The following is a 268,529-nucleotide window of genomic DNA, read 5'->3' on the forward strand; positions in this document are numbered from 1 at the left end:
AACTAAAATAAAGATAGTAATAAAAAAAAAGCTTGTTCACTTAAGTTTTTTAAGTTCCTCTTTGTGATGACACGAGGCTTAGATTTTTGTATTCTCACAACTCTGATAAACACTTTTTGATATCATTTGATCCGACATGCACAACGACAGCAGCACCCCTTGGCTGCTGATGTAGGACGGACATCATTTTCCGGCCTTTTCTGAGCCTCCTTGAGGACCGACGGGAGATGGGGGACAGAGGACCCACATCAGGGAGTGGTGCAAATCAATTTATAAAATGTTGTTGAGCACACACCCTTGTGGGGCCCCAGTGTTGAAGATCAGCGAAGTGGAGATGTTTTTTTCTTTTTTTCTTTAAGGAGGTAGATCAGCTTAATATTGCAGATAGATTGTAACTTCCATCAATGTAATTGTCTGCATCACTTCCAATCCCCCATGTTTTTTTTATATATATATACAGTGGGGGAAAAAAGTTTTTAGTCAGCCACCAATTGTGCAAGTTCTCCCACTTAAAAAGATGAGAGAGGCCTGTAATTTTCATCATACGTACACGTCAACTATGACAGACAAAATTAGAGAAAAAAATTCCAGAAAATCACATTGTAGGATTTTTTATGAATTTATTTGCAAATTATGGTGGAAAATAAGTATTTGGTCAATAACAAAAGTTTCTCAATACTTTGTTATATACCCTTTGTTGGCAATGACACAGGTCAAACGTTTTCTGTAAGTCTTCACAAGGTTTTCACACACTGTTGCTGGTATTTTGGCCCATTCCTCCATGCAGATCTTCTCTAGAGCAGTGATGTTTTGGGGCTGTCGCTGGGCAACACGGACTTTCAACTCCTTCCAAAGATTTTCTATGGGGTTGAGATCTGGAGACTGGCTAGGCCACTCCAGGACCTTGAAATGCTTCTTACGAAGCCACTCCTTCATTGCCCGGGCGGTGTGTTTGGGATCATTGTCATGCTGAAAGACCCAGCCACGTTTCATCTTCAATGCCCTTGCTGATGGAAGGAGGTTTTCACTCAAAATCTCACGATACATGGCCCCATTCATTCTTTCCTTTACACGGATCAGTCGTCCTGGTCCCTTTGCAGAAAAACAGCCCCAAAGTATGATGTTTTCACTCCCATGCTTCACAGTAGGTATGGTGTTCTTTGGATGCAACTCAGCATTCTTTGTCCTCCAAACACGACGAGTTGAGTTTTTGCCAAAAAAGTTATATTTTGGTTTCATCTGACCATATGACATTCTCCCAATCCTCTTCTGGATGCACTCTAGCAAACTTCAGACGGGCCTGGACATGTACTGGCTTAAGCAGGGGGACACGTCTAGCACTGCAGGATTTGAGTCCCTGGCGGCGTAGTGTGTTACTGATGGTAGGCTTTGTTACTTTGGTCCCAGCTCTCTGCAGGTCATTCACTAGGTCCCCCCGTGTGGTTCTGGGATTTTTGCTCACTGTTCTTGTGATCATTTTGACCCCACGGGGTGAGATCTTGCGTGGAGCCCCAGATCGAGGGAGATTATCAGTGGTCTTGTATGTCTTCCATTTCCTAATAATTGCTCCCACAGTTGATTTCTTCAAACCGAGCTGCTTACCTATTGCAGATTCAGTCTTCCCAGCCTGGTGCAGGTCTACAATTTTGTTTCTGGTGTCCTTTGACAGCTCTTTGGTCTTGGCCATAGTGGAGTTTGGAGTGTGACTGTTTGAGGTTGTGGACAGGTGTCTTTTATACTGATAACAAGTTCAAACAGGTGCCATTAATACAGGTAACGAGTGGAGGACAGAGGAGCCTCTTAAAGAAGAAATTACAGGTCTGTGAGAGCCAGAAATCTTGCTTGTTTGTAGGTGACCAAATACTTATTTTCCACCATAATTTGCAAATAAATTCATAAAAAATCCTACAATGTGATTTTCTGGATTTTCTTTTCTCAATTTGTCTGTCATAGTTGACGTGTACCTATGATGAAAATTACAGGCCTCTCTCATCTTTTTAAGTGGGAGAACTTGCACAATTGGTGGCTGACTAAATACTTTTTTTCCCCACTGTACCCTTTGTTGGCAATGACACAGGTCAAACGTTTTCTGTAAGTCTTCACAAGGTTTTCACACACTGTTGCTGGTATTTTGGCCCATTCCTCCATGCAGATCTTCTCTAGAGCAGTGATGTTTTGGGGCTGTCGCTGGGCAACACGGACTTTCAACTCCTTCCAAAGATTTTCTATGGGGTTGAGATCTGGAGACTGGCTAGGCCACTCCAGGACCTTGAAATGCTTCTTACGAAGCCACTCCTTCATTGCCCGGGCGGTGTGTTTGGGATCATTGTCATGCTGAAAGACCCAGCCACGTTTCATCTTCAATTCCCTTGCTGATGGAAGGAGGTTTTCACTCATGCTGTGGTCCTCTGTAGCTCAGCTGGTAGAGCACGGCGCTTGTAACGCCAAGGTAGTGGGTTCGATCCCCGGGACCACCCATGCACAAAAAATTTATGCACGCATGACTGTAAGTCGCTTTGGATAAAAGCGTCTGCTAAATGGCATATTATTATTATTATTATTATTATTACTCAAAATCTCACGATACATTGCCCCATTCATTCTTTCCTTTACACGGATCAGTCGTCCTGGTCCCTTTGCAGAAAAACAGCCCCAAAGCATGATGTTTCCACCCCCATGCTTCATAGTAGGTATGGTGTTCTTTGGATGCAACTCAGCATTCTTTGTCCTCCAAACACGACGAGTTGAGTTTTTACCAAAAAGTTATATTTTGGTTTCATCTGACCATATGACATTCTCCCAATCCTCTTCTGGATCATCCAAATGCACTCTAGCAAACTTCAGACGGGCCTGGACATGTACTGGCTTAAGCAGGGGGACACATCTGGCACTGCAGGATTTGAGTCCCTGGCGGCGTAGTGTGTTACTGATGGTAGGCTTTGTTACTTTGGTCCCAGCTCTCTGCAGGTCATTCACTAGGTCCCCCCGTGTGGTTCTGGGATTTTTGTGATCATTTTGACCCCACGGGGTGAGATCTTGCGTGGAGCTCCAGATCGAGGGAGATTATCAGTGGTCTTGTATGTCTTCCATTTCCTAATAATTGCTCCCACAGTTGATTTCTTCAAACCAAGCTGCTTACCTATTGCAGATTCAGTCTTCCCAGCCTGGTGCAGGTCTACAATTTTGTTTCTGGTGTCCTTTGACAGCTCTTTGGTCTTGGCCATAGTGGAGTTTGGAGTGTGACTGTTTGAGGTTGTGGACAGGTGTCTTTTATACTGATAACAAGTTCAAACAGGTGCCATTAATACAGGTAACGAGTGGAGGACAGAGGAGCCTCTTAAAGAAGAAGTTACAGGTCTGTGAGAGCCAGAAATCTTGCTTGTTTGTAGGTGACCAAATACTTATTTTCCACCATAATTTGCAAATAAATTCATAAAAAAATCCTACAATGTGATTTTATGGATTTTTTTTTCTCAATTTGTCTGTCATAGTTGACGTGTACCTATGATGAAAATTACAGGCCTCTCTCATCTTTTTAAGTGGGAGAACTTGCACAATTGGTGGCTGACTAAATACTTTTTTTCCCCACTGTATATATACATACATACATACATACATACACATACACGTACACATACACATACATATACATATATATACACATATACACACATACATACATACATACATACACATATATACATACATACATAAATACACATACATATCCTTAACAAATATATATATATTCCCCTTTATTACTTTCCAACCCCACCACCCTTTCCCTACTTGGAGTAAACTAGTGAACAACAATGTTTAGGCCTCTACTTCCAGCTTATACTTACTATCTACATTTTATGGACACAGTCAATTTTACAATAATTATATTTTGTTTGTTTTTTCTCCTGAACTTCTTCTGCTCTCAACCTCTCAATCATTTTCATGATGTCCATCCGGTTTGCTTCCATATGCCATATCTTTCTAACTGTGCTCTTTCACAAAAGCTCCCAACCTACAACCTATATACTTATTATGGACACAGTATGCTTACATTATTAGTTATCTTGTTATTATTTGTTGATAGTTGTTATTAGTTCCATCCTTCAACTCCATTCAACACCACCCATCTATCTCTTAACACCATCCATATTGGATTTCTATTTGCCACTGTACTGTGATGTTTTACAAAAGTTCTGAACCTTTCTATTCTCATTGCTTCTACAGATTGTGAATTGAAAATAAACATTTTTGCTAAAAGTATTATTATGTTATTGATCGATTGACTATGACTTTTCAGATCACCCAGTAATGCTATCTGCAAGGTTAGCTCCAGGTAAATATTGCAATCCTTTAGCCATTCCTGGACCTGTGTCCAAAAACAAGCTACAAATGGACAGTACCAAAACAAATGATCTAATGATTCTGTCTCTTCGCAGCAAAATCTGCAGAGCTGGGAAGATTGTATCCTCAATATAAATAACATCCTATTGGTAGCAAGAATTTTATATAATAATTTAAATTGAAAGATTCTATGTTTTGAATCCGGTGTCGTTTTGCGTATCAGTTCATAAAGAATATGCCATGGGATCGGTACGTCAAAAATCTCTTCCCAACTATTTTGCAATCTATATGGGACGGCTGTCAATCCTTTGGTCCTTAAATGAAACTGGTATACTTTTTTATTTATCACAGTTTTCCTTAACCAATTATGTTCTTTAATGCAAGGCCGACAGACAAGTTCCTTACTTTCTCCCCCTTCCACTTTCCTCTTCCATTTTTGCGGTAAGGCTGCAATTATTTGGTTGTAATTTTGGGTAGAGCAGACATTTCCATATGTTTTTGATAGCTGCATGTGCGACATAACTCCACCTGTCCTACTGATGATGTCATTTACAAAGATTATACCTTTTTTTTAAAAAAATTTTTGTCAATTAGTATATTTGACTTTAACCACAATATTTGTTGCATTATTTGTTCTGTAATTTCTGGAGGATTAAATTGAAATTGCAACCAACTTTCTATGGCTTGTTTTAGAAATAGTGATATTTGGGAGATTATTTCCCTTTCAAATAACTGAAAGTGAGAGGTTGTAATCTGAATAAAGGGAAAAAGGCCATTCTTGAACATTGGGTGAGACAATCTTACTAATTTGCTAGAGAACCAGTTCGGATTTAAATATAACTTTTGTATGACTGAAGCTTTTAGTGATAGGTCTAATGCTTTAATATTTGATAAATTCTGTCCTCCGAATTCATATTCATTATATAAATAGGCCCGTTTAATTTTGTCTGGCTTGCCGTTCCAAATAAAATGGAATATGTTTTTCTCATATAATTTAAAAAACGTTTCGCTAGGCGTAGGCAAGACCATAAGCAAATAGGTAATCTGGGATAATACTAAAGAGTTAATCAGGGTGATTTTTCCACAAATTGACAGGTATTTACCTTTCCATGGTAGCAAGATCTTTTCTATTTTTTCTAACTTTCTATTCAAATGTATTGAAGTGAGATCATTTATTTCCTTTGGGATATGTATTCCGAGTATATCCACATCACCATCAGACCATTGTATTGGTAAACTACATGGTAATGTAACATTTTTATTTTTTAGTGATCCAATACGTAATATAGTACATTTGTCATAATTTGGTTGTAATCCAGAGAGGTATCTAGAATGTATCTAGATCCTCTATGAGGCTGTGGAGGGATTCTAGTTGTGGATTTAAAAGAAAACATGAATCATCAGCGTACAATGACACCTTTGTTTTTAAGCCCTGGATTTCTCATCCCCTGATATTATTGTTGGATCTGATTTTAATAGCTAACATCTTGATGGCCATATCGAGTGGAGATGTTGTTTCCTACCTTCACCACCTGGGGGCGGCCCATCAGGAAGTCCAGGACCCAATTGCACAGGGTGACCCAGGGCCTCAAGCTTGATGATGAGTTTGGAGGGTACTATGGTGTTGAATGCTTAGCTATAGTCAATGAACAGCATTATTACATAGGTATTCCTCTTGTCCAGATGGGATAGGGCAGTTTGATGACGATTGCATCGTCTGTGGACCTATTGGGGCGGTATGCAAATTAAAGTGGGTCTAGGGTGACAGGTAAGGTGGAGGTGATATGATCATTGACTAGTCTCTCAAAGCACTTCATGATGACAGAAGTGAGTGCTACGGGGCGATAGTCATTTAGTTCAGTTACCTTTGCATTCTTGGGTACAGGAACAATGGTGGCCATCTTGAAGCATGTGGGGATAGCAGACTGGGATAGGGAGAGATTGAATATGTCCGTCTGGGCCGGCAGCCTTGCGAGGGGTAACATGTTTAAATGTCTAACTCACGTCGGCTACGGAGAAGGAGAGCCCACAGGCCTTGGGAGCTGGCCGCGTTGGAGGCACTGTGTTGTCCTCAAAGCGGGCAAAGAACTTGTTTAGCTTGTCTGGCAGCAAGACGTCGTGTCTGCGACGTGGCTGGTTTTCCTATTGTAGTCCGTGATTGTCTGTAAACCCTGCCACATACGTCTTGTGTCTGAGCCATTGAATTGCGACTCCACTGTCTCGATATTGACGTTTTGCCTGTTTGATTGCCTTGCGGAGGGAACGATCACTCTGTTTGTAGTCTGCCATATTCCCCGTCACCTTGCCATGGTTAAATGCGGTGGTTCGTGCTTTCAGTTTTTCGCTAATGCTGCCATCCATCCATGGTTTCCGGTTAGGGTAGGTTTTAATAGTCACAGTGGGTACGACATCTCCTATACACTTCCTTATAAATCCACTCACCGAATCAGCGTGTACGTTTATATTGTTCTCGCTACCCGGAACATATCCCAGTCTGCGTGATCATAACAATCTTGAAGCGTGGATTCCGATTGGTCAGAACAGCGTAGAATAGTCCTAAGCATGGGTGCTTCCTGTTTGAGTTTCTGCCTATAGGAAGGGAGGAGCAAAATGGAGTTGTGGTCAGATTTGTCAAAAGGAGGGCTGGGGAGGGCCTTGTATGCATAGCGGAAATTAGTGTAAGAATGGTCCAGCGTTTTTCCAGCTCGAGTGCTACAGTCAACATGCTGATAGAATTTAGGTAGCCTTTTTCTCAAATTTGCTTTGTTAAAAATCCCCAGCTACAATAAATACAGCCTCGGGATATATGGTTTCCAGTTTGCATAAAGTCCAGTGAAGTTCCTTGAGGGCTGTCGTGGTATCGGCTAGGGGGGGATATACACGGCTGTAACAATAACCGAAGAGAATTCTCTTGGGAGATAATACTGTCAGCATTTGATTGTGAGGAATTCTAGGTCAGGTGAACAAAATGACTTGAGTTCCTATTTGTTGTTACAAAAACACCATGAGTCGTTAGTCATGAAACATACCCCCCCACCCTTCTTCTTCCCGGAGAGATGTTTATTCCTGTCGGCGCGATGCACTGAGAACCCAGATGGCTGTATGGACGGGGACAGTATATCCCGAGAGAGCCATATTTCCGTGAAACTCTCTGGAAAGCAACCCTTGCCCTGATCTCGTCCACTTTGTTGTCTAGGGACTGGACATTAGCGAGTAAAATATTTGGAAGCGATAGATGGTGTGAGCGCCTCCTATGTCTGACTAGGAGACCGCTCCAGTTCCCTCTCCTCCGGCGGCGCTGTTTTGGGTCGGACTCTGGAATCAGTTCAAATGCCCTGGGTGGTGCGAACAAAGGATCCGCTTCGGGAAAGTCGTATTCCTGGTCGTAGTGCTGGTAAGTTGACGCCGCTCTGATATCCAATAGTTCTTCCCGGCTGTTTGTAATAACACTTAAGACTTTCTGGGCTAACAATGTAAGAAATAATACATTAAAAACTAGAAGCGAGGCAGCCCTCTCTGACGGCGCCATCATGGTGGTCCTCATGAGAGCCAGTTTCATCATAGCGCTTGATGGTTTTTGCACAGCTGACATGAAGGCAAAGGGAGGCTATTTGAAGAATCTAAAATATAAAATATATTTTGATTTGTTTAACACTTTTTTGGTTACTACATGATTCCATATGTGTTATTTCATAGTTTGGATGTCTTCACTATTATTCTACAATATAGAAAAATAGTAAAAATAAAGAAAAACCCTGGAATGAGTAGGTGTGTCCAAACCTTTGACTGGTAGTGTACTTTTAACCTTTGACTGGTAGTGTACTTTTAAAGAGATGAAGCAAGTCACACAACTTTACTTCATGTAAAATTACCTTTCTAGTTGACATTGCAATTGATATAAATATGGATTGTGTGTGAGTGTGTGTGTGTGTGTGTATGTGTGTGTGTGTGTGTGTGTGTGTGTGTATGTGTGTGTATGTGTGTGTGTGTTTGTGTGTGTGTGTGTGTGTGTGTGTGTGTACATGCACGCACACACGTGTGTGTAGTCCCATTGAGCCCAAAGGGGTTAGTGTGTAACAGTAACCCATAAGGAAGGTTACAGTAGGGTCCCCTCCGTCACTGTGGCCTACATTGTTTTGCCACACAAACTCTGTTTAGATGGGGAACTCCCTCCATTACACCAGAGAGTTGAGAAAGCAGCCCATCCTGACACAGGGCTTCTGCTGGCTTCCACAAGGCTCAGGCAAGGGAAGAAGGTACACAGGTGGCAGACAGGCAGGCAGGCACTTAAACATAGTCTGTCTTTATGTCTGTCTTTCAGTGTGTGTGTGTCCATCTGTATTTCTGCCTCATTAAAACACAGCAGTAACTTGCAAGAGCTCACTAAGACAAATAAATCACACATTTCTTCTCCCTCTGTCCATCGTTCCATCTCTCTTTTCTCTCCCTCTGTCTCGCTCCATCTCTCTTTTCTCTCCCTCTATCCATCTATCCATCTCTCTTTACATCTGTCTGTGTCTGTATCAGTCTCTCCTTCCTTCAATTTAGTTTGTCCCTCTCTCTCTCATTCCAATTAATGATCCTCCCCCCTTTAGGCATCCGGTGTTTCCATAGTAACTTCGCTCTGCAGTCGATACAGAGATGCTGGTCGTCTAGGCAACGGCGAGCCAGGCTGGATGTTCTGTATGTGTTTGATTTGGGTTTGCCCGTGCACTAGCAGCAATGTTTTGTCTGAGTGAGAGTGTGTGTCTGTTTGTGTGTGTGAGCTAGTGAGTTTATTTTGCACCTGCACTGGCACGTTTGTGCATAGACTGCGTACTAATTTGTACGAGTGTGTATACAATGTTCTGTCAGTGTTTCAATTGGGCACTGAACGGGATGCTTATCTCTCTGTTTCAGTAAAGTACAGTGAGGGAAAAAAGTATTTGATCCCCTGCTGATTTTGTACGTTTGCCCACTGACAAAGAAATGATCAGTCTATAATTTTAATGGTAGGTTTATTTGAACAGTGAGAGACAGAATAACAACAAAAAAATCCAGAAAAACGCATGTCAAAAATGTTTTAAATTGATTTGCATTTTAATGAGGGAAATAAGTATTTGACCCCTCTGCAAAACATGACTTAGTACTTGGTGGAAAAACCCTTGGCAATCACAGAGGTCAGGCGTTTCTTGTAGTTGGCCACCAGGTTTGCACACATCTCAGGAGGGATTTTGTCCCACTCCTCTTTGCAGATCTTCTCCAAGTCATTAAGGTTTCGAGGCTGACGTTTGGCAACTCGAACCTTCAGCTCCCTCCACAGATTTTCTATGAGATTAAGGTCTGGAGACTGGCTAGGCCACTCCAGGACCTTAATGTGCTTCTTCTTGAGCCACTCCTTTGTTGCCTTGGTCGTGTGTATTGGGTCATTGTCATGCTGGAATACCCATCCACGACCCATTTCCAATGCCCTGGCTGAGGGAAGGAGGTTCTCACCCAAGATTTGACGGTACATGGCCCCGTCCATTGTCCCGTTGATGCGGTGAAGTTGTCCTGTCCCCTTAGCAGAAAAACACCCCCAAAGCATAATGTTTCCACCTCCATGTTTGACGGTGGGGATGGTGTTCTTGGCGTCATAGTTGAGTTGATGCCAAAGAGCTCCATTTTGGTCTCATCTGACCACAACACTTTCACCCAGTTCTCCTCTGAATCATTCAGATGGTCATTGGCAAACTTCAGACGGCCCTGTATATGTGCTTTCTTGAGCAGGGGGACCTTGCTGGCGCTGCAGGATTTCAGTCCTTCACGGCGTAGTGTGTTACCAATTGTTTTCTTGGTGACTACGGTCCCAGCTGCCTTGAGATCATTGACAAGATCATCCCGTGTAGTTCTGGGCTGATTCCTCACCGTTCTCATGATCATTGCAACTCCACGAGGTGAGATCTTGCATTAAGCCCCAGGCCGATGGAGATTGACAGTTCTTTTGTGTTTCTTCCATTTGCGAATAATCGCACCAACTGTTGTCACCTTCTCACCAAGCTGCTGGGCGATGGTCTTGTAGAACATTCCAGCCTTGTGTAGGTCTACAATCTTGTCCCTGACATCCTTGGAGAGCTCTTTGCTCTTGGCCATGGTGGAGAGTTTGGAATCTGATTGATTGATTGCTTCCATGGACAGGTGTCTTTTATACAGGTAACAAGCTGAGATTAGGAGCACTCCCTTTAAGAGTGTGCTCCTAATCTCAGCTCGTTACCTATATAAAAGACACCTGGGAGCCAGAAATCTTTCTCATTGAGAGGGGGTCAAATACTTTTTTCCCTCATTAAAATGCAAATCAATTTATAACATTTATGACATGCGTTTTTCTGGATTTTTTTGTTGTTATTCTGTCTCTCACTGTTCAAATAAACCTACCATTAAAATGATAGACTGATAATTTCTGTCAGTGGGCAAACGTACAAAATCAGCAGGGGATCAAATACTTTTTTCCCTCACTGTACCTGTTTGTTTGTGTGTGTGTGTGTGTGTGTGTGTGTGTGTGTGTGTGTGTGTGTGTGTGTGTGTGTGTATTTGTGTGTCGGATTTGGACCCTCTAGCTGCAGTGAAGCTTAGCCATTCTCAATCAAAGACTGTGAAGCTCGTTAAGAGAGGGAGACTGTAACGAACCTAACAGCCTGGACACTGATTAAAGCACAGTTGCCTACAGTCAACTTGACACACACACACGAGCACATGCACAAACACACACACATCAGAAACCTCCTCGCATCTCTCTCTTTTCCTTCCCTCTTTTTTATCCTCTCTCTCTCTTGCTCTCTCTGTCTCTCTCAGCGACCCTCTCATCTGAACTTTTAATCTCTTCAGTATAAAACTTCCTCACATAATCAGGACAAGCAGTTTGATGATAAGGCTCACAAAATGTCCTCTTCCATACCAAACGGAAGGGTACACAGAGGATTCTTACCGTCGACGTTTCCATGTTAATTTTAATGAAAAATATTTTAACCTTGACTATTTAAATGTGAGTTTTACTATACTACCACCCAAATATTGGACACATGAAAATCAAATTCAACAATGCAATGTTTTTAATTCAACTTTTGCTTTCAAAAGCAGCTCAAACATAAAACATGTAAGAATGAACTTAATAGCCATTGAATTATACCATGTATTATAAATAGTATTCAATGCCATGGTATTAATATACAGTCAGGTCCATAATTATTGGCACAATTGATAAAAATGAGCAAAAAATACTGTATAAAATAAATAATACAAATACTGAGCTTATTGCATCCAAAAAAAGTGAAATTATATTATTTTATATTAATACAATTGCTCAGAGAAAGATATTTTGTTTTAAGAACATTAATAGATAAGGGTCTCTTTCTCTGAGCAATAAATAATATCATTTCCCAATTTTTTTTAGCTCAATATTAGTTTTATTTATTTTATACAGTCCTTTATCAAGGGTGCCAATAATTATGGACCTGACTGTATACACTGAGTGTACAACACATTAGGAACAACTTCCTAATAATGAATTGCACCCCCTTCTGCCCTCAGAACCTCCTCAATTCGTTTACCATGGACTCTACAAGGTGTCGAAAGCGTTCCACAGGGATGTTGGCCCATGTTGACTCCAATGCTTCCCACAGTTGTGTCAAGTTGACTGGATGTCCTTTGGGTGATGGACCATTCTTGATACACACAGGAAACTGTTGAGCGTGAAAAACCCAGCAGAGTTGCAGTTCTTGACACACACAAACCGGTGCGCCTGGCACGTACTACTATACCCCGTTCAAAGGCACTTAAATATTTTGTCTTGCCCATTCACCCTCTAAATGGCACACATACACAATCCATGTCTACATTTTTGTCTCAAGGCTTAAAAATCCTTCTTGAACCTGTCTCCTCCCCTTCATCTACACTGATTTAAGTGGATTTAACAAGTGACATCAATGAGGGATCTTAGCTATCACCTGGATTCACCTGGTCAGTCTATGTCATGGAAAGAGTAGGTAAGTAATTATGTCTACAATAGTTCCCCTCACAAGCAGTAAACTAACTTCCCTTGTATCCTTATAAACAGGGAATGTCATTTTAAATGTTCTCATATTTTAGGTCAGGAGCTTTTGGAAAAACAAGTAAAAAAATAAAAAATATTAAGGATCTAAGAAAGTAACAGACATCGTGCACTATGGCAAAGCAAATGGGGCATAAACAGTTTTCCACTAGAGTTGGTCTCTGTAGATTATAATCCCAATCCTGGCCACAGATTGAAGGGTTGTGCCGTGAGACGAGGAGGAAAATCTGTCAGCAGTGTAATTTCAGACGACTTCCCCCCCACAGTAATCAGGTACACAGATGAGATGACAGGGAGCTAAGGGATTGACTGGGTGTGTGTGTCGCATTATATGCCCGCATGAAATGTGTGTGTTCTCTTAAATTTGTGTGAGTGCGCATGCGTACATGTGTATATATGTCGGTGTGCATGTGACCGTGTCAGCCTGTATGTCCATGTACCCATGTCTCTTTTGTGTGTGTGTGTGTGTGTGTGTGTGTGTGTGTGTGTGTGTGTGTGTGTGTGTGTGTGCTTGTGTTTGTTTGAGATGGGGAAAATAAGGATTTTGTCTGGCTCCTGGGAATATTTATGCACTGTGCTCTCCAGCCAGGACAAACCCTAATGCTAGATTTAACAGTAAGAACAGAGAGAGAGAGAGAGAGTGAGAGAGAGAGAGGAGGAGACAGACAGAGACAGAGAGACAGAGAAAGAGGGGGAGCAAGAAGGGTGGGGAAGAGAAAAGGAAGAGGGGGGAGAAAGAGGTGAGAAAGGGAGAGAGTGGAGAACGGAAGAGCGAAAGAGGAAGGCAAAATTAAGAGAGAGAAACTCATATCCTATTGACTTAAGCGACCAACATTAAACATGTTCTCACTAATGCCAGAACCATGAGACTATACGTCAGCGTGGCAGATGTGTTGTTACCTACCCTTACCACCTTGGGGCGGCCCGTCAGGAAGTCCATGATCCAGTTGCAGAGGGAGGTGTTTAGTCCCAGGGTCCTTAGCTTAGTGATGAGTTTGGAGGGTACTATGGTGTTGAATGCTGAGCTATAGTCAATGAATAGCATTCTCACGTAGGTGTTCCTCTTGTCCAGGTGGGAAAGGGCAGTGTGGAGTGTAATAGAGATTGCATCATCTGTGGATATGTTGGGGCGGTATGTAAATTGGAGTGTGTCTTGAATTTCTTGGATAATGGTGTTGATGTGAGCCATGACCAGCCTTTCAAAACCCTTTATGGCTACAGATGTGAGTGCTACAGGTCGGTAGTCATTTAGGCAGGTTATCTTAGTGTTCTTGGGCACAGGGACTATGGTGATCTGCTTGAAACATGTTGGTATTACAGACTCAGTCAGGCAAATGTTGAAAATGTCAGTGAAGACACTTGCCAGATGGTCAGCGCATGCTCGGAGTACACGTCCTGGTAATCCGTCTGGCCCTGCGGCCAGAATGTAGACCTGCTTAAAAATCTTACTCAAATCGGCTACGGAGAGCGTGATCACATAGTCATCCGGAACAGCTGGTGCTCTCATGCATGCTTCAGTGTTGCTTGCCTCGAAGTGAGTATAGAAGTGATTTAGCTCGTCTGGTAGGCTCGTGTCACTGGGCAGCTCGCAGCTCTGCTTCCCTTTGTAGTCTGTAATTGTTTGCAAGCCCTGCCACATTCGACGAGCATCAGAGCCGGTGAAGTATGATTCAAACTTAGTCCTGTATTGACTATTTGCCTGTTTGATGGTTCGTCGGAGGGCATAGCTCCTTGAAAGCTTTAGCTCTACCTTTTAGCTCAGTGCAGATGTTGCCTGTAATCCATGGCTTCTGGTTGGGGTATGTATGTACGGTCACTGTGGGGACGACGTCATCGATGCACTTATTGATGAAGCCAGTGACTGATGTGGTGTACTCCTCAATGCCATCGGAAGAATCCCGGAACATGTTCCAGTCTGTGCTAGCAAAACAGTCCTGTAGCTTAGCATCTGCTTCATCTGACCACTTTTTTATTGAGTCACTTGTGCTTCCTGCTTTAGTTTTTGCTTGTAAGCAGGAATCAGAGGATAGAATTATGGTCAGATTTTCCAAATGAATGGCGAGGGAGAGCTTTGTACGCGTCTCTGTGTGTGGAGTAAAGGTGGTCTAGAGATTTTTTCCCTCTGGTTGCACATTTAACATGCTGGTAGAAATGAGGTAAAACGGATGTAAGTTTCCCTGTATTAAAGTCTCCGGCCACTAGGAGCGCCACCTCTGGATGAGCATTTTCCTGTTTGCTTATGGCCGTATACAGTTCATTGAGCACGGTCTTAGTGCCAGAATCGGTTTGTGGTGGTAAATAGACAGCTACGAAAAATATTGAAGAAAACTCTCTTGGTAAATAATGTGGTCTACAGCTTATCATGAGATACTCTACCTCAGGCGAGTAAAACTTTGAGACTTCCTTAATATTAGATTTTGTGCACCAGCTGTTGTTTACAAATATACAGAGACCGCCACCCCTTGTCTTACCGGAGTCAGCCGTTCTATCCTGCCGATGTAGCGTATATATCCCGCCAGCTGTATGCTATCCATGTCATTGTTCAGCCACGACTCGGTGAAACAGAAGATATTCCAGTTTTTAATGTCCCGTTGGTAGGACATCCTTGATCGTAGGTCATCCATTTTGTTTTCCAATGGTTGTGCGTTGGCTAATAGGACTGATGGAAGAGGCAGATTACTCTCTCGCCGTCAGAATCTTACAAGGCACACCGACCTACGTCCACGATATCTCTGTCTCTTTCTCATGTGAATGATGGGGATTTGGGCCTTGTCGGGTGTCTGTAGAATATCCTTTGCGTCCGACTCATTGAAGAGAAAATCTTCGTCCAATACGAGGTGAGTAATCGCTGTCCTGATATCCAGAAGCTCTTTTTGGTCATAAGAGATGGTGCCAGAAACATTATGTACAGAATAAATTACAAATAACCCGAAAAAACACACATAATAGCAAAATTGGTAAGGGGGCCGAAAAAACATCAGCCATCTCCTCCAGCGCCATTGATTGTTCATCAGCAGGGACTGGGGAGTTTGTCAGCATCAAATAAAATATGAATGGAGCAAAGCCCAGATAAAAAGTTAGAGGAAACCCTGCCTCAGTCTTCTAAATACCAAAACCTGGGATAGAGTTGTATTTTGTAGCGGTACAATTACACACATTTTAATGCCAAAGACACACCAGAATGGCTTTCCAAGAGGTGTTGAGATTTCCTGAATGGTCCAGTCTCAGTCCTGACTTAAATCTGCTTGAAAATCAGAGACAAGGTTTGAATATTGCAGTACATCAGTGACTCACAAGCAAATGTACTAAGCAAGAGCAATTTTGACAAAACACAATGGAAAGTGCATTCGGAAAGTATTCAGACCCCTTGATTTTTTTTCCACATTTTGTTACGTTACAGCCTAATTTTACAATGGATTATTTTTTTTATCCTCATCAATCTACCCACAATACCCCATAATGACAAAGTTAAAACAGCTTTTTAGACATTTTTGCGAATGTATAAAACTAAAAAACAGAAATACATTATTTACATAAGTATTCAGACCCTTTGCTATGAGACTCGAAATTGAGCTCAGGGTATTCATGTTTCCATTTATCATCCTTGAGATGTTTTTACAACTTGATTGGAGTCTACCTGTGGTAAATTCAATTGATTGGACATGATTTGGAAAGGCACACACCTGTCTGTATACGGTCCCACAGTTGACTGTGTATGTCAGAGCAAAAACCAAGCCATGAGGTTGAAGGAATTGTCCGTAGAGATCCGAGACAGGATTGTGTCAAGGCACAGATCTGGAGAAGGGTACCAGAAAATGTCTGCAGCATTGAAGGTCCCCAAGAACACAGTGGCCTCCATCATTCTTAAAAGGAAGAAGTTTGGAACCACCAAGACTCTTCCTAGAGCTGGCCGCCCGGCCAAACAGCAATGGGGGGAGAAGAGCCTTGGTCAGGGAGGAAACCTGGCACCATCCCTACGGTGAAGCATGGTGGGTGGCAGCATCATGCTATGGGGATGTTTTTCAGCGGCAGGGACTGGGAGACTAGTCAGGATCGAGGGAAAGATGAACGGAGCAAAGTATAGAGAGATCCTTGATGAAAACCTTCTCCACCGCGCTCAGGACCTCCAACTGGGGCGAAGGTTCACCTTCCAACAAGACAGCGACCCTAAGCACACAGCCAAGACAACGCAGGAGTGGCTTCGGGACAAGTCTCTGAATGTCCTTGAGTGGCCCAGACAGAGCCCGGACTTGAACCCGATCGAACATCTCTGGAGAGACCTGAAAATAGCTGTGCAGCGACGCTCCCCATCCAATCTGACAGAGCTTGAGAGGATCTGCAGAGAAGAACGGGAAAAACTCCCCAAATACCAGTGTGCCAAGCTTGTAGCGTCATACCCAAGAAGACTTGAGGCTGTAATCGCTGCTTCTTACAATAAGTGCCATGGTATCTTTAGAGCCACAGAGAGTCAGGACACCCGTTTAACAAGCCATCCGAAAGACAGCACCCAACACAGGGCAATGTCCCCAATCACTGCCCTGATATATACTGTATATATAAACACCACTTCCAGCAGCATCTGGCAGCAAGACTTTCACTAGGCACTGTATACACACACGCATATGTGACTTGTTTCAGGAAAATAGGAGTATGTCACGCGTCACTACTTCACAGGAGAGCCATTTGAACGTAAACTTTTTTTTAAAATATTTTTTGGGGCAGAAATGCCTTGTGGAACATGTGATCTTTCATGTGCCTTAATAACAAACTTGTATGCCATCTGTAAATATGAATAAAATGGTTAAATTACGAGCCTAGTTGGTTTAGCCACAGAAAAAGACAGCAACCTTCCCGCTAGCCATGATTGGCTGAGATAATGAGTGGGCTGGAGATGCCGAGAGATGAGTTTGGATTGGTCTGCCATGTAGCACGTTTCTGTCTATTTGAGCTGATCAGTATGTGTAGGTAATCCTGTCTAACGCAGCTTTAAAATATATATGTATAGCGTAATAGAACTGCATAAGTGTTGCTCTCCACTTTCTGGAGGACAGAGTTTTGAAATCAGTGGAATTAAAATATGATAGCTAAGGAGATGGAGAAAACACCTATATCCAGATTACTTCTTCAAACTAAGGGCAACCATGGCATCCGTGAGAGAGGCAGAAGCGTCCATCCATTTTTACGGGTAAGATAGTCTAGCTAGCTACATTTTCAGAAATGTGTTTTAATTTCTAGTTAAAGTGTACTGTTAGCTAGCTAGCTAACATTAGCTGGCTGGCTCGCTAGCTAATGTTACGTGTATGATCTGTGTAGTAATATTATTCGTATCTCAGAGCCATTGGCTTTGCTAGTTATAGCCTAATGTTAGCTAGCTAACATTGAACCTGGTTGGTTAGCTACCTGCAGATTCATGCAGGGTAGTAACATTATGAGTTGGAATTATGGTTCATTGTTTAGCTAGCTAGCCACATGTCTTAACAAAAGACTCCATTCAACACCATTTGAAGACATTCAAAGGCCATTTTCTCAAAAGTGAGGTTACAAGTTTATCAACTTTCAAAGCAGATTTACTTTCCCAATGTTCCAATGTGACCTGTACGCTCTTGTTGGCTGGTCCTCACTACATGTTCGTCGTCAAACCCACTGGCTCCAGGCCATCTATAATATCACTGCTAGGCAAATCCCCGCCTTATCTTAGCTCATTGGTCACCATAGCAGCACCCACCCGTAGTCTGCGCTCCAGCAGGTATATCTCTCTGGTCATTCCCAAAGCCAACACCTCCTTTGGCCGCCATTCCTTCCAGTTCTCTGCTGCCAATGACTGGAACGAATTGCAAAAATCTCTGAAGCTGGAGACTCTTATCTCCCTCAATAACTTTAAGCATCAGTTGTCAGAGCACCTTACCGATCACTGCACCTGTACACAGCCCATCTGAAATTAGCCCACCCAACTACCTCATCCCTATATTGTTATTTATTTTGCTCTTTTGCACCCCAGTATCTCTATTTGCACATAATCTCTTGCACATCTAGCATTCCAGTGTTAATACTATTGTAATTATTCTGCACTATAGCCTATTTATTGCCTTACCTCCATAACTTGCTACATTTGCACACACTGTATATATATTTTCTGTTGTATTTCTGACTTTATGTTTTTTTTTTACCCCATATGTAACTCTGTGTTGTTTTTATTGCACTACTTTGCTTTATCTTGGCCAGGTCGCAGTTGTAAATGAGAACCTGTTCTCAACTGGCTTACCTGGTTAAATAAAGGTGAAATAAAAATAAAAATAAAAGTTCCTCAACTGTAGTGTATGATTATACAATTTTCTAGCTCTGAGTCTCTACTTTTATCAATGTAAAAAACACAATTTCAAATTTTGCTACATAAGATCGAGCCGGTCGGTAACAATACACAAGAACACACACTCTCACATAAACAGAATAGCAATCCCCACCATCCCACTCCCTCACGTGTGCTCCAGTCAAAGCGCTCCTGGAGATGAAGAAGAGGAGTGGAATCATCACAGGAGACCCACTGGTTGCCCTCTAGGTTACAGAGAGCTGGTAGTCCCATCCACCAAACTACCAGGTGTGAAACAGGGAAGAGACTCAGGGGGTATGCTAATTTGATATAGAGCAGATCTAACCCACTCTATTAAATTAGTCAAAACAGGAACATTTTACATCTGGCTAGAAATGAATAAGGAAATGATCTCAACAGAGAAAAATGTCCTCATGTGTGCTACCTATATCCCCCCCAATAGAATTCCCATACTTTAACGATGACAGCTTCTTCACCCTAGAGGGGGAGATCAACCATTTCCAGGCCCAGGGACATGTACTAGTCTGTGGCGACCTAAATGCCAGAACTGGACAGGAACCTGACACCCTCAGCACACAGGGGGACAAACACCTACCTGGAGGTGACAGCATTCCCTTCCCCATATGCCACCCTAGACACAACTACGACAACATAACCAACAAAAACGGGTCACAACTCCTGCAGCTCTGTCGAACGCTGGGTATGTACATAGTCAATGGTAGCCTTCGAGGGGACTCCTACGGTAGGTACACATATAGCTCATGTCTTGGCAGTAGTACTGTAGACTACTTTATCACTGACCTCAAACCAGAGTCTCTTAGAGCATTCACAGTCAGTCCACTGACACCCGTATCAGATCACAGCAAAATCACACTCTACTTGAACAGAGCTATGCTCAATCATGAGGCATCAAAGCCAAAGGAACTGAACAATATTAAGAAATGCTATAGATTGAAGGAAAGTAGTGTGGAAATCTACCCCAAAACGATTAGGCAACAACAAATTAAATCCCTTCTAGACAATTTCCTGGTAAAAATGTTTCACTGTAATAGTGAAGGTGTAAACTTGTCAGGAGAAAACCTAAACAGTATATTTGACCTCTTAGCTTCCCTATCAAATCTAAACATTTCAAGCAGACAACCTAAGAAAATTAACAACAATGACAAATGGTTTGATGAAGAATGCAAAAACCTAAGAAAGAAATTGAGAAACCTATCCAACCAAAAACATAGAGACCCAGAAAACCTGAGCCTATGCCTTCACTATGGTGAATCACTAAAACAATACAGAAATACACACAAAAAAAAAAAGAACAGCACGTCAAATCAGCTCAATGTAATTGAAGAATCCATAGAATCTAACCATTTCTGGGAAAATTGGAAAACTCTAAACAAACAACAACACAAAGAGTTATCTATCCAAAACGGAGATGTATGGATAAACCACATCTCCAATCTTTTTGGCCCTAAAACAAAGAACAAACAGCAAAAATATATACATGATCAAATACAAATCTTAGAATCAATTATTAAAGACTACCAGAACCCACTGGATTCTCCAATTACATTGAATAAAATACAGGACAAAATACAAACCCTCCCAGCCAAAAAGGCCTGTGGTGTTGATGGTATCCTAAATGAAATGATAAAATATACAGACCACAAATTCCAATTGGCTATACTTAAACTCTTCAACATCATCCTCAGCTCTGGCATATTCCCCAATATTTGGAAACAAGGACTGATCACCCCAATCCACAAAAGTGGAGACAAATTTGATCCCAATAACTACCATGGGATATGCGTCAACAGCAACCTTGGGAAAATCCTCTGTATTATCATTAACAGCAGACTCATACATTTCCTCAGCGAAAACAATGTACTGAGCAAATTACAAATTGGCTTTTTACCAAATTACAGTACGACAGATCACGTATTCACCCAGCACACCCTAATTAACAAAAAAACAAACCAAATCAAAGGTAAAGTCTTCTCATGCTTTGTTGATTTCAAAAAAGCTTTTGACTCAATTTGGCATGAGGGCATGCTATAGAAATAGATGGAAAGTGGTGTTGGGGGGGAAACATACGACATTATAAAATCCATGTACACAAACAACAAATGTGCGGTTAAAATTGGCAAAAAACACACATTTATTTACACAGGGCTGGGGGGTGAGACAGGGATGCAGCTTAAGCCCCACCCTCTTCAACATATACATCAACGAATTGGCAAGGGCACTAAAAAAGTCTGCAGCACTCGGCCTCACCCTACTAGAATCTGAAGTCAAATGTCTACGGTTTGCTGATGATCTGGTGCTTCTGTCCCCAACCAAGGAGGGCCTACAGCAGCACCTACAGTTGAAGTTGGAATTTTACATACACTTGGGTTGGAGTCATTAAAATTTGTTTTTCAACCACTCCACAAATTTCTTGTTAACAAACTTTAGTTTTGGCAAGTCAGTTAGGACATCTACTTTGTGCATGACACAAGTAATTTTTCCAACAATTGTTTACAGACAGAATATTTCACTTATAATTCACTGTATCACAATTCCAGTGGGTCAGAAGTTTACATACACTAAGTTGACTGTGCCTTTAAACAGCTTGGAAAATTCCAGAAAATGATGTCACGGCTTTAGAAGCTTCTGATAAGCTAATTTACATCATTTGAGTCAGTTGGAGGTGTACCTGTGAATATTTCAAGGCCTACCTTCAAACTCAGTGCCTCTTTGCTTGACATCATGGGAAAATCTAAATAAATCAGCCAAGACCTCAGAAAAAAAATTGTAAACCTCCACAAGTCTGGTTCATCCTTGGGAGCAATTTCTAAATGCCTGAAGGTACCACGTTCATCTGTACAAACAATAGTACGTAAGTATAAACACCATGGGACCATGCAGCCATCATACCGCTCAGGAAGGAGACGCGTTCTGTCTCCTAGAGATGAACGTACTTTGGTGCGAAAAGAGCAAATCAATCCCAGAACAACAGCAAAGGACCTTGTGAAGATGCTGGAGGAAACAGGTACAAAAGTATCTATATGCACAGTAAAACGAGTCCTATATCGACAAAACCTGAAAGGCCACTCAGCAAGGAAGAAGCCACTGCTCAAAACCACCACAAAAAAGCCAGACTACGGTTTGCAACTGCACATGGGGACAAATATCGTACTTTTTGGAGAAATGTACTCTGGTCTGATGAAACAAAAATCTAAAACTGTTTGGCCATAATGACCATCGTTATGTTTGGAGGAAAAAGGGGGTCACTTGCAAGCCAAAGAACACCATCCCAACCGTGAAGCACGGGGGTGGCAGCATCATGCTGTGGGGGTGCTTTGCTGCAGGAGGGACTGGTGCATTTCACAAAATAGATGGCATCATGAGGAAGGAAAATTATGTGGATATATTGAAGCAACATCTCAAGACATCAGTCAGGAAGTTAAAGCTTGGTCGCAAATGGGTCTTCCAAATGGACAATGACCCCAAGCATGCTTCCAAAGTTGTGGCAAAATGGCTTAAGGACAACAAAGTCAAGGTATTGGAGTGGCCATCACAAAGCCCTGACCTCAATCCTATAGAAAATGTGTGGGCAGAACTGAAAAAGCGTGTGCGAGCAAGGAGGCCTACAAACCTCACTCAGTTACACCAGCACTGTCAGGAGGAATGGGCCAAATTTCAACCAACTTATTGTGGGAAGCTTGTGGAAGGCTACCCAAAACATTTGACCCAAGTTAAACAATTTAAAGGCAATGCTACCAAATACTAATTGAGTGTATGTAAACTTCTGACCCACTAGGAATGTGATGAAAGAAATAAGAGCTGAAACAAATCATTCTCTCTACTATTATTCTGACATTTCACCTTCTTAAAATAAAGTGGTGATCCTAACTGACCTAAGACAGGGAATTCTTACTAGGATTAAATGTCAGGAATTGTGAAAAACTGAGTTTAAATGTATTTGGCTAAGGTGTATGTAAACTTCCAACTTCAACTGTACATCTTCTGCATAGATTCTGTCAGACCTGGGCCCTGACAGCAAATCTCAGTAAGACAAAAATAATGGTGTTCCAAAAAAGGTCTAGTTGCCAGGACCACGAATACAAATTCCATCTAGACACCGTTGCCCTAGAGCACACAGAAAACTATACATACCTCGGCCTAAACATCAGCGCCACAGGTAACTTCCACAAAGCTGTGAATGATCTGAGAGACAAGGCAAGAAGGGCCTTTTATGCCATCAAAAGGAACATAAAATTCGACATACCAATTAGGATCTGTCAAAAAATACTTGAATCAGTTAAAGAACCCATTGCCCTTTATGGTTGTGGGGTATGGGGTCCGCTCACCAACCAAGAATTCACAAAATGGGACAAACACCAAATTGAGACTCTGCACATAGAATTCTGCAAAAATATCCTCAGTGTACGACGTAAAACACCAAATAATGCATGCGTAGCAGAATTAAGCCGGTACCTTCTAATTGTCAAAATCCAGAAAAGAGCTGTTAAATTATACAATCACTTAAAAGGAAGCGATTCCCAAACCTTCCATAACAAAGCCATCACCTACAGAGAAATGTTGATAAACTCACCATATCTATTCGGTGAAATACCACAGTGTGTAATCACAGCAGCAAGATTTGTGACCTTGTTGCCACAAGAAAAGGGCAACCAGTGAAGAACAAACACCGTTGTAAATACAACCTTTATTTATGTTTATTTATTTTCCCTTTTGTACTTTAACTATTTGCACATCATTACAACACTGTATATACAGTGGGGGAAAAAAGTATTTAGTCAGCCACCAATTGTGCAAGTTCTCCCACTTAAAAAGATGAGAGAGGCCTGTAATTTTCATCATAGGTACACGTCAAATATGACAGACAAAATGAGGAAAAAAAATCCAGAAAATCACATTGTAGGATTTTTAATGAATTTATTTGCAAATTATGGTGGAAAATAAGTATTTGTTCAATAACAAAAGTTTCTCAATACTTTGTTATATACCCTTTGTTGGCAATGACACAGGTCAAACGTTTTCTGTAAGTCTTCACAAGGTTTTCACACACTGTTGCTAGTATTTTGGCCCATTCCTCCATGCAGATCTCCTCTAGAGCAGTGATGTTTTGGGGCTGTCGCTGGGCAACACGGACTTTCAACTCCCTCCAAAGATTTTCTATGGGGTTGAGATCTGGAGACTGGCTAGGCCACTCCAGGACCTTGAAATGCTTCTTACGAAGCCACTCCTTCGTTGCCCGGGCGGTGTGTTTGGGATCATTGTCATGCTGAAAGACCCAGCCACGTTTCATCTTCAATGCCCTTGCTGATGGAAGGAGGTTTTCACTCAAAATCTCATGATACATGGCCCCATTCATTCTTTCCTTTACACGGATCAGTCGTCCTGGTCCCTTTGCAGAAAAACAGCCCCAAAGCACGATGTTTCCACCCCCATGCTTCACAGTAGGTATGGTGTTCTTTGGATGCAACTCAGCATTCTTTGTCCTCCAAACACGACGAGTTGAGTTTTTACCAAAAAGTTCTATTTTGGTTTCATCTGACCATATGACATTCTCCCAATCCTCTTCTGGATCATCCAAATGCACTCTAGCAAACTTCAGACGGGCCTGGACATGTACTGGCTTAAGCAGGGGGACACGTCTGGCACTGCAGGATTTGAGTCCCTGGCGGCGTAGTGTGTTACTGATGGTAGGCTTTGTTACTTTGGTCCCAGCTCTCTGCAGGTCATTCACTAGGTCCCCCCCGTGTGGTTCTGGGATTTTTGCTCACCGTTCTTGTGATCATTTTGACCCCACAGGGTGAGATCATGCGTGGAGCCCCAGATCGAGGGAGATTATCAGTGGTCTTGTATGTCTTCCATTTCCTAATAATTGCTCTCACAGTTGATTTCTTCAAACCAAGCTGCTTACCTATTGCAGATTCAGTCTTCCCAGCCTGGTGCAGGTCTACAATTTTGTTTCTGGTGTCCTTTGACAGCTCTTTGGTCTTGGCCATAGTGGAGTTTGGAGTGTGACTGTTTGAGGTTGTGGACAGGTGTCTTTTATACTGATAACAAGTTCAAACAGGTGCCATTAATACAGGTAACGAGTGGAGGACAGAGGAGCCTCTTAAAGAAGAAGTTACAGGTCTGTGAGAGCCAGACATCTTGCTTGTTTGTAGGTGACCAAATACTTATTTTCCACCATAATTTGCAAATAAATTCATAAAACATCCTACAATGTGATTTTCTGGATTTTCTTTTGTCAATTTGTCTGTCATAGTTGACGTATACCTATGATGAAAATTACAGGCCTCTCTCATCTTTTTAAGTGGGAGAACTTGCACAATTGGTGGCTCACTAAATACTTTTTTCCCCCACTGTAGACATAATATGACATTTGAAATGTCTTTATTCTTTTGGAACTTTTGTGAGTGTAATGTTTACTGTTAATTTTTTATTGTTCATTTCACTTTTGTTTATTATCTATTTCACTTGCTTTGGCAATGTAAACATGCCAATAAAGCCCTTCAATTGAATTGAATTGAGAGTAGGCGGGAAGAGAGGAACGAGGACAGAGAGCAAAGCAGGAAGAGTCTCTCCCTCCAAGGCTTCTGTAAGCCCATGAAAATACAAAGCCCTGTCTTCAACAAGCCCCTAAACACACAGAGACAATGTGTGTGTGAAACAGAGACCCCTCAACATACAAGGGAAAGCAAACCCCTGAACACTATATCTAGGGAGGACAGGACACATTTAGAAGCCAGAGTTGAGGTCAGTTTTGTATTTCTCTTTCCATTTTTGCAATAAGAACCGCCACTTGTAAATGCAATGCCTACTACATCTACACATGAACACATAAGACCAGTCCTGAACAGCCCTAATCATGTGAAGACCAGTTGTAAACATGCTAAACGTGAAAACCAGTTGGAAACATACTAAACATGCGAAGACCAGTTTTAAACATACTAAACATATGAAGACCAGTTGTAAACATACTAAAAGTGAAGACCAGTTGTAAACATACTAAACATATGAAGACCAGTTGTAAACATACTAAACATATGAAGACCAGTTGTAAACATACTAAACGTGAAGACCAGTTGTAAACATACTAAACATATGAAGACCAGTTGTAAACATACTAAACATATGAAGACCAGTTGTAAACATACTAAACGTGAAGACCAGTTGTAAACATACTAAACGTATGAAGACCAGTTGTAAACATACTAAACATTTGAAGACCAGTTTTAAACATACTAAACATGTGAAGACCAGTTGTAAACATAGTAAACGTGAAGACCAGTTGTAAACATACTAAACATATGAAGACCAGTTGTAAACATACTAAACATATGAAAACCAGTTGTAAACATACTAAACATGTGAAGACCAGTTGTAAACATACTAAACGTGAAGACCAGTTGTAAACATACTAAACATATGAAGACCAGTTGTAAACATACTAAACATATGAAGACCAGTTGTAAACATACTAAACATATGAAGACCAGTTGTAAACATACTAAACATATGAAGACCAGTTGTAAACATACTAAACATATGAAGACCAGTTGTAGACATACTAAACATGTGAAGACCAGTTGTAAACATACTAAACGTGAAGACCAGTTGTAAACATACTAAACATATGAAGACCAGTTGTAAACATACTAAACATATGAAGACCAGTTGTAAACATACTAAACATATGAAGACCAGTTGTAAACATACTAAACGTGAAGACCAGTTGTAAACATACTAAACGTATGAAGACCAGTTGTAAACATACTAAACATGTGAAGACCAGTTGTAAACATACTAAACGTGAAGACCAGTTTTAAACATACTAAACATGTGAAGACCAGTTTTAAACATACTAAACATATGAAGACCAGTTGTAAACATAGTAAATATGTGAAGAGTAGCCCTGAACAAACTAAGCAACAACACTACTTGACAAGTCATCCCTAATGGGGACAAATATAGTATACTTAGACCAGAGGGACAATATGTCTTTATAGAGACAGAAAAAATAAAGAAAAACCCTTGAATGAGTAGGTGTGTATGTATATACAGTACCAGTCAAAAGTTTGGACACTTACTCATTCAAGGGTTTTTCTTTATTTTTACTATTTTCTACATTGTAGAATAATGGTGAAGACATCAAAAATATGAAATAACACATGTGGAATCATGTAGTAAAAAGTGTTAAACAAATCAAAATATATTTTATATTTGACATTCTTCAAATAGCCACCCTTTGCCTTGATGACAGCTTTGCACACTCTTGGCATTCTCTCGACCAGCTTCATGAGGTAGTCACCTGGAATGCATTTAAATTAACAGGTGTGCCTTCTTAAAATATAATTTATTTCCTTCTTAATGCGTTTGAGCCAATCAGTTGTGTTGTGACAAGGCAGGGGGGGTATACAGAAGATAGCACTATTTGGCAAAAGAGTCCATATTATGGCAAGAACAGCTCAAATAAGCAAAGAGAAATAACAGTCCATCATTACCACTACTTTGACACTTTTTTGGTTACTACATGATTCCATGTGTGTTATTTCATAGTTTTGATGTCTTCACTATTATTCTACAATGTAAAAAACTGTAAAAATAAAGAAAAACCCTTGAATGAGTAGGTGTGTCTAAACATTTGACTGGTAGTGTATTTATATTATATATACTTACTGTTTAGAGTTAGAATAATAGAATACACAAGGTGTATTTTCGAAATTTGTTTGTGCATCAGCAGTCACTCAATTAGCCCATTTCAGCAAAAATGTTGTTGGTAGGTTAGTCTAGCAGCCAGCTATCTAAACTTGTAGTAAGCATGGTCGAATTACCGAGCAGGGTGGGACCAGTGGAGGCTGCTGAGGGGAGAACGGCTCATAATAATGGCTGGAACAGAGTAAATAGAATAGCATCAAACATATGGAAACCATGTGTTTGATGTGTTTGATACCATTCCACTGATTCCGCTCCAGTCATTACCACGAGCCCATTCCCTCCAGACAGTGGCTCTGAGTAGCAACAGGGAGGGCTGTGTGTGTGTGTGTGTGTGCATGCATGTGTGTGTGGTCGTGCGTGTGCTCTTACTGTTGTTTACAAATATCTTCTCTGATCCGTATGAAATGCACACAGCCACGCTAGGGAAAAAACAAGGACGGCCTCAAAAACTCCTGGACTTGCTCCCGTAATAATATCAAAACGTTTTGGAATAGGAGCCTCTTTACTTGTCAGAACATGATGTAAAATAGCTAATACACTAATACAGAACATGATATAACATAGCTATTACACTACTACAGCTATAGTTACCATCCGACAAGCTATGTCATAATGACATAAGTTTGTTATGACTGCTTATAGCATCTACCATGCGATAACAACATAACGGGGGCTGGAAACCAAGATAGAAACTGTATTGCCTCAAAACGATATACAATAATACACAATTGTATTTTATTGACTATATACAAACGATTGTAGCTTATACAGTATAGTTCAGGTGTTCAGGTGAAGTAATGTACATCCCATTAGTGGTAGTGTCTCCCTCAGAATGGTGAATATTTGATGAAGGTCTGGACTCTCATATGACGGTGTGTGTGTGTGTGTGTGTCCGTAGGGCGAGAGAGGATATATCCTGTTCTTTCTCTGAGTGGTTCCTACTGTGTGTCCAGATCTCTACAGTCCTTTACCTGGAAGGCAGAGCTCCTGCTGTGATGATGGGAGACTCACCATTCACACAGAAAAGAGGAACATAGAAACACACACACACACACACAAGTAATACAAGCCCACCCACCATATGTTGTACTATCCTTATTGTAACCCTAACCTAATTATAACCCTAAGCCCTAACCCCTAAGCTTAAAAAAAGTATTTGTCCTCATGGGAAGCGGGAAATGTGCCCATGAGGGAGCATTTTTACTATCCTTGTGGGGACTTTTGGGGATTCCCGGTACACACGAGGATAGTAATACAAGCCCACACACACACACACACACACGCACAAACGCACACACACACACACACACACACACACACACACACACACACACACACACACACACACACACACACACACACACACACACACACACACACACACACACACACACACACACACACACACACACACACACACACACACATAAACACCTGTTACATCATCAAAAGGACTCTTCAGAGGAAACACAATTGCTGTCTTCTAAGCCAAAAATAATTGAACACAAACATAGGTTTGACACAGCACAGCCAGGTCACCCATGATACAAGTAAGTATTCGACGTCCATCTATGTCTGAGGATGTCAGGAGATGACGTGGAAACCGGCCACTAGGGGCAACAGTGAGCGCTGTTTCCTTCAAGTAGGTTTCTGTTTTGCTAGGCTTTTGTGGACGGGGATGGCGGATGGGCGTAAGCATCAGCCTTTGGTGTCAAAACAACTTTCTATTGCTGGATTCGAACATGAAACCTTTGGCACCAGAGGCAGACGTTTACGCCCATCTGAGAGATGATGTTGAAAACTGGGCACTAGGGGCAAAAGTCAGCGCTGTTACCTTCGTAAGCACCTGCCTCCAGTGCCAAAGGTTGCATGTTTGAATCCAGCAATAGAAAGTTGTTTTTGAGGAAAGAAAAACAACTATCCCAAACCTTGACCATTCAGAGTTAAGACCTAACCTTGGAACAACTTTGACATTTGACCTGCCTAAGCACCTGCCTCCGGTGCGAAAGGTTGCATGTTCAAATCCAGCAATAGAAAGTTGTTTTTGAGATAATTTTGTTTAACTCTCCCAAACCTTAACCCTTATCTCAAACCTTAACTCTGAATGGTGAAGGGAAGGGTTAAGGTTTGGGATAGGCTTAACTCAAAACAAAAAATCTAACACTGAATATGAACATGCAACCTTAGAGCCAGATGCTTACACCCATCCACCATCCTCATCCACAACACCCTAGCAAAACCGAAACCTACTTGAAGGTAACAGCGCTGACTTTTGCCCCTAGTGGCCGGTTTCCACGGCATCTCCTGACGTCCTTAGACATGGGTGGATGTCGAATACTGACTCGTATCACGGGTGACCTGCATGGACACTCTATAGATCAGTCCCTTGATGGTTCACTGGTTCAGTATGACATCATCACACCAGACACTCCAAGCGGGGTAGATCATGTAACACTATGATGTAATAACGTCTATGAATAGAGTCAGTGTTCCTCATCTCCTTCTCTTCCTCCCAGCATCCAATTTCTCTGATTACCTATTCTCTCTTTCATTCTGCCTATGACCTCCCTCTCCCCTTTCATTGATCAAGAGTGGCAGAGAGAGAGGGAGAGGGAGAGGGGGAGGGAGGTGACAGTATTAGTAGTGAAGGTGCAGGTGCAGGTTGTTCTATCTAGAGGTTGAAGTGTTGCATTAGTGACAGTGTTACGTAAGGGGTCCATCAGGACCCTGTAGCTCTGATCTGTTCAATGCTGGGCTTAGGTGCCAACACAAGACATACACACAAGCCACATTAACACACACATACAGTGCATTTGGAAAGTATTCAGACCACTTGACTTTTTCCACATTTTGTTACGTTACAGCCTTATTCTAAAATGGAATAAATAAAACAATTCTACACACAATACCCCATAATTACAAAGCAAAAACAGGTTTTTAGAAATCTTTGCAAATGTATTACAAATAAAAAACAGAAATACCTTATTTACATAAGTATTCAGACCCTTTGCTTTGGGACTCGAAATTGCGCTCAGGTGCACCCTGCTTCCATTGATCATCCTTAAGATGTTTCTACAACTTGATTGGAGTCCACATGTGGTAAATCCAATTGATTGGACATGATTTGGAAAGGCACACACCTGTCTATATGAGGTCCCACAGTTGACAGTGCATGTCAGAGCAAAAACCAAGCCATGGAATTGTCCATAGAGCTCTGAGACAGGATTGTGTTGAGGCACAGATCTGGAGAAGGGTACCAAAAAATGAGTGCAGCATTGAAGGTTCCCAAGAACACAGTGGCCTCCATCATTCTTAAATGGAAGAAGTTTGGAACCACCAAGACGCTTCCTAGAGCTGGCCGCCCGGCCAAACTGAGCAATCGGGGGAGAAGGGCCTTGGTCAGGGAGGTGACCAAGAAGCCGATGGTCACTCTGACAGAGCTCCAGAGTTCCTCTGTGGTGATGGGAGAACCTTCCAGAAGGACAACCATCTCTGCAGCACTGTCACGATCGTCTGAAGGAGGAGACCAATGCGCAGCGTTGCGAGTGAACATGATGACTTTATTAACTTAAAGCAACCACGAAGAAAACAACAAATGACGATACGTGAAGTTCTAAACTGAAATACGACTAACAGCAACAAAGAAACAATAACCCACCAAACAAAGGAGAAAACACACAGAATATATATGGCTCCCAATCAGAGATAACGAGCCGACAGCTGACACTCGTTACCTCCGATTGGGAGTCATCGACCAATCACCACATGACACAAACAAACTGAAACTCACCCATCCCCAACACCACCAAATGAAATACACCCAAACACAAGAAAATGAACAACCCTGGCTCAATATAAACGTCCATAGAGCCAGAGTGTTACAGTACCCCCTAAAGGTGCGAACTCCGGGCGCACCAACATCAGGACTAGGGGAGGGTCTGGGTGGGCGTCTGTCCATGGTGGCGGCTCTGGCCCCGGTCGTGATCCCCACCCCACCACAGTCACAACCTGCTTCGGTAGCCTCCTCCCAATGACCACCCTCCACCTAACCCCACCTGGACTAAGGGGCAACCCCGGACTAAGGGGCAGCATCGGCCTAAGGGGCAGCACCGGGATAAGGGGCAGCACCGGGATAAGGGGCAGCACCGGGCTAAGGGACAGCACCGGACTAAGGGGGCAGCACCGGACTACGGGGCAGTACCGGACTAAAGGGCAGTACAGGACTAAGGGGCAGCACCGGGCTAAGGGGCAGTACCGGACTACGGGGCAGCACCGGGCTAAGGGGCGGCACCGGACTCAGGGGCAGCACCGGACTAAGGGGCAGCACCTGACTAGATGGCGGATCCTGGCTGGCTGGCTCCGGCGGATCCTGGCGGGACGGCTCTGGCGGATCCTGGCGGGACGGCTCTGGCGGATCCTGGCGGGACGGCTCTGGCGGATCACGGCTGGACGGCTCTGGCGGATCCCGGCTGGACGGCTCTGGCGGATCTCGGCTGGACGGCTCTGGCGGATCCCGGCTGGGACGGCTCTGGCGGATCTCGGCTGGACGGCTCTGGCGGATCCCGGCTGGACGGCTCTGGCGGATCTCGGCTAGACGGCTCTGGCGGATCCCGGCTGGACGGCTCTGGCGGATCCCGGCTGGGCGGCTCTGGCGGATCCCGGCTGGGCGGCTCTGGCGGATCCCGGCTGGACGGCTCTGGCGGATCCCGGCTGGACAGCACTGGCGGATCCCGGCTGGGCGGCTCTGGCGGATCCCGGCTGGACGGCTCTGGCGGATCTCGACTGGACGGCTCTGGCGGATCCCGGCTGGACGGCTCTGGCGGATCTCGGCTGGACGGCTCTGGCGGATCCCGGCTGGACGGCTCTGGCGGATCTCGGCTGGACGGCTCTGGCGGATCCTGTCTGGCGGAAGGCTCTGGCTGATCCTGTCTGGCGGAAGGCTCTGGCTGATCCTGTCTGGCGGAAGGCTCTGGCTGATCCTGTCTGGCGGAAGGCTCTGGCTGATCCTGTCTGGCGGAAGGCTCTGGCTGATCCTGTCTGGACGGCTCTGGCGGATCCTGGCTCGACGGCTCTGGCGAATCCTGGCTGGATGACGGATCTGGCTGCTCATGGCTGGCTGACGGATCTGGCTGCTCATGGCTGGCTGACGGATCTGGCTGCTCATGGCTGGCTGACGGATCTGGCTGCTCATGGCTGGCTGACGGATCTGGCTGCTCATGGCTGGCTGACGGATCTGGCTGCTCATGGCTGGCTGACGGATCTGGCTGCTCATGGCTGGCTGACGGATCTGGCTGCTCATGGCTGGCTGGACGGATCTGGCTGCTCATGGCTAGCTGACGGATCTGGCTGCTCATGGCTGGCTGACGGATCTGGCTGCTCATGGCTGGCTGACGGATCTGGTTGCTCATGGCTGGCTGACGGGTCTGGCTGCTCATGGCTGGCTGACGGATCTGGCTGCTCATGGCTGGCTGACGGGTCTGGCTGCTCATGGCTGGCTGACGGATCTGGCTGCTCATGGCTGGTTGACAGATCTGGCTGCTCATGGCTGGCTGACAGATCTGGCTGCTCATGGCTGGCTGACGGATCTGGCTGCTCATGGCTGGCTGACGGATCTGGCTGCTCATGGCTAGCTGACGGATCTGGCTGCTCATGGCTGGCTGACGGATCTGGCTGCTCATGGCTGGCTAACGGGTCTGGCTGCTCATGGCTGGCTGATGGTGCTGGCTGGGCGGCTAGCGGTGGAGGCGGACCCCAGCCTCGGATTGCAGTCATCACCTCCAGCAGGACGGCTCCCATCCGCATGAGCCGCTCCTGCCGGTCACGAACCCGAGCCTCCAGTCCAGCATAGGCTGCGTCGGCTCCTGCTGATTCCATAGCAGGTGTATGATTCTGTCTGGCGGACGGCTCTGAAGGCTCATGGCAGACGGACGGCTTTGCAGGCTCAGTACAGACGGGCGGCTTATGCAGCGCTTGGCAGACGGGCAGTTCAGACGCCCTAGGGCAGACGGCAGACTCTGGCCGGCTGGCGACGCACATCGTGGACCTGGTGCGTGGAGTAGGAACAGACCGGTCCGTACCGGGAACACCCACCACTGGCCTTAACTGGGGATCAAGAACGGACCGGACCAGACTGGGAACACACTTCAGTCTCTCATGCCGTGCCACAACAACTTCCCTCCCTCTACTCGCCAATGGCTCCCGTAATCCGATAGCCTTCTCTCCAGCTCTACCTGTGGCAGCCTCCTGCTGCCCAGGCGCCCAAGCCATGTGCCCCCCCCCAAAAAATTTTTGGGGAGTAACCACGGGCTTCCAGCCTCGACTCCGCGCTTCCTCTTCATACCACCTCCTCTCGGCTGCAGCTGCCTCCAGCTCTTCACGAGGGCGGTGATATTCCTCCTCATACCACCTCCTCTCGGCTGCAGCTGCCTCCAGCTCTTCACGAGGGCAGTGATATTCCTCCGGTTGTGCCCAAGGACCCTTTCCAGCCCGAATCTCCTCCCATGTCCAAAAATCCTTAGGAGGCGTCCATAAATCCTGCGTAGGTAGGTCCTGTTGCCGCTTGTTACGCCGCTTGGTCCTCTTGTGGTGGGTTATTCTGTCACGATCGTCTGAAGGAGGAGACCAATGCGCAGCGTTGCGAGTGAACATGATGACTTTATTAACTTAAAGCAACCACGAAGAAAACAACAAATGACGATACGTGAAGTTCTAAACTGAAATACGACTAACAGCAACAAAGAAACAATAACCCACCAAACAAAGGAGAAAACACACAGAATATATATGGCTCCCAATCAGAGATAACGAGCCGACAGCTGACACTCGTTACCTCCGATTGGGAGTCATCGACCAATCACCACATGACACAAACAAACTGAAACTCACCCATCCCCAACACCACCAAATGAAATACACCCAAACACAAGAAAATGAACAACCCTGGCTCAATATAAACGTCCATAGAGCCAGAGTGTTACAAGCACTCCACCAATCAGGCCTTTATGCTAGAGTGGCCAGACGGAAGCCACTCCTCAGTAAAAGGCACATGACAGCCCGCTTGGAGTTTGACAAAAGGCACCTAAAGGACTCTCAGACCAAGAGAAACAAGATTCTCTAGTCTGATGAATCCAAGATTCAATTATTTGGCCTGAAAGCCAAGCGTCACATCTGGAGGAAACCTGGCACCATCCCTACGGTGAAGCATGGTGGGTGGCAGCATCATGCGGTGGGGATGTTTTTCAGCGGCAGGGACTGGGAGACTAGTCATGATCGAGGGAAAGATGAACGGAGCAAAGTACAGAGAGATCCTTGATGAAAACCTGCTCCAGAGCGCTCAGGACCTCAGACTGGGGTGAAGGTTCACCTTCCAACAGGACAACGACCCTAAGCACACAGCCAAGACAACGCAGGAGTGGCTTCGGGACAAGTCTCTAAATGTCCTTGAGTGGCCCAGCCAGAGCCCGGACTTGAACCCGAACGAACATCTCTGGAGAGACCTGAAAATAACTGTGCAGCGACGCTCCCCATCCAACCTGACAGAGCTTGAGAGGATCTGCAGAGAAGAATGGGAGAAACTCCCCAAATACAGGTGTGTCAAGCTTGTAGCGTCATACCCCAAAATTCTAAAAACCTGTTTTTGCTTTGTCAATATGGGGTATTGTGTGTAGATTGATAAGGAAAAGAACGATTGAATCCATTTTAGAATACGTTTGTAAAGTAACAAAGTGTGGAAAAAGTCAAGGGGTCTGAATATTTTCCGAATGCACTGTACATACACCCACACACACACAAACACAGTGACAATGGCGTATGCAGTCAAGCCAGGCATACAGTATACACAAAGATAATGGATTTGTAGTCTGAATTTCACATTCTTCTTTTTCTCTGTGTTTCCTTCTGCTTGCCAAGGGCCTTCTGCTGAGGTGATAAATGTTTGAAATGGTCTGGGCTGCAGACATCATTCCAACAAGAACAACTTCAGACTGTATGATACCAAGTTTCACGAAAGGTAGCAATACTGAGTTAACACTTTAAACCGTAACTAAAGACACTCTGTCTTCCTTATTTTAGTGCACTTTTAAATGGACTGAAGACAATGTCCCAGCCATGGCACACTTTAAAGTGTACTAAAGGTTAGAGATTAAAAGTGTTAGTCGGAGCCGATATCCCACCAAATGGTTGCTAAAGCAACGGCGAGAGTGATTCATGGAGCGTGTCGAGCTGTGAAATACATTTCACACCTCAGCACGCCCGTGGCCTCTCTCTGCTGTGTGTGTGTGTGTCTGTGTCTGTGTGTGAGAGAGAGAATGAGAGAGAGAGAGAAAGAGTGAGAAGGACAGGAGTGTAAAATGTTTGAATGATACATCTGTGAGTTAGTGTGTGTGTACAGTGTGTGTGTGTGTGTGTGAAAGGAGTGTGAAGGCATCGTGTACTCAACCAATATGTTCATGTTTAGATGAATTCCATGTCTTACTATCCCCCCCCCCAACCAGTCTCCTCTCTGTCTGTGCATTTAGTTCTTGCAGACTGTAAGCTGACATGCACAAAGACAGTAGAGGACTCAATACTATACCGATACCCAGGGGCACAACTTTGGTTTTAGAAGTGGGGGGGGACATAACTTGGCGGGGGTCTGAGGGTCCTCCCATTTCTGGGGGCATCTAAAACTCATTCCCTGAATTTCTACACAATCTACTATGACCCATGGCCCTTCTAGCCATCTCTATTTAGAACAACAAAAAGTAATCAAAAATGCCCACAGTCATCAAGCTGGGTAAGAGACCCTCATTTAATATGTTTAAGCGATTGATAAGACTGAACTAGATCAATGATAATGAAATAATCAATATTGTGTTGCACCTTTAACCAATAGCCTAACAAATGAACAACTCTTACAAATAAAGTACAAAGATTTAACTTTTGATTGTCTTTATTAAGACACCCTCTATATAAAATTTCAGCCAGACCGCCCAGCCAACCCGAGCCACCTGCACGCCCGACCGTCATCAGACTAGTCAATAACTCAACTCTCTCCCCAACACAACTTCTTTCCCTTTTCTATGTCTCAAGGGAATGCAAACACACATTCCCTCCAACACATTAACACACAGACACAGTACATCCTCCATGTCATAGGCCTAATAGTACGGTAGAGCTCTTTTTACTTGAACAATACACAGTGCATTCGGAAAGTATTTAGACCCCTTGCCTTTTTCCACATTTTGTTACGTTACAGCCTTATTCTAAAATGGATTAAATAAAAATGTTTACTCATCAATCTACAAAAAATACCCCATCATCACAAAGTGAAAACATGTTTTTAGTATTTTTCGCAAAGGTATTACAAATAAAAAACGGAAATACCTTATTTACATAAGTATGCAAACCCTTTGCTATGAGACTCAAAATTGAGCTCAGGTGCATCCTGTTTCTATTGATCATCCTTGAGATATTTCTACAACTTGATTGGAGTCCACCTGTGGTAAATTCAATTGATTGGATATGATTTGGAAAGGCACAAACCTGTCTATATATGGTCCCACAGTTGACAGTGCATGTCAGAGCAAAAACCAAGCCATGAGGTCGAAGGAATAGTCAGTGGGGCGCCGAGACAGGATTGTGTCAAGGCACAGATCTGGGGAATGGTACCAAAACATTTCTGCAGCATTAAAGGTCCCCAAGAACACAGTGGCCTCCATCATTCTTAAATGGAAGAAGTTTGGAACCACCAAGACTCCGAGCTAAACTGAGCAATCGGGGAAGAAGGGCCTTGGTCAGGGAGGTGATCAAGAACCCGATGGTCACTCTGACAGAGCTCCAGAGTTCCTCTGTGGAGATGGGAGAACCTTCCAGAAGGACAACCATCTCTGCAGCACTCCACCAATCAGGCCTTTATGGTAGAGTGGCCAGACGGAGGCCACTCCTCAGTAAAAGGCACATGACAGCCCGCTTGGAGTTTGATAAAAGGCACCTAAAGGACTCTCAGACCAAGAGAAACAAGATTATCTGGTCTGATGAAACCCAGATTGAACTCTTTGGCCTGAATGCCAAGCGTCACGTCTAGAGGAAACCTGGCACCATCCCTGCGGTGAAGCATGGTGGGTGGCAGCATCATGCTGTGGGGATGTTTTTCAGCGGCAGGGACTGGGAGACTAGTCAGGATGGAGGGAATGATGAACGGAGCAAAGGACAGAGAGATCCTTGATGAAAACCTGCTCCAGAGCGCTCAGGAGCTCAGACTGGGGTGAAGGTTCACCTTCCAGCAGGACAACGATCCTAAGCACACAGCCAAGACAATGCAGGAGTGGCTTCTGGACAAGTCTCTGAATGTCCTTGAGTGGCCCAGCCAGAGCCCGTACTTGAACCCGATCTAACATCTCTGGAGAGACCTGAAAATAGCTGTGCAGCGACGCTCCCCATCCAACATGACAGAGCTTGTGAGGATCTGCAGAGAAGAAACTCCCCAAATACAGGTGTGCCAAGTAGTGTCATACCCAAGAAGACATGAGGCTGTAATAGCTGCCAATGGTGCTTCAACAAAGTACTGAGTAAAGGGTCTGAATACTTATGTAAATATGATATTTCTGTTTTTTATTTTTAATTCATTTGCAACCATTAAAAAAAATTAACAGTTTATGCTTTGTCAATACGGGGTATAGAATGATGAGAGAATAAAACAATTTAATCCATTTTAGAATAAGGCTGTAACATAACAAAATGTGGAAAAAGTCAAAGGTTCTGAATACTTTCCGAATGCACTGTATGTTTGTGCTTTTCTAATAACCAATTTCTGTGTTCATGCAAGTAACTGATTGAACGAATCCTCACTATCAGAGTCTGCAATTTGGCAGTATGCCCAGAACCTTGTTTTGAGAATGAAGGGATATCTCAGTTTCAAGGTCTCAGCTTGGAGAGAAGAAGCCTCGTGAGGTATTGGTCATTCACATGCATGAACCAAAATGTTAATGATGAATTAATTATGAATAATGAATAAGCTAAATCATGCAAATATACACTACCAGTCAAAAGTTTGGACACACCTACTCATTCAAGGTTTTTCTTTATTTTTACTATTTTCTACTTTGTAGAATAATAGTCAAGACATCAACACTATGAAATAACACATATGGAATCATGTAATAAACAAAAAGGTGTTAAACAAATCAAAATATATATTATATTTGCGATTCTTCAAATAGCCACCCTTTGCCTTGATGACAGCTTTGCACACTCTTGGCATTCTCTCAACCAGCTTCACCTGGAATGTTTTTCCAACAGTCTTGAAGGAGTTCCCACATATGCTGAGCACTTGTGGGCTGCTTTTCCTTCACTCTGCGGTCCAACTCATCCCAAACCATCAAAATTGGTTTGAGGTCGGGGGATTGTGGAGGCCAGGTCATCTGATGCAGCACTCCATCACTCTCCTTCTTGGTAAAATAGCACTTACACAGCCTGGAGGTGTGTTGGGTCATTGTCCTGTTGAAAAACAAATGATAGTCCCACTAAGCCCAAACCAGATGGGATGGCGTATCGCTGTAGAATGCTGTGGTAGCCATGCTGTTTAAGTGTGCCTTGAATTCTAATTCACAGACAGTGTCACCAGCAAAGCACCCCCACACCATAACATCTCCTCCTCCATGCTTTACAGTGGGAAATACATATACGGAGATCATCCGTTCACCCACACCGCCTCTCACAAAGACACGGCGGTTGGAACCAAAAATCTCAAATTTGGACTCCAGACCAAAGGACAAATTTCCACCAGGCTAATGTCCATTGCTCGTGTTTCTTGGCCCAAACAGGTCTCTTCTTCTTATTGGTGTCCTTTAGTAGTGGTTTCTTTGCAGCAATTCGACCATGAAGGCCTGATTCACACAGTCCCCTCTGAACAGTTGATGTTGAGATGTGTCTGTGACTTGAACTCTGTGAAGCATTTATTTGGGCTGCAATTTCTGAGGTGGGTAACTCTAATGAACTTATCCCCTGCAGCAGAGGTAACTCTGGGTCTTCCATTCCTGTGGTGGTCCTCATGAGAGGCAGTTTTATCATAGAGCTTGATGGTTTTTGCGACTGCACTTGAAGAAACTTTAAAAGTTCTTGAAATTTTCTGGATTGACTGACCTTCATGTCTTAAAGTAATGATGGACTGTCGTTTATCTTTGCTTATATGAGCTGCTCTTTCCATAATATGGATTTGTTATTTTACCAAATATGGCTATCTTCTGTCTACCCCTCCACCTTGTCGCAACACAACTGATTGGCTCAAATGCATTAAGAAGGAAACAAATTCCACAAATTAACTTTTAAGAAGGCACACCTGTTACTTGAAATGCATTCCAGGTGACTACCCCATGAAGCTGGTTGAGAGAATGCCAAGATTGTGCAAAGCTGTCATCAAGGCGAAGGGTGGCTATTTGAAGTCAAATGTCAAATATAAAATATATTTTAATTTGCTTAACACTTTTTTGGTTACTACATGATTCCATAGGTGTTATTTCATAGTTTTGATGTCTTCACTATTATTCTACAATGTAGAAAATATTAAGAATAAAGAAAAACCCTGGAATGAGTAGGTGTGTCCAAACTTTTCACTGGTACTGTAACTTGTGTGCGTAAGTATATAAGAGAACTAACGGGACTGCCCCGAGGGAGCTCCTGACAGACGTGTACTATGGTGCATCAAGTTTGTTGGAACCTCTCCAGTTAACTTTTAATAAACAATGATTAATTTAAGATTGACTTTGAGTGTCCCTTGTGTAGAATTTCCACGACACTCTCATGCATGCTTCAGTGTTGCTTGCCCCTAAGCGCGCATAGGAGTAATTTAGCTCGTCTGGTAGGCTCGTGTCACTGGGTAGCTCGCGGCTGGGCTTCCCTTTGTTGTCTGTAATAGTTTGTAAGCCCTGCCACATCCTACGAGCGTCGGAGCCGGTGTAGTAGGATTCAATCTTAGTCCTGTATTGACGCTTTGCCTGTTTGATGGTTCGTCGGACAGCATAGCGACATTTCTCATAAGCGTCCGGGTTAGAGTCCCGCTCCTTGATAGCGGCAGCTCTACCCTTTAGCTCAGTGCGGATGTTGCCTGTAATCCATGGCTTCTGGTTGGATATGTACGTACAGTCACTGTGGGGACGACGTCATCGATGCACTTATTGACGAAGCCGATGACTTATGTGGTATACTCCTCAGTGCCATCGGATGAGTCCCGGAACATATTCCAGTCTGTGCTAGCAAAACAGTCCTGTAGCTTAGCATCTGCGTCATCTGACCACTTCCGTATTGAGCGAGTCACTGGTACTTCCTGCTTTAATTTTTGCTTGTAAGCAGGAATCAGGAGGATAGAATTATGGTCAGATTTGCCAAATGGAGAGCGAGGGAGAGCTTTGTACGTGTGTCTGTATGTGGAGTAAAGGTGGCCTAGAGTTTTTTTTCCTCTGGTTGCACATGTAACATGCTGGTAAAAATGAGGTACAATGGATTTAAGTTTCCCTGCTTTAAAGTCCCCGGCCACTAGGGGCGCCACCTCTGGATGAGCATTTTCTTGTTTGCTTATGGCCTTATACAGCTTGTTGAGTGTGGTCTTAGTACCAGCATCGGTTTGTCGTGGTAAATAGACAGCTACAAAAAATATAGATGAAAACTCTCTTGGTAAATAGTGTGGTCTACAACTTATCATGAGATAATCTACCTCAGGCGAGCAAAACCTCAATATATTAACGTTCCTTAATATTACATTTCGCGCACCAACTGTTATTGACAAATAGACACAGACCGCCACCCCTTGTCTTACCGGAGGCACGGAAAATCCAGCCAACTGTAATTTATCCATGTCGTCGTTCAGCCACGACTCTGTGAAACATAAGATATTACAGTTTTTAATGTCCCTTTGGTAGGATAGTCTTGAACGGAGCTCATCCAGTTTATTCTCCAATGATTGTACGTTGGACAATACGACGGATGGTAGAAGCGGGTTACCCACTTGCCGACGAATTCTCACAAGGCACCCGGACCTGCATCCCCTGTATTCTTCACACGAATGATGGAGATTTGGGCCTGGTCCTGTATCTGCATTAAATCCTTTGTGTCCAACTCGTTAAAGATATAATCTTCGTCCAGTTTGAGGTGAGTAATCGCTGTTCTGATGTCCAGAAGCTCTTTTCGGTCATAAGAGACGGTGGCAGAAACAAGTTACAAACAACGCGGAAAAAACACATAAAATAGCACTATTGGTTTGGAGCCAGTAAAACGGCAGCCATCTACTCCAGCACCATAAGTGTCCAATGGCTGCAAGCTTTACATCACTCCAGCCGATGCTTGGCATTGCGCATGGTGATCTTAGGCTTGTTTGAGGCTGCTCGTCTATGGAAACAAATTTCATGAAGCTCCCAACGAACAGTTCTTGTGCTGACGTTGCTTCTAGAGGCAGTTTGGAACTCCGTAGTGAGTGTGTTGCAACATAGGACAGACGATTTTTATGCGCTACTCGCTTCAGCACTCGGCGGTGCCGTACTATGGCCTACCACTTCGTGGCTGAGACGTTGTTTCTCCTGATGTTTCCACTTCACAATAACAGCACTTACAGTTGGCAGTTTACCAGGGCAGCTCTAGCAGGGCAGAAATGTGGTCCTCTGTAGCTCAATTGGTAGAGCATGGCGCTTGTAACGCCAGGGTACTGGGTTCAATCCCCGGGACCACCCATATGTACAAATGTATGCACACATGACTGTAAGTCACTTTGGATAAAAGCGTCTGCTTAATGGCATATTATATTATATTGTAATGGTGACATCCTATGACGGTGCCATGTTGAAGGTCACTGAGGTCTTCAGCAAGGCCATTCTACTGTCAATGTTTGTCTATGGAGATTACATGGCTGTGTGCTCGATTTTATACACGTGTCAGCAATGGGTGTGGCTGAAATAGCCGAATCCACTAATTTGAAGGGGTGTTCACATACTTTGTATATTTAGTGTATGTTTTAACCATGTTGTTCGACCAGTGGTCATGAAGAGAGGGAGATGAGAAGCTGAAGCTTGTTAAGACTATTGGGACAGCATAGCTTTCCCCATATCCCCATCTCTTTATCCCTTATAATTTCTCTGGATCCCTCCGCCTCTCTTTCCTGTGCTGGTATAGTCTATTCTGTTTTGCCCGCTCTCTTGCTGACGCCATTTTGTGAATTTCCACTTGCTTTAAGATTCTTTTTGCTTTTATGATGAAACATTCTCAAAGCAGACTCTAGATGAAAGTGTGCTGCTCTCCCTCTCTCCCTCCCTCCCTCTCTCCCTTGCTACCTCCCTATCACACTGGCGCACTGCTCATTAGCTTTCTGTCAGTCTTGGTTTCTGTCTCCCACTTGCTCTCTCTCTCTTTCTCTCCCTCGTTCTCTCTCTCTCTCCGTCTCTCCCCTTTTCTCTGTCTGCAGCCTCCTCTTTGTCACACTGTATCACTCTTTCCCCTCCATCTCTCCCACTCTCTCTCTCTCCCCACTCCATCTCTCTGTCTCTCCCTCCATCCATACTCTGTGAGTGTCAGTATGATATGAGAGTCTTCTTTGGGGGTCTCTCACTGAGTCCCTGTGATGTGCATAATCACGTCTCTTTCAGGAATAGGCATATTTACTATTGCACATATACTCTTCCATCTATCCTTTCTCTCTCTTCCCATCTCTATCTTAGGCTTTCTCCTTCTCTCTATCCCCCTTTCCATGTTTTCCTCAACTGCCCCTGACATCCGTCCTCTCGGTCTCTTGACATCTCTTCTACCTTTCTCTCTCGCTTTCCCAATTCTGGTGATTCTCTCCCCTCTTTGACAATGTCCACCTCTCTCCCTCCATCTTTCACTCCCTCGCTTTCTCTCTCACCCCACGCTCTTTGTGAGGGGTGTTTGTGCTCCACTATGATCAAAGCACATTCTATGCAGCCACCCACACAAACTCCCACCCCCATGTATACACACAATAACACATACACACAGCATACACACACAGGAGTATACACACTCATTACCAAGCTCTCACAAGTACACACACACATTTGGGTTGAATTGTGACAGCTGTGGTGCTGCAGAGGGATGGTTGAGCTAGAGGGAAAACAAAAAGAAAGAGACAGACAGGAAGGCATGATGTGGAGAGGAGCAGAGAAAGTGCACTGCACCTTCACTAACCCTGCTCAAATGACACACCGCATACAGTACACAGATGAAGAAACAAACACACACAGACACACACTGTGTACACACACACACACACACAATGCTAACACGAATGAGGGACGTAGGAAGAGTAGAGTAGGGAGGTGAGAGAGGTAGTAAATAACTGTGAAGAAGGAAAGGGGCTGAGAGAGGAGGTGAGAGAAGGAATGGAAAAGTGGAACGAGGGAAGGTGAGAGAGTAGGGAGAGCTGAGGCAGGTCAGAGGACATGAGAGAGAGGAGGTGAGTGAGGAAGAGAGAGAAGGAATGAAATAGTGGAGATAGGGGAGGGAGGTGAGAAAGGGAGTGAAAGAGGAAGCGATCAAATAGAGGTTTATTATTCTGACTGCACCATTATAATCTGGGCAGTTGGAAACAGGCCCTGTGAGTGACTGAGTTCAGAGGAAGGTTGTCTAAAAGAGGAGAGAGTGACGATCCTCCCATCTGTCCTTCCAGTCCTCCATTTCATCCTCACTTAATTTGCCTGCTGTCTGAACAGACAGGCTAATGACTCAGGTCTCTGATAAAAACATTGTGTGTGTGTGTGTGTGTGTGTGTGTGTGTGTGTGTGTGTGTGTGTGTGTGTGTGTGTGTGTGTGTGTGTGTGTGTGTGTGTGTGTGTGTGTGTGTGTGTGTGTGTACGCATGCATGCATGTTCTAGATTTCTCTGGAAACAACCCCCTGCTGTCAACTCAGGCAGGACGAACATCCATCAACTGATAAGTGATAACCTGATCCTGTCTTTCATACTCAACTATATAATACAATAGATGTCAGATTCCTGTACACCATGAGGGTATCATTTACTCAGGGTGGCCCAAGACAATGATAGGCCACACGGTCAGGTATTGGGGGTGGGGTGGTGTGTGTTGTGTGTGTGTGTGTTTGGGTGGGGGGGATGAGGGCTCACCTACTATTAGACTCTGTTGTGAGATGCTGTTAAATGCATAATCCTACACCCCTCTGGGCTGTGGACTGAGTGTACTGACGTGTGGCTACTGGCATGCCCAAATGGTGGAACAAACTTCCCCCTAACGTCACGACTTTGCTGGTAACTACTTTATTCAGGAATAATTACTTACTATGATTGTGATATGTGGTTGTCTCACCTAGCTATCTTAAGATGAATGGACTTACTGTAAGTGCACATGCGCCAAATCCACGTCTTCTGCACCTCCGATAAAATCACTAATTACTGCCACGTACAGGTCGGCTGATCCAGCAGCAGTAAAGGTGATTGATTTTATCACCTACAACAGTGTGTGAACATCATATAAATCTGTTGTTTCACCTGCGCTACACAGATTGCAATAGTATTTAATGTACTGTAGATTAAGTAGACAATATAGGATACATTTGTACATTTTTTTTTTTTTTTACATTTTAGTCGTTTAGCAGACACTCTTATCCAGAGCGACTTACAGTTAGTGAGTGCATACATTTTTCATACTGGCCCCTTTTTAACACTGTGTTACAATTGCCCCCAACCCTAGCAGCCATGACAAAACCTCATGTGCCTAGCAAGAGACAACAATAGTGACAAAATGAATGTAAATCATGTCAATGTTCAGCCAACATATAGTGATGAAAATAATGCTAGTTTAAATTCTTTGATATTTATGCTCAGGACAATATAAGAAAAATACAGCCAGTGGAAAAAAATACTTTCACACCTAAAAAGCAAACCTGTCAAAAGTGAAACATGTCAAGCAGGGAGAGAACCTAAATGGGCATGTACTGAGTGAGTTTCATCACTGTAGCTTTTTTTTTTTTTTATCAGGCCTATATTATTATTATTTTTTTTTTTTTTTGGGGGCAATCCCTCTTCAGAGGACAAAAATAAACGTTGCTTTTACAGCTTTTCCTTTTGTTGTTACATGTACATTCTACACACATTTTTTACAGTAGTTACATAGCAAGAATAAAGTAATTTTATATTTGTATATACATTACATCTAGATACAGTGGGGAGAACAAGTATTTGATACACTGCCAATTTTGCAGGTTTTCCTACTTACAAAGCATGTAGAGGTCTGTAATTTTATCATAGGTAGACTTCAACTGTGAGAGACGGAATCTAAAACAAAAATCCAGAAAATCACATTGTATGATTTTTAAGTAATTAATTTGCATTTTATTGCATGACATAAGTATTTGATACATCAGAAAAGCAGAACTTAATATTTGGTAAAGATACCTTTGTTTGCAGTTACAGAGATCATACGTTTCCTGTAGGTCTTGACCAGGTTTGCACACACTGCAGCAGGGATTTTGGCCTACTCCTCCATACAGACTTTGTCGCTGGGTAATACGGACTTTCAGCTCCCTCCAAAGATTTTCTATTGGGTTCAGGTCTGGAGACTGGCTAGGCCACTCCAGGACCTTGAGATGCTTCTTACGGAGCCACTCCTTAGTTGCCCTGGCTGTGTGTTTCGGGTTGTTGTCATGCTGGAAGACCCAGCCACGATCCATCTTCAATGCTCTTACTGAGGGAAGGAGGTTGTTGGCCAAGATCTCGCGATACATGGCCCCATCCATCCTCCCCTCAATACGGTGCAGTCGTCCTGTCCCCTTTGCAGAAAAGCATCCCCAAAGAATGATGTTTCCACCTCCATGCTTCACGGTTGGGATGGTGTTCTTGGGGTTGTGCTCATCCTTCTTCTTCCTCCAAACACGGCGAGTGGAGTTTAGACCAAAAAGCTCTATTTTTGTCTCATCAGACCACATGACCTTCTCCCATTCCTCCTCTGGATCATCCAGATGGTCATTGGCAAACTTCAGACGGGCCTGGACATGTGCTGACTTGAGCAGGGGGACCTTGCGTGTGCTGCAGGATTTTAATCCATGACGGCATAATGTGTTACTAATGGTTTTCTTTGAGACTGTGGTCCCAGCTCTCTTCAGGTCATTGACCAGGTCCTGCCGTGTAGTTCTGGGCTGATCCCTCACTTTCTTCATGATCATTGATGCCCCACGAGGTGAGATCTTGCATGGAGCCCCAGACTGAGGGTGATTGACCGTCATCTTGAACTTCTTCCATTTTCTAATAATTGCGCCAACAGTTGTTGCCTTCTCACCAAGCTGCTTGCCTATTGTCCTGTAGCCCATCCCATTCTTGTGCAGGTCTACAATTTTATCCCTGATGTCCTTACACAGCTCTCTGGTCTTGGCCATTGTGGAGAGGTTGGAGTCTGTTTGATTGAGTGTGTAGACAGGTGTCTTTTATACAGGTAACGAGTTCAAACAGGTGCAGTTAATACTGGTAATGAGTGGAGAACAGGAGGGCTTCTTAAAGAAAAACTAACAGGTCTGTGAGAGCTGGAATTCTTACTGGTTGGTAGGTGATCAAATACTTATGTCATGCAATAAAATGCAAATGAATTACTTAAAAATCATACAATGTGATTTTCTGGATTTTTGTTTTAGATTCCGTCTCTCACAGTTGAAGTGTACCTATGACAGACCTCTACATGCTTTGTAAGTAGGAAAACCTGCAAAATCGGCAGTGTATCAAATATTTGTTCTCCCCACTGCAGATAGTACCTATACATTATAAATCGTGTTTTCAGTCATAACTATTAAAGAACATGAGCTTTTAAACCCACCCCTCAGCTACTCTCAATCCATCCCACCTTGTCTAGCTTGTTTCTGTTTGGAGAAATTCAAGGTGTTAAAATTGACCCTGGTTACAATTGCCCCCGGTCTCCCCTATCTCTATTCAACATATTAACATGAATAGTAATACTGTTTTTTTTACAACAGTTGTGACATTCAATGTCATGCTACCTTTCTCCTCATTCTACCGACTCATGATATGATCTGTGACCTGGTCCAACGATAGTACCATGTTAGCGTTATACTTGGCACATTACAGAGCTGAGCATTCAGTCGTCACAGCAGAAAGCATTTTCAACCAGAGAACAAAAATCATCACTGTTATTGGACAAATTCAGGTGCCATCTTCTCCATTTCAAAATGTTTTTCTCACATACCGACACTCCTCTAGTAAGTCAGCATCAAGTGCTTGTGTGTGTGCGTGTGTGTGTGTCAAGTGCTGAGATTGTCATAACATCCCAGTGTAAAGTACCTGCTGAATGGTGCTTCACATTGACTGGTTAGAGTGAAGTGCTTTAGTGACACTATATGAATACAGGGGACCACTATCTCTGATATCCTCACCAGGAGAGGAGGAATATGTTACAGTCTAGCCTATCGGTACTCTGTTTTAGTGCAATCACATTGCTAGGGTTGGTTGTCTGACAGTAATGCAACCTTGCATTACTACAATGTGGCCGTGAGTGTGTGTGAGTGTGTGTGAGTGTGTGTGTGTGTGTTTGTGTGTGTGGAGCCTTGTAGCCTTGCCTAGAGTAATGTGGTCTTGTGACCGAATGACAGATGGCTAGCCTTTAGCTCAGTGAGCTAACATTGTCCTTTAAAACTAGAGTCCTTAATTGAAACAATAACAAAGTGGTCACCCCACTTCTGTTTCAGTAAAAAGCTGAGGGATGGGCCTGGAGAAATGTAACCACTCTCAAATACATAGACAGGACTATGGATGCAAGGACTGACCATCCATGACATCAACATTTATAGTTTTAACCATGTTTTGAGGCTATATAGTGTTTGCTTACATTTACATTGTTCACAAACAGTGGAGTAAAACAAGCTTATATTTTGGGTTCTGATGGTGTGCGACAGTTGAACAAAGCTCATGAGGCATTTATAAGTTGTATTCTTCAAGAATCAACGGGTATATATAATTGATTTATAAGTCCAAAAAACGGATGTAGCAACTAAGGATTCTAGCTTTAAGGTGTGTACCGGTACTATACTGAGACGACCTGGGTTTGATTCCAGACCAGTTAACACGGACAGGAGATGAGGATATGAGGCCTCCTGTAGCTCAGTTGGTAGAGCATGGCGCTTGCAACGCCAGGGTTGTGGGTTCGATTCCCACGGGGGGCCAGTATGGAAAATGTATGTTCTCACTAACTGTAAGTCACTCTGGATAACAGCGTCTGCTAAATGACTAAAAATGTAAATCTATTAAACCTGTGTGTATAGTTCCTCGTAACTCCTTCAGCACCTGTCAATAGGGACACCTACTAGGACACCTTCCTGGGGTCGTTCTGCTCTACCAGCGTGGCGTCCTGGGTGCCCTCCTCCAGGACCAGGTTGTACGAGGTGTCTGGGATGGAGAGCTGGCGCTTGTCTATCTGGTGGCAGGTCATGCCCGGGCATGTGGCATCATGCCTGGCACTCATGGTGTCGATGCACACAGAGGAGTAGTCTAGGTTGGTAATGGAGTGGTAGCCAGCGCATGTCATTGCTCATAGAGCTGTTACCACAACCTGGGAGAGGAGAGGAGCGGGGAGAGGCAATCATCTATTTCCTGATCAGTTAAGCCTAATCAGTAAAACACCATGGGAACGTGAGCAGGAAGTCATAAAACGCACCATCACATTGGTCTGAAGACCAGAGGAATCAATGACATGCTGTAGGTTGATTAAAAACATGCACTCAGTCAATCCATCACTTGTGATGGGAGGGATATTATCAATCTAACCATCACATGGCTTATGGTAGGAGGGAGGCAGGGAGGTGTGTAGGAACAGGGAAGTGTGTGTGTGCGTGCATGGTTTTGTGCGTGTAGTGGAAAGGGATGGGAGGCAGGAAGGACTGGGGGTAGTCTCCATCACTAGCTCTATGTTCGACAACACAACACTACTGCATTATAGAAGAGCCTAGAGGCAGACAATGTAAGGCTGTGGGGACACAGAGGAAATTCAGGGGCATCACAGTTAAGCCAAAGTAAGAGAGTGAGAGATCTCTCTAGCGGTCTTTCTACTACAACTTTTGCCAGAAAGACATTACCTTAATCGAACACACACACCTAAGGTGCTTTAAAGAAACACTGGCACACACTTTACCCAAAAGATGTCACACACACACACACTACCTAAGTCCCTTAAAGAATGAATGACTCACACTCCCAAACTTCAAAAGAATCCCTGACACACTGTTTCTGCACCCTGTGTTCTTAAAGAAGACCTGACACACACACACACACACACACACAAACCTTGACTGCATCATGCTGGGGACACACACGTCCACACACTCCCAGGGGCAATGTGGTGTGTGTGACCCTGACTGTCAGCCTTACTGACGCAGAATCATCGACGGCTTCGATCATTACAGGAAGGCCAGGCTTCCCCGTGATGGATCATCTAAAGATCTGTTCATTAACTAGAGCTAGGCCCTCCCCTCCTGGAGGTATGGAAAGGGGGGAGAGAGAGAGAGAGAGAGAGAGAGAGAGAGAGAGAGAGAGTATTTGAGAGAGGTTGCATGACAAATAGGTAAATAGAGGGTAAAGAGTGAAACTGTGTTACTGGAAGGGGAATGGAGGCATAACGTTAGGCCATCCCTGCTGTTCTGTTCTGACTGCAGTGAACTGAACAGCACAAAGTCTACTCTCAGTGATTAGTGAACACCAGGGGGTTGGCTGGTCTGGTGCTTGGCTGGCTCTGTAGTCTGTACAGCTACATCTTCTCCTCTCCTCTGACTCTGCTCTGCGGGCACCTCCAGGCTTAGCTCAGTTTGGTTTGGTTTGGTGTGGTGGAAAAGAAAAGACAAGGGCAAAGCTGAGAGCTGTTAGGAGGGGGAGGGGGGTTGGGTGTGTGTGTATGTGCTGGAGGAAGGATTGTGTGTATGTGTGTGTGTGTGTGTGTGTGTGTGTGTGTGTGTGTGTGTGTGTGTGTGTGTGTGTGTGTGTGTGTGCCAGAGAAGGGGGCTATTTCAGGTAGCACATTGGAATCTGCAGCACCTTCATTTTAAACCTGTGGCAGATGCTCGTTATCCCCTTACTTCTACAACTAATTAAACACTGCCTTCCAGATGGGTGCGTGTTTGAGTGTGTGTGTGTGTGTGTGTGTGTGTAAAAGAGAGAGGGTGTGCGTATTTTAATAGCTGATCTTGTTATCACCCTCACACTTCAAACAAACAAACAACACCTATAGTATGTCACCTCATCTAACCTAAGGCATTTATACCAGGCCCTCTATAACTCAACCAAACAAACACCTATAGTATGTCACCTCATCTAACCTAAGGCATTTATACCAGGCCCTCTATAACTCAACCTCTGGTGTGTGGTGGTAAAGATCAGGGGTGCCTTCTCTCTCCTGAACACATTTCTATCTAATATAAGAGCAGCATACAAAGCAGGGTTGGGGTCAATTCCATTTCAATTCCAGAAAGTAAATCCAATTCTAAAATTCCCTAATTGAAAATCATTGAGTAGAATTGTAATTGTAATTTCTGTCTACTTTCTGACTTGACTGGAATTGAAATGGAATTGACACCAACCCTTACAACCTTTAAAGAGGATGGGGCCATTAGAGAGGAAGGAAGAGGATGGGACTGGTCATGATTATTATAATGGCATTTAGTGATACTTTTGAGTGATGGATGGGGGGATGCACTAGGCAGAGTGTCACGATCGTCTAGTAGCGAAGTAGACCAAGGCGCAGCGTGTGAACCAAACATGACTTTATTAAATTAAAGTAACAAACAAAACACGATTCGTGAAGTCCACGGTTAAACATACCGACACGGAACAAAAACCCACAACACCCAAAGGAAAACATACAGATTAAATATGGCTCCCAATCAGAGACAACCAGCCGACAGCTGACACTCGTTGCCTCTGATTGGGAGTCATACAGGCAAACATAGAAACAGAACAACTAGAATACCCAACATAGAAAACGAACACATAGAATGCACACACCCTGGCTCAACATATAGAGTCCCCGAGCCAGGGTGTGACAGTACCCCCCCCTAAAGGCGCGGACTGCGACCGCGTCTAAACACCCCAAACAGGGGAGGGCTGGGTGGGCATTCCTCCTCGGAGGCGGCTCCGGCTCCGGCTTTGACCACCACCCCTCCATACTACCCCCGTAGCGCCCTGGTCCGGTCTGACCCCGCTGGCTGGATCTGGACTGGACATTGACGGAGCGGATTGCTTACGCTCCGTTGTGGAGCAGCTGACCGGTCTTACCAGGCTGACGACTCGCACCCCGGGCTTGGTGCGAGTAGCAGGAACGGGCTGAACCAGGCTGACGACTCGCACCCCCTGGCTTGGTGCGAGTGGCAGGAACAGGCTGGACCAGGCTGGCGACTCGCACCCCTGGCTTGGTGCGAGTGGCAGGAACAGACCGGGCCGGGCTGGCGACTCGCACCCCTGGCTTGGTGCGAGTGACAGGAACAGGCCGGGCCGGGCTGGCGACGCGCACCGTAGGTTTGGTGCGAGTGGCAGGAACAGGCCGGGCCGGGCTGGCGACGCACACCGTAGGTTTGGTGCGTGGAGCAGGGACAGGCCGGGCTGGGCTGGCGACGCACACCGTAGGTTTGGTGCGTGGAGCAGGAACAGGCCGGGCAGGGCTGGCGACGCACACCGTAGGTTGGGTGCGTGGAGCAGGAACAGGCCGGGCAGGGCTGGCGACGCACACCGTAGGTTGGGTGCGTGGAGCAGGAACAGGCCGGGCTGGGCTGGCGACGCACACCGTAGGTTTGGTGCGTGGAGCAGGAACAGGACGGGCAGGGCTGGCGACGCACACCGTAGGTTTGGTGCGTGGAGCAGGAACAGGCCGGGCAGGGCTGGCGACGCACACCGTAGGTTGGGTGCGTGGAGCAGGAACAGGCCGGGCTGGGCTGGCGACGCACACCGTAGGTTTGGTGCGTGGAGCAGGAACAGGCCGGGCAGGGCTGGCGACGCACACCGTAGGTTTGGTGCGTGGAGCAGGGACAGGCCGGGCTGGGCTGACGACGCACCCCGTAGGCTTGGTGCGTGGAGCAGGAACAGGCCGGACTGGGCTATGGAGACGGATAGGAGACCTGGAGTGAAGAGCTGCCACAACCCGTCCTGGCTGAATGCCTACCTTCACCCACTCTGTGTGAGGCATCAGCACAGGACGTACAGGGCTGTGTACCCGTACTGGCATAACAGCACATGACACTGGCTCAGGATATCCGGGACCGAGGAGAGGCACTGGAGGCCGCGAGCGCTGAGCCGGCACACTCCGTCCTGGCTGCATGCCCACCTTCGCACAACACGTGCGGGGTGCTCGCACAGGACGTGACGGACTATGCCGGACCACTCGCGGCACAGTGCGCATCTCCGCATACCGCGGAACCTGCCCAGTCTCATGCTGCCATGCCTGAGTACGGGGAGTTGGCTCTGCTCTCCATCCAGGCTCCGCCAACCTGCCTTCTGGCCCCCAAAAGCCGGTGGCCTCCTCTCTTAATCTCCCGATTCGCCCTGTGGCAGCCTCCTGCTGCCCAGTCGCCCCATGCCGTGTGCCCCCCCCTAAAAAATTATTGGGGGTGCCTCTCGCCTTTCCGACCACGGCCCGGTTGACGCCGCTTCTCCACTCCTGCCTGGGTCTCCCCCTTCATCGCCTTCCGGTACCGGACGGCCTCCTCCTCGGTAATCTGCCCCCAACCGAGGAGGACATCCACCAGCGTCACCTCCTGCGTGTGTTCCTGGACACGCTGCTTGGTCTTTGTATGGTGGGTTTTTCTGTCACGATCGTCTAGTAGCGAAGTAGACCAAGGCGCAGCGTGTGAACCAAACATGACTTTATTAAATTAAAGTAACAAACAAAACACGATTCGTGAAGTCCACGGTTAAACATACCGACACGGAACAAAAACCCACAACACCCAAAGGAAAACATACAGATTAAATATGGCTCCCAATCAGAGACAACCAGCCGACAGCTGACACTCGTTGCCTCTGATTGGGAGTCATACAGGCAAACATAGAAACAGAACAACTAGAATACCCAACATAGAAAACGAACACATAGAATGCACACACCCTGGCTCAACATATAGAGTCCCCGAGCCAGGGTGTGACACAGAGAGAATAGAAAATAATGTGTGAGAGAAAAATCAGACAGAGAGAGTGAGGAAAAGTGTCTGTGTGTGTGTTTTGGAGCACTCCAATGAGCCAGGGGTTAGGGTTAACGTTAGGGTTTACGGTTAGTGGTTAAAGAAAATAGGATTTTGAATGGGAATCAATTGTGTGTCCCCACAAGGTTAGTTAAACACGACTGTGTGATGTGTGTGTGTGTGTGTTCTGGAGGTCAGTGTGACAACCTCTCAGTCTTACCCCTGATGACTCTCTCTATGACGTTTGCTACAGTGAGAGGACCAGCACATACTGTAGTTATTGTACACTTTTATTTAATCTCAGCGGAAATGGAGAAAAAAAAAAGACTTTCAGGCATCTGTTTGTTGATGCTTAAAATCAGTGTGGTTGGTAACACTTTTTTCATAATTTTTCATAGCCACTGTGCTTCTGCCTTGGCATTGCTTGCTCTTTGGGGTTTTAGGCTGGGTATCTGTAAAGCACTGCTGATGTAAAAGGGCTTTATAAAAATACATTTGATTGATTGATTGATAGCATTCTTTAAAGTCTTGGTGTCTCTATAGAGCCCAGTGTGACTACAGTCCAGTGTTGATTTTGGCAGCTATTTTAGATTTAGTTTTAGTCTTAGTCTTTTGACTAAAATAGCTTTTAGTCTTAGTCACATTTGAGTTATTCCATCCTCTTTAGTTTTAGTTATTATCAGTCGACTAAAACTCTGGACAATTTTAGTTCTAATTTTAGTCACAGTCATTTTAGTTATTTTAGTCATATAGTCAATGCATTTTCTATTAAATAATTAATATCTACCTCTAACTTCAATCATGTGCACATTCAGTCTTGTCCAACTAGACCTACTAGTATACATAACCTCCTATACCTTAGCTGGGAACATTGCTATTGTGGCATACAGTCATGATTAAGCATGTTCTACAAAGCCTTGACTACAGGTTAAACAGTATCAACAGTAAGCCTAGGCTACATTTTGCTTATTGAGAACGTTCCTCACACATATAATACAATTTACAGGAGCCTGTATTTTTTATTTTAGGAGAAGTGCGATGCGTAAAGACATGTAGGATAGGGGTTAGGCTCATTGAATCCAATTACAACAATGTTAACTGTCAACACTCCAAACATAGGCTATTGAGCAAACACTGGATGTTATTTTTTTTACTGTTGCTATTCCTCGTAACTGTAGCCTATGCCGTCAATAGCCTACAACACATGCAGTTTTAAGCCATGGAACACGTTGATTGGCCAGTGAGTGTCCAAGCCCTCGTCACACCTACAACTTGTTTATGAATTCAAACCAGCCCTTTCGTGCCACTGCCAGCTACTGTATTGCACTCAAAATTGGCACTGAAACTATACTTCTAGTGTACTGAATCACTCACAAGCAGAGTTTTCATAAAAAAAATATATATGTTTCAACTTAAAAACAACTCCAAATGTTATGCCATAATTATTTCTATTAGGCTAGATATTTTTGTAAATGTAATCCCTGTGCCTTTTCATGTTGAACTAGTCTACCCTAATGTTGATGTTATGCTGGCACTGTTTAACTGTCGTTCAAACTGTACAATAGAGTATAATGTATTATTTATTTATTGTCTTACAGACAATACCGTGTGGTGCATGGGCTTCTTCCTGGAGTGGATACGGAAACATAATTCCTATGCCTGTATCCCGTGAACTGTATCCCTCTCAAGGGATTAGACATTATGCTGGATTTCAAGGAGATGAATCAAGAGGAGCTGAATGGCAGTTTGATCATGACAACACTCCTCCCACAGCTTTATAAGCATTCCCTGAACTTTACTACACTGATCATACAGTATTTTCTTACTGTATGTTTCTTTATGAATGACAATTTCATCATGACCACCAGTTCTCTTAGATACAGATTGTTAAACCAGAAAATGTGATTTAACCAAAGATTTTTGGTATCCATTACTGGGAGTTACTGGATAGGTACTGTTTGGTGTAGCACAGAGAATCTTCGACCAACCTTAGCGATGCTGTCTTCGTCCTCGATTCGGGGAAACAGGAGTCTCATAAAATGTCCAGGTCCAGTTGCAGGGTGTTAGTTTGAATTGAGAAAATGCTCCGTTATTAAAATAAATACCTTTTTGCTCCATTAAATAATCCAACAATGTGTATGCGGCCATTTTGTCTATTTCAAGTCTTCTCTCATTGAAGAAGGTCAACAAGAAAGTCAACAAGAAGGTCTGATTTCATTATTACTGAAACAGGATCCAAGGGGTAAATATAAAGATCCAGTCCATTAAAAAAAATTGGAGGCCTCTTCCACTTCTGTATTGTGATGCAAAAAATCTAGCAAAATACACAGTGCATAGAATTAAAATTTTATTGTTGGATATTATTAATCCTAATCAGACAGGTTTTTTACATGGATGATACATTGGAGATAATATAAGACAAGTATTGGAAACAATATGACACTATGAAAAATCTGGGAAACCAGGCCTGGTATTCATAGCTGACTTTCAAAATGCTTTTGATAAAGTACGACTGGAGTTTATATATAAATGCCTTGAATATTTCAATTTAGGAGAATCTCCTATAAAATGGGTTAAGGTTATGTATAGGAACCCTAGGTGTAAAATAGTAAATAATGGATGCTTCTCAGAAAGTTTTAAACTGTCAAGAGGACTAAAACAAGGTTGTCCACTATCGGCATATCTATTTATTATTGCCATCGAAATGTTAGCTGTTAAAATCAGATCCAATAATAATATCAAGGAGTTAGAAATCCAGGGCTTAAAAAGAAAGGTGTCATTGTACGCTGATGATACACTTTTTCTTTTAAATCCATTGGATCCCTCCATAGCCTCATAGAGGATCTACAGTATATACTTATTCTAACCTCTCTGGATTACAACCAAATTATGATGTGTATTATATTACGTATTGGATCACTAAAAAATACAACTTTTACATTACCGTGTAGTTTACCAATAAAATGGTCTGACGGTGATGTGGACATACTCGGTATACATATCCCAAAAGAAAGAAATGATCTCACTCCAATAAATGTTAATAGAAAGTTAGCAAAAATAAGGGAAAGGAAAGGGAAAGGGGGATACCTAGTAAGTTGTACAACTGAATGCATTCAACTGAAATGTGTCTTCTGCATTTAACCCAACCCCTCTGAATCAGATATGTGCGGGGACTGCCTTAATCGACATCCATGTCATCAGCACATAGATAAGATCTTGCTACCATGGAAAGGAAAATACCTGTCTATTTGTGGAGAAATCACCCTGATTAACTCTTTAGTCATATCCCAGTTTACCTATTTGCTTATGGTCTTGCCTACACCTAATGACCTGTTTTTTATTTTTATTATATGATCAAAATATATTCCATTTTATTTGGAATGGCAAGCCAGACAAAATTAAAAGGGCCTATTTATATAATGAATATGAATTCGGAGGGCAGAAATTATTAAATATTAAAGCATTAGACCTCTCACTAAAGGCGTCAGTCATACAAAAGTTATACTTAAATCCGAACTGGTTCTCTAGCAAATTAGTAAGAATGTCTCACCCCATGTTGAAGAATGGCCCTTTTCCCTTTATTCAGATTACAACCTCTCACTTTCGGTTATTTGAAAATGAAATCATCTCCAAAATATTGCTATTTTTATTTTTCAATAACATGTTTAAAAAATGTATAATCTTTGTAAATGATATCATAAATAGGACTGGTGGACATATGTCACACATGCAGCTAATAAAAATATATGGAAATGTCTGAGCTACCCAAAATTACAACCAACTAATTGCAGGATTGCTGCAAAAAAGGAAGAGGCAAGTGGAAGGGGGAAAAAGTAAGGAACTTGTCTGTCGGCCCTGCATTAAAGACCAAAATCGATTAAAGAAAATTGTGATAAATAAAAAAGTATACCAGTTTCATTTAAGGACCAAAAAATTGACAGCTGTGCCATATAGATTGCAAAAAAGTTGAAAAGAGATTTTTGATGTACCGATTCCATGGCTGATACGTAAAACAATGCCAGATTCAAAACTTATAATTGTTTTATTTAAATTATAATATACAATTCTTGCAACCAATAGAATGTTATCTATACAGTTGAAGTCGGAAGTTTACATACACTTAGGTTGGAGTCATTAAAACTCGTTTTTCAGCCACTCCACACATTTCTTGTTAACAAACTATAGTTTTGGCAAGTTGGTTAGGACATCTACTTTGTGCATGACACAAGTAATTTTTCCAACAATTGTTTACAGACAGATTATTTCACTTATTATTCATGATATCATAATTCCAGTGGGTCAGAAGTTGACATACACTAAGTTGACAGTGCCTTTAAACAGCTTGGAAAATTCCAGAAAATTATGTTATGCCTTTAGAAGCTTCTGATAGGCTAATTGACATAATTTGAGTCAATTGGAGGTGTACCTGTGGATGTATTTCAAGGCCTACCTTCAAACTCAGTGCCTCTTTGCAAAATAAATCAGCCAAGACCTCCACAAGTCTGGTTCATCCTTGGGAGCAATTTCCAAACGCCTGAAGGTACCACGTTCATCTGTACAAACAATAGTACGCAAGTATAAACACCATGGGACCACGCAGCCGTCATACAGCTCAGGAAGGAGACACGTTCTGTCTCCTAGTGATGACCGTACTTTTGTGTGAAAAGTGCAAATCAATCCCAGAACAACAGCAAAGGACCCTGTGAGGATGCTGGAGGAAACAGGTACAAAATTATCTATATCCACAGTGAAACGAGTCCTATATCGACATAACCTGAAAGGCCGCTCAGCAAGGAAGAAGCCAAAATCGCCATAAAATAGCCAGACTACAGTTTGCAACTGCACATGGGGACAAAGATCGTACTTTTTGGAGAAATGTCCTCTGGTCTGATGAAACAAAAATAGAACTGTTTGGCCATAAAGACCATCGTTATGTGTGGAGGAAAAAGGGGGTATCTTGCAAGCCGAAGAACACCATCCCAACCGTGAAACACGGGGGTGGCAGCATCATGCTGTGGGGGTGCTTTGCTGCAGGAGGGACTGGTGCATTTCACAAAATAGATGGCATCATGAGGAAGGAAAATTATGTGGATATATTGAAGCGACATCTCAAGACATCATTCAGGAAGTTAAAGCTTGGTCGCCAATGGGTCTTCCAAATGGACAATGACCCCAAGCATACTTCCAAAGTTGTTGCAAAATGGCTTAAGGACAACAAAGTCAAGGTACTGGAGTGGCCATCACAAAGCTCTGACCTCAATCCTATAGAAAATGTGTGGGCAGAACTGAAAAAGCGTGTGCGAGCAAGGAGTCCTACAAACCTGACTCAGTTACACCAGCTCTGTCAGGAGGAATCGGCCAAAATTCACCCAACTTATTGTGGGAAGCTTGTGGAAGGCTACCCGAAACGTTTGACCCAAGTTAAACAATTTAAAGGCAATGCTACCAAATTCTAATTGAGTGTATGTAAACTTCTGACCCACTAGGAATGTGATGAAAGAAATAAAAGCTGAAATAAATAATTCTCTCTACTATTATTTTGACATTTCACATTCTTAAAATAAAGTGGTGATCCTAACTGACCTAAGACAGGGAATTTTTACTAGGATTAAATGTCAGGAATTGTGAAAAACTGAGTTTAAATGTATTTGGCTAAGATGTAAACTTCCGACTTCAACTGTATGTGGGAGACAACCTTCCCAGCTCTGCAGATTTTGCTGCGAAGAGACAGAGTCATTAGATCATTTATTTTGGTACTGTCCATATGTAGCTTGTTTTTGGTCACAGGTCCAGAAATTGCTGAAGAATTGCAACATTTACTTGGAGCTAATTCTGCAGATAGCACTACTGGGTGATTTGAAAAGTCATAGTCAATCGTTCAATAATATAATAATACTTTTAGCCAAAAAATATGTATATAATTTACAATCTGTAGAAACGACGAGAATAGAAAGGTTCAGAACTTTTGTGAAACAGCACAGTAAAAAATATATGGCAAATAGAAATCAAACTGGATGGGAGAGGTTGACGGTAGAGGAAGGAAAGGACTAAACACAAACAAAATATAACTATTGTAAAATAGATTGTGTCCGTAAAATGTATATAGTATGTATAAACTGGAAGTAGAAAAAGTGTTAAACAAATCAAAATATTGTCATGAGCCCTCTCACTCCACCGGGTTACCACCTTAATTTTCTTCCACTCTGCTCACCACTCTCTCTACTCAGCCTAACTAGCTCCACCTGTCCCTGCTCTGCTCGGCTCTAATTACTCTGCCAGCTGCGCTGCATTACCCACTAACCTCTCCCAGTATTTATAGCCCTGTCTTTCAGCTCTCCTTTGTCAGATCGTCTGCAAAGCTCACACCCGGAACCTGTTTGCTCGCGCTTCTGGCTCACCCTGGTTTTGTGACCCCGGACCTGCCTGGTTTTTGGATACTCTTCTGCCTCAGGAGATCCAGACCTGCTTCTGCCATTACGACTCCTGACTACTCTTCAATCCCGGTAACTCTGACCAGCCTTCTGCCTTGCTACTACGTATTTTGGATTTCCCTTGAACTGTACTGCTGCCTGGTTTCATTCCGCCCCGTTGTGTCTGTGTTTCCTCCCCCAGGACTTCTGGACCACCAACCACCGGCGTCATCGGACGCATCGCTGCCACTGGGGGAGGCACAGACCCAGCACATCGGACGGGATAACCCCTGGAGCCTTCACTCACTCCCTACATCCCTTTCCCCTTAAGTTTAAATAAACTTTCTGGTGTGACGCAATTGTGGTCCTCTTGTCGTCTGTCTGAACCGTGACAGTACGATCTGACCATCATCGACTCAGCGCACACTTCCCCCGACATGGAAACCGAAGAGCCTGAGCAACCCACCGCCATGCTACGCCTGGAACACACTGAGAGAGAGCTAGGCCGCATGAGCGGCGTCATCTCCTCTCTGCTTCAGGTCGGCCACCAACAGCATCAGCAGTTCCAGCAGCACCAGCAGCAGTCCCAGCAGCAGCAACAACAACTCGCCATGATCATTCAACTCCTCACCAACCTGACCCCAGCCAGTCTGCCCACCAGCCCTGCCCCCCGAGTCACCTGCCCCGGTCATTGCAGCCGCTGCTCGGAACCCAAGATTGGAAACCCCGAGCGGTTCAACGGCGATTCAACCCAGGTCCGGCCATTCCTGACTAGCTGCCGACTTCAGTTCTCCTTGCAGCCAAGGACCTTCGCCACGGAGGGGGCTAAAGTTGGGTATGCCATCACTCACCTGACGGGCCGAGCTCGACTCTGGGGAACAGCAGAGTTCGAACGTCAAACCCCCGCATGTGCAACCTTCGACCTGTTTGCTGAGGAGATGCTGAAGGTGTTTGACCTGGATTCCCCAACCGCAGAGGCGTCTCGTGAACTGTTCAGTATTCGACAAGGCAGACGTACAGTCGCAGACCATTCCATCGACTTCCGAACCCTGGCTAGACGAAGTTCTTGGAACACACCATCGTTGGTGGACGCGTTCTTCCATAGTTTGGCTGACTATATCAGGGACGAGTTGGTCTCTCATGAACTGCCTTCCACTCTTGATGAAGCCATCGCACTGACTGTCAGGATCGACAGTAGGATACAGACCCGTCGTCGTGGGAGGGGGGCGCCAAGGTCCACCTACTACCGGCATTCGGAGAGATCCGACTGGGCTCCTGTCATCTACTGCCACTCACCCAGGTCAGCTTGATCAGTCTGAGCCTATGGAGATTGGGCGAGCCTCTCTCACTCCTGCAGAGCGCCAGCGACGCTTCACCTCAAACCTCTGCCTCTATTGTGGAGGTGATGGACATCGTGTGGTAACCTGCCCTTTAAAGGGCCGAAGCTCACCGGGCATAGGGGGAGTCCGGTTGAGTTCAATGACCATCCAGTCCTCCGACCGCAAACCCCTGCTGCAAGTTCACCTCCGCCTCCCTGACTCAACTCACACCCTGGCTGCTCTGGTGGATTCTGGCGCCGAAGCCAACATAATGGACATCAAGCTGGCACGCCAACTGGGACTGGAGAACCTCCGTTTGACACCTCCTATTCCTGCCCGGGCACTGGACGGACACTTACTCGGATCGGTCACTCATGTCACGGCCCCGGTCTCGATGGGTCTGTCCGGAAACCATCAAGAAACTATCCAGTTTCACCTGCTCCCCTCTCCAGGCCAACCCCTCATCCTGGGTTACCCATGGCTCCGCCCGGCACAACCCTCAGCTCGACTGGGTGACCGGGGTGATCAGGGAGTGGGGAGAGGACTGCCACCGAACCTGCCTGCTTGCCGCCGCACTACCCCCTCGGCCAGTACCTACTAACTCCGCTCCTGACCCTCCAAGGACCCTGTGTCGATTCTGCCAAGTCCCTGCATCGTTGCAGCTTTGACCTGGGCTGTTGAGGAACAGGTGCTGGAGGCTCTCCGTAACCAGCCAGGTCCCAGCACTTGCCCAGCTGACCGCCTTTTTGTCCCCGAAGACCTGAGGTCCCAGGTCGTTCAGTGGGGACATGACTCCCGCCTAGCTTGTCACCCTGGCTCCACCCGCACTTACAACCTGCTCGCCCAGAGGGTCTGGTGGCCCTCTCTGAGGAAGGATGTACGGGAATTCGTCCAAGCCTGCCCCATCTGCAACCAACACAAGTCGTTCTGCCAGCCCCCAGCCGGATTGCTGCAGCCCCTGCCTGTGCCCAGGAGTCCGCTGGTCCCTGCTGCGCCTTGTCCTCCTCCCCCACGGCTCGTCGATGGTGGTCTGGTTTACACCGTCCGCCGCCTGCTTCGGTCCAGACGGAGGGGTAGGGGTCTCCAGTACCTCATTGACTGGGAGGGCTATGGACCTGAGGAAAGGACCTGGGTGCCAGCTAGTCGGATTGTGGATAGGACTCTCATCACCGCTTTCCACCAACGGCATCCTGATCAACCTGCAATCCGTAGGGGCCGCCCCAGAGGGATCCCTAACCGTCCGGCCCGCTCGGCTTCCTGTCCTGTGCCTGATCCTGTCTCGGGACCTGTCCCATCTCCCGACCACGGCCCTCCGGCTTCCTCCGAGGATGAGGACGTTCACTCGGACCGTTCGGAGGAGTTCTAGCCCTCCTCCGGCTCCCCTCCTCCCGCCCGGCGTGGTGTTGCTCTTGGGACTTCTGGGGCCGTCCCTTGGGGGGGGGGTTCTGTCATGAGCCCTCTCACTCCACCGGGTTACCACCTTAATTTTCTTCCACTCTGCTCACCACTCTCTCTACTCAGCCTAACTAGCTCCACCTGTCCCTGCTCTGCTCGGCTCTAATTACTCTGCCAGCTGCGCTGCATTACCCACTAACCTCTCCCAGTATTTATAGCCCTGTCTTTCAGCTCTCCTTTGTCAGATCGTCTGCAAAGCTCACACCCGGAACCTGTTTGCTCGCGCTTCTGGCTCACCCTGGTTTTGTGACCCCGGACCTGCCTGGTTTTTGGATACTCTTCTGCCTCAGGAGATCCAGACCTGCTTCTGCCATTACGACTCCTGACTACTCTTCAATCCCGGTAACTCTGACCAGCCTTCTGCCTTGCTACTACGTATTTTGGATTTCCCTTGAACTGTACTGCTGCCTGGTTTCATTCCGCCCCGTTGTGTCTGTGTTTCCTCCCCCAGGACTTCTGGACCACCAACCACCGGCGTCATCGGACGCATCGCTGCCACTGGGGGGAGGCACAGACCCAGCACATCGGACGGGATAACCCCTGGAGCCTTCACTCACTCCCTACATCCCTTTCCCCTTAAGTTTAAATAAACTTTCTGGTGTGACGCAATTGTGGTCCTCTTGTCGTCTGTCTGAACCGTGACAAATATATTTTAAAATCCTCAAAGTACCCACCCTTTACCTTGATGACAGCTTTGCACAATCTTGGCATTCTCTCAACCAGCTTCACCTGGAATGCTTTTCCAACAGTCTTGAAGGAGTTCACACATATGCTGAACACTTGTTGGCTACTTTTCCTTCACTCTGCCGTCCAACTCATCCCAAACCATCTCAATTGGGTTGAGGTTGGGGGATTGTGGAGGCCAGGTCATCTGATGCAGCACTCCGTCACTCTCCTTCTTGGTCAAATAGCCCTTACACAGCCTGGAGGTGTTGGGTCATTGACCAGTTGAAAAACAAATGATAGTCCCACTAAGCGCAAACCAGATGGGATGGTGTATCGCTGCAGAATGCTGTGGTAGCCATGCTGGTTAAGTGTGCCTTGAATTCTAAATAAATCACTGACAGTGTCACCAGCAAAGCACCCCCACACCATCACACCTCCTCCTCCATGCTTCACAGTGGGAACCACACGTGCGGAGCTCATCCGTTCACCTACTCTGCGTCTCACAAAGACACAGCGGTTGGAACCAAAAATCTCAAATTTGGACAGATTTCCACCGGTCTAATGTCCATTGCTCGTGTTTCTTGGCCAAAGCAAGTCTCTTCTTCTTATTGCTGTCCTTTAGTAGTGGTTTCTTTGCAGCAATTCGACCATGAAGGCCTGATTCACCCAGTCTCCTCTGAACAGTTGATGTTGAGATGTGTCTGTTACTTGAACTCTGTGAAACATTTATTTGGGCTGTAATCTGAGGTGCAGTAAACTCTAATGAACTTATCCTCTTCAGCAGAGGTAACTCTGGGTCTTCCTTTCCTGTGGCGGTCCTCATGAGAGCCAGTTTCATCATAGCGCTTGATCGTTTTTGCGACTGCACTTAAAGAAACTGTAGTGTATTAAGATTATAACTTTGATAAGGTTTTAAGTGGAACCTGAGAGGATGTTTATTTAGAAGAAAGGGAGCCGTTTTTAGGGTGACGCCCCATAGAAGACAGGGGATTGGACAGTAGAGGGAGCCACCTATATTTTGGGGAAGGTTATATATACTGGGTAAAGACAAAGAAGAGCAGAGCGGCCATTGCAATTTGGGAAACACTGCTCTCCGGATGCTATATACATCTGTACACTTATGCTGAAATCTTGTGATATGAATAAAACGTATGATCAAAGTTCAGTATAAGCGGACTCCTTTGTTTAACAGCATCATTAGCAACATTGACTCGACACTACAAAACTTTCACAGTTCTTGAAATGTTCTGGATTGACTGACCTTCATGTCTTAAAGTAATGATGGACTGTCATTTCTCTTTGCTTATTTGAGCTGTTCTGGCCATAATATGGACTTGGTATTTTACCAAATAGGGCTATCTCCTGTATACCCCCCTCCTTGTCACAACACAACTGCTTGGCTCAAACGCATTAAGAAGGAAAGAAATTCCACAATTTAACTTTTAACAAGGCACACCTGTTAATTGAAATGCATTCCAGGTGACTACCTCATGAAGCTGGTTGAGAGAATGCCAAGAGTGTGAAAAGCTGTCATCATTTAGTTTTCATGTCTTCACTATTATTCTATAATGTAGAAAATAGTAAAAAAATAAAGAAAAACCCTTGAGTAGGTGTTCTAAAACTTTTGACCGGTATATACAGTGAGGGAAAAAAGTATTTGATCCCCTGCAGATTTTGTACGTTTGCCCACTGACAAAGAAATGATCAATCTATCATTTTAATGGTAGGTTTATTTGAACAGTGAGAGACAGAATAACAACAACAAAAAATCCAGAAAAACGTATGTCAAAAATGTTATAAATTGATTTGCATTTTAATGAGGGAAATAAGTATTTGACCCCCTCTCAATCAGAAAGATTTCTGGCTCCCAGGTGTCTTTTATACAGGTAATGAGCTGAGATTAGGAGCACACTCTTAAAGGGAGTGCTCCTAATCTCAGTTTGTTACCTGTATAAAAAGACACCTGTCCACAGAAGCAATCAATCAATCAGATTCCAAACTCTCCACCATGGCCAAGACCAAAGAGCTCTCCAAGGATGTCAGGGACAAGATTGTAGACCTGCACAAGGCTGGAATGGGCTACAAGACCATCGCCAAGCAGCTTGGTGAGAAGGTGACAACAGTTGATGCGATTATTCGCAAATGGAAGAAACGCAAAAGAACTGTCAATCTCCCTCGGCCTGGGGCTCCATGCAAGATTTCACCTCGTGGAGTTGCAATGATCATGAGAACGGTGAGGAATCAGCCCAGAACTACACGGGAGGATCTTGTTAATGATCTCAAGGCAGCTGGGACCATAGTCACCAAGAAAACAATTGGTAACACACTACGCCGTGAAGGACTGAAATCCTGCAGCGCCCGCAAGGTCCCCCTGCTCAAGAAAGCACATATACAGGGCCGTCTGAAGTTTGCCAATGAACATCTGAATGATTCAGAGGAGAACTGGGTGAAAGTGTTGTGGTCAGATGAGACCAAAATCGAGCTCTTTGGCATCAACTCAACTCGTGTTTGGAGGACGAGGAATGCTACCTTTGACCCCAAGAACAACACCCCCACCTTCAAACATGGAGGTGGAAACATTATGCTTTGGGGGTGTTTTTCTGCTAAGGGGACAACTTCACTGCATCAAAGGGACGAGGCCATGTATTGTCAAATCTTGGGTGAGAACCTCCTTCCCTCAGCCAGGGCATTGAAAATGGGTCGTGGATGGATATTCCAGCATGACAATGACCCAAAACACACGGCCAAGGCAACAAAGGAGTGGCTCAAGAAGAAGCACATTAAGGTCCTGGAGTGGCCTAGCCAGTCTCCAGACCTTAATCCCGTAGAAAATCTGTGGAGGGAGCTGAAGGTTCGAGTTGCCAAACGTCAGCCTCAAAACCTTAATGACTTGGAGAAGATCTGCAAAGAGGAGTGGGACAAAATCCCTCCTGAGATGTGTGCAAACCTGGTGGCCAACTACAAGAAACGTCTGACCTCTGTGATTGCCAAGGGTTTTGCCACCAAGTACTAAGTCATGTTTTGCAGAGGGGTCAAATACTTATTTCCCTCATTAAAATGCAAATCAATTCATAACATTTTTGACATGCGTTTTTCTGGATTTTTTTGTTATTATTCTGTCTCTCACTGTTCAAATAAACCTACCATAAAAATTATAGACTGATCATGTCTTTGTCAGTGGGCAAACGTACAAAATCAGTAGGGGATCAAATACTTTTTTCGCCTCACTGTATATCAGGGCTCTCCAAACCTGTTCCTGGAGAGCTACCGTCCTGTAGGTTTTCACTCCAACCCTAATCTAGCACACCTGATTCAAACAATTAGCTGGTTAATAAACTGAACCAGGTTAGTTACAACTGGGGTTGGAGCGTTAACCTACAGGAGGGTAGCTCTCCAGGAACACGGTTGGAGACCCTTGTTCTACATTGTCTGATGCTGAGCCACACTGGCTATGTTTGCACAGGCAGCCCAATTCAGATATTTTTACACTAATTGGTCTTAATCCCATCAGATCTTTTAACATGAGATCTTTTTAAGAACTGATCTGATTGGTTAAAAGACCAATTAGTGAAAAAAAAGATCAGACTTGGACTGCCTTTGAAAACGCAGCCATAGTCATTTATCCTGCTTCGGTACACTGGTAATGGATTTCTGCATGGTGGGTTGGGGAAGCTGAGACTCTTTGTGCTTATGGCGAAAGGTCTTGTCGCGTCTGCGGTGAATGGCCAGCTGGATAAGACTCTGCCGAATGTGGTATAGGGTTTCCTAACCCCCAACTGTTTGGTCCACTTGCAGAATATTTTCTGGTACTGCACAGCTCCTGGAAAGACATGGTTGTGGTGTTAGCATTTTACACTTTTTGTGGAAGGGACGTAGGGCAAAATGCCTTGGTTGGTAAAGGTGTCAACAGATAGGGACAATGAGGGACATTGGGAGTTGCTTTTGAGAGGAAAGATCCATCAACAAAGTGAATGGGCTGGGGGGCTAAAGAAGGTGTGAAAAGTCTTAGGAGGGCTTGTTCTGTATGGGAGATTGAGGAGAAATGGCACCTCTCAATCGCTCTCATACACAACAATACATTTACTGTCCAAGCACAACCCTGCACAACCAAACCCCTCTTTCTCATCTCAAAGTACTGTCTGTAAACCTCCCCCAGCCCATTGACTTTGACAGATCATTATTGTCAATAGTAGCCCTTTGCAGGGGATTTTTGTAGACATGTCTTTGTATGGTGTTTTGAGAATCTGCAGAGAGAAGGAGGTGGTTGTGTCATTACTGTTGTAGTCTTGATTTAATACTTTTCAGTGTCCCTTGCTGGTTTCTGTCCCATAATCTTGTTGTGCTCCATAACCGCAAGGTGTATCTGCTCCCTCATGCTTGTGTACCCAAAATGCCGCCGCTTTGGTGTATTTTTCAGCAGGGGACTGTGGAATGACTCCAGATAACCTGAGTTTTACAAAGAGAAATAGGTCAAAAGAGAAGAGGGGAGGACTAAATTGATGACATTGTCTGAAAGGTACTCTGTGGTCCTCAGGCTATCTCTAACCATCTGTAACCCCATAACACAAACCATACAAACACTACCCAATTCATGTTTATGCAATGCTAACTGTAAATTGATCTATCTTAGCCGTCAGCTTGTAAATATGTTTGCAAGTTTACCTTCACCTTGTGCAGAGCTAGGGGTTGGAAGCACATGTTGGTGGAATCAGATTCTGTACCATCTACAACAAAATACATGTTTACTCTGCTGAAGGTAGCTACCAGTTTAGCACTGACTACCATGGCATAGATGAAATTGATTGACAGTATGTACACCAAAAAAGATAGCTATATGATTTAGCTGATGGCTTTCAGAGTTTAATACAGGATTGTAACATTAGCTAGCTAGCTAGCTAGCTAATATACAGTGGGGAAAAAAAGTATTTAGTCAGCCACCAATTGTGCAAGTTCTCCCACTTAAAAAGATGAGAGAGGCCTGTAATTTTCATCATAGGTACACGTCAACTATGACAGACAAATTGAGGAAAAAAATTCCAGAAAATCACATAGTAGGATTTTTAATGAATTTATTTGCAAATTATGGTGGAAAATAAGTATTTGGTCACCTACAAACAAGCAAGATTTCTGGCTCTCACAGACCTGTAACTTCTTCTTTAAGAGGCTCCTCTGTCCTCCACTCGTTACCTGTATTAATGGCACCTGTTTGAACTTGTTATCAGTATAAAAGACACCTGCCCACAAGCTCAAACAGTCACACTCCAAACTCCACTATGGCCAAGACCAAAGAGCTGTCAAAGGACACCAGAAACAAAATTGTAGACATGCACCAGGCTGGGAAGACTGAATCTGCAATAGGTAAGCAGCTTGGTTTGAAGAAATCAACTGTGGGAGCAATTATTAGGAAATGGAAGGCATACAAGACCACTGATAATCTCCCTCGATCTGGGGCTCCACGAAAGATCTCACCCCGTGGGGTCAAAATGATCACAAGACCGGTGAGCAAAAATCCCAGAACCACACGGGGGGACCTAGTGAATGACCTGCAGAGAGCTGGGACCAAAGTAACAAAGCCTACCATCAGTAACACACTACGCCGCCAGGGACTTAAATCCTGCAGTGCCAGACGTGTCCCCCTGCTTAAGCCAGTACATGTCCAGGCCCGTGCTAGAGTGCATTTGGATGATCCAGAAGAGGATTGGGAGAATGTCATATGGTCAGATGAAACCAAAATAGAACTTTTTGGTAAAAACTCAACTCGTCGTGTTTGGAGGACAAAGAATGCTGAGTTGCATCCAAAGAACACCATACCTACTGTGAAGCATGGGGGGTGGAAACATCATGCTTTGGGGCTGTTTTTCTGCAAAGGGACCAGGACGACTGATTCGTGTAAAGGAAAGAATGAATGGGGCCATGTATCGTGAGATTTTGAGTTAAAACCTCCTTCCATCAGCAAGGGCATTGAAGATGAAACGTGGCTGGGTCTTTCAGTATGACAATGATCCCAAACACACCGCCCGGGCAACGAAGGAGTGGCTTCGTAAGAAGCATTTCAAGGTCCTGGAATGGCCTAGCCAGTCTCCAGATCTCAACCCCATAGAAAATCTTTGGAGGGAGTTGAAAGTCCATGTTGGCCAGCGACAGCCCCAAAACATCACTGCTCTAGAGGAGATCTGCATGGAGGAATGGGCCAAAATACCAGCAACAGTGTGTGAAAACCTTGTGAAGACGTACAGAAAACGTTTGACCTGTGTCATTGCCAACAAAGGGTATATAACAAAGTATTGAGAAACTTTTGTTATTGACCAAATACTTATTTTCCACCATAATTTGCAAATAAATTCATTAAAAATCATACAATGTGATTTTCTGGAATTTTTTTCCTCATTTTGTCTGTCATAGTTGACGTGTACCTATGATGAAAATTACAGGCCTCTCTCATCTTTTTAAGTGGGAGAACTTGCACAATTGGTGGCTGACTAAATACTTTTTTTCCCCCACTGTACCTAGCTAGTCCAGCTAGGCTAGCAAGCTAGCTAATGTTAGGTTACCTCTAATCGAGAATCTTCTGTTTTGTTGTCTTGTAAAAAATGTTATGGTGTTGCATGACTTCTCAGCTGTTTTCTAAATGGATTCCCCATCAGTTCAGGATGAAAATCCCTCCGATAATCCCACTGGCAGCATCAGGGTAAATCTCTGGTATGTAGAATAGTGAAAGATAATACATTTTTGTTCTTGCTTGTAATTAGCACAGCCAGGAACAGAACACAACACATGCATGATGACAAACGGTAGTGAGACACTAATATTGTCCCAAAAAATCTTGCCTACCCAAGTTCTGAAATTGCTGTGTGTTGTTCGTTCAAAGTACAAAATGCCATCATCCAAGTTTGTGGGCACGCCCCATCTACCTTAGCGGGCGGTATCTGCATTCGCTACGAATGCCGGACGAATACACAGGAAGTCGAAACATCACGATTCTACCAGTGAAATTAAAATATGCTAGTTCTAGCTTGTGGGTTGGATAATTGTGATGTTTATTACAAAAACGTAATGTTGTTAATATAGTAATGACTCAGGGTGAAATTCCCCTTTAAGATATACAGTTGAAGTCGGAAGTTTACATACACTTAGGTTGGAGTCATTAAAACTTGTTTTTCAACCACTCCACAAATTTCTTGTTAACAAACTATAGTTTTGGCAAGTCGGTTAGGACATCTACTTTGTGCATGATACAAGTAATTTTCCCAACAATTGTTTACAGATAGATTATTTAACTTATAATTCACTGTATCACAATTCCAGTGGGTCAGAAGTTTACTGTGTCTTTAAACAGCTTGGAAAATTCCAGAAAATGATGTAATGGCTTTAGAAGCTTCTGATAGGCTAATTGACATCACCTTCAAACTCAGTGCCTCTTTGCTTGACATCATGGGAAAATCAAAAGAAATCAGCCAAGACCTCAGAAAAAAAATTGTAGACCTCCACAAGTCTGGTTCATCCTTGGGAGCAATTTCCAAACGCATGAAGGTACCACGTTCATCTGTACAAACAATAGTACGCAAGTATAAACACCATGGGATCACGCAGCCGTCATACCGCTCAGGAAGGAGACGCGTTCTGTCTCCTAGAGATGAAAGTTCTTTGGTGCAAAAAGTGCAAATCAATCACAGAACAACAGTAAATGACCTTGTGAATATGCTGGAGGAAACAGGTACAAAAGTATCTATATTCACAGTAAAACGAGTCCTATATCGACATAACCTGAAAGGCTGCTCAGCAAGGAAGAAGCCACTGCTCCAAAATCGCCATTAAAATAGCCAGACTAAGGTTTGCAACTGCACATGGGGACAAAGATCGTACTTTTTGGAGGAATGTCTTCTGGTCTGATGAAACAAAAATAGAACTGTTTGGCCATAATGACCATCGTTATGTTTGGAGGAAAAAGGGGGTATCTTGCAAGCCAAAGAACACCATCCCAAACGTGAAGCACGGGGGTGGCAGCATCATGCTGTGGGGGTGCTTTGCTGCAGGAGGGACTGGTGCACTTCACAAAATAAATGGCATCATGAGGAAGGAAAATTATGTGGATATATTGAAGCGACATCTCAAGACATCAGTCAGGAAGTTAAAGTTTGGTCGCAAATGGGTCTTCCAACTGGACAATGACCCCAAGCATACTTCCAAAGTTGTGGCAAAATGGCTTAAGGACAACAAAGTCAAGGTTTTGGAGTGGCCATCACAAAGCCCTGACCTCAATCCTATAGAAAATGTGTTGGCAGAACTGAAAAAGCGTGTGCGAGCAAGGAGGCCTATAAACCTGACTCAGTTACACCAGCTCTGTCAGGAGGAATGGGCCAAAATTCACCCAACTTATTGTGCGAAGCTTGTGGAAGGCTACCCAAAACGTTTGACCCAAGTTAAACAATTTAAAGGCAATGCTACCATATACTAATTGAGTGTATGTAAACTCCTGAACCACTGGGAATGTGATGAAAGAAATAAAAGCTGAAAGAAATAATTATCTCTACTATTATTCTGACATTTAACATTCTTAAAAGAAAGTGGTGATCCCAACTGACCTAAAACAGGGAATTTTTACTAGGATTAAATGTCAGGAATTGTGAAAAACAGAGTTTAAATGTATTTGGCTAAGGTGTATGTAAACTTCCAACTTCAACTGTACTACAAAAGTACATCTCGTATTTTAAGTATATTAGATACATTTGTATTATATTTAAGTATACTTCAGTATACTTGTAATATATTAAAATATAATTTTGCTCTCTTGGGTTACCATTGTGTTAGGTTTGTTAAAATAGAGCCATGAACGTCCATTAGTTTCAAGTGGAATTCTCTTCTCGTTACATTTTCGTAAAATAAAATGAAAAGTAATTTGTAATAGTTATTTTTTTTATGGAAACGGCAAGAGGACTAATAAAGAAAGGCATTTTTGTACTGTACACTTGTTAAGATCTGAAAGGACGGGACTGCTATTGGCTACAGTTTGCCCTCTGATTTTGACCATATTGCTTTACCCCTTTCTAATTCTGATTGGTCGATGTGATGGATGTGATATGTCTGTCTGTCTGTCTGTCCAAAGGGCTATGTGGTCTCTCTTTATGCCCAGGTTTGGTGCTCCTTAGGGTGGTAAAGACTCATCTAGGCCCCCCTCCTCAGGTCCCAAATCTCCACATCACAGACGACACATTTTCCAAAGGGTTCTCCCTGCTGACGCTGCGTGTGTGTGTGTGAGCGTGCGTGTGTGCATGTTTCCATCGACGGGAAGAGGAGCGGAGTATCACATGACAGCTCATTCCTGCGGGTTCACGACTATTATAGTCGCCAGGCTGTTGTCAAGGACACCGATCCTGTTCCGTCTCTGACATCAGCTGCACCCATCGGGACCCCTGACCTTTACACACACACTGGCACACACACACATACACTGCTGCCATGGCAACAAGTGCACGTTTTGTGGCGTCCAGGACCGGTAAGTAGAGCGGACACAGCAGGGGTGTGTGTGTGAGTTGTGAGCAAAGGTGTGTGCGTGTGTTTGTGTGTAAGCGTACACACGTGTTTGTGTATGTCTGTCCATCCAGTCTGGACGGAGCCTGTCCAATTAATTATCCTCCAGCTGGAAGCATCTGTGTGTGAATCTCCTGATCTCCTGCACCTCCTAACGGGATTAACCAGGGAACCAGAGCACGGCACTAAAGATAGATGTGTCACATCGCCTCTGCCTGCCAGCTGTGTGTTCGTGTGTCTGTGTCTCCGTGGGTTTGTGATGGAAGAGATGAGCCCTGGTCTTAGGTGAGTCACGGGACTGTAGAGTGCGGGGACACACACACCCTGGAACATGCACCAGTAGTAGAATGATTGTGTGTGTGTGTGTGTGTGTGTGTGTGTGTGTGTGTGTGTGTGTACATGCGCACTAGGGGAGGGGGCTGCCACTGTTGAAGGGGTACTGCTCGGTGCTCGCAAGTTGGCCAAAAATGGTGGTGGTTCCCTCTTTGTTGGTTGGCACTACGATGGAATCCCGTCTCGTCTCGTGACCGGCAGTGTGAAATACCGGTCTACTGGAGAACCCTTTCATCTGACTCATGTGACTACACTTTGTATGATCTCAGAGTTCATCTACTGTAAATAGCCTACGCCAGTGGTGCAGATTGAATATCCCCATGTGACGAGATAGCCTATAGGGAGGAGGTCAGAGACCTGGCCGTGTGGTGCCAGGACAACAACCTCTCCCTCAACGTGATGAAGACAAAGGAGATGATTGTGGACTACGGGAAAAAGAAGAGGACCGAGCACGCCTCCATTCTCAGCAGGTTGAGAGCTTCAAGTTCCTTGGTGTCCACATCCCCAACAAACTAACATGGTCCAAGCACATCATGACAGTCGTGAAGAGGGCACGACAACACCTACTCCCCCTAAGGAGACTGAAACGATTTGGCATGGGTCCTCAGATCCTCAAAAGGTTCTACAGCTGCACCATCGAGAACATCCTGACTGGTTGCATCACTACCTGGTATGGCAACTGCTCGGCCTCCGACCGCAAGGCACTAAAGAGGGTAGTGCGTACGACCCAGTACATCACTGGAGCCAAGCTTCCTGCCAGAGGAAGGCCCTAAAAATTGGCAAGTCTAGGTCCAAGAGGCTTCTAAACAGCTTCTACCCCCAAGCCATAAGACTCCTGAACATCTAATCAAATGGCTACCCAGACTATTTGCATTGCCCCCCCCCACCCCTCTTTTACGCTGCTGCTACTCTCTGTTTATTATCTATACATAGTCACTTTAATAACTCTACCTACATGTACATATTACCTCAATTACCTCGACTAACCGGTGCCCCCAGCACATTGACTCGGTACCGGTAACCCCTGTATATAACCTCGCTATTGTTATTTTACTGCTGCTCTTTAATCATTTGTTACCTTTATTTCTTATAATTGTTTTATTTAATGTTTTTTAGGTATTTTTTGGGGGGGTATTCTTTCTTAAAATTGCATTGTTGGTTAAGGGCTTGTAAGTAAGCATGTGACGAATACAATTTGATTTGATTTGATTTGACCAGGGTGTGAATACCAGAGAAGGTCCATTCAATTTGGAATCCAATCAATTCAGTGACTTGAAACACCTTGAATTAAAATAAAGGGACCTCTTTCTATTCTTAAAATGTTGATTTCACGATTTATTGCCATGTAAATTGCTACTGAATGACCAGTTCCTCTCTAACAAATCCCATCTAAATAAAGAAGTGGGATACAATGTCATGTGTAAATATCTCTGAACATGGATCTATTTGAACCACTGGAAAATGTGATGTGACCATAGAAATAGGGCATTCACACTTAAAGTTCCATAGGATGTATTAGAGCTGGTGTCTTGGGGCGATGCCTTGATAAAGGTCAACAAGACCAAAACAACAACAAACAAACATGCGCGGGGGAAACGCCTGAGAAGGGAGTTATTTTCATCACTGATGATCCAAGTGTTGCTTTTTTCTTGAGGTGTTTGACAGTTAAACCCAACTGGAATGTTAAGAGCTATTTTCACTACCGGTATTCATGATTGACTTATCAGACATTTTTACATCAAATAGTCTGATTAGAAATAAATAAATCCATTGTAACACCAATGCCTCTCAGTGGAATCTGCATCACCGGATGATGGACTACTACAGTATGTAAAAATTGTTCATAGGGTGCTGCACTGCGGCTGCCCTCTTCTCCAACCTAATGTGTGTTCGTGTATATTTGTGTGTGTGTATCTCAGAGGTTGGGAAAAAAGCAGAATACATATTTCCATCCCGTATGGACTAATAACGTATATCTCATCTTATCATCAAGATCAAATACAGGTCACAGAACTGTTGGTCCCCATGTAAAAAGCTAGTCTCCATCTCACCTTGTCTTGTATACTTTCCTGACAGGTATGTCCACGCTAATCTCATGTCCACTAATAGAAACACAACTCACTATGGGAGTATAGAAAACGTCACCTTGTCTTGAATATGTTTCCCCACTATGAAAAAGTACAACACATTGTGGGAATATAGCAGTTGAAACAAATCCAATTCAAGGGGATAGAAAGGTACAGTAAGTATGAGCAGGTATAGGGTTACTGTTTTTTATATCGCATTGGTGCTATTTTCACAAGTATGTGGTGAATTTTCGAAACTCTTAGTACAAAACTCCAAACTGGTAACACTAGTAATGCAGCCAGTCTTACATTCAAAACCTTTCATTGTGCATTCATTTTGTTTGTAGACATCTTTCACCACACAACCATTGATCCGAAATATAAGTTTACTGTGAAATATAATGAGAACATTGGTTTAATTACCAAAACACAACATAATGATATCTTCTCAATTTAGTTATTTTTACAACCAGTTAATCCAATTGCAAAAAATGTAAGATCCATGTTTAAAAATTGCGTTTAGAATGTAGTATGCTACAGTACTGTAAATTACAGTGCATTACACTGTTTTCACACTAGGCAATACCCTTGCACTACCCATTAAAATTGACAGAACATCACGTTTCCATAATTTCTTTCCCATGTGTGATCAAAGGTGTGATCATTGAAGACATCTTTCACAATGTAATCAAATTAAAGAAATAAAATAAACAATGTTTAGCAGGCACTAGTTTGCATCATGTCTGTCTTGAGCATTTGGCAATAGGTTCTCATTGAAATCGCAGTACATATCCTCATGGTTCATGCACCTGGGGAAAAACCTTTTGACATGGCGAATGCAAGCCTGACATACAGTAGGTCTGTATTGAAATCATTGCATGCCTCATCCATGGCCTGAAGGAGGGTGGTACGCACATGGGGACGGCAATCATACATCTTCCACCTATATTGTAATCGTGTATTGTATTAAAACAGTATTGTATTGTAGTGGTCCTGTACGTGGCTCAGTTCATAAGCGCATGGCACTAGCAACACCAGAGCTGTGGGTTCGATTTCCACTGGGGCCACATACCAAAATGTGTGGACTGTTGTCACTTTGGATAAAAGTGTTTGGTACATAAATGGCATATATTACAGTATTACAGTAAAGTATTTGCCAATGCAATTTAAAGTATTTGCCAATGCAATTTTAGTAAAGCATTGTGACACCAGCAACTTCATTTTGCATACATGTTTACTGCTTTTTTCAGGTTTTGGACTCTGGATTATTCACATATTGGTATTGTATTATATTGATATTGTATTACTGCACTGTAGGAGCTAGAAACACATGCATTTTGCTGCACCTGCTGTACCATTATGTACATGACCAATAAACTTTTATTTGCTTTTGGTTGGATTTGTTACATAAAGTACTTGACAATATCAGAATTTTTTTACTGTGAAGGGGGGAAGGAGAAAAGTAGTTGAGTGTCATCCACAAGGGTGTGGGGGTGCTGTGGGATTATTTAAGATACTCTTTGAAGAGGTACGGTTTCAGGGACTATGCTGTCTTAACTTCAGGGGTAAACTGGTTCCACCATTGGGGTGCCTAGAACCGAGCCCTGGGGGAAACCAGTAGTGAGAGTACATGGTGAAGACACAGATCCTCTCCACGTCACCTGGTAGGAGCAGCCTGACAGGTAGGATGCAATCCAAGAGTGTGCAGAGCCTGAGACGCCCAGCCCTGAGAGGGTGGAGAGGAGGATCTGATGGTTCACGGAGTCAAAGGCAGCGGATAGATCTAGGAGGATGAGAACAGATGAGAGAGGGTCAGCTTTGGCAGTGCAGAGAGCCTTCGTGACACAGAGAAGAGCACTCTCGGTTCAGTGTCCCGTCTTGAAGCCTGACTGGTTAGGGTCAAGAAGATCGTTCTGAGAGAGATATTGAGATAGTTGGTCAGAGACAGCACGCTCAAAGAAAGAAGGGATACTGGTCTGTAGTTCTTGACGTCAGAGGAGTTGAGTGTTGGTTTCTTGAGGAGGGGAGCGACTCGGGCCATTTTGAAGTCAGAGGGGACGCAGCCAGTGGTCAGGGATGAGTTGATGAGGGAAGAAAAGGAATGGGAGAAGGTCTCCAGAGATGGTCTGGAGCAGGGAGGAGTGGATGGGGTCGAGCGGGCAGGTAGTCTGGCAACCGGACTTCACTAGTTGCAGGATTTCATCTGGAGAGAGAGGAGAAAGAGGTCAGGGCATAGGGTAGTTCTAAGTGAGTGGGACCAGTGGACTCAATAGGCTGAGTGAATGAGGAGCAGATGTCGTCAACCTTCTTTTCAAAGTGGTTGACAAAGTCATCCGCAGAGAGGGAGGGGAAGGGGGTGGAGGATTAAGGAGGGAGGAGAATGTGGAAAATAGTTTCCTAGGGTTAGAGGCAGAAGCTTGAAATGTATAGTGATAGAAAGTGGCTTTAGTAGCAGATACAGAGGAAGAGAAGGTAGAGAGGAGAGAGTGACAGGATGATAGGTCCTCCGGAAGTTTATTTTTCCTCAGTTTTCGCTCAGCTGCCCACAGCCCTATTCTGTAAGCTCTCAATGAGTCACTCAGCCACGGAGCAGGAGGGGTGGCCCAAGCTGGCCGGGAGGAAAGGGGACAGTGTGAGTCATATGATGTGGAAATTGAGGAGAGTAGGGTTGAAGAGGCAGAATCAGGAGACAGGAGTGAGAAGTATTTAGCAGAAGGGAGAGATGATAGGATAGAAGAAGAGAGAGTAGTGAAAACAGTATGAAAATGTATGCACTCACTAACTGTAAGTCGCTCTGGATAAGAGCGTCTGCTAAATGACGTAAATGTAAATGTAGTGGGAGAGAGAGAGCGAAGATTGCGACGACGCATTACGATCTGGGTAGGGGCTGAGTGGCTAGGGTTGGAGGAGAGGGAGACAGAAAAGGAAACTAAATAGTGATCAGAGACCTGGAAGGGGGTTGCAGTGAGATTAGTAGGTGAACAGGCTCTAGTAAAGATGAGGTCAAGTGTATTGCCTGCCTTGTGAGTGGGAGAGGACTGGGAAAAAGGTGAGATCAAAAGAGGCAAAGAGGGGAAAGAAAGAGTTGGAAAGAAATTAATCGAAGGCAGACATTGGGAGGTTGAAGTCGCCAAGAACAAAGAGAGGTGAACCATCGTCAGGAAATGAGCTTATCAAGGTGTCAAGCTCATTGAGGAACTCTCCAAGCGCACCTGGTGGGCGATAGATGACAACAATGTTAAGCTTGAGTGGACAAGTGACAGTGACAGCATGGAATTCAAATGAGGAGATGGACAGGTGAGTAAGGGAGAAAATAGAAAATCTCCACCTACTCCAATTACAACCAGATGCTCTTGGACTATGAGAGAAAACGTAGTCAGATGAAGAGAGAGCAGCTGGAGTAGCAGTTTTCTCTGGGGTGATCCATGTCTCCGTCAGGGCAAAAATGTGAAAGGACTGAAGACCAGCATAGGCTGAGATGAACTCTGTGTTCTTGACTGCAGATCGGCAGTTCCAAATGCTGCCAGAGACCAGGAATTCCGCATGGGTTGTGCGTGCAGGGTACACTAAATTAGAAGGGTTGCAACAAAGGGGTGGGGAGCAAAGAAAACAAATTCACAAAAAATTCACAAAAAAACACCCCCACACACAGTATTGTATAACTAACCTTGTGGGGACACACAATTCAGTCTAGTTCAAAATCCTACTTTCCTCAAACCCTAACCCTAACCTTAACCGTAACCCTAAACCTAACCCTAGCTCCTAACCCTAACACTATCCCTAGCTCCTAACCCTAATTCTAACCCTAACACTAATTCTAACCTTAACCCTAAACCCCCTAGAAATAGCGTTTGACCTTGTGAAAACTTCTGGTCCACACAAGAATAGTTACACACACACACAAACACACAGTATGAGCTCCCCATGATAGGATAAATCAACCATCAGGGGGATTGACCATTAGTAAGTTGTGTGACTGATTCTGTCTGACTGCACATTATCAGTCCAGCTCTGAGGGAGCCCATGGCTGTCCACTCATTGACAGTGACAGTGGAGGGATGACAGGGGCTGGGGAGGCATGAGATTGTTGTGTGCTGCGGTTAGCTGCAGAGGAAGAGCACGATGCTTCTTCATCGTCTCCTGTGAGTGAATTTTCATGTCCCATGTAATGTAAGTGCAAACGATAAGTTGAAATCCATGTAATTATTGTTTTGTGGCACATTCATTTATTTTCAGCCACGGAGACTACTATGCTACTATGCTTTGATTGATGACTGAATAGCAAGTATTGACTAGTTTATTAAAGGTGTTGAACTGACTGAATAAAGTCAATCTCCTATATCCCTTTGCTATTTACAAATCATACAACGTAGTTAAATGTCCATGGTATCGCATTGGGACAAGTAAACCAAATATTTGTATTTTCCTAGGATCCGAGGAACTTGCCCAGTGACCGCTGAAGTGTAGCCCAGTGTAGCCTAGTGATGGGTTGTTCGCGAACGAACTGATCTTTTAGTTGAACGGAATCGAATCAGTGAGAGAGACGATCATTTGGCTCCCTGAATTTGCATACTGGTAGGCTACTACTGCTTTTTGGCAATTATATGCAGATAAATTATGAAAACATTAGATAAAGATGTATAATCTTCACTGCAGGAACAATAGGTAGTGGAAAGAGCCTAATTCTGGTCAAAAATATGCTAGAAGAAAACAGATTGAAGGTTATTAAAGCTAATGTCTTGATACTTATATGGTAGTATTAAAGATATTGATATAGACCTACTGATTTCATTAAAGTGTCGACAATGGAGTAGTCAACTGTTGCTTTCTGTGTAGCAAAGCCAATGTTTAACACCTGCTTCATTATTCAATCATACTGTACCTGTAGGTCTATTCATGGCACCGCCTGGGGGTCCTCCCATTTTCCTGAAATTCTATATTGTTTCTCAACAGGGATTTCCATAATTACTGAACACAACATTTTTTCTTAGGCGTTTGCCTCAATAAACTATACTGAACAAAAATGTAAGGTGTTGGTTCCATGTTTCATGAGCTGAAATAAAAGATCCCAGAAAGGCCTTCCGAGTGGCGCAGCGGTCAAAGGCATTGCATCACAGTGCTTGAGGCGTCACTACAGACCCGGGTTCGATCCCAGGCTGTGTCGCAGTGGGCTGCAACCGGAAGACCCATGAGGCGGCACACAATTGGCCCATCGTCGTCCGTGTTAGGGGAGGGTATGGCCGGCTGGGATGTCCTTGTCCCATCACGCTCTAGCGACTCCTTGTGGCGAGCCTGGGCACATCTACGCTGACTTCGGACGCCAGCTGTATGGTGTTTCCTCCAACACATTGGTGTGGCTGGCTTCCGGGTTAAGCAAGCAGTGTGGCTTGGCCTCACAGCCGCTGACCACGTGTAACCACGCCAGCCCAGGACCTCCAAATCCAACTTCTTCACCTGCGGGATCGTCTGAGACCAGCCATCCAGACACCTGATGAAACTGAGGAGTCTGTCTGTAATAAAGCCCTTTTATGGGGTAAAACTCATTCCAATTGGCTGGGCCTTGCTCCCAAGTGGGTGGGCCTATGGCTGCACCCCTGCCCAGTCATGTGAAATCCATAGATTAGGGACTAATTTATTTATTTCAATTGACTGATTTCCTTATATGAACTGTAACTCAGTAAAATTGTTGAAATTGTTGTAGGTTGCGTTTTATATTTTTTGTTCAGTGTAAATTGAAAGAGTAGACTAGATTTAGTTTTTTGCCACAATAAATGTAATTGAAAGAGTACACTACACTAGTTTTTATCTGTGACTCACAAACATCCAGTACCCTCCTCTGACAATCCCACCCACCATGATTGACTGACAGGCCAAACTGTTAAAGGGATAGTTCACCCAAATCACAAAATGACTTATTGGTTTCCTTACCCTAAGTGTCCACAGCAGCAGAGCCAATAAAATGAATTATTTGAAGAACAAACACCATTGCGGCAATGCATATCTTGGAGTAAAACTAAATATGACTTTAATCTCAAGAGAAGACAAGTTAATGCTAAAAAAGGTTATCTTACTTAGAAAATAGTCCTGATCATTTAGGCCTAGACGATGTCCAAAACAACTAACACACTGAATTCATACATTTCCGGTCATTTTAATTGTATAGGCATGTCTTTCTACTCAATACCACAACAAATGTTACCAATCTGGGAGGTAATGCTGTTAAAGTATTCAACAATTTAGCTGTGTATTTCGGATGGAATCAAGGCATTAGAATGTACCAGAGGCCACCAAAATAGAGCTCGTTCCAAAACTCCCTGGCTGGCTACTTTTTCCCTTTTTTCTGGCTACTCCATATACTTATGGAAAACATTAGTAGAGGAGGACAGAGGCTTTCATCTCTTCCCCAGCAGCACGCTCCAATGTGCTGTAATCAATGAGACACAGTGCTAATGAGGGACGGCTCCAAATACCTTGATGAGAAGCCGTGCCACGGTGAGTAGTGCACAAGACTCCCTACATCTATATGCACTACAGATTAATAGTTAGCCTTCCATCTATCCAATCACCTATGTATCTCTCTCTTGAACATACAGGTTCCTACAGCATTACAGAACTAGTACAGGGTAACATTCGGTTGGTTACGTTCCCATATCTTGTCAGCACCTCCACTTATACCCCACTCTCTTTCCACCCACCTCTCTGCTCAACCCCTGCCTGAAAGAAAGGAGAGAAGGAGAGGAGGAGAGAATCCTTTGAACAAAGTTTGGAGCTGAAGCTGGTACTGAGGCAGCGTGAGATATTCGGGCCTGTCTCCATGGAGACCCATTCTCTCTCCCTCTCTCTATCTCTTACACTCTCATTATTTCACTGTCTTTCTAATTATCCCTGCCACACTCTCTTCATCTCTCTTCCTCACTCTCTCATTCTCCCTCAGTTCCTCTCCCACAATTTTTCTCTCTTCATCTCCCTCTCTCACAGTTCTTCATCTCCTTCACAGTCTCTCAAGCCCACTGACCTACCCATACATTTATACACACTCCCAGTGTATACATACAAAGTCACTGGTGGCGGTCGGTGATGTTTAAGATGAGGGAGGACAATATTTGTTTTATGAACATGGCCTTATTTCTATTACAGCATATTGGATGACTGTCAATCATATTCCATTCAACCAGCTCAATGTAACATCGATAGGTTTAAGCTAATGCATGATACTACAATTTTCCCTATACCCATCATGAGGTTTCTACAACCTAGCCTATGAATGAAAGTTTACAAAGTAGGTACACAGGTCGAGAGAATAATTTGAGTAATCAAGGTGACAGACAGTGACACATTCAATTCCACCTTGCACACTCTTGCCTCCATCTAGTTGATCTAGGGTGTAATCAGTAGTCCAACAGTTGCAAACTAGAGTTTCTATTGGACAAATTCAGATATGTTTATCCCCGTTTCATTCCGTTTAAGAAACGCTTTTCACCAAAATCAGCGGACTGAATACACCACTGATCACACACACAAATACAGTTCACTAGCTTGCTGGATTCACTAGCTAAGTGAAAGTGAAACAAAAATACAACATCTCTCTCTTGCTTCTCCTTAATTTAAGAAATTAATTTGTTCAAAACTGTTCAACTATTGTCTTTCTCTCTCTTTGCGTCAACTACTCACCACATTTTATGCACTGCAGTGCTAGCTAGCTGTAGCTTATGCTTTTAGTAGTAGATTCATTCTCTGATCCTTTGATTGGGTGGACAACATGTCATTTCATGATGCAAGAACTCTGATAGGTTGCAGACGTCCTCCGGAAGTTGTCATAATTACTGTGTAAGTCTATGGAAGGGGGTGAGAACCATGAGCCTCCTAGGTTTTTATAATGAAGTTAATGTACCCTGAGGAGGACGGAAACTAGCTGTCCTCTGGCTACACCATGGCGCTACCCTACAGAGTGCTGTTGAGGCTACTGTAGACCTTCATTGCAAAACAGTGTGTTTTAATCAATTATTTGGTGACGTGAATATATGCAGTATAGTTTTATCTAAAAATTATAACTTTTTTAATGTTTCACTATTTTTATTTGTATGAAATTCAATGAGGAGGATGGTCCTCCCCTTCCTCCTCTGTGGAGCCTCCACTGAAAGTCATATACACACACACACCATTACATAGAGGCAAAGAGAAGCGAACACACTCTTGTACATGCACACACCACTACACACATCACACCTATACACAAAGTCAAAGATACGTTCACAATACAAACAACAAACCACACATTTTTTTCTCCTAAAGTAGCTCGGTAAGCATATAGAGCATCTGACCAAATTACGAAATACAGCAAAACAGACAGCCGGAGAGTCAGAGAACGCAATAACAGTATGAACATGTGTATGTTTATGTCTGAGAGGGTGAGTGATACTACAGTGTGATACTACAGTGCCACTGCTGCCACGCCATCTAAACACACATTTTTTTCCCTTTCTTTTTTAAAACATTCCCTTCATCTTAGCCTAGTTTTTGTTTTCAAACCAGTTTCAGGTGTTCTACAGAAGTTGCATCAGTGTCGAAGAGAAAACGATGGATTCTCTACTCAAACGCTTCACTCTTCCGGCAAGTTCTCTTGGCGAGCTTGTTTAATTTTATTCCACACAAAGAGCAACCTCTGTTATGTAATCGGGCGTGCTAATTAGCGGTTGAATAATTAAGGATGTGCCAGTGAAAGTGCACTGTGGTGGAATGTGTCTGTGTGTGTGTGTGCGTGCGATGGAGGAGTTTGGAAGGACTCCATCTTGTGAAGTCAGTTCCATTGATCCGGCGCTGAGCTGAGCTTCTCTCTGATCCAGGAAAACAACATGAACAAGGGATGGAGCTCGGTGAACGACAAGGACAGGCTTAAAGAGACACGGGTGATTCCATGCCAGCATAGCCCGAAAATACTTTTGGTACAGTATCTCAGATTGTTCTGGCAATTCTCACATAGAAACTTCATTGGGAGGAAGGATGTTTGACATGCTTTTTACATTTGTATCACAATCAAAATAATGATGAAAGTGGCCATTTTAGGCCCTTTTTAGACTTATACATGCCTCCTGTAAGACCTTATGACCTGTGAACCGGTCATGATACAGTCAACATCTACTCCTTATAGCAGGGGTTGGCAACAGGTCCCCCCGACCATTCGCTCCGACAAAAATCGGCCCGCGGCTGAATCTAGTTGCCTACCCCTGCCTTATAGTGTGCTCTAACATATGAAGTATGTCTAGATTCTGAAATACGCATTTTCACATTAATTAATTCAACATAAAAAATATGAATATCTCAAAAGTTTTTTTTTATTTTTTGTTAATTTTAAGACATATTGTTTGGAACAATATACTCTCTTAGAAAAAAGGAGCTATCTAGAACCTCAAAGGGTTCTTTGGCTGTCCCCATAGGAGAACCCTTTGAAGAACCCTTTTTGGTTCCAGGTGGAACCCTTTTGGTTCCAGGTAGAACCCTTTTGGTTCCAGGTTGAACCAGTAGTGGAATATCACAGCGCCGGAAGAAGATGGCTGCCGTTTTACAGCCCTCTAACCAATTGTACTATTATGTGTGTTTTTCCGCGTTATTTGTAATTTATTTTGTACATAATGTTTCTGCCATCGTCTCTTATAACCAAAGAGAGCTTCTGGATATCAGGACAGCGATTACTCACCTCGCGTTGGACGAACACTTTTTCTTCAACGAGGCGTTCGCGAAGGATATTCTACAGACTCCCGACAAGGCCCAGATCCCCGTCATTCGCGTGAGGAAGAGACGGAGATATCGTGGGACGTAGGTCGGGGTGCCTTGTAAGGATCCGACGGCTAACGAGTAAACTGCCTCTCCCATCAATCCTATTAGCCAACGTTCAAGCTTTGGAGAATAAAATGGACGATTTAAGATTACGGTTATCCTACCAACGGGACATTAAAAACTGTAATATCTTATGTTTCACGGAGTCGTGGCTGAACGACGACAATGATAACATTCAGCTAGCAGGCTATACGCTACATCGGCAGGACAGAACGGCAGACTCGGGTAAGACGAGGGGTGGCGGTCTCTGTATATTTGTAAACAACAGCTGGTGCACCAAATCAAATACTAAGGAAGTCTCAAGGTTTTGCTCGCCTGAGGTAGAGTATCTTATGATAAGCTGCAGACCACACTATTTACCAAGAGAGTTTTCATCTATATTTTTCATAGCTGTCTATTTACCACCACAAACCAATGCTGGCATTAAGATTGCACTGAATGAGTTGTACAAGGCCATTAATCAACAGGAAAACGCTCATCCAGATGCAGCGCTCCTAGTAGCAGGGGACTTTAATGCAGGGAAACTTAAATCCGTTCTACCTAATTTCTACCAGCATGTTAAATGTGCAACCAGAGGGGAAAAAACTCTAGACCACCTTTACTCCACACACAGAGACGCATACAAAGCTCTCCCTCGCCCTCCATTTGGCAAATCTGACCATAACTCTATCCTCCTGATTCCTGCTTATAAGCAAAAACTGAAGCAGGAAGCACCAGTGATTCGGCTAATAAAAAAGTGGTCAGATGACGCAGATGCTAAGCTACAGGACTGTTTTGCTAGCACAGACTGGAACATGTTCCGGGATTCTTCAGACAGCATTGAGGAGTACACCACATCAGTCACTGGCTTCATCAATAAGTGCATCGATGATGTCGTCCCCACAGTGACCGTACGTACATACCCCAACCAGAAGCCATGGATTTCAGGAAACATCCGCACTGAGCTAAAGGTTAGAGCTGCCGCTTTCAAGGAACGGGACTCTAACCCGGACGCTTATAAGAAATCCCGCTATGACCTCCGACGAACCATCAAACAGGCAAAGAGTCAATACAGGTCTAAGATTGAATCATACTACACTGGCTCTGACGCTCGTCGGATGTGGCAGGGCTTGAAAACTATTACAGACTACAAAGGGAAGCACAGCCGCGAGCTGCCCAGTGACACAAGCCTACCAGACGAAGCTAAACCACTTCTATGCTCGCTTCGAGGCAAGCAACACTGAAGCATGCATGAGAGCACCAGCTGTTTCGGACGACTATGTGATCACGCTCTCCGTAGCCGATGTGAGTAAGACTTTTAAGCAGGTCAACATTCACAAGGCCGCAGGGCCAGACGGATTACCAGGACGTGTACTCCGAGCATGTGCTGACCAACTGGCAAGTGTCTTCACTGACATTTTCAACATGTCCCTGACTGAGTCTGTAATACCAACATGTTTCAAGCAGACCACCATAGTCCCCGTGCCCAAGAACTCTAAGATAACCTGCCTAAATGACTACCGACCCGTGGCACTGACGTCTGTAGCCATGAAGTGCTTTGAAAGACTGGTCATGGCTCACATCAACAGCATAATCCCAGAAACCCTAGACCCACTCCAATTTGCATACCGCCCCAACAGATCCACAGATGATGCAATCTCTATCGCACTCCACACTGCCCTTTCCCACCTGGACAAGAGGAACACCTACGTGAGAATGCTATTCATTGACTACAGCTCAGCATTCAACACCATAGTGCCCTCAAAGCTCATCACTAAGCTAAGGATCCTGGGACTAAACACCTCCCTCTGCAACTGGATCCTGGACTTCCTGACGGGCCGCCCCCAGGTGGTAAGGGTAGGTAACAACACATCTGCCACACTGATCCTCAACACGGGGGCCCCTCAGGGGTGCGTGCTCAGTCCCCCTCCTGTACTCTCTGTTCACCCATGACTGCATGGCCAGGCACGACTCCAACACCATCATTAAGTTTGCCGACGACACAACAGTGGTAGGCCTGATCACCGACAACGATGAGACAGCCTATAGGGAAGAGGTCAGAGATCTGGCCGTGTGGTGCCAGGACAACAACCTCTCCCTCAACGTGACCAAGACAAAGGAGATGATTGTGGACTACAGGAAAAAAAAGAGGACTGAGCACGCCCCCATTCTCATCGACGGGGCTGTAGTGGAACAGGTTGAGAGCTTCAAGTTCCTTGGTGTCCACATCACCAACGAACTATCATGGTCCAAACACACCAAGACAGTCGTGAAGAGGGCACGACAAAGCCTATTCCCCCTCAGGAGACTAAAAAGATTTGGCATGGGTCCTCAGATCCTCAAAAAAATTCTACAGCTGCACCATCGAGAGCATCCTGACTGGTTGCATCACCGCCTGGTATGGCAACTGCTTGGCCTCTGACCGCAAGGCACTACAGAGGGTAGTGCGTACGGCCCAGTACATCACAGGGGCAAAGCTCCCTGCCATCCAGGACCTCTATACCAGGCGGTGTCAGAGGAAGGCCCTCAAAATTGTCAAAGACTCCAGTCACCCTAGTCATAGACTGTTCTCTCTGCTACCGCACGGCAAGCGGTACCGGAGTGCCAAGTCTAGGTCCAAAAGACTTCTCAACAGCTTCTACCCCCAAGCCATAAGACTCCTGAACAGCTAATCATGGCTACCCGGACTATTTGCACTGCCCCCCCACCCCATACTTTTTACGCTGCTGCTACTCTGTTAAGTATTTATGCATAGTCACTTTAACTCTACCCACATGTACATATTACCTCAACTACCTCAACTAGCTGGTGCCCCCGCACATTGACTATGCAACGGTACCCCCCTGTATATATAGCCTCCCTACTGTCACTTTTTCTATTGTATATATAGCCTCCCTACTGTCACTTTATTTTTACTTCTGCTCTTTTTTTCTCAACACTTTTTTGTTGTTGTTTTATTCTTACTTTTTTGTTTAAAATAAATGCACTGTTGGTTAAGGGCTGTAAGTAAGCATTTCACTGTAATGTCTGCACCTGTTGTATTCGGCGCATGTGACCAATAAAATTTGATTTGATTTGATTTGATTTGATTTGATTTGAACCCTTTTGGGTTCCATATAGGACTCTTTCCACAGAGGGTAAACACAAAGACGGTCAGGGGGCGAGAAGAGGAGAGAGCTCCATCTCTCTCCCTGAGACTGCATGATCATTGACATGCTGAGAGCCTCACTGCTGTGTGTGTGTGTGTATGTGTGTTTGTTCCCCCTCCATTTTCACAGTGGAACAATGAGAATGTGTGAGAGAAAGACAGACAGCTAGTGTGTATAAGATTGACAAGAGGGAGGAGAGCGAGAGAAAGAGAGGGAGAGATGTAGGCATCTGTCAGCGAAGGTAACAAAGGCTGGTCTTCCTGCATTCTGAGAGGAGTGCTAATTATGGATGTGAAAATAGAATTTTTTTCTTAACGTTTAAACTGCCATTATTTATCGGTTTTCAATTAAAACTGTAAGAAAAAAAATCATAAAATTGAATTTGCACAATGCCGAATATAGTCCTATTGCATATGGTGGTCCTATGGCGTATGATTGCTAGGGGGCAATGACGTTCTATCTACCGCAGTCATAGGCTGAATCTCAAACCTAACACTTGGCCATTAAACCCTTTATCGAGTCGCCACTTGCTGTTGTGTTCGATAGTGATCACTCAAGTCTGCAAGTGTTTTGGACAAAATGAGCATCGAGACGATGTGCACTCGACGTCCCAACTGACAGTTGTCAATCAATATAAAAAAAAATCAAAAACCATTTGCAAACATTGTCTCTCGCGACCTGTCTTGTGCATGACTCACTCGCTATGAAACACGAGCACTGGGGCAGACACAGACGCATAATCTGATAGACACTGAGAAAGTTGTAAAAACAAAACGACATATCTTTACTCCTGCAAAAAACATGTTCAAGTATAACAGTCGCCAGTGATTTCATCAGCTGGTTTAGCTTGTTGTAGCCTGCTTGATGCTAGCTAGCTTCACTACCAAACACAGGGATTTAATTTGAGCTAGCTAGCTAAGGATATAGGGAACTGCACTGATAAACATCGTCTAGATTGTCACTTATTTACGATAGTTTGACAGCTTACTGATGAAGTTTTAGACATGCTCCCAGCAGTCAGTCCATACTTCAGCATGTTTCCAAAGCACCAATTGCTACGTTGTAATGTTGGGTCAGCTAAAAGCACAGCTCATCAGCAGACTAGATAGGGGCAGAGCAGGCTGTTTGCTGCTGTCGCTTGCCTTTCTCTGCCATTTATTCAACTTAACGACGACGTGTGGAGCGCTTTATATCTGTGGCAAATAATTTGAAAGATGCATACTGCATCTCCTACTAACGTTACAGCATTGTTCCGCTAGGTATTTGTTAAATGTTTCACTTTATGATGTTGATCGGGACCTGTTAGTGGTAGTTTTGTGATAACTGCACTGTGAATTTAATTTTGTGAAAAATAAAGAAACGTTTTTCATTAGGGATTTTTTACGTAAACGTCCCAATTCCATTTAAACTTTTTAAATGCTCACAATCCTAGTGCTAATTGCAGTCTGGCTTACCCTCCACACACAGCCTGTAATTATGAAGGTAAAATAGAGACATACAGTGCCTTCAGAAAGTATTCACACCCCTTGACTTTTTCCACATTTTGTTGTGTTACAGCCTGAATTTAAAATGGACATTGAGATTGTGTCACTGGCTTACACACAATACCCCATAAAGTAAACTTGGTATTATGTTTTTAGAATTTTTTACAAATTAATAAAATATTAAAAGCTGAAATGTCTTGAGTCAATAAGTATTCAAACCCTTTGTTATGGCAAGCCTACATATACATTTGCTTAACAAGTCACATACGATGCATGGACTCAGTCTGTGTGCAATAACAGTGTTTAACATGATTTTTTTATGACTAACTGATCTCTGTACTCAGCACATACAATTATCTGTAAGGTCCCTCAGTGAATTGCAAACACAGATTAAACCACAAAGACCAGGGAGGTTTTCTAATGCCTCCTGTGACAATGTGGATTTATGCCCACTCATCACAAACGCACACACTGTCTAATCTGCTATTAGGCCCTATTTTCGAAGAGCACGTTCTATTTCTTAAAAGTATTATACTGCACATTACTATAATATTCTTTAGCTCCTTTGTTAGCAGTAAGCTACTGTTTGTAATTCATGCCCAGTTCGGTAGCAAAATTACTGAATGTAAAGGTATTTTTGTATAATCAGTTCCACACATAAATTCAGTTATTTTCCTGTCTAGCCTACCAGAGGGAAACGTTGTTTCGGTGCACAGAATCATCGTAACACTCACAAGCTAGAAACTCTGTTTTGGTTCATTCTGTGAATGCTTTCCTTTGTTCATACTTCCCATGTTGTGTCGGAGCTCCGTGTGACCTGTCTTGTCTGTCATTTGAGTTGTGCGGCAGGAGCACGCCCGCGTCTTTGCGCACCACTATATGTTACTGGGTTGTCGCCATTCACCGGTTCCATTAACGTAACAATTCATGATTAATGTTGTTTAACGTGTGCCCAATTTAAAGTGCACATGGAAGTGGTCACCTCTGTTTTAGACAGAATGTATGTAATGTGGCAATTATGAGGAAGCCAGTTACATTTGTATTAGCCAGATTTTGGTGTTATGTTGCCATACATATTGGTATGTTCCATGAAGTGTACCTTGGGTATTTATGGACTTGTTTTGGTGAACAATTGAGTTCTGCTTTAGAATTCAAGTGGGGAGTCTGCTTGAGCCAGGTACACCCCCAACCTGTAAGAGCTATGGAAACTACAGGGTAAGCCTGTTTTAGGCTTAGTGCAGTTTGTTGTTTTGTTTGTGAAGTAAGTCTATTGTCTACCTGTTTGTCTTGTAAATATTTATCGGCAGCTATCACTATTGAACACCAAGAATAAATATGGACACCTTTGCATCAGAAGCTTCTGCTTGGTTCTGAAAATCTGCCCTTAAGACCGCAACTCTACGTTACCTATTGGTAGATTGGTAAAAAAAAAAGCAGACATTGAATATCCCTTTGAGCATGGTGATGTTATTAATTACACTTTGGATGGTGTATCAATACACCCAGTAACTACAAAGATACAGTCATCCTTCCTAACTCCTTCCGGAGAGGAAGGAAACTGCTCAGGGATTTCAACAGTTACAGAGTTTAATGGCTGTGAAAGGAGAAAACTGTGGATGGATCAACAACATTGGAGTTACTCCACAATACTAACCTAAATGACAGAGTGAATAAAAGGAAGCATGTACAGAATACAAATATTCCAAAACGTCCATCTTGTTTGCAACAAGGCACTAAAGTAAAACTGCCAAACATGTGGCAAATAAATAATTTTATGTCCTGAATACATAGCATATTAACATAACATACCACTTAGCAGACGCTTTTATCCAAAGCGATTTACAGTCATGCGTGCATACATTTTTGTGTATGGGTGGTCCCGGGGATCGAACCCACTACCTTGGCGTTACAAGCGCCGTGCTCTACCAGCTGAGCTACAGATAACGAAGTGTTATGTTTGGGGTAAATCCAAGACAACACATTACTGAGTACCACTCTTCATATTTTCAAGCATGGTGGTGGCTGCATCATGTTATGGGTATGCTTGTCATCAGTAAGGGCAAGGACGTTTTTTAGGATAAAAAGAAACGGAATAGAGCTAAGCACAGGCAAAATCCTAGATGAAAACCTGGCTTAGTCTGCTTTTCAACAGACACTGGGAGACAAATTCACCTTTCAGCAGGACAATAACCTAAAACACAAGGCCAAATATACATTGGAGTTGCTTACCAAGACGACGTTGAATGTTCCTGAGTGGCCTAGAAACAGTTTCGACTTAAATCAGCTTCAAAATCTATGGCAAAACTTGAAAATGGCTGTCTAGCAATGATCAACAATTAATTTGACAGAGCTTGAATAATTTTTTAAAGAATAATGTGCAAATGTTGTACATACAGTGCATTTGGAAAGTATTCAGACATCTTGACTTTTTCCACATTTTGTTACGTTACAGCTTATTCTAACATTGATTCAATATTTATCTACACACAATACCCCAACACACAATACCCCATAATGACAAAGCGAAAAGAGGTTTTAAGAATTCTTCTGTTGAACCTTATTTACATAAGTATTCAGATACTTTGCTATGAGACTCGAAATTGAGGTCAGGCGCATCCTGTTTCCATTGATCATCCTTGAGATGTTTCTACAACTTGATTGGAGTCCACCTGTGGTAAATTCAATTGATTGGACATGATTTGGAAAGGCACACACCTGTCTATATAAATTTACATTTACATCATTTAGCAGACGCTCTTATCCAGAGCGACTTACAAATTGGTGCATTAAACTTATTATTATTTATTTTTTTGGGGGGGGGGAGAAGGATTACTTTATACTATTCCAGGTATTCCTTAAAGAGGTAGGGTTTCAAGTGTCTCCGGAAGGTGGTCAGTGACTCCGCTGTCCTGGCATCGTGGGGGAGCTTGTTCCACCATTGGGGTGCCAGAGCAGCGAATAGCTTTGACTGGGCTGAGCGGGAACTGTGCTTCCGTAGAGGTAGGGGGGCTAGCAGGCCAGAGGTGGATGAACGTAGTGCCCTCGTTTGGGTGTAGGGTCTGATCAGAGCCTGAAGGTAAGGAGGTGCCGTTCCCCTCACTGCTCCGTAGGCAAGCACCATGGTCTTGTAGTAGATGCGAGCCTCAACTGGAAGCCAGTGGAGTGTGTGGAGGAGCGGGGTGACATGAGAGAACTTGGGAAGGTTGAACACCAGACGGGCTGCAGCGTTCTGAAAGAGTTGTAGGGGTTTAATGGCACAGGCAGGGAGCCCAGCCAACAGCGAGTTGCAGTAATCCAGACGGGAGATGACAAGTGCCTTGATTAGGACCTGTGCCGCTTTCTGTGTAAGGTAGGGTCATACTCTGCGAATGTTGTAGAGCATGAACCTGCAGGATCGGGTCACCACTTTGATGTTAGCGGAGAACGACAGGTTGTTGTCCAGGGTCATGCCAAGGTTCTTTGCACTCTAGGAGGAGGACACAATGGAGTTGTCAACCGTGATGGCGAGATCATGGAGAGTCCTTCCCCGGGAGGAAGAGCAGCTCCGTCTTGCCGAGGTTCAGCTTGAGGTGGTGATCCGACATCCACACTGATATGTCTGCCAGACATGAAGACATGCGATTCGGCCACCTGGTTATCAGAAGGGGGAAAGGAGAAAATGAATTGTGTCATCTGCGTAGCAATGATAAGAGACACCATGTGAGAATACGACAGAGCCAAGTGACTTGGTGTATAGAGAGAATAGGAGAGGGCCTAGAACTGAGCCCTGGGGGACACCAGTGGTGAGAGCACGTGGTGCAGAGACAGATTCTCGCCACGCCACCTGGTAGGAGCGACCTGTCAGGTAGGACGCAATCCAAGAGTGAGCAGCGCCGGAGATGCCCAACTCGGAGAGGGTGGAGAGGAGGATCGGATGGTTCACAGTATCAAAGGCAGCGGATAGGTCTAGAAGGATAAGAGCAGAGGAGAGAGAGTTAGCTTAAGCAGTGCGGAGAGCCTCCGTGACACAGAGAATAGCAGTCTCAGTTGAATGACCAGTCTTGAAACCTGACTGGTTTGGATCAAGAAGGTCATTCTGAGAGAGATAGCAGGATAGTTGGCTAGAGACGGCACGTTCAAGATTTTTGGAGAGAAAAGAAGGAAGGGATACTGGTCTGTAGTTGTTATCAATCGGAGGGATCGAGTGTAGGTTTTTTGAGGAGGGGTGCAACTCTGTTGTTGATGAGCGAGGTGAGGTAAGGGAGAAGGTCTCCAGAAATGGTCTGGAGAAGAGAGGAGGGGATAGGGTCAAGAGGGCAGGTTGTTGGGCGGCCGGCCGTCACAAGTCGCAAGATTTCATCTGGAGAGAGAGGGGAGAAAGAAGTCAAAGCATAGAGTAGGGCAGTGTGAGCAGGACCAGCTGTGTCATTTGACTTAATAAATGAGGATCGGATGTCGTCAACCTTCTTTTCAAAATGGTCGACAAAGTCATCCACAGAGAGGGAGGAGGGAGAGGGAGGAGGAGGACTATTCAGCAGGGAGGAAAAGGTGGCCAGGAGCTTCCTAGGGTTAGAGGCAGAGGCTTGAAATTTAGTGGTAGAAAGTGGCTTTAGCAGCAGAAACAGAGGAAGAGAATGTAGAGAGGAGGGAGTGAAAAGATGACAGGTCCACAGGGAGTCTAGTTTTCCTCCATTTCCGCTCGGGTGCCCGGAGCCCTCTTCTGTGAGCTCGCAATGAGTCGTCAAGCCACGGAGCAGGAGGGGAGGACCGAGCCGGCCGGGAGGATGGGGGACATAGAGAGTCAAAAGAGGCAGAAAGGGAGGAGAGGAGGGTTGAGGAGGCATAATCAGGAGATCGGAGGGAGAAGGATTTAGCAGAGGGAAGAGATGATAGGATGGAAGAGGAGAGAGTAGCGGGAAAGACAGAGCGAAGGTTGCGACAGCACATTACCATCTGAGTAGGGGCAGAGTGAGTAGTGTTGGAGAAGAGCGAGAGAGAAAAGGATACAAAGTAGTGGTCGGAGACTTGGAGGGGAGTTGCAGTGAGATTAGTAGAAGAACAGCATCTAGTAAAGATGAGGTCAAGCGTATTGCCTGCCTTGTGAGTAGGGGGGGACGGTGAGAGGGTGAGGTCAAAAGAGGAAAGGAGTGGAAAGAAGGAGGCAGAGAGAAATGAGTCAAAGGCAGACGTAGGGAGGTTAAAGTCACCCAGAACTGTGAGGTGTGAGCAATCCTCAGGAAAGGAACTTATCAAGGCGTCAAGCTCATTGATGAACTCTCCAAGGGAACCTGGAGGGCGATAAATGACAAGGATGTTAAGCTTGAATGGGTTAGTGACTGTGACAGCATGGAATTCAAATGTGGAGACATACAGATGGGTCAGGGGAAAAAGAGAGAATGTCCACTTGGGAGAGATGAGGATTCCTGTGCCACCGCCGTGCTGACCAGATGCTCTCGGGTATGCGAGAACACATGGTCAGACGAGGAAAGAGCAGTAGGAGTAGCAGTGTTTTCTGTGGTAATCCATGTTTCCGTCAGCGCCAAGAAGTCAAGGGACTGGAGGGTAGCATAGGCTGAGATTAACTCTGCCTTGTTGGCCGCAGAACGGCAGTTCCAGATGATGCCGGAGACCTGGAACTCCACGTGGGTCGTGCGCGCAGGGACCACCAGATTAGAGTGGCAGCAGCCACGCGGTGTGAAGCATTTGTATGGCCTGTGCAGAGAGGAGAGAACAGGGATAGACAGACACATAGTTGACAGGCTACATAAAAAGGCTACAATAATGCAAAGGAGATGGGAATGAAATGAACTAAACATCTGGGAAAGCGAGAGAGCGGGGCCTCCCTCACTTATGTGTCACTGAAACACTCAAATATAACTCTCCCAACTTCCACTTTAGAAATTATAATTGTTGTAAACTACAGCGGTTCAATGTTTTCTAGGAATAGACTGATTAGTTTATTCAGCTAGCTAACTTGGTACAGTATTCTTCCGTGAAAACCGTCCAGGGCACCGAATCCTATGACGCCATAGCCAACTAGCATGCCAGCCTCCAATAACACGGTTTAGCACCAATACTGGGTTACAACAAACCACCAGTGTGTTAACACCCCAAACAGATCATTTGTGTCCGTGTATACGGTCCCACAGTTGACTGTGCATGTCAGAGCAAAAACCAAGCCATGAGGTCGAAGGAATTGTCCGTAGAGCTCCGAGACAGGATTGTGTTGAGTCACAGATCTGGGGAAGGGTACCAAAAAATGTCTGCCGCATTGAAGGTCCCCAATAACACAGTGGCCTCCATGATTCTCAAAAAGTTTGGATCCACAAAGACTCTTCCTAGAGCTGGCCGCCCGGCCAAACTGAGCAATCGGGGGAGAAGGGCCTTGGTCAGGGAGGTGACCAAGAACCCGATGGTCACTCTGACAGTGGTCCACAGTTAATCTGTGGAGATGGGAGAAACTTCCAGAAGGACAATGATCTCTGCAGCACTACACCAATCAGGCCTTTATGGTAGTGGCCAGATGGAAGCCACTACTCAGTAAAAGGCACATGACAGCCCGCTTGGGGTTTGCCAAAAGGCACCTAAAGGGCTCTCAGACCATGAGAAACAGTGAACCATGGTGGAAGCATCATGCTGTGGGGATGTTTTTCTGAGGCAGGGACTGGGAGACTAGTCAGGATCGAGGGAAAGATGAACGGAGCAAAGTACAGAGAGATCCTTGATGAAAACCTGCACCAGAGTGCTCAGGACCTCAGAGTTGGGCGAAATGTTCACCTTCCAACAGAACAACGACCCTAAGCACACAGCCAAGACAACGCAGGAGTGGCTTCGTAACAAGTCTCTGAATGTCCTTGAATGGCCCAGCCAGAGCTCAGACTTGAATCCGATTGAACAGGAGAGACCTGAAAATAGCTGTGCAGCGACGCTCCCCATCCAACCTGACAGAGCTTGAGAATATCTGCAGAGAAGAATGGGAGAAACTCCCCAAATACAGGTTTGCTTGTAGCGTCATACTCGAGGCTGTAATCGCTGCCAAAGGTGCTTCAACAAAGTACTGAGTAAAGGGTCTGAATACTTACGTAAATGAAATTAGCAAGAATGTCAAAAAAACTGTTTTTGCTTTGTCATTATGGGCTATTGTGCATAGATTGATGAGGGGAAATTTAGATTAAGGCTGTAACGTAACAAAATGTGGAAAAAGTCAAGGGGTCTGAATACTTTCCGAATGCACTGTATGTTTGCAAAGCTCTTAGAGACTTACCCAGAAAGACTCCCAGCTGTAATCACTGCCAAATGAGATTCTAACATGTATTGACTCAGGGGTGTGAATACTTATGTAAATGACATATTTCAGTATTTGATTTTCAATACATTATCAAAAATTCAGAAAAACATGTTTTCACTTTGTCAATATGGGGTATTGTGTGTAGATCGGTAAGATGTGGAATATGTCAAGGGGTATGAATACTTTCTGAAGGCACTGTAATTGTACAAACCTGTAAAGCATGATTTGCTCACGTAAAATATGAGTTACACCTGTATAATCTGTTTTGTAGTTGCACAACTTATTTGCAAACATGTAACTTATTTTCATAAGAAATGCAACAACACTCGCAAGCAACGTGATGTGTAAATAAATAAAACACTTGCAAACATGTAACTTAATATGTGATTACATTTAGTAAGATTTGCAAACTCAATCTGAGAATTAATGCAACTCCTTTACTAAACTTGCGACTGGTGAATATTTTTCTGTGAATCAAAACTACATTTGCCGATATTGAATCAGGGCGCTCTAAGTTTTGTCACTAATTTAGTGATTAACCTTTGCCAAAAGTTTTGAGGCGTTGTCATTCTGGAACGTGCTTTGATGTTTCACAGGGTTCCAGCTTTCCACTGTGCTAAATATGGATAAAATGTGTTAAAATTACTAGCTAAATAATATTCACAGAAAGCTACAGCAAAGCGTTGGTGAGGAAGATGTAGGGAATAATTATAACAAGTATTTCCACATAGCATAACCACTACAAAGCTGATGCTAGCTAGCCTATTGTCTATTGAAATTACTTGGCTGGTTAGCTAGCTAGCTAGCTAGCTAACATTAGAGCCTTCTGGCTAGCCTGTATCTAGTGGTTCATACATTGGGTAACAGACCAATAGGTCTAGCTACGTACTTGTCATTTGGTTGAGACTAACATTAGTTTAGAGAATAATTGTTTGCTCTCTGTATATTTGGGGTATAGTTAGTTGGCTTTGCTAGTTAGCCAACTTGAGCAGAGATCTAAGCTTGTTAACGATAGCTGGCTTGCTACTAATCTTTTGAGGAGAACAGGCTAGAATCAAGACAAGAGGGGATGAGGAAGAAGATTAGATGTGCAGTTGCTTCATCTGGCTGATGCAGTGCACAGACAAGATGAGATCTAACTATTACAGAGATAAAAGGGTGAGATCTTGATTAGATGTCAATGTCGAACCAATGTAATGATATTCATTTTATTGGCTAGCTACAGTGAGGGAAAAAAGTATTTGATCCCCTGCTGAATTAGTACATTTGCCCACTGACAAAGACATGATCAGTCTGTAATTTTAATGGTAGGTTTATTTGAACAGTGAGAGACAGAATAACAACAACAAAAAATCCAGAAAAACGCATATCAAAAATGTTATACATTTATTTGCATTTTAATTAGGGAAATAAGTATTTGACCCCTCTGCAAAACATGACTTAGTACTTGGTGGCAAAACCCTTGTTGGCAATCACAGAGGTCAGACGTTTCTTGTAGTTGGCCACCAGGTTTGCACACATCTCAGGAGGGATTTTGTCCCACTCCTCTTTGCAGATCTTCTCCAAGTCATTAAGATTTCGAGGCTGACGTTTGGCAACTCGAACCTTCAGCTCCCTCCACAGATTTTCTATGGGATTAAGGTCTGGAGACTGGCTAGGCCACTCCAGGACCTTAATGTGCTTCTTCTTGAGCCACTCCTTTGTTGCCTTGGCCGTGTGTTTGGGGTCATTGTCATGCTGGAATACCCATCCACGACCCATTTTCAATGCCCTGGCTGAGGGAAGGAGGTTCTCACCCAAGATTTGACGGTACATGGCGCTGTCCATCGAACCCTTTGATGCGGTGAAGTTGTCCTGTCCCCTTAGCAGAAAAACACCCCCAAAGCATAATGTTTCCACCTCCATGTTTGACGGTGGGGATGGTGTTCTTGGGGTCATAGGCAGCATTCCTCCTCCTCCAAACATGGCCAGTTGAGTTGATGCCAAAGAGCTCGATTTTGGTCTCATCTGACCACAACACTTTCACCCAGTTCTCCTCTGAATCATTCAGATGTTCATTGGCAAACTTCAGACGGGCCTGTATGTGTGCTTTCTTGAGCAGAGGGACCTTCCGGGCAATGGAGGATTTCAGTCCTTCACGGCATAGTGTGTTACCAATTATTTTCTTGGTGACTATAGTCCCAGCTGCCTTGAGATCATTGACAAGATCCTCCCGTGTAGTTCTGGGCTGATTCCTCACCGTTCTCATGATCATTGCAACTCCACGAGGTGAGATCTTGCATGGAGCCCCAGGCCGAGGGAGATTGACAGTTCTTTAGTGTTTCTTCCATTTGCGAATAATCGCACCAACTGTTGTCAGCTGCTTGGCGATGGTCTTGTAGCCCATTCCAGCCTTGTGTATGTCTACAATCTTGTCCCTGACATCCTTGGAGAGCTCTTTGGTCTTGGCCATGGTGGAGAGTTTGGAATCTGATTGATTGATTGCTTCTGTGGACAGGTGTCTTCTGGAAGCATCATGCTGTGGGGATGTTTTTCTGAGGCAGGGACTGGGAGACTAGTCAGGATCGAGGGAAAGATGAACGGAGCAAAGTACAGAGAGATCCTTGATGAAAACCTGCACCAGAGCACTCAGGACCTCCAATTGGGGTGAAGGTTCACTTTCCAACAAGACAGCGACCCTAAGCACACAGCCAAGACAACGCAGGAGTGGCTTCAGGAAAAGTCTCTGAATGTCCTTGAGTGGCCCAGCAAGAGCCCAGACTTGAACCCGATCGAACATCTCTGGAGAAACCTGAAAATAGCTATGCAGCAACCTGACAGAGCTTGAGAGGATCTGCAGAGAAGAATCTGAGAAACTCCCTAAATATGGGTGTGCCAAGCTTGTAGCGTCATACCCAAGAAGACTCGATGCTGTAATCGCTGCCAAAGGAGCTTCAACAAAGTACTGAGTAAAGGGTCTGAATACATATGTAAATGTGATATTTCAGTTTTTATTTGTAATAAATTGAAAAAAAAAAAAAAAACTACGGTTTTTGCTTCGTCATTACGGGGTATTGTGTGTAGATTGATGAGAAAAACAACAACAATGTAATCAATTTTAGAATAAGGCTGTAACGTAACAAAATGTGGAAAACGTCAAGGGGTCTGAATACTTTCCGAAGGCACTGTATTCTGTAGCTAAGAAAGTAATAGTAAGTGAATGTTGTGTAGTAAGCTAGCCCATGTGCTTCACCCTAATAATGTGGTCCTTTTTGTCCTCATAACTTAGCCTACTGTTTGACTTGGTGGTGCACATGTAGCCTATAGCCTGTTTTAGAGAAATGTCATCATCGGATATTGTAAGAGCTTTCATTGTCTGCTTATATGCCCCCTTTATTTATCCTACGGTTCTGACTTGGTGTACAGGGAGAATACTGTAAGAACGGCCCATGTTCTGAATTCTATCGCTGTACATTTCAAAAGTGCTGAACAAATAGTTATTGACTACGTCCGTCTTAGCTCGCTCATTAATGTCTTAATCGAAATTACGGGTTGCCTCTTATCCACTCATCGTTCCCTTATGCCATAGTTTGTACATCTCAATTTTCAGTAAAAACCACATTTGTTTAAGCAAGTCAGCCATATCAGCTATGTTTTAAACGAGGCCGAAATAACTTTTTAGCTGCCAGACAAGGCTCCGGTGATAGCCAGGTGTAGCGGAGGTAAGGATTCACTCCATGGTGCTGAAAAGAAAGCTCTGCTGTTGGGACAGCTTTATGTAGGCCCTAACAGTTTGTCGGCACCGTTTGTCACCGTTATAGTGTAATGAATCTATTGTTTAGTGTTGTGTTTTGTAGTGGCTTTGCTGGCTTTGCTGGAATGCATCTAAAAAAAAATGGAGAGTTTCCCCCACCAAGATTTTCATGCTAGAATCGCCACCAGGCTAGATTATGATCAGTAAATGTCTACTACAATTTAGAAAAAGTTGAGTGAAATTAGCACTCGTCAACCTCGGACGTGTATTAAGTATTTGATTAAAGTGGACTTGAATGTTGAAAACCTAAATGTATCAAATGTATTTTATTTCACCTTTATTTTGACAGGGAAGACATATTGAGACCTAGGTCTATTTTCCAAATGCGCCCTGTATAATACAATATAAAACACACATTAAAGACAATATTGTCACGTTCGTCGTAAGCAACGGACCAAGGCGCAGCGTGATATGCGTACATCTTTTAATGAGTACTTTACAACAATACAACAAAACGATACATGAAGTCCTAAGGTTAACAAAACACAAACCTCTCCGGAACAAGATCCCACAAATGACAAGTGCAAAACAGGCTGCCTAAGTATGGTTCCCAATCAGAGACAACAAGCCACAGCTGCCTCTGATTGGGAACCACCCCGGCCAACATAGAAACACATAAACTAGAACATGAACATAGAACATACAATATAGACACTAACACCCTGGCTCAACATATAAGAGAGCCAGGGCGTGACAAATATATACAGTACCAGTCAAAAGTATGAACACACCTACTCATTCAAGGGTTTTTCTTTATTTTCAAAAAATGTACATTGTAGAATAATAGTGAAGACATCAAAACTATGAAATAACACATATGGAATCATGTAGTAACCAAAAAAGTGTTAAACAAATCAAAATATATTTTATATTTGAGATTCTTCAAATAGCCACACTTTGCCGTAATGACAGCTTCATGAGGTAGTCACCTGGAATGCATTTCAATTAACAGGTGTGCCTTGTTAAAAGTTAAGTTGTGCAATTTATTTCCTTCTTAATGCATTTGAGCCAATCAGTTGTGTTGTGACAAGGTAGGCGTGGTATAAAGAAGATAGCCCTGTTTGGTAAAATACGAAGTCCATATTATGGCAAGAACAGCTCAAATAAGCAAAGAGAAACGACAGTCTATCATTACTTTAAGACATGAAGGTCAGTCATTGCGGAAAATTTCAAGAACTTTGAAAGTTTCTTCAAGTGCAGTCGCAAAAACCATCAAATGCTATGATTAAACTGGCTCTCATGAGGACCGCCACAGGAATGAAAGACCCAGAGTTACCTCTGCTGCAAAGGATAAGTTCATTAGAGATACCAGCCTCAGAAATTGCAGCCCAAATAAATGCTTCACAGAGTTCAAGTAACAGACACATCTAAACATCAACTGTTCAGAGGTGCCTTCATGGTCGAATTGCTGCAAAGAAACCACTACTAAAGGACACCAATAATAAGAAGAGACCTGCTAGGGCCAAGAAACACGAACAATGGACATTAGACAGGTAGAAATCTGTCCTTTTGTCCGGAGTCCAAATAGGAGATTTTTGGTTCAAACCACTGTGTCTTTGTGAGACATAGTGTGGGTGAACGGATGATCTCCGCATGTGTAGTTCCCACCGTGAAGCATGGAAGAGGAGGTGTTATGGTGTGGGGGTGCTTTGATGGTGACACTGTCTGTGATTTATTTAGAATTCAAGGCACACTTAACCAGCATGGCTACCACAGCATTCTGCAGCGATATGCCATCCCATCTGGTTTGGGCTTAGTGGGACTATCATTAGTTTTTCAACAGGACAATGACCCAACACACCTCCAGGCTGTGTAAGGGCTATTTTACCAAGAAGGAGAGTGATGGAGTGCTGCATCAGATGACCTGGCCTCCATAATCCCCCGACCTCAACCCAATTCAGATGGTTTGGGATGAGATGGAGGGCAGAGTGAAGGAAAAGTAGCCAACAAGCGCTCAGCATATGTGGGAACTCCTTGGAAAAGTATTCCAGGGGAAGCTGGTTGAGAGAATGCCAAGAATGTGCAGAGCTGTCATCAAGGCAAACTTTGAAGAATCACAAATATAAAATATATTTTGATTTGTTTAACACTTTTGTGGTTACTACATGATTCCATACGTGTTATTTCATAGTTTTGATGTCTTTGCTATTATTCTACAATGTAAAAAATAGTAAAAATTAAGAAAATCCCTTGAATGAGTAGGTGTGTCCAAACTTTTCACTGGTACTGTACATACACACACATTAAAATACAAAAACACAGTCATGCTGAGCACAAATAAAACATCACAAATCACCCAGGAAAAAGTATTACATTCCTCCACAAATAAATCCCCAATAAATACTTTCAATTGCCCAAATGGCACCAGAACATCAAGATTAAATGTATTTTGAATTTTGTTCCAGCAATACAGTGCATTAAAACTAAAAGCAGATTTACTTAGCTCGGTGGAGACCCTAAGAACATCAAGAGTTAACCAATCCTGTGAACGGGTTAGGCAACTCTGGTGTTTTTACTTACATTTAGGTCATTTAGCAGACGCTCTTATCCAGAGCGACTTACAGGAGCAATTAGGGTTAAGTGCCTTGCTCAAGGGCACATCAACATATTTTTCACCTAGTCGGCTTGGGGATTAGAACCAGCGACCTTTCGGTTACTGTCACAACGCTCTTAACCACAAAGCTACCTGCCGCCCCAACTTCAACTGCAAAATTAGATAAGATGGAAGATTATGAAGTAGGGCTTTGTAAACAAAAAGGGAGTAATGTAGAGATCTACGGGTCTTTAGTGAAGTCCAGCCAACCTTTCGATACAGGTTACAGTGATGAGTATCAAAACTGTTGCCTGTAACAAAACGAAGGGCATTATGGTAGATGGCATCCAAAGGTTTAAGAGTAGTAGCAGCTGCACTTTGATAAATAATATCACTATAATCAAGAACAGATAAAAAGGTTGACTGAATAATCTGCTTCCTACTGCTTGGAGAAAGGCACAATCTGTTTCTGTAGAAAAAGCCAACTTTAAATCTTAGCTTCTTAACCAGCTCATCTATATGTTTTTTAAAAGTCAAATCCATATCAATACAAATGCCTAAGTATTTATATGCGGGAACACGTTCGATTGGAGAACCATCTAATGAGTGAACATGTACACTACCATTCAAAAGTTTGGGGTCACTTCGAAATGTCCTTGTTTTTGAAAGAAAAGCAAAAAAAATTTCCATTAAAATAACATCAAATTAATCAGAAATACAGTGTAGACATTGTTAATGTTGTAAATGGCTATTGTAGCTGGAAATGGCTGATTTTTAATGGAATATCTACATAGGCGTACAGAGGCCCATTATCAGCAACCATCAGTCCTGTGTTCCAATGGCACGTTGTGTTTGCTAATCCAAGTTTATCATTTTAAAAGGCTAATTGATCATTAGAAAACCCTTTTGCAATTATGTTAGCACAGCTGAAAACTGTTGTGCTGATGTAAGAAGCAATAAAATGGGTATTCTTGAGACTAGTTGAGTATCTGGAGCATCAGCAATTGTGGGTTCAATTGCAGGATCAAAATGGCCAGAAACAAATAACTTTCCTCTGAAAGGCTATTCCATGCGAGAAATTGCCAAGAAACTGGAGATCTTGTACAACGCTGTGTACTACTCCCTTCACAGAACAGAGCAAACTGGTCCTCAACTGGCAGCTTAATTAAATAATACCCGCAAAACACCAGTCTCAACGTCAACAGTGAAGAGGCGACTCCCGGATGCTGACCTTCTATGAATTCAGACTTAACCCCATCAATCACGATGGCCTGAGTGTTGTCACTAAGATAATCATGAAACCATGAACAGGGATCAGAGCTCAGGCCTATCGATGACAACTTATTCAATAAAATGCCAACAGTATCAAAAGCTTTTGACAGGTCCACCATCAAAGCAGCACATTTCATTTTAGTGTCTAAAGCATTGACAAAATCATTAACAAGTAACGTGGTTGCTGTAATAGTGCTATGCCCAGGCCTAAACCCTGATAATAACCCAGGATAATAACTTCTGATTTAGTAAAAGAAGACAACAAACTAGTTAACTCCTCGAGGGCACAAAGGTTAGCCGATGGAGGATGGTAGACATGTATAACAGTTATGGATACATTTTTCCCCAGACAAAGGCTTAAAGATAGTAGCTCACATTTTTTGACAAGAGAAATTGGATTTCAGTAAAGAGACAGAGAAATTATTTTAAATTTAAAAAATAGCCACTCCACCACCTCCACCCTGTCGGTCAGCTCTGAACACATAACCCTCAATATTAATATCAGAGTCCAGAATGTCCCCAGAGATACAAGTTTCAGTCAATACCAGAATGCCCGGATTCATCTGCATAGCCCTGATTTTGATGTAATCCAGTTTGGGTAGTAAGCTCCTAATGTTCAGATGCATGAACCCAAGTCCTTTACTATTTTTAAAGTCACATGGAAACTCCAACTCAAACAAGCTACGTTCAATAGGTGGTTGCAGGCCCTGTCTGATGGTTGATATTGATATAGTTGGTATGGCTATAAGATTGAATAGAACTGCACCATTTGGTCTATTCCTATTAGTAATAATGATAGGGCATGTGACTGCAGCCAATGTCAATATGAGGAACTGTCAGAGTAACCAATGACGGAATGTTTTAAAGTGACTTACATGGCCTTTGGTTGCTATCGTGCAACAGCCCAAGCCCTCTACGTGATTTGAAAACCGAGGGGGTATTCAAGTTTATGGAATTCATATTTGAACTAAAAGCACTGGGTGAGCAGACCACAGTGGCCTCCTCTTTTGAGCTAACAATAGCAGATCTAAGAGTGGACTTCAAACTAATGGGTAGAAGATTACAACTGACAACACCCCTGGCAGTATAGACAACAGTACGACGATAACGCTTAGAGAGGAGGGGAGGTATTACCTGAGCGGGGCATGGTCTGTCTCTGAGTCAATATCTTAACGCAGCCTTGAAATGTGAAGAGAGGGCCCAAGCTCTTTGGGTGGAGTCCATCATCCCTGTAGAGCATATTTTGTTTCCAAAAATGTTCGAAATTGTCAATAAAAGCTATGCCAACAGAGTGGCAGTTGTCTTTAAGCCAGATATGAAGTGCTAAGGCCTGCTGAACATTTTGCAGCCGCAACCCAGTGACGGCACGGGACCAGAGATAATAGTCTGCTTTTCAGAGCCTTTTAGGGTGTTGATCAGCTCAATAAAATCCTGACTCATTAGTCCTGATTTACACTTTTTGATATAATTTGATCCCACATGCACTATGACAGCAGCAGCCCTTGGCGGACGGAAGAAATCCTGTGATATCCTTCACCGTAGCCCATGGGTAGCACAGGGTTTTTAATCCAGGAACAAATATGTGCCTCACCATGGAACTACCAATGAGGATGGCTGGAGGAAGGTGAATGGCCGTGGCCTTTTCTGAGCCTCCTTGAGGACCGACGGGAGATGGGGGACAGAGGACCCACATCATCAATAGAAGCCCTCCGAGCAGGGAGGTGGGGGGGCTGGAGCCTTAGACACCTTCGAGGCCTGATGTGAGAGGCAGACCGGGAGGTACAGGCCTGTGGTAGAGACCGCCTGAGCTGGACCCACAGGAGACAGGGTAGAGGATGAAGGAGCAGGTGGGTGAAACTGTTGGTAAGCAGGATGGGATCCCCCAAAGCCATTTCAGCCCCATTCACCAAAGACTGCTGCCTTGCATTGGGCTTACGATGTGTGACCTGCCTCCACTGAGAAGCAGGATCAATAACCGTGGCATCTGCCAGCTCCTCATGAAGCGTCCTTGCTCCTTTATTCTCCAAGGGGGGTGGGGAGGGGTGGCCTGGATGGGAGGTCGGTGTAGGATGGGAAGGGCGGGTGAGATGGGAGAGGAGGGGTCTCTGCAGGGCAGCCCTGTCCAGTCAGTCAGAGAGTGGCAACACGGTGGGGAGGCAGTGGCACGACGACGAGGCTGAGGAATAGAAAAGGAAAAGATCTTAGAGTGGGACCTATCCAGGATACGCTGCAATATCTCAATATGCTTACTATGGACGTCCAGCTCAGACATATATTCCTCAATAAGCTGACAGTTTCCACATTGGAAATTTACCCGGACAATATCATCCCGGAACTGTGCAAAATAGGTGCAGCTCCTACATGGAATGAAATGTTCACCATAGTCTCCGAAGGTGGTAGCCGCCAATCAGGAAAAAGTATGTTTCCCTGTATGGCAGAAAGTGGTAAACGCCATTTTGGAAAAATTCTGTGAAAATCCATGCAATGAAAATAGGTTGGCGAGGAATCAGCTAAATGTAATCAATCCACACAGTGTGATAGTTAGCTAGATTGAATCACACAGTTTGTAGCGTCACCAGAGTTATAGGCAGCAAGCCAGAACCCAACCACAGACTAAAAATCTGCCATCACTAGGACCCACAATAAACACAATCAAGGCACAAAACTCGCCAGCATAACAACAGTAGAGAGCGGTGACTTACATATAATGCAATTAAATGCTGAGGCCCTTCAAAACAGCAACACAACGGAGGCCTTGTTACCAGTCTGATAGCCAGGAGAGAAACACCTTGGAGGGGCTGTAGTTTCTAGTGTAGGCCAGTAGAAAGCCAGGAGTGTGGCAAGCGCTACACCTGGCCACAGGAGAGTAAAAAAGAGCAAATCCAAGAGAAGTTCAAGTATGGCAGTAGTCCGAAAACATCTAAGGCACAATGTCAAGTGAAAGGATGAAAGCAACAGTAGGCAAGTGTCTGCTCATATAATGCCCCAGTGCAGAGTAGGGTGCCCAGGTATAGTATATCCAAGTAGGCCTCAAGGGTTTCATCAGACCTGTTTTGTATGTCTCCTTAAAAACTCTGTATGCAATATTGCACTATTGTCCAACGTGTTCATAGGCAGATGAAACAAAGGTAAATGGAGACAAAAATCCACTAAAAGCTTTTCAGCAACAAACACTGATCAGACAAGACATGCTTGCCGCCATCTTGAAAAGCGGAGCTAGTTGACAAACAAACATAATTGGATGGCAAGAATCATCACAGACACCCTTGTAAAGTATTGTGTGATATGTTTCTTGTTGAATATGTAATATAATGAAACACAATGTTTCATATACACTGAGTATACAAAACATTAAGACAAAGACTGACCAGGTGAAAGCTCCCTTATTGATGTCACCTGTTCAATCAGTGTAGATGAAGGAGAGGAGACAGGTAAAACAAATGTTTGCAGCCTTGAGACAACTGAGACATGGATTGTGTATGTGTGCCATTCAGAAGGTGAATGGGCAAGACAAAAGATTTAAGTGCCTTTGAACGGGTATGGTAGTAGGTGCCAGGCGCATCGATTTGTGTCAAGAACTGCAACGCTGCTAGGTTTTTCACGCCCAACAGTTTCCTGTCTGTATCAGGAATGGACCACTACCCAAAGGACATCCAGCCAACTTGACACAACTGTGGGAAGCATTGGAGTCAACATGGGCCAGAATCCCTATGGGATGCTTTCTACACCTTGTGTAGTCCATGCCCTGATGAACTGAGGCTGTTCTGAGGGCAAAAAGGGGGAGTGGGGCGGGGGTTCCTAATGTTTGTTATACTCTGAGTATGTCACAAGTGACACAGACTCTTACTAAACTATAGACTGCCCGTCTTTTTATATTAGCAGGTCTTACTATTTTCTATCATGTCTATTCAAGTGCCTTTTAATCATGTGTGCTGTGTTTACAACGATTGCCTTTTACTTAATTTCTGAAATGTTTAGTATTTGTTTGCTTGCATGGTGTGCTGTGATCCCCAGATTGGAATGGGACTACGTTGATTTGAGACAGCTATTGCCAATTCCCTATCACCTCCTCCCTCCCCAAACTAATCGCTAAACACACCCCAGAACTAGAGTTAAAAGGAACTTACCTTCAGGGCGATTGGGACCAGGTACTTCTCAACCGATGGATGTCCACCTCATGCTGCTCCTCTCCGCTGTTCGCCTCCTGACACAAGGACACGCCCGACACAACTGTGAGAGGCTATACCCAACGCTACAAACCAGGAGGCCCTTCACAGAGAGAGAGAACGCCCAGCAAGCAGCCACCGACAACTGAGCCAGGCTACCAAGAGCTCAACTCATACAACGCTCTCTATAACACTACCAAAGGGAAGTGCTTATTTCCAGTGTGTGAGTGTGACTCCAATTGTTGGCCAGTACATGCTTTAATTGTTTGTTTTCTGTCTCCCGCAACTACAGGCACGGGGAACACGCCCTATGCAGCCGTGAGAGGCAACACCCAACGATACCACGTAGCCAGTGTGGAGCAAGGGACAGCAAGCAACCTGCCATTGACAACCGAACCAGCCATAGACTAACAACCCCTGTTTGGGTAGAGCCGAATGAATGAACATTGACTACTGCTCTGTAAGTGAATCAACTGCTGTCTTAGTTTACCCCGGTGCTCATAGTTAGCCTATAGCCCTAAATCCTAGCCCTTTTATGTTTCTTATCGGGCCGTAGCGATACTGGGTATTGTCATTGCTGTAAAAGCTGAATTTATATTAAACAACCTTTGATCTGTCTCTGTGGTTCTGTTTGCCATGCGATATGAGAACTCTGCTTTTGACGTACACTCACTGGCCAGTTTATTAGGTACACCAAAGCAGGCAGACGTGTGTTGTGGAAAATAATCACTATACTTTATTAAAAATCAAAGATCTTTCAGAGTTTTTGTAGCATCAAGAATGACTTTATTACAATTTCAATAAAGCCAGGCTAATCTGCAGATTAGGGCCCCTCTCTCTTTTTGCTCCCCCTCTACATAGTCCCATTCTCATCCCTTCTAGCTCAAAACCCCTCCCTCTTCAGTTTCCCGCTCTTTATTGCTCCACCCACTTCCTTTGACTGTGATGGCAGCTAAATTTGACTTTCATTCAGTTCAGAATCCAATAGTAATACAATCAATCCCTTATCTTGCAAAAACACTCATGTTTTGTTTAAACTCTGTTCAACCCCGGCTCTCCTGGGCTTGACCTGAAGACTGATTGTTGGACATGACAGGTCCATACTTTAATCTCTCAAACATACACAAAACCCCACACCATCATGCTGTAATCAATCAAGAAGATAGCCAAGGAGAGACAAAGGTTTAGCCTGAACTCTGCTCAACCCTGGCCGCTTTTTCCACTTTGTTTGAGGAGAGAGGCAAAAGGCCACACTCTGGTTTGTCTCTCAAAGTAGGACAGCCATGGATTTAAGTAAGAGCGAGCAATTCGACCCTAGGTCAGATTCCCACTTTACCCAAACACAGTGAAATGACCCAATTAAGTTCCTGGCTAGCAACAAAGAATTCTAACTATGTTCGTGATTAACCCAGTTTTATCTGTCCACTAAAAAATATCCATCACGGGCATCGAGGCATTCAGTTACTGTTCGATTTAATGTTAGAATGGGCAAAACGAGTGACCACTCTGAGCATGGTATGATCGTCAGTGCCAGATCATCCAGTATCTCAAAAACTTCCTCCATCCTGGGCTTTTCACACAACAGTGTCTAGGGTTTACAGAGAATGGTGCGACAAACTAAACATCCAGTCAGTGGCAGTCCTGTGGGTTTAAACAGCTCATTGAGAGGTCGACGGTGAATGAGTGAGTCCTATACAAAACACAACACACTCTTTAGGTTCGGCTCAATAAAAAAATGCGACACTGTAGTGAGTTGACACGAAGACTTCACACTTGATAGTTAAACATACCGACACAGATAATCTGACAAACTGGAAACGTTGGAAATCCGTTAAAAAATTACACAATGCATTTAGGAAAGGGGATACCTAGTCAGTTGCACAACAATGAATTCAACTGAAATGTGTCTTCTGCATTTAACCAAACCCCATCTGAATCAGAGAGGTGTGGGGGGATGCCTTAATCGACATCATGTTATTGACGCCCGGGGAGCAGAATGGCAGATTTCCCCCCATGCTGGATTGGGGATTCGAACTAGCGACCTTTCAGTTACTGGCCCAACACTTTTAACTGCTAGGCTACCTACAGTGAGGGAAAAAAGTATTTGATCCCCTGCTGATTTTGTACGTTTGCCCACTGACAAAGAAATGATCAGTCTATAATTTTAATGGTAGGTTTATTTGAACAGTGAGAGACAGAATAACAACTAAAAAATCCAGAATAACGCATGTCAAAAATTTTATAAATTGATTTGCATTTTAATGAGGGAAATAAGTATTTGACCCCCTCTCAATCAGAAAGACTTTCTGGCTCCCAGGAGTCTTTTATACAGAGTACGAGCTGAGATTAGGAGCACACTCTTAAAGGAGTGCTCCTAATCTCAGCTTGTTACCTGTATAAAAGACACCTGTCCACAGAAGCAATCAATCAATCAGATTCCAAACTCTCCACCATGGCCAAGTCCAAAGAGCTCTTCAAGGATGTCAGGGACAAGATTGTAGACCTACACAAGGCTGGAATGGGCTACAAGACCATCGCCAAGCAGCTTGGTGAGAAGGTGACAACAGTTGGTGCGATTATTCGCAAATGGAAGAAACACAAAAGAACTGTCAATCTCCCTCGGCCTGGGGCTCCATGCAAGATCTCACCTCGTGGAGTTGCAATTATCATGAGAACGGTGAGGAATCAGCCCAGAACTACATGGGAGGATCTTGTCAATGATCTCAAGGCAGCTGGGACCATAGTCACCAAGAAAACAATTGGTAACACACTACGCCGTGAAGGACTGAAATCCTGCAGCGCCCGCAAGGTCCCCCTGCTCAAGAAAGCAAATATACAGGGCCGTCTGAAGTTTGCCAATGAACATCTGAATGATTCAGAGGAGAACTGGGTAAAAGTGTTGTGGTCAGATGAGACCAAAATGGAGCTCTTTGGCATCAACTCAACTCGTCGTGTTTGGAGGAGGAGGAATGCTGCCTATGACCCCAAGAACACCATCCCCACCGTCAAACATGGAGGTGGAAACATTATGCTTTGGGGGTGTTTTTCTGCTAAGGGGACAGGACAACATCACCGCATCAAAGGGACGATGGACGGGGCCATGTACCGTCAAATCTTGGGTGAGAACCTCCTTCCCTCAGCCAGGGCATTGAAAATGGGTTGTGGATGGGTATTCCAGCATGACAATGACCCAAAACACACGGCCAAGGCAACAAAGGAGTAGCTCAAGAAGAAGCACATTAAGGTCCTGGAGTGGCCTAGCCAGTCTCCAGACCTTAATCCCATAGAAAATCTGTGGAGGGAGCTGAAGGTTCGAGTTGCCAAACGTCAGCCTCGAAACGTTAATGACTTGGAGAAGATCTGCAAAGAGGAGTGGGACAAAATCCCTCCTGAGATGTGTTCAAACCTGGTGGCCAACTACAAGAAATGTCTGACCTCTGTGATTGCCAACAAGGGTTTTGCCACCAAGTACTAAGTCATGTTTTGCAGAGGGGTCAAATACTTTTTTCCCTCATTAAAATGCAAATCAATTTATAAAATTTTTGACATGGGTTTTTCTGGATTTCTTTGTTGTTATTCTGTCTCTCACTGTTCAAATAAACCTACCATAAAAATTATAGACTGATCATTTCTTTGTCAGTGGGCAAACGTACAAAATCAGCAGGGGATCAAATACTTTTTTCCCTCACTGTACATACAAAGAGAAAGAGCATAGTATGCCATTATTGTGATAACCAGATCCATGTATGTACGGCTCCACCCACCTCTGCACACAAGTTCTCTCAGGTCACCCTGCTCCTCCGCACACTCCACTGGCTTCCAGTTGAAGCTCACATCTGCTACAAGACCATGGTGCTTGCATACGGCGCTGTGAGGGGAACGGCACCTCCTTACCTTCAGGCTCTGATCAGTCCCTACACCCAAACAAGGGCATTGCGTTCTTCCACCTCTGGCCTGCTGGTCCCCCTACCTCTGCGGTAGCACAGTTCCCGCTCAGCCCAGTCAAAACTGTTCGCTGCTCTGGCACCCCAATGGTGGAACAAGCTCCCTCACGACGCCAGGACAGCGGAGTCACTGACCACCTTCCGGAGACACTTGAAACCCTACCTCTTTAAGGAATACCTGGAATAATATAAAAGTAATCATTCTACCCCACCCCCCCTACCCCACCCCCACAAAAAAAAATGACACAAAATAAATTACAAAATAATTTTAAAAACATACAAAAAACTATATATATATATATATATATATATATATATATATATATATATATATATATATATATATATAAAACAAATGAACATTAAAAATATACTCTACAAATAAAAAATTTGAAAAACATAAAAAAATAAATTGTAAAGTGGTGCAGTGGTCAAAGGCACTTAGACCGCTAGCTGTGCCACTAGAAATCCTGGTTCGTATCCAGGCTCTGTTGTAGCTGGCCGCGACCGGGAGACCCATGAGGCGGCGCACAATTGGCCCAGCGTCATCCAGGGTAGGGGAGGGAATGGCCGGCAGGGATGTAGCTCAGTTGGTAGAGCATGGCGTTTGCAACGCCAGGGTTGTGGGTTCGATTCCCATGGGGGGGCCAGTATGAAAAAATAAAAAAATAATGTATGCACTCACTAACTGTAAGTCGCTCTGGATAAGAGCGTCTGCTAAATGACTAAAATGTAAGTGGAAGTATCACAGCAGGATGGTGGCCTTGGAGCAGGTGATGAGGACAATTCTGAACACCAGGAACAGGAACCCAAACATGTAGTGCATCTGGCGAGATAACATTTTGAGAAAATACTAAACAATTGATCAAATTCAGTTTCCTTGCTTAGAGGCTGAGTTGACCTTGGTTCAAATAAATGATTAGGTGTTTACATATTAGTTAGATTTTAAATGTTAATTCAACATTAATAATAAAGAAAATATGTTTTATTTTTTATGAATCATTATACAAGCACCACTAGGGTAATTCAGGCTAATGGTTGAGAGGCAGACTTGACCCTTGTTCTTACCAGATGCTGTTGAGGATGAAGAAGAGCTGGATGAAGATGCAGCCGAAGGGCAGGATGCCCCCCATGATGATGCCGGGCACGAGCTTGGTGAAGAAGGAATGTTCATGGATCTGCCGAGTGAACTTGTTGGTTCGCTGCTCAATCGCCTGGAGCACAGACAGTAGCATAGAAACTCATCAAGACATTGTTAGATCATTGTTAGTGTGATATGTTTTCTCAGATTTTTTATGCCAGTGTGAAAGAGATTGCAAACACAGGGGGGAAATGCACATGTAAGATGACCTGAAAGAGTCATTCATACAGACAGTGTGATTGATAAATGAAACTCACAGGCTTCTTGAAGCCGAAGTAGGCTAGGTGCCCACGAAAGGGACGGAGATGCCAAATCACAAAGCCAAGATGGCCACCAGTGTGCTGAAGGGGATGGCTGCCAAGAAGCCCTCAAACCACAGGATTAGGTTAATAAGGAAGAAGTCTGCAAACAAGATTCTGAGTGGAAGGAAGAGAAAAGGGGGTGGGTGGGGGAGGGACGGGACAGTGAATATCTTGGAGCATGCCTAAGATCACACATTACACAAGGGCCCATATTCACAAAGCATCCAATGTTGCTTTTGTATACACCCTAGTATATACACCCTGGACCGGCTCAGCCAGGAAGGAGCTTACCCAACCACTCTGAGGCAGTGGTTGTAGGGCTAGCAGAGGCAGAGATGTGCTTAGCAGATCTGAAAGAGAGGCACAACATGGCGCCGGAGGGGATGGCTGCCGTTTTACGGGCTCCTAACCAATTGTGCTATTTTGTGTGTTTTTTCACATTGTTTGTAACTTATTTTTTACATAACGTTGATGCTATTGTCTCTTATGACCGAAAAGAGCTTCTGGATATCAGAACAGAGATTACTCACCTCGAACTGGACAAAGATTTTTTCTTTAATGAGTCTGAAACAAAGGATATAATGCTGCTCTTAGACAAGGCCCAAATCCCTGTCATTTGCATGAAGAAATTAAGGAAATACAGGGGGCGGAGATCAGGGTGCCTTGTGAGAATTCGTTGGCGAGTGGGTAACCCGCCTCTACCATCCGTTCTATTGGCCAACGTACAATCACTTGAGAATAAACTGGATGACCTCCATTCGAGACTATCCTACCAACGGGACATAAAAAACTGTAATATCTTATGTTTCACCGAGTCATGGCTGAACGACGACACGGATAATATAGAGTTGGCCTCGTTTTCTGTGCATCGGCAGGACAGAACAGCTACGTCCGGTAAGACGAGGGGTGGGGGTGTGTGTCTATTTGTCAATAACAGCTGGTGCGCGATGTCTAATATTAAAGTAGTCTCGAGGTATTGCTCGCCTGAGGTAGAGTATCTCATGATAAGCTGTAGACCACACTATCTACCAAGAGAGTTTTCATCTATATTTTTCGTAGCCGTCTATTTACCACCACAAGCCGATGCTGGCAGTAAGACCGCACTCAACGAGCTGTATAAGCCCATAAGCAAACAAGAAAATGCTCATGCAGAAGTGGCGCTCCTAGTAGGCGGGGACTTTAATGCAGGCAAACTTAAATCCGTTTTTACCTAATTTCTACCAGCATGTCACATGTGCAACCAGAGGGAAAAAAAATCTAGACCACCTTTACTCCACACACAGAGAAAACTCTCCCTCGCCCTCAATTTGGCAAATCTGACCATAATTCTGTCCTCCTGATTCCTGCTTACAAGCACAAACTAAAGCAGGAAGTACCAGTGACTCGCTCAATACAAAGGTGGTCAGATGACACAGATGCTACGCTACAGGACTGTTTTAAAAGCACAGACTGGATTATGTTCCGGGATTCATCCAATAGCATTGAGGAGTATACCACCTCAGTCACCGGCTTCATCAATAAGTGCATCGACGATGTCGTCCCCACAGTGACCGTACGTACATATCCCAACCAGAAGCCATGGATTACAGGCAACATCCACACCGAGCTAAAGGCTAGAGCTGCCACTTTCAAGGAGCGGGACACTAACCTGGACGCTTACAAGAAATCCTGCTATGCCCTCAGATGAACCATCAAACAGGCAAAGCGTCAATACAGGACTAAGACTGAATCCTACTACACTGGCTCTGACGCTCGTTGGATATGTCAGGGCTTGCAAACTATTACGGACTACAAAGGGAAACCCAGCCATGAGCTGCCCATTGTCGCGAGTCTACCAGACGGGCTAAATGCCTTTTATGCTCGCTTCGAGGCAAGCAACACTGAAGCATGCACAAGGGCACCAGCTGTTTCTAACGACTGTGTGATCACGCTCTCCATAACCGATGTGAGCAAGACCTTTAAACAGGTCAACATTCACAAGGCCGCGGGACCAGACGGATTACCAGGACGTGTACTCCGAGCATGCGCAGACCAACTGGCAAGTGTCTTCACTGACATTTTCAACCTCTCCACCATAGTCCCTGTACCCAAGAAAGCGAAGGGGTAACCTACCTAAATGAATACTGCCCCGTAGCACTCATGTTGGTAGCCATGAAGTGCTTTGAAAGGCTGGTCATGGCTCACATCAACACCATCATCCTGGAAACCCTAGACCCATGCCAATTCGCATATACCGCCCCAACAGATCCACAGATGGCGCAATCTCAATCGCAATCCACACTTCCCTTTCCCACCTGGACAAAAGGAACACCTATGTGAGAATGCTGTTCATTTACTACAGCTCAGCATTCAACACCATAGTGCCCACAAAGCTCATCACTAAGCTAAGGACCCTGTGACTAAACACCTCCCTCTGCAACTGGATCCTGGACTTCCTGACGGGCCGCCCCAAGGTGGTAATGGTAGGCAACAACACATATGCCACGCTGATCCTAAACATGGGGGCCCCTCTGGGGTGCATGCTTATACCCCTCCTGTACTCCCTGTTCACCCATGACTGCGTGGCCAAGCATGACTCCAACACCATCATTAAGTTTGCTGACGACAAAACAGTGGTAGGCCTGATCACCGACAACGTTGAGACAGCCTATAGGGAGGTCGTCAGAGACCTGGTAGTGTGGTGCCAGGACAACAACCTCTCCCTCAACGTGAGCAAGTCAAAGGAGATGATCGTGGACTACAGGAAAAGGAGGGCCGAACACGCCTCCATTCACATCGACAGGGCTGTAGTGGAGTGGGTTGAGAGTTTCAAGTTCCTTGGTGTCCACATCACCAACAAACTATCATGGTCCAAACACACCAAGAAAGTCGTGAAGAGGGCACTACAATGCCTTTTCCCCCTCAGGAGACTGAAAAGATTTGGCATGGGTCCCCAGATCCTCAAAAGGTTCTACAGCTGCACCATCGAGAGCATCCTGACCGGTTGCATCACAGCCTGGTATGGCAACTACTCAGCATCCGACCATAAGGCACTACAGAGGGTAGTACGTACAGCCCAGTACATCATTGGGGCTAAGCTTCCTGCCATCTAGGACCTCTATACTAGGCGGTGTCATAGGAAGGCCCAAAAAATTGTTAAAGACTCCAGTCACCCAAGTCATAGACTGTTCTCTCTGCTACCGCACGGCAAGCGGTACCGGAACACCAAGTCTAGGTCCAAAACGCTCCTTAACAGCTTCTACCCCCAAGCCATAAGACTGCTCGACAATTAATAAAATGGCCACCTGCTACACTGCTGCTACTCGCTGTTTATTATCTATGCTTAGTCACTTTACCCCTACCTACATGTACAAATTGACTCGGTACCGGTATCCCCTGTATATAGCCTTATTATTGTTATTGTATTGCGTAACTTTATTTTTTATATATTTTATTTTATTTAGTAAATATTTTCTTAACTCTATTTTCTTAAAACTGCGTTGTTGGTTAAGGGCTTGTAAGTAAGCATTTCAAGGTAAGGTGTACACCTGTTGTATTCGGCGCATGTGACAAATACTATTTTCTTTGATTATTTCAATGAAAACTCAGTCCACTTGACAATTCAACATAATTCAGTATTTTTGATTCTGATGATTTGTACAACTTGAGACAGAGAGCAATCCAGTACAAATATATTAAAACATAATATGGAATGTACTTTAACACAGACACGGATGACAGGTGTTGGTGAAAGGCGGAACAAAAACCTGTAAACTCCTGTCCTGTGTATAAAAAACATGTGGCTGTCATGACTAAATTTGCCCTTATGTACTGAACAAGCTTTTGAATGTTAATCTCCTTGATGTCCCTCACTTGGGGATGCTAAAAGGTTTATTCTGCTGAGCCATTAGCTTTATGTTCGTATTCTTATATTTTCTTATTTCTTATTGTTTTTCCATTGTCGAGAAGGAACTTGCAAGTAAGCATTTCGTTGGACTATGTGTATCCTGTACATACAACTAATAAAACTTAAAACGTTTGTACAATGAACTGGTTCTAAAGATTCATACACAGATACAGGAAACCAATAAAAAGGTTAATATTTATTAAGTGTTGATGTCTCCCCACGGTTCTGATTGTGAGGCTTGGGCATCTGGGGGTTGCAGTTCATCTGTCTAATCCCCTGCAAGGAGAGAGAAAGGCATTAATAACATTTCAATGGTGTATTCATTTAATTTCATATATATTCCTGTTTGATATGCATGCATATAATGAAATTGGACATGTTCTCCTTTTTATATGCCAGTGTTGTTTTGTATCCAATGCATTTAGCTTACATTAGGATGAAGTAGTCTAGGCCTTCTAATCTAGTTGTATTGCATCATATCGCCTACCAATTAGTTATCAATGCATAAGGTCAATATAAAACCAAGCTATCTTGAACATTAGTGTCATTTAATAATATGCATGGGTGTTGTATGAATTTATCACACTGCAAGCCTGCTCATTGGAAATAAAATACCAGCAGTCCTAATGTATTTGCAATATTCGCTTCACAGTGAAACATCACTGTTCTGACTATTTATCATTCTTAAACAGTAGGCAAAATAGCTTATTTCACTATTTCATTTCTGTTTAGCTTCAACCTCTGTACAATGGATGAAAGCTTACCTGTCAGACTTCCACAATGATGTAGCAGCAGATCAAGCAATTTGCGAGAGGATTCTGTTCGGTGTCAGCTTAATTCACTAACAGGTACTGAGAAAATCGATTCTGTTACTTGTTTACTTGTTATTTGTGTTAAATATTTCCATTCTGGAATAGTTCTTCACTGAATTGCTAGCACGCATTGCTCACGCTGTTACATTGGGTATAATGTAAACAGACGTAGCTAATTTAGTTAGCATAAAAGCTAGCTTTGTTGACGCCGACTGCGTGATGATGCAGTTTCCTGATTATGTTAGAGATCACGTCGAAGTACGTTTCAAATTTAGCTGATTTTCAATGCTCTGCGTTCTCCCATAGTAGACAGTATGCTCTCACAGGTGTTCTTGGAAGATCTCCCTTGAAAGAATGGGAGAACGCAGACCGCAAGTGCTCATTTTGGAACATAACCATATTTTACATGTACAAATCATACTTTACATGCTTGTAGTATTATGTCTCTATTTTACCTTCATACGTAATCCCTTCAAACAGTAGCACCCTATGCAAACTTACAACATGCTCATACACACAGCTTTTAACAGGCTCAGACATACACAATTCTTTAACACATGCTGTGTCTTGCAATCACCATTGAAAGGATTCAAAATTGCTCCTTCAGGAGGACTAGAGAATGACACTTGTACACAACACAGCCCGACTACTTGACACACAGTGATATAACGCATCAAAATAATAACAAAAATGTATGCTCTCGCATGTGAATGTTGTGTTTTGACGGTACAGTCCAAATTTGTACAGTGACACCTCATAGGTTGCCAGGCAACCCTTGCTGAGACCCCAAATATAACTTGTGACAAAATCAAATACTCAAATATGCAACTTTTCAAATACATAAACAATATGTCCTTCATGCCTACATCTCTTCATAATAGAGGAAACATGACCGCCTCACCTTTTCCTGCATAATCATCATCATTAACTTGTTATTTTACATACCTATCACATTTCTGCTGTCAAGGATTCTCTCTCGGTTTACCTGCCCTACTGTGGATGTTGGCACAAACCCAATCAACCTGCAAAGTTACCAGCAGGTGTATGTCCTATAGATCTCCTCTATAGGAAGAGGAGTACAGCAGAGAAGGGCTGCATTTGGTGCAGTGGCTACAATGACTGCCTGCCCTCTTAACTACAAACTGTCCTTAAAAGAGCCACTGTATGACTGCAGAACTAACACACCACACACATAGAAAAAGAAAGGAGAGTGAGAGGAGAGAGAGAGATAGAAACAGAGACAAACAGAGTGATAGTATGTAGGTTAGGTAACCCTGGAACAAGGGAACCCATCTAATGCGACCAGATCTGTACTGACACATACAGACACACAGACCCAGGTGGAGGTCAGTGCAGCAGGACAGAGGGCTTGGAGAGGGCTGTGCTTAATGTGACTCAAGGACTCAGTTGCTAATTAAGAGAAAAAGTGCCCTTTGTCTCAACACACACACACACACACCTGAAAAGGAGGCTGTCATCCTACGGTCTCTCTCTGTCTTTCCTTCCTTCTCTCTCCTTCGCGCTCTCACATTCTTTACTCTCTCCCTGCTACACTCACTCATTTTTTCCTATATCACCAGCTATCTCTCTCTGTAACTCTACCTTTGTCTTTCCCTCCATCACCATCTCTCAAGGGGTCCTATCCCTAATGCCCCCTCTAAATTCACACCAATCTGAACCCAATCTCTCTCTCGCTCTCGCTCTCACACTCACACTCTCACTCTCACTCTCAAAAACACACACACAAATGTATTTCCCATACATGAAAGTGAAATGCTGGGTACTCCTGCCAGACTCCAGATGGGTGCTGATGTGTGGGGCTAGCTCTAACTGACTCCAGATTCAAACCTGCGTAGGCCTTCCCAACAAAACAATTTACTCAGAAATTCTGTCCACGACCAGATTAAAACTGTTTGAGCCCCTCCGTTTCCCGCCACAGTATGGCCGGACCAATCAGCATCCTCTGATAATCTGTGGGGGTGGTTTAGTTGAGGACGACAACAAGAAGTGCCTGTACTGGGCGCTGAAGTCAAAAATCAGGAGGTTAACATGACTGAGCAAGCAGCAGACAGGATTAGCAAGTCAATTTGGGTCCTCAGGGACTTGATGGCAGCTAAGTCTATGGCATCCATCATGCTGCTTGCCAGCCCGAGGACATTCTAGGCCTTCTGGAGGTTGTCAAGGAGGCAGAGCTGTTAAAAACCCAACCAGACAGAGAGTTCACAGCATTCCCTGGTTTTAACAGAAACCTCTCAAAAGTGAAGTACAGTAAGTTGTGGGGGTGGATGAGGTCCAAATTGAAAGAGTGGAGGAATGTTCCAGTTTGATTTGAAACAACTTGGGTGCCAGGCTAGCTGGGGAAGTGGGCGGCTTACTCTGACCATCAAACCCTGTCTGAGGTAGACAGTGATTGGGAGTTAAGGAGCAAGAGTAGGCTAAGTCAACTACTACTATATGTATTTATCTGTATAACTTTCCATGTATAATTTTTCTGTTGTCTACTGTAACAAAGCAAAAATCTAACTTAGATCTACACTTCTTGATTAATTCATCATTTGAAAAAGCCACAATGTTAACAGTTGAAACAACACCACTGACAGTTTTGAGCAACAGTTATGACAATTTTAATAAGTGGCATTTGGACAAGTAACAACATACAGATAGCAACACAATCTCATTTCTGAGCAGTCATTCAACTAACTAACTATTATATACAGTTGAAGTCGGAAGTTTACATACACCTTAGACAAATACATTTAAACTCAGTTTTCACAATTCCTGACATTTAATCCTAGTAGAAATTCCCTGTCTTAGGTCAGTTAGGATCACCACTTTATTTTAAGAATGTGAAATGTCAGAATAATAGTAGAGAGTGATTTATTTCAGCTTTTATTTCTTTCATCACATTCCCAGTGGGTCAGAAGTTTACATACACTCAATTAGTATTTGGTAGCATTGCCTTTAAATTGTTTAACTTGGGTCAAACGTTTCGGGTAGCCTTCCACAAGCTTCCCACAATAAGTTGGGTGAATTTTGGCCCATTCCTCCTGACAGAGATGGTGTAACTGAGTCAGGTTTGTAGGCCTCCTTGCTCGCACACGCTTTTTCAGTTCTGCCCACACATTTTCTATAGGATTGAGGTCAGGGCTTTGTGATGGCCACTCCAATACCTTGACTTTGTTGTCCTTAAGCCATTTTGCCACAACTTTGGAGGTATGCTTACGCAGGTATATCTCACTGGTCATCCCCAAAGCCAACACCTCCTTTGGTCGCCATTCCTTCCAGTTCTCTGCTGCAAATGACTGGAACGAACTGCAAAAATCTCTGAAGCTGGAGACACTTATCTCCCTCACCGTTTAAGCATCAGTTGTCAGAGCAGCTTCCTGATCAGTGCACCTGTACACAGCCCATCTGTAATTAGCCCACCCAACTACCTCATCCCCATATTGTTATTTACATTGTTATTTATTTTGCTCATTTGCACCCCAGTATCTCTATTTGCACAATATCTTCTGCACATCTATCACTCCAGTGTTAATACAAAATTATAAATAACTCCATAACTTACTACATTTGCACACACTAGATTTTCTATTGTGTTATTGACTGTACGTTTTGTTTATTCCATATGTAACTCTGTGTTGTTGTTGTTTTTTCCGCACTGCTTTGCTTTATCTTGGCCAGGCCACAGTTGTAAATGAGAACTTGTTCTCAACTGGCTTACATTTTCATTTTACATTTTCATTTGACAATGAAACTTACAAATTGGTGCATTCACCTTGTGATAGCCAGTGGGACAACCACTTTACTATATATCATTTATTTTATTTTATTTTTTTATTTTTTTATGGGGGTGTGGGGTAGGGGGAGTGTAGAAGGATTACTTTTATCCTATCCCAGGTATTCCTTAAAGAGGTGGGGTTTCAAGTGTCTCCGGAAGGTGATGAGTGACTCAGCTGTCCTGGCGTCGTGAGGGAGCTTGTTCCACCATTGGGGTGCCAGAGCAGCGAACAGTTTTGACTGGGCTGAGCGGAAACTGTGCTTCCGCAGAGGTAGGGGGGCCAGCAGGCCAGAGGTGGATGAACGCAATGCCCTCGTTTGGGTGTAGGGACTGATCAGAGCCTGAAGGTACGGAGGTGCCGTTCCCCTCACTGCTCCGTAGGCAAGCACCATGGTCTTGTAGCAGATGCAGGCTTCAACTGGAAGCCAGTGGAGTGTGCGGATGGAGCGGGGTGACGTGAGAGAACTTGGGAGAGGGGCTGCAGCGTTCTGGATGAGTTGTAGGGGTTTCATGGCACAGGCAGGGAGCCCAGCCAACAGCGTGTTGCAGTAATCCAGACGGGAGATGACAAGTGCCTGGATTAGGACCTATGCCGCTTCCTGTGTAAGGTAGGGTCGTACTCTGCGAATGTTGTAGAGCATGAACCTACAGGATTGGGTCACCGCTTTGATGTTAGCGGAGAACAACAGGGTGTTGTCCAGGGTCACGCCAAGGTTGTTGTCAACTGTGATGGCGAGATCATGGAGCAGGCAGTCCTTCCCCGGGAGGAAGAGCAGCTCTGTCTTGCCGAGGTTCATCTTAAGGTGGAGATCCGTCATCCACACTGATATGTCTGCCAGACATGCAGAGATGCGATTCGCCACCTGGTTATCAGAAGGGGGAAAGGAGAAGATTAATTGTGTGTCGTCTGCATAGCAATGATAGGAGAGACCATGTGAGGATATGACAGAGCCAAGTGACTTGGTGTATAGAGAGAATAGGAGAGGGCCTAGAACTGAGCCCTGGGGGACACCAGTGGTGAGAGCACGTGGTGCGGAGACAGATTCTCGCCACGCCACCTGGTAGGAGCGACCTGTGAGGTAGGACGCAATCCAAGAGTGAGCCGCGCCGGAGATGCCCAACTCGGAGAGGGTGGAGAGGAGGATCTGATGGTTAAACAAAGGTGAAATAAAATAAAAAAATTAAAATGCTGGAAGTATACTTGGGGTCATTGTCCATTTGGAAGACCCATTTGCGACCAAGCTTTAACTTCCTGAATGATGTCTTTAGATGTTGCTTCAATTTATCCACATAATTTTCCTTCCTCATGATGCCATCTATTTTGTGAAGTGCACCAGTCCCTCCTGCAGCAAAGCACCCCCACAGCATGATGCTGCCACCCCGTGCTTCACGGTTGGGATGGTGTTCTTCGGTTTGCAAGCAACCCCCTTTTTCCTCCAAACACAACGATGGTCATTATGGCCAAACAGTTCTATTATTGTTTCATCAGACCAGAGGACATTTCTCCAAAAAGTACAATCTTTGCCCCCATGTGCAGATGTAAACCGTAGTCTGGCTTTTTTATGGCGGTTTTGGAGCAGTGGCTTCTTCCTTGCTGAGCGGCCTTTCAGGTTATGTCGATATAGGACTCGTTTTACTGTGGATATAGATACTTTTCTACCTGTTTCCTCCAGCATCTGCACAAGGTCCTTTGCTGTTATTCTGGGATTGATTTGCACTTTTCGCACCAAAGTACGTTCATCTCTAGGAGACAGAATGCGTCTCCTTCCTGAGCGGTATGATGGCTGCGTGGTTCCATGGTGTTTATACTTGCGTACTATTGTTTGTACAGATGAATGTGGTACCTTCAGGCGTTTGGAAATTGCTCCCAAGGATGAACCAGACTTGTGGAGGCCTACACATGTTTTTCTGAGGTCTTGGCTGATTTCCTTTGATTTTCCCATGATGTCAAGCAAAGAGGCACTGAGTTTGAAGGTAGGCCTTGAAATACATCCACAGGTACATCTCCAATTGACCCAAATTATGTCAATTAGCCTATCAGAAGCTTCTAAAGCCATGACGTCATTTTCTGGAATTTCCCAAGCTGTTTAAAGGCACAGTCAACTTGTATGTAAACGTCTGACCCACTGGAATTGTGATCCAGTGAATTATAAGTAAAATAATCTGTCTGTAAACAATTGTTGGAAATATTACTTGTGTCATGTACAAAGTAGATGTCCTAACCGACTTGCCAAAACTATAGTTTGTTAACAAGGAATTTGTGGAGTGGTTGAAAAACGAGTTTTAATGACTCCAACCTAAGTGTATATAAACTTCCGACTTCAACTGTAGAACAAGAAAGTCTGCAGCTAAAATTGGCCTACTGCTGACCGGTGGTGCCACGTTTGTGTAAGTGTCCCATTTATCTGTCTGAGTCGGAGCTGCTGTGTTGTGTTTCCATCTCAAAGTCCACATCTTCCTATCAAAGTAACCCATGTAATCAACATCTATCTCAGTGAAGCTATCCTGGTGGGGAGTAGTACTCTACACGCTCAACGTCACCAAAAATGTCACTGATGTGCAGAATTTCTCTTGCATGTTGTAATCTGAATATTGAAAGGTTGTTGACAACATAGGCCAAGTCAAATATGTGTGTGCTGTGTTCTACTACTGCCTCAATTAATTCAGTGCTAAATCCAGCAAAGGCTGCCTTGCTAGTGTAGAGATGTGCTGTGTCCTTAACCAAATGGCTCCTGTACTCCTCTAAGATGCCCCTGATCAAAGTTTCTCAAGGATGATCAATGGAAACAGGATGCATCGGAGCTCAATTTCGAGTCTCATAGAAAAGGGTCTGAATACTTATGTAAATAAGGTATTTCCGTAATAAATAAAAAAATACATTTGCAAAAATGTCTTAAAACCTGTTTTTGCTTTGTCATTATGGGGTATTGTGTGTAGATTGCTGAGGATTATTATTTTTTAAATCCATTTTAGAATAAGGCTGTAACGTAACAATGTGGAAAAAGTCAAGGGGTCTGAATACTTTCCGAATGCACAAAAGTATGTGGACACTCCTTCAAATTAGTGTATTCGGCTATTTCAGCCACACCCGTTGCAGACAGTTGTGCAAAATGCAATCTCCATAGACAAACATTGGCAGTAGAATGGCCTTACTGAAGAGCTCAGTGACTTTCAACGTGGCACCGTCATAGGATGCCACCTTTCCAAAAATTCAGTTCGTCAAATTTCTGCCCAGTTGGAGTTGCCCTGGTCAACTGTAAGTGCTGTTATTGGGAAGTGGAAACGTCTAGGAGCAACAACAGCTCAGCCGTGAAGTGGTAAGCCACACAAGCTCACAGAACGGGACCGGCAAGTGCTGAAGAATCGATTGTCCTCGGTTGCAACACTGACTACCGAGTTCCAAACTACCTCTGGAATCAACTTCAGCACAATAACTGTTTTGTCGGGAGCTTCATGAAATGGGTTTCCATGGCAGAGCAGCCACACACAAGCCTAAGATCACCATGCGCAATGCCAAGCGTCAGCTGGAGTGGTGTAAAGCTCGCCGCCATAGGACTCTGAAGCAGTGGAAATTAGTTATCTGGAGTGATGAATTACGCTTCACCATCTGGCAGTCCGACGGACGAATCTGGCTTTGGCGGATGCCAGGAGAACGCTACCTGCCCTATGCACAAAGTGAGGTCCATACAGAAATGGTTTGTCGAGATCGGTGTGGAAGAACTTGTACAGAAAAAAAATATTCCAAAACATGCATCCTGTTTGCAATAAAGTAAAACAGCAAAACATTTGGCAAAGAAATTAACTCTGTCCTGAATACAAAGCGTTAGGTTTGGGGCAAATCTGTGTCCAACACACTGAGTACCACTGTGTACCATGTGTATGCTTGTCATCGGCAAGGACTAGGTAGTTTTCTATGACAAAAATAAACGGAATAGAGCTAAGCACAGGAAAACCAACCGACACTGGGAGACAAATTCACCTTTCAGCCGGACAATAACCTAAAACACAAGCCCAAATATACACTGGAGTTGCTTACCAAGATCACATTGAATGTTCCTGAGTGGCCTAGCTACAGTTTTGACTTAACGTTTCCATTTTTAATGTGTGCAGTCCAGCGCTGGGTGCCAGCTGGTTACCGGAATGCATCTTACCTCCTAAACCGAGTGAGGCTCGTTGTGACAACAGTACCCCCCAGTGGCAAGACCAATTTGTTGTGCGTCCTCCCCGCTTCTGCAGAGTCATCACGTCAACTGCTCCCGAGGCCTCAGTGCCTGTTTTGAGGTAGGAAATATCCTCCCATCTCCAGGAGCAGGGAATCCGAGTGGTTGCTATGTTAAAGATCCAGGACTGCTGGTACAGCCAGTATTCCTGGTTACGAAAAGGGATGTAACTTTTTAGTCCCATTCTAGAACTACGTGCCCTCAGCAAACACCTCAAAGTCTACAAACTCAGAATGATCACGAGCCACCGGCTATAACAGCGATTGGCTGGTGGCGGCGGAGTCATACATTCATGCTACTGTTCCATATTCAGTCTCTAGGCTTCATAAGAAACCAGAAAAAGAGCTGTCTTACTCCATCTCAGCGCATCCGTTTCTGGGTCTCACGCTAGACTCACTTGCATATCACGCTTTTCTATCCCCATGGAGGGTGATCTGTGATGGAAGTCGTTCCTGTGGGGCTATTGTTGATATGGCTTTTCCAGCACTGAGTGCTAGCCACTCACCTGGACGCATCTCGCAGCCTAAGCCGGTCGCTTCAGGTGTCCCTGTCAGGCCTACGGGCCATGGCCCAGTGGTGGGACCCTCTGCTATTGTCAGGGGGTTCCCATTGGCTGAGTTGTTTCCCGCAAGGTGATCACGACAGATGCATCCCACCGAGGGTGGGGTGCACTGTACGAAGGCAACTCGATTTGGAGGGTATGGACACTGGTCCGGAGTGCACTCCATGTCGATTACCCGGAGTATCTGGTGCTCAGGCGCTTCCCCCTGTTTTTGTCAGGCTGGATTTTTCTGTTTGGAACCAACAATATGTCAGTGGTGGCATGCATCAACAGATGGGGAGAGACACTGTCTCTCTCGCTCCTAACCTTGGCTCTCCCTCTATTGCTGGGAGCAGTGCGCACATGCATTCACTTTGGGCGACGCATGCCCCCGGTTGCCTCAACTCGGGTGCAGATCTTTTATCCAGGTGGGATCCTCTCTCAGGAGTGGAGGCTCTCCCAGATATGGGACATTTTCAGCAGTGCTGATGTAGATCGCGAGAAAATGAGCAGTGTCGTCTATTTTTCTCGATGAGGGACCCAAATGTCCCATTGGGAATGGACGCTCTGGTCACCAGTGGCCTCGTACCATCCTTAATAACGTGTTTCCTCAAGTGGTTCTGATTAAGCCCACATTGGAGTGGATGTGCCGGGAGGACTTACCATTGATTCTTGTGGCTCCCAGTTGGCCAAGGCAACCTTTGTTCACGGAGCTCATTCGCCTTTCAGGCAGGGACCTGTGGAAACTCCCGTTGTAGAGTGTCCTGTTGTCCCAGGCGCACTGTCAGGTTTGGCAAGCCAGGCCAGATATTTGGTTCCTATGGGCCTGGTCCCTAAGAGGGCCAATCTGATGGCTAGAGGTTTACCTTGTTATTGCTACCATTCAGTCTGTAAGGGTGCCCTCCACCAGAGGGATAAACGCATACAAGTGATAATCGTTTGAGCTCCGGTGCCAAGATAAACGACTTGTTCCTTTTCAGTGCCTTGTGAGGGACATCCTTATGTTCCTACAGGAGATTTTCAAGCATTCTCCACTTTAAAAGTGTGCATGGCCACTTTCTCAGCGTGTCTTGTGGGAATTGATGGAACCTGATCTGTTCTTCTCCACAACTTTGTCCCTGACCTGTTTGGAGAGCTCCTTAGTCTTCATGGTGCCGCTTGCTTGGTGGTGCCCCTTGCTTAGTGGTGTTGCAGACTCTGGGGACTTTCAGAACAGGTGTATATATATACTGAGATCATGTGACGAATCATGTGACACTTAGATTGCACATTAATTATGTGACTTCTGAAGGTAATTGGTTGCACCAGATCTTATTTAGGGGCTTCATAGCAAAGGGGGTGAATACTTATGCACCCACCACTTTTCCGTTATTGATTTTGTATAATTTTTTGAAACAAGTTATTTTTTTCATTTCACTTCACTAATTTGGACTATTTTATGTATGTCCAATATATCCAAATAAAAATATATTTAAATTACAGGTTGTAATGCAACAAAATAGGAAAAACGGCACTGTACATACTGTAGGTATACACTTCTTGCAAACAGAAGTCATCATACTGTCAATTACTGTCAATAACGTTGTAACGTTAAGTTAGAGCAAAGCATATGGCCAGCTAAAGATAGCTACAGTGGGGGAAAAAAGTATTTAGTCAGCCACCAATTGTGCAAGTTCTCCCACGTAAAAAGATGAGAGAGGCCTGTAATTTTCATCATAGGTACACGTCAACTATGACAGACAAATTGAGAATAAAAAAAATCCAGAAAATCACATTGTAGGATTTTTTATGAATTTATTTGCAAATTATGGTGGAAAATAAGTATTTGGTCACCTACAAACAAGCTAGATTTCTGGCTCTCACAGACCTTTAACTTCTTCTTTAAGAGGCTCCTCTGTCCTCCACTCGTTACCTGTATTAATGGCACCTGTTTGAACTTGTTATCAGTATAAAAGACACCTGTCCACAACCTCAAACAGTCACACTCCAAACTCCACTATGGCCAAGACCAAAGAGCTCTCAAAGGACACCAGAAACAAAATTGTAGACCTGCACGAGGCTGGGAAGACTGAATCTGCAATAGGTAAGCAGCTTGGTTTGAAGAAATCAACTGTGGGAGCAATTATTAGGAAATGGAAGACATACAAGACCACTGATAATCTCCCTCGATCTGGGGCTCCACGCAAGATCTCACCCCGTGGGGTCAAAATGATCACAAGAACGGTGAGCAAAAATCCCAGAACCACACGGGGGACCTAGTGAATGACCTGCAGAGAGCTGGGACCAAAGTAACAAAGCCTACCATCAGTAACACACTACGCCGCCAGGGACTCAAATCCTGCAGTGCCAGACGTGTCCCCCCTGCTTAAGCCAGTACATGTCCAGGCCCGTCTGAAGTTTGCTAGAGTGCATTTGGATGATCCAGAAGAGGATTGGGAGAATGTCATATGGTCAGATGAAACGAAAATAGAACTTTTTGGTAAAAACTCAACTTGTCGTGTTTGGAGGACAAAGAATGCTGAGTTGCATCCAAAGAACACCATACCTACTGTGAAGCATGGGGGTGGAAACATCATGCTTTGGGGCTGTTTTTCTGCAAAGGGACCAGGACGACTGATCCGTGTAAAGGAAAGAATGAATGGGACCATGTATCGTGAGATTTTGAGTGAATCAGTGCCCATCAGCAAGGGCATTGAAGATGAAACGTGGCTGGATCTTTCAGCATGACAATGATCCCAAACACACCGCCCGGGCAACGAAGGAGTGGCTTCGTAAGAAGCATTTCAAGGTCCTGGAGTGGCCTAGCCAGTCTCCAGATCTCAACCCCATAGAAAATCTTTGGAGGGAGTTGAAAGTCCGTGTTGCCCAGCGACAGCCCCAAAACATCACTGCTCTAGAGGAGATCTGCATGGAGGAATGGGCTAAAATACCAGCAACAGTGTGTGAAAACCTTGTGAAGACTTACAGAAAACGTTTGACCTGTGTCATTGCCAACAAAGGGTATATAACAAAGTGTTGAGAAACTTTTGTTATTGACCAAATACTTATTTTCCACCATAATTTGCAAATAAATTCATTAAAAATCCTACAATGTGATTTTCTGGATTTTTTTTTCTCATTTTGTCTGTCATAGTTGACATGTACCTATGATGAAAATTACAGGCCTCTCATCTTTTTAAGTGGTGGCTGACTAAATACTTTTTTCCCCACTGTAGCTAGCTATCTTACTGTCTTTGAGAACGTCTGTTTCTTATGCACTAATAGCTAGCTAGTTAGCTAGCTGCTAGCTAGGAGTCCAATTAATGTTCAACATAGCACGGACTCATTTGATATCAAATTATGTAGTTATATTTACCATTTGTATGTCATGTGAACTTAATCCACAATAATCCCCATGAGGTTTTCTCGATAATGTTACACTGTTGATGCCAGCATATTCCTCCACTTCAGCAACCAAGACTCTGGGCTACCGAAAACAATCTGGCAACGTCCAAGGGGGATGTCCGAGATATTATTTTCACCGAGCTGCATAGCAGTGATCCCCAGCTTCGCAGCCTCTCTGATCTGGTCCTCCATGAGGGCGACCAACAGCGACACAACAGTGAGAATTGGGTTCTCGACCCGTCTCAGCGGAGCTAGCTGGTATATCATGCTCTTAACGAATTCAGTCAGGAGAAGAGCGAAAACATTTTCTCCACTGAGAAAAGCCTTCAATGCAGTTATTTGCTGTTCTTTCAATTAAGTTATGCCCTCCAGTTCTGATATAACTGCTGCTATAGCAGAATCAACACCAACCTCCTCAAGAGCAGCCATTGTTGTTATAATTTTTGACTTCAGCGTCCAATACAGGCACTTCTCGTTGTCGTCATCAACGAAACCACCCGCACAGATTATCAGAGGATGCTGAATGGTCCAGCCATACGGTGGAGGGAGAGGGAGGGGCTCAAACGGTTTGAATCTAGCTGTGGCCAGACTGTATCTCTGTAGCGAAACAAAATGTAAACTTGCGGGATCAGGATGGTTAGTACGAGTAGAACAGAACCCCCTAAGCATCTATCACCATCCCAGGGCTCTCAAAGACTCTGTAACTTACACTTACACTAAATCCTATTTCACGTCATCTCTCCTTGACCTACAGAGGATTAAACAGTAGGACTGTGACGGTCATGGAATTTGCCTGGTCTTCATCCATAACCGTCATTTACTTGGTTATACGGTAATTGTGCCAGCCTTACTAAACAAACAGTATAAATCAGGCCTCTCCATCCCTGTTCCTGGAGAGCAACCCTCCTGTAGGTTTTCGCTCCAACCCCAGTTGTAACTAACTTGATTCAGCTTCCCAACCAGCTAATTATTTGAATCAGGTGCACTAGATTAGAGTTGGAGCGAAAACCTACAGGACTCTAGCTTTCCAGGAACAGGGTTGGAGAGCCCTGGTATAAACACTTAATGTGATGGTTCAATACTCTAACCATCTGTCCTCAACCGTCCTTGTTCTCTACTCTAGGTCACACGTGTACTGTATAGTACCTGACCTCCTGACTACCTGTCAGTGTTAGATATGCTAGACAGACATGTGTTATTGTTTTTTAATTACACTGTGGAGTTCTATAGGAAACCAGGGACCTCATTTATCAACCGTGCATACATTTTTCACAAAATTCGTGGACATTCTAGGATTTGCGTGCGTAACAAATTATTGGGATTTATCGAATTTTCACATGCAACATACAGTTGTAGTCGGAAGTTTACATACACTTAGGTTGGAGTCATTAAAACTTGTTTTTCAACCACTCCACACATTTCTTGGTAACAAACTATAGTTTCGGTCAGGACATCTACTTTGTGCATGACACAAGTAATTTTTCCAACAATTGTTTACAGACAGATTATTTCACTTATAATTTACTGTATCACAATTCCAGTGGGTCAAAAGTTTACATACACTAAGTTTAAACAGCTTGGAAAATTCCAGAAAATGATGTCATGGCTTTAGAAGCTTCTGATAGGCTAATTGACATAATTTGAGTCAATTGGAGATGTACCTGTGGATGTATTTCAAGGCCTACCTTTAAACTCAGTGTCTCTTTGCTTGACATCATGGGACATTTTTTTAAAATCAGCCAAGACCTCAGACATTTTTTTTAGACCTCCACAAGTCTCTTTCATCCTTGGGAGCAATTTCCAAACGCCTCAAGGTACCACGTACAAAAGTATCTATATCCACAGTAAAAACGAGTCCTATATCAACACAACCTGAAAGGCCGCTCAGCAAGGAAGAAGCTACTGCTCAAAAACCGCCATAAAAAAGCCAGACTACGGTTTGCAACTGCACATGGGGACAAAGATCGTACTTTTTGGAGAAATGTCCTCTGGTCTGATGAAACAAAAATAGAACTATTTGGCCATAATTACCATTGTTATGTTTGGAGGAAAAAGGGGTATGCTTGCAAGCTGAAGAACACCATCCCAACCGTGAAGGACGGGAGTGGCAGCATCATGCTGTGGAGGTGCTTTGCTACAGGAGGGACTGGTGCACTTCACAAAATAGATGGCATCATGAGGAAGGAAAATGATGTGGATATATTGAAGCAACATCTCAAGACATCAGTCAGGAAGTTAAAGCTTGGTTGCAAATGGTCTTCCAAATGGACAATGACCCCAAGTATACTTCCAAAGTTGTGGCAAAATGGCTTAAGGACAACAAAGTCAAGGTATGGGAGTGGCCATCACAAAGCTCTGACCTCAATCCTATAGAACATTTGTGGGCAGAACTGAAAAAGCGTGTGCGAGCAAGGAGGCCTACAAACCTGACTCAGTTACACCAGCTCTGTCAGGAGGAATGGGCCAAAATTCACCCAACTTATTGTGGGAAGCTTGTGGAAGGCTACCCGAAACGTTTGACCCAAGTTAAACAATTTAAAGGCAATGCTACTAAATACTAATTGAGTGTATGTACACTTCTGACCCACTGGGAATGTGATGAAAGAAATAAAAGCTTAAATAAATCATTCTCTCTACTATAATTCTGACATTTTACATTCTTAAAATAAAGTGGTGATCCTAACTGACCTAAGACAGGGAAGTTTTACTAGGATTAAATGTCAGGAATTGTGAAAAACTGAGTTTAAATGTATTTGGCTAAACTTCCGACTTCAACTGTATATGCATGTTTTCGTTGATAAGTCAGAGCTATCCTATATTTGTCAGCTCATGAATTACAAGCCTGCCTGAAAAACGCCCTTCATTCACCTTTTATGGTTACAAAAAGGCCCTCATTTTCTGTATGGTCAGGAGATATTGGAAAAGGGCCATGACAATTTGATCATATTTCTGTACAGGTGTGGGCAGAATGTTCCTAATATTTCTATATTTCCTAATTCCATTCTTTTACTTTTAGATTTGTGTGTATTGTTGTGAATTCTTAGATATTACAGCACTGCTGGAGCTAGGAACATAAGCATTTCGGTACACCTGCAATAACATCTGCTAAATATGTGTACTGTTTGCGACCAATAAAATGTAATTTGATGTTTTAATCTTTTGCAGTGAAATTTTCTAACAACAATTGCATGCTGCCTATACAGTGACAAACACTGGCCGCCCACAAAGATGAATTGTTTAAAGATTTCCAATATTTTGTTCATCAATAGATGACTGTGTTTCTATCTCCTGCCTTGGTATAGGCTCTGAGATTAAATAGGCTTTGATGTCGCGCCCCTATCGCACAGCAATACATAAGCCTACAGTCAAATAAATAGGCTACCGGTCTATTTACTTTCGAGCTTGCTTGGCTATTTAATTAGTGATGGATAAATGGTAGCCTATTTGTTGTGTAGCAGGAAGAAACCAGTTATGTCCGAAAAGAAGAGACATGTCCTACAATATGATGAATTAGGCCTATTTAATAGAAGTAAAATAAACATATTAGACTACATATATGCGATACCCTTACCATTGACAAATGCATCTATCTGTTTTATCATAAGGCCAACGTTGTAATGTTTTATATTAGCCTGCCATTATTATAATTCCAATACATCAAACACTTCCATTTCCCCCAAAAAAAGAACATTTGCTTGCAATACAATTGATCAACCAATGGAAGTTTTGCGTACGAATGGTTTGACCTGTACATGGAGATACGCACACTTTCCTGTCAAGTTCAAAACCATTTCCCCCCGAAAAATAATATTTGCTTGCAACACAATTGATAAACCAATAAAAGTTGTGTGTACGCATGGTTTGAGCTGTACATGGAGATACGCACGCTTTCCTGTCAAGTTAAACATTTAGAAATTCCAACATTTGAGCGAAAACTGGCCATGCAAGGTTTAGAGTATTTTTCGTGCGCATGCATCTTTACAAAATGAGGCCCCGGGGGTCTAATCACTAGCAACGAAACAGAACAAAACTGTGAGGGACGTAGCTGACCATGTCCAATAGAAACTTTGGTTTACATTGAAACGTTTTGCTATGTGTGCACTATTGAGTACACCCCGGTCATGATTCAGCCGTATATAGGCAGGCAGCGGTGCGTGTGTATCAGTTGGTTTGGGATTGAGTTCACGCCAGGGCATCACACTACTGTTCTATCAGTGTTTCCCCTATATTCTATATAAATCGTTTCCGCCACTCCAAAAATGATGATAAAAAATAAACAATATACAGTACCAGTCAGCAGTTTGGACACACCTACTCATTCAAGGGTTTGTCTTTATTTTTACAATTGTTTACATTGTAGAATAATAGTGAAGACATCAAAACTATGAAATAACACTTATGGAATCGTGTAGTAACCAAAAAAGTTTGAAACAAATCAAAATATATTTTATATTTGAGATTCTTCAAATAGCCACCCTTTGCCTTGATGACAGCTTTGCACACTCTTGGCATTCTCTCAACCAGCTTCACCTGGAATGCTTTTCCAACAGTCTTGAAGTAGTTCTCACATATGCTGAGCACTTGTTGGCTGCTTTTACTTAACTCTGCCGTCCGACTCATCCCAAACCATCTGAATTGGGATGAGGTCAGGGGATTGTGGAGGCCAGGTCATCTGATGCAGCACTCCATCACTCTCCTTCTTGGTCAAATAGCCCTTACACAGCCTTGAGGTGTGTTGGAGATGGCCCCGGAGGGGATGGATGCCGTTTTATGGACTCTTAACCAACCGTGCTATTTTGTGTGTTTTTTCGCATTGTTTGTAACTTATTTTGTACATAATGTTGCTGCTACCGTCCCTTATGACCGAAAAGAGCTTCTGGACATCAGAACACCTTGAACTGGACGAATCATTTTTATTTTATGAGTCGGACAAGAGGAATTTGCTCCAGACACCGGACAGGGCCCTCATCCCCGTCATTCGCAGTAGAAAGAAAATGAGATATCGCGGAAGGAGATCTGGGTGCTTGGTAAGGAGCCGGCGACAAGTGGCTAATACTATTGGCCAACTTACAATCGCTTGATAATAAAATGGAAGAACTACAGGCACGAATATCCTACCAATGGGACATTAAAAACTGTAATATCTTATGTTTCACGGAGTCGTGACTGAACGATGACATGGATAACATACAGCTGGCAGGTTATACACTGTATCGGCAGGATAGAAAAGCAGCCTCTGGTAAGACAAGGGGTGGCGGTCTATGTATATTTGTAAACAACAGCTGGTGCACGATATCTAAGGAAGTCTCGAGGTTTTGCTCGCCTGAGGTAGAGTATCTCATGATAAGCTGTAGACCACACTATCTACCAAGAGAGTTTTCATCTATATTCTTCGTAGCTGTCTATTTACCACCACAAACCGATTCTGGCACTAAGACCGCGCTCAATGAACTGTATACGGCCATAAGCAAACAGGAAAATGCTCATCCAGAGGCGGCGCTCCTAGTGGCCGGAGACTTTAATGCAGGGAAACTTAAATCCGTTTTACCTCATTTCTACCAGCATGTTGAATGTGCAACCAGAAGGAAAAAATCTCTAGACCACCTTTACTCCACACACAGAGACGCGTACAAAGCTCTCCCTCGCCCTTCATTTGGAAAATCTGACCATAATTCTATCCTCTGATTCCTGCTTACAAGCAAAAACTAAAGCAGGAAGCACAAGTGACTCAATAAAAAAGTGGTCAGATGAAGCAGATGCTAAGCTACAGGACTGTTTTGCTAGCACAGACTGGAATATGTTCCGGGATTCTTCCAATGGCATTGAGGAGTACACCACATCAGTCACTGGCTTCATCAATAAGTGCATCGATGACGTCATCCCCACAATGACTGTACGTACATACCCCAACCAGAAGCCATGGATTACAGGCAACATCCACACTGAGCTAAAATGTAGAGCTGCTGCTTTCAAGGAGCGGGACTCTAACCCGGAAGTCTATAAGAAATCCCGCTATGACCTCCGACAAACCATAAAACAGGCAAAGCGTCAATACAGGACTAAGATCGAATCGTACTACACCGGCTCCGATGCTCGTCGGATGTGGCAGGGCTTGCAAACTATTACAGACTACAAAGGGAAGCAAAGACGCAATCTGCCCAGTGACACGAGCCTACCAGACGAGCTAAATTACTTCTATGCTCGCTTCGAGGCAAGTAACACTGAAACATGCATGAAAGCATCAGCTGTTCTGGATGACTGTGTGATCACGCTCGCCGTAGCCGATGTGAGTAAGACCTTCAAACAGGTCAAAATTCACAAGGTCGCAGGGCCAGACGGATTACCAGGACGTGTACTTCGAGCATGCGCTGACCAACTGGGAAGTGTCTTCACTGACATTTTCAACCTCTCCCTGTCTGAGTCTGTAATACCAACATGTTTCAAGCAGACCACCATAGTCCCTGTGCCCAAGAACACTAAGGTAACCTGCCTAAATGATTACCGACCCGTAGCACTCACGTCTGTAGCCATGAAGTGGTTTGAAAGGCTGGTCATGGCTCACATCAACACCATTATCCCAGAAACCCTAGACCCAGTACAATTTGCATATCGCCCCAACAGATCCACAGATGATGCATTCTCTACTGCGCTCCACACTGCCCTTTCACACCTGGACAAAAGGAACACCTATGTGAGAATGTTATTAATTGACACCATAGTGCCCTCAAAGCTCATCACTAAGCTAAGGACCCTGGGACTAAACACCTCCCTCTGCAACTGGATCCTGGACTTCCTGACGGGCCGCCCCCAGGTGGTAAGGGTAGGTAACAACACATCCGCCACCCTGATCCTCAACACGGGGGCCCCTCAGGGGTGTGTGCTCAGACCCCTCCTTTACTCCCTCTTAACTCATGAGTGCATGGCCAGGCACGACTCCAACACCATCATTAAGGTTGCGAATGACACAACAGTGGTAGGCCTGATCACCATCAACGACGAGACAGCCTATAGGGAGGAGGTGCCAGGACAACAACCTCTCCCTCAACGTGATCAAGACAAAGGAGATGATTGTGGACTACAGAGTGGCGCAGTGGTCTAAGGCACTGCATCGCAGTGCAAACTGTGCCACTAGAGATCCTGGTTCGAATCCATTATGTTACGAACCCCGTGGCTTTAAACGTCTAGGGTGGATGGAGAAGAGACCCGTAACATAATTCATGCAAATTAGACTCGTGACATGGAACAGTGAGAACAAAAACTACACGACAACCATAAACTACCGTCAAACATAAAAGGTTTATTGCTGAACACACGGTAAAGGTTTGGGAAAAAGGGCTGAGCAGGACCCAAGAAATGAAACAATAGTGTAAAACACCCCTAAACTGATCTTGCCTGCCTCAAGAACCGCTAAGCTACTGCTAATCATACAAAAGTACAGTGGGTGGTCCGCTCAGGTCTAACTACTGTTTTTAGACAGATTTCTTCCTACGGGTAATGTACGCCCAAGGGCAACTTGCTTAAATTCCCCTTTTCCCAGAAACACACAAAGTTACCAAACAGAGTAACTAGCAAATGAGTGAGTACACAAAAACACAGGACACCACAGTATCCATACTCACATACGAAAATAGTCTCTAACAAAGTTACCAAACAGAGTAACCAGCAACTTAGTGAGTAAACAAAACACAGGACACCACAGTATCCATACTCACATACGGAAATAGTCTCTCTTAACAAACACAACTGACCGGCTTTTAAACAATGGGATGTGTGATTGAAAAACCAGCAACAGGTGGTGCAATGCAGAGGAATGTTCACTGATTGGTCCACCTTAGCAATCAGCAGACACCCCAACGACCACCAATCAGGAACATACAGGACACCTGTGATTAGGGCAGAAGGAGAGGAAAAACACAAAAAGACACAGGATACCTGTATCCGTAACACAGGCTCTGTCGCAGCCGGCCACGACCGGGAGACTCATGGGCGGCGCACAATTGGCCCAGCGTCGTCCAGGGTAGGGGAGGGAATGGCCGGCAGGGATGTAGCTCAGTTGATAGAGCATGGCGTTTGCAACGCCAGGGTTGTGGGTTCGATTCCCACGGGGAGCCAGTATAAAAACAACATGTAATCACTAACTGTAAGTCGCTCTGGATAAGAGCGTCTGCTAAATGACTAAAATGTAAATGTACAGGAATAAGAAGAGTACCGAGCACGCACCCATTCTCATCTACAGGGCTGTAGTTGAGCAGGTTGAGAGCTTCAAGTTCCTTGGTGACTACAGCTGCACCATCGAGAACATCCTGACTGGTTGTATCACCACCTGGTACGGCAACTGCTTGGCCTCAGACCGCATGGCACTACAAAGGGTAGTGCGTACCGCCCAGTACATCACTGGGGCCAAGCTTCCTGCCATCCAGGACCTCTATAACAGGCGGTGTCAGAGGAAGATCCTAAACAATTTTTACAACTCCAGCCACCCTAGTCATAAACTGTTCTCTCTGCTACCGCACGGCAAGCGGTACCAGAGCGCCAAGTCTAGGTCCAAGAGGCTTCTAAACAGCTTCTACCCCCAAGCCATAAGACTCCTGAACATCTAATCAAATGGCTACCCAGACTATTTGCATTGCCCCCCCCACCCCTCTTTTACGCTGCTGCTACTCTCTGTTTATTATCTATGCATAGTTACTTTAATAACTCTACCTACATGTAGATATTGCCCCAATTACCTCGACTAACCGGTGCCCCCGCACATTGACTCGGTACCGGTACCCCCTGTATATAGCCTCGCTATTGCTATTTTTACTGCTGCTCTTTAATTATTTGTTATTTTTACTTCATATTATTTTATATTGTATTTTTTTGTGATTTGTTTTGGTATTCTTTCTTAAAACTGCATTGTTGGTTAAGAGCTTGTAAGTAAGTATTTCACTGTAAGTTCTACACCCGTTGTATTCGGCGCATGTGACAAATAACATTTGATTTGATTTGATTTGTTGGGTCATTGTTGAAAAACAAATGATAGTCCCACTAAGCCCAAACCAGATGGGATGGCGTATCGCTGCAGAATGCTGTGGTTGCCATGCTGGTTAAGTGTACCTTGAATTCTAAAGAAATCACAGATGGTGTCACCAGCAAAGCACCCCCAGACCATAACACCTCCTCTTCCATACTTTACGGTCGGAACTACACATGCGGAGATCGTCCGTTCACCCACACAGCGGTTGGAACCAAAAATCTCCAATTTGGATCCAGACCAAAGGACACATTTCCACCGGTCTAATGTCCATTGCTCATGTTTCTTGGACCAAGCAGGTCTCTTCTTATTATTGGTGTCCTTTAGTAGTGGTTTCTTTGCAGCGCTTGATGGTTTTTGCGACTGCACTTGACATTTTCCGTATTGACTGACCTTCATGTCTTAAAGTAATGATGGACTGTAATTTTTCTTTGCTTATTAGAGCTGTTCTTGCCATAATATGGATTTGGTCTTTAACCAAATATGGCTATCTTCTGTATACCCCCCCTACCTTGTCACAACACAACTGATTGGCTCAAACGCATTAAGAAGGAATAAATTCCACAAATTAACTTTTAAGGAGGCACACCTGTTAATTGAAATGCATTCCAGGTGACTACCTCATGAAGCTGGTTGAGAGAATGCCAAAAGTGTGCAAAGCTGTCATCAAGGCAAAGAGTGGCTATTTGAAGAATCTCAAATATAAAATATATTTTGATTTGTTTAACACTTTTTTGGTTACTACATAATTTTATATGTGTTATTTCATAGTTTTGATGTCTTCACTATCATTCTCCAATGTAAAAAATAGTAAAAATAAAGAAAAACCCTTGAATGAGTAGGTGTGTCCAAACTTTTGACTGGTATTGTAAATACAGTGGGGAGAACAAGTATTTGATACACTGCCGATTTTGCAGGTTTTCCTACTTACAAAGCATGTAGAGGTCTGTATTGTTTATCATAGGTACACTTCAACTGTGAGAGACGGAATCTAAAACAAAAATCCAGAAAATCACATTGCATGATTTTTAAGTAATTGATTTGCATTTTATTGCATGACATAAGTATTTGATACATCAGAAAAGCAGAACTTAATATTTGGTACAGAAACCTTTGTTTGCAATTACAGAGATCATACGTTTCCTGTAGGTCTTGACCAGGTTTACACACACTGCAGCAGGGATTTTGGCTCACTCCTCCATATAGACCTTCTCCAGATCCTTCAGGTTTCGGGGCTGTCGCTGGGCAATACGGACTTTCAGCTCCCTCCAAAGATTTTCTATTGGGTTCAGGTCTGGAGAATGGCTAGGCCACTCCAGGACCTTGAGATGCTTCTTACGGAGCCACTCCTTAGTTGCCCTGGCTGTGTGTTTCGGGTCGTTGTCATGCTGGAAGACCCAGCCACGACCCATCTTCAATGCTCTTACTGAGGGAAGGAGGTTGTTGGCCAAGATCTCGCGATACATGGCCCCATCCATCCTCCCCTCAATACGGTGCAGTCGTCCTGTCCCCTTTGCAGAAAAGCAACCCCAAAGAATGATGTTTCCACCTCCATGCTTCAAGGTTGGGATGGTGTTCTTGGGGTTGTACTCATCCTTCTTCTTCCTCCAAACACGGCGAGTGGAGTTTAGATCAAAAAAGCTCTATTTTTCTCTCATCAGACCACATGACCTTCTCCCATTCCTCCTCTGGATCATCCAGATGGTCATTGGCAAACTGTCCATGTCGGCGTAGTGTGTTACTAATGGTTTTCATTGAGACTGTGGTCCCAGCTCTCTTCAGGTCATTGACCAGGTCCTGCCGTGTAGTTCTGGGCTGATCCCTCACCTTCCTCATGATCATTGATGCCCCACGAGGTGAGATCTTGCATGGAGCCCCAGACCGAGGATGATTGACCATCATCTTGAACTTCTTCCATTTTCTAACAATTGCGCCAACAGTTGTTGCCTTCTCAACAAGCTGCTTGCCTATTGTCCTGTAGCCCATCCCAGCTTTGTGCAGGTCTACAATTGTATCCCTGATGTCCTTACACAGCTCTCTGGTCTTGGCCATTGTGGAGAGGTTGGAGTCTGTTTGATTGAGTGTGTGGACAGGTGTCTTTTATACAGGTAACGAGTTCAAACAGGTGCAGTTAATACTGAGTGGAGAACAGGAGGGCTTCTTAAAGAAAAACTAACAGATCTGTGAGAGCCGGAATTCATACTGGTTGGTAGGTGATCAAATACTTATGTCATGCAATAAAATGCAAATTAATTACTTAAAAATCATACAATGTGATTTTCTGGATTTTTTAGATTCAGTCTTTAGATTCAGTCTCTCACAGTTGAAGTGTACCTATGATAAAAATTACAGACCTCTACATGCTTTGTAAGTAGGAAAACCTGCAAAATCGGCAGTGTATCAAATACTTGTTCTCTCCACTGTATATACACTGAACAAAAATATAAATGCAACGTGTAAAGTGTTGGTCCCATGTTTCATGAGCTGAAATAAAAGATCCCAGAAATTGTCCATACGCACAAATTCCTTATTTCTCTCACAATTCGTGCACACATTTGTTTACAACCCTGTTAGTGAGCATTTCTCTTTTGCCAAGATAATCCATTCACCTGACAGGTTTTGCATATCAAGAAGCTGATTAAACAGCATAATCATTACACAGGTGCACCTTGTACTGGGGACAATAAAAGGTGACTCTAAAACGTGCAGTTTTGTCACACAACACAATGCCACAGATATCTCAAGTTTGACGGAGAGTGCAGGAATGTTCACCAGAGCTGTTGCCAAATAATTTAATGTTAATATCTCTACCATAAGCCACCTCCAACGTAATTTTAGAGAATTTGGCAGTAGGTCCAACTGGCCTCAAAATCACAGACCACGTATATGGCGTTGTGTGGGTGAGCGAATTGCTGATGTCAACGTTGTGAACAGAGTGCCCCATGGTGGCGGTGGGGTTATGGTATGGGCAGACATAAGCTACAGAAAACGAACACAATTGCATTTTATCGATGGCAATTTGAATGCACAGAGATACCATGACGAGATCCTGAGGCCCATTGTCATACCATTCATCACCTCATGTGAACATGATAATGCACGGCCCCGTGTCGCAAGGATCTGTACACAATTCCTGAAAGCTGAAAATGTCCCAGTTCTTCCATGGCCTGCATACTCACCAGACATGTCACCCATGGAGCATGTTTGGGATGCTTTGGATCAATGTGTACAACAGCGTGTTCCAGTTCCTGCCAAAATATCCAGCAACTTCGCACAGCCATTGAAGAGGAGTGGGACAACAATCCACAGGCCACAATTGACAGCCTGATCAACTCTATGCAAAGGAGATGTGTGAGGCAAATTATGGTCACACCAGATACTGACTGGTTTTCTGATCCACGCCCCAACCTTTTTTTTAAGTATCTGTGACCAACAGATGCATATCTGTATTCCTAGTCATGTGAAATCCATAGATTAGGGCCTAAGGAATTTATTTCAATTGGCTGATTTCCTTATATGAACTGTAACTCAGTAAAATCTTTGAAATTGTTGCATATTGTGTTAATATTTTTGTTCAGTATGTATTTCTGACAAGACGCGCTTTTAAAGGGATAGTGCAAGATGAGCGAACTCATGGATACCATTTTTATGTCTCAGTTTGAAGGAAGTTGCTAACTAGCATTAGCACAATGACTGGAAGTCTGTGGGAACAGCTAGCATGCAGTCACTGCGCTAACATTTTTACATTTACATTTTAGTCATTTAGCAGACGCTCTTATCCAGAGCGACTTACAGTTAGTGAATACATTTTTTTTTTATACTGGCCCCCCGTGGGAATCGAACCCACAACCCTGGCATTGCAAACGCCATGCTCTATCAACTGAGCTACATCCCTGCCGGCCATTCCCTCCCCTACCCTGGACGACGCTGGGCCAATTGTGCGCCGCCCATGAGTCTCCCGGTCGCGGCCGGCTGCGACAGAGCCTGGATTCAAACCAGGATCTCTAGTGGCACAGTTAGCACTGCGATGCAGTGCCTTAGACCACTGCGCCACTCAGGAGCTAACGCTAGTTAACAATGGCTCGCGGAACTACCTTCCAATTCCTTCAAACTGCACGCAGAGACATACAAATTGTTTCCATGAGTTCACCTGACTCTGGGTAAATTGAAAAAGTGCTTCATTGACAAAATCTCACACTTTCCCTTTAAGATTAGTGAGAACAGAGCGAGCAGTGGCGCGAAAGAGAGACACGAGCGCACAGCCACCACTCGCTCCCCATTATCTCCCTACAGTGCAGTGGCGCACATCAGTAATATTTCAGATGGTGTCAACATAATACAATTTTCATGCATTTTGGAATAGAATGTATTCTTAAAAATTCCCTAGAAGTGACCCTCTCACAGTCGTTCTAAAAAAACATCTCCCAGGAGGCATGCCGCCGGACCCCCGCAGCAAAGAGCAGTGTGTTCCCCCCGCTACCTTTGCCACAGCTGCTGAAAGAAAATCCTAGGGGAAACACTGTCTATATACTGTACATGTAATATAATCTCTGATTAATCTGGGTCACCTTCCAGGACATACATGTGAGCACGACACAGACAGTCAAACACGCACTCACACAGTACAATAGGCCTTACAGTATTTACAGTATTTCCCATTCTGCTGCAGTAATCCCCAGCAGTCAGCCAGACATAGAGCTAGATGGTCTAGAGTTACCCTCGTTACCTTCCTCATTTTGTTCCCACTTTTAGCCCGTCATTATTGTTGCATGCTGGGAAAATTAAGTGACGTCACATTGCCTCAGCAGCAAGGGGGCACAGAGTCTAACGAAGACACACACACACACGTACACACACAACAAACACACACACTGTCTGGGCCGAAAAACAACACAAACAGTTACATCACAACAATACTGCAACACTGAAGGGACATTTCAAATTGATACTGAACATATAGGCCAGGAGGATCTGTCTGCAATGTCAGTGTGTGGTTTGATACATACACACAAGGACAGCCGCAGTGAAGTCATTTTCAATTAGCCTCCCACAAGGAGCACGGCTGTGACAAAGCACAGGTATACTGAAGACACACACGCACGCACACAACCCCTACACCGTCAAAGACTCAAGCCTAACTGCATCAATAGAATCAGTCGATCCTCAAGGGCCTTTATTGTCTGTATGCACTATGCAGAGTGTCATGGTAACCTTGACACACACATACACACACACACACACACCACCTGCTTAAACACTATGGATCCCTGAAGTGAGTGGTGAGGCTTGGTGCAGGATGATCTGTATTGGATATCAAACCTATTGATCACTACAGGGAGGACGGCATGGCTGACCACTGTGACATGGTGTCACCGTAAGGGTCACAACACATTTCATTGACATTTTAGTCATTTAGCAGACGCTCTTATTCATTTTAAGGTAGCTAGATGAGACAACCACATATCACAGTAATAGTAATTAGATTTTTTACTCAATAAAGCAGCTATCAGAAAAGGCAGTGCTAGTAAGTGTCAGTGCAAGAAAGGCAAGGGTCAATGTTATTCACCCATGGCCTTTTAGCATAGTGAGAATTCAGAACTTCATACATACAACTATTGTATAGCATCTTAGGCCTATTTTTCCGGCTTATACTAAATCTATGTAAATCTAAGTAATCTAGGCCCTTTGTACAGCACCATAGTTTGGCAGAGTTTCGACCATAGTGAACCTCACAATATATATTCAGACCCTATAGTATTCTTTAGGAAGCCATGAGGATGAGTCAGTAGTAGTTAGTCAGAGTCACAGACAGTGTGAAGAATTAGACAGTGATTCATGTCTCACCCTGTACTCTGCTGCTACATCTGTCCACACTTCCTCCATATGCACTTAGGTTTCTCTCTCCCTCTCTGACTCCCTCTGTCTCTCTCTTAAATATATTTTTATCTCAACAAGACTAACCTGGTTAAAGAAAGGTTAAATAAATGAATTGGTGAGTTGCGTCAGCCTCTGAATTCAAGGATGGGGTTGAGAAGCGAAAAGAGGAATGAGAAGTGTAAGGAAGAATGTAGTGATGAAGGGATGACAGGGTGATATTAGGAGGAGTGAAGGAGATGTGAGGTGGGGGATGTTATGAAGAGGAGAAGATGGATAGGGGGATGAAATAGGAAGAAGAGGAGACCTGGCATTGATAGCATGACGTAGTTTTGGGACACTCTCTCTCTCCTATCCTCCTCACTCTCTCTCTCTTTCGCCCTCTCTCTCTTTGCTCTCTCTTCCTCCTTGCTCTCTCTCTCTCTCTCTCTTTCACCCGCTCTCTCTTCTCTCACTTCCTCTCCTCTCTCTATTGGGCATCTATGCTGCAGCGCTTACTCTGGCTGCATACCTGATTAGAGAGAGCCAGCAGAGTGCTGAGTCTCTTTCTAACACACACAAACGCACACACACACACACACACACACACACACACACACACACACACACACACACACAAACGCACACACACACATACATGTTTGTTTTACTGTCCTTGTGGGTACCAAACAAATCCTATTTTCCCTAACCCATAACCCTAACCTTTAACTTTAACCCTAACCCTAACATTAACCCCAAACCCCAACCCCAACCTAACCCTAACCCCTAACTGCTAACCCCTAACACTAATTATAACCCTAAGCCTAATTGTAACCCTAACCCTAAACCTAACCCCTAAGCGAAATGTCCCCACTTCTAAATTTTCCTTGTTTTACTCTCCTTGTGAGGATTTCTGGTCCCCACAAGGATAGTAAAACCAAACACAAATACACACACACACCTGAAAAGTAAGACAAAGCCAGCCGAAGTGCTGAGTCTGGCACGGCTCCCTCATCTAGTGGCACAGAGCTGAAACACACAGAGTCATCAACACATACACACAAACACACACACATACACACACACACACACACACACACACACACACACACACACACACACAGAGAGAGAGAGAGACACAGGCACACAGAGACGGACACTCACACTTACACAAACACACACCATATACACACATATGATGCACATGCAGTGTACATTGTGAAGATAGAGTTGCTGTTGACCTCCGTCAGTTACAACCTTGTGAGAGTGGATATAAAGGCTGGAATTAATAACCTCCCCCCAACAGACAGACGGACAGACAGACAGACAGACACAGCACTGGTTGTCCTGCCAGAGCGGAGGCTGTGAAATCAGAGGAAATCTTTGGTGTGGGTGTTCTCTTCCCAAGCTAGCAGGGAATAAAGACACGGCCTGAAGATTAAAGAGCTTATTTATGACAATCTGTTCTGCCCTGGGCTGCAGGGGCAACAGAGCTACGCACACACACAGGCACACAGTCACAGGTACACACACACACAGGCACACAGTCGCAGGTACACACACACAGAGACACACACACGACACCTCAGGACTAGCTGGAGAGAGGAGTGTGTAGAGAGCCTCCTGTATGGTGACCTTTAAAAATCTGCTTTCTCAATGTTAGTCAGAAAAACTGGGAGGGAACTGTAGACACACACACACACACACAATCAGACACACACTAACACACAGGTGATTTTCATAGAGCCAGTGTTCTAATCCAGTATTTCTGTGACTGGGCAGTAGCCTATGGGCAATTCTATGGTGACGGAATTACGCTAGAACTAAAATGTTTCACTTTCAATGTATACCAAACAAAAAACATTGATTTCAAAGTTTAACAAAACATACAACTCTATGCACAAGGAATACTTTTAACAATTTCCACAGAAAATGTTACAAAAACACATTTACAGGAAGAGCTGTGCAGATACAAAATGTTACCGTAATTCTGTGTGTGTGTGACGTGTGTGTGTGACATGTGTAGTGTGTGTGTGTGTGTGTGTGTGTGTGTGTGTGTGTGTGTGTGTGTGTGTGTGTGTGTGTGTCCATACGTGTGTGTGTCCATACGTGTGTATGATCCAGCCTCCCAAGGGGCGAATGTGAGATGATGATGATGTCATGATCTATGGTCAGTATTGCTTTTTTTTCCTCCAGATGGTTCAGACTAGGATCTGGGGAGAGTAAGCTGATCCTAGGTCTGTGGTTAGGGAAAACTTTCACCCAGAATGCACTGCATAATCAAAGAGCAGGCAGGGACAATATGGCATCATCTGGCTGTCTCAAATACTACTGTTGAACACTACCCTGGTTTGTAGTATGTTCCTTTACCACTGACTCTTTTTGTGTGTATTATTACTGTAATGCTGTGTGGGCTACACAGTATTTTGTGACTGAGTAATGGAAGTCAAATGATCATTTTACCTTTAATGGACAATACAGTTTTTAATCTAGAAAATCTTTGAACATAAAACTCCTGTCCTACTCTACTCTCTACTCATACAATAACCAGCCTGGAGGCCCAGCATGGCCTTCGCAAGGTGCTCCCATGTGACAGTCGCCCCCATCCTCATTACTTAACGTGGCGACGCTCCAGAGGGCTCCTCCGACTGCAAGTCATTAAAGTCGGAAAGCCGTAACACCAAACTCTTCCGGCCGGCACATTCCCAAACCCCCCCCCCCCTTCTCTGCTGAGCCTGCACCGGGAAACGCATTAGGGACAAGATTAAGACCTTTAAAAAAGAGATGGAGTGAGGGAAGTTCTCAGAAAGATGAGAAGGGGGGGTGGGGACTAAAATGCTTGGCGAGGGAGATTTGGTGGCCCAAAACTGGTTACATCATCATAAGTCAGAGGATGAATTTGTAATCATGGAAGCGATGAGGGGAGGAGGGGAGGGGGAGGAGGGGAGGGGGAAGAGGGGAAGGAAGGGGGGAAGAGATGAGATAAGGGAAGAGGAGAATACACCTCTTAAAAAAAGAGAAATGAGAAAGATCTTATAAATACACTGATAATACACAAACCATAGGATTACCTATAGAACACAAATTATAGGACCTACCCTATATGACACAAACACCCACCCAAGAAGGAGAAAAACACCAACACAAAAGATGCACATACTGTAGGCCTACACACTATACACCAATGTACCCACCTACACACACACACACACGCACACACACACACACACACACACACACACACGCATAGCCCCGAGGTGGCATGACAAGTGAAAAGAACATAGAGCAGATTCTGTTCAGATTTTGAACATCAGTGGTTTAAAAGAATGGAGAACATCAGTCTTTCTTAGTAGAGCACTGGAACAGTCCCCTAGTCTCTCTATCTCCCTCTATATCCCTCGCTCTTGTTTTCTCTATCCCTCTATCTCTCCCCCTTTCACTCACTGTCTCACTGTCTCCATATCGCTCTCTACCTCTCTCCCTAATGTGTTATATTATGTAACTTGATTCTGAGCTAGTGACTCTAAGAGAGAGGGGGAAGCGAGGGATAGAGAGAACATTTGAGAAATGGAGAGAGAGAGAGAGTGTGACAGGGGGAGAAGAGGAGCCAAGAGTCGTGAGGAGCCCCTAGTGCAGAGAAAATGTCCAGAAAGAGAAGGAGGGAGGGAAAGCACAAGAGAGGAAGGCAGGGGAGGTAAGACAGAGAAAAAATGAGTGACTGAGAATGGGAGAAAGAAAAGAGAGAACGCGACACATAGACCTTGTTAATGCTGGGAGCTGCCCCGAGGCAGAGAGAGGAGATGTTGAGAGAGAGAGAGAGATGAAGAGAATGAGTGACAGGGATAGGGAAAGAGGGAATGAGACAGAGAAAGAGAAGAGGTAAGGGAATAGAAGGCGGAGAGAAAGAAAAAGTGGGAAAGACAGAGGGAGGGAGAGAGAGAGAGAGAGAGAGAGAGAGAGAGACAGAGAGACAGAGAGAGAGAGAGAGAGAGAGAGAGAGAGAGAGAGAGAGAGAGAGAGAGAGAGAGAGAGAGAGAGAGAGAGAGGGGGAGGGAGGGAGGGAGATCTAAGCCTAACTAAAACTGACATCATAGTTCAGAAATGCCAGCCATATCCCCTAGCTCATTACATGGGGGGTAATCTTGGTTTAGAAGTAAAGTCTTGTGTAATTGGTCAGATGCTCGATTAAGTTCTGGATCCATATGTGTTAAGAGAAAAGATCGGAACGGGAATGAAGATCTCCACCCCTTCTCTTTGCAAGTTACGGGCAAGTCTAAGGGCCAAATGTCCCCTCCCCTTCCGAAATTTGAAAGACCTGCGAAATCTCACACATCCCGTTGCATCATGACATCAAAACGGATACAATTATGTTTACGTAGTCTGTCCACCAGAGATTACATGGGGGGAACATTCAACCTAACATAGACAATCTGCGCCATAACCACCTGTCATCAAATAGTCATCAACCTAGCTAGCACATCACATTAGCACAAGCTCCTATTAAAGATAGACTCAGTTAAATGACATTGCCACGAGCAGCATGTTGTGGAAAATAACCACTATACTATATTACAAATAAGGTCTTACAGAGTTTTTGTTGCATCAAGATTACTTTATTAGAGTTTCAACAAAGCCGATACCAGTCTGCAGAATGGCACACCCCCTTACGGTCTAACTCCATCTTATATAGTGCTCTTCAGTTTTCCCGCTCTTTTATTGCTCCGCCCACTTCCTTTGTCTCTGAGACAAACTCGACTTTCATTAAGTTCAGATTACTACAATCAATCAATCCTTATCTTGCAAAAACACTCATGTTTAGTTTAAACTCTGTTCAATCCCGGCTCTTTTCACTGTGTTTGAAGACAGAAACAAAAGGCCCAAGACAGTTTCAGTCTTTGATATGATAAGACAACCATGGATCTAAGTAAGAGCAAGCAATCTGACCCTAGGTCAGATTCCCTCTTTACCACCACACACACAGTTAAATGACCCAATTACATTCCTGGCCCAGTAACAAATAATTCTAACTCTATGTTCGTGATTAACCCAGTTTTATCTGATAATCCATTAAAAAATACACATCAAGCACTGCAGATATTGAGATGAGCAAGAGCAGACTTTGCTCTCATACAGTTACACACAGTATCTGCGCATGTGCACGTTTTCGCTTCATGATATTAACAGCGTGGTAACCAGGGCAACAAAACAGCGGAGAAGTTTAGCCTAGCGCTTCAACGCTCTTAGTTGTTGTGGAAATTGACCCACTATGCTGTTAACTTTCTGCATCTACGTCATATCGCTGAGTCTACCTTTAAAGCTGGAATCCTTAATGGTGAAACTGCTGTGTCTGTTTGAGATATTACAACAACAAAGAAGGTATTGCAAACAACGAACATCCCTCTGACATCATTGCACGTGCGATAGAACTGCAGTATATGTACTGGATTGTTTTTTTTACCATGATGCGCAACGCTCCCTACTTCTGCTGCTTGTCAACATCAGCCGTGGAGTGGACAGACAGTGGCGCTGTTTCCCCCTACTGCGGATTCCATCGTTAAGCTAAAAGTTCTCTCTCGCCTCAAGGACTCTTACTTTAGGGGATGCTGATGACTGCTGCTAACTAAAACAGACACTGAAAGAGGAGGGTGTGTGTGTGTGTGTGTGTGTGTGTGTGTGTGTGAGAGAGAGAGAGAGATTATGTTTGCGAAGTTTGATATAAATGCTGTACTGTATGCACTGTAATGAAATTATTAGATGTTTATGTATTCAGGGCAAGGCTGTGTATGTTTGTGTGTGGGTTGCATGCTATGTGAGTGTGTGTGTGTGTGTGTGTCTTGCATGTTTTTTGTGTTGCGTAATATGTGTGAGTTGCATGCTGTGAGCGTGTGCATATGTTGTATGCTGTGTGTGTTGCATGTGTGTTGCTTGGTGTGTAAGTTACATGATGTGAATGTGTGCTTTATGTGTGTTTGTGTTTGTGTGCATGCTATGTTTGGTTGTACAGTATGTGTTTGCACGTGTGTGTGTGTGTGGGGGGCTCAGATACTGTGTGTGATGTGTTAAGTCTGCACTGGGGGGGACACAGGCTCTGGCAACTCTACCAGCTACACTCTCTTTCCCTCTCACTCTCTATTTATCCTCACACTGTCTCCCTCCCTCTCTCCCCTTATCACTCTCTCTCACTTTCCACCCACACTCTCTTAAACATCCCTCAATTGATTCCTCTCTTTCTATTTCTCTCCCTCGCTTTCTTTCCCCCTCTCTCTAATCTCTCTGTTCCAGTAAACAGTGAACTCTAAATCAGAGGTGGGGTCAGAGGTGACAGAGTGTGAGTTTGGGTGCCGGGTGAGGAAGGGTTTAGAAGAAGACACATTGCACACACATGCACAGACACACAGAGACACACGCACAGAGACAGACACACACACACACACACACACACACACACACACACACACACACACACACAGTCATATTAATGTGCTGACAGACATCAGTTTACACAGAGCTTCTCTGTCTTCCATGGTACTGTATGTTAATTATGATTTAACCCTGCTACACTGCAAAATTAATAAATAAAAATGTGTATTAAACAAATATCACAGTGGGAAAACAAAACCAAAAATGGAAACTGTTGCCAAGGCTTTTAAGTCAGTGTTTTTGGTTTTTTTGGTCAGTGCTCTCGCTTATTTCAACACACTCAATGTGAATGTCTCCAATCCCCAATACAAACTTGAAGTGCGATGTATTAAGAAGTGCATATCCGATAAGTGTAATATCATGCCCCTGATGTCCTAGTCATGGTCCTAGGGCAAGTATTGCAACATTCAGTGCAACTGTTTCCTCCATTTGTCTGTAGGTGCTTTGTATCAAGTTGTTAAATGGAGTGCAATATATTTGCTCCAGTTTGATTCAGGTTGTGTATTGTGAGCTTAGCCTACTCTGTTTCTCACATGTTGTTTGTGATTCAAGATGGCGCCGACAGACACGGTTGCCCATTCTTCTAGCTCCTACCCAACTTTGCAGTATTATAATTGTTTTGTGTTATTTCTTATGTTATTTGCTCAGAACGTTTCTTATATTATTACTTACAGACAAAAATTACTTTTGGATATTAGATTGGCGGTCACCCACCAGAAATTACTGCAGAAATTCAACTTCCCTGACCTGGATCCTTCGTTTGAACATCCCGAGGCAGCTCTATTCATCTCGGGGGCTGCACCAAAACGCAGACGCCGGAGAAGAGGAAGAAAAAGTGGGGCCCAAGTCAGACTCAGGCGGTGTGCATACCATCCATCGCTTCCGAGTATATTACTCGCTAATGTTCAGTCTCTGGACAATAAAGTAGACGAGCTCAGGGCGAGGATCTCCTTCCAGAGAGACATCAGGGACTGTAACATATTCTGTTTTACAGAATCATGGCTCTCTTCAGATATATTCTCCCTGTCCATGGGGTTCTCCGTCCATCACGAGGACAGGAAGAAAGAACTCTCCGGGGAAAACAAAGGCGGATGGGTTTGTGTCATGATTAACAACTCATGGTGTGATTGTGCTAATGTACAGGAACTCAAGTCCTTTTGTTTCTGGAATACCTCACCATCAAATGCCGACCGTATTACCTCCCGAGAGAATTTTAATCAGTCATCATCACTGCCGTGTATATTCCCCCTGGCCTCCACAATCACCCGACCGCAGAGTGAAGGAAAAGCAGCCAACAAGTGTTCAGCATATGTGGGAACTCCTTCAAGACTGTTCGAAAAGCATTCCAGGTGAAGCTGGTTGAGAGAATGCCAAGAGTGTGCAAAGCTGTCATCAAGGCAAAGGGTGGCTACTTTGAAGAATCTCAAATATATTTTGATTTGTTTAACACTTTTTTGGTTACTACATGATTCCATATGTGTTATTTAATAGTTTTGATGTCTTCACTATTATTCTACAATGTAGAAAATAGTACAAATAAAGAGAACCCTTGAATGAGTAGGTGTGTCCAAACTTTTGACTGGTACTGTATGTGGAAGCGACTCCTGACAATTACTTATTATAAATGGAAAGCCAGCCACGGACACCAACTCCTCGCTCCCGGACAAGCTAAACACCTTATTCGCCCTCTTCAAGGAAAAAAGTATATCGATCCGCCAACGTGGGCCCTCGCTGCGCACAAGGACTGTGTGCTCTCGTTCAACGTGGCCGACGTAAGTAATTTAAACGTGTTAACCCTCGCAAGCCTGCCGAACAAGACAAAATCCCAAGCCGCGTCCTCACAGCATGTGCAGACCAGCTGTGGTGAAGGTAGGCAACAACACCTCCACCACGCTGATCCTCAACACGAGGGGCCATCAGGGGTGCGTGCACAGCCCCCTCCTGTACTCCCTGTTCACCCATGACTGCATGGCGACGCACGTCTCCAAATCATTCATCAAGTTTGCTGACAACACAACAGTGCTAGACCTGATTATGCAAATAGTCAGGGTAGCCATTTGATTAGATGTTCAGGAGTCTTATGGCTTGGGGGCAGAAGCTGTTTAGAAGCCTCTTGGACCTAGACTTGGCGCTCCGGTACCACTTGCCGTGCGGTAACAGAGAGAACAGTCTATGACTAGGGTGGCTGGAGTCTTTGACCATTTTAGGGCCTTCCTCTGACACCGCCTGGTATAGAGGTCCTGGATGGCAGGAAGTTTGACCCCAGTGATGTACTGTGCCATATGCACTACCCTCTGTAGTGATGCAACCAGTCAGGATTGTCACGATCGTCATAAACAGTGGACCAAGGCGCAGCGTGATAGGCGTACATCTTTTAATTGAGTACTTTATACACTACAACAAAACAACAAAACGATACGTGAAGTCTAAGGTTCACCAACACAAACCTACACAGAACAAGATCCCACAAATAGCTATTCCAAACAGGCTGCCTAAGAATGGTTCCCAATCAGAGACAACGAGAATCAGCTGCCTCTGATTGGGAACCACCCTGGCCAACATAGATCTACATGATCTAGAACATAACATAGAAAATACAACATAGATAATCCACACCCTGGCTCAACATATAAGAGTCCCCAGAGCCAGGGCGTGACAGTACCCCCCCCCCAAGGCGCGGACTGCGACCGCGCCAACCAAAACCAACAGGGGAGGGACCGGGTGGGCATTCCGCCTCGGAGGCGGATCCGGCTCCGGGCGTGACTACCACTCTCTCGCTACCCACCCGTAGCGCCCCTGGTCTGGTCTGGCCCCGCTGGCCGGAGCTGGACTGGACATCGGTGGAGCGGATTGCTTAGGCTCCGTTGTGGAGCAGCTGACCGGTACCTGACCAGGCACCGGTGAAACGGGCACGGGCTGTGCCGGACTGACGACGCGCACCACAGGCTTGGTGCGGGGAGCAGGAATGGGCCGGACCGGGCTGACGACGCGCACCCCTGGCTTGGTGCGGGGAGCAGGAATGGACCGGACCGGGCTGACGATGCGCACCACAGGCTTGGTGCGGGGAGCAGGAATGGACCGGACCGGGCTGACGAAGCGCACCACTGGCTTGGTGCGGGGAGCAGGAACAGGCCGGCCAGGCTGGCAACGCGCACCACAGGCTTGGTGCGGGGAGCAGGAACAGGCCGGGCCGGGCTGGCGACGCGCACCATTGGCTTGGTGCGGGGAGCAGGAACAGGCCGGGCCGGGCTGACGATGCGCACCACAGGCTTGGTGCGGGGAGCAGGAACAGGCCGGGCCGGGCTGGCGACGTGCACCATTGGCTTGGTGCGAGGGACAGGAACAGGCCGGACCGCACTGGGAACACACACCACTGGCCTTATACGGGGATCAGGAACGGGCCGGACCGAGCTGGTGACACACTTCAGTACCTCTCGCCGTGCCTCTACACTTTCCTTCCCTCTAATGACCAATGGCCCCCGTAACCTGGTGGCCTTCTCTCCATGTCCACAAACTCTCCCTTTATCTGCCTCCAGCAGCCCCGTCGTCCATGCCATGTGCCCCCCCCAAAAAAAATTATTGGGGGTGCCTCTCGCCTGTCCGACGACGACCCGGTTGGCGCCGCTTCTCCTCTCCTGCCTGGGTCTCCCCTTTCATCGCCCTCCGGTAACGGACGGCCCCCTCCTCCGTAATCTGCCCCCAACCGAGGAGGACATCCACTAACGTTACCTCCTGCGTGTGCTCCTGGACACGCTGCTTGGTCCAGTATTGGTGGGATCTTCTGTCACGATCGTCATAAACAGTGGACCAAGGCGCAGCGTGATAGGCGTACATCTTTTAATTGAGTACTTTATACACTACAACAAAACAACAAAACGATACGTGAAGTCTAAGGTTCACCAACACAAACCTACACAGAACAAGATCCCACAAATAGCTATGCCAAAACAGGCTGCCTAAGTATGGTTCCCAATCAGAGACAACGAGAATCAGCTGCCTCTGATTGGGAACCACCCTGGCCAACATAGATCTACATGATCTAGAACATAACATAGAAAATACAACATAGATAATCCACACCCTGGCTCAACATATAAGAGTCCCCAGAGCCAGGGCGTGACAAGGATGCTCTTGATGGTGCAGCTGTAGAACCTTTTGAGGATCTGAGGACCCATGCCAAATCTTTTAGGTCTCCTTAGGGGGAATAGGTTTTGTCGTGCCCTCTTAATGACTGTCTTGGTGTGCTTGGACCATGTTAGTTTGTTGGCGATGTGGACACCAAGGAACTTGAAGCGCTCAACCTGCTCCACTACAGCCCCGTCGATGAGAATGGGGGCGTGCTCGGTCCTCTTCTTTTTCCTGTAGTCCACGATAATCTCCTTTGTCTAGATCACGTTGAGGGAGAGATTGTTGTCCTGGCATCACACAGCCAGGTCTCTGACCTCCTCCCTATAGGCTGTCTCGTCGTTGTCGGTGATCAGGCCTACCACTGTTGTGTCATCGGCAAACTTAATGAGGGTGTTGGAGTCGTGCCTAGTCATGCAGTCATGAGTGAACAGGGAGTACAGGAGGGGTCTGAGCACACACCCCTGAGGGCCCCATGTTGAGGATCAGCGTGGCGGATGTGTTGTTACCTACCCTTACCACCTTGGGGCGGCCCGTCAGGAAGTCCAGTATCCAGTTGCAGAGGGAGGTGTTTAGTCCCAGGGTCCTTAGCTTAGTGATGAGCTTTGAGGGCACTATGGTGTTGAATGCTGAGCTGTAGTCAATGAACAGCATTCTCACGTAGGTGTTCCTTTTGTCCAGGTGTGAAAGGGCAGTGTGGACCGCAATTGAGATTGCATCATCTGTGGATCTGTTGGAGCGGTATGCAAATTGGAGCGGGTCTAGGGTTTCTGGGATAATGGTGTTGATGTGAGCCATGACCAGCCTTTCAAAGCACTTCATGGCTACAGACGTGAGTGCTACGGGTCGGTAGTCATTTAGGCAGGTTACCTTAGTGTTCTTGGACACAGGGACTATGGTGGTCTGCTTGAAACATGTTGGTATTACAGACTCAGACAGGGAGAGGTTGAGTGAAGACACTTCCCATTTGGTCAGCGCATGCTCGGAGTACACGTCCTGGTAATCCGTCTGGCCCTGCAGCCTTGTGAATGTTGACCTGTTTAAAGGTCTTACTCAAATCGGCTATGGAGAGCGTGATCACACAGTCATCCGGAACATCTGATGCTCTCATGCATGTTTCAGTGTTACTTGCCTCGAAGCAAGCATGGAAGTAATTTAACTCGTCTGATAGGCTCGTGTCACTGGGCAGCTTGCGGCTGTGCTTCCCTTTGTAGTATGTAATAGTTTGCAAGCCCTGCCACATCTGAGGAGCATAGGAACCGGTGTAGTATGATTCGATCTTAGTCCTGTATTGATGCTTTGCCTGTTTGATGATTCGTCGGAGGGCATAGCGGGATTTCTTATAAGCTTCCGGGTTAGAGTCCCGCTCCTTGAAAGCGGCAGCTCTACATTTTAGCTCAGTGCGGATGTTGCCTGTAATCCATGGCTTCTGGTTGGGGTATGTACGTACAGTCACTGTGGGGATGATGTCATCGATGCACTTATTGGTGAAGCCAGTGACTGATGTGGTGTACTCCTCAATGCCATCGGAAGAATCCCGGAACATATTCCAGTCTGTGCTAGCAAAACAGTCCTGTAGCTTAGCATCTGCTTCATCTGACCACTTTTTTATTGACCGAGTCACTGGTGCTTCCTGCTTTAGTTTTTGCTTGTAAGCAGGAATCAGGAGGATAGAAATATGGTCAGATTTGCCAAATGGAGGGCGAGGGAGAGCTTTGTACGCGTCTCTGTGTGTGGAGTAAAGGTGGTCTAGAGTTTTTTTCACTCTGGTTGCACATTTAACATGCTGTGTGTGTGGCGTGCTGTGCATTGGATATCCAGAGAGATAGATGGATGTCCCTCAAGCTATAGACAGGACAGCACTAACCATCTGCTCTCTCATCTCCTGACCTGGCAAATATAGGCTCTGTGAATCTCTCACCCACACACACACATTCGCGTGCAAACAAGTGCAAACACAGGCTCACAGGCAGGCGTGTGCACACACACACACAAACACACACACACACACACTGATTGCTTTTTATAAGAATTTGAAGCTTTTACGAGGTGTTGTCCTGTACTAAACCATGCTCCAGCAACACTATTTAATCCTGAGAGGGCAGAACAAAAGCTACAGTAGCATGAAGAGATAATCCCCAAACGTGAGTCTCTTCTAATCAAAGTAACCCCTTCCCCCCCTCCCTCTCTTCCACCCTCCTTTCCTCTCTTCACTCCCTCCCACCATCCTCTCGTACCCTCCCCGCCTCTACCTTTCCCCAGCTTCCATCCTTCCCTCCCCTTCTACCTACCTTTTTAACTCCCTCCCTCCCTCCCTTCCTACCCACCCCACCTCTACCCTTTCCCTTCCATCCTTAACTCTATCCCTCTGACCGACACCTCTAGCCCTTCATTTATCCCCTCACATCCATCCGCTGTATCCCTCTCTCTCTCTTGCCCTCATCTCTCTCCCCCTTCCATCTGTATGTCTGTCTGAGCATGTCTGAATGACACCACAGCCATAAAACTCTAGCAGCCAGAAATGCAAGATTACGTCAAAAACAAAAGCATACTTCTCTCATTGTCACCTTTTGGGACACCTTTTTCTGGGATACATTTCTCACAAAGTGTTACACACAACCTGGCCATTAAAGCCCCAAAGAGAAGGCAGAGACAGAGGTAGGGGCAGCAGTGAGGTACAACTGGAGTTCCTGCTATAGGCTATAACTCAGTGATCTGTAGTGATGCTATCAGTGAGAAGGCTGGGGCCTTAGGCAGGCCAGGGACACCGAGTGGTTTTCACTGTTAATCACCGCTATCTCTGCTCCAAATCACTGCCTCACTCACATCACATCACATCTGATCCCAACACACACATGACGCACGCATGCACAAACACACACAGGCCCACGCATGCACATACACACACAGGCCCACGCATGCACATACACACAGGACACACTGGGGAGCACAGCAGCAGCACACACACACACCCGTACGCGCACACAGCCCTGGTTAGACTGTACTGCAGACCTGCTCTGATCACAGTTGTTTAGCGCTAAAGAGACAATCAATTGTTAACATCATTTTTGTTTCCATAAAGACAAACTCCGGAAGAAAGAATGCTGGTTAGCTATCATCTCAATGTCAATGCAGAGAATCTGTTAGACTGAAGGGAACACACACACATACACACACTGTCAGTTGGACTCTTGCTTCTCACAGCCCTGTCGTTATGGAAACGCGGTTGACGGGCGGCTGGCCCGGGGTCCACAGTGTCGACACCACCGGTACTGGATCTGTCTGTGTTGCTATGGTGACCGCAGAACGAGTGTACAAGGTGTGTGTGTGTGTGTGTATGTACGAATGTGTGTGTAGGCGAAATGTACACTTATGTAACAGCATCATGACCAAACAAACTCAATCATGCATGACTTATAACAGAACAGAGAGAGAGAGAGAGGGAGAGAGAAGATTGAGGAGAGGAAAATAGAGTGTATAGGAAGGTAGAGGCAGGAATAACAAAACAGAAATAGGTAGAGAAACAAATACAGGGGGGAGAGAGAGAGAGAGAGAGAGAGGGGGAGAGAGATGTATAGAATAGATGCAGCATTTCAGTCAGTGTTAAAGAACACAGGGGATAGCCTCTAACATAGCCTGATCTCTCTGTCTCTCTCTCGCTCCCTCCTCCCTATCCAATTGGTCACACCCAAACAACCACTGCATTGGGACAAGATAAAAAGGGGAAGAGAATGAGGGTGAAAGATGGGGAGCTGCTATAATAGATTCCATCTGGTGGAAGATAAGAAAGTGCTGAGAGTGAAGAGAGAGAGAGAGAGAGAGAGAGAGAGAGAGAGAGAGAGAGAGAGAGAGAGAGAGAGAGAGAGAGAGAGAGAGAGAGAGAGAGAGAGAGAGAGAGAGAGAGAGAAACAGAAAGAGAGAGAGAGAGAGAGAGAGAGAGAGAGAGAGAGAAACAGAAAGAGAGAGAGAGAGAGAGAGAGAGAGAGCGAGAGAGAGAGAGAGAGAGAGAGAGAGAGATAAAGAGAGAGAGAGAGAAAGAGAGAGAGAGAGAGAGAGAGAGAGAGAGAGAGAGAGAGAGAGAGAGAGAGAGAGAGAGAGAGAGACAAAGAGAGAGAGAAAGAGAGAGAGAGAGAGAGAGAGAGAGAGAGAGAGAGAGAGAGAGAGAGAGAGAGAGAGTGGAGGGCAGATGAAGGTCAAAACTAAAGAGAGAGGGAAGAGGTCAATGATTTCTACACGTGTGTGTGCTATCATTATGAGGGAATAGAATAGAAGAGATGTGGAAAGCCTGTTTCCTTCAATGCTCTGTAGGGCCATCAGAGAGTTCAGCGTGAACTGTGCATTAGAGACTGGGATCCTCTGTTGTTAATCCCAAAACAAGCAAGAACTCAGATGACCCCTGTGATCCCTGATTTACAGTTATACAGCTTTACTGGGTTGCCTCTGTCGTTCCTTCCTTCCTTCAATCCTTCCTTCCATGAGATAATCACTGATCTAACATGATTAGAGATTAATAAAAAAGGTTCACAATCATCCTATTCATTTCATCCAATCATCTCATGTCAGGCCAGTGATTAAGGAGGATGAAACAAAGTAACTTTAAATCTTTCTAATAGTGCTTTTAAAGGCATGTAGTATGTATGTCCTCAGAGGGCCTTGGGTTTAAAAGCAGTCTGACTGTGTGTGTGTGTTGTGTGTTTGTGCATGTGTCTGTGTGTGTGAGAGTAAATGTAAAACAAGGACCACTTAACCTGGCTCTACTCAGATGTGAGTTGTTCTTGTTTATAACTGAACCATACACCAGCGGTTCCCAACTTTTTCAATTCCGGGGACCACCAAATCACAGTCAAAAGCTCTTGAGGACCACCATTCGCGGAATTGTAGAGTTAACTTAAAATATCTTGGCGGTCAAATTTAGTACATTTTAGCAGTGAATGTAACACGTTAAAGGATTATAAACAATTTGCATTGTGAAGAGTAATGTAACATTGCTCATAATATCATTAATACTGTTATTATTTTTGGAAGATTTTTTGTTTTACGAAACACACACACACGCACACACACACACACAAACCTGCAATACATGAACCTGGAATACAGAGACAACCTTTTAAGAGCTCTGACATGACTGGTTAATGATGTGATACACGGAATACATGAGTATATGAACAGTAGAGCGCACAGTGCAAACACACACACACTCAGTATCTCTCTCAAACACAAATTTTTTTTTGCATAACACTACAGTAACGTTAGCGTACTGTCCTGCCTAGCTACATTAGCCTACATTATTATTGGATAAGAGGTTGTTAGAGGTGAGAGGTAAACCAGATATTCTGTAGTAAAAGCATTGTGATGACGCATCACTGACGCAACACAACCCCACAAAATACAGTAGCTGACAGGTGGGAATAGTGGTGTATGAATTGTACTGTCCTGTCCTGCCCGGATTACAGATGACGGTATGAGGGTTTAAATGTCTGGACAAAGAGCATTCTTAAAGTGCACTCAAGGTAGGAAACAGGGAAAGAACACACACACCAGACCCAGACACGCAGGCAAAGACATACACACACACACACACACACTCACGCACAATATGCATTACAAGTGCGAGAGAAGACACCATAGGCCCCAATACAGCTAAAGAAAAGGTAGGCCTAAATTGTCAGCTTCCTGCTTCCCCTGTTTGTCTCCTGGCCTCTAGAGGTCAGCTGTGTTCCCCTTTGCCTTAGTTCTTCCTCATGTGTCCTAATTAGCTTATCCAGGTCACCTGTGCCTTGTTTCCCCTTGTGTATTTTAGCTGTGTGTTTTCCCCTTGTTTGTCACTTGGTTATTGCGTCCTGACTGTGTGTCTCCTGCTTTGTCTCACCGTGTCTGTCCTAGTAAGTTTTTGAAGTTATCTTTAGTTTGTTTTTCTCCCTCGTGGAGTTGTTTTGTTTTGCCTCCTGTTTTGTGAACATTAAATCTACTTGCCTGGAGTATTGCCTTGGGTGTTTCATTTGGGTCCTACAACATCTCCTCTGTGGCTAAGGGGTAGTACCCCCAGCTCTACACTTCTGAGACCGGAGTTCTAACCCGGATTGTGACAGAATAACCAAGTCAATCATGGACCCAGAAACACTCAGTTCCCAGGACCTGTTGGCGGTGATCATTCGACATGAGGCTTCTTTCCAGCGCCATGAAGCCGTTCTCAGCCGACAAGAGGAGCTGATGGCTAGACATTCTCAACTCCTGGCCGAAATGATGAGTTCCCTTCACCAGCTCTTTGAACGCCTCCTTGGTCCTCCCCTTCCCCCGGTCACCTCCCAGTGACGACAGGCCTTCTCGGTTGGCGGAGCCCCGACTACCACCTCCCAAGCCCTTTTCTGGGGATCCAAGCTCTTGCCAGGGTTTCCTCACCCAATGCTCCCTCACCTTCGAGCTCCAACCCTCAAGTTTTCCCACAGACCGTTCCAAGATTGCCTACCTCATTACCCTTCTTTCAGACAAGGCGCTCGCCTGGGCCTCTGCGGTGTGGCAGTCCCAGGAGGCCTGTTGTGACTCCCACGCTGCATTTGTAGAAGAGTTCAAGCGGGTGTTCGATCATCCTGTCAGTGGGCGGGAGGCTTCCAAGCGCCTACTGTCTCTCCGTCAGGGCCCCCGAAGCACGGCAGATTTTGCCATTGAGTTCCGAACCATGGCAGCAAGGAGCGGATGGAATGATGAAGCGCTGAGGGTCTGCTTTCAGGGAGGGTTATCTGAGCCCCTTCAAGATGAGTTAGCCACCCGTGAACCAGCTGAAGATCTCGAGTCCCTCATAGCCTTGGCCATCCGCCTGGACAATCGTCTAAGAGAGCGGAGAACGGCTCGCCGTCAGGTGTCTCAGTCCCAAGTTCCTCTGAGCAGCTCTGTTTCTCCTGTTTGGACTCCGTCATTCAGAGCTGCCCGGCTCCTGAACTGCCCCAGGATTCCCCGGAGAGCATGCAGTTAGGCCGTTCCAGGCTTTCTTCCAACGAAAGGGAACGTCGCATGAGGGAGCGTCGGTGCCTCTACTGCGGGGTTGCCGGCCACTTCCGCTCCACTTGCCCCGAGCTTTCGGGAAACGCCTGTCCCGCCCAGCTACAGGAGGGTTGTGATGGGGGAAAATTAGAGCTCCTCCCTACTAACGCGGTCCTAGCTATTCCAGCCACTCTGTCCTGGGAGGGCCACCAGCATCGGGTCCAGGCTATGATCGATTCCGGTGCCGCAGGTGATTTTATGGATGTAACCTTGGCTAAGGAACTTAAGATCCCTACCCAACTACTTCCTCAACCCCAGGCAGTTACAGCCTTAGATGGCAGACCTCTGGAACCAGGAAAAGTTACTGAGGCGACTCAGTCCCTGCGACTTACCATCTCTCAACACCAGCAGGAGGAGACCTTCTATCTCATTGACTCTCCCGAGTATCCTATTATCCTGGGTCACCCTTGGCTATGCAGACATAATCCCCAGATCGACTGGCCTACTGGCACCATTCTTAGCTGGGGTCCCACTTGCCAACTCACCTGCATGCTTCAGAGTTCCTCAGCCCCTAGTACCCAGTTTCAAGAGTCTGTTGACGTCTCCCGAGTCCCCAGTGTTTACCATCGGTTCAAGGCAGTGTTCAGCAAGGCCCGGGCCACTGCCTTACCGCCTCATCGCACTTATGACTGTGCCATTGATCTACTCCCTGGGTGCTGCCCTCCTAGAGGTCGGATCTTTCCTTGTCCTCCCCGAGCACGCAGCTATGGACACCTACATTAAGGAGTCCTTGGCAGCCGGCCTCATCTATGCCTCTACTTCCCCGGCTGGGGCGGGCTTCTTTTTTGTTGAAAAGAAAGACGGGGGTCTGAGGCCTTGTATTGATTACCGGGGACTCAACAAGATCACGGTTCGGAATCGATACCCTCTTCCGCTCATGGCCACTGCTTTTGAGCTGCTTCAAGGGGCTTCCATTTTTACTAAGCTGGATCTCCGCAATGCTTACCATCTCGTGCGGATCCGGCCAGGAGACGAATGGAAGACGGCGTTCAACACGCCCACGGGACACTATGAATATCGGGTGATGCCGTTCGGGCTCACCAATGCCCCCGCAGTATTCCAAGCCCTGATTAATGATGTTCTCCGGGATATGCTTAATCTGTTCGTCTTCGTGTACCTGGACGATATCCTCATCTTCTCGAGGTCACTGAAGGAACATGAGGGGCATGTTAGCCGGGTTCTCCAGAGGCTCCTTGACAATCACCTCTACGTTAAGCCTGAGAAGTGTGAATTTCATGTTTCTCAGACTCAGTTTCTCGGGTTTATTGTCACTCCCGGGCACCTAGAGATGGATCCCAAGAAGGTCAAGGCGGTCCACGATTGGCCCACACCTGCCACGGTCAAGGAGGTTCAACGGTTCATTGGCTTTTCTAACTTCTATCGGAAGTTCATCAAGAATTTCAGCTCGGTGGTAGCCCCCTTGACGACGCTTACCAAGGGAGGAGGGACCAAGATTCACTGGGGTCCGGAAGCAGCAGGGGCCTTCGAGGATCTCAAGCGCCGCTTCACTTCTGCTCCGATTCTGGTGACCCCTGACCCAGAGAGACCTTTCGTGGTGGAGGTGGACGCCTCAGAGGTGGGGGGTGGGAGCCGTCCTGTCACAGAGGGGTGCGGATGGGAGATTACACCCTTGTGCCTTCATGTCTCGCCGCCTGTCTGAGGCCGAGCGCAACTACCACGTGGGGGATCTAGAGTTGCTTGCGGTAAAACTGGCCTTGGAAGAGTGGCGCCATTGGCTTGAGGGGGCTCAGCACCCTTTCCAGGTTCTCACAGACCACAAGAACCTGGAATATCTCCAACAGGCTAAGCGGATGAACCCTCGGCAAGCACGATGGTCCCTTTTCTTTAATCGATTCCAGTTCCTCCTGACTTACCGACCTGGCACCAAGAACGTCAAGCCGGATGCTCTGTCTCGAGTCTATTCTCCCGAGGTACAAGAGAAGCCCTTGGCATCGATTATTCCGAGGTCTAGGATCGTCGCACCTCTTCAGTGGGAACTAGAAAGAGGGGTACGAGAAGCTCTTGCCCATGAGCCCGATCCAGGCGGTGGTCCTGCCGGTCGCCTGTACGTTCCTCTCTCGGTTCGGGCCCGCGTCTTGCAGTGGGGTCATGAGTCGCCCTTGACATGCCATCCTGGCAGTGCTCGCACACTGGAGTTCCTCCGACGGCGGTTTTGGTGGCCGTCCATCAAGAAGGACGTGCAGGTCTATGTTGAGGCCTGCCCTGTGTGCAACCAGGGAAAGTCGACACGCCAGCGACCCCAGGGACTGCTCCATCCCTTACCTGTTCCTCGAAGGCCATGGTCACACCTTTCTCTGGACTTTGTTACGGGACTTCCTCTATCCCAGGGCAACACCGTCATCCTTGTGGTGGTAGACCGTTTCTCTAAGGCTGCCCGGTTTATTCCCCTGCCCAAACTGCCCTCGGCTAAGGAGACTGCTGAGCTCCTCATGAACCATGTCTTCCGGATATTTGGCATTCCCTGACGTGGTCTCTGACCGAGGTCCCCAATCTCGTCCCGGTTTTGGGGGGCCTTCTGCAGGCTTATTGGGGCCACAGCCAGCCTATCGTCAGGATTCCATCCAGAGTCTAATGGCCAAACGGAACGGATTAATCAGGATCTGGAGACCACCCTGCGGTGTATGGCGGCCAGTAATCCCACGTCTTGGGCCACCTATATCATTTGGGCTGAATATGCCCACAACACCCTCCAGTCCTCAGCCACCGGATTGTCCCCCTTCGAATGCCAGTTCGGTTACAACCCTCCATTATTTCCAGAGGAAGAGGCGCAAGTTGGTGTTCCCTCGGCCCAGCGCTTTGTCCAACGCTGTAGGCGGACCTGGAAGAAGGCCAGGTGTACCCTCCTTCGGACCTCCCAGAGATACCAAAGTCAGGCTAATCGCCACCGCCGGACGGCCCCTAGTTTCCGAGCTGGTCAGAGAGTTTGGTTGGCCACTAAGAACTTGCCCCTCCGGGTCGAATCCAAGAAGCTTTCCCAGAGATACATCGGCCCTTTCCGCATTGCTAGAAAGGTTAACCCTGTTTCGTATCGTGTAGTTCTGCCTCGCTCCCTTAGAGTTAACCCCACTTTTCATGTTTCACTCCTTAAACCTGTCTTGTCTTCTCCTTTTGCCCCCCACACAGACCCCCGCCACCTCCCAGGATCATAGACGGCCAGCCAGCCTACACAGTCCGCCGGATACTGGACTCCCGGAGGGTCCAGAACTCTCTGCAGTATCTGGTGGACTGGGAGGGCTACGGGCCAGAGGAGCGCTCCTGGGTTCCAGCCAGGGACATCCTGGACCCAGGGTTGATCCGAGATTTTCGCACCCTGGGGCCAGGGTGTTCTGGAAGGAACGTCAGGAGTCGTTCCTAGAGGAGGGGGTCCTGTCAGCTTCCTGCTTCCCCTGTTTGTCTCCTGGCCTCTAGAGGTCAGCTGTGTTCCCCCTTTGCCTTAGTTCTTCCTCATGTGTCCTAATTAGCTTATCCAGGTCACCTGTGCCTTGTTTCCCCTTGTGTATTTTAGCTGTGTGTTTTCCCCTTGTTTGTCACTTGGTTATTGCGTCCTGACTGTGTGTCTCCTGCTTTGTCTCACCGTGTCTGTCCTAGTAAGTTTTTGAAGTTATCTTTAGTTTGTTTTTCTCCCCTCGTGGAGTTGTTTTGTTTTGCCTCCTGTTTTGTGAACATTAAATCTACTTGCCTGGAGTATTGCCTTGGGTGTTTCATTTGGGTCCTACAACATCTCCTCTGTGGCTAAGGGGTAGTACCCCCAGCTCTACACTTCTGAGACCGGAGTTCTAACCCGGATTGTGACATAAATGTTACAATGAACTGAAATTCAGCTGCATAGACGCATGCGGTAAAGAGATCAATCAAACTCGACCAAAACAATGAAATGCCATGGCAACGCCACTCACGCGTACCCCCGTGGCAGAAAGATTCAGAATCTCCTCATTGCCCAAATCAAAATTAGCCCACATTTAGGTTATTGTTTATATGTGTATTTCACACTATTTTGGGGTAAAAATCTGAGAAAAATGCTTGTATTATGTCAACCCCAATACATATTCATGTCATCCTCACCAATCAACTGCATTACACTTAAAAGCGGCTTCAAGTACCACCACCAATTTCTACTGGCTAGCTGTGCTACCAGCTTGTACGAACAGGAATTAGCATGTAGCTGACATTTCTTCTAACCCCGTAAATAACTATTTCTAAATATTATACAGCGTAAATAGCCAAATATATCCAAATCTGATTTTTTTATTATAATAATAATAATAACAATAATAATAACAAATGTATAAAGCACATTTCCAATGCTCATGAGGTAGAAAACAAAACACAAACAAAATTCAGCAAAAATATATAAAAAGAAGAAAAAACTATCACAATACATCAAACCATTACCTACTAATACAAAATATAGACTTAAAGCAGATTAAGCGATCAAACATTAAAAGCTAGCTTAAATAGGTAGGTCTATAGTTGTGTTTCAAACAAGGAAATTGAAGCTGCCTCCTTGACATGTGTAGGTAGAGCATTCCAGAGCTGAGGGGCCACATGTGAGAAGGCCCTGTCACTCATGCTGCACAGGTTTGTGGCTGGTGTGACCAGGCTGTTTGAGTCTGATGATCGTAGTGTGCGTGCTGGGGAATACTTCTCTAGAAGTTGGCATATGTATTTAGGTGCATCACCCTTGAGGGCCTTAAAGGTGAGCAGCAGAATCTTAAATGTGATCCTGTATTGAACAGCAAGCCAATGGAGGTTGAATAAAACTGGGGTGATGTGAGTTATTTGTGTAGATTGTGACACCATCCTGGCAGCTGCGTTCTGGATCATCTGGATATGAGACAGTAGCCTTACTGGGATACACACACATACAGTTGAAGTCGGAAGTTTACATACACTTAGGTTGGAGTCATTAAAACTAGTTTTTCAACCACTCCACAAATTTCTTGTTAACAAACTATAGTTTTGGCAAGTCGGTTAGGAAATCTACTTTGTGCATGACACAAGTAATTTTTCCAACAATTGTTTACAGACAGATTATTTCACTTATAATTCACTGTATCACAATTCCAGTGGGTCAGAAGTTACACTAAATTACACTAAGTTGACTGTGCCTTTAAACAGCTTGGAAAATTCCAGAAAATGATGTCATGGCTTTAGAAGCTTCTGATAGGCTAATTGACATCATTTGAGTCAATCGGAGATGTACCTGTGGATGTATTTCAAGGCCTACCTTCAAACTCAGTGCCTCTTTGCTTGACATCATGGAAAAATCAAAAGAAATCAGCCAAGTCCTCAGAAATACAATTGTAGACCTCCACAAATCTGGTTCATCCTTGGGAGCAATTTCCAAATGCCTGAAGGAACCACGTTCATCTGTACAAACAATAGTACGCAAGTATAAACACCATGGGACCACGCAGCCATCATACCGTTTAGGAAGGAGACGCGTTCTCCTAGAGATGAACGTACTTTGGTGCGAAAAGTGCAAATCAATCCCAGAATAACAGCAAAGGACCTTGTGAAGATGCTGGAGGAAACAGGTACAAAAGTATCTATATCCACAGTAAAACGAGTCCTATATCGACATAACCTGAAAGGCCGCTCAGCAAGGAAGAAGCCACTGCTCCAAAACCGCCATAAAAAAGCCAGACTACGGTTTGCAACTGCACATTGGGACAAAGATCTTACTTTTTGGAGAAATGTCCTCTGGTCTGATGAAACAAAAATAGAACTGCTTGGCCATAATGACCATTGTTATGTTTGGAGGAAAAAGGGGAAGGCTTGCAAGCCGAAGAACACCATCCCAACCGTGAAGCACGGGGGTGGCAGCATCATGCTGTGGGGGTGCTTTGCTGCAGGAGGGACTGGTGCACTTCACAAAATAGATGGCATCATGAGGAAGGAAAATTATGTGGATATATTGAAGCAACAACAAGACATCAGTTAGGAAGTTAAAGCTTGGTCACAAATGGGTCTTCCAAATGGACAAGGACACCATGCATACTTCCAAAGGGGGGCAAAATGGCTTAAGGACAACAAAGTCAAGGTAATGGAGTGGCCATCACAAAGCTCTGACCTCAATCCTATAGAAAATGTGTGGGCATAACTAAAAAGGCGTGTGCGAGCAAGGAGGCCTACAAACCTGACTCAGTTACACCAGCTCTGCTAGGAGGAATGGGCCAAAATTCACCCAACTTATTGTGGAAAGCTTGTGGAAGGCTACCCAAAACTTTTGACCCAAGTTAAACAATTTAAAGGCAATGCTACCAAATATTAATTGAGTGTACAGTAGGGGAAAAAAGTATTTAGTCAGCCACCAATTGTGCAAGTTCTCCCACTTAAAACGATGAGAGAGGACTGTAATTTTCATCATAGGTACACGTCAACTATGACAGACAAAATGAGAAAAAAAAATCCAGAAAATCACATTGTAGGATTTTTAATGAATTTATTTGCAAATTATGGTGGAAAATAAGTATTTGGTCAATAACAAAAGTTTCTCAATACTTTGTTATATACCCTTTGTTGGCAATGACACAGGTCAAATGTTTTCTGTAAGTCTTCACAAGGTTTTCACACACTGTTGCTGGTATTTTGGTCCATTCCTCCATGCAGATCTCCTCTAGAGCAGTGATGTTTTGGGGCTGTCGCTGGGCAACACAGACTTTCAACTCCCTCCAAAGATTTTCTATGGGGTTGAGATCTGGAGACTGGCTAGGCCACTCCAGGACCTTGAAATGCTTCTTACGAAGCCACTCCTTCGTTGCCCTGGCGGTGTGTTTGGGATCATTGTCATGCTGAAAGACCCAGCCACGTTTCATCTTCAATGCCCTTGCTGATGGAAGGAGGTTTTCACTTAAAATCTCACGATACATGGCCCCATTCATTCTTTCCTTTACACGGATCAGTCGTCCTGGTCCCTTTGCAGAAAAACAGCCCCAAAGCATGATGTTTCCACCCCCATGCTTCACAGCAGGTATGGTGTTCTTTGGATGCAACTCAGCATTCTTTGTCCTCCAAACACAACGAGTTGAGTTTTTACCAAAAAGTTATATTTTGGTTTCATCTGACCGTATGACATTCTCCCAATCCTCTTCTGGATCATCCAAATGCACTCTAGCAAACTTCAGACGGGCCTGGACATGTACTGGCTTAAGCAGGGGGACACGTCTGGCACTGCAGGATTTGAGTCCCTGGCGGCGTAGTGTGTTACTGATGGTAGGCTTTGTTACTTTGGTCCCAGCTCTCTGCAGGTCATTCACTAGGTCCCCCCGTGTGGTTCTGGGATTTTTACTCACCGTTCTTGTGATCATTTTGACCCCACAGGGTGAGATCTTGCGTGGAGCCCCAGATCGAGGGAGATTATCAGTGGTCTTGTATGTCTTCCATTTCCTAATAATTGCTCCCACAGTTGATTTCTTCAAACCAAGCTGCTTACCTATTGCAGATTCAGTCTTCCCAGCCTGGTGCAGGTCTACAATTTTGTTTCTGGTGTCCTTTGACAGCTCTTTGGTCTTGGCCATAGTGGAGTTTGGAGTGTGACTGTTTGAGGTTGTGGACAGGTGTCTTTTATACTGATAACAAGTTCAAACAGGTGCCATTAATACAGGTAACGAGTAGAGGACAGAGGAGCCTCTTAAAGAAGAAGTTACAGGTCTGTGAGAGCCAGAAATCTTGCTTGTTTGTAGGTGACCAAATACTTATTTTCCACCATAATTTGCAAATAAATTCATTAACAATCCTACAATGTGATTTTCTGGAGAAAAAAATTCTCAATTTGTCTGTCATAGTTGACGTGTACCTATGATGAAAATTACAGGCCTCTCTCATCTTTTGAAGTGGGAGAACTTGCACAATTGGTGGCTGACTAAATACTTTTTTCCCCCACTGTATGTAAACGTCTGACCCACTGGGAATATGATGAAATAAATACAAGTTGAAATAAATCATTCTCTCTACTATTATTCTGACATTTCACATTCTTAAAATAAAGTGGTGATCCTAACTGACCTAAGACAGGGAATTTCTACTAGGATTCAATGTCAGGAATTGTGAAAAACTGAGTTTAAATGTATTTGGCTAAGGTGTATATAATCTTCCGACTTCAACTGTACATATGCACACATGCACACACACACACACACACACACACACACACAAGTTGGCAATGGTTGGCAGTGGCAGTGATGCAGTAGTTAGAATACGTCACTGAAGGGAAGATACATGCGCGCACAAACACATATTGTAAATACTTTATTTGAATCCATCACAAAAAAAGGATCCAAACATTACAAAGATCCCTATTTGCATGGCACTCAAGGGTACAGAAAGCACCTCCTTCTCCAAACTGCGAGGCTGCCCACGACAGCTGAAACAGAGCAGTATCTAGCCAATTGCTTAGCCCTAGTTTTTGTCAGGCCTGCAATCTGGAGGCCACGCACTGCAAGCCTGTGTATGTGGCCGAGACTGTCGAATATCAGCGCCCCCAGCTTGCACCTACACCCGAGGCTGTCCAAGCGTGCCACAAGGGGCAGGTACTTAAGCAGCTTCTTGGAAAAGGCCTGCTCCATGTAGCCGTCAAATGCGCAGCCCACTTCCAAAATGAGCACCTCCCCCTGGCCTTCCCCCACAACAACAATACTTGGTGTATTTGGCACACAGGAAAACATATCAACATCAAACCAGCTTCCCCTTACACAAACATTTTTATGATTGTGTGCTGTTGGTGAGAACACTTGTCTCACCTCGCTGGCTATCAGGTCAACAAGGCGGTCATGTCTAGCAATGTACAAATTATTATATGAACACACAAACCATCATGAACCTGGAATACAGGGACAACCTTTCAAGAGCTCTGACATGACTGGATAATTATGTGATAAACAGAATACAATGAGTACATGAACAGTAGAGCGCACAGTACAAACACAAACACACACTCACTATCTCTCTCTCACGCACACAAAACATGGTATAACAGTACAGTAACGTTAGCGTACTGTCCTGTCTAGCTACATTAGCCTACATTATTATTGGATAAGAGGTTGTTAGAGGTGAGAGGTAAACCAGATCTTCTGTAGTAAAAGCATTGTGATGACGCATCACTGACGCAACACAACCCCACAAAATACAGTAGCTGACAGGTGGGAATAGTGGTGTATGAATTGTACTGTCCTGTCCTGCCCGGATTACAGATGACGGTATGAGGGTTTAAATGTCTGGACAAAGAGCATTCTTAAAGTGCACTCAAGGTAGGGCACAAGGAAATTACACACACACCTGACCCAGACACAGACACACAGACAAAGACATACACACACAGACACACAATATGCATTACAAGTGCGAGAGAAGACACAATAGGTCCCAATACAGCTAAAGAAAAGGTAGGCCTAAACATTACAATGAACTGAAATTCAGCTGCATAGATGCGTGTGGTAAAGAGATCAATCGAATTTGACCAAAACAATTCAATTCCATGGCAACGCCACTCACGCATCCCCCCGTGGCAGAAAGATCTAGAATCTCCTCATTGCCCAAATCAAAATTAGCCCACATTTAGGCTATTGTTTATTTGTGTATTTCACACTATTTTGGCGTAAAAATCAGAGTAAAATGCTTGTATGATGTCAACCCCAATACATGTTCATGTCATCGTCACCAATCAACTGCATTACACTTAAAAGCGGCTTCAATTACCACAACCAATTTCTATATGCTAGCTACAGTGCCTTGGAAAGGTATTCATCCCCCTTGGCGTTTTTCCTATTTTGTAGCATTACAACCTGTAATTTAAATGGATTTTTATTTGGATTTCGTGTAATGGACATACACAAAATAGTCAAAATTGGTGAAGTGAAATGAAAAAAATTACTTGTTTCAAAGAATTCTACAAAATAAATAACATTAAGGTGGTGCGTGCATATGTATTCACCCCCTTTGCTATCAAGCCCCTAAATAAGATGTGGTGCAACCAATTACCTTCAGAAGTAACATAATTATTTAAATGCCACCAATTAGTTTGATCTGTCACATGATCTCAGTATATACACCTGTTCTGAAAGGCCCCAGAGTCTGCAACACCACTAAGCAAGGGGCACGACCAAGCAAGCGGCACCATGAAGACCAAGGAGCTCTCCAAACAGGTCAGGGGCAAAGTTGTTGTCACGGATTCTGCCGAGGCTGCTCCTCCTCCTTGCTCGGGCAGGCTTCGGCGTTCGCCGTCCCCGGAGTACTAGCTACCACCGTTAGATGTTTCGATGTTAGATTGGTTTTGTCTGTCTATTGCACCTGTGTCCGTTTGTGTCTGATTATGTGTCCTATAAGTTGCCTGCTTTGTGTTGGTTAGTTTGTGTGTTATTGTACGCCTGTCCGTTGGTGCTGCTCTCTGTTTGTTGTTTTGTAGTTTACGCACAGTTTGCGTAATCGCTCGCCTCTGTTTTGTGTTGAGGCCGTTGTTTGTATTTTTGCCTAGTGGTTACTAGTAAAGTCTGTTGGACTAAGCTTCAGTGTCCTGCGCCTGACTCCCACACCACATTTACATCAGCCTTTGACAGTTGTGAAGAAGTACAGATCAGGGTTGGGTTATAAAAAAATATCTGAAACTTTGAACATCCCACGGAGCACCATTAAATCCATTATTAAAAAATGGAAAGAATATGGCACCACAACAAACCTGCCAAGAGAGGGCCGCCCACCAAAACTCACGGACTAGGCAAGGAGGCCATTAATCAGAGAGGCAACAAAGAAACCAAAGATAACCCTGAAGGAGCTGCAAAGCTCCACAGCGGAGATTGGAGTATCTGTCCATAGGACCACTTTAAGCCGTACACTCCACAAAGCTGGGCTTTACGGAAGAGTGGCCAGAAAAAGAGCCATTGCTTAAAGAAAAAATAAGCAAACACGTTTGGTGTTCGCCAAAAAGCATGTGGGAGACTCCCCAAACATATGGAAGAAGGTACTCTGGTCAGATGAGACTAAAATGTTGCTTTATGGCCATCAAGGAAAACGTTATGTCTGGCGCAAACCCAACACCTCTCATCACCCGAGAACACCATCCCCACAGTGAAGCATGGTGGTGGCAGCATCATGCTGTGGGGATGTTTTTCATCGGCATGGACTGCGATATTGAAGGAATGATGGATGGCGCTAAATACAGGGAAATTCTTGAGGGAAACCTGTTTCAGTCTTCCATAGATTTGAGACCATCCAGCATGACAATGACCCTAAGCATACTGCTAAAGCAACACTCAAGTGGTTTAAGGGGAAACATTTAAATGTCTTGGAATGGCCTAGTCAAAGACCAGACCTCAATCCAATTGAGAATCTGTGGTATGACTTAAAGATTGCTGTACACCAGCGAAACCCATCCAAATTGAAGGAGCTGGAGCAGTTTTGCCTTGAAGAATGGACAAAAATCCCAGTGGCTAGATGTGCCAAGCTTATAGAGACATACCCCAAGAGACTTGCAGCTGTAATTGCTGCAAAAGGTGGCTCTACAAAGTATTGACTTGGGGGGGGCGGGTGGGGGGGGGGAATAGTTATGCATGCTCAAGTTCTGTTTTTTTGTCTTATTTCTTGTTTGTTTCACAATCAAAATTATTTTGCATCTTCAAAGTGGTAGGCATGTTGTGTAAATCAAATGATACAAACCCCCCAAAAATCAATTTTTATTCCAGGTTGTAAGGCAACAAAATAGGAAAAATGCAAAGGGGTGTGAATACTTTCTCAAGCCACTGTACTACCAACACTAACCTATTTCAGTCTTCCCAGCCTGGTATAGGTCTACAATTTTGTTTCTGGTGTCCTTTGACAGCTCTTTGGTCTTGGCCATAGTGGAGTTTGGAGTGTGACTGTTTGAGGTTGTGGACAGGTGTCTTTTATAGGTGTCAGTTCAAACAGGTGCCATTAATACAGGTAACGAGTGGAGGACAGAGGAGCCTCTTAAAGAAGTTGTTACAGGCCTGTGAGAGCCAGAAATCGTGCTTGTTTGTAGGTGACCAAATACTTATTTTCCACCATAATTTACAAATAAATTCATTAAAAATCCTACAATGTGATTTTCTGGATTTCTTTTTCTCAATTTATCTGTCATAGTTGACTTGTACCTATGGTGAAAATTACAGGCCTCTCTCATCTTTTTAAGTGGGAGAACATGCACAATTGGTGGCTGACTAAATACTTTTTTCCCCCACTGTATATTATCCATGTCCTTGTTCAACCACGACTCAGAGAAACATAGAATATTACAGTTCTTCAGGTCCCATTGATAGGATAGTCTCGAACGGAGCTTGTACAGTTTGTTCTCCAGGGGTTGTACATTCACCAATAGAACGGAGGGTAGAGGAGGTTTCTCTACTTGTCAATGTTGTTTTGTCAGGGTGCCCACATGTCGGCCTCTCTTGCGCCTTCTCTTTCCCCTCCGAGTCTCAGGGATTAGGGCCTGGTCCGGGGTGAGCAGTATGTCCTGCGCCGACGACTCGTTTAAGTAGAAATCTTCATCCAAATTGTGGTTAGTGATCGCTGTTCTGATGTGCAGAAAGAAGCTATTTTCATTCATAGGAAACGATGGCGGAAAGATTATGTACAAAAAAAGTTAAGATCAGTGCAAGAAAACATACAAAATAACAGAATTGCAGAATATCTTAATTCCCTTTTAATCACTATTTGGAGTTGTTTGATTACCTGCAAATGGATAGTGAGACGTTTGTGCTAAAAGTCTAGGCTGTATTGTGTACCAAGTGTGATGTTTCTGTTTATTTATTCTCTTTATCCTTCTTTCTGTCAGATTTCTCCATCTTTTCCATGGGTAAAGTAAGAAGGTGGCCAAGGCCCATCCAGACCAGCATGTCAAAGTGACATTGCAAATCAACAAAGGTAAGAACAAGAGACGGTAACCCGTCTGGATTACTGCAACTCGCTGTTGGCTGGGCTCCCTGCCTGTGCCATTAAACCCCTACAACTCATCCAGAATGCCGCAGCCCGTCTGGTGTTCAACCTTCCCAAGTTCTCTCACGTCACCCCGCTCCTCCGCACACTCCACTGGCTTCCAGTTGAAGCTCGCATCTGCTACAAGACCATGGTGCTTGCCTACGGAGCTGTGAGGGGAACGGCACCTCTGTACCTTCAGGCTCTGATCAGTCCCTACACCCAAACAAGGGCATTGCGTTCATCCACCTCTGGCCTGCTGGCTCCCCTACCTCTGCTGAAGCACAGTTCCCGCTCAGCCCAGTCAAAACTGTTCGCTGCTCTGGCACCCCAATGGTGGAACAAGCTCCCTCACGACGCCAGGACAGCGGAGTCACTCACCACCTTCCGGAGACATTTGAAACCCCACCTCTTTAAGGAACACCTGGGATAGGATAAAGTAATCCTTCTAATCCCCCCCTTACCCCACCCCACCCCCCAAAAAAATATAATAATTGTAAAGTGGTTATTCCACTGGCTATAAGGTGAATGCACCAATTCGCTCTGGATAAGAGCGTCTGCTAAATGACGTAAATGTAAATGTTAACCTGACCCCTCTGCCATAGACCTATAATGCCCTGTCATAGCAATGATATAACATATGGGTAAATCCATTTGAATTCAATCACTTTTTGACAGCAGCCCTTTTCATAGAAATATAATTCATAGAATGGACCTATCCCTTCAGACCACTGCAATTTAGCTGGTACACCATTGAAATTGAAATGTTATCTTCTAATTACTACCACAAAGATGGCCGCACGTCCACCCACCATCGAATTTCAACTTAAATGTCTATTCTATTATCTATATTTCTATGATTTCAATAGGTTTCCTATGGAGGATTGACAGTATAATTTAAAACAACAGATTCAAGTCAACATTTTCTGATGTGTGGACCTCCCACCATCTTTGTGATACCATTTGTCAGCGAAAACATGACACCTACCCTGTATTCAAGAGCATGTTGTGTCTCAAACAGATGGTGGGCACAACACAAAAACCTCAAATGATGTAAAAAAGGATCTAAGCTACCACATATGTTTTATTAAAAATTGTTTGACAACCCTGTTTGTAAGCTTTTAAATGATATCAATCTCAACCTTTTATATTTTCCAGTGATGAAGACATGGATGTCTCATGATATGGTGGGGCATGCAAAATAGGTCAACTTTGAGCACCTTTATCTCTTGAATGTTTTGGCATTCAGGTCCAAAAGGTCACTTTCTGAGCATTTCTACAATGGGAAAATATACACTGCTCAAGAAAATTAAGGGAACACTTAAACAACACAATGTAACTCCAAGTCAATCACACTTCTGTGAAATCAAACTGTCCACTTAGGAAGCAACACTGATTGACAATAAATTTCACATGCTGTTGTGCAAATGGAATAGACAACAGGTGGAAATAATAGGCAATTAGCAAGACACCCCCAATAAAGGACTGGTTTTGCAGGTGGTGACCACAGACCACTTCTCAGTTCCTATGCTTCCTGGCTGATGTTTTGATCACGTTTGAATGCTGGCAGTGCTTTCACTCTAGTGGTAGCATGAGACGGAGTCTACAACCCACACAAGTGGCTCAGGTAGTGCAGCTCATCCAGGATGGCACATCAATACGAGCTGTGGCAAGAAGGTTTGCTGTGTCTGTCAGCGTAGTGTCCAGAGCATGGAGGCGCTACCAGGAGACAGGCCAGTACATCAGGAGACGTGGAGGAGGCCGCAGGAGGGCAACAACCCAGCAGCAGGACTGCTACCTCCGCCTTTGTGCAAGGAGGAGCAGGAGGAGCACTGCCAGAGCCCTGCAAAATGACCTCCAGCAGGCCACAAATGTGCATGTGTCTGCTCAAACGGTCAGAAACAGACTCCAGGAGGGTGGTATGAGGGCCCGACGTCCACAGGTGGGGGTTGTGCTTACAGCCCAACACCGTGCAGGACATTTGGCATTTGCCAGAGAACACCAAGATTGGCAAATTCGCCACTGGCGCCCTGTGCTCTTCACAGATGAAAGCAGGTTCACACTGAGCACATGTGACAGACGTGACAGAGTCTGGAGACGCCGTGGAGAACGTTCTGCTGCCTGCAACCTCCTCCAGCATGACCGGTTTGGCGGTGGGTCAGTCATGGTGTGGGGTGGCATTTCTTTGGGGGGCCGCACAGCCCTCCATGTGCTCGCCAGAGGTAGCCTGACTGCCATTAGGTACCGAGATGAGATCCTCAGACCCCTTGTGAGACCATATGCTGGTGCGGTTGGCCCTGGGTTCCTCCTAATGCAAGACAATGCTAGACCTCATGTGGCTGGAGTGTGTCAGCAGTTCCTGCAAGAGGAAGGCATTGATGCTATGGACTGGCCCGCCCCTTCCCCAGACCTGAATCCAATTGAGCACATCTGGGACATCATGTCTCGCTCCATCCACCAAGGCCACATTGCACCACAGACTGTCCAGGAGTTGGCTGATGCTTTAGTCCAGGTCTGGGAGGAGATCCCTCAGGAGACCATCCGCCACCTCATCAGGAGCATGCCCAGGCGTTGTAGGGAGGTCATACAGGCATGTGGAGGCCACACACACTACTGAGCCTCATTTTGACTTGTTTTAAGGACATTCCATCAAAGTTGGATCAGCCTGTAGTGTGGTTTTCCACTTTAATTTTGAGGGTGACTCCAAATCCAGACCTCCATGGGTTGATAAATTTGATTTCCATTGATAATTTTTGTGTGATTTTGTTGTCAGCACATTCAACTATGTAAAGAAAATAGTATTTAATAAGATTATTTCATTCATTCAGATCTAGGATGTGTTATTTTAGTGTTCCCTTTATTTTTTTGAGCAGTGTATATCGAAGGTGCTGTCAAAAAGTGAATTGAATTCAAATAGATTCACCGATTTGGTATAAAAAGTCATACGAGCTGACTTCACACCCGTTTAAGACGATGATCTCTTTCTCCTCTCCTTCCAGGTCTGCCCATTCTTGCCACTGAGGACAAAAACCAGATTCCTCATGCAACAGATGGCAGCTCCAGTAGGTTGGCGAAACCCTTAGTGCAGCCATACTCAATAGACGGACCACGGTCCGAATCCAGACCCAGAACGGGGTCAATACGGACCACGGGTCCCTACTAGCTTGTTGAAACCCCTAGGGCCTAGTGGGAGAACAGTCCAAATGCCAACAGGAGAATGCAGAGGTAAGAGTGGATTACTCAGACACACAGTGGAACCTGCTGAGAACTGACGGTCTTTGAGTGATGCTTGACTAATAGTTTGACTAATGGTCCTCTGTAGCTCAGTTGGAAGTGCATGGGGGTTGCAATGCCAGGATAGTGGGTTCGATTTCCGGACCACCTGTACTTAAAATGTATGCACGCATGACTGTAAGTCACTTTGGATAAAAGCATATATCTGACACATCCTTTCCATCATACATCACCAACAACCTTTATGCTTGTCTTTTTCAGATTCTTCTGTTTTCCTGGCCAGTGGTGACCGACCAGCGACAATTATATGTTTTACATTTATTTTCAACCTTTGCATTTAATTTCTTTATTTTCTCACCTTTCTTTAAAAATGTCTTTATGCATGCATATAAATAAAAATACATTTCTTAGCAGCAAACATTTGTGTGTGCAAGTTGTTTTATGGTTGTTTTAGATGTGGCACTGTAACTTGACAGGAGAGAAACCACTGACACAGGATATATTAATGCTATTCCATACGCAGCATTCCCAGATGTTCATGTTTAAGTACTCTAGTATCATCCTCATCATGGGTACACACTGGCCATGCTTTACTCATTGTCCTAGCTCACACTAAGTAGGCTTACATGTGTTTTTGTCATTGAGTCACAAAGTGTGTATGTGCTTTAGCTGAAAAATGACATTTACATACGTATTCAGACCCTTTACTCAGTACTTTCTTGAAGCACATTTGGCAGCGATTACAGCCTAGAGTCTTCTTGGGTATGATGCTAGAAGCTTGGCACACCTGTATTTGGGGAGTTTCTTCCATTCTACTCTGCAGATCCACTCAACCTCTGTCAGGTTGCTGCACAGCTATTTTCAGGTCTCCCCAGAGATGTTCGATCGGGTTCAAGTCCGGGCTCTGGCTGGGCCACTCAAGGACATTCAGAGACTTGTCCCGAAGCCACTCCTGCGTTGTCTTGGCTGTGAGCTTAGGGTCATTGTCTTGTTGGAAGGTGAACCTTCACCCCAGTCTGAGGTCCTGCGCGCTCTGGAGGAGGTTTCCATCAAGGATCTCTCCGTACATTGCTCTGATAATCTTTCCCTCAATCCTGACTAGTCTCGCAGTCCCTGCCGCTGAAAAACATCACCACAGCATGATGCTGCCACCACCATGCTTCACCGTAGGGATGGTGCCAGGTTTCCTCCAGACGTGACGCTTGGCATTCAGGTCAAAGAGTTCAATCTTGGTTTCATCAGACCAGAGAATCTTGTTTCTCATGGTCAGAGTCCTTTAAGTGCCTTTTGGCAAACTCCAAGCGGGCTGTCATGTGCATTTTACTAAGGAGTGGCTTCCATCTGCCCACTCTACCATAAAGGCCTGATTGGTGGAGTGCTGCAGAGATGGTTGTCCTTCTGGAAGGTTCTCCCATCCCCACAGAGGAACTCTAGAGCTCTGTCAGAGTGACCATCGGATTCTTGGTCACCTCCCTGCCCAAGGTTTCTCCACCGATTGCTCAGTTTGGCCAGGCAGCCAGCTCTAGGAAGAGAATTGGTGGTTCCAAACTTCTTCAATTGAAGAATGGTCTTGGGGACCTTCAATGCTGCAGAAAAGTTTTGGTAACCTTCCCCAGATCTGTGACTCGACACAATCCTGTCTCGGAGCTCTACAGACAATTCCTTTGACCTCATGGCTTGGTTTCTGCTCTGACATGCACTGTCAAGTGTGGGTCCAAATCATGTCCAATCAATTGAATTGAATCCAATTTAGAATAAGGCTGTAACGTAACAAAATGTGGAAAAAGTCAAGGGGTCTGAAAACTTTCCGTATGCAATGTACAGCAACCATGCTTTTCATGATCAGCAAGGGACAGTTCAGAATTTACTGGAGAGGGGGAAATGGTCCAAAATAGGCTCAGTTGGCAGAGCATGGCGTTTGCAACGCCAGGGTTGTGGGTTCGATTCCCACGGGAGACCATATAAAAAAACTGTACGAAAAATGTAAGTCACTCTGGATAAGAGTGTCTGCTAAATGACAAAAATGTCAAATGGAAGGGTTTTCAAACTTTCTTTTTTGGTGTGGGGAGGGTTGTGTGTTTTTTTTATTGGGCACAGCCCACTGGGCAAACCCTGGTTGAATAAACACTGTTTCCACGTCATTTCAACCCCCAAATTCAATGTGATGACATTGCATCAACGTGGAAAACTGATTTGATTTTAAAAAGTCATCAAGGTAAGGAAATTTCATATTTTTTTCACCCAATTTTTAACCAAAATCCAATGACATGGTGATTTGTTATGTTAATTTCACGTTGAATTCACGTTAGTTGACGACTCAACCAAATGTATTGTAACGACCCTGTATTGTGTTCTGTGTTCATGGGTGTGTTATCGTTCTCATGGGTGCTAGCAGGGGTTAAATATGCCAGGACAGATGGAAAGGTTGGGGGGGTATGATGGGTAATCACGCAGGGTTTTGGAATGCTTAAATAGGGGTTACGGTCTCATCTCTCTCTCTTCTGTTCGGGACCCTTGATTTGACATGTTATATTTGTGTATGTTCGAGGTTTAGCGGCGTGGGCTGTGGCCTGAACAATAGCCCATTCAGGAATAAACCTGTGTTCTGCCTGTACACCTGGTGCCCGTCTCTCTTTTACTTTATGACCCAGCTGGGTCATTACATTGGTGTCAGAAGTGCTTTCGAACGACGGGATAGATCGAGATTAGGCGAGTTAGCTGTTTCAGTATAGGCCGTGGTTAGCTTTAGCGTGACTCGCATCTACGGTCATGATGATCGGGGCGAGGCGGAAAGTTAAGGAAGAGTCGGACAAAGTGTCCGTTGTGGGCTCGGGTGTACCCGGTCGGGAGGGTCAGGCGATGACGGCTGTAGAAGAGCTGGAGAGCCACATGGCGGGAGTTAAATTGTCAGTCAGCAAGATGGCAGAACGGGCGGGTTTTCCTTCAAACCGCTCGACCAGAACAGATGTCACGGCGACGGAGATATCGACGTCACCGCGTGCGGAAATGGCTGGGCCTCCTTATGTAAACAGAGATGGCAGCGCCCTATTGCCATTAGCCACGGTAGCGGCTAAACTTCCAAAGTTCAATGGACAAGGTAAATGGGAAGTTTTTTTTCACTCAATTCGAGTTGTTGGCTAGAGCCGGGAGGTGGTCTGACGAGACGAAAGGGTTACAGCTTGCCCTGAGCCTGTCAGAGGAGGCGTCGGAATGCCTGCTAACGCTAGCCCCGGACGAGAGGGGCGACTACGGTGCGCTAGTGGAGGCATTGGGGGGCCGTTTCGGCAGCGATGCACAGCCCAACATGCTGCGGATTGAACTGAATAACAAAAAGAGACTTCAGGGGGAATCATTAAAGGCGTTGGCAAGTGATATTCTGAGCCTGACCAGGCGGGCTTATGCAACTATGCCGATTGGGGTGCAAGACGAGCTGGCACGGGACAGTTTTATTAGAGCGCTCTCCCCCACCGAACTGGGTAAGCATGTGCAGATGTCAGACCCAGCATCTCTGCGGGCTGCAGTGGAGATAGCCAGGAAGAGGGAGCTGATCTGGGGTGAGGGAGTGAGAGTGGAGGTTGCCAGTCAACCAGAGGTGAGAGCAGCGGCGGCCGGGGTGCCAGGGGTCACCAAACCAGAGTGGGTCGACGAGTTGGGCGGGTTAGTCAAGACCGCTTCGCTTGTCATTGAGAGGGGCTCCAGACAACATCGCAGTGTCACCTCAACTTCCATTGTCTGCTGGGGTTGTGGCCAGCCTGGCCACATTCAGCGGGAGTGTGGCAGATTCTCCAGTCAACAGGGAAACGACAGCGGGTTCTCGCGCAGGGGGCAGCGCGGGCCCACCCCTCCGCCCCCGAACCCACAGTAAGCAGAAGAGGTACCCAGCAGCGCAGGCAAGAGGGTGGGGACCTGCTTCCCCAGGGTGTAGCTGCCACCGTGTTTCCTAGTCCGGTAGTTGTGGTGGGACGTACCACCATTGGGGACTTCTGCAATGTCATCGTCAAGGTAGAGGGGGTGGAATGTTTGGCCCTGGTCGACACGGGCTCTACAGTAACCCTGGTGAGACCAGACATACTACCTGTTGGGGTGCGGGTGGAGCCGACCCTTGTCCAGCTACGGACTGTCACGGGGGAGCTAGCCCCCATGTTAGGGAAGTGTCGGTTGTCTGTGACTGTGGGGGGAGAACTGTGGGGTGTCCGGTGTGGGTAGCAGCGGTACAGGACCCCTGTATACTGGGAATGGACTTTTTGAAAAACTGTGGGGCTCAGTTGGACTTAGCTTCGGGCACTTTGAGGCTGTCGGGGGGCCCACAGTGGGAATGTCGCCTTCGGGAGGGCCAGCAGGGGGCAGGGCTGTCCCTCCGTCTTCCTCCAAGCTTGCCGAAACTCCACTGGTCGTCCCGGCTGCTCCCTTGGTCGTTGTGCCATCCCAGCAGCTGTCTCCGGCGGCAACGACCTTCACTCCCCATAATGGTGCAAGCACAGGCATCCCAGTAGCCCAAAACACACTGGCTCCTTCACCCCATCAGCCCGACGGGGGGAAGGAGGAAGTTATCGACGCCGTTGAGGCTGTGTGGCTGAAAAACTGTCAAGGTCTGGACGAGAGACAACAGAGACAGTTAAAGCAGCTGCTGTTTGACTTTAAAGATAGCTTCGCTTTGGGGGAAGATGAGGTAGGGCAAACGCACCTGGTTCAGCACGACATCGACACTGGGGACAACCAACCCATTAAAATTCGGCCCCGTCGCATTCCCCTTGCCAAGAGGGAAGCAGCAGCCACAGCTATTGCTGACATGTTGCGGGCTGATTTCATTGAGCCATCAGATAGCCCATGGTCCGCGCCGGTCGTCATGGTGCCTAAGAAAGGGGGTAAACTTAGGTTTTGTGCGGACTACAGGGGCCTACATTCTGTCACCACTAAAGACTCTTACCCCATACCGAGGATCGATGAGTCGCTAGACCACGTCAGAGGGTCCTCGTGGTTCTCTTCCCTTGATCTGCGCAGTGGCTACTGGCAGGTGCCCCTCTCGCCTGGGGCACGTGAAAAAACTGCCTTCTCCACAGATAGGGGCCATTGGCAGTTCAAGGTGCTGTGCTTCGGGCTTTGTAATGCTCCTGCCACCTTTGAGAGGCTCATGGACAGAGTGCTGGCGGGGGTTCCGAGAGACGAGTGTGTCGTGTACCTAGACGACATATTGGTACACGGCACGTCGTTTGAGGGGGCACTGGGGGCACTTAGGCGAGTGCTGGAGAGGATCTCGGGGGCGGGGCTAAAATTACACCCGGAAAAGTGCCATTTCATGCAAAGGGAGTTGGCGTTCCTGGGTCATCAGCTGGGTGGTGAGGGTATCAGCACGATGCCAGACAAAGTGGAGGCTGTGAGGGGGTGGCCAATTCCAAGGGGGAAAAAAAGAGGTTAAGAGCTTCCTGGGTCTGGCATCCTACTATCGTAGGTTTGTGAAAGGGTTTGCGGGGATAGCAGCTCCTTTGAACCACCTTCTCAAGAAGGACACTGTTTTTCAGTGGACCGAAGAGCACCAGCGGGCGTTTGAGGCCCTCAAACGTGCCCTGGTGGAGGCCCCTGTCCTGTCCTCACCAGACCCGAACCGTCCGTTTATCCTGGACACCGACGCAAGCAATGAGGGCTTGGGGGCCGTGCTGGCTCAGCGTGGTTCTGACGGGGAGCACGTATTAGCTTATTACAGCAGAACTTTTGATAAGGCTGAAAAACGCTACTGCGTGACAAGGAGGGAGCTTTTGGCTGTCGTGGCAGCAGTACGCCATTTCAAGTACTACCTGGGGGGCCTGCCGTTTGTGGTGCGGACGGATCACTCCGCCCTGCAGTGGCTTCTCTCCTTCAAGGAGCCAGAGGGTCAGATCGCCCGCTGGTTGGAGGAGCTGCAACCCTACGACTTCCAGGTGGAGCACAGGGCCGGCCTTCGCCACAGCAATGCAGACGCCTTGTCCCGCCGCCCGTGTGCTGAGGAAGGCTGTGGGTACTGCGCCAAACGGGTGGAGTGAGAGAGGGAACTGTGCATGGAGGAGGGAGTCACCGCCACGGTGAGTCAGCTGAGGGTGACAGAGTGCCGGGAGCTTGAGGCTGTGGACGTCGGGGAGTGGAGGCATCGCCAGGAGGAGGACGCAGATCTGCGTCCTGTGCTGGGGTGGGTGGAAGAGAGAAGACGACCGCCATGGGGGGAAGTAGCCCCTCTATCACCAGTCACCAAAGGACTCTGGGCTAAATTCTCAGTCCTTAGAGTGGCTGAGGGAGTGCTCCAGAGGGGGTGGAAAAAAGCCAGCTACTGGAGAAATGACGTGGCAGGTAGTGGTTCCCAAAAGGCTGCAAGGGAGCGTGTTACAGCAGCTTCACGGGGAGTAGGCGCAGGGCATTTTGGGGTCTCCAAAACGTTAAAGCGCGTACGTAAAGGCTTCTATTGGGCCAGGCACAGGAGGGATGTGGAGGACTTTTGCAGGCAGTTCGATGAGTGTGCTGCTAAGAAAGGACCTCCAGGTCAGTCACACGCCCTCCTACAACAATTCCCAGTAGGGGAGCCCATGGAGAGACTGGGGGTAGACATAGTTGGACCGTTTCCAACCACAGACAGCGGTAACAGGTGGATTCTAACTGCTATGGACTACTTCACCAAGTGGCCAGAGGCTTACGCTCTCCCAGACCAGGAGGCAGAAACAGTAGCTGATGCATTGGTAGGGGGAATAATCAGTCGGTTTGGGGTGCCACAGTCTATACACAGCGACCAGGGGAGAAACTTTGAGTCACGGGTGTTCTCAGAGTTGTGTAGACGGTTAGGCGCGGAGAAGACGCGCACTACTCCGCTTCACCCCCAGAGTGATGGGCTGGTGGAAAGATTTAACAGAACATTAGCACAACAGCTGGCTATCGTTACCTCAAAACACCAGAGAGATTGGGACACCCACTTACCGTTTATTCTTATGGCATGTAGGTCGGCTGTTCAAGAATCGACTGCGTGCTCCCCAGCGCTACTAATGTTAGGTCGTGAGTTGCGCACCCCAGCCGAACTGACGTTTGGCCACCCTCCTGATAACGACGACGGGGTTTTGCCTGGCCCGAACTATGTTCGTCGTCTGCAGAACCGGTTAGAAGCGGCTCACACCTTCGCAAGAGAGCAACTCGAGAACGCAGGAATGCGCCAAAAGCGCCACTATGACTCACGCGCTAGGGGGAGGCACTTTGGAGCGGGAGAACGCGTGTGGCTTCACAACCCCATCGCGCAAGAAGGGGCGGTGCCCAAAGCTGGACAGTGCCTGGGTGGGGCCGTGCCTGGTGATAGAGAGAGTGGGGAGGTGACGTACCGGGTGGAGGTTCCCCACGGAGCAGGAAGGTGGTGGTCCACCGGGACCGATTGGCGCCCTACAGAGGGAGGAAAACGGTAGGGAATGGAAGTGAGGACTCTGATGTGAGCACACGGGGACAGTCTAGCGAGGAGACTCTAGTGCAATCTGAGCCTGGGACGGGGGCTGCCTCTTCGGAGGGCGCTGGAAATGACATTGGGGCAGATGAGGTTCTGGGGGTCCACCAGTGAGAGTCAAGGGGAGGCACAAGAGACTGATGCGACCTCCGGGTCGTTTTAAGGATTTTGTTTTCTAACCCTAGGGGCTAGGGTTTAGAAAGGGGGGGGCTATGTAACGACCCTGTATTGTGTTCTGTGTTCATGGGTGTGTTATCGTTCTCATGGGTGCTAGCAGGGGTTAAATATGCCAGGACAGATGGAAAGGTTGGGGGGGTATGATGGGTAATCACGCAGGGTTTTGGAATGCTTGAATAGGGGTTACGGTCTCATCTCTCTCTCTTCTGTTCGGGACCCTTGATTTGACATGTTATATTTGTGTATGTTCGAGGTTTAGCGGCGTGGGCTGTGGCCTGAACAATAGCCCATTCAGGAATAAACCTGTGTTCTGCCTGTACACCTGGTGCCCGTCTCTCTTTTACTTTATGACCCAGCTGGGTCATTACAGTATATCAAAACTAGACATTGAACTGATGTCTGTGCCCAGTGGGAGGGGAGGGTACTGCATTTTCTCCCTGGTTTACATTCACCCTTTTGCAGGCATTACTATATAATTTTTTCCATCTTAGCTACATTTCCTAAATCTGCTTGCACGCGCCGCCGCTATATCAAGGTGTTTCAGTACTTATTATTATTTTTTTTTAAATTGTCATTTAGCAGACGCTCTTATCCAGAGCGACTTACAGTTAGTGAGTGCATACTTTTTTTTTTCATACTGGCCCCCCGTGGGAATCGAACCCACAACCCTGGCGTTGCAAGCACCATGCTCTACCAACTGAGCTACACAGGGCCATACTTCCCTTATGCACTCCGCTTTTCCGCACGCTAACTATACCACAGGTCAATACACTAAGTGTTCAAAACATTAAGGTCACTTGCTCTTTCCATGACATAGATGACCAGGTGAATCCAAATGAAAGCTATGATCCCTTATTGATGTCTCTTGTTAAATCCACTTCAGTCAGTGTAGATGAAGGGGAGGAGAAAGGTTAAAGAAGGATTTTTAAGCCTTGAGACAATTGAGACATGGATTGTGTATGTGTGCCATTCCGAGGGTGAATGGGCAAGACAAAATAGTTAAGTGCCTTTGAACAGGGTATGGTAGTAGGTGCCAGGTGCACCGGTTTGTGTCAAGAACTGCAACGCTGCTGGGTTTTTCACGCTCAACAATTTCCCGTGTGTATCAAGAATGGTCCACCACCCAAAGGACATCCAGCCAACTTGACACAACTGTGGGAAGCATTGGAGTCAACATGGACCAGCATCCCTGTGGAACGCTTTCGACAACTTGTAGAGTCCATGTCCCAATGAATTTAGGCTGTTCTGAGGGCAAAAAGGGGGGTGGTGAAACTTAATATTAGGAAGGTGTCCTTAATGTTTTGTACACTCAGTGTATAGTCTACCAGTCTAACTGTATATCCTGCCCTCTATCCACCATTCATAGTGAAAATAATGGTAGGTGGATTGTTTGTCCAGATCTGCTATAGGATAACTAGCGTCATACCACATATACTGTAAAATAATTCAGAGCTGCACCAATTTTCAGTATAAACAGAGAGGCCAGATGCGTCATTGCACATGAAAAGACAGTGAAGACATGAGACACTCACCTCAAAAGGCTCCCCTATTGATCTTGTTTAGGGACAATACAATTATCCTACCTAGACTAGCCTACAACACCACAATGCAATGAATAATTGCATTATTGTTTTCAAATGAGTACAAAATTCTACTCTAGGCTGTAAACTGTAGTGAAAATGTAATTTGAATAAAATAGCGCTGACGTCATCCACGTATTCCTATGGAAAACTCCTGATGGCGCTTGAAGCCAGAAGTATTTGAATTTGAAGCGCCCAATGGGGCTGAATGGCACCAAATCGCTTAGGATCATGGTGAAAGTGGCTGTAACTAGCAAAGGATCATGGTCGATGTAGTCGTTTTCATCTTGCCTGAGACAGTCAACCGGAGCTTCCTCGTAGCCTGCCTGTCCATGATTGGTCTGTCAGCACGTGGTCCTGTGTGATGACAAATGTAGTAGTCAGAATGGATCACTATTTAATTAAATATCTTGATTTGAAGAGAACTTAAAAATAATTCACTTCATAGTAATAAACACATTTTGACACATCCAGCCAGCCATGTGGATGATTGGAGGACACAGGGCAACAAAGTTGCCTGGTGTTGTTGCTAAGTGATATATGACGCAACTGCAACCCCTCTATTGATAACAACCTATACTTTATCTATGATGTCATATCTATGATGTCATAAATGAGTCCGCAGAAGCACATTGGAGTAGTACAGTAGCTGCCTTCACACACCTGCATGTCACTACTGCAAGTCATATCTTCAATGTTTTCTGACATAAAATGACCGCAAACGGCTGCACTACTAGGCAGCTGTCAAGACTCCACACACACAGCACACACATTACGTCACTCACACAATACACACGTCTCTGTCTCTTTCTCTCTCTTACATATAAACCTTATTAGTAAGCACTAATGGCATCAGAAAGATGAGCAGGCTAGAAGCCTACCACTTAATACAGTATATGAGTCAGCACAGAGCTCCAGGTAACTTCCACTAATAGGCTACACCTACATACATCAACAACACACCCACACAGGCACGCATACACTACATGCACACTGATGCAGATTTATGAATCAACCCACTCATGTCACGATCCAACCACTCCACCCACAGGGCACCCCGCATCGTCTCCATGCACTGGCTCTGAAGAGGAGGCGTTTGAGTGTGTGTGTGTGTGTGTGTGTGAGTGTGTGTGTGTGTGTGTGAGACAACAATTACATCATTCAACCAAAGGCTTCATCTGTAATCTTCTCCGCAGCTAAACACAAAACAAAGACAAGCTCCATCCATCTCATTCATTCACTAACCAGCTCACTACCTCTCTCCCCCCTCCTCCTCTGCTTCCATCTTTCTCTCTGTCTCTCTCTCGCTCCCTCACTCCCTTTGTTTCCACACTCATTGGCTCTCCCGCTCTCACCCCTCCTTTCCTGCACCTCTCTATCGGTCTACCTTACCCTTCTTCGCCCTCTCTCACCCTGCTTCGCTCTCTCTCTCTCTCTCTGCGGTAAATCGTGGGTGGGTGTCTGGGGGCATTGGGCTGGCCATGGAGTAAACTCTACTACAGGTAATGAGCCCGCAGGCTCAAAGTAAAGAGGTGACTACAAGTGACTTAAAGGGATTCTCCGGTACTTTTGTATACCTTTTAGCCAGTAATTCTGAAAGTAGTGCTCACGAGTCAAAACTGGCCCCCGAAAATGGTGTACTATATGCAGACATGTGCACCACGTCATTGCTCTGTCTCTCGCTCTGCTGTGTGCATGATGTGCCTCTTGCTAGCTGTCACCCAAATGGCGAGGGTCGGAAGCTCATTGGTTGAACTCGAATTGCTAAGTGGCAGGCCCAAGTGGGGGAAAATGTAGGTAAAATGGCATAGCACAGCTTCCAGAGAAAGTGGTGCTTTCAAACTAGGGACTTTGTGGCTAATTGAGGTCAGACAGTAATTCTGCTCATAGATTATCCATGTATGAACTACACATTGACACATCCAGCCCAAAGTTGGAGGTTTGAAAAATACTTAGTAGTCGTCAATATAAAGCATGATTTCCTATGGGAAAAGATTACCATCATACCAGCAGTAGAGTGGGAAATGACGACCAGAGGTTGCACAGAATTACTCCCTGTACCGTTCTCCATTGCAGTAGTACAGATGCTCATCATTATATTTGTAGCCCATACAGGTGTTTAGAAAGACTATGACAAATAGCATGTAATAGTGTGAAGTTAATCTGCTCGGATCTATCTATTCAGTGAATGGACAATATACTACCTGGCAGCAGTGACTGTTTAGATTGAGTAATCGGCTACCTCTTACCCTTCAATTACCATAGTATTATCAACATAGTTTTAGTGTGGGTGGCTTGTGATATCTGCCTGCTTTGCTCCAGTCCTCTCAGAGCAAAGGGAGTTCAGAGTCACTGCCACTTACACTGTGGAGAGTCCTTCACTGGAACACCATGTGCACACACACACACACACAGTCTTGTACAGCTAACCTTGTGGGGACACACAATTCAGTCCCATTCAAAATTAGACTTTCCCTAACCCCTAACCCTAAACCTAACCCTAACCTGTACTCTTACCCTAACCCTAACCTTAACCTTAACCGTACCCCAAAAACCTAAACTTAACCCTAACCCTAAACCTAACCCTAGCTCCTAACCCTAAAACTAACCCTAGCTCCTAACCCTAACCCTAAACCTAATTCTAACCCTAACACTAATTCTAACCTTAACCCTAAACCCCCTAGAAATAGCATTTGGAACACTTGTGGGGACCAACAAAATATCCCCAGTTGGTCAAATTTGTGTTAGTTTACTATTCTTGTGGGGACTTCTGATCCCCACAAGTATAGTTAAACATGTCCACACACACATACAGAAACATAGACACTCCCCCTCTCTGCGCTCTGTTTATCAGAGCCAACCCCATCGATCATCCGAACCCGGTTGCCCGGGTAACCCCATTATTATTCCAAGCACAGTCCGAGCACTGTGCCGGTGCTTGCACAGGGAGAGTAGAGTGCGTGCCTGTGTGTTAGTTAATGGTGTTTATGTGTCTCTCTCTCTCTCTCTCTCTCTCTCTCTCTCTCTCTCTGTGTGTGTGTGTGTGTCCATGTCTGTGCGCGTGCCTGTGAGTGCAAGTATGCATCTGTGTGAATGTGCGTCTGTGTGAATGTGCATCTGTGTGAATGTGCATCTGTGTGTGTATGCGTCTGTGTATGTGTGCTCCCATTGGCCCCCCTTCCAGCAGCTCGGATGGCCCTGTGCATTCTGTTACCCAGCATCCTCTCTGACCTGCATTTACAGGAGGGGCGGGAGGGAACATCGCTATCTCCTCCTCTCATATTCCCCCCATTTCTACATCAATGGAAGGAGGCAATAGTGCTCCCCCTGCCAAAGAGTAATCCACCGAGCACTGACCAGCTACAGCCCGTCTCGCTCACGCCCCTTTTAACAAAGGTGTGTAAAGGTTTTGTTGCTGAATGGGTAACACAAGATATCCAAAATAACATCTCCAACCAACAGTTTGGTTGCCGCAAGGGACGCTCAACCACCCGCTGCCTTGTACAGAACAGCAGACACCTGAGTCACCTCCAGCACATGGGTTCTGACAGACTACAGCAAGGCCTTTGATATTGTGGATCACACCATTGCAATGAAACACCTTTTGCAATTATCTGTCCAACCAGAGATCATGCATTCTGGCCAGGTGACAAGATACCATGAGACTCTATCCCAGGCCCAAGAACTCTCCTGCGGCCTCCCCAGGGCACACGGCTTGGTCTAATTGTATTCATGGCTAACGTTAGGGTTTCACGATATAGGCAAAAAAAAGATTTACAAAAATTACCAAATATTGCCATTATGTATTTACTTGCGAATATAGATCAAAATACTTGGGTAAACTGTTGGAATCATAGAAATAGAATCATCATTCTAATTTTATGATTGGAATACAGTGGGCACTTGGAATGCAGTTTTGTTTGGCATGAGAATTAATGTAAAAGTAAGGGAGAAGAAGGTTGTGACAGAGTAGGAACCAAAGTGTTGGTCAGTGTTTCCCATTGGACCATAATTAGATTTAAGTAGATAGGTACATTGAGACAACGATTTTAGAATACTCTTCGCCTTTTCCTCTCTGATTAAGAACAAGCTGTTGCATAAACAATGCTGATATAATGCCTGTATTAGAGCAAAAGTTTGCTAGCAAGATTTGCTTTCTCTCAGTGGATTTAGCTAGCCAGCTAGCTACAGTGGGGAAAAAAAGAATTTAGTCAGCCACCAATTGTGCAAGTTCTCCCACTTAAAAAGATGAGAGAGGCCTGTAATTTTCATCATAGGTACACGTCAACTATGACAGACAAATTGAGAGAAACAAAATCCAGAAAATCACATTGTAGGATTTTTGATGAATTTACTTGCAAATTATGGTGGAAAATAAGTATTTGGTCACCTACAAACAAGCAAGATTTCTGGCTCTCACAGACCTGTAACTTCTTCTTTAAGAGGCTCCTCTGTCCTCCACTCGTTACCTGTATTAATGGCACCTGTTTGAACTTGTTATCAGTATAAAAGACACCTGTCCACAACCTCAAACAGTCACACTCCAAACTGCACTATGGCCAAGACCAAAGAGCTGTCAAAGGACACCAGAAACAAAATTGTAGACCTGCACCAGGCTGGGAAGACTGAATCTGCAATAGGTAAGCAGCTTGGTTTGAAGAAATCAACTGTGGGAGCAATTATTAGGAAATGGAAGACATACAAGACCACTGATAATCTCCCTCGATCTGGGGCTCCATGCAAGATCTCACCCCGTGGGGTCAAAATGATCACAAGAACGGTGAGAAAAAATCCCAGAACCACACGGGGGGACCTAGTGAATGACCTGCAGAGAGCTGGGACCAAAGTAACAAAGCCTACCATCAGTAACACACTACGCCGCCAGGGACTCAAATCCTGCAGTGCCAGACGTGTCCCCCTGCTTAAGCCAGTACATGTCCAGGCCCGTCTGAAGTTTGCTAGAGTGCATTTGGATGATCCAGAAGAGGATTGGGAGAATGTCATATGGTCAGATGAAACCAAAATATAACTTTTTGGTAAAAACTCAACTCGTCGTGTTTGGAGGACAAAGAATGCTGAGTTGCATCCAAAGAACACCATACCTACTGTGAAGCATGGGGGTGGAAACATCATGCTTTGGGGCTGTTTTTTCTGCAAAGGGACCAGGACGACTGATCCGTGTAAAGGAAAGAATGAATGGGGCCATGTATCGTGAGATTGAGTGAAAACCTCCTTCCATCAGCAAGGGCATTGAAGATGAAACGTGGCTGGGTCTTTCAGCATGACAATGATCCCAAACACACCGCCCGGGCAACGAAGGAGTGGCTTCGTAAGAAGCATTTCAAGGTCCTGGAGTGGCCTAGCCAGTCTCCAGATCTCAACCCCATAGAAAATCTTTGGAGGGAGTTGAAAGTCTGTGTTGCCCAGCGACAGCCCCAAAACATCACTGCTCTAGAGGAGATCTGCATGGAGGAATGGGCCAAAATACCAGCAACAGTGTGTGAAAACCTTGTGAAGACTTACAGAAAACGTTTGACCTGTGTCATTGCCAACAAAGGGTATATAACAAAGTATTGAGAAACTTTTGTTATTGACCAAATACTTATTTTCCACCATAATTTGCAAATAAATTCATAAAAAATCCTACAATGTGATTTTCAGGATTTTTTTTCTCATTTTGTCTGTCATAGTTGACGTGTACCTATGATGAATATTACAGGCCTCTCTCATCTTTTTAAGTGGGAGAACTTGCACAATTGGTGGCTGACTAAATACTTTTTTCCCCCACTGTAGATAGCGATTAACATTAGGGGCTAACAAACATTTTTTAAGGCACATTTGCAGCATGCTAAGACCAACTAACTAGCATTTTGCAGAGAGTAAGATACAGAAACTAATAGTATAATATAGAAAACGTGGATTTATGTTAAGAAGCAAATTAGAAAGCTGTGTCGTTCTTGTTTGGAAAACTCTGTTGACTGTATACGGTTGTTTGGTCAATCGCTCATTGCATGCAGAGTGAATCAGAGATGAAAGAGGAAGTGAGACATCCCACTCCCTCATTTTTTCTGTTTCAATGGAAGTCAATGAACTAAGTAGACCAGACCCAGCTGCTATCGCATTGGTGTCTATGGGAGAGCCATCCCCTTAAGTAGACAGGAACTGACAATTATTTTCAATGGTAAACAGCCTGAGTGAACTACCTTCATTTATCCACCGTCTTTGAGTGAATCTAGGGGCGGGGCTTGGTGTGTGTGGGATTGGGAAGCGGCCAGAAGAGGAGAGACGGAGAGAGAACTCCATCAACTCAAACAACAAATCAAAAGAAAAAGAAACAGGCGTTACAGACGGCTAAGTGGCATTTCAAAATATCGCAGCCTCTTGAGATATGGATATTGCCCATTATATTAATCATGCAGCCCTAGCTCACGTCAATGGTGCATCAGAGGGTACCCTATCCAACTCCTGGGCCTTTGTGGATGACCTGAACTTCATCGAATCAAGACCCATATGTGACACTTCCACCATACAGCAGGACCTCAACAAACTAGCCAACTGGTCAGAACAAAACAGGATGAAGCTCAACCCAACAAAGTGCAAAGTCATGTACACCTCCTATGACTCTGCATGCAATGACCTGCGCTTGTAGTCCTTTGAGTCCCGTTGCACCCACCTCTGCAGATCCTTTGCCCAGAAGCTTGCAAAATCCCAGGATTACAACAAATGGGTGTCTCAGACAAAAAGCCATGTCAGTGGCAGATCTACCCGATCCAGTAACAAACTGAACCTTCCCCCTACTCGGACTGACACATACTACAACAGCCCTATGCCTTACTTTGTGAGACTGCTTAATGCCGCTTAACTGTAATATTGTATCCTATATATCATGTACAATGAGTGCACAAAACATTAAGGACACCTTCCTAATATTGATTCTGCCCTAAGAACAGCCTCAAATAATCGGGGCATGGACTCTACAAGGTGTTGAAGGCATTCCACAGGGATGCTGGCCCATGTTGACTCCAATGCTTCCCAGAGTTGTGTCAAGTTGGCTGGATGTCCTTTGGTTGGTGGATCATTCTTGATACACACGGGAAACTGTTGAGCGTGAAAACGCAGCATTGCAGTTCTTGACACAAACCGGTGCGCCTGGCACCTACTACCATACCCCGTTCAAAGGCACTTAACTCTTTTGTCTTTACCATTCACCCTCTGTGTCACGCCCTGGCTCTAGGGACTCTTTTAAGTTGAGCCAGGGTGTGTAGAGTTTATGTTTTGTGCTCGTTGTGTCTAGTCTAGTTTTTGTATATCTATGTTGGCCAGAGTGGTTCTCAATCAGAGGCAACGAGTATCAGCTGTTGCTGGTTGTCTCTGATTGGGAACCATATTTAGTCAGGTGGTTTTCCCACAGTGTTTGTGGGATCTTGTTCCGTGTTGGTTTGTGTTTTGCACCTGTGGACGTCACGTATCGATTTGTTGTTTTGTTCGTGTATCATTTAATAAATAAGTATGTTCACCTTCCACGCTGCGCCTTGGTCCTCTATATCCGACGATCGTGACACTCTGAATGGCACACATACACAATACATTATTTTTTTACTTACTTACTTACGTAGACCTATGTATGCTGCAATTCAGCTTTTATCGGACAATTCAAAATAAACCTTAATTATACCTCCATAATCCCGCTCTCCTCTTCCTCTCCTCCTCCTCTTCCCCCTTCGCCTCCTCTGTAATTATCATTCCTCCCCTCCACCCTTCACTCGCTCCCTCTCTCTCTGATTTACATTCACCTTCACTCCCCTCCTCCATTCCTCCCCTCCCTCGCTTTTTCTGATGTTCATTCACATTCTGCGGCCCTGAGCTCATTCATAAGCAGCACCATTCCTTACAGCGGCAAAGGAACGAGGGAGGGAGGGAGGCAGGCAGGGAGGGTAACCCGACTGACTGCTGCATCCTTAGGGCTTTCTGTAACAAACCAATCAAAAGTCAGCCTTGAGGGGGGCGAGTTTCCAGGAAAGCGGTGGTGTTTGGACGTCCATCCACACCACCCCTCCGCAACCTCATTCCTTTTCATTCATTCTTTCATTTATTCATTATTTCCTTCCTTCAGATGATGCACCTAATCGATTGTTCTTATTCCCTCCTTTGCTGGTGTTTCTGGTGCTACAGCAGCAGCATTACATAACGTACCCTACACACAATACATAACTAGACGCTGGTGTGTGTGTCTCCTGTTCAGAGCAAAGGACACTGCAGATAAAACAACTTCCAGCATCCTCTATTCCTGCATGTGTACACTAAAGACACTGTCTATAGCTGGACTACTGGACTACTGTTCAGTCGTGTGGTCAGGTACCACAAAGAGGGATTTAGGAAAATTACGATTGGCTTAGAACAGGGCAACACAGCTGGCCCTTAAAGGTACACGGAGAGCTAACAATAATATGCATGTTAATCTCTCATGGCTCAAACTGGAGGAGAGATTGCTTTCATCACTACTTGTTTTGTAAGAAGTGTTGACAAGCTGAATGCACCTAGCTGTCTGTTTAAAGTACTAGCACACAGCTCGGACACCCATGCATACCACACAAGACATGCCACCAGAGGTCTCTTCACAATCCCCAAGGCGCACAGTACTACATAGAGCCATGACTACATGGAACTTCCACATCAGGTAACTGATGCAAGCAGTAGAGTTAGATTTAAAATACACCTTATGGAACACTGGGTACTGTGAAGAGACACACATACAGGTAAACACACATGCATACACACACAAATGCTAGCACACACACTCTACACACACGTACATTGTAATATTGTTATATGGGGGTATTATACATTTTGTTTTGTAGATACAGTTGAAGTCGGAAGTTTACATACACCTTAGCCAAATACATTTAAACTCAGTTTTTCACAATTCCTGACATTTAATCCCAGTAAAAATGTCCTGTCTTAGGTCAGTTATGATCACCACTTTATATAAAAAATGTGAAATGTCAGAATAATAGTAGAGAGAATTATTTCTTTCAGCTTTTATTTCTTTCATCACATTCCCATTGGGTCAGATGTTTACATACACTCAATTAGTATTTGGTAGCATTGCCTTTAAATTGTTTAACTTGGGTCAAATGTTTTGGGTAGCCTTCCACAAGCTTCCCACAATAAATTGGGTGAATTTTGGAGCATTCCTCCTGAGAGAGCTGGTGTAACTGAGTCAGGTTTGTAGGCCTCCTTGCTCGCACACGCTTTTTCAGTTTTGCCCACACATTTTCTACAGGATTGAGGTCAGGGCTTTGTGATGGCCACTCCAATACCTTGACTTTGTTGTCCTTAAGCTATTTTGCCACAACTTTGGAAGTATGCTTGGCGTCATTGTCCATTTGGAAGACCCATTTGCGACCAAGCTTTAACTTCCTGACTGATGTCTTGAGATGTTGCTTCAATATATCCACATAATTTTCCTTCCTCATGATGCCATCTATTTTGTGAAGTGCACCAGTCCCTCCTGCAGCAAAGCACCCCCACAGCATGATGCTGCCACCCCCGTGCTTCACGGTTGGGATGGTGTTCTTCGGCTTGCAAGCAACCCCCTTTTTCCTCCAAACATAACAGTGGTCATTATGGCCAAACAGTTCTATTTTTGTTTCATCAGATCAGAGGACATTTCTCCAAAAAGTACGATCTTTGTCCCCATGTGCAGTTGCAAACCGTAGCCTGGCTTTTTTATGGTGGTTTTGGAGCAGTGGCTTCTTCCCTGCTGAGCGGCCTTTCAGGTTATGTCGATATAGGACTAGTTTTACTGTGGAAATAGATACTTTTGTACCTGTTTCCTCCAGCATCTTCACAAGGTCCTTTGCTGTTGTTCTGGGATTGATTTGCACTTTTTGCACCAAAGTACGTTAATCTTTAGGAGACAGAACACGTCTCCTTCCTGAGTGGTATGACGGCTGCGTGGTCCCATGGTGGTTATACTTGCGTACTATTGTTTGTATAGATGAATGTGGTAGCTTCAGGTGTTTGGAAATTGCTCCCAAGGATGAACCAGACTTGTGGAGGTCTGGTTCATCCTTGTGGAGGATTAGCTGCTGCCTTGGCAGCAGCTTATCGGGATCCCTAATAAATACAAATACAAAATACAAATATAGCATATACTGCAGGGTTCCTCAATAGGTGGCCCGCGTGCCAAATTCGTTCAGCGGGTGATTTTATTTGGCCCCCAAAGTTTTCTAACCAAGTTTTCAAATTACTTTGAGCTGTACTTCAAAATACTTTCAGAATGCACTGTATATACTTTTTGTTCTTGTACATAAAAGACTGTAAAATCACCCAAAGAAATAGCTCAAAGTGATTTTAATTTAGGAAATCTTTTCCCAAGTCTTCCCACGCAAAAATAGAGAGGCATATGTGATCGTATTCCAATGTAATCGAGGGTTGAAATTATTCTATTTTTGTCAAATACTATCTCTGTTTGGGATTCTTGCGGTCAATTTGCCATGTACATCCGCTCAAGAAAAAATGGGCCCACGGCTGAATGTAATTGGAGACCCTTGATATACAGTATATACCACATATCCGAATAGCTCTCGTCTTAGCTCATCCATAACCTACAAACTACAGACAGGCCTAGTCCATCTATCGGACTTATTATAGACTATATCAATCCTTAGTACAGTAACGACAATGGTATGTAAATGTAATGTCATTTTTTTATATGGTCATTCATTTATTGTCATTGTCATGCCTGCTTCCTGAGGTGTGGTCATGAAACTAAAGCAGTGATCCACAGATGAGGAGGACAGTTCCTGTCAGTGTTCATCTAGGATCTGTTTTAACTTTTGGATCAATCAATCAGATTTTATTAATCACATGCTTCATAGACAACAAGTGTGAACTGACAGTGAAATGCTCCCTTAATGGATCATAATGAACAAGCTGGGACTATTAATCCATTAATGAGTTAATAGTTAATTAAGTTAGACACATATACAGTATATACACTATATATACAAAAGTATGTGGACATCCCTTCAAATTAGTGGATTCGGCTATTTCAGCCACACCTGTTGCTGACAGTTGTATAAAATCGAGCACACAGCCATGCAATCTCCATAGACACACATTGGCAGTAGAATGGCCTTACTGAAGAGCTCAGTGACTTTCAATGTGGCACCATCATAGGACGCCACCTTTCCAACAAGTCAGTTCATCAAATTGCTGCCCTGGTCCACTGTTATTGTGAAGTGGAAACTTCTAGGAGCAACACATGCTCACAGAACGGGACCGCCGAGTGCTGAAGCGCATAGTGCATAAAAATCCTCTGTCCTCAGTTGCAACACTCACTACCGAGTTCCAAACTGCCTCTGGAAGCAACGTCAGTACAAGAACTGTTCGTCGGGAGCTTCATGAAATGGGTTTCCATGGCAGAGCAGCCGCACACAAGCCTAAGCTCACCATGTGCAATGCAAAGCGTCGGATGGAGTGGTGTATAGCTCGCCGCCATTGGACTCTGGAGCAGTGGAAACGCATAATATTCTTGATCACCAAACCATTTTTGGAGCTGCATATTTATTTATGGTAATCCTCTCTCCCTACAATTTGCAATTGCGCTGCACCCGATCCTATAGCTGTTCAGCAAATCAGCAATCTCTTCACTAGCTCAGTGGTCCTCAAACGTTTTGATCCGCGATCCCCCGAAGGGAGTGGTTCAAAGCGTGCGACCCCCGCTGCACGCACATGCACATTCTCACAATCGCTGTGCAAATGTAGCCTGTCATCACATAAACAATGATGCATTTTCAAAACACAAAATACAGAGATAAACTGCGTTATACACCAGCATTTTGAGACAAAGGTCATTCATGTTAGCAGCCAATAGTCCATCACAGTATGAGTCATAATACCCATAAAACCTAGCGGTCAAACACGGAAATTGGGTTTTTCCACCATACATTTTTCCCATAGGGGATTTTAGAACCACTTCAAATAAGGTCTGTGTTTCGTGTAGGCTTACCCTGACATGACGTTTTGATAACCGTGTAAATCGCTCTCGGACAAGGTAACTTTTATCAATATATTTGCCTGTATTTACCCCCCAAAAATGTAATCCTAATTAGCCGCTAATGTGGCTATCATACAGAACTACACATCCTGACACAAGCTTTGACGTCATCACTCAAGGCAGTGTTGCAGGGTGGGAAAAACCTCCACATTTCTCCATGAAAACTTGCATCCACAAGTAGCAAATAAAGTCAAATAGAATAACTAGTCGATATCAAGGGTTGCAACCAGTTCAGGGAACAGAACAGAATTGAATGAAATTATTTGAGGAACAGAACCGGAACCGAAAACGAAAGTGATTTCTATACTGTTCCGGAACAGAACCATTATTTTAAAGCATGGGAACTGGTTAATAACGTTATTTTACGTTCCAGGCATTTTTTACCAGTCCCACAAAAATCACAACAAAGCGCCTATGCAAAGCCCTCACTCTGTCACTCAGAAACATATTCCAGCGTCTGCCTGCCAGCTGGAAATCTTTGCTAGTGGGTGTGCGTGTGTATAGGCTACCTGCCCCTCCCCTTTGAGGCATAGGTTCCTATAGCCTACTGACAACATTACAAGTGTCACGGATTCAGCCGAGGCTGCCCCTCCTCCTTACTCGGGCAGGCTTCGGCGTTCGTCGTCACTGGAGTACTAGTTGCTACCGATCCATGTTTCTATGTTCTACTGGTTTTGTCTGTATTGGTCTCACCTGTTTCCCATTATGTAATTATGTCTTCTCTATTTAACCCTCTGTCTCACACTGTGTGTTGTGCGTGTTTGTTCATGTTTTGGTTGTCGTTTGTGAGCGGATTTGTTCCTCCCTGCGTGGAGGTATGTTCATTAAGTTACCTACGAGTAAAGTATGTTTTTTGATTAGCTCTGTGTCCTATGCCTGACTTCATCCTACCGCATTACACTGACGCCTTGACAGAAACACGCACCCAAATATGGAGTCAGCAGGTACAGCCATTCTGGCCGGATCGATGGAGGAACGCGTCCAACAACAGGCGACCATGATCCAGGCTCTCGGCACCGCAATGGAACGCGTGGTGAATACCACCTTTTCACCACCTGGGTCCAGTGGGATTCGGCTCTCGCTCCCGAGGGCATACGACGGTACAGCTGCCGGGTGTCAGGGTTTTCTGCTCCAGGTAGAGCTATACCTGGCAACCATCCACCCGGCTCCCGAGGGATATGAGAGCGTGTCCGCCCTCATCTCCTGTCTGTTGGGGAGAGCGCTCGAGTGGGCCAACGCTGAGTGGGGAGGAATAGACGCAGCATTTGTACGTCATGAGGAGTTTACCCGCCGCTTTCGGGCATTATTCGATCATCCACCGGAGGGGAGAGCGGTGGGCGAACGTCTATTCCACCTCAGACAGGGGAAGAGGAGCGCACAGGATTTTTCACTGGACTTTAGGACTCTGGCTGCCAGCGCAGGATGGAATGAGGGCCCTTATCGACCACTACCGATGCAGCCTAAGGGAGGACGTTCGTCGGGAACTGGCCTGCAGGGACATCAACCTTAACCTGGACCAACTGGTGGATATGTCTATCAGGCTGGATAACCTGTTGGCCACCCGCGGACGTCCGGATCAGGGGCCGTCCATTCCATCCCCCAGCACCTCCGATCCTACCCCTATGGAGCTCGGAGGTACTGCTCTTAGGGAGACCGGTAGAGGGGCCGTCCCCTGCACCAACTGTGGCCGCAGAGGACACACTGCTGGTCGGTGCTGGGGAGGGTCTTTAAGGAGTCGAGGCAGTAGGCAGAGCACCGGTGGACCGTTTCAGGTGAGTAGGCACCCGACTCACCCAGAGCTCCCTGTTGCACATATGTTTATTGATGTTGTATTTCCAGAGTTTTCCCCTCATTCCCAGCATAAGGCGCTAGTAGATTCAGGCGCAGCTGGGAACTTTATTGATCGTCAGTTTTCCCGTAGTTTAGGGATTCCTATTGTGCCTGTTGATGTGCCCTTCCCTGTACATGCCCTAGATAGTCACCCTTTAGGGTCAGGTCTGATTAGGGAGGTCACAGCTCCACTCTAGATGAAGACGCAGGAGGGTCATGAGGAGAAAATTAGTCTCTATCTGATTGATTCTCCTGCGTTTCCAGTGGTGTTGGGGCTTCCCTGGTTAACCTCTCATGACCCCACTATTTCATGGCAACAGAGGGCTCTCAAGGGATGGTCAAGTCAGTGCTCGGGGAGGTGTGTAGGTGTTTCCGTAGGGGCGACTACGGTGGAAAGTCCAAATCAGGTTTCCACCATGCACATTCCGCCTGAATATGCCGATTTGGCTCTCGCCTTCTGTAAAAAGAAGGCGACTCAATTACCACCCCATCGACAGGGGGATTGTGCGATAAACCTCCAGGTAGGCGCTGCACTTCCCCGGAGTCACGTGTATCCTCTGTCACAGGAGGAGACGGCGGTTATGGAAACATATGTCTCTGAATCTCTGGGGCAAGGATACATTCGGCCTTCCACTTCACCTGTCTCCTTGAGTTTCTTTTTTGTGAAGAAGAAGGATGGTGGCTTACGCCCGTGCATTGACTACCGTGGTCTTAATCAGATCACAGTTAAGTACAGCTATCCTCTACCTCTGATTGCTAGTATGACGGAGTCATTGCACAGGGCGCGCTTCTTCACTAAATTGGATCTCAGGAGCGCGTACAACTTGGTGCGTATCCGGGAAGGAGATGAGTGGAAGACAGCATTCAGTACCACCTCTGGGCACTATGAGTACCTCGTCATGCCATACGGGTTGATGAATGCTCCATCAATCTTCCAATCCTTTGTTGATGAGATTTTCAGGGACCTGCACGGATAGGGTGTAGTGGTGTATATTGATGACATTGTGTCCCTGGTGCGTAAGGTGCTTGGTCGACTGTTGGAGCATGACTTGTATGTCAAGGCGGAGAAATGTCTGTTCTTCCAAGAGTTCATCTCCTTCCTAGGGCACCGCCTGTCCGCGTTAGGTGTGGAGATGGAGATTGACCGCATTTCGGCCATGCGTAATTGGCCGACTCCAACCACGGTGAAGGAGGTGCAGCGATTCTTGGGTTTTGCCAACTACTACCGGAGGTTTATCCGGGGCTTTGGTCAGGTAGCGGCTCCCATTACCTCCTTGCTGAAGGGGGGACCAGTGCGACTGCAGTGGTCAGCTGAGGCGGACAGGGCTTTTGGTCACCTGAAGGACCAGTTTACCTCGGCTCCAGTGCTGGCTCATCCGGATCCCTTCTTAGCATTCCAGGAAGAGGTGTACGCGTCCGAGGCTGGGATAGGAGCTGTACTGTCTCAGCGCTCAGGTACGACACCAAAGCTCCGCTATTGTGCTTTCTTTTCGAAGAAGCTTAGCCCGGCGGAGCGCAACTATGACGTGGGGGACCGGAAGCTGTTAGCTGTGGTTAAAGCTCTGAAAGTGTGGAGGCATTGGCTTGAGAGGGCTAAACATCCTTTTCTCATTTTGACTGACCACCGCAATCTGGAGTACATCCGGGCGGCGAGGAGATTGAACCCTCGCCAGGCAAGGTGGGCCATGTTCTTCACTTGTTTTGTGTTCACTCTCTCTTACAGACCAGGTTCCCAGAATGCTAAGGCAGACGCCCTGTCCCAACTGTATGACACAGAGGAGAGATCCATGGAGCCTACTCCCATACTTCCGGCATCGTGTCTGGTGGCACCGGTGGTATGGGAGGTTGATGCAAGCTTTACGTAACGAGCCCACTCCTCCCCAGTGTCAAGAGGGTCGTATGTACGTGCTGCTCGAGGGTCGCGATCGATTGATCTATTGGGCTCACACGTCACCCTCCTCTGGTCATCCTGGCATCGGTCGGACAGTGCACTGTCTTAGTGGGAAGTACTGGTGGCCCACTTTAGCCAAGGACGTGAGGGTTTATGTTTCCTTCTGCTCGGTGTGCGCTCAGTCTAAGGCACCTAGACACCTGCCCAGAGGGAAATTACAACCCCTACCCGTTCCACAACGGCCGTGGTACCACCTGTCGGTGTATTTTGTTACGGACCTTCCCCCCTCACAAGGGAACACCACGATCCTGGTCGTAGTGGATCGGTTTTCTAAGTCCTGCCGTCTCATTCCTATGCCCGGTCTCCCTACGGCTCTACAGACTGCTGAGGCCCTATTTACACACGTCTTCCGGCACTACGGGGTACCTGAGGATATTGTATCGGATCGGGGTCCCCAGTTCACCTCAAGGGTCTGGAGGGCATTCATGGAACGTCTGGGGGTCTCGATCAGCCTGACCTCAGGTTTTCACCCCAAGAGTAATGGTCAGGTGGAGAGAGTTAACCAGGATGTGGGTAGGTTTCTGCAGTCCTATTGCCATGACCGGCCGGGGGAGTGGTCGGGTTTTTATCCCCTGGGCAGAGATGGCCCAAAACTCACTCCGCCACTCCTCCACTAACCTTTCTCCATTTCAGTGTGTGTTAGGTTATCAGCCGGTCCTTGCACCTTGGCATCAGAGCCAGATTGAGTGGTTTCGGCGCTCGGAAGAGACCTGGAACGCTGCCCATGTACGCCTGCAGCGGGCCATCAGGCGAAAAAGGCGAGCGCCGACCGCCACTGCAGTGAGGCCCCAGGGTATGCACCGGGGAACCGGGTCTGGCTCTCGACCCGAAACCTGCCCCTTCGTCTGCCCTGCCGGAAGCTGGGTCGGCGGTTTGTGGGGCCATTTAAAGTCTTGAGGAGATTGAACGAGGTATGTTATAGGTTACAGCTTCCTCCTGAGTATCGTATTAACCCCTCGTTCCATGTGTCTCTCCTCAGGCCGGTGGTAGCTGGTCCCCTCCAGGAGTCTGAGATATGGGAGGTTTCTCCGCCCCCACTGGACATCGAGGGGTTTTGGTTGTCGTTTGTGAGCGGGTTTGTTCCTCCCTGCGTGGAGGTATGTTCATTAAGTTACCTACGAGTAAAGTACGTTTTTTGATTAGCTCTGTGTCCTGCGCCTGACTTCGTCCTACCGCATTACACTGACGCCTTGACAACAAGAGTAATTCAGAAATTAGGAAGAGACGAATGGATTGACTTTTTCAATGCTAGTTAAGGATACTATAGTTATCACGTTTCACATTGGATTTATTAACTACAAAAAGGTAAGATGTGGTTTTAATTATAGTGCTGCTAGGCACACACGCTTATTAGCTGATTGTTGAAGTAATTTAATGTTGACGCTAAATGTAAAAAATATATATATATTTCAGAGCTTTAAAAAGGTTCAGAAAGAAACAATATAAAACTGTGTTTTTTGGGGGGTTGAACTGGTTCAGAACTTTATTTTGCTGGTCAGAACAGTGGAACAGAATTTTCGTTTTATGGTTCTGTTCAGAACTAAATGGTTGGGGAAAAAAAAATTGTTCCAACCCCTGGTAGATAGTAAAACCTTTTTGTAGTTTCTCGTTTAAATAATTGATATTGTGTATTTTCCGTGTGTATTGCTGTTCAGCATTTTTCAAATTACCTACCTTAGCATAATTTTGTATTTATTACCCTGGCCTTTGTAGCTACTATGTAGCTAACCTTAGGTATCTCTGTCGATCAGAAGCGAGGATGGTTCTGTGCTATGTACCGGATTGTAACCACTATTCCGATAAGCAGACGTGCATTTATCATTTTCCAACCTCTGTAAGCGAGAGGCTTCGCTGGTGCCGTGTGATAAGGTACGCCCTGCTTGCTAGCTGCTAACAAACTATTTGGGGTAATAAGTCAAAGATCTGTGGTTAGCTAGGTGCTTATGAAAATGTGCTAGATAACCACTGACTGTAGTTATGTGTACAACCATATTACCTTCCTTAAAGTGAAGAAAGCCAGCATAGGTTAGGATAATGACTGTTGTGACCTTTTAAGTCCTTTGTGAGCTAGCCGGCTAGATAACGTTAGCTCACGGTTCGTGTACTCATACTTTTCGATGTGGTGACATGCTAGCTAATGTTAAACCACCAGGGCAGGGATAGTTAGCTAGCTTGCTAGCTAACGTAAACTCGCCATTCGTGTAGTCAAGGCTTTTCCACGTGGTGACATGCTAGCTAACGTTAGCCTGGCACCAGGGCCAGGATAGTTAACTAGCATGTCAATACGTAGAAGTGTCTGACTACGCGAATGGTGAGCTAACATTAACTAGCTAGCTAGCTAAATATCGCCTGGTGGTGTAGCTAGTAAGGCACCATTACACCTAACGTTACACCGTATCTCACCATTGTGTAGTGGGACCTTCCCGACAGGCGGTGACATGCAAATGTGCCTAACGTTAGCGATTAGTGCTAGCTAGCTAATGTAAAATATCACTGCCCTGGTGGACTAGCTAGCATGTCACCACGTGTGGGGTTTGGGGAAAAGTCTGACTACATGAACTGTGAGCTAACGTTAACTAGCTAGCCAGCTAAATATCACTGCCCTGGTGAGCTAACGTTAGCTAGCATGTCACCACTTGGAAAAGTATGACTACACAAACGGTGAGATAATGTTAACTAGCTGGCTAGCTAGCTCACAAAGGACTTGTGGGCTCAATGTTTTTCCCATACAAACCACAGAAACGGTTTTGTTCCACGAGTGCATCTGTTGTACATGACTAATCAAATAACCTGTGAAGTAAACATTTGTGAAGTCAGTTAGAGGAATGGAAATTAAGCTAGCCCGAGGCTAGTACTTTTCAGACTGGGCTAGTAGAAATCGTGGTCTACTGGCCCTGCTGGCAAGTTCCCAAAATCCTTAAATTCCATCCTTGCATGTCAGTGCCTTTCAGACGATCCCCCAACCATTTGTTGGTCCTCCTCAGTGACCTCACGGCTCAGAGGGTTTTAACTTTCCTCTTGAGATTTAGAATCAGAAGTACAGTCGTAGACTTCACCTCTTCGGGCAAATTGTACCCTAGACTGTCCTGATCATCTACAGTTGTTTTTCAATGTTTTGTGGACCAACATTGGCTTTTGTGCACCAACATACCATAGTAAAATCCCCCAAATAAACCAGGTTGCCAACCTGCGTCAGAGAGACACCTTGGCAGAAGGTGTGAATGTATCTCATCTCCTCTCATTGATGTATGGTGAAACCTCTCTCACCTCCACCCGCCTGCATTATACTGTGGTGCTGCTGCAAAGACACACCACTCCCTTTGCATGTTGCTTTGAGCCATTACATCGCCTGGGTGCACTCACACACAGACACGCATGCACATGGAATCACCGAATCGCACGTTTCTGTCACTGGCACATGTACTGTAACTCCACACATACACTCTCACATACACACACATCTAGAGCTCGGCTATATATAGGTTATATATTCTGTATGAACCCTCAAGTGTTCTGTAGCGATCCAGAGTGCCTCTCAACCTTTTGCTCCTTCTCCCCACATACACACACATAGATGCGCACGCACACACCCACACACACAAAGACATGCGTGCACAGACAGACACACACACACAAACAGACTCCAATATACACACATGCACTAGCTCAAACAACAATAGATGGTTAATTTACCACACACACACACCCCACATACAACACACACCCTGCACCACCCGCCCTCTCAACATGGTGTTTCTGGTGGTTGTTTTAGTGAGGCCACTGGCTCATATATACTGTCACAGAGAATCTCCCTCACTGTGGAGTGTATTAATGGTGTGGGCTAGCTCTCTGAATCATGGAGAGAAGAAGAGAGGGTAGAGGAGGAAAGGAGAGATTATTGTGTGTCAGAGGGGGCATAATAGAGGAGTGGAGCAAGGGATGGAGGGGAGGTAAAGGAGTAATCAGGTCATTTCCATTAGAGACTAATCTACACAATATGGTAATAGAAAGATAATAACACAAGGAATAAATACACAATGAGTAACGATAACTTGGATAAATACACAGGGTACAAGTATCGAGTCGATGTGCAGGGGTAACTAGGCAACAGGATATAAACTCAGCAAAAAAAGAAACGTCCCTTTATCAGCACCCTGTCTTTCAAAGATAATTCGTAAATTCCAAATAAGGGTTTAAACACTGTTTCCCATGCTTGTTCAATGAACCATAAACAATTAATGAACATACACCTGTGGAACGGTCGTTAAGACACTAACAGCTTACAGACAGTAGGCAATTAAGGTCACAGTTATGAAAACTCTGGACACTAAAGAGGCCTTTCTACTGACTCTGAAAAACACCAAAAGAAAGATGCCCAGGGTCCCTGCTCATCTGCGTGAACGTGCCTTAGGCATGCTGCAAGGAGGCATTAGGACTGCAGATGTGGCAAGGGCAATAAATTGCAATGCCCGTACTGTGAGACGCCTAAGACAGCGCTACAGGGTGACAGGACGGACAGCTGATCGTCCTCACAGTGGCAGACCACGTGTAACAACACCTGCACAGGATCGGTACATCCGAACATCACACCTGCAGGACAGGTTCAGGATGGCAACAACAACTGCCCGAGTTACACCAGGAACGCACAATCCCTCCATCAGTGCTCAGACTGTCCGCAATAGGCTGAGAGAGGCTGGACTGAGGGCTTGTAGGCCTGTTGTAAAGCAGGTCCTCACCATTCATCACCGGCAACAACGTCGCCTATGGGCACAAACCCACCGTTGCTGGACCAGACAGGACTGGCAAAAAGTGCTCTTCACTAACGAGTCGCGGTTTTGTCTCACCAGGGGTGATGGTCGGATTCGTGTTTATCCTCGAAGGAATGAGCTTTACACAGAGGCCTGTACTCTGGAGCGGGATCGATTTGGAGGTGGAGGGTCCGTCATGGTCTGGGGCGGTGTGTCACAGCATCAACGGACTGAGCTTGTTGTCATTGCAGGCAATCTCAACGCTGTGCATTACAGGGAAGACATCCTCCTCCCTCATGTGGTACCCTTCCTGCAGGCTCATGACAATGCCACCAGCCATACTGCTCGTTCTGTGTGTGATTTCCTGCAAGACAGGAATGTCAGTGTTCTGAATGTCAGCTGCCATGGCCAGCGAAGAGCCCAGATCTCAATCCCATTGAGCACGCCTGGGACCTGTTGGATCAGAGGGTGAGGGCTAGGGCCATTCCCCCCAGAAATGTCTGGGAACTTGCAGGTGCCTTGGTGGAAGAGTGGGGTAACATCTCACAGCAAGAACTGGCAAATCTGGTGCAGTCCATGAGGAGGAGATGCACTGCAGTACTTCATGCAGCTGGAGGCTACACAATATACTGACTGTTACTTTTGATTTTGACCCCCCCTTTGTTCAGGGACACATTATTCCATTTCTGTTAGTCACATGTCTGTGGAACTTGTTCAGTTTATGTCTCAGTTGTTGAATCTTGTTATGTTCATACAAATATTTACACATGTTAAGTTTGCTGAAAATAAACGCAGTTGACAGTGAGAGGACGTTTCTTTTTTTACTGAGTTTATAATAAGCAGTAACAGCAGCGTATTTGATTCAAAAGGGTTACTGCAAAGGGGGGTAAATGCAGATAGTCTGGGTAGCTATTTGGTTAACTATTTGGCAGTCTTATGGCTTGGGGGTAGAAGCTGTTCAGGGTCATGTTGGTCCCAGACTTGGTGCATCGGTACCGCTTGCAGGGAGCAGAGAGAACAGTCTTTGGGTGGCTGGAGTCTTTGACAATTTTTAAGGCCTTCCTCTGACACCGCCTGGTATAGAGGTCTTGGATGGCAGGGAGCTTGGCCCCAGTGATGTACTAAGTCGTACGACCACCCGTTAAGAGCACCTTGAGGTCAGATGCTGAGCAGTTGCCATACCAAGATGTGATGCACCCAGTCAAGATGGTCTCAATGGTGTAGCTGTATAACTTTTTGAGGATCTGAGGGCCCATGCCAAATCATTTCAGCCTTCTGAAGGGGAAGAGGCATTGTCGTGCCTTCTTCACGACTGTGTTGGTGTGTGTGGACCATGTTCATTCCTTAGTGATGTGGACACCGAGGAACTTGAAGCTCTCGACCCGCTCGACTACAGCCCCGTCAATGTGGATGGGGGCGTGCTCGGCCCTCCATTTCCTGTAGTCCACGATCAGCTCCTTTGTCTTGCTGAAGTTGAGGGAGAGGTTGTTGTTCTGGCACCACACTGCCAGGTCACTGACCTCCTCCCTATAGGCTGTCTCATCATTGTCTGTGATCAGGCCTACCACCGTCGTGTCGTCAGCAAACTTAATGGTTATGTTGGAGTTGTGCGCAGCCATGCAGTCGTTGGTGAACAGGGAGTACAGGAGGGGACTAAGCATGCACCCCTGAGGCCTACCCTCACCACCTGGGAGGCGGCCCGTCAGAAAGTCCAGGATCCAGTTGCAGAGGGAGGTGTTCAGTCCCAGGGTCCTGAGCTTAGTAATGAGCTTGGAGGGCACTATGGTGTTGAACGCTGAGCTGTAGTCATTCTCACCAGGGTTTCCATTAGGAAAATGTGGCGCAGGACATTTGACCGGTAGCAGATTAATTTACCGGACATTTGAGAAATTATACGGACCCATGTCCATTGGGTGCGTACCTGAAAAGTGTGTCCACCCACGGTGCTCAGAAGGACAGAAATCACATTTTGTTCATGGTAATTCATATTAACAGAACATGCAAGTCAAGAATGCAACGATGTGCTGTCCTTCTTAACGAATTCTGATGCGCACTTTGAAAATGTTAGAATAACTAGGATTGTGCCTTCTGCTATTGGACAAAGAAAGTTGATATAAAATATTTGGCTCCATGGATATGGTCTTATTTTGGTTAGGCTACTTTGAAGCAAGGTAAGACATGACTCTTAATATGTAGTAAAACGTTCAGGTTTCAAACAATTAAGTATACGTTTTCAAAATGCATACTGCCTCCAGCTCATTGCAAAGTGGTGTGTGACGCGCTGACGTTGCCTTTGCTGTTTGAGACGCTGTAGCAGCAGTCTGACAGATTTTCCGCTCAAAGGCTTTGTGTCTGTATGCTGTATGCGTGTGATAAATAAGATACATAATGAATATACTGTAAACAAGCGCCAATTTAATTCCACAAAATTATGCAAATTAACCTATAGACAAGTCAAATGTATTTCCATTTACTGGTATTTCCACATATTTATAGGCAAAAAAATATTATTTCGCAATAAGATTTTTGCTTCTTCTCCCGGACAACTGGCCGGCCCCAATTTTATTGATCAGTTTTTCATTTGTTTTATCGGCCAAAAGCCGGCTATTACCGGCTAACGGCAACCGTGATTCTCACAATGGTGTTCCTATTATCCAGGTGGGAGAGGGCAGTGTGGAGTGCAATAGAGATTGTGTCATCTGTGAATCTGTTGGGTGGTATGCGAATTGGAGTGGGTCCAGTGTGTCTGGGATGATGGTGTGAGCCATGACCAGCTTTTCAAAGTATTTTATGGCTACAGATGTGAGTGCTACGGAGCGATAGCCATTTAGACAGGTTACCTTGATGTTCTTGGACACAGAGACTATGGTGGTCTGCTTGAAACATGTAGGCATTACAGACAGGGCCAGGGAGAGGTTGAAAATGTCAGTGAAGACACTTGTCAGCTGATCACCGCATGCTCTGAGTACGCATACTGGTAATCCATTTGGCCCTGCGGCTTTGTGAATGTTAACCTGTTTAAAGGTCTTACTCACATCGGCTATGGAGAGCGAGATCCCACAATCATCCGGAACAGCTTGTGCTCTCATGCATGGTTCAGTGTTGCTTGCTTCGACCATAGAAGGCATTTTAGCTCATTTAGCTCATCTGGTAGTCTCGCGTCACTGGGCAGCTCACGTCTGGGTTTCCCTTTGTAATCTGTGATTGTTTGCAAGCCCTGCCACATCCAACGAGCATTAGAGCCGGCGTAGTAGGATTCGGTCTTAGTCCTGTATTGACACTTTGCCTGTTTGATGGCTCGTCGAAGGTCATAGTGGGATTTCTTATAAGCTTTCGGGTTAGTGTCCCGCTCCTTGAAAGCGGCAGCTCTAGTCTTTAGCTCAGTGTGGATGTTGCCTGTTATCCATGGTTTCTGGTTGCGATACGTACATACGGTCACTGTGGGGACGATGTTGTCAATGCACTTATTAATGAAGTTGGTGACTGATGTGGTAAACTCCTCAATGTTATCGGATGAATCCCGGAACATATTCTAGTCTGTGCTAGCAAAACAGTCCTGTAACCATAGCATCCGCTTCATTGGACCACTTCTGTATTGAGCGTGTCACTAGTACTTCCTGTTTGAGTTTTTACTTGTAGGAATCAGGAGGATAGAGTTAAGGTCTCCTCTGTCTAATCTGCCCTTTTTTCCTTTCTCTCTCTCTCTTTCCCTCCCTCTCATCCCTCTTTCCTTTTGTTGTCTTTTTTTCTAACTCCTCCTCCTCCTCTTCCTCTTCCTCCTCCTCATTGTGTCCTCTTCTCCCAAATCACCCTCTCTCCTCCTCCTTGTCCCATATACAGTCCCACACACTTCAGTTCTTCTTTTCATCCTCCTCCTCCCACACTCAAACTTGTCCAGTGTCTCTAACATCCATATCCCTGTCTCCCAGCTTTTCCTTGCCCACCTCTTCATTCTCCCACTCCTCTCTTGCTCTCTGTCGCACTCCATTTTGACATGTCAGCAATTTTCTATATGCTGACCTATTTACAGTGTTAGTATTTCTATAGCTTCTTAATATTTGAAATATCATGGCCCTATAAGTGCATCCAATATGTTTACTTCTAAGCTGTACTTGATAAGATATGCCTAGGGTATTGAGAGAAAGATAGAGAAAGTCTGTGTCTGTGTGTTTGTACTCTGCGATCTACAATTCATGTAGCCTACTCATTGTATTCTGTGTTTCACATCATTAACCAGTCATGTCAGAGCTCTTAAAAGGTTGTCCCGGTATTCCAGGTAATGGTGTGTATGTGTGTGTGTGTGTGTGTGTGTGTGTGTGTGTGTGTCTGTGTGGGGGGGCTTTGGTGGTGGGCATGGCAGGGGGGTGCGGTCGGCAGTGGCTGATTTTTAGAGAACATTTTAAAGTCCCCCATCTTGGCGGTGTAGAGAAATTGTTGTATTTTAAAGCATACAGCAATTAGGAAAACCTGGGGGGGCTTTGGTGGTGGGCATGGCAGGGGGTGCGGTCGGCAGTGGCTGATTTTTAGAGAACATTTTAAAGTCCCCCATCTTGGCGGTGTAGAGAAATTGTTGTATTTTAAAGCATACAGCAATTAGGAAAACCTGGGGGGGCTTTGGTGGTGGGCATGGCAGGGGGTGCGGTCGGCAGTGGCTGATTTTTAGAGAACATTTTAAAGTCCCCCATCTTGGCGGTGTAGAGAAATTGTTGTATTTTAAAGCAAATTTCCTGCAATTCTACACATTTTGCCATGCAGCTGAGAGAATATGTTGCAGTCTTAAAGCAAATGGCCTGCGATTCTATAAATTTTGCCAAGGCTAATGCTGTGTTCTTTTGCTCAAACACAATAACAAAATCTATACTGGTAAATTCAATGTTTTGGGAATTTTCAATTCTCCCTGAATGTCTAGCTTTTATTTTGGTGATTGTTGGTTCGCAAAGATTATATTATAGAAAAATACTGTATATACACTTGAAGTCGGAAGTTTACATACACTTAGGTTGGAGTCATTAAAACTCGTTTTTCAACCACTCCACAAATTTCTTGTTAACAAACTATAGTTTTGGCAAGTCGGTTAGGACATCTACTTTGTGCATGACACAAGTAATTTTTCCAACAATTGTTTACAGACAGATTATTTCACTTATAATTCACTGTATCACAATTCCAGTGGGTCAGAAGTTTACATACACTAAGCTGACTGTGCCTTTAAACAGCTTGGAACATTCCAGAAAATGATGACATGGCTTTAGAAGCTTCTGATAGGCTAATTGACATCATTTGAGTCAATTGGAGGTGTACCTGTGGATGTATTTCAAGGCCGACCTTCAAACTCAGTGCCTCTTTGCTTGACATCATTGGAAAATCCAAAGAAATCAGCCAAGACCTCAGAATTTTTTTTGTAGACCTCAACAAGTATGGTTCATCCTTGGGAGCAATTTCCAAACGCCTGAAGGTACCACGTTCATCTGTCAAACAATAGTACGCAAGTATAAACACCATGGGACCACGCAACCGTCATACCGCTCAGGAAGGAGACGCGTTCTGTCTCCTAGAGATCAACGTACTTTGGTGCGAAAAGTACAAATCAATCCCAGAATAACAGCAAAGGACCTTGTGAAGATGCTGGAGGAAACGGGTACAAAAGTATCTATATCCACAGTAAAACAAGTCCTATATCGACATAACCTGAAAGGCCGCTCAGCAAGGAAGAAGCCACTGCTCCAAAACCGCCATAAAAAAGACAGACTACAGTTTGCACATGGGGACAAAGATCGTACTTTTTGGAGAAAAGTCCTCTGGTCTGATGAAACAAAAATAGAACTGTTTGGCCATAAGGACCATCGTTATGTTTGGAGGAATAAGGGGAATGCTTGCAAGCCGAAGAACACCATCCCAACCGTGAAGCACGGGGGTGGCAGCATCATGCTGTGGGGGTGCTTTGCTGCAGGAGGGACTGGTGCACTTCAGAAAATAGATGGCATCATGAGGAATGAAAATTATGTGGATATATTGAAGCAACATCTCAAGACATCAGTCAGGAAGTTAAAGCTTGGTCGCAAATGGGTCTTCCAAATGTACAATGACGCCAAGCATACTTCCAAAGTTGTGGCAAAATTGCTTAAGGACAACAAAGTGAAGGTATTGAAGTGGCCATCACAAAGCCCTGACCTCAAGCCTATAGAAAATTTGTGGGCAGAACTGAAAAACCGTGTGCGAGCAAGTAGGCCTACAAACCTGACTCAGTTACACCAGCTCTGTCAGGAGGAATGGGCAAAATTCACCCAACTTATTGTGGGAATCTTGTGGAAGGCTACCCGAAATGTTTGACCCAAGTTAAGCAATTTAAAGTCAATGCTACCAAATACTAATTGAGTGTATGTAAACTTCTGACCCACTAGGAATGTGATGAAATAAATAAAAGCTGAAATAAATCATTCTCTCTACTATTAGTCTGACACACTTAAAATAAAGTGGTGATCCTAACTGACCTAAGACAGGGAATTTTTACTAGGATTAAATGTCAGGAATTGTGAAAAACTGAGTTTAAATGTATTTGGCTTAGGTGTATGTAAACTTAAGACTTCACCTGTAGGGCCATTATCTTTTCTACATACTTTGTATCTGTTTTTAGTTGTTTAAGTTTACACTGAAAGCGTTTTTTCATCCCCAAAATACGTGTTTATGTAAATTATATATATATATATATATATATATATATATATATATATATATATATATATATATATATATATATACATACATACAGTGGGGAGAACAAGTATTTGATACACTGCCGATTTTGCAGGTTTTCCTACTTACAAAGCATGTAGAGGTCTGTAATTTTTATCATAGGTACACTTCAACTGTGAGAGACGGAATCTAAAACAAAAATACAGAAAATCACATTGTATGATTTTTAAGTAATTAATTTGCATTTTATTGCATGACATAAGTATTTGATCACCTACCAACCAGTAAGAATTCCGGCTCTCACAGACCTGTTAGTTTTTCTTTAAGAAGCCCTTCTGTTCACCACTCATTACCTGTATTAACTGCACCTGTTTGAACTCGTTACCTGTATAAAAGACACCTGTCCACACATTCAATCAAACAGACTCCAACCTCTCCACAATGGCCAAGACCAGAGAGCTGTGTAAGGACATCAGGGATAAAATTGTAGACCTGCACAAGGCTGGGATGGGCTACAGGACAATAGGCAATCAGCTTGGTGAGAAGGCAACAACTGGAAGAAAATGGAAGAAGTTCAAGATGACGGTCAATCACCCTCGGTCTGGGGCTCCATGCAAGATCTCATTTTTGTTTTAGATTCCGTCTCTCACAGTTGAAGTGTACCTATGATAAAAATTACAGACCTCTACATGCTTTGTAAGTAGGAAAACCTGCAAAATCGGCAGTGTATCAAATACTTGTTCTCCCCACTGTATATATATAAATATATGTATATATCTGTACTGCCCTACCAAGCAAAAAGGCATTAGCTGCTCATTTGGTCGAGAATTAGTTAATGTCATTTTTGCTACATTAAATACATGCTTAATCATGTGGACAAGTATCCTGCCTCTATTGTATTGTGATTTGGAGAAAATGGGGGTCATGTTATCAGTAACTGCATAAGGTTACTGTGAAACCAAGGTAAATAAAAGCCATTTTTCTCAGTTCCACAGTATGAGCAGTTACTGCCTTTTTGCTTGGTAGCGCAGTATATATATATATATATATATATATATACAGTGGGGAAAAAAAGTATTTAGTCAGCCACCAATTGTGCAAGTTTCATCAGCTGTCTGGGTGGCTGGTCTCAGACCATGCTGCAGGTGAAGAAGCCGGATGTGGAGGTCCTGGGCTGGTGTTGTTACACGTGGTCTGCGGTTGTGAGGCCAGTTGGAAGTACTGCCAAATTCTCTTAAACGACGTTGGAGGTGGCTTAGGGTAGAGAAATAAATATTAAATTATCTGGCAACAGCTCTGGTGGACATTGTGTGGCATTGTGTGACAAAACTGCACATTTTAGAGTGGCCTTTTATTGTCCCCAGCACAAGGTGCACCTGTGTAATGATCATGCTGTTTAATCAGCTTCTTGATATGCCACACTTGCCAGGTGGATTGATTATCTTGGCAAAGGAGAAATGCTCACTAACAGGGATGTAAACAAATTTTGCAAAACATTTGAGAGAAATAAGCTTTTTCTGCGTATGGAACATTTCTGGGATCTTTTATTTCTGCTCATGAAACATGGGACCAACACTTTACATGTTGTGTTCATATCGTTTTTTTGTGTAAGTCCTAACAATAGGTAAAGTGAACCTGATTAAACAAATAACACAAACAAAATTGTACTTTTTCATTTCTTTGTTGAGAAAAGTATCCAACATTACATTTCTTTGTTGGAAAAGGTATGTGAACATCTAGATTAATCAGCTCAATGACTACATCAAGTTTATGACTCTACAAACTCATTGGATGCAGTTGCAGTTTGTTTTCGTTGTGTTTTGGGTTATGTTTTGCCCCATAGTAACTGAATGGTGAATGATAACTGGAGTAATTTTATTTTTTAAGTGAGTAGATAAGATGTTTCTGAACACATCTAAATTAATCCTGATAATGGCATGATTAAGAAAAATATTAATGAATCATGAATAATGATAAGTGAGAAAGTGGCTACAACAAAACTTGCTTACCTCTCACCATTACCAATAACAGGGGAGGTTAGCATTTTTTTTTTTTTTTTTTGGGGGGTGATCGTTTTGCCTCTGTAACCTTCACACTCATCATTATTCATGATGTATTCATGATTATCCTTAATCATGGTAGCATCCACATGAATGTAGAAGTGTTCAGAAACATCTTCTATTCTTACTAACAATAAAAGTGACTCTAAAATGGGCGCAAGTCATTATTCACCATTCAGTTCTTGTTGGGCAAAACATAACCCAAAACAATCTACAAATGCATCCAATGAGTTTGTAGAGTCACAAGCTTGATGTAGTCATTGCATGCAAGGAATATGGAACCAAATACTAAATGTTTTACTACTTTAATACACTTAATTGAGCTGATTAATCTAGAGGTTTGCATACGTTTTCCGACAAAGAAATTGAATGTTGGATCAATTTCCTCAATGGAGAACTTGTTTTTGTCTTATTTGTTTAATCAGGTTCACTTTATCTATTATTAGGACAGATGAAAAGCTGATCTAATTTTAGGTCAAATGTATGCAGAAATACAGAAAATCCTAAAGGGTTTACAAACGTTATCACTGTAGTCAACACCATACCACTGTATGAGCAGAGAGGCGATTTGATATCAGATCTAAATTAACCTGTTTGATCTGAGGGAAATTTCTCTCCCAGCGTCGTGTGAAAGACAAGAGAAATTACAGGAGTTTTCCATGGAGGAGTGCGTGCCTAGTGCCTAGCTCTTGACGACACTGGTCTTACCCCATCATAGTCCAGAAAGCCCCTGTGGTTTCCTGACGCTCATTTTCAGCATCGAACCCTCCAGAACTACGTGCACACACACCCTCCCAACCAAGAGTGCTGCTGTGCATACAAGGTACCTACAGTAGCACAGTGACAACAGACCACTGTAGCAACAGTGCCCCCTAGGCCCCTGCATGATCACTGCAACTACAGTACAACAATTTAAACAAGCAAAAAACGAATATTAGCAAGGTTGGCTTTGGAATCCTCTGCACTGGGATAATATTATTCAGGACTCTTTTTATTATCAACCCGTTTTATGAGGGATATTCCATCAAAATAATGCAACCATGTTAAACACCTTTGTCAACATAAACTAACTGTTGCATTCTGTAATATTCCACAAGGAATAGCTTTCACTACTGGGATAGATAGCCACATGGGCTTGGGTAGGGTGTCTGTAGCAGTGGTGGAAAAAGTACCCAACTGTCATACTTGAGTAAAAGTATAGATGCCTTAATAGAAAGTTACTCAAGTAAAAGTGAAAGTCACCCAGTAAAATACTACTTGAGTAAAAGTCTAAAAGTTTTTGGTTTTAAATATAGTTAAGTATCAAAAGTGAATGTAATTGCTAAAATATAATTAAGTATCAAAAGTAGAAGTAAAAGTATAAATCATTTCAAATGTCTTATATTAAGCAAAGCAGATGGCACCATTTTCTTGTTTTTAAAATTGATGGATAGCCAGGGGCACACTCCAACACTCAGACATTATTTACAAAATATGCATTTGTGTTTAGTGAGTCCGCCAGACCATAGGCAGTAGGGATGACCACGTGTTATCTTGATAAGTGTGTGAATTTCACAATTTTCCTGTCCTGCTAAGCATTTAAAATGTAACGAGTACTTTGGGTTGTCAGAGAAAATGTATGAAGTAAAAAGTATAATATTTTCTTTAGGAATGTAGTGAAGTAAAAGTAGAAGTTGTCAAAAATATAAATAAGTAGTACTTAAAAAAAAAAATCCATGCTGTTAACACTTGCATTCAAATAATAGGCAGCATAGGGTACCACAGCTATCAGTCTGCACCCTGTATCAGTGAAAGATGTGTGCTGAACAGCAAATGTTTGTAGCTCAAATTGATGCATATCATGCACTGAATAGCTACAAAACCTGCTCATGCATCTCTACAAATGACTTTCAACCACTTCTGTAGAATTCTCTAATCAGGCGCTGAAGAACTTGCAAGGGTTGGGATAATTATATTATGAGCAACCTGAACATGGACATTTTCAAAAGTTGTCTTACAGTGACATCTTGTGCTCTGTCATGTTAACTATAGAGCCAAAACTAAAACAGTCCCCGTTCCACTCTTTTCATCAACATTACCAAATGATGACACAAATATTATTTGTGCAATATGTCTAATTTGCACAAGGCCCAACATTTCTTCAGAAATTATATAAAATAGCTATAGCTGAGCAAGTAAGGACAAAACACATACCAAGCACAAGGATGGCATCCTCGTACTTGACGTGTTGCTCCAATAGATGCTGGAACTTGGAGAATGGTTTCTGAACCATTCAAAAGACTGCTCTGTCTTGTATCTCTCATCCCATTAGTCCACGTCTTTATGGATACTCCATTACAACACTGTCACTCACTACAAGGGATGATATACACAATGTATAGTAATTAAAACAGCATAGCTTTCCTGTATAAAAAGGAACATGGCATGTACTGTCAGTCACCAGTATGTAATGACTGTGAGTGACATTGCTGAGTTGATGACAGAAGGGCAAAGCCCCTACATTTTTTAGATACTCCTACTCGAGGTAGAGCAAAAACACAACCATGTTTTTTCACATCCCTAATGTCTCCCATTTATGCAATGGGTGTGCAATGGTTGTGTAAAAATGTTTTACTGCAAAAGTGGTTCAATTCATAGATTTTGTGACACACCCCCTAAACTCAAAAAGCTAATGTAACCCAATATTGCAAGCTCTGATATTGATCAAATGTGGAATACAAGTAGTCAGTTGTCTGTCTAGCGGACTAAACTCCACTCCATGGTGAAGGAAGTTTCGGAAGAACTTCCCCAACGTAGTGGAGCCGAGACCAGGCTTTGTGGAATCTAGCTCCGACTACATCGATTAACCCAAGGTCAATACTAAAAAATATATATTATGAAACACCCACCTTGTACCTATGTTTGTCCTCTGTAGTAGCCTTTCTTTTTATTTTATTTTATTAATACTTTTTCAATAACAGTTCATCAATTTCAGTCATCGGAATCCTTCGTTGAACGATTTTGTTACTTTAACCCATACTCTTGTAATTAAGTCAGGGGCCACCAAATAAAATAAAATGTTATTGTCACATGCTTCGTAAACTACAGGTGTAGACTAACAGTGAAATGCTTACTTACGGGCCCTTCCCAACAATGCCGAGAGAAAAAAAGAGAAATAATAGAAAAATAATAACACAAGGAATAAATACACATTGAGTAACAATAACTTGGCTATATACACAGGGTACCAGTACTGAGTCGATGTGCAGGGGTACGAGGTAATTGAGGTAGAACATATAGGTAGGGATAAAGTGAATGGGCAACAGGATAGATGAAAAGTAGCAGAAGCGTATGTGATGTTTGTGCAAAAAGGGTCAATGCAGATAGTCCGGGTAGCTATTGGTTAACTATTTATCTAACTACTTAGCAGTCTTACGGCTTGGGGGTAGAAGCCGTTCAGGGTCCTGTTGATTCCAGATTTGGTGCAGCTTGCCATGCAGTAGCAGAGAGAACAATCTATGACTTGGGTGGCTGGAGTCTTTTACAATTTTTAGGGCCTTCCTCTGACACTGCCTGGTATAGAGATCAGGGAGTTCGGCCCCAGTGATGTACTTGACCGTACGCATTACCCCCGTAGCGCCTTGCAGTCGAATTCCAAGCAATTGCATACCAAGTGGTGATTCAGCCAGTCAAGATGCTCTCAATGGTGCAGCTGTATAACTTTTTGAGTACCTGAGGGACAATGCCAAATCTTTTCAGCCTCCTGAGGGGGAAGAAGCGTTGTTGTGCCTTCTTCACGACTGTGTTGGTGTGTGTGGATCATGATAACTCTTTACTGAGGTGGACAACGAGGAATTTGAAGCTCTCGACCCACTGGGGACATGGTCAGCCGTCCGTTTCCTGTAGTCCACGATCAACTCCTTTTTCTTGCTGACTTTGAGGGAGAGGTTGTTATCCTGGCACCACACTGCCAGGTCCCTGACCTCCTCCCTATAGGCTCTCTCATCATTGTCGGTGATCAGGCCAACCACTGTCGTGTCGTCAGCAAACTTAATGATGGTGTTGGAGTCGTGCTCGGCCACGCATTCGTGGGTGAACAGGGAGTACGGGAGGGGACCAAGCACGCACCCCTGAGGGGACCAAGCACGCACCCCTGAGGGGCCCCCGTGTTGAGATTCAGCATGGCAGATTTATTGTTGCCTATCCTCACCACCTGGGGGAGACCCGTCAGGAAGTCCAGAATCCAGTTGCAGAGGGAGGTGTTCAGTCCCAGGGTCCTGAGCTTGGAGGGAACTATGGTGTTGAACGCTGAGCTGTAGTCAATGAACAGCATTCTCACGTAAGTGTTCCCCTTGTCCAGGTGGGAGAGGGTAGTGTGGAGTGCAATAATGATTGTGTCATCTGTGGATCAGTTGGGGCGGATTATGTTGATGTGAGCCATGACAAGCCTTTCAAAGCATTTTATTGCTACAGATGTGAGTGCTACCGGGCGATAGTCATTTAGATTACCTAGGCATTCTTAGGCACAGAGACTATGGTGGTCTGCTTGAAACATGTAGGTATTACTGACTGGGTCATGGATAGAATGTCAGTGAAAATGTCAGTGAAGACACTTGCCAGCTGGTCAGTGAATGCTCTGCGCACGCGTCCTGGTAATATGTCTGTTAACCTGTTAAAGGTCTTACTCACATCGGCTACAGAGAGCGAGATCACGCAGTCATCCAGAACAGCTGGTGCTTTCATGCATGGTTCAGTGTTGCTTGCCTCGAAGCGAGCATAGGCATTTAGCTCATTTAGCTCGCCTAGTAGTCTCGCGTCACTGGGCAGCTCGCGTCTGGGTTTCCCTTTGTAATCCGTGATTGTTTGCAAGGGCAAGGGAGAGGGAGAGCTTTGTATGTGTTTCTGAGTGTGGAATAAAGATGACCTACAGTTTTTTCCCCTCTAGTTGCACAGGTGACATGCTGGTAGAAATGAGGTAAGACAGATTTCAGTTTCTCTGCATTAAAATCACCGGCCACTAGGAGCGCCCCATCTTGATGTGCATTTTCTTGTACAGCTCGTTGAGTGCGGTCTTAGTGCCAGTATCGGTTTGTGGTGATAAATAGACAGCTACAAAAAATAGTATCATCTGTAGCTTATCATGAGGTATTCTAACTCAGGTGAGCAAAACCTCAAGACTTCGTTAACTTTACAGATCGCACACCAGCTGTTGTTGACAAAGAGACACACACCTCCCCCTTAACCTTAAGTTGCCATTCGGTCTTGGCGATGCATAGAAAAACCAGCTAGATGTATATTATCCATGTCCTTGTTCAGTCACGACTCAGAGAAACATAGGATATTATAGTTCTTCAGGTCCCGCTGATAGGATAGTCTTAAACGGAGCTCTTCCAGTTTGTCCTCTAGTGATTGTATGTTTGCCAATAGAACGGAGGGTAGAGCCGATTTATTTACTCACCGTCGTAGTCTCGTCAGGGAGCCCACTTGTTTTCCTCCCTTGCGCTGTTTCTTCCTCTTTCGAGTCCTGGGAATTAGGGCCTGGTCCGGAATAGGAAGTACATCCACAGCCTACGACTAGTTGAAGTAGAAATCTTCATCCAAATCGAGGTTAGTGATCACTGTTCTGATTATCAGAAGATGTTTTCGGTCATAGGAAATGATGGTGGAAATATTATGTACAAAAAGTTACAATCAGCGTAAACAAAAACACACAAAATAGCAGAATTGTTCAGGAGCCCATAAGACGCCAGCTATCCACTGCAACGCATCTTCACAATCAATGCATACAGCAGGCCTTCAGGCCATGTGTGGGCTAAGGCGTCCATGCCCAGGGAGCTGTTTGTCTCTGCCAGAGAGAACCAGATGGAGCAGTGGGATGTTTGCTCTGAAACGAACAATTCCAAGTGCTGCTCCAAACCGCTGCCATATCATCTTCACTACTTGTGGGTGACGTCTCCATTCCCCTGGGGCAGTTTCTTTTATGACAAGAAATCCGCCACCTCGGTTACCTTGCCTGGGAGATGGATGGCTCGTAGGGAGGCCATGTCAGGAGTTGTTGGGCCACCTGTAGGGACTGTACAGACCTCATTCCCCCTTGATGGTTGATGTGGAACACTGTCGATGTATTGTCTGATCGTATATGTTTGTATATTATATCGTTTATGTTTGAGAACAGGCAGAAAGTGTTTCAGGGATAGGTAAACTGCCCAGCAGGTCCACCACTCTCCACGTACAGTCCTGTGTTGCTACGCTGCTCCCCAGCCTGTTAGTGAAGCATCGGCCATCACTACTTCCCGCCTTGACGGAATTGATCCGAAAGGGATACTTGTAGTCAGGTAGATTCTCTTTCTCCACTGCTGCACAGTAGAGTAGCACACCCTTGTCACTCGGATTTTGGTGTTTCTGTCCCTCTTGTGGTCCAAGCGGAAGTCGTTGAACCCCACTTGTAGTGGTCTTAAAGACAGCAGTCCTGTGTGGCTCAGTTGCTAGAGCATGGCGCTTGCAATGCCAGGGTTGTGGGTTTGATTCCTACGGGGTACCAGTACGAGAAATAAAAGTATGAAGATGTAGGCACTCACTACTGTAAGTGGCTTTGGATAAGAGCGTCTGCTAAAATGTAACAAATGCAAGCAGGCCTAACTGTGTCACTGCGGAGGCCACCACGAGCATACCCATAAGTTGTTGGAACGTTCATACTTTCACCAATGTGTTCAACTGGAATTGTTGCAGAAGAATGCTGTCCACACCCTCATGGTGTGGGAGTTCAGAGTCATGCCAGTAAAAGTGACCTTTTGGCTTGGAGTGATGTCACCCAGTGCGGTGACATAGGTCAGTGCTGTGCGCTTGTCCGCACGCTCGTGAGCAGGGATGCAGATGAGCCAGTCGTCGAGGTAATTATTATTATATTAATGATTATTAATTAATTATAAGCTCAGGGCTGCACTCATGCATCTTGTGAAGACACGAGGAGCCAGTGAGAGGCCAAAGGGTAATACCGCAAACTGCCTGGCTTTGGAAGGCAAACCGCAGGAAACGTCTGTGTTCTGGTAACACAGGAACGTGAAAATAAGCGTCCTTTAAGTCCAGAGAACGTGAACCATTCCCCTGCGGCTACGGTCTGGTAAACGTTGACCGTACGTGAAAGGGGAGAACTTTCCCAATGCGGGCCACTGTGTTGTAGGCCCGTGACAGTAGTTCATCAGTGGCCCTGTACTGAGGTCTGGGGCAGCAGGCGTCATCCTTCAGGGCTTCATCTGGGGAAAGCATCAGCTCTGCTATGCATTCATCCCCCTTAGGCATATGGTCCAGCCCATGTTGTTTTGTGTTGCGTATGGCAGATAGCATCCTACTATCCTTGCCTTGGTGGGCGAGAACACGTGGGTCGGCCCAGCATCTTTGAAGCTCCGTAAGAAAAGCCGGTGAAGGTGGCACACCGAACGGTGTAGGTGCCGGCATTCTTAAATAACGGGTTAGTGGCAGGGGCTGTGGCTTGAGGCCTCTAGCTCTAGCCTAGCTAAGACCGCACGCAGGACAGCACGTAGTGAGTCAGATCCTTGGAATGACTCCTCTGACCCATCCTTAGCGTTGAAGCTGAATGGGTCCACAACACTGGTTGGCAATTCCCTCGCCATGTTGGGCGTGTCATCATACTGGTCATTAAAGTGCCAGTTGGATGCCCGAGTTGAGAGCAGTCCTCCATCGCGTCCCCCATGCTGGAGAGATGAGATATCAAGAATGGCGCCGGAGAAGATGGCTGCCGTTTTACAGCCCTCTAACCAATTGTACTATTATGTGTGTTTTTCCGCGTTATTTATAATTTATTTTGTACATAATGTTTCTGCCATCGTCTCTTATAACCAAAAAGAGCTTCAGGATATCGGGACAGCGATTACTAACCTCGTATTGGACTAAGATTTTTTCTTCAACGAGGCGGCCGCGAAGGATATCCTACAGACACCCGACAAGGCCCAAATCCCCGTCATTCGCATGAGGAAGAGACGGAGATATCGTGGACGTAGGTCGGGGTGCCTTGTAAGGATCCGACGGCGAGCGAGTAAACTGCCTCTCCCTTCAATCCTATTAGCCAATCTTCAATCATTGGAGAATAAATTGGATGACCTAAGATTACGGTTACCCTACCAACGGGACATTATAAACTGTAATATCTATGTTTCACTGAGTCGTGGCTGAACGACGACATGGAAAACATACAGCTAGCGGGCTATACTCTACATCGGCAGGATAGAACGGCTGACTCCGGTAAGACAAGGGGTGGCGGTCTGTGTATATTTGTAAACAACAGCTGGTGCACAAAATCAAATACTAAGGAAGTCTCGAGGTTTTGCTCGCCTGAGGTAGATTATCTTATGATAAGCTGTAGACCACACTATTTACCAAGAGAGTTTTCATCTATATTTTTCATAGCTGTCTATTTACCACCACAAACCAATGCTGGCATTAAGATTGCACTGAATGAGCTGTATAAGGCCATAAGGCAACAGGAAAACGCTCATCCAGAGGCAGCGCTCCTAGTGGCCGGGGACTTAATGCAGGGAAACTTAAATCCGTTCTACCTAATTTCTACCAGCATGTTAAATGTGCAACCAGAGGAAAAAAAACTCTAGACCACCTTTACTCCACCCACAGAGACGCATACAAAGCTCTCCCTCGCCCTCCATTTGGCAAATCTGACCATAACTCTATCCTCCTGATTCCTGTTATAAGCAAAAACTAAAGCAGGAAGCACCAGTGACTCGGTTAATAAAAAAGTGGTCAGATGACGCAGATGCTAAGCTACAGGACTGTTTTGCTAGCACAGACTGGAACATGTTCCGGGATTCTTCAGATAGCATTGAGGAGTACACCACATCAGTCACTGGCTTCATCAATAAGTGCATCGATGATGTCGTCTCCACAGTGACCGTACGTACATACCCCAACCAGAAGCCATGGATTACAGGAAACATCCGCACTGAGCTAAAGGGTAGAGCTGCCGCTTTCAAGGAGCGGGACTCTAACCCGGACGCTTATAAGAAATCCCGCTATGCCCTCCGACGAACCATCAAACAGGCAAAGAGTCAATACAGGACTAAGATTGAATCGTACTACACCGGCTCTGACGCTCGTCAGATGTGGCAGGGCTTGAAAACTATAACAGACTACAAAGGGAAGCACAGCCGCGAGCTGCCCAGTGACACAAGACTTCCAGACGAGATAAACCACTTCTATGCTCGCTTCGAGGCAAGCAACACTGAAGCATGCACGAGAGCACCAGCTATTCCGGATGACTATGTGATCACGCTCTCCGTAGCCAATGTGAGTAAGAATTTTAAGCAGGTCAACATTCACAAGGCTGCAGGGCCAGACGGATTACCAGGATGCGTACTCCGAGCATGTGCTGACCAACTGGCAAGTGTCTTCACTGACATTTTCAACATGTCCCTGACTGAGTCTGTAATACCAACATGTTTCAAGCAGACCACCATAGTCCCCGTGCCCAAGGACTCTAAGATAACCTGCCTAGATGACTACCGACCCGTAGCACTGACGTCTGTAGCCATGAAGTGCTTTGAAAGGCTGGTCATGGCTCACATCAACACCATTATCCCAGAAACCCTAGACCCACTCCAATTTGCATACCGCCCCAACAGATCCACAGATGATGCAATCTCTATTGCACTCCACACTGCCCTATCCCACCTGGACAAGAGGAACACCTACGTGAGAATGCTATTCATTGACTACAGCTCAGCATTCAACACCATAGTGCCCTCAAAGCTCATCACTAAGCTAAGGATCCTGGGACTAAACACCTCCCTCTGCAACTGGATCCTGGACTTCCTGACGGGCCGCCCCCAGTTGGTAAGGGTAGGTAACAACACATCTGCCACACTGATCCTCAACACAGGGGCCCCTCAGGGGTGCGTTCTCAGTCCCCTCCTGTACTCCCTGTTCACCCATGACTGCATGGCCAGGCACGACTCCAACACCATCATTAAGTTTGCAGACGACACAACAATGGTAGGACTGATCACCGACAACGATGAGACAGCCTATAGGGAGGAGATCAGAGACCTGGCCGTGTGGTGCCAGGATAACAACCTCTCCCTCAACGTGACCAAGACAAAGGAGATGATTGTGGACTACAGGGAAAGAAAGAGGACTGAGCACGCCCCCCTTCTCATCGACGGGGCTGTAGTGGAACAGGTTGAGAGCTTCAAGTTCCTTGGTGTCCACATCACCAACGAACTATCATGGTCCAAACACACCAAGACAGTCGTGAAGAGGGCACGACAAAGCCTATTCCCCCTCAGGAGACTGAAAAGATTTGGCATGGGTCCTCAGATCCTCAAAAAATTATACAGCTGCACCATCGAGAGCATCCTGACTGGTTGCATCACCGCCTGGTATGGCAACTGCTTGGCCTCCGACCGCAAGGCACTACAGAGGGTAGTGCGTACGGCCCAGTAAATCACTGGGGCCAAGCTTCCTGCCATCCAGGACCTCTATACCAGGCGGTGTCAGAGGAAGGCCCTCAAAATTGTCAAAGACTCCAGCCAACCTAGTCATAGACTGTTCTCTCTGCTACCGCACGGCAAGTGGTACCGGAGTGCCAAGTCTAGGTCCAAAAGACTTCTCAACAGCTTCTACCCCCAAGCCATAAGACTCCTGAATAGCTAATCATGGCTACCCTGACTATTTGCACTGCCCCCCCACCCCATCTTTTTACGCTGCTGCTACTCTGTTAATTATTTATGCATAGTCACTTTAACTCTACCCACATGTACATATTACTTCAACTACCTCAACTAGCCGGTGCCCCCGCACATTGACTCTGCACCGGTACCCCCTTGTATATATAGCCTCCCTACTGTTATTTTATTTTACTTCTGCTCTTTTTTTCTCAACACTTTTTTTTTTGTTTTATTCTACTTTTTTATTAAAAATAAATGCACTGTTGGTTAAGGGCTGTAAGTAAGCATTTCACTGTAATGTCTGCACCTGTTGTATTCGGCGCATGTGGCCAATAAAATTTGATTTGATTTGATTTGCTAGAGAACCGTACCGGTGGTTTGAAAGGAATGAAGTGGGAGAGGCTATACGGACACACCTGGTGCCCAAATTAATGACGTATGTCGCGAAGCGAGTGTTGAGTTCAGTCAGTGGTCCTGATGATCCCTTTCCAGCTAGCTAGTTTGTGCTTGTGGCTAGAAACTTCAGAAGTCTCAACTTGTCTGCTAAAGTTCAGACTTCAGAATCATTTAGTTTTTATCTGACTAATTGTTAATTATTTGGGGGGGACTTTAATGCCGTAGTTGTATATTTCAGTGAAAATCACTAGCCTACAATAAATGTGCTTTAGCTGTCACCCTGGCCTGGTAGTGGTTACACTATACAGTTACTTCCCTGTCCTTACTGAGGCAAGCAGGAGCGAAGGACACTGTGCCCGGTGTTGTTGTGTTGCCAGTTCGCAGTTTAAACTCTCCCCTTTGAGCAGTAGACTGTATCACGATGACATCCAGATGGTTACTACCAATATTACAAGTTATTTCTTGTGTAGGCTGTTATCGTACTCTAAATAGAATCAAGTGGGATGGAACAAATTGGCCACGTTAGCTACCGCCTGCAACATGTGATAGCCTACAGATGCCCAGTGGGAAGCAACTGCTGCCCATTGGAGTGCAACTCACATTGGCAAAGCACCTTGATGCAACACCGTTGTACTGGTCATTCACACCGGCTTGTTACGTTAGCTAATTGCTGACATCCAGATGGTTACCAATACTACAAGTTATTTCTCCCTTGCCCATTAAAAGAAACATCACTTTATTTTACACGTTTTAACTAGTGCCATGCTGCTGTTGTTGCCAGCTAGCCAGCCCAGCAAAAACTAGGTCGCTGGGAAGAGCTCATCAGGACAACTGACTGAACCGAATCCATTCCACTCCACACTAAACTCTCAGCTGCGCTACATACGTCATTTGGGCACCAGGCTTGTCTCCCGTATGAAGTAGATTAGAACAATGTTTTCACTTGTAATCATTTCCACTCTGTTTGCAATCACATGACTGTTTGCAATCACATTACATTCACTGTGCAAACAAGCATCCCGTTTTTATGTGTAAACAACAAAGAAATTGTTAGCCTACATTGTCACAGATGTAACAGCACTTGAGTTCCATCTAATCTGCACGGTAGCCTAATATTTTGGACAACAAAATATATAATTAGTAGGCTATGTTAATAACCATTATTTTCTGTAGTGTCAGATTACTCTAATTGTGTTCTGAAACATATTAATTGCTGTCTTCTATATTGTAAATACACTACATGACCAAAGGTATGTGGACACCTGCTTGTCGAACATCTCATTCCAAAATCATGGGCATTAATATGGAGTTGGTCCCCCCTTTGCTGCTATAACAGCCTCCACTCTTCTGGGAAGGCTTTCCACTTTCCACAGATGTTGGAACATTGCTGCTGGGACTTGCTTCCATTCAGCCACAAGAGCATTAGTGAGGTCGGGCACTGATGTTGGGCGATTAGGCCTGGCTCACAATCGGCGTTCCAATTCATCCCGAAGGTGTTCGATGGGGTTGAGATCAGGGCTCTGTGCAGGCCAGTCCGATCTCGACAAAACATTTCTGTATGGACCTCGCTTTGTCCACGGGGGCATTGTTATGCTGAAACAGGAAAGGGCCTTCCCCAAACTGTTGCCACAAAGTTGGAAGCACAGAATCATCTAGAATGCCATTGTATGCTGTAGCGTTAAGATTTCCCTTTACTGGAACTAAGGGGCCTAGCCCGAACCATGAAAAACAGCCCCAGACCATTATTCCTCCTCCACCAAACTTTACAGTTGGCACTGTATTCGGGTAGGTAGCGTTCTCCTGGCATCCATCAAACCCATTTCATGAAGCTCCCAACGAACAGTTATTGTGCTGACGTTACTTCCAGAGTTAGGTTGGAACTTGGTAGTGAGTGTTGTAACCGAGGACAGATGTTTACGTGTTACGCGCTTCAGCACTCGGCGGTCCCGTTCTGTGAGCTTATGTGGCCTACCACTTCACGGCTGAGCCGTTGTTGCTCCTAGACGTTTCCACTTCACAATAACAGCACTTACAGTTGACCGGGGCAGCTCTAGTAGGGCAGAAATTTAACAAACTGACTTGTTGGAAATGTGGCATCCTATGACGGTGCCACGTTGAAAGTCACTGAAGTTTTCAGTAAGGCCATTCTACTGCCAATGTTTGTCTATGGAGATTGCATGGCTGTGTGACTCGATTTTATACAGTGGGGGAAAAAAGTATTTAGTCAGCCACCAATTGTGCAAGTTCTCCCACTTAAAAAGATGAGAGAGGCCTGTAATTTTCATCATAGGTACACGTCAACTATGACAGACAAATTGAGAAAAAAAAATCCAGAAAATCACATTGTAGGATTTTTAATGACTTTATTTGCAAATTATGGTGGAAAATAAGTATTTGGTCAATAACAAAAGTTTCTCAATACTTTGTTATATACCCTTTGTTGGCAATGACACAGATCAAACGTTTTCTGTAAGTCTTCACAAGGTTTTCACACACTGTTGCTGGTATTTTTGGCCCATTCCTCCATGCAGATCTCCTCTAGAGCAGTGATGTTTTGGGGCTGTCGCTGGGCAACACGGACTTTCAACTCCCCTCCAAAGATTTCCTATGGGGTTGAGATCTGGAGACTGGCTAGGCCACTCCAGGACCTTGAAATGCTTCTTACGAAGCCACTCCTTCGTTGCCCGGGCGGTGTGTTTGGGATCATTGTCATGCTGAAAGACCCAGCCACGTTTCATCTTCAATGCCCTTGCTGATGGAAGGAGGTTTTCACTCAAAATCTCACGATACATGGCCCCATTCATTCTTTCCTTTACCCGGATCAGTCGTCCTGGTCCCTTTGCAGAAAAACAGCCCCAAAGCATGATGTTTCCACCCCCATGCTTTACAGTAGGTATGGTGTTCTTTGGATGCAACTCAGCATTCTTTGTCCTCCAAACACGACGAGTTGAGGTTTTACCAAAAAGTTCTATTTTGGTTTCATCTGACCATATGACATTCTCCCAATCCTCTTCTGGATCATCCAAATGCACTCTAGCAAACTTCAGACGGGCCTGGACATGTACTGGCTTAAGCAGGGGGACACGTCTGGCACTGCAGGATTTGAGTCCCTGGCGGCGTAGTGTGTTACTGACGGTAGGCTTTGTTACTTTGGTCCCAGCTCTCTGCAGGTCATTCACTAGGTCCCCCCGTGTGGTTCTGGGATTTTGCTCACCGTTCTTGTGATCATTTTGACCCCACGGGGTGAGATCTTGCGTGGAGCCCCAGATCGAGGGAGATTATCAGTGGTCTTGTATGTCTTCCATTTCCTAATAATTGCTCCCACAGTTGATTTCTTCAAACCAAGCTGCTTACCTATTGCAGATTCAGTCTTCCCAGCCTGGTGCAGGTCTACAATTTTGTTTCTGGTGTCCTTTGACAGCTCTTTGGTCTTGGCCATAGTGGAGTTTGGAGTGTGACTGTTTGAGGTTGTGGACAGGTGTCTTTTATACTGATAACAAGTTCAAACAGGTGCCATTAATACAGGTAACGAGTGGAGGACAGAGGAGCCTCTTAAAGAAGAAGTTACAGGTCTGTGAGAGCCAGAAATCGTGCTTGTTTGTAGGTGACCAAATACTTATTTTCCACCATAATTTGCAAATAAATTCATTAAAAATCCTACAATGTGATTTTCTGGAGAAAAAAAATCTCAATTTGTCTGTCATAGTTGACGTGTACCTATGATGAAAATTACAGGCCTCTCATCTTTTTAAGTGGGAGAACTTGCACAATTGGTGGCTGACTAAATACTTTTTTCCCCACTGTATACCTGTCAGCAACGGCTGAGGCTGAAATAGCCAAATCCACTAATTTGAAGGGGTGTCCACATACTTTTTTATATATAGTGTAAGTAACACATTTTGACTTTTATTACACGTGCACTTGTTGCACCACAATGAAATCAAGGATGTGAAAGTGAGAGTGGCTAACCTTAAAAAGAGTGTGGAAAAGGTGGAACAGAAGACCAATGTCAAGTAAAGTTGTGGGGCTTGCTTTAGCTCTTTAAAAGTATGTTTGTGGTAATGGAAGAAGTTAAAAAAGTTTAAAGAAAAGCAGTGACATATAGTCAAAGCAAATTTAGTAAAATAATTGATCTGATTACTTTGATAGACTACTATGTCAACCTTATTACTTTGGATTGTGGGGCAGTTAGATCACAAAAATGTCTAAACTACAGTTGTTGTGTGTGAAAACTGAAAGAAGAAAGACAAAGTGATCTTCTGTCAGAAGATGGGAATAAAGGGCACGATCATGTGGACAACACTCTTAGGAAAGCAAAGCAACTCTGAATCATATTCATGCTGTGGGTTTCAGATAAATAGATGCACGATTTACTTTTGTAAAACGTTCAGTGTAAATTAAGTTTGATTTTCGTTGAATGATGATGTGATGATTAGAATGTGTTGGGTTATTATTTGGGGAAAGAAAAATGATGGTGCATCTAGTGATGACAACTGTTTAAAAGTATTTATGTGGTAGTTGAAGAACTATGTAGAATAGGCTTGTATGTAGACCTACTGATACCTAGCTTTAGTTCTATCTAATAAATAAACTCTTTAGGCTAACAGTGAACACTGAAAAGTACATTTCCTGAAGAAAATGTGGTGTGCTTGCTAGCTTGTTTTAAAGTATGCATGATTTTGAAATAAGTTATAGTAGTGGTAGTGTCTGCAGTAGTATTGGTGGTGATCGGTTATAGTTGAAAAAGTAGGTAGATTAAAAGATTGATTGATAGGATAGGATAGCCTGAACATGTGAAAGTTGGTAAAGTGTCTCTAGCATGAACGGTTCAAGAGTAAAAATTATTGTTGGTGGGTAGTATATGCTAATTTATGCACATTTAAGTAGTTATAATTTTTTTTGTGCAGACCAGAGCTAGCTAGCTAAGCCCAGGACCAGAGCTAGTGCAGAACAAATCAGTAGTTGTGGTCAGTATTTGTGGTCAGTAGTTGTGTAGTTGTGGTCATTAGTTGTGGTCAGTAGTTGTGTGGTCAGTAGTTGTGTAGTTATGTGGTTGTGTTGCAGGTTATTTGGGCCATGCAGTATGGACCTGGTCAGTAATTGTGGTAGTTGTTGGTCATAAGTTGTGTGGTTCAGTAGTTTTGTTGTAAGTAGTTTTGGTCAGTAGTTGTGTGCTTGTGGTCAGTAGTTTTGGTCAGTAGTTGTGGTCAGTAGTGGTCAGTAGTTTTGGTCATTAGGTTTGGTAAGTAGTTGTGTGGTTCATTAGTTGTGGTCAGTAGTTGTGTGGTTGTGGTCAGTTGTTGTGGTAAGAATTTGTGGCCAGTAGTGGTCAATAGTTTTGGTAAGTAGTTGTGTGGTTCAGTAGTTGTGGTGAGTAGTTTTGTGGTTTTGATGAGTAGTTTTGGTAAGTAGTTGTGTGGTTCATTAGTTGTGGTCAGTAGCTGTGTGGTTGTGGTCAGTAGTTGTGGTCAGTAGTTTAGGTCAGTAGTTGTATGGTTCAGTAGTTGTGGTCAGTAGTTGTGTGGTTTTGATCAGTCGTTTTGGTAAGTAGTTGTGTGGTTGTGGTCAGTAATTGTGGTTAGTAGTTGTGGTCAGTAGTTTTGTGGTCAGTAGTTGTGGTCAGTCGTTTTGTGATTGTGGTCAGTAGTTGTAGTCAGTAGTTGTTGTCAGTGTCTAAACTACAGTTGTTGTGTGTGAAAGTGATCGGGTAAAATATGAATCAAGTGAACGGAGACAGCTTCGTTCTATCCAATCAGAGAAGCAGGATCAACATTCAGCCCGCTCTTCTCTTTACAGACAGGCAACCTAGCCAGTTTAGTTATTTAGAGCACGGGCACGATCCTGAGAAGGAGGAGAAGCTAGTGATCATTAGAAATACTCTATGTATCGTTCCAGGTCATCCAGAATGGAGAAACATTAGAAATGTTCTCTGTATCGTTCCATGTCATTCCATAATGTAGCTATTTTGGTATATACGTCTCCCTGAAATCGTATTCTTTCAAAGAATAGCTGTCGTGCTAGCTGTTCGGTCCGAAACAGAGTTACAAATCATGGGAATTTGTCACGCTATGAAGACATCTCCCTCTGAGGCACGTGTTGCTAGGCAACCACCATGCAGTTGCCTTGGCAGGCCTGCTCCCTCCACGGCTAAAGCCAGTGTGAGAAACTTCCTAAGAAACGTTTGTATTATGAAACTAAATAAATACTGCACTCTGACCTACAAAACGTATTTGCTAGATTCATGTTAGTGTTGCTAGACAAAGCAAGGAAACTTCAAAATGTGATGCAGTTTTATTGGAATTTGCAGCTCAGATTTGAAAAGCAAAGAAGTGGAGGAAGATTTCATACGCTCTAAGTTTTTGTTTAACTTGTTGGGGGAGTGGTCAAAACGGCAGTTGTTTGGAAAAAGTTGGGGAACATGTGTTAATACAGTTATTAAAACAGCTGTAATATTGGATCGGTAACAGATCATTCTGTTCTGATTTCCATTTTCAATAGCAGGGAAGTAGACCAAGATGTCATACCCTTTTTGTCTAGGTTGTTGGATAAGTGGTCAAAGTAGCTGATTTGTGTCAAAAGTTGCATTGTTGCATTTACAGTGAATGGGTTGTTGGAAGTGATGATGTCACAATGGGGCCTTTAGAATGCTGGAAAAAGTCCCATGAAAGTGAATGAAGAGGGACAAAAAAGGACAAAAAAGCATATTAGTTTAAAAAGTCTAAAAGACAGCAAAAGATTGTATGTAAACAACTCAATCCAGACCAGTCTACACTTTTTAAAGTTTGAACGGCGTTTCTAGCTTAAATGGTGTAAGAGGAGTAGCATTCCAAATTATAATAATAAGAACAAGTATGTTGTAGATTTAAAGCAGGGACTCTTGCTTCGCAAGCCTCATTAATAATAATAATAATGATAATAAGAGGAAGTATTTCGAAGATTTAAAGTGGGGACTCCTGCTTCGCAAGCCCCATTAATAAATCCCCAGGTATTGATGGAATTACATCAGAATTAGAAGTCGTCGTCGTCGGGTGAGGTTGTGTCTCTCTCTGGCGGGAGGTAAGCTTGGCTTATATGGCTTATATGGTGTCGAGTAAAGCTTAAACTATGTAGTTAGATTGTAGTTAGGTATTGTAGGTAGTTATCGTGGGTTATTGTATGTAATTATTGTAGATATTGTATTCGGCTGAGCCCGGTGAAGCACGAGGCTAGCTAACCCGCTACCTGGACTAGCTAGCGGGTGGCTACTGGTAACTATTAGCAACTGTGGATAGTTGTTTCACGCTTGAGAGTGCCTGTAATTACGCCAGCTAGCTGCCTACAATAATTACATACAATAATGCCTACCATTCAGCTGTTTTTCTAACCTCATTGTCTGAAGCGTTAACGTTAAGTAGTAAGTAGCTACTGTGCTCCAATGTAGCTAGCCTGTTGCTACCTGGATAGCTAACTAAACAATAGCTGGAACGACCTAGCGAACAGACGCGAACTGGCTGAGTCATTTCAGTAGCTAGCTTTGCACTTGGCTAGCTAACAGTAGCTGCTAGGGGTAAGTTAAAACCTACATTTGTGTTTTGTTTTTTACATACTGGTAGCCAGAGTCGTTCAAGGGAATTCGGGACATGGGTGACTAGTTAACGTTAGCTTGGCTCTCTCTGTGTGTTCGTGCCATGGGTGGAGGGGTTTTTTCGTTGGCAGAAAGCAATGGCTAGGTAGTATGCTAACTATTCTAGCTAACTAACTGGCTGAATAAGTTGACGACGGACTCGCTCAAGCTGTCGGGACTAGCCCACAATGTTAGACATGGACACATATGATCTGCTTGGCGTGTTGACACACTGGTGGTTTGTTGTGGCTGAGTATTGGTGCTAAACCGTGTTGTTGGAGCCTGGCATGCTAGTTGGCTATGGCGTCATAGACTAGGTGCCCTGGACAGTTTTCACAGAAGAATACTGTACCAAGTTAGCTAGCTGAATAAACTAAGTTAGTCTATTCCTAGAAAACATTGAACCGCTGTAGTTTACAACAATTATGGTTTCTGAGGTGGAAGTTGGGAGAGTTATATTTGGGTGTTTCAGTGAAAGGTAAGTGAGGGAGGCCCCGCTCTCTCGCTTTCCCAGATGTTTAGTTCATTTCATTCCGATCTCCTTTGCATTATTGTAGCCATTTTCTGTAGCCTGTCAACTATGACTCTGTCTATTCCTGTTCTCTCCTCTCCGCACAGGCTATACAAACGCCTCACACCGCGTGGCTGCTGCCTCTCTAACCTGGTGGTCCCTGCACGCCTTACCCACGTGGAGTTCCAGGTCTCCGGCAGCCTCTGGAACTGCCGTTCTGCGGCCAACAAGGCAGAGTTAATATCAGCCTATGCTACCCTCCAGTCCCTCGACTTCTTGGCGCTGACGGAAACATGGATTACCACTGAAAACACTGCTACTCCTACTGCTCTCTCCTCGTCTGACCATGTGTTCTCGCATACCCCGAGAGCATCTGGTCAGCGGGGTGGTGGCACAGGAATCCTCATCTCTCCCAAGTGGACATTCTCTCTTTTTCCCCTGACCCATCTGTCTATCTCCTCATTTGAATTCCATGCTGTCACAGTCACTAGCCCATTCAAGCTTAACATCCTTGTCATTTATCGCCCTCCGGATTCCCTTGGAGAGTTCATCAATGAGCTTGACGCCTTGATAAGTTCCTTTCCTGAGGATGGCTCACCCCTCACAGTTCTGGGTGACTTTAACCTCCCTACGTCTAACTTTGACTCATTTCTCTCTGCCTCCTTCTTTCGACTCCTCTCCTCTTTTGACCTCACCCTCTCACCGTCCCCCCTACTCACAAGGCAGGCAATACTCTTGACCTCATCTTTACTAGATGCTGTTCTTCTACTTATCTCACTGCAACTCCCCTCCATGTCTCCGACCACTACTTTGTATCCTTTTCTCTCTCGCTCTCCTCCAACACTACTCACTCTGCCCCTACTCAGATGGTAATGCGCCGTCGCAACCTTCACTCTCTCTCTCCCGCTACTCTCTCCTCTTCCATCCTATCATCTCTTCCCTCTGCTCAATCCTTCTCCCTCCAATCTCCTGATTCTGCCTCCTCAACCCTCCTCTCCTCCCTTTCTGCATCCTTTGACTCTCTATGTCCCCTATCCTCCCGGCCGGCTCGGTCCTCCCCTCCTGCTCTGTGGCTTGACGACTCATTTCGAGCTCACAGAACAGGGCTCCGGGCAGCCGAGCGGAAATGGAGGAAAACTAGACTCCCTGCGGACCTGGCATCTTTTCACTCCCTCCTCTCTACATTTTCTTCCTCTGTTTCTGCTACTAAAGCCACTTTCTACCACTCTAAATTCCAAGCATCTGCCTCTAACCCTAGGAAGCTCTTTGCCACCTTATCCTCCCTGCTGAATCCTCCTCCCCCTCCCCCCTCTTCCCTCTCTGTGGATGACTTCGTCAACCATTTTGAAAAGAAGGTTGACGACATCCGATCCTCGTTTGTTAAGTCAAATGAGACTGCTGGTCCTGCTCACACTGCCCTACCCTATGCTTTGACTTCTTTCTCCCCTCTCTCTCCAGATGAAATCTTGCGACTTGTGATGGCCGGCCGCCCAACAACCTGCCCGCTTGACCCTATCCCCTCCTCTCTTCTCCAGACCATCTCCGGTGACCTTCTCCCTTACCTCACCTCGCTCATCAACTCATCCTTGACCGCTGGCTATGTCCCTTCCGTCTTCAAGAGAGCGAGAGTTGCACCCCTTCTCAAAAAACCTACACTCGATCCCTCCGATGTCAACAACTACAGACCAGTATCCCTTCTTTCTTTTCTCTCCAAAACTCTTGAGCGTGCCGTCTTTAGCCAACTCACTTGCTATCTCTCTCAGAATTCTTGATCCAAACCAGTCAGGTTTCAAGACTGGTCATTCAACTGAGACTGCTCTTCACTGTGTCACGAAGGCTCTCCACACTGCTAAAGCTAAATCTCTCTCCTCTGCTCTTGTCCTTCTAGACCTGTCTGCTGCCTTTGATACTGTGAACCATCAGATCCTCCTCTCCACCCTCTTTGAGTTGGGCATCTCCGGTGCGCCTCACTCTTGGATTGCGTCCTACCTGACCGGTCGCTCCTACCAAGGGGCGTGGCGAAAATCTGTCTCCGCACCACGTGCTCTCACCACTGGTGTCCCCCAGAGTTCAGTTCTAGGCCCTCTCCTATTCTCGACACCAAGTCACTTGGCTCTGTCATATCCTCACATGTCCTCTCCTATCATTGCTACGCAGACGACACACAACTAATCTTCTCCTTTCCCCCTTCTGATAACCAGGTGGCGAATCGCATCTCTGCATGTCTGGCAGACATATCAGTGTGGATGACGGATCACCACCTCAAGCTGAACCTCGGCAAGACGGAGCTGCTCTTCCTCCCGGGGAAGGACTGCCCGTTCCATGATCTCGCATCACGGTTGACAACTCCGTTGTGTCCTCCTCCCAGAGTGCAAAGAGCCTTGGCGTGACCCTGGACAACACCCTGTAGTTCTCCGCTAACATTAAGGCTGTGACCCGATCCTGTAGGTTCATGCTCTACAACATTCGGAGAGTACGACCCTGCCTTACACAGGAAGCGGCACAGGTCCTAATCCACGCACTTGTCATCTCCCGTCTGGATTACTGCAACTCGTTGTTGGCTGGGCTCCCTGCCTGTGCCATTAAACCCCTACAACTCATCCAGAATGCCGCAGCCCGTCTGGTGTTCAACCTTCCCAAGTTCTCTCACGTCACCCCGCTCCTCCGCACACTCCACTGGCTTCCAGTTGAAGCTCGCATCTGCTACAAGACCATGGTGCTTGCCTACGGAGCTGTGAGGGGAACGGCACCTCCGTACCTTCAGGCTCTCATCAGTCCCTACATCCAAACGAGGGCATTGCGTTCATCCACCTCTGGCCTGCTGGCCCCCCTACCTCTGCGGAAGCACAGTTCCTGCTCAGCCCAGTCAAAACTGTTCGCTGCTCCGGCACCCCAATGGTGGAACAATCTCCCTCACGACGCCAGGACAGCGGAGTCACTCACCACCTTCCGGAGACACTTGAAACCCCACCTCTTTAAGGAATACCTGGAATAGTATAAAGTAATCCTTCTACCGCCCCTTAACCCACACCCCCAAAAAAATAAATAAAAAAAAAACATGTTGTAAAGTGGTTATCCCACTGGCTATAAGGTGAATGCACCAATTTGTAAGTCGCTCTGGATAAGAGCGTCTGTTAAATGACGTAAATGTAAATGTAAAAATGGTATTAGTTATTCTCTGAACAAATAGCTCCCTTCCTACTTGAGGTCATTTTAGAGAGTATTAAAAACAATGTTCTCCCTAATACAATGAATTAGGGTTTAATAACACTGATCGCTAAGCCTAAAACAGATGTGCTTCTCATCAATAACTGGCGTCCAATTTATATTCTTAATAATGACTATAAGATATTAGCCTTACAAGTGTCAAAGATAATTAAAGAAGTCCTGGATGCAATCATTGATGAGACACAGTTTGGCTTTATGAGAAACAGACATATCTCTAACCATGTCAGACTAGGAGGATAGCTTTATATTATTTTATTAATTTCATAATGCATTAGACACAGTAGAGCATCAGTTCCTCTTCAACTCCCTTAAGAAATGTTGCTTCGGGGACTTTTTCTCTAGGGCTATTAAGACTCTATACGAATGGTAACAGCTCTATCAAACTGAAACATGGCACTTCACCTAGATTTGAGAGGAATTAGGCAAGGTTGTCCTATCTCACCTTATCTGTTTTTTTTTGTCACCCAACTTCTTACAAATTCTATTAATAATAGTCCTGTACAAGGTATTTCCATAGCTGGTAAATAAATTATTATAAGCCAGCTGGCTTACGATACTACACTTTTTCTGAAAGATGCTAGTCAGATTCCCATATCAATCAATGTGATAGAATCTGGTCTATGTTTTAACATTAATAAATGCGAACTCATGGCTGTCAAAGATTCTGTGACACCCTCATATTGTGGTATTCCACTGAAAGAAGAACTTATATACTTAGGCATAAGTATGCTTAGGGTGTTGTCCTGTTGAAAGGTGAACCGTCACCCCAGTCTGAGGGCCTAAGTGCTCTGGAGCAGGTTTTCATCAAGGATCTCGCTGTACTTTGCTCTGTTCATCTTTCCCTCGATCCCTCGAGCGTTACGGACAATTCCTTCGACCTCATGGCTTGGTTTTTGCTCTGACTTGCACTGTCAACTGTGGGACTTTATATAGACAGGTGTGTGCCTTTCCAAATCATGTCCAATCAATATAATTTACCACAGCTGGCCTCCAATCAAGTTATAGAAACATCTCATGGATGATCAATGGAAACAGGATGCACCTGAGCTCAATTTCAAGTCTCATAGCAAAGGGTCTGAATACTTGTAATAAGGTACTTGTAATAAGGAATTTCTGTTTTATATTCAAAATAAATGTGCAAACATTTCTAAAACCCAGTTTTTTTGTGTTTAGATTGATGATGAAAATATGTATTTAATCCATTTTAGAATAAGGCTGTAACGTAACAAAATGTGGAAAAAGGGAAGGGGTCTGAATACTTTCCGAATGCACTGTAGACCGTACCCATTACATTAGGAAAACTTTTATAATGGACACATGATTATGGGGGCTTCATTTTCTGGACTTTTCTACCTTAAATTATACTTTTAAGATCAATTGGATAAAACAATTCCAAGAAGACCCACTTCTATGTGGAACTTTATCCTCATCATGTCTTCTCAAATTTGGGGGCCTTAACTTCATGTTCGTTTGCAATTATAATATTGACCAAGTTCCAGTGCAACTCTCTGCTTTTCATCGGCAGGTTTTATTGTCATGGTCTTTAATTTATAAGCATAATTTCTCTCTGCACAGATATTATATCTGGAATAGTCGGGACATATTGTATAAAAACGAATCTTTATTTTTTCATGTTGGTTCCAAAATATGATTATATTGGTGAACCAACTTGTAAATGCAGAGGGTCTTTATTATCACTCGACAAGATCCCTGTAACACCTAAAGATTTTGCAATCGTTTTAGATGCCACTCAGGTGTTGCTTTATTATTGATGAACATGTCAAGACCTGACCCTCAGAACTTAACTTCGATTACCCCTGTTGACTCACCAGTAGGAAAGGTTTGTTTTTATTTTGGCCCGTACAACAACAATAGAGCTATGTGTGCCTTGTTTCAACAGGATGTTGTATCTATACCTTAGGTCATGCCTTAATGGAATCGTTTTATTGATCATAACTTACTACATCTGCACACACTGCATATAGATTTTCTATTGTGTTATTGACTGTACGTTTTGTTTTTGTTTATTCCATATGTAACTCTGTGTTGTTGTTGTTTTTATCACACTGCTTTGCTTTATCTTGGCCATGTCGCAGTTGTAAATGAGAACTTGTTCTCAACTGGCTTAACTGGCTTACCTGGTTAAATAATCTACTGATAAAAAATATGTAACACAGATATATATATATATATATATATATATATATATATATATATATATATATATATATATATATATATATATATATATCTGTGTTACATATTTTATAATTGATAATATTTATGAAGATTTTATCATATTATGGAGAGATGTACTGCTTGGATTCCTTACCTACGATATAAATAATTTGAAAAAAAAGTATGTAATTAATTTAATTATTATTTGGGCCAAATTTCATATTCACAAATGTAAATTAAAAATAAAAATTAAAAAATACTTTACAAAAGGAAATTGAACAATATGTTAAGATAATGAAATACTTTACCAACAAAAAAGCTGTTAAAATTATAAATGTGTGTATATCACATAAGGTCTTTGCGTAATATGTTATTGTACCCCCTAGCTCAACTGTCCTTTGTATACTCTTTATGTATACTTGTGTACCTTTGTAGTGATTTATAATAAAACATTATTATAATAATAACTTGTAGCACCATGCCTACTTCCTGGTCTTGCACATTTTAATACTTCACCCATTCAGTTTAAGGAATGGACAGAACTTGCCCCGTGTTGGTAATCCTGCCTTATCCTTCTAGCCTTTCTGGAGAAATTCCTTGGGCGCCATTCCTACTTTTCAGACCGCAGACACAGCAATATAAACTGCAAACAACATGACGATTTGAGGTCATCTTAGAGATCTGAGAGGTAGGTTTTGAAGGGGGTTTAAACTTTCTTAGCGTAGAGTTCTTGAGACTTTCATGTATCAACTTTAGAAGTTCTGCACAGTGTTCTTCTCAAATTAAAGTGATTTGCATAATGCATAGAATGAGAGAGAGATTGCTTTGAGAGACTAGTCAAGGCTCATATCACCTCTACCTTACCTGCCACCCTATATCCACTTCAATTTGCTTACCGCCCCAATAGATCCACAGACAATGCAATCGCCATCACTCTGCACACTGCCCTATCCCATCTGGACAAGAGGAATACCTATGTATGAATGCTGTTTATTGACTACAGCTCAGCATTCAACACCATAGTACACTCCAAGCTCATCATTAAGCTTGAGGCCCTGGGTCTGAACCCCGCTCTGTGCAACTGGGTCCTTGACTTCATGACGGGCCGCTGATCCTCAATACTGGGGCCCCACAAGGGTGCGTGCTCAGCCCACTCCTGTACTCCCTCTTCACCCATGACTGCGTGGCCAAGCACGCCTCCAACTCAATCATCAAGTTTTCAGACGGCACAACAGTAGTAGGCTTGATTACCAACAATGACGAGACAGCCTACAGGGAGGAGGTGAGGGCTCTGGGAGTGTGGTGGCAGGAAAATAACCTCTCACTCAACGTCAACAAAACAAAGGAGATGATCGTGGACTTCAGGAGACAGCAAAAGGAGCACGCCCCCATCCACATCGACGGGACCGCAGTGGAGAAGGTGGGAAGCTTCAAGTTCCTTGGTGTATACATCACTGACAAACTGAAATGGATCACCCACACAGACAGTGTGGTGAAGAAGGCGCTACAGAGCCTCTTCAACCTCAGGAGGCTAAAGAAATTTGGCTTGGCACCTAAAACCCTTACAAACTTTTACAGATGCACAATTGAGAGCATCCTGTCGGGCTGTATCACCGCCTGGTATGGCAACTGCACCGCCCGCAATCGCAAGGCTCTCCAGAGGGTGGTGCGGTCTGCACAACGCATTACACAGGAGCAAACTACCCGCCCTCCAGGACACCTACAGCACCCGATGTCACAGGAAGGCCAAAAAGATCATCAAGGACATCAACCACCCGAGCCACTGCCTGTTCACCCCGCTATCATCCAGAAGGCAAGGTCAGTACAGGCGCATCAAAGCTGGGACCGAGAGACTGAAAAACAGCTTCTATCTCAAGGCCATCAGACTGTTAAACAGCCATCACTAGGACATTAGAGGCTGCTGCCTATAGACATAGACTAGAAATCACTGGCCACTTTAATTATGTTTACATATCTTGCATTACTCATCTCATTTGTATATACTGTATTCTATACTATTCTATCTTAGTCCATGCCGCTCTGACATCGCTCATGTATATACATGTATATATTCGTAATTAATTCCTTACTTAGATTTGTGTGTATTGGGTATATGTTGTGAAATTGTTAGATATTACTTGTTAGATATTACTGCACTGTTGGAGCTAGAAGCACAAGCATTTCGCTACATCCGCAATAACATCTGCTAAACACATGTATGTGACCAATAACATTTGATTTGATTTGATTTGAGGAGGTGAGGTGGAGTTTTGAGGAGCTGGGGTTTCATTCCAGAAGACTAGCCAACGTTCTTTCAGGAGCCTGTGGTCTCAACCAGCAGGACAGGGTTTTTCTGGTACTACCCAGTGTTCCAGAGGGTGCCTCGTCAATGTGGTCCATCTCAAAACAGGTGAGCTGGGAAAGATCTAATAATGACTTGCGTAAAATTCAATATTATTGAATAGAGTACAAGAGTATGTTGATAGGATCATTGTGGTCCAAATATATGGTATTGATTGTCCAGAACATTTTATCAGATGTGTTGCAAAGCAACAAATATACATTTTTGGTGCAATACAATACTATGTTTAAGCTTTGGAAGCAAAACACTTTTACTTACAATGCTGGTATTATCTGATTGTTTAATGTTTCCGCTTATTTATTTGTCTGTACTTATTACAAGTCCCTAAGACCCTAGTTTTGTCCCCTCACAGGTACAGTCCTGCTACCAGGCACCTCTCAGCTGACAGCCAGGGACATGCTCCACCGGCTGCAGACCTCCGAGGCCCACTGTGTTATCACAGACGAGTCCCTGGCCCCCCTGCTGGATGCCGTGGCCTCTCAGTGCTCCAGCCTGCAGCACAAACTGCTGGTGTCCCCCACGAAGAGAGAGGGATGGATGAACTTTGGAGATCTGGTGAGATAATGATAATAACTTAATCAGAAGAGAGTTTCATCATAATGGCTCAATTTCACTTTGTCTGATCTATTGGTTGATCTACACCTTTGATTGCTTGTTATTTTCATAATTTCGGTCAAACTTAAAATAACACCTTTCTCTCGCCATAGTAATGCTTCTAGCGACCATGAGTGTGTAGAGACTCGCATTTATGACCCTATGACCATCTTCTTCACCAGTGGGACCACAGGGTCACCTAAGATGACCCAACACAGCCACAGCAGCTATGGGATAGGTCTCACTGTCAACGGTAGGTAGTCCCGCCATCATAATCATAACCTTAACTACAGCCAAAACCCCAACACATCCATAACATAACCACAACCAGAGCACAACCATAACATGGGTTGAACTTAGATTGCACTGACACTAATTGCTTTGGACTGAAACCCATTTAACTGAACCCTAATTGAGGTTTGTCTCTGTCACCCTCCTTCCCTCCTTCTCTCCCTCTCTCCTGTCTGAGTGGAGGTACTGGTTTGGCCTGACGGAGAGGGATGTCCTGTTGAACATGTCAGATACAGGCTGGGCCAAGTCTGCCTGGAGCAGTGTCTACGTTCCCTGGGTGTCTTCATCCATAATATGCCCTGCTTCGACAGTCACACTGTACTAGAGGTGTGTGTGTGTTTGTATGTATGTGTGTTCATACACCATATGGTCTGAAAACACCTATTCCCTTACCTTACCTCTTTGATGTCAGCACATTTTAGGGAAATGTATTGCTTCAGATCTGCAAGCACTAAATTTGACCACTAGAGGGCCCTGCATGACCATTCTCACTCCATAGAACCCCTCTCAGACATGTCTTCTACAGCAGGTTTGTCGTGGCTTTGTTAATACTGAATGTAGAGGGAAATGTTACTATTTCATGTCATACAGATACTAATATTTCATGTGTTTTTCTTTGAAAACTCTCTCCAGCTACCCCATATCCACATTATGCACGGCTCCAACTGCTTATCGAAAACTAGTGCAAGAGGACATGCCCAGGTATTTGCTTATACAATGACTAAATAATGGTCACTTTTAGATTAAAACCAAATCATTATTGACATTTGAGACATCTCTTCTTGTCAGGTATAATTTCAGCAACTTGCAGCATTGTTTGTGTGAAACTGTGAGTTACGTTTGAGAAGACAGGTTTGAGAAGAAAGGTTTTAAAATGATCAAAGCCGGGTCTTTTGGGAAGGCTTCACCAGCGTATGATATGCAGCTAGGTGCAGTCGACTGACCACATTGTGTCCGTAGCACAGCAACAGTATTGGAGATTATCAAAGTAAATCATTCATTTATGTGATGTGTGCTAAACCATCAACAAAAGGTGTCAATGGGAAATCAATAAAGTTGCCCAATGGAGTGGAGGGGAACCTTTTCCCTCTTTACTGAATACACGGTATGTAGGACCACTTCACTGCAAGTCAACTAGATGCCACTAGGTCTCCCTGTCTGTTTTCTTCCAATAGGGATTGATTAAATATCCACATGATTTATTGATTGATTGGTTTTCTTGATTGATTGATTGCTTTATTTATTGATTGATTGATTGATTGGTCCTTCTATTTGATATTGATTTGAACCTTCTGGTTTGTTTCCTTGTAACTTAATGTTGTAATATTTGTGTACACATCCATGCAGTGTGACCCTGTGCGGACAGAAGAGTGCTACATTGGGGACTTCTACCTGACTGGATATAGGTTCGTCATGGATGAGGATGGCTACCTGGGTTTTGTGGGTTGAGCTAATGACGTCATCCTCTCAGATGGGTAATACAGTATGGTTGAGTTCCTGTCCGACTAGATGTGCAGGCGTTGCATTGCATCAACCAATGGTTGCTTGCCAAGTTATAGACTGCAGTCGGGCATCAGATTTCTAAGTCATCTGATGTGGTTAGCTGATTATGTTAAATACCAACCCAGGCGTTGTAAGATTTGGTATCTGTCTGGAATGTAGTCGGGCAGGAACTCAACCTATATCTATGGGGCACAAATGTAAATGGAAAGTTCTTCTCAGTCCTTCTGAGTCTGGGAAACTGAACGAAAATGGTTGACTATGTCTAGGTTGGTTGTTTAGGTACCATATTGGTCCCTTTGAGGTGGAAAACGCTTTGATAGAACATCAGGCTGTGCAATATATGATTCCACAGATGTGCAATATAATTGCTAACCTGCCGAAGGTGTTCTTTTTATTTTTAAAACCAATATGACTGAGTTATCACCAAGCATGTTTGTCATGTGCAAAGGGTTGGTTTCCCGACACTCTACATTAGTTATAATTTAATTGCACTATAGACAAGTCAGCCGTGGTCTGCAGCCCTGATCCTATCAGAGGTGAAACTGCCATGTCCTTTTGCAATATTACAACAACAAAGAAATTACTTCAAACAATGAACACTGTTTTTTCCACTTGTAAATATAAATCAGTGATTTATATAAACAAATTAAGACACAAAGCAAAGTAATAGTACTAGAAACATTAACATCTAGTTCTATAAAAAATAAGAAATGAGGCCACTATTCCCAAGTATCTACTATATAAACATACAAACCTGTGTGTGCGTGTGTGTGTGTGTGTGTGCGCCCCATTATTCACAGTCCATTTAGTTATCCCATGTTCCTCAGAGGTCTTCTACTGAAGTCTACCACTTTGCATGTTCTTCTTCTTCTTCACACACTTGTTGGTGTTGATCCAGTCCAGGTATTGTGTGACGTCTGTGTAGACCCCTGGGAACTGGACCATCTGACAGCCCACACTCCAGGACACCACCCCCAACAGCATGGTAACATACACCAGAGTTCCCCCAAAGACAGAATACTTAAAGTATATACATCTTTTTTTTCTCTAGTCTAGTTGTTAATCTGTAGGTGATTAAGTGGAAGCAAGATTTCCAACCTTGTCTCAATCAGTCCATCCCTCTCATGGGCCATTGATAAATGTATTTGTAACTTGTGATACTGTCTTTTGTATGTATTTGTATTTTTTGTAACATTTTACGTACAAGCTGCTATTTCCCTGTTTTGCCATCTTGCCAGGTCGCCCTTGCAAAATAGATTTCTAACCTCAATGGATCTTACCTGGTTAAATAAAGGTTAAATAATTTTTTTTATAAAGTATGGCCATTTGATGTTTTGAGTAGCAAGTTCTAATTTCTCCCAGCAGAGGGAGACCTCTACACATTTTGCCATGACTTTTGCCATGTTAATATGATATCTGAGTGAGTGACTAACAAAATCAGTGGGCGACCCCCAGTCGGTAATTCAAGCATGATTACTGCAAGTTTAGATAGCTGGCTAGACTAGCTTACCAATCTATTTGAGTGAATGTCAGTGATTGACATAAGAGATAAACTGCTGATGCACAACCAAATTTCAAATTGCACCTTGTGTATTCTACTATTCTAACACTCAACAGCAAATTGAGACCCTGACTGAGTTAAAAAAAAAAAAATGCAGGGGCCCTAAGTGGTTGCTTATGTCGCTTATGCCTAGGGCCAGCCCTGGTCCCCGGAACAGAACTTAATGTGTGTGATAATGCCTTCATAGGAGCTGTTACTGTGTCCTGTATATGAAGTTAGCAGCCCTCAGTAGCCCGTGTAAGAGGCGTCCCTTCTCTGGTTAGACCGAACCCAGACACCATGCAGTTCTGGCCAGCCTCTGCCCTGTCAGAAGGCCCTGGAAGCTCCACCACTCCCACCCTGTCCCCTAGCATCGCCTGCCGGATCAGCTGTGACAGAGGTGGAAAGAGCTCTTCATATGTACAGTACAAGGGAAACCAGGTGCATTTTTTATGCTGGATACCAGATAACCAAACTATTACCAGATAACCAAACTAATGCTACAGAATACTATGGCCATGTGAAAAATAAATGGTAGAAGAGCAGCTGTGTGCAAAGTCTACTTCCAAGTGTTTTGAAACAAGATCCTGTGATCAATCTGTGACTTGAACTGAGTTTCCCAGTGTGTGTGGCATGTACCTTGATCAGCATGATGTCATGGTTGATGACATAACTGCCGTTGTACAATGAGGTTCTGCAGATATGGCCCACCTGAATCCTCTGGCTCCTTTGACCCCTCACCGACAAGTTCCCACTGCCCAGGTCCATCGTCATCCTGGAGGGTCTTTGGGTTTGGGGGAAAAGCATATCAGACTGGGTATAGGGACTTAGATTAAGCAGATTAAGCTTGAACCAGTAACCCTGCATTTAAAGGGAAAGCACACTACCTCCTGTGCCATCATTTCCAGAACTCTTGGCAGGGGCCATACCTTGCTGTACCGGCAGGCTGTAGCAGTGACGACCGAGCGCGGATGAATCAGGGTTCCACTGGTGAAATGGAACTGCCTCCGAAGCAGTGCAGCATGTTATGGAATATTTCCCCTCAGGTCGCCTCCCAATATGCAGCTCCTGCCCCGGTAGACGTAGCTATAGAATGGTTAATGGGATTTCCATTAGCAAATCTGTAACATGTATGGAGCATCAAATATCCCGTTAACAATTCTATAGCTACCGTAGACGTAATAATCGTCGCTATAGAGAGCAATAGTAATAGCGTCTTTTTGTAGGCACTGGAGGCTAACTCTGCCAAGGCTCATTGGGAAATGAATGTTCTTTTTGTGGGGTCATGTTAACTGACTGATATTATCTCATAGAACAAAAAGTATAAGATCTCCTAACCCTGTGTTAACCTCAGACCTTATTTTCCAACATGATATCATAGGAAAACATCATCCTGGCATGTTTTTGTAAAAAGGTAAAATGTCACAGTAGCTGACGTTTTCCTCAGTACATTGTAGACAATGGCAAAAGATGAATGTCACAGGGTTGATGTTTTTCTCAATATATTGCAGTCAATAAGAAATTATGTGTGTCACAGGGTTGACTTAAATCACAATACTTTGCAGTCAATGGGAAAAGATGAGTGTCACAGGGTTGATGTTTTTCTCAATATATTGCAGTCAATGGGAAAAGATGAGTGGCACAGGGTTGATGTTTTTCTCATTTAGCTCATGTCTATCTCTCTCTCACTCTCTACCTTCTCTTTATCCCCCCCCCTCATTCTCTTCTCTCTCCCTCCCCCTTCTTTCACCCCTACACCCTCTTCCCCCTCTCTCACCCTCTCTGTCTCTCTCTCACCCTCTCTCCCCCCTCCCTCACTCTCCACCTTCTCTCACTCTCCCTCCTCCCCCTCCATTCTCTTTCCCTCCTTCTTTCCCTCCCTCCATCTCCGCTCATCTCTCTCTCCCTCTCCCTCTCCCTCTCTCCCTGTCTCTCCTTCACCCTCTCCCTTTCTCTCCCTCTCTCTCCCTTCCTCCCTCCTTCACCCTCTCCCCCTTCTCTCTCTCTCTCCCTCTTCCCCCTCATTTCTCTCTCCCTCCTGTCCTTGCCTCCCCCTCTCATTTCTCTCTCCCTCCCTCCCTCCTCCACCCTCTCCCTCTCTATCGCTTCTCTCTCCCTCCCTCCATCCTTCACCCTCTCCCTCTCTATCGCCCCTCTCTCCCCCTCCCTCACTCTCTCCCTTCTCTCTCTCTCCTACCCCCTCCATTCTCTCTCCCTCTTTCATTCCCTCCCTCCCCTCCTCTCCCTCCCTCCCCCTTCTCTCATCTGTCTCCCTCGCCTCTCTCTCCCCATCCCTCCTTCACCCTCTCCCTCTCTCTCCCTCCCTTACTCTCCCCCAATTCACTCTCTCCTTCCCCCTACATTCTCTCTCCCTCCTTCTTTCCCTGTCTCCACCTCCTCTCACCTCTCTCTCCCACAGACAGGCCGACAGACAGGCAGACAGATAAACAGACAAAGACAGGCAGACAGTTAGACAGTTAGGCAGACAGACAGACAGAGACAGTTTCAAGTGTTAAGTCAATAAAATAAAATAAAAATATCCTCTTCAGGATATTCAGTTTCTAGAAATGCAAGACCATTGTGTGCAATGGATGTAAAAAATGCTTTGGGTCAATTGACTTCAAATTTCATATGCCAAGTCATGAGAGTCCCCCAGTCACAAATATGTACAATTTGGGAAGATTAAACCGTTTTAACCCTTCAAAACTGCCCCTATGACCCCCAATTAATTCACTTCCTGTAATCACAGGAAGATGAAATGCAATGTACGGCCTCCTAGCAAGACTCTTCAACGATGCCCCGAGTTTTTATTTTAAGAATTGACCGTTCTACAGAGGATGGAAGACAGTGTTTTTGTGTAACTGCAGGGAGATAATGAAGGACCATGTTGAGGATGAATTAAGACACTTCTTGTTGCCACACGAAGCTTCAAACTTTCTGTCGATGTCACTCAAAAGTATATTAACTCTAGGTCAGGCTTCAAGTGAGGCCTACCTTTCTGTCATGTAGTGGGGGGAGTGGCAAATTAATTAAATTGTTAGTTGGATTAAGGCTAGGGTTATGTCTAGGGTTGAGGCCCTAACCCTAACCCTAGCTTCATGTTCACTACCAGCTCAACTCTTTCCTTAACCATAAATCTAACCCTAACTCTAGCTTCATGTCCACATCCTGGCTCAACCCTAAACCTAGCCTTAACCCTTACCCTAACCCTAGCTTCATATAAACTCCCAGCTCAAACCTAACTCTAACCCTGACCCTAACCTCAACCTTCACTTCATTTCCACATGTTGGCTCAACCCTTCTGCTGATGTCACTCAAAAGCACTAGTTCAGGCTTCAAGTGAGGCCTACCTTTCTGCCATGTGGTGGGGGGAGGGGCACATTAATTAATTGTTAATTGGATTAAGGTTAGGGCTATGTCTAAGTTTGAGGACCTAACCCTAGCTTCATGTCCACATCCTGGCTGAACCCTAAACCTAGCCTCAACCCTAACCCTAGCTTCATATCACCTCCTGGCTCAACCCTAACCCTAGCTTTATCTCCACATCTTGGCTCAACCCTAACCCTACCCATAACCCTAACACTAACTTATTGTCCACATCCCGGCTCAACCCCAACTCCAAGAGCTGAGCCAAGATGTGGAGGGCTAGGGTTAGGGTTATGGCTAGGGTTAGGGTTGAGCCGGGATGTAGACATGAAGCTAGAGTTAGGTTTAGGGTTGAGTTTATAGTTTGTCTGTCTGCCTGCCTGTCTGAGTTTATATGTCTGCCTGCCTGCCTGCCTGTCTGTCGGTCTATCTCTCTGTATGTCTGCATGTGAGTGTATATTTATGTCTCTCTGTCTGTGAGTTTATGTCTGCCTGCCTGCCTGTTTGTCTGTCTTTCTGTCTGTCTGTGAGTGGCTATGTCTGTCTGAGTCTTTCACCAATTTACCCATTGCAGCTCTATCACCAACTTTTTTTCCTTGAATGCAATGTATTGACTTATGCACCAAATACCCTGTCTGTGGAGGTGGGAAAGTGGAGAGGGTGGAGGTGGAAGAGGATAGAGGGAGAGAAATATATAAGAGGGAGGGGGGAAGAAGGGGGGAAGATAGAATGGAGGGAGAGAGAGAGAGAGAGAGAGAGAGAGAGAGAGAGAGAGAGAGAGAGAGAGAGAGAGAGAGAGAGAGATGCCTTTTTCTATGCGTCCATACTGTGAAGATAATCTTACACCATTGAATGCAATATATTCACTTATCCATCAACCCTGTGACACTGATCTTTTCCCATTGACAGCAATTTATTGACATAAGATTCAATTGTTTGACGCTTATTTTTTCCAATGACTGCTATGTATTGACATAAGCATCAACCCTGTGACACTCATCTTTTCCCATTGAATGCAATGTATTGACATAAACTTAAACCCTGTGACAATCATATTTTCCCGTTGACTGCAATGTATTGAGAAAAACGTCAGCTACTGTGACATTTTTACAAAAACGTGCCAAGATGACATTTTCAGGCTGATAATGGGCTGTATTTTCAGTGTTCATCCCAAAACCACATTCTTTCCCCATTCATTTCCCCAATAGGAATGGCTGAATGAACCAGAGGTAACGCATTTCCAGTTTTTAGGACTACTGGCAAGCTCCCTTCCTCCCATGCCAGCACGCCATCTGTAATTGACAAAATAAAACCACATCTCTCCATCTTCAAGGTTATCTAGAGACTTATTTACTGGGTAGTTTAGTTTTATAGGCAATTCAATCATGATTTTTTTTAAATCTCTGGACAGAATGCTGAGAGGTAGCCTAATCACAAGAAACGAGAGTTAAATGGATTTTCTATAGCTACACTGAACAAAAATATAAACACAACATGTAAAGTGCTGGTCCCATGTTTCATGAGCTGAAATAAAAGATACCAGAAATGTTCCATATGCACAAAAATATTATTTCTCTCAAATTTTGTGCACAAATTGGTTTACATCCCTGTTAGTGAGCATTTTATCCTTTGTCAAGATAATCCATCCACCTGACAGGTGTGGCATATCAAGAAGCTAATTAAACAGCATGGTCATCACACAGGTGCACCTTGTCCTGGAGACAATAAAAGGCCACTCTAAAACTTACAGTTTTATCACACAACACAATGCCACAGACGTCTCAAGTTTTGAGGGAGCATGCAATTGGCATGCTGACTGCAGGAATGTCCACCAGAGCTGTTGCCAGAGAACTGAATGTTAATATCTCTACCATAAGCCACCTCCAATGTCGTTTTACAACCACGTGTAACCAACACCTGCCCAGGACCTTCACATTTGGCTTCTTCACCTGTGGGATCGTCAGAGGGGTGCTGAGGAGTATTTCTGTCATTAATAAAGCCGTTCTGGGGAAAAACCCATTCTGATTGGCTGGGCCTAATTAATTTATTTCAATTGACTGATTTCCTTATATGAGCTGTAACTCAGCAAAATCTTTGAAATTGTTGCATGTTGTGTTTATATTTTTATTCAGTATAATTGGTTAATTGATTGGATCTTCAAGTGTCCCTGGTTTATACTTGAATGCCTCTATCTGGGAAATATAACAACTACCTGAATATAGAGTCAACAGTTTATTTACCTGTGGTAACCAGAGGCAACAGGAGCAAGGGCTGTCTCATGGCAGCCATGTGGAGGGTTTCACACAAAAGCAGCTGGCTGCAATTACTCAGTTATCAAGCCTTGTCAGAGCCATGATGTATGCACTCACTAATTGTAAGTCGCTCTGGATAAGAGCGTCTGCTAAATGACTAAAATGTAAATGTAAATGTAAAATGTGATTGACCTCTCAATGAATATTTCTCTACTTAAAAAGTTTACACCATATAGCCTCGAGCCTAATGTCAGTTTCAGATTTATGTTCAGAAAGCATAGGCTACATGAACTTGATTACTAGGCTAATAATGGGTTGTGCATGATGGGCCCGTTATGTATGATACAGGTTTGGAATGAGATAGAATAGCAGATTCCTGCTGAGCTTGTAATGGAATAACTTGACCTGAATAGCTTTTCTCTCTGTTGGACTCCAGATGAATAATTTGCAATAGATTTCTCTGCATCAACTCGAAGCCTTCAGTACCACGTGAGAGGAATGTGCAATGACAGCTTCACGAGCGGCTCCGCTCCCATCTTGGCATTCCAGAGCTTTGGCGTGGAGACTGCACGCTGGCGAAGGTTTCCAGGAATGGGGACATACACACAGCGGCACTTCTGAATGTAGCTAACGTTTGATATATATTATTTTTTTCAATTTTCCTTATTTAATTTTTTTCCCCTTTTCTTTGATTAGCCTATTTATTTTTTGTATTCGAACCAAATCGCCATGGCTTGGCCGTGCATAAGCAGAGTGTGCTGTCTGGCTCGGTTCTGGAACCAGTTTGATAAATCCGATCTTTCAGTGCCACTGACCATACAGAACTATTCGGAGATCACCGACCAAGAGGTACAATCCGTCACCAGGCAGGTACCGACGGACCGGGTTCTGAGGCACAACTATTCCACCCCGGAACACCGCGGATCCCCCCAGACACCGGGAGATGCCCCGGGGACCCAGAGGTCATTGAGGGGCCGGAGGGAGCCCAACTTCAAACCCCAGGTTGACTACCACCAACCCGGTGTGCCTTTCTCCAGTGTCACCCAGTACACGCAGGATTACAAACCCTGGCCTATTCCGAAGAAGGAGAATTTCCCCTGGATTAGCAATGGCGGAAAAGGGGGCGACGTTGGTTCGGATAGCCCGGTAAACAGTAACCCCAATGCGAGCCAGACGAGAGGGGACATAGGGGAGAGGGAGAGAGAGGAGCGGGGCAGACAGAGGTGGGGGGAGCCGGGGACGGTAACAGCTAAAAGCTCTTACAGGTAGGTTCCATCACTCTGACGCTGTCCTTTCAGAACCACTCTGTTTCTTTCATTTCAGCACCTAGAGCTTTTCACTCACTAAAAAAAACCATTGATAACCCATTGCGCTCTAACCTAACGATTCCATGAGTCTGCTTCAAATTTGCTTTAATTTCTTAGCTAATGATGCGCTCTCTGAAATTCATTAAATCATTTGGTTGGATTATGTACAGTGGGCCATTGGCCCAAATCTAATCTGCAGTATACATAATCATGTAATACCTTTTCAAAGGAAATTGCTATGCGAAATAAATTGGATATATTATGTGTCATGCTACAGAAATAATCAGTAGATTTTATCTGTAAAGTAGGCTGCTGCTGAAGTAGAAACACAGCAAAACGCTTTCAATTATTCACAAACTCACACACTTTTTAACCCCCCCCCATGTTGAATATTTATTTTATTTTAAGTCCATCATTAAAAACCAAATTGAAGCTATTCTACCTGAGATCCTGATTTAATGATAATCCAATGCTGCAGCTAACTTTTGATAAAACTGTTAACAGAACCCACCTGGGCCCCTCTACCCCCTCTGCTGTAGCCCCAATCGATGTTGTTACCATTTATCAATGATAAGCCTATGTCATTAGGGCTTACCTTGCTCTCTGATTGGTTCGTTCATGCTTTGGTTGGTTCGATTTACACAACAATACAGAATTTGCTAAATAGCCTACAGTATAAAGAGCATAAAGCCAATGGAAAAACGTTTGCAGTGTTTGTAAAATAAAAATAATTTTGCAGACCGTGAGAGCTCTCTCTTACCCTTCCATCCTCTCATCCTTGTAGACAGGAGTACAGGCCTTGGACGGGGGCAAGACCAGCCAAGACCACCAGGCAACAACGCCCCCCTGCCCCGTATGCCAGTCCCGGGTCGGGGGTTTCCCACCTCCCTAATGAGACCAGCTACCAAGCCGCCTACAATGGAGGCGGGGAGGCTTTCAGACACACAGAGCTTCACCAGAGGGACCATACTCCCAGCACCTCCACTGCTGGCCTGCTGACCACCACCTCCATCTCCACCGTCCCCCAAAACACCGTAACCCCACTCCAGCCCTACTCCATTGCCACTACCACCCCTATCACCACCACCACCGGCCTCCAGCAGAGCAGCCTGCCAGAGAGACCCGACCTCAGTATAGGGACCATGGGAGAGGTGAGACAGCGGACTCCTGTTTTTGTGTTTCCCAGTGTGTTTCAGGGCATAAATCCTGTTTTTAAATGTTTTTAAAATGGGCCGTATCCTTGATATGAGCAAAGTCTTAGTGGTAGGATCTCGTCCTATAGAAGTCATTGTACACATTTCTGATCACTCCCTATTCCTTAGATAGTACTATTTCTGGCTAAAGGCAAAGCCACTTAAAAGACAGACACTGAATGGGGAATATAGGGTAAAGGTATGGTTTGGGATATAGCCATTATTCCAGCCAGGTACCAGGTGTTCCCAGTGGTGCTGAGGCATCTCTAAGAGCATCCCATTATCAGCCTGAAAACGTCATCCTGACACGTTTTTGCAAAAAGGTAAAATGGCACAGTAGCTAATGTTTTTCTCAATACATTGCAGTCAATGGGGAAAAATTAGGTGATACAGCATCCTGTCCTGTCCTGTCCTAAAGCTGCTCAAAGTGACCCAGCTGTTTCGGATGATTATGTAACACCAGAAAACTGCCAGGCTTATGACATTGACCTGGTTAGAGCAGGCATTACATGAGGAGAAAATAAAGTCAATAATATTCAGACATCTGGCCAATTGGATTTGGAGACTCAATCACTGAGATGTTGTGTCAAAGTGGGTTCAGGTGTGGTGAGAGGGCAGTAGGGAGGGAGGGAGTGGGGGAGACAGAGACAGAGATACAGATAGACAGAGAAAGAAAGAGCAGTACTGTAACTCCTGTTTTGATCCCTGCGTGACAGGGAGTGGAACTCTTTGGGGAATCTCCAGGGGTTTAGTGTGACCCCCCCCTCCCCCACCCACGCTCCTCTGTGCCATCTGCCAGCGGAGAGTAGGAGAGAACGGGCCGGGCTGGTCTGGACTTACTCGGCTTTCCGCTTTCACTCATTGTCATCTATGCCAGAGAGATTGTCACAGATTAGAGAAAGAAGAAACTCCTGCACACTGCTTGCTAGGAATGTTTCAGTTGTCAATTTAATAGCAAGTTGAAATAAACATATATTTTTGGCCATTCACATGAGAGAACATGTTTTAGCCTCCAAGTTAGATGTAGAATGCCAGTGTATAGTCAGTCTAAGCAAGATGTTGTAGCAGTAGCGTAGCCAGAATTGTTTTGTTGGATGGGCCTGCAGAAAACGGCTAACTTCCTGCAATTTTATACATTTTGCCATGGGGCAAAGATAAACATTTGCAATTGTATAGCTAATTTCCTGCAATTCTACACATTTTGTCATGGGGCAGAGAGGAAAATGTGCAGGTTTATAAATAATCTCATGCTATGCTACACATTTTGCGATGAGGCTGAGAGAACATTTAGCATTTTGAATGCTAATTAAAGCTGTAAGGGTTGGTGTGAGGTGTGACCCAGATGCGGTGCAGGATAGACAGTAGGCAGTAGGCAGAGATAGCAAAACAAGGATCTTTACTGATGGTCCCGAAGCCAGGATACAAAATAACGGACTTTACACGAAAAAGAAAGACGGAGCAAATAAGACTCCAAAAAACAGGCTGACAGTCAAAATACGAAATACTAACTGAACACTTCTCACGTACCTGTCCATACGTCCCGTGATCAGACACTGAGTAGTACTGCTAGGCATAGTGAAACTAGCAGAGGAAACTGAGCAAGGGAACTCAGGGAAGTGAGGGCATAAATACACAGGTGAACAGGTAGTCACAGGTGACACCAATAGGATCATGATTAGTCCAGACTGTGAGTGAGGAGGTGCCTAAGGTTGTCGGAGGATGACACCTAGTGGGTCGCTCCGGAACTGCGACCCCCTCCTGTAACATAAAGCTAAAATATAGGTGTGTTGACAGTGATAAAGGTACTGGATTATGAGCTGTTTAATTTGCTAAATGAACAAATTAAGTGGGCAGTGGCATGGTGCATATAGCCATAGAAGCACAGTGACATACGCCTCAATGCGGTTATATTCGTGGCTTATTGGGGGTGTGGCATTCAGTCAGTTATTTTTGGCCACCCATCCCATGAGTGAATGTCATTCCAGCTTGCTACTAATTCTATCTGATGGCATTTGCATGTTTAGGTAAAAAGACAAATAGTGTCCCGTTTGGAACACTGACAAGTAGAGAGCATCAAAATAAAATAAAATAACTTTTTTTCCTGCTCAATCTGATTGGGTGGGCCTGTGCCTACATGACTGTGTTGTAGAAGGCCAGTCCAACAGCGTTTGACAGGCCACAGGATTTAATATGAGACATGTCATCTGTAGGTCATAGTCTATTAATAACCATGGCCCAAAAACCAGGGTTAGATGTGTGTGTGTTCAGGGTGTATGCAAGGAAAGGTACAACACTACAGTAGGCTACTATGTAAGAGCTGTTGTAAAGATTGGGTGGAAAGGATCTAACCCCATCTCCTGCCCCGAAAATTAGACATCAGATACCAACTACAGGCTATGGTCATCGTATTGGACCCTCTCTCTGTACACCCCCCAACCCATCAATCAACTTCTACTTCAGTAATACCTCCCCTCTACCCCCAAACAACAACCTAGTGCCCCATCGTTTTTATCAGTCACCGAGCAATCTGCCAACATGACGTAAAAGCAATGGGATCTATATTAAACAATCCAGTCCAGTTCCAGCGTCCACATACTGCCAACTCATTATTGACACCCCCACCCACTGAGCTCTATGACCAAGCACTCCAAACACCCACACACACACCCACATCCACACACACACAACACTCAGGATATTGTCCATCGACATGATGAGTCAATGGAAACATTTTCCATTAGGAAGGTCATGGATAGACAAAAGCACAGCTGGGAAACATTTGCCCGGGGATGCGGGCAACACTAGAGCATAGTACACAGAGCCATGCATACAGGTAGTAAGTAGTTATTACCATTACAGTATGTGCTGATAAACCTCTGAGAAGTTCATCCGCTTTCATAGCATTCACCCATCCATCAAGGGAATTAATACTGTAGTCCTCCTTATGCTTTTGGAACCAAAATCAATAAACATGATTATGAGAGGGAGTGAGTGATTAAAAATGTATTTATATTTTTTTCAAATTAGCCGTACCCTTACAGTTAAGAAAGATGCTTAAGCAGTCTACAAGCCATTTATTTCTGAAACAGCTTTCTGAGTGCTCCCTGAATGATGGTAAACATTTAGGCATAACATTCTGTAGTTCCATCAATGCGTCTACTGAGAGTGTTTCCTCCCATGAGACATTAAGAACCTTGTTTTTAGCACAGCTGGAGGACATTGCCTGAGCTTTTAAATGTGATATAAATATTTTGTTTACTTTGTACTAAAACAGATAAACAGGGGAGGAATGGGGATGTGGTTTACAATGGGCTAGAACTGCATAAAGAGAGGATAAAACTGTGCAGACACAAAGCATCCTGCAAATCACCTCCCTTTGCACCCCTTTCCTCACTCTCATCCTCTCTCCTTTCATCCTCCCTCCAGTCCCTCTCCTCTTTTTTCTCTTTCTCTCTTGTTTCCCTGTTCGGTTGAATTTGAACCTTTCCCACGATGTGTCTGACTACAGCCACTGTCATGAGCCAAACCAGCAGGGTTCTATCAAGACCGAGAGAGTGAGTGATGGAAAGGGTGAGAGGAAGAGAGAGTGATAAAGTGAGCAATAATGGATTATTTTGCCATTTTACCAGTGTGATGCGATGCAGTGGCTTGCAGTCATTTCAGCGTGAATCTCATTTAGGAGAGAGGCAGACCTGGCTGCTGTACTGAGAGTGTGTGTGGGAGGAGGTGAACAAACCCACAGATACACACAAACACATAGGCAAACAGACTGAAGCACACACACAAACTTTTTTTTCGACGCTGCAGTTTGACAGATTTCATGTACAGACACAGCCTCACATCCAGCAAATACAGTAGTAGTCATATCCTATTTTTCATTGGCCGAAGAGACTGCTACTGAGACTACAGACCTACGACTTAGAAAATCACACTTTGATTTCAAGTCGAACTCTGCCAAACAAACCTTCCATTGTACCACTACTAATCAACTGCATTGGAACAGGCAGATCCATATCTAATCATCATATCAAGCCTAGAACATGTTACTTGATGGATGCAGCATGCAAACTTCATTTCAGGGTTGAGTGAAATTCCATTCACGTAGGTTCCGGCTGAATGTTCTTTCAGAAAGTCTAGCATCAGCAGCATTTGCAGTGATTAATTCTGTCTACTAGTCCACTGATACACTATGACTGCACAACCAAACAAGTCACCTCTCATATTATCATACAACATTGGCCAGTTTATTAGGTACACCCATCTAGTACCGGTCGGACCCCCCTTTGCCTCCAGAACAGCTTGAATTGTTCGGGGGATGGATTCTACAAGGTGTGGTGTCAAACATTGCTCAATTGGTATCAAGGGACCTAACGTGTGCCAGGAAAACATTCCCCACACCATTACACCACCTCCACCAGCCTGTACAGTTGACACCAGTCAGAATGTGGCCATGGAGTCATGCTGTTTACGCCAAATCCTGACTCTTCCATCAGCATGGCGCAACAGGAACCGGGATTCGTCGGACCAGGCAATGTTTTTCCACTCCTCAATTATCCAGTGTTGGGGATTGCGTGCCCACTGGAGACGCTTCTTCTTGTTTTTAGTTAATAGGAGTGGAACCCGGAGTGGTCGTCTGCTGCAATAGCCCATCCGTGACAAGGACCGACGAGTTGTGTGTTCCGAGATGCCGTTCTGCACACCACTGTTGTAATGCGCCATTATTTGCCTGTTTGTGGCCCGTCTGTTAGCTTGCACGATTCTTGCCATTCTCCTTCGACCTCTCTCATCAATGAGCTGTTTTCACCCACAGGACTGCCGCTGACTGGATGTTTTTTGTTGGTCGCCCCATTCGCTGTAAACCCTAAACACAGTCGTGCGGGAAAAGCCCAGGAGGCCGGCCGTTTCTGAGATACTGGAACTGGTGCGCCTGGCACCGACGATCATACCACGCTCAAATTTGCTTAGGTAATTCGTTTAGCCTATTCTAACGTTCAATCGAAGAGTAACTGAATGCCTCTATGCCTGTCTGCCTGCTTTATATAGCAAGCCACGGCCACGTGACTCAGTGTCTGTAGGAGCGAACCATTTTCGTGAACGGGGTGGTGTACCTAATAAACTGTGTATATCATACAGTCATGAAAAAGTAAGTACACCCCCTGGAAAGTGGTATTTTCTTTAATTTATTTTTGGACATGGATATTTGATCTAAATTCCCACCACATTCATTGATAAAGGTAACCCAATTTAACAAATCACACAAAACAAATTATACTTTGAAAATGTTATGCAATTAAAATAAACAAAAATGCCTTTTCCTTATGCGGAAGAAGTTAGTATACCCCTACTTTATCATCACATCAAATGGCTAAAATTAGAATCAGGTGCACCAAAACAGGTGCAAATGATTAGAGAATTATTAGAGAGAAACTGAGGAGGGTCCAGCCTTCCATAAAGATTAGAAACTTGGTCTGGTTTGGTCTTAACCATATGGGTGTGTGGTAACACATCATGCCAAGATCAAAATACCTACCCGAGGCCCTCAGAAGAAAGATTATTGATGCCCATGAGTCTGGGAGGGGTTACAAATCAATTTCCAAGCAATTCGAAGTACATCATTCCACTATCCGACGGCTCATCTACAAATGGAGAAAATTCCAGACCACTGGCAATCTACCTAGGACAGGTCGTCCCACCAAATTCAGCCCAAGAGCTGACTGAAAGATGCTCATAGAAGTCTCTAAGAACCCCAGGGTAACATCAAGGGATCTACAGGCCTCTCTTGCCACAATCAATGTCGAAGTGCATGAGTCAACTGTCAGAAAGAGACTGCACAAACTTGGCCTACATGGGAGGTCAGGAAGGAAGAAGCCTCTGCTCTCAAAAAAGAATATCAAGACACGACTGACGTTTGCCAGACAATACCTGTGTAAAGACAAAAACTACTGGAACAATGTGCTCTGGACAGATGAGTCAAAGGTGGAGTTGTTTGGCCGCAATGCCAGATGCCATGTTTGGCGAAAACGAAACACTGCCTTTCAACAGAAGATCCTCATACCAACCGTAAAGCATGGAGGCGATGGCATTATGGTTTGTGGCTGCTTTGCTGCCTCAGGGCCTGGCCAACTTGCCATCATTGAGTCAACCATGAATTCTATATTGTACCAGATAATTATTGAGGAGAATGTGAGGCCATCTGTCAAAAAGCTGAAGCTGAACCGAACATGGATCTTGCAACAGGACAATAATCCAAAACGCAAAAACAAAGCTACAACACAATGGCTAAAAAAAAAGAAATGGCCGAGTCAAAGCTCAATCCTATCGAAATGCTGTGGGGGGACTTGAAGTGGGCCGTGCATGCAAGAAAGCCCTCGAACATGACACAGTTGAAGCAGTACTGTAAATTCCTCCCAGTTAATGTAAGAGACTGATAGACAGTTACAAGAAACGTCTACATTAAGTTATTCAGCCAAAGGGGGCAACACAAGCTATTGAAGCTAGGGGTGTACTTATTTTTTCCGCACTATGGAATTGCATTTCTGTTGATTTTTGATGAATAAATTATTACAAAGTATAATCCTTTAGTGTCATTTTTTTGATTAGGTCACCTTTATCTGTCAATAGTGTTGAAGTGAACATTACATTTCCACCTGTCCAAATATGTTTAAAAAAAAGACAACTTTTCAGGGGGTGTACTTACTTTTTCACATGACTGTATATCCTGTCTGAACAGCACAAGACCTGCATTGCTTGTCGTCATCTTTGAATAACCCATGTGTTGTTTGTGTTTTTGCAGGAGCAGTTGGTTAGGACTAAGCTCTCTCCCAACCCCTCTGCAGTGTTTCAAAGCGGATCCAGAATCTTCAACATATGACAGACTCTCCAAATCCTTCTACTGGTTACGGGGAGTCCAAAGAACCAATTAGGGAATGTTCTCTGTCCATTCCATACTATAACAGAATCTATGCAAGGGAATGTACATCTTCTTAATGTAACCAGAAAGGAAAAGTCAGCTTACCCGTCCAGTATAGTAAATCAGACAAGAGTGAATGACAAACTAGATGTCATAAAAGAAGATAAATCATTTTACAATTCTGTTCTATTGCTATGAAAATCTAATATGCATGAAACAAACTAGTTTGAAATCAAGCTTTTTTGCCGTTAGACACTCCAAGACAACACGGCTTCTCAGTAATGTGTGTTTGTGTGTACATGTATGTTTGTGTGTATGTGTGTGCATCTGTTCAGTTGGAATTATTTGAGTTAATAAATCATTTTTGTACATACTGTTGGATCTATTGAAATGACAAGGTGATGACTTGTTGAGAAATGTATGTTTTTCCTTTGATCTCTACTAGTCTTTTATTAATGGAAACAAAATATATATTTATTTCGTTTCTATTCAATTACTGGTAGGTAACTATTTTGAGAAAATATTTGTTCCAGTGTATATGTTCATTTTGTAAATCTGTTTAAGAAAATAAAAAGTTAAATATTATATAATGTACAGTATATTACAATAAAATAATATTAGGTTCTTAACTCCTGTTCATCCCATTGATGTAGATGTTTCTGCTACACCCATCTTATATGATATCTACTGTATCTTTATGATGAACTGTTTTCTTTGATCAGGACCCGTATTCATAAAGCGTCTCAGATTAGGAGTGCTGATCTAGGATCCCCCCATATAATCTTATTCATCATGATCTAAAAGGCAAAACAGATCATAGATCAGCACTCCCTACTCTGAGATACTTTATGAACGCAAACGAGATTCATTCTTGAGATAGTGAACAAATATACAACAGGGTGAACATGAGGTGGTTAGACACACTGTGATGTGTGTGTTATAACACCTTGGATCTGTTCATCTGAGGTGATGAAACTGAATCTGAGTGAACAAGCTGAGAGAGCGAGCAGCCTGCATCTCCATAAGTGTGATGATGATAATGGCACACCTTGTTCTCTTTGTTCCCCTTTTATGTAACACCCTACAACAGTGGAGGAGCACCATGGGGTGTGTGTGGTTTTGCATGCACAAGCAGTTCATGACAAAATCTATGCTCACAGCAACTAAATCGGAAGCAATAATGACTAATTTCCCTGGTCCATCAACATGATCCACAAAATGAAACAACAACGCAACACATTATACAACAGTACATTGTATGACTTGCAGTGAATTCTGTAGTTTAATGGAGCCTGTTGGAAAAGGATTATACACAAGGTTCACAGGATCAGATGCATAACCCCTTTTTCAGATCAGTCCCTTTATCCCAGCCCTAACCTTACAGTAACCAAATCTAATCTTACAGAAACCTAATCTAATCGAACCTAACCTTACAGCAACCTGACCTAAACATATTAGTTACCTGACATTAACCTGATCTAAGAGTAATGAGCAAAACACTACTGGAACAAATGCGTGCCAGTCAGGGATGCCGAACATGGTGGCTTGCCCTGGTATTCATGACCATATTCTGTAATGCATGTCACACAGCTCTAATGCTATCATAGAATATGATAACAGGGAGCATCTGCGAACACACACGGCTCTCTCTGATGTTTGCGTGTCGGGTCATTCTGGCTAGTACCTGGAAACCTGGCTGTCCCCATCCCTGCCTAGGTGTCTGGTCTCTGACTAAAAAAAAAGACTGCCTCTGATGTATCAAAGGTGGGCTCTGTCAGTGACCTGCAACAGTGGCTTTGTGTTTCTGGCTTCTAGAATTGTAAGTGATTCTGTGATTTTCGAGGGTCACAGAAGGCCACTACTTGAGAGTGAGTATTTAGAGTCCATGCACCAGATCCTTCCTCATCCCTCTCATATCTCATTTGCCATCCTTTCAGTGAAAAAAAAGGGAGCGAGGCACGGGAGTTGAGCCACATTGAGAACATAAAGTACTGCCATCTGATCCTACCACCCCACCCAGACACACCAAAGCCTCCTCATCAGTCCAGCACCCTGTAACCTCTCCAAATCTACTGCAGCCCTATCGCACAGGCTGTGTTAAAATGAGAGCAGGAGAGAGAATGTGGCCCAGTTGGTAGAGCATGGCACGTGCAGAGCCAAGGGTCATGAGTTCGATTCCCACTGGGGCCAACCGTATGATATCGTATGCATGCATGGCTGTAAGTAATTTAGGATTAAAGCATCTGCTAAATATGATTATTATTAGAAAATGAATGGAACAGGCTGTTACTGCAATTTCAGCTAAAAACTCAATAAAACAAGTTTCAAATATTAGAAAAATGTCAATGCATTTCAGCTGTTTCCAAAACATTGCTCTGCTATTACCATTTATACTGTAGGAGTGTTGGCTATTCTGTTTACACTGCCCTGCTTCAAGGGGGGCAACTGTCGGACAAGTGTCGTGCTCTACTTCCGGAGGTAGCGGTCGAAACGTAGCAAGTAGGCAAGTTTACATTAGAGTAATATGAGTAGCCAACTATTTTTTTGAAAAGTGTAGTAAGTGTGAAGAGGCTCTCAGAGAGAGAGAGCTGGAGGGAGGAAGAGGGAGTGAGGGAATCGGGAAAAGGCATCCTGGGGCAGAGGGGGGATAACAAGACGCTAAGTCACTTCAAAAACACAACCACAGTTTTATAAACAAGTTTTCCATTTTTAATACAAGAATATTGATCATATTTTTGGTGTGCACTGGAAAATGAAAATATAATGGTCAATTGATATTATTTCTACAATACATAAAGTTTGGTCAAACGGGCAAGGTACCACTCAGTTTAGAGTGAGCACACCACACACTTACCAGATTCATACAGAAACAAACGAAACATAACACCTATCATCTTCACTCCTACACAAGCTAAATGTCCACCAACAACCATGTACACAACATCCAAAATGCATCATATTCAAAGATATTTTCATTAATTCACCTTCACTTTCTCTCACTCTCATATATAGGTCCATACAGTACACCCATATCCACACTACATATACCCCAACACACACACACTAACACAAACACATAAATAATACACACAAACACACATTCTAACACACCATAGTAATGACTTTGCTGGTAGCGGGGCTTGATATGACGTGAACAAACAAAAACCGGAGTCAGTCATACACACAATGTACACACATACACAGTCCTAGTGGTAGGGACATACATACTGTTTCGAAAACATAACATTACAAATGCACTTCACTAACAATTGACGGTCAACCCTACTCCAGAGGGGAGTGGACCATGTAAAAACCACAATGTTAATCCTGGACTCACACAGATGAATGTGTGGCCCCCCCATCCCTACTGTCCAACACTTCTCAAGTTATAGCACTCCTTCATTGACATATCGAACTAGCCTGGTCCCAGATCAGTATGTGCTTGTTTAGCTCGACTCCTCTGGCTATTGTTGTCATTGCATACATGCTTAGTCGGCTGAAGCACACACAGATCTGGGATCAGGCTGATATGTAACACTTGAGTACAGTCCACAGACATCATGACAACAGTCAGGATTGGGCTCTATTCCATTTCAACTCAGTCAATTCAGGAAGAAAAAAAAATATATATATATAATCTGTGATTTAAAAATTCCTCATGGAGAAGAATTTAACCAATTGCAATCCGATTTCTAATTCAGTTCATCTCTTGAATTGACTGAATGACAAGAACACTGTTCCCAGAAGAGTACAATGGGATTAAGACTGCTATTGGGGGGTCGTCATCTGGTCTGATGTACAGTAGGTCTGTAAGCCACTTACTCTCCCCTCTGTGACTGTCAGACAGACAATACTTTAATGGCAGAGGCTGCGGATCTGACTTTTCTAGACCTTTCTTCATGACAGCTGAAGGTCCCGAAGCCTCTGCGCATGTGCAGGATTCTCTACTTTACACAGTCTCTGCTCGTAGAGAACCTCCCTTGTGCATTTCTCACTGTCAATCATGAATTATAATTATTCAAGTTTTACTGGTGAAACTTCCATGCAGCATCTGCATCCCAACCATTTGATCTCAGTGGAGTTTCATGGGGATATGCATTTAGATCTTCTTGAGTTATAGGGTACAGTTTCGAAGTAATCTACAGTGTTGTTTAGAATTAGGCTAGTGAGCGAATTCTAGAGCAGATGGTGTTAACAAACTGTAGCATAGCCTACATGTGTTTAGTTTCAATCAAAGCACATATATGGCCTAGTGGCACACATTGTTGAGTTGTAGCCATATGAGAGAAAAATTCAACCACTTAATACACACATAATCCCGTTACAAGGTGAGAGAGAGGACACCAGACATACTGTCCCACAGACATCTATTTTTAAGCATTCGACAATGTTTAAGACCCACAATGTTCAATACAATGTTTATCTCACGTTGTGTGGCGGTTTAGAGGGAGCAGACTGAGCCCAGCTGTGATTAAGTCAGTGGATACAGTACATTAGTCTGACTGTCAGGTAAACCAGTTATACAAACTAAAACAGATTATTAAAGAAATGGCTATGCCAGGTATG

At 44.6% G+C, this 268,529-nt stretch overlaps 2 protein-coding genes and 1 pseudogene across 2 annotated transcripts; 2 read left to right on the top strand and 1 right to left on the bottom strand.

Annotated features, from left to right (window-relative positions):
• Positions 1 to 48,758: 48,758 nt before the first annotated feature.
• Positions 48,759 to 225,666, bottom strand: LOC121581357 (annotated as a pseudogene).
• A 15,449-nt stretch (positions 225,667 to 241,115) lies between these two features.
• Positions 241,116 to 247,341, top strand: LOC121581358 (acyl-coenzyme A synthetase ACSM3, mitochondrial-like). The gene is made up of 6 exons (XM_041896875.1): positions 241,116 to 241,133; positions 244,900 to 245,055; positions 245,344 to 245,569; positions 245,717 to 245,858; positions 246,076 to 246,169; positions 247,240 to 247,341. Exons 1-6 carry the CDS (start codon positions 241,116 to 241,118, stop codon positions 247,339 to 247,341), a joined length of 738 nt encoding a protein of 245 aa, XP_041752809.1.
• Positions 247,342 to 255,056: 7,715 nt separating this feature from the next.
• map6d1 (MAP6 domain containing 1) lies at positions 255,057 to 264,334 on the top strand. Its single transcript, XM_041896721.2, has 3 exons — positions 255,057 to 255,818; positions 256,645 to 257,011; positions 263,847 to 264,334. Exons 1-3 carry the CDS (start codon positions 255,283 to 255,285, stop codon positions 263,922 to 263,924), a joined length of 981 nt encoding a protein of 326 aa, XP_041752655.2. The 5' UTR covers positions 255,057 to 255,282; the 3' UTR covers positions 263,925 to 264,334.
• The last annotated feature ends 4,195 nt before the right edge of the window (positions 264,335 to 268,529 follow it).

Source organism: Coregonus clupeaformis, chromosome 14 (genome assembly GCF_020615455.1).
Source record: "Coregonus clupeaformis isolate EN_2021a chromosome 14, ASM2061545v1, whole genome shotgun sequence".
Lineage (NCBI taxonomy): Eukaryota > Metazoa > Chordata > Actinopteri > Salmoniformes > Salmonidae > Coregonus > Coregonus clupeaformis.

Excerpts from the sequence above, each read along its gene's own strand:
- LOC121581358 (XM_041896875.1), top strand. Across the intron at positions 245,056-245,343 it reads TGTGGTCCATCTCAAAACAG|TTTTGTCCCCTCACAGGTAC; the intron begins GTGAGCTGGGAA and ends CTAAGACCCTAG. Across the intron at positions 245,859-246,075 it reads GGTCTCACTGTCAACGGTAG|GTACTGGTTTGGCCTGACGG; the intron begins GTAGTCCCGCCA and ends GTCTGAGTGGAG.
- map6d1 (XM_041896721.2), top strand. The coding sequence starts at position 255,283 with ATGGCTTGGCCGTGCATAAGCAGAGTGTGCTGTCTGGCTCGGTTCTGG. Across the intron at positions 255,819-256,644 it reads ACAGCTAAAAGCTCTTACAG|ACAGGAGTACAGGCCTTGGA; the intron begins GTAGGTTCCATC and ends TCATCCTTGTAG. Across the intron at positions 257,012-263,846 it reads GTATAGGGACCATGGGAGAG|GAGCAGTTGGTTAGGACTAA; the intron begins GTGAGACAGCGG and ends GTGTTTTTGCAG.